We start from the raw sequence: 202589 nt of genomic DNA on the forward strand, positions 1-202589 counted from the left end.
GCCCCGCGGGGTGCCCGGCCCGGCCCGGCCCGGCCCGCCTCTCCCGCCAGCGGCCGCCCGTGCCCGCCGCTCCGCTCCGCTCCGCCGCGCCGACGGGAGGCGAGGTAAGGTCCGCGCCGTTCCGCCGGGATGGGGTCAGGGCTCCGCCGCTCCCGGTCCCGCTCGCCTGCGCATCCCGCGGGTTGCGGCGGGCTCGGGCAGGAGTTGATCCCGTGGATTTCCCAGTCACGAGTCCCGCTGTTCTGGTGCCTTTTCCCCGAGGAGCACCGCAGGACGCTCCAGCCATCCCTCTTCGGGCAGGTCTGAGCCCGCTTTCCTCTACTTTACCTTTTCTCATCCTTTCTCCCTCCTCTGACCCACCTCTGTCACGTCCCGTTCCCAGCGAATCCTCCCCAGAGCCTCTGCCGTCTCCCAGTGCCCAACCCCTTCTTTCTGCTGTTAGGAAATGTTTGTGAGAACAAAAGTTTTGGGGAAAGTGCCGTGACCTTTGGGACAGCCACTGCTGGCACTCACTGCTCCAGCCCTGCCTGGAGTCTCGTCCCCTCCCGCAGCTCCAACATCTGCACCCGGGTACCGGCACCATTCCCGGGTGCTGGCACAGTGGTGACTTCCACAAAAACCTTGGGAAACACCAGGTGCTTATTTTTTTTTAAGAGTGTTGCTGTTAATTGGCTGCTGAGCTACCAGGTTCTCCAGCTTTGAACATTCCCAATAAGCCAGGAAAGATCCCCCCTGTACGGTAGCCCCAGGCCAGGCAATAACCTACCGGAGATATTTCTCATCTATGGGCAGCTTTGCTATAAGGAACATGTTTAATAAATCATAAGGCCGGTGAATTCCTGGGATTTTTATTGCTTCTGTAAAAATGCAGTTTTGATCCGTCTGCGAGGGATATTGGGAAACAAAGCGGCTCCTTTCAGAGCCGGATCCTACGAATTTAGGACACAGACCTGGCAGCGGGGCTGGTGGCTGGGAGCCCCCTGGGCAGGGGCAGTGCCGTGGTGGGGCACAGGGTCTGTCCTGTCCCTGCTCTTTTAGGAACCAATGCAGCCCAGGTGCCTGAAGCCCCATCTTGGCTTTCCTCACTCCGCTGGGGCTCTGGACACAACCGTGTGTGTGGAGCCGAGGCAGCGATGCCAGGGGAAACATCACAGCTGGAAACGCAGCGGGGCTGCACCAGGCTTCCAGTTACATTTTTCCTCCTTGCCTCGTTGCCCAAAGGGAAAAGAAGTAGCAAAACCCGAAGTGCTAAAAAATGGGAGAGGTTCTTGCAGGAAGACTCGCCTGGTTTCCGTCAGCCCCGCTGACCCCATCTCCCAGCAGTGGGGCGGTGGATTGTCCCAGCTCCCAGACTGGGCAGAGGAATGGCAATAAAGCAATTTTCTTTGACTGTTCCAATCTGAAAACTGGGGTTTAGAAACGGGAGCAGAGCCAAAACGCAAACAGCACACAGAGATGTGAATCCAGCAGCTGTCAGGGGCTCATTGGGATTTCGGAAACCACGAGTGCTGTGGCCAGGGCCAATTGGTTGTGGGTTGGGTAGGTGGTGGAGGCTCTGCCCCACTGCACTGGGCCAAACTGAGAGGCCAGGCTGTCCTTGTCCAAGGAGGCAGCAGTTTGGTGATCGGGATTTGTCCCGTCTCCTGCCATGCCTTTGTTTTAGGCTGTGCAGAGCCCGGCCACAGAGGCGGGGAGGGAGCGTTTCTTTGTACAGGGAAGCATTTAAATTCTTTGCAGTGATTCATATATTCCATTCATATGAAACACAGTCCTGCCGAGTGTGAATGGGGACTGCGGGGGGATTTTTTAAAGGCAATAAGCCCTAGAAGTGTCAAAAGTTATTCACACCTTGGTGAAATCAAGGATATTTCTGTCCGTGGCTCTTGGCAGGGGCTCAGCACAGCTCGCCTTGCGTTGGGTTTTTGGTTTCCCACTTGGATACGGAGCAGGGGGAGCAAAGGGGCAGCGCTCCCATTCCACTGCCCAGTGCTGGAAGATTTCCTGGTGCCAGAGGGGCCTGGCATGGGCTGTGCCCGGGGGTTGTGGCTCAGACTCCCCGGGGTCACACGCCCAGAAAGCCCCTGGCTGGTGAGCAGCCACCTCTTGGTGAGCCCATGGCTGGGCAAGGTGCTGTCCCTCAAGTGATGGGCACCAAGGCTGTGGCCATAGCTACAGACCAGTTGTCCCCATCGGGGCAGAGCCTGCCCTGCCTGCCCTCAGCACAGGGCACAGGAACAGCCCAGAGAGGGGCCTTTTTGGGGGGCGCTGGCACCTTGGTGAGGGGCTCCTAGGGTCAGGCATGACCCTGGATTCACTGAACTGCTCTGAGGGGCTGCCAAGTCCTTGTTGAGGAGCGTTAGTTTGGGGGGAATCAAGTGGAGTGGCCGGGGGCCAAGATATGGGGGCATCACCACAAGGTGCCCCAGGTGTGGGGGCAGCACCCGCCGGGAGCTCTCTCCTCTGCCAGCTGCTCCAGGATGCTTTGAACCACTGTAAATCCTCTCCGAAGGAACTGGAAGACAGTTTTATGGCTGCTGGGGAGGCAGATTAGCAGGATGTTGTTTTCAGTGCTGATCCATCACGGGACGCCGGCGCTGCGTGGTTCATCCGAGTGCGCGGCTGCTGGCGGGCGGTGCAGCCTCTCCCGGGAAGGTGGAGGTGAAACTGCCTGGTTTTAATGCTCTGTCTGCTCGCTGGCTCTGTGGTGTGAGGGACAAAACCTCCTCCACGGGCCCTGGGTGCCATGGCCAGCAGCAGGCGGGCTCCTCACGGATCAAGGGGGTTTGGGCAGTGGCACCTGCAAAAGGCATTAACCCGGTGGGGAGGGTGTGGGGCAGGTCCCGTCTGTCCCCACACACCCCTCTGGCATTGTCTCCTATTTCATCTTGTCCACAGCCCAGGAAGGAGCAGAGTTTCCATTCCTCTGCACTAAAGAAAATATCTCAATAAAATATTGACAATAAAATCTCATAGTTCAGAAGAGGGAGGGATAAAAAGACACCAAGTTGAATCTGTCTTCCCTCAGTTTCTCAATCCCACCTTTTCCCTCTGGGAGAGGGTACAGGCCATCGACTCTGTTGGGCACGTGCTGGACTCTGAGCATCCCCAGTCCCCCATGCACTTTGTCACAGCTAATTAGAGAGGGTAATTAATGGACTTAACAAAGGCAGGGTGGGATTGACTCATGCCCATTCTCTCTTTTGCACTCAGGGGTTCCCTGTGCAAAAGACAATTGGGAACATTTGGGGAGCAGGGCAGGGTGCTGCTGGAACCTTGCTGTGTCCTGCAGTAATCCAGTGGGATTGGGACCCTCAGGGTGGCTGGTGAGGCAGGGGTGACACCCCACACCAGCAGCCCCCCAGCTCTCCCCTCCTGCTCAGGGCTCAGCTGCACATTGCTTCCCTGCGTTGGCGACTTGGACGCCGGCACAGACATAATAAACCGCTTTTCCTTTTCCCCCTGTCACCGGAGCCGTTCCTGAGTCACATCCCTGGCTGCCTGGCTCTTCCCCAGGGCTGTCTGCTCTGGCTGCATAACCCTGCACATCGGCTGCAGACTTCAAAGCCACGGGATCCATCCCGGCCGGGAAGGGCTGCGGGGATGGCAGCGCTCCGGGAAACATCTGCACGGGGCCGGGGGGGCAGGGCTGGCGTGGCTGCTGAGATGTGATGCTCTGCTCCCCAAAAGCCTGGCTCACCCCTGGGCATTGCTTGTCTGCCCTAAAGAGCTGCAGGAGCTGGATTCTTCACCAAAGCCACATCCTGCCCTGTTCTCCCACGTTCTTGCAGGAGCATCCCAGGAGCAGGGACCCCATGGCTCCTGATGGCTGCTGCCCTCCTGCAGTGCTCCCGAGCTTGGCTGGGGGCTGCAGGTGGGAGATGGGTCCTAAAAAGGACCAAAGGTGGCAGTGTGAGGGTGTCTGCTGTCCCCTCAGCCCAGTGCTCCCATGGCCTCTGGCCCAGTGTCAGCCGAGTTCACAGAGCAAAGCTCCAGCTCACAGGCAGCAACTGCAGCCAAAATCTGCAGAGCAGCCAGGTCTGGTCTCTGTGACCTTCCCTGGGGCCGAGCCCATCCTGCTGGCCCATCTGGAGATGTTTGTCCTCAGAGGCTCTTCCAGGCGCCTCCATCCAGGACAGGGCTTGGCAGGGAGCAGTCAGGGAGGAGGACAACGACTCCAATGTCCACCTGCTGTGGATGCAGTGGCCGATGCAATGCCTTGCCCAGCTTGGCTGTTTTGCACCAAAAACCTGAGTCCTTATCTCTTGCAGCACTTCCAGCCCAAGTTCTGCCTTCCCCAGGCAGGATGTGGCCCCAGAAATTGCCCCAAACCAGCAGATTTCTGCAAACCTGCTGCACGCTGGAGCAGCCTGGCAATGCTGGACCCCTGGGACCTTGCAGTGCTCCTGTGCCTGCCCCACAGAGCTCTGGCTGTTGCTGAGAGCCTCTTTATTGTTCTGGTGGAGGGTTTTGTTTCACTGCTGCCTTCCAAGTTCCCAGGGATCTAAATTCTAAAGCAGGGTCTTGTAAAGAGCCCTGTCCAGATGGGCGAGATGATATTGCCATATCAGATGAGAACTATCCCTGTCTTTATCCACAGACAATGCAGCAGTGGGAGCAAACAAGGATAGAGCCTTTCTTCCGAGGCACATTAGCCAAATAAGAGCCTTCACTTTGTTTTGTGCCGAAACCTAAGGCCTTGAGGCCAGACCACCTCAGGGAACTGCCCCCATCGCTGCAGCCATGTGAGGATTTGCCCTTTTCCCCATTTTCCTGGCAGGGCAGGGCAGCAGGTCCTGCCCATCTCATTGCTGGGGTGTTCCCTGTCCTGTCAGAGTGGTGTCCCCAGGGCTGGGAAGGTCTCAGCAGCGCTGCAGGGTCTGGGCAGCACTGAGGCCTCTTCTGTCCTTGGATATCACAGAAGGTGGAAGATGATTTGGTTGTGCCCCATCATTTGTGGGATAGCTGAACCCACTCAGAAGAGTCAGGACAGCCGAGGCTGCTCCGTGCACTCACTTGTGGTGATGCACAAACCCTGCAGCCAATTCACCTGCTTTCAGATTTCATTACAAGACCCAGAATTCAGCCCAGGTTTGTTTTAAGAAGTTACCAGAGTCTGAGAGAGCCTGGGACTGATTTATGGCTTCCCATCAAAATCATGTGGTTTCACCACGAAACTTGGAAGCTCTGGCTGCATTTTTCCTTTGGAGATTTTGGCTTCGCTCCAGGGCTGGGAGTGTGAATCCAGGGTGTGCATCAGGGCTGGAGCATTCTGGTGCTGTGACTGAAATGGAGGAGATATGGATCACCAAGGAGAATATTTAATGTCAGGACAACACAGCCGTGGTTCTCAGGGAAGCACTGATAAGGCAGTGGGAGGCTTGGCACGGCACACAGCTGCAGCAGGTCCTTTGCTCTCACTGTAGCTTTCATTTCAACGCTCAACACTTATCACCCTCACATCCTGCTCAGTGTCAGCAGCCAGAGCAGCATCTCCTGAGCTGCTGTGTCCAGGCAGGCTGGGAAGTTCCACTGCCCTCCCTGATGCCCTCCTCTGGACTCGCAGGGTGAGCTGCCGGTGCCCACCAGGGTTAAATATGTGGGCTTTTGCCAGAGAAGCATATTTCCAGCCTCAAACATGCATTGTCAATGACTGCAGAAAGGTATTTCTCACTGCTCCGTGTACTGCGAGCCAGCGGACAAGAACAAGACGACTTTTATTGCTATTTCTTCATATTTCCTGATATTGCCAGTCTGGCACTCACAACCCACAGGCAGATCCTGCCCTGGGCCTGGGTTTGGATTACAGCAGCGATACCTTTGTCTTTGCTTTGCCTTTAATTTCAGATGCTTTGGGCCCTGTAGGGCTGAGCTGATAACCCTGGAGGGCAGAGCCCGCAGACCCAGGGCAGCTTGGGTCAAGGGCAGACCCCAAACCAGGCCCGTGCCCCGGCACACAGAATCATTAAGACTGGAAAAGCCCTTCAGGATCATCAAGTCCAACCTTCAAGCGAATACCCCATGCCCACTAAGCCGTGCTGTGAAGTGCCATGTCTGTTTTTTGAACACTTCCAGGGATTCTGACTCCATCACATCCCTGGGGAGCCTGTTCCACAGTTGGACCCAGGCCAACCCCCTGCCCCTCACAGCAAGCAGCTCAAGGACCCCAAAACCCAGTGATTGCCATGGGCCCACAGACCCCTGAGGGTCACATTGTGGGGGTCTCATCCTCTGGCTCATGGCAGTGCATGAAGAGAGGAAAAGAGGTTTGTGTTACATAAATAACAAGGTCAAACCCCGCGAGCTGCTCCTGCTGCGCGCGTCCTGCCGAGCATCCCCCGGCGCGGGGGCCAGCGGGACAGCGGAGTCGCTTCAGGGCTTGGGTGCCTTTATGGTTTCAATTTAATGGCTTTTTAAAGTCAAGATGAAAGGGAGAGGCGGGCAGGGCCGCAGCAGTTCCCCTGTCTGCATCCGAAGGAAACTGGTGGGGCCGTGCCGAGCCCCAGTGGCTCCGTGCCCGCTTCCCGATCCTCCGCTCGCTCCTTCCCACCGCCGGCACAGACACGTCCACACCACGAACAGACGCTGTCCCTGCCAGCACTGCGCCCTGCCGGGAAGTGCCAGCTCATGTGGCAGTGTGAGATGACCCCTCAAGGCCTGGTGCAGGACACTCAGGTGTCTGGCACTGCCCCGACAGCCTGGCACAGTCGGTGTCGATGGTTTCTTCCATTACACCTCCCATAGCCACTCATTAAAGACCACACGTGATGTGGTCATTGCCAAGCATCAGCTATGGGCCAGGACAAGACCCCAGCACTCCTCAAGCAGCCGTAAATTGAGCTGTACGAGGAGTCTGTAATTATTTTATGCCAAGCCTGGTATTTTCCTCCCCCCAGGGAAGCACTAGAGCGAACAAGAGCAGGCCTGTGCCAAACCATGCCCGGGCAGTGCTTTTATGAAATCTTGGGTTCGTCAGAATTAATTTCATTTAAAACATTCTTCTCGTTTTTCATAAAGCACAGCAAATCCACGGTACTTAGGGCAGGAATGCAGCCAGAGCGCTGCCGGGCAGGCGGTGAATTACCCGTGGCAGATGGGCCGTGACGGGGTCGCCCACGGCCCGGAGCCGGTCTCGGCTTCCTGGGGCATCCAGCTGGGAAGAGATGCTGCAGTGACCCTCTGGGGAACAGCCAGCATGGAGCTCCAGCAGTCCCAGGGGATGTGGGAGTCCAGGTGTTTGTCCCCAAAGCTCTGTGAAGGCTGTGGCTGTGGCTGTTCCCATCCCAAGTGCTGTCCCTGCACCTGTGGGATGGGGCATCACTGACTGCCTGCTTGAGTCCCCTGGCTGGTAGCTGCTGGCCCAGGGATGGAACCTGGTCCAAAACCTAAGCAAAACCGCTCAGATTGTCAATAATTCAAGTGATTTTTGGGGCTGGGGTACCTGATTGGGGCTGGGGGCTGAAGCAGTGTGGGGACAAGGGTTGGGAGCTGGTGCTCCTGCCCTGCATGAGAAGGTGTGAAGACCAGAGCCGTGGGAGAAACAAACCTCTGTCCACTACTGCTGGGACATGGCAGGGGCACCTTCCCAAAGGCAGGACCTCTGCAGGGCTGCTGCTGGAGGGCTCTTGGCTTGGGAGGGAGTTTAGTCCCTGGGGTCCAACCCCAGCAGGAGAAACAGCTCAAAAATTCCATAATTCTGGAGACCTGACCCACTGGGAAGGGGTGTAACTCCTCTCCCTTCAACCTTCCCCCTCCTGCAGCCTCCCAGAACAGGACCCAGATGAGCACCTCACTACTGTGTCCTCTTAGGATGCAAACAGGAGCTCGTGACCTTGGGTGACCCTGGGGCAATGAGAGGAGACATGGGACATCCCTGTGGGAGCTGGAAACCAGAAGGAACCAGCTGTTCCTGCTGCAGGCTGGGATCATCCCTGCCATGCTGGGAACCTTGTTTGCTCCAAACTTCCACCTCCTGCCAGGTCAGTGGGCTCCAGCCTGCCAGGCAGCTGGCAGGGGTGAGTAGGGGGATTAGAGGGTCTAGCAGGTGTGGACCCTCATCTTTCATCCTGCTGCAGGGAAATCCACGGCTCCATCTCCCCTGTTCCTGCACGAGCCCTGCCCTTTCCCCCCACGTGTGCGCTGCTGACTGGGATGGACTGGGAGATGGAACAGCGCTGGGGGCTGCACCATGGCCAGAGCCCTCCGAGCTCAGTTCTGGCTGGATGGCACCCCAGAGGAGTGGCCAGCAGCTGCAGCACTCGTGGCACAGCCATGAGTCGGGGGATCCGCGTGGCTCCGCAGCTTGCCGTGGAGCGTGAGAGCACAGGGCTGGGCGTGCTGTTTATTTTGGTTAAATTGAGTTTTCTCTGGGAGATTGGGGGGCGCGGGGGGCCTCCAGACAAGGGGCTTTTGTGAGCTGAGCTGCAAGCCGATCCCCTTTTGTGGTTTTGCTTTTTTGGATGATACAATTTGTTATTCCAAGAACTACCCAGCAAATGGACCCCATTAGCCGAGTCCCCAGAGCAGCTGGAGCTGGAGCTGGCGCTTGCAGTGCCTTTGTCTGCATCCACCTTGGGCCCACGAGGAGCACTGGGGCCATGGCACTGCTTTGCCCCTGGATGGTGCTGGGGGAGATGGAGGGGCAGGAGCTGCTGCCTCTCCTTGCTGGCTGTGCTGACAGGGCACCTTATGGGATTAGCCTGGGCTGGGACCAGCAGAAAGCACTGGGTTTGTTGAATTCCCTGTCGCACTCGTGTCCCTGGCACACACTGACAATAACCCAGTTGTTGCCACGCTGCTGGGGGCTGGAGCCAGTGCTGGGGCAATCCATCCATGGGCAGCCCTTTCGGCCCCTTGCACAGGGCTGGACCTCACCCTCACGCTTGATGGGAGCTGTGGGAATTCACATCCCTCTCTGCCTTTGGGCACGTATCCAGGGGCAGCCCTTTCGGTCCCTTGCACAGGGGTGACCTCACCCTCACGCTTGATGGGAGCTGTGGGAATTCACATCCCTCTCTGCCTTTGGGCACGAGCAGCATCCCCTGCACCAGGGGCAGCATTTGGGATCCCACTGGCATCCCCTCACCTGCTCCAAAGGGCTCTTGCACAGCCAGCACACAAAGGGCAGCTGCGTGAATGCCGTGGCAGCTCCAGTGCTGCTGGAGCCCGGCCCGGGGCCGTGGTGCCGGGGCACGGCCACCTCCGGCCACCTCCGGCCACCAGGGCCGGGCGCTCCAGCCGGAGCATCCTTGGCCCTCGGCACTGCCTCCCGCAGGGATGCTGCTGCCTCTGTTTGTCTTGGCTCCGATGGGTTTTTTCCTGCATGTGAGAGGCTGGAGCTGCGCAGGAGCCAGTGGGTTTATAAACAAAAGCGTCGGACACCTCTCTGGGTGGTGCTGAAAGCTCCTGAATTATCCCCCCCCGCCCTGACACAGGCCATGTGGCTGCTGCGTTCGGGACACACCCGCGGCTCTCCCCGCTTCCCGACCCCGTCCTGGCCGCTCTTGCACAGCCCCTGTGTCCCCCTGAAGTGCTGGGACACCCTGCCCTGGCCAGCTGGGATGTATCCCTGCTCCCACCAACCTCCTAACGGGAATGTTCCCTAGCCGTGGCTGGGCTCCACAGCGAGGACGGGTGTCCCGGCGCGGGAGCAGACACCAGCCCTGCCCGGAGATGGGTTTGCCACAGGGGCTGGGTGTGGGAGCATCCCTAGGGCACGATGTGTGCTGGCACCACAGAGGGGTCATTGCCTGCTGCCAGGTAGCCCCTTGGCCATCTCTGGTTGCTGAAGAACCGGGATGAGAGTGAACCTTGCCACTTTGCCTCCGTGCTGGTGCCGTGGCGCTGGGCTGGTGCGGGCAGCAGTGGCCGGAGGCCGTGGGACTGTCACCTCACCCTCCCTGGGCATTGCCTCTTGCCTTGCACGGCATTTGTTTCCATTGGCTCATCAGGGCCATGGTTTGGCCCTGGCAGAGCCCAGCGGGGGCCGTGGGAAGGGGCAGCCCTGACTTCCCAACAAAAGGAGCCCGGCAGTGGGCAGGAGACAGTGCCGGGAGCCAAGCGCAGGGGCAGGACCCGTGCAGGGCTCGGCGAAGCAGCCGCCTCCGCTCACCCTGCCCAGGGCACGGAGCCCCCGGTGCCTCCCTTGGGGCAGAGGCCAGCACAGATGGGGGTTCCTGGCGCCCAGCCCCGACCACAGCCCCCCTCCCACCGCGCCCCCGCCATTCCACCCAGGGCCTGACATTTCAACGTGCCGAGCCTTCGGAAAACAGCATTTTAATGCTCTTGCTGTAAAAGCGCTGGAAAATGTCCGTGGGCTTGTGCAGGAAGGCTCCCGGGAGCCGTGGGCGTGCCGGGCGCTGGCTGAGCCCTGCCGGGGCAGCTGGGGTGGGTGGGATCCTGTGGAGCCCCAGGTCTCTCTGACACCCCTGCAGTCACAGCCAGCTCTGCTCACCCCGGTGGGTCCTGTAGCAGGGGTGAGGCTGGGGCTGCCTGTCCCAGGAGGGTTCTGCAGCCACTCGAGGCACAGAGGGCACTGTCACCTCACCGTCCCCTGGCATTGCCTCCTGCCATCCCTGCCTCCAGAGCTTTTCCTGTGCTCTTCCCACACCAACTCCAGGATGAAGGCTGCAGGGTTCCTTGGACGTATTTTCTCTTCTGTTTCAGGTTGTTTTTTTTACAATTTTCCTCTAGAAAAAGGGGCTGAATAGGTCAGTTTAATTCTTCCCATATTTCGTTGCTGAGAAATGCCAGGCCAGTGTGGCAGAGTGGCACCTGCAGCAGATGCCCAGTGCCTGCCCAAACTGGGGCTGCCATGTGCCTGCCACTTCCTAGAAGGCAGCAGCATGCCCCAGGTTGGGTCTGATCCCTGAATCAGCTCTGATTCCCAGGTTTGGATCTTTTCCCGGCTCTGGGTCTGTCCCCAGGATCTGGGTCTGCAATTAACATGGGGAAATGATTGGCATAACACTTGGGGTCCCTTGGGCACAGTAACCATGCCAGCCCCCTCCTGAGCTCCTTGGCAGCCTCCTGGCACCTGTGCCCAAACAAGGGGGTGCCCTTGCCAAGGCAGGGGGTCCTGGCTGGGCTCAGCAGCGTGCCATGGCAGGAGGAGACCCTCTGGGCAGCCGGTCCCGAGTGGAGACTGAGGGAGGTTCCCACATGACACAGCCTGGAGGAGAGCTCGCAGTGAGCTGAGTGCTTTTCCAGCTCCAAGCCCAAACAAAAGGTTTTGTAATAAGTGTCTCCCTGTGCCCGGGTTCAGGGTCCGGCTTTGCGCCCCGGTGCTTCCGAGTGGGAACATTTGGATGTAGCAGATGGGAGCACAGGGGTGCAAAATCAGGGACTGACCCTAAGGGACCAAACTCCATCCCATTCTCTGTCCCCTGGGACACTGCAGGGACACAGAGACAGCCCTGAGCACCACTGCCTGCGTGTCCATCCAGGGCCAGTGTCTCTAACAGAAACAAATGAGTCCTACTAAGAAAATATTCCATATATTCTGCACTGCTTTCCACTGGTGCTGGAGCTCCAAGTCCCCAGTTTTGCTTGGCAAAGGGTCAATGGTAACAGCGACGCCCAAGGCAGATGCTCTGGAGCTCTGAAGGTCACTGGCTCCTCTGGGCCTTTCGTAGCCAGCTCAGAGCACTGCCTCAGCTTCTCCTTTCTCCATCCTGGGCCCAGAAGTGGTTTTTCCTCTGGGATGATCTGGCACACAGGAAATCCACACCATTTCCCTCTGGACTGCCCTGTCCAGGTGTGGTTGCTCTGCAGATGCTGCGTGCCCTGGGCAGGGCAGAGCTGCCCGATGGTGTCACACTGGGAGGAGAAGAGCAGTGGGGGATGAACACAATTTTGGGTGCAGTGGTCCAGGTAAGGGGATGGTCTGGATCCCTTTGAAGCAAATGCAATGGGATGCTCGATTGAACTGGAAATTTGGAGCTTGGAAAGGAAAGTGTGGCTTTGGGTCGTGGCACGTTGGTGCCAAGTGATACTGAAAGAGAGTTAATGACAGAGATGGTGCATGTGGGGACACTGAGTGGCACCTCGTGGTCCCCAGGACGTGTCACCCAGCTGTCCAGCAGTGCTGCTGCCTCTGCACGGGGTCCTGGAGCATGGGGGTTTGGTGCAATCCTCAGGAAAGCAGGGCCACTGGAATTCCCTGTGAGGCTGTTGACTCCAAGACAAAGGAAATGTGGAAACTTAAAAAAAAAAAAAAAAAAAAAAAAAAAAAAAATTTAACTGTGTGGCAGGCTGGAAACTGCAGGCTGTGCCCACTGGCACACAGATGGGAAGTTTCCCTACACCCTGGCTAGCACACATTGCACATTGGTTACAGCACTGCTCTTCCCTTTGAGATCAAAGCCGCATGCAGTTCATTATGACAATAAAAATTTTATCGTTTTAGCATTCAGTTTTCAACCATCCCATGTGTTAAACCCAAAAAAAAAGAAAAAAGGGAAATTAAAAAAAAAAAAAAAAAAAAAAAAAAAAAAAAGTAGAAATTTCAAATTGAAAAATCAAAGCAGCTGATTCAGCAATGGTGAAATATCTTGTGACAGCATCAGGCAAATTTTTTCCAAACAAAATTCTGGGAAAAAATCAGCTTGATTTTGCACAACCCACAACTGTCCCAATGGAAAGGCACATGGGGGTTGTCCATTGGGATGGGGGCATGGAGTCCCACGGTGCTGTGGGGCCCCAGGAGAGCAGCCTGGCAGAGAGGATGCCCCCTAAAATGGGGATTACAGGGCACAGGAAATCTGAAACCCAGCCAGGAGCACGAGGCTGTGCCAGACAGGAGCGTGGGATACGGGAGTGTCTTGTCAGAGTTTCCACTGGACACCTCGGGCTGGCTGGGGTGGCACATCAGCTCACAGAAATTAAATCAAATTAAATAACATAAATACTGCCTGAAACGTGCACTCCATCCCCATCCCTGGGTGTGGAAATAGGGAAGCAGCTGCACATGGCTGCCGTGCCAGGAGTGCTCCTTTATGGTGCATGGCCTTGGGGATGGGATGGGATGGGATGGGATGGGATGGGATGGGATGGGATGGGGATAGGGGATGAGGATGGGTATAGAAATGGTGAAGAGAGGGGGATGGCGAGGGGGTGGCGAGGGGATGGGGATAGGGGTGAGGATGAGGATGGGATGGGATGGGGTGAGGATGAGGATGGGATGGGGATGGGATGGGGATAGGAGTGAGGATGAGGATGGGTATAGAAACGGTGAAGAGAGGGGGATGGCGAGGGGGTGGCGAGGGGATGGGGAAGCCGATGCTGGCGCGGGGCCGCGATTTGCCGAGGCGGGGGCAGGAGCGAGGCACCGCCCCGGCAGGTGACCCCATCCCCCAGCGCCGCCCGCCAGCGAGGGACGCAGCCGAGGCTCCCGCTCCTGAAATTTATTTTAATGTAAACCTAGCTGTAAGGCAGCTTTTTCTCATTTTTAAACTATTTCATATCAATCCTTGGCCTGACATTTGTTTTCTTTGAGTGCGGTGGGGAGCGCGGTCGGCATTGCTGAGGATATCTCCTCTGGAATCTTGGCAGAGGCGGCTCCCTATCTTTGAAGAAACGGCAAATGCAAAACAGAAGGCCGATATTAGAGAAGCATAAACAATATTTTTCCCCCCCGTTAACCCCAGGAGAGGCGCTGGGGCCGGCTCGGCGACACGGCGGCGGGGGGACCCCGACCCTGCCGGCCACAGGGCACCTGCCCGGGCTGTCCCCCGGCCAGGACACCCCAGAACCGGCTGGTCCCGTCACCTGCGGCCACGCCGCTGTCCCCAAGGGCTGTGACCGACCCGGCGGGACAGGCAGCGGTGGCAGCCGGGAATGGCCACCCCGGGGGGGTTTGCAGTGCTTGGGGAGGGGCTGGTGGGGCCGGGGGTGCCCCAAGCAGGGTTTTGCCCTGTTGGGGTTCAGGAGCTGAGCTCTGGAGTCTCCCCCGGGAGATGCAGCTCCGGCGGTGAAGTGGGTGTCGCCGGGGTTTGTCAGAGGGGTTTTGTGGAGGATAAACGCGGGGAGGATGTGCGGCAGCGGGGCTGCCTGGGCGGGCAGGCACAGGGAGCAGTGCTGGCACCAGCCAGGCTCACCTGGGGGGTTGCTAAAAAGCTGGAAAAGGAGAGGAAATGGAGACCAAAGAACCCAACAAAACCAAGGAGACAGAATTTCAAACTCTGATGTTAAAATAAAATCACTGTTAGGCTAAACACTGCGAGGCAGGTTCCTGTCTGAGCAGCTGGGCAGGGATGGGGGATGTTCCTGTGTTTCAGACAGGAGGAGATGTTTTCACTGCAATTCACACATTTGCTGTCGTACCTGGGCAGGTGCTGAGGGAGGAGTGGAGAGCTCAGGTGAGAAAACCACAGGGTGGGGATGCTGTGCCAGGGACTGAGCTGCTGAGCAGTGGCAGCTGTCCTGGGGCACTGGGAGCCAGCTCAGGAGCTGCTGGCTCCATGCTGTCCCACTGCTCTGCAGCTTGTATTTACCGTGGTGCAAGGCCAGCACTCTTTTCCTTGGGAGCTCAGGTGCTGCTGCTGAGGCTCCTTGTTGCACCCAGAGCCACTGAGGGCTCCCCAAATGTTGTTATGGGCTCCCACTGCATCCCCCTTAGCAGGGATCCCCTTCCCGTGGGATGGATGGGCAGGGCTGGAACAGCCACAGTGCTGCTGCCCCACATGTCCCTGCCCCCCAAAGGAGCTGCCCTGAGCACCCTGCCCCAGAAGGCTCATGAAAATGAAACCAGTGACCCCAGCACGAGGCTGGAAGTTTAAATGTCTGCGGCTGATGGCCACTTGCCTGCAAATTCCCTGGGACGGGAGTCGCTCTCTGCGGGTCCCTCCAGGCTTAGCAGATTTCTTTGCAAAACACCCGTTGCCTTAGAAAATGTTATTTCTGCACAGGAGCAAGGTTGGTCTGACCTGCAGACCTCGGGAAAACTCCAACTGCTTCCCACTGCTCCCAGCAGGACTTACCTGTCCCTGGAGCAGGGCTGGCCCAGCCAGCACAGGGTCCCTGGAGAGTGATGCCCCGTGCTCCAGCAGCTCCCTGGGGCTCTCAGCCCCTCTCCTTCCTGTGGTGTCTGGGCAAATGCTCCACATCCCACACCAGGAGCCGGGCAGAAGCATCTGTGCTCGGTCAGGCCGTGAGCCTGGGTTCACAGAGCAGTTTGGACCCTGCACAGCCCCTGTGCAGTCCCCTGGAAAGGGGTTCCAGCCGAGGGGATGGAACCCTCCAAGACCCTCAGCACCCTCATCCCTACTGCAGCCCAGCTCTGGCCCTTGGCTGCTGCTCTGCTCCTCCAGCCCTCAGGGACAGCGTCACAGCTGCCCCCGGGCAGGCCACCATCCCACTGGGAAGAGGAGGAGGAGAGGAGGAGAGGGGAAGAAGAAGGGAAGAAAAAAATGAATCCCCACAAAAATGTCTTCATAACAGGAAACGTCTCATAAAATACCTGTGGTTTGGCATGTGTGATTCCACTGGTCAAACTATGCACCTGGCAGGGAACCCTGCTATTAATGCTGCAGCTCTGGTATTTCAGTGAGTGGAGGCTGGCGGGGGGGTGGGACTGGGAATTTGGGGTGCAGAAACTCCACTGGGGCCAGAGCAAGGGGGGACATGTCCCTTGGTCCCACTCACCTCCATGTTCGACTTCCCAGCTGTGCATCCCTGAGGGAATTGCAGCACCCAGGGATGCCGTGACCGGGCTGAGCCTTGCCCCAGGCAGGACCCGCTGTCCTGCAGCTCCGAGCCAGGGCTTTCCACCCAGAGCCGGGCCCCAGCCCGGGGGTCTCCGCCTGCCGCTCGGTGCCCACCCTGCTGCAGGGATGCCCTCAGCCCCGAGGCGGGCTGTGCCGTTTTGACAGCTCGAGGTGAGGGATTAAAGCCTGAGCCGTGACCTGCGGCTGCGCTCCCGGCACACACGCCCGGGGTCACTAATCCGCTCGGGCTGAGCCCTGACCCGGCGGCCGCGGGATCAAGTGGTGGCACCGCCCCTGGTGCTGGCATCGCTGCGGGACCCGGGACCGCGGCTCCGGGCAGCGTGAGCCGTGGGCAGCTTGCACCACGGCCGTGCCATGCCGTGCCGTGCTGTGCCACGATCTGCTAGGCTGTGCCATTCCGTACCACGCTGTACCACGCTGTACCATGCTGTACCATGCCATGCCGTGCCGTGCCGTGCCGTGCCGTGCCGTGCTGTGCCATGATCTGCTAGGCTGTGCCATTTCGTACCATGCTGTACCATGCCATGCCGTGCCGTGCTGTGCCATGCCATGCCATGATTGGCTGTGCCATGCCATACCATGCCGTACCACGCCGTACCACGCTATACCATTCTGTACCATGCTGTACCATGCCATGCCATGCCATGATTGGCTGTGCCATGCCATACCACACTGTACCATGCCATAGCATGCTGTACCACGCCGTACCACGCCATACCATGCTGTACCATCCTGTACCATGCCATGCCATGATTGGCTGTGCCATTCTGTACCATGCTGTACCACGCCGTACCACGCCGTACCATGCTGTACCATCCTGTACCATGCCATGCCATGATTGGCTGTGCCATGCCATACCACGCCGTACCATGCTGTACCATGCTGTACCATGCCGTACCATGCTGTACCATCCTGTACCATGCCATGCCATGATTGGCTGTGCCATGCCATACCACGCCATACCATGCTGTACCATGCCATGCCATGCCATGCCATGCCATGCCATGCCATGCCGTGCCTATCCCGCTCCGCTCAGGGCCAGGCGCGGGCACTGTGTGCAGGAGCAGGTCCCTGCAGATGGGGTGGGGTGTTTTTTCTTCGTCAAGGAAAATGTTTTCTTGTTCCCTGGGCTGCTGGCGGGCGAGGCTCCGGCTCCGGCTCCGGGTCCGGCAGCTCGTACAGCAGCCCTGGACGGGATCAGGTGTCACGCAGTTAAGGACAGGCTGGTGCCAAGTCTCCCCCGCGCTCCGGCGCTGCTCAGCCGAGCTGCTCCCTGATGCCTTTGGCTTTCGCAGCCCGGCCTGCGGAAACAACGTGCTGTTCTCCCTCTTCATAGCTCACTTTTCGTTTTTGACTCGGTTTATTATTATTTTTAAAGCATGTGTAGCGCAAAGCAAATCATCGACCTCCCGCTGGAGCCGGGCCAGCCCCGTGTTGGGCTTGGAAATCCTCCCTGCTTTATTTTTTATTGTAAATGACCGGAGGATGGAGCGGCTCGATGGGACACGGCGGCGGCCAAGCCCGCCTGCTCCAGCCCACCCACACTCCCGGCTGCTCCCGGTGCTTCCCTTTCCCGCATCCCCCCGCCCCGGGAGAGTGCGAGGTGCTTCCCACGGCTCCCCCCAGCCCGGGGCCAGCTTCTGCCACAGCTTCTTCCAGAGGTGGTGGCTGTGCCTCGTGATCCCAGAGCACAGAATGGGGACAGGCTCGGGCAGGGGGAAGAGGATGGGGACAGCAATGGGCACGGGGATGGGATGAGGCCTCACCGGTGAGCCTGGGCATGCAGTTGAAGTGCATCAAATTCCCCATCCTGCCTCATCCCCGAGCCCCTCTCTGGGGCTGGTGTGGCCCTGGGGTGGATGTGGGGCTGGAGCTGGGGTGAATGCCAGAAAGCACACGCTGTGCCCCAAACTGACCACGCTTTGATTGCCAGGTTTAAACAAGCTCCCCGTTGTGCCGACCTTCAGTCACAATGGCAGATCCCCCGTGGATCACATATATTGACTTAAAAAATAATTAGCCTCAAAGGGAGCAGGCGTGGGGCCGGCCAGGTCCTTCATTAATATTTAAGTAACAGGGGCCATAAATCAGCTGCAGCTCAGCCAACAGCCCTGGCCGTGTCCGTGGGGAAGCGGGGCCATGGTGTTCACAGGAACATTGCCCAGTCCACAGGCATGGGAGTGCTGACATGGGCTCTGTGGGGAGAGTGGGACAGTGTGGGGGGCAGCAGCCCTCTTCCACTGGGAATGGCCAGGAGCACACCAGGAACACGCTGGGAGCTCACCAGGCTGCCCAGCACAAGCCACGAGCGGTTCCGGAGCGACGGAGGCAGCACAGGCTGGTTGTTTTCCTGCAAGAACAAGGTGACATTTCTTGTCTCTTTTCTCATGGTTTAAGTGTGAGATTTTTTCCCTGTTCCCAGTGCTTTCATGGCGTGCCAAGGGTTTTTAACACGTCTGCTCGCCGCCTGCCAGGGGAGCCGACACTCGCACCGTCAGCGTGGCGGCGGCGGCTCTGAAGCCGTGCCAGGGGTCGGGGCCCTGCTCCCCCCAGAGCTGAGCAGTGTGGGGTTGCTGGGCCCCATCCTGCTCCAGCATCCCCAGAGAACAGCGTGGACCCCTCAAGTGCTGCCCCTGTTTGAACCCTCCTGGCTCAGCAGCTCTCGCTGGGCCTGGCTTGGCGTCAAGGGATGGTTTTGGTCGTACTGGAGTGTGCTGGGGGGGCTGGAGCTGCCTCTGAAGGACAGCAGCTCGGCTGGACAGTGCCCAGCCTGGTGGCTGCAGTGCCCAGGCAGAGTGGAGTGAGCCAGGAGGGGCTACAATTGGGACCCCCAAAGCATCTCCCTTGCTCCAAGTGGGAAAAAAATTAATCTCATGGGATTTCTGTTGGCCATACAAGAACAGGTTCTTGACCCCAGACCTCAGGAGGACGGGCAGGTGACCCCAGGAGGACGGGCAGGTGACCCCAGGAGGATGGGCAGGTGAGCCCTGTCTGTCTGTAGCCACCCCATACACAGGATGGATCTGCCACCATTCACGACCTGCCAGGCGAGAGGGGAGCATCGTGTGGCTGCTCCGTGTGATTAATTATCAGCTCATAACACAGGAGATTTCAAGCATGAAAGAGCCTCTCCACAAGCACGTTGTGCACACTTTATCCATCATATGAGACTCCAGATGTTTCCATTTTATTGTTATTAAATCACTGCCTGGAGAGTGCGGGTAGCAGGAGGCCTCCTGCCCCAGTGCCGGGCACGGCTGGGGGGGACAGCACAGCACCAGAGACCCCTTGTGTTGAGGGACACGAACCTGGGGGCTCAGGCCAGGCTCTGTTGCTCTGCAGAGACTGGGCTGTTGGAATGACCCAGCTGGATCAAGGGGGTGACAGAACACAGAGCAGGGAACTCAGTTTCACATCCAATACACAATGAAACCCTGGTCAGATTCCCTTGTCCTCCCTCTCCCTTCCCTCTGGCTCCGTTTTCCCTGCATCCCACATCTCTCTGAAGGCTGAGGTCTCACAGCAGGAGGATGCAGTGCCCAGCAGCAAGGGGCTGAACCACCCCAGGGTGCTGCTCCCATGGCAGCATCCTGAGAAAACAGCCCAGTGCAGGGGAGGAGCAGGGGTGAATCCAGCCCAGGTGGGAGAGGAGAGAGCTAGGAAGGGAGGGAGGTAGAGATGGAGGCACAGGGGTCATACCAGGTAAGGAAAACAAGTAAATAGCTGATTCAGGAGTTTGTTCTCCTCTTTTATTTAACAGAAACTGTATTTTTACAGCTGCAATCCCTTAGAATAGGATTCTTTTCCCCTTAAACAAATCCTTGTAAAATAATGCTTCATAAAAAGAAGCGTTCCTCTCCTCGACCCTGAAGACAGAAAAACAATAATGCCGGCGAGGCCCCGGCCGTGCTGCCAAGGAGGCCGGGGGTGGCTGTCACCCCTGTCCCTGGCAGTGCCACCCGACCCACAGCCACGGCTGCGGGTGTCCCAGTGGGAATGGCACCGCTCTGGGCTCTGGGCTCTGGTGGGATGGGCAGAGCAGAGCTCCTCTTCCAGCATCTGCCACAGCCACCTGCATCCTCACAGGGTCCACCGTGCTGCTAATGGCAGGGCCGTCCCTGTCCCCTCCAGCCCTCAGCTGACTCCCAGACCATTCTCCAGGCACAAGAGCAGCTGTCAAGGCTGCTTCATCCCTGGAGACTCCAAAAACCTGCCAAGCCCTTGTGGCATCAGGAACAATCCCATGCCAGGGCTCCCTGCTCCCTTGACTTAATTTGCTTTAATTTTATTTTAATTTGGGTTGTTTTTTCTCTAGGCTGCAGCCTTTTTTTTTTTTTTTTTTTTTCCACTGCTGCTTCAGCAAAAGCGATTCAGGAAATTCCGATGAAATCCCAGCATGCAGCAGCCCTGCCCCTGCTCCCTGGCAGGACAGGCCAGGAGCTTAATTCTCATTAATAACCACCACAGGTCAATTATTGCGAGGAGAAGGAAAAGCAGCAAAAAGCTCTTTGGTATCACATGTTGTTTAAGCTTCCGAAAATAAATGTTCATTGCAAATCAATCTGTTTGCAGCTCCGCACGTGGAGCTGACAGGGAGGGTTGCTGGAGGAAGAGAGTATTTATAAAGGGGTTTTATTTTAAATAAACAGGCACTTAAGGCTGAGGCTGCTGCTCCCATCCCTCGTCCTCCGCGCGAGTTCCCGGCGCTGCCCGCGAAGCGCCGCAGTTGAGCCACAAACACAGAAAGTCTCTGACTCCCACGTCGTGGGTTTGGCCCAGCACCCACTCGGGAGGCTCAGCACCCACTCAGGAGGTTCAGCACCCACTCGGGAGGCTCAGCACCCACTTGGGAGGCTCAGCACCCACTCAGGAGGCTCAGCACCCACTCAGGAGGCTCAGCACCCACTCAGGAGGCTCAGCACCCACATGGGGGGCTCAGCACCCACTCAGGAGGCTCAGCACCCACTCAGGAGGCCCAGCACCCACTCGGGAGGCTCAGCACCCACATGGGGGGCTCAGCACCCACTCAGGAGGCTCAGCACCCACTCAGGAGGCTCAGCACCCACTCAGGAGGCCCAGCACCCACTCGGGAGGCTCAGCACCCACTTGGGAGGCTCGGCACCCTTCCCTACTCCCAGGGAAGGCAGGGCTTGGCAGTGGCAGCCTGTGCCTCCAACAGGGGCCATGGCTCTTGTGAGACATCACTGGAGGGATGTCACAGCAGTGATGGGCTCGGTGAGCTGCAGGTCTCATCTGCATTTTTTCCCACCTCTTATATTTGTTAAAAATGCATAAGGGATGTGAGAGTTACCACAGACACTCAGGGCAGCTTCTGTAAGACTCCACTGGGCATCTCCATGGTTGGTTACAGTGCAAGATGAGGGAAGAGCCTCGAGCTGTGCCAGGGGAGGTTCAGGTTGGATACCAGAAAGAATTTCTCTTTGGAAAAGGATGTCAGGCATTGGAAGGGGCTGCCCAGGGAAGTGATGGAATCCCAATCCCTGGAGGTGTCTGAGGAACAACTGGATGTGGCACTCAGTGCTCTGGGCTAGTGACAAGGTGGGGATCAGCCACAGGTTGGCCTCAATGGTCTTGGAGGTCCTTTCCAACCTCAGTGATTCTGGGATTCTATTCTATAAACTGTATTTACCCTGCATCTCCCAGCTGTGGTGTGTCGGGAAGGGCAGCACGTTCAGGATATCTGCTCCACAAAAAGGCAAATTCAAGGGAGTCCCGCTCCCACGGGGATCATTCCCAGGCTCCCAGCTGGGAAGTGAGGTGGGGGTGTGTACCCAATGTCGCTGTTCTTTGTCTGCAGGAGCCGTGGGAGCAGGATGCTGCCGGACGTCGCGGCGCTGCTGGTGATGCTGGGCACGATGGTGATGGTGATGGGCCCTGGCTCGGCGGCGGGAGGCGGCGTGGGGGGCTACGCTCAAGTCAAGTACATGCAGCCCATGGTGAAGGGACCCCTGGGACCCCCGTTCCGTGAAGGCAAAGGGCAGTACCTGGGTAAGGGATGCACGCTGTGGGACTGTGCGAGGACACGGGGCAGTGGGAAGGGGACACGGCACCTCACAGTCATTGGGCACTTGTCACGCTCCACCCTTCAGGCTCCTGGAAGCCACCTGGCACAGCTCAGGGTGCTGCTGTCCAAAACACTTGGCCAAGCATGACCAGGTCATTTGGGTCTTTAACTCAGTGCAAAAGGACAGGGTGGACACGGGTAGAGGCTCAGCAGGGAAGTGAAGCCCTTTGCTGGGGATGGGAGGGCACCTTGGTCTGGGAGCCAGGGGACGCAGGGGACCCTCCAGCCTCTGGCTCCTGCCCTCCTGCCCATCCCCAGCAGCAGGAGGCACAGAAGCCCCAGCACTCGCCGTCTCTGCTTCTCCCCGCTGTTAAACCTGAGCTGTCCTGGCAAGGCTTTTTTCACTCCTCCACCTATTCCGTTTCCCTGTCTGCATTTTGCACCAGCTGGGAAAGGAAAGAGTGCCAAGGCTGGAACTGAGACTCAGCCTGGCAAGGGAAGAGCAGGAGAGAGACATTTCTCTCTCGGAGAGCAGCGACAGAAACTCCAGACGTGTTAAATCACTCCCCACTGAGTGATGTGCACCCAGAGGGGCAGAGGCACCAGGGCCATTGCTCTGCACAGCTGGGACTCCAGCACCCCCAGCCTTCTGTAATCCCCTGTCCCAGCTGCCCTTCCTGCACCCACCCCAGTGCTGGCACCACTACGGGATGGGGCACTGTTGGGCTCGGGTATCCAGACCTGCCAGGTCAGTGCTTGGCCCTTGGGAAGAGCCACCGGAGCCTCCCCATGGGTTGTCACAGACCTGGACCCTCCCAGGAGCTGAAGTCTTGGCTCTGGGAGAAGAAACTGGAGAAGGCTGGGCCACCGGTGGCTGATTTACTGGAGGGCTGAATGGCTTATCAGGAGTTCAGCCCAGCACATGTGTCAGAAAACATACAGCAAAACCTGGAGCCGAAGTGTGCTACAAGCCCCCCCGTCCCTGCCCCCTTCCCAGCTGTTGTAAAGCTGCTCCCTGAATCCCAGCCAGAGCCAAAACCTTCCAGCGTAGCACAGGAACACTTCAGCTGCTGGTGGGACTGGATTCAAATCTCTTCCTGCTGTTCTCCCTTCTTTTTTCCCTTCTTCCTATGCATGGGAGTGTCTTGCATTGCCTCTGAGCAATGCTGCCTATGGTGGGGACAGCAGAGAGTGTGCCAGGCTGGGCCAAGGAGGGGTTTGGACAAGCTCTACCAGGTTAGACCAGGCTGAGGGGACACTGGGGCACGGCAGAGCACAGAAGTCCCCTGGACATTACTCCTCTAAAACCCTTGGGAAGGAGAGGACAGGTGGGGGACAGGAGAGAGGGACACAGGGACAGCTGCAGCCCGAGCCACCGGCTGTGGGGCCGCACAGAGGCAGCTGGGGAAGCCGGTGCCTCCTGGATCCCACCGAGCTCCCATCTCTGCTTAACCTCTAATTTGGCAAGGAAAATCCCTGCTGGCCTTCTGCCCTGCTCGGGGAGCTCAGCTGACTGGCCGCGACGGCGCAGGGCTGTGCCGTGCCCCTGCGGGTTACCCCGACCGGGGGGAGCTCTGCGGGGCCCCCGGGCTGCCCCAGCCTGCCCGCGGGGCTGGGACCCCCGGCTGGGGGCGGGGGGTTCCCTCCAGCCTCCAGGTGCCATCTGGTGAGTGACAGGTTTCCTCAGGGTGCCAGACACCTTTTCTTGCTCAGAATTAGCTGCCCCAGAGCACAGAGGGAGCTCAGGGGAGGAGATGCTGCTAAATGCTGAAATGCTCGGAACATTGAAGCAGAGATTTGCACATTGGGGGTTTATTTTGGCTTAATTTAAACCATGTCAGTGGCTCTGCAGACAGGTAAACCCACGAGTGAGTGCTGTGCTGGGGCACCCACTGCTGGGAGACACTATGAGAGGTGCTAAAACACTGATCCCACACAACATCCCTGTGAGCCTGTGAAACTCTCTCACGAGACAGGGCTTGGCAGCAGCTCTGGAACAAGCTCAGCCAGGCTCCGCCACAGAGCAGCCAACCTCTCCTTCCTGCAGTGTCATCTGGCCGTGCTGGCCAGACCCACTGCTGGCTGCTCATGGCTGGGAACCACTTCCCATCCTGCTGGATTATTCCTCTGCTGGCCGCTCTGCGCTGCTGGGTCCCTTCTGCAGGCAGGAGGGGTCCTTACTGGGATGGACACAGCTCCAGAGGGGCTGCAGCACCCACCTGGCCGTGCCCATGCTCCTCGGGAGGTGGGATGCTCCGTGGTGCCCGGGTGGGAGCTCCCAGGGGTCATTCCTGCCCTGTCCCCCTCCCGCTGCCCCAGCTGGCTCTGTTAACACTCACGGCAGCTCAGTTCATGCGCTGAGGGGAGCACAGAACCCCACGCTGGTGCTGCAGAGCTCCGAGACATGTGTCTGTGGTAAGACATGGGCTTTTGAAATCGGACACCAGTGGGGCTGCAGTGTCCCAGTTTCTCTCCGCTGACGGCCCCGGTTTGGTTTTCCCGTCTGCTTTTTTGGCCGCCTGCAAGCTGGCAGCTCCCGCCTGGCGTTTCTCTCCACTGCCTTGTGTGAGAGAGAGTGTGTGTGTGCTTTTTCCTTCCTTCGTGGGCTCAGCTGTAGATCCTTGTTCTGATTCCATGCAAAATGACCTAGAAAACTAATTCATTTCAAACCATAGCAAGAAAATTAAAAATTAAAAAGAAAAAGTGGGGGGAGAAAACACATTGAAATCATTTACTGGAGAATTTTTTTCCAGAATCCAAACCCCAGAAGTAGTGCAGCACTGCACAGCTCCCTTGCCCTCTTTTCCACACCATTTTCCTGGGTGAAGAGCAGAAGTTTGCATAAATCCAGTGGCAGTGTCCTGACAGACAAGTATTTCCTTCATCAAGAGAGCCAAGTGACCACAGCTACAGCTGAGGACGTGGGCCAGGCTTTGATTTATAGATAAACTCTAAAAATGTTTCCATTACCCAAGGAAAACACAGTGGCACCAGGCTGGGAAGGGCCAGAGCTAATTGCTGTGTTCAGGGCAGGCACAGCCACCTCTGATGCTCCGGGAGCTGTGCCTGCTGCTGCCACAGTTATTCTTTTCACGTGTCTCAAATCTCCCATAAGCTTTTCCCGTTGACTGAGGAAATCTCCGTGCTGGCGGATCCCAGCACCACGTGTGTCCGTGCTCCCAAAGCCCAGCTTGGCTCACTGAAGGGGCCAGACTGGCAGACCTTGTATCCTGCTCCCACCCCAGGCAGGATCCATCCCCATCCCAGGAACTTGTCTATATAGAGCTATTCCCAACTGGAATGATCTCCCTCGGGCAGATTTGATTTAAATTCACCCAAGATGTCATAGCCCTTTCCTCTGCCTTTAGCATTTCTCATCATTGTTGCGTATGGGTGACTGTCGAGTATTTCCTTAATTTCAAACTGCCCAAAAAAGTGTTTGTCAGATTTATTCTTTCTCACCCTTTCCTGGTGTCACGTGGGAGGTGACACCCTGCCTGGGCCAGCCTCGAGGAGTTATTTATGCTCACGTCTGTGCTTTCCATGCTGAGCTGTGGTGGGTATGTCATCTGCCTCTCCTTGCCTTTGGAGTCTCTCAGCCCATTAGTTTCTTTCTTATATCCGTTTGCAAAAGACCTCAATAAATTCTTGAAATGTCAAGTGGTTGCGGCCTATTCCCAGCTGGGCTGACTCATTTGGACAGAGCTGAGGCTGCATTTCCCTCCCAGCTCTTGGCTTCTCTTCCATCCCCAGAGCTTTTTTGCTTTTTGGTTTTTCTCTGCCTTGCTGGACTCGGGAGCTGTGCCAGCAAGCACTGTAGGCATGGCCTAACCCATACATCCATCGCCTCCTCAGGCTCTGGAGTACATGTCCAAGAGTTTTCTTTTTAATCCAAAAGGATTAAAGGTCTCCCAAGGCCCTGGACTCGTGGGACGGGGTGAGGGATTATCCTCAGTCTTGGCTCACACTGTCGCCATCCTCTCAGCTGAGCCCAGGCAGGAACAACTGAATCCCACGGTGCTTTCGAGGCCGCTGGGAAGCGAGGCAGCAGGAGGTTTGAATCCAGCTCCAAACCCACCCTGCAGTAACTCTTCACAAAACAGCCCTGCCAGAGCTGACAGCAAGCGCTGGTACCTTCCATGGTGTCACCTGGCATCATGGAGGGATGTGAAGCTGGAATGAGAACTCTGGGCTTTGGCCTTGCCTCAGGACACCCCTCAGATGTGCAGGAAGCTGCTGTGGCCATGTTCCAGTGGAAGGGTCTCCTTTCAAGCCCAGTCCAGGCCACTCAGAGACTCCAACATCCCAAGGACACTCCTTGCCCACGGCCAGCTCTAGTGACACTCTGTGTCTCCTCTCTCCACAGACATGCCGCCACTGCTGCCCATGGACCTCAAAGGCGAGCCAGGACCGCCAGGGAAGCCTGGCCCCCGTGGACCTCCCGGGCCCCCCGGCTACCCGGGCAAACCGGGCACAGGGAAGCCGGGAATGCACGGCCAGCCTGGGCCTGCTGGGCCCCCTGGCTTCTCGGGCATTGGGAAACCCGGCATCCCAGGACTCCCCGGGAAGGCGGGTATGAAAGGGATGCCCGGAGCCAAGGGCGAGCCTGGCATGCGTGGGGAGCAAGGGCCGAGGGGACTTCCCGGCCCGCCGGGGCTGCCCGGGCCAGCCGGCCTCTCTGTCAATGGGAAGCCGGGTCCCCAGGGCGGTCCCGGCCTGCCCGGGTTTCGGGGAGAGCCTGGCCCGAAAGGAGAGCCGGGTCCCCGCGGAGAACGAGGGATGAAGGGTGAAAACGGCGTGGGGAAGCCAGGCTTACCGGGGCCCCGGGGGAACGGGGGCCCTCCCGGCCCCGCGGGGCCCCCGGGGCCCGCCGGCGTTGGGAAGCCTGGCCTCGACGGGCTGCCGGGAGCGCCCGGGGACAAAGGCGACATGGGTCCCCCGGGCGGGCCGGGTATCACCGGGGAGCCCGGCCCTGTGGGGCCGCGGGGACCCCCCGGGATCGATGGAATCGGTGTCCCGGGCGCCGCGGGGGTGCCGGGGATACAGGGCCCCATGGGACCGAAGGGAGAGCCCGGGATCCGCGGCCTCCCTGGCCTGCCCGGCCCCACGGGCTATGGGAAGCCAGGCATGCCCGGCCTGAAAGGAGACCGCGGGCAGCCCGGGGCACAGGGAGCCATCGGCGATAAGGGGGAGCCCGGCGTTGATGGGGAGCCGGGCGAGCCAGGCCCTGCCGGCATCATCGGCCCGCCGGGCCCGCCGGGGTCCATGGGGCTGCCGGGCAAGCACGGGCTGCCCGGCCCCAAGGGGGACGTGGGGCCAAGCGGGCCCCCGGGAATGCCGGGGATACGCGGCGACCAGGGCCCGCATGGCTTCGCAGGGAAGCCGGGGGTGCCGGGAGAAAGGGGCCTGCCCGGGTCACTGGGACCTCCCGGCCCAACGGGCCCCAAAGGTGAACCGGGGTTCATCGGCCTTCCGGGGGTGCCTGGATTAACGGGCGGCCCCGGACCCAAAGGGGACGGTGGGATCCCGGGGCAGCCGGGGCTGAGGGGCCCCTCCGGCATCCCGGGACTGCAAGGACCTGCTGGTCCCATGGGGCCTCAGGGGTTACCAGGCCTGAAAGGGGAGCCTGGACTCCCTGGCATTCCCGGCGAAGGGAAGACTGGTGAGCCTGGCATGGCCGGACCCATCGGCCCACCTGGAATGCCGGGAACACCAGGGCTGAACGGGCCACCAGGCCCACCGGGGCCACCTGGGCCACCAGGAGCGCCAGGAGTGCTGGACGAGACGGGCATCGCGGGGCTGCACCTGCCCGACGGCGGCGTGGAGGGAGCTGTGCTGGGCAATGGGAAGCCGGGCAAGCCACAGTACGGCCGAGGAGAGCTCGCTGCCCGCATCGCGCCGGCCTTCACTGCCATCCTCACCTCCCCCTTCCCCGCATCCGGCATGCCCGTCAAGTTTGACCGGACCTTGTACAACGGGCACAACGGCTACAACCCGGTCACCGGGATCTTCACCTGCCCCATATCCGGAATCTACTACTTTGCCTACCACGTGCACGTCAAAGGGACCAACGTTTGGGTGGCCCTGTATAAGAACAACGTGCCAGCCACCTACACCTACGATGAGTACAAAAAGGGGTACCTGGACCAGGCCTCGGGCAGTGCCGTGCTTGAACTCAAGGAGAACGACCAGGTCTGGGTACAGATGCCCTCGGACCAGGCCAATGGGCTGTACTCCACGGAATACATTCACTCCTCCTTCTCCGGGTTCTTGCTCTGCCCCACATAACAGCCGTTGGGCTTCCTTTTCACTCACTTTAGCCATAAACTTTTTTTTTTTTTTGATAAAAAAGTGTTTAAAAATTAATACAAAAAAGAAAAATCACTGGGAAGAACGCGCAAGACATTGTCATGGGACCTTGCTTCACGCTGTTTGATCCATGAGTCAAGAGGGTAATCGGGAAGGAGACATCTATCCATCTATCTTTCTTTTTTTGGGGGAGGGAGAAGGGAGGGAGGGGAGCAACTTCCTCAGCAAAGCATATTTGGAATAAGTACCCCAGTGACTGGACATCAAACACAGGAACACGCTTGGGATGGCAAGAATCTGGCTCTGTGATCCAGAGAGGAAGACCAGACCCCCATGGTCTGTATCAAGTGCCCTCATTTCCCATTTGGAATGCTCGATAAATAATTCCAGCTGTGTCATGGTGATGTGTTGGTAACCAATGCAGGGTCCCAGGCACTTACACAAACCCGTACAGCAGCAGGGATCCATGCTGGATTGAGAAATTTCCTTCCAAACCATCAGATGCCCAAGTTCCAGGCTTGCTGACGCCTGTTTTTCCAGACTGTGCTTTGGGGCAGTCTGTCCGATTCACTCCAGATTCAGTGTGGTTGGATTTATAATCCTAAAGAGTGGAACACTTTGCATAAGCACCTTCTTCTAAGAAGTAAATATTATTTTTAACCCTCCCCCCCAGCACCTTTAGGAATAAAATCATCCAGGCACTGGTACCTGGGAGGATGCCGTGACCGGTTCCAAAGGCGGTGAGGGAAGCTGGGACCCCCGTGATGAACAACGATCTGCTCTCTTCATTCACCTGCTGGGAAGTCCAAGGGCTGGTCCTGTCCTGTCTGTCTCTGCAGCCCAAAGACTTGCTTGGCCTCAGGAGTATCTCTGCCCACACAAGGATGGCAGTGCAAGCCCAGCTCACGGTGCTGCCAGCTGGTGTGACATAAGGAAGTGCCACTGATGGACAACTTGCTTTTCCTGTCTCACTATTCTGGGATGTGTGAACTCTTGCATTGGTGTCTCCCCTCTCCCTGGGGATCTTGGAATTCAGAAAAAATAGTGCTGGTTGTAACTTTCCACGCAGTGATTTCACCACGGTGCTATGACCCATATAAGAACATCACTTACAAGTGTAGTGCAATACCTGTGAGAGGGCACCAGCCCCGGGGCCACTCTGTGACTTAGGTTAAAGAAATCAACATTTGCCTGTTGTTACCACTTTGTCTCTCTAATGCTTGGAGCATTACTGACCTGAGCATGAGCTGCAGGGCTCTGGGCCAGGCATGATGGCACTGCCCCACACAGATCCTGTGGCTTTGCAGGTTTTCTCACACAGTAGAACAGTCACTGCCATTTCCAGGACAGGGATGCTGCTCATCCCAGGCCAGGAGCATGCTGCTGAAGTCAATCCATGTGCATATCCCACTGCATGTCCTTCTGCAAAGGCACATCCCTGAGAAATAGCAACAAATTTGGTCACCAGCTCTGACCTTTGCATTTTCCCAAAGCCTGTTTGATGGCCAAAGAAACGTAGCAAGACTGGGACTGGGCTTGTTTTCAGATGGACTCTATGAGATATTTAAACAACTTTTCTTTTCCTATTTTTGTTTTGCTTGTTTGTTTTCTCCTCAAGCCTGTCCTGTGTTTCTGCCTCTTGCCATTCAGGCCTTCCTTTTAAAAACTCACTTATCCCTGAAATTAAGAAACACAAGAAGGAAATTTGCAGTTGGAAGGCCAGTGCTCTGGGCACTGCCTCTTGGGACTGTGTGTCCCCTCCCTGGGATCTTTTCCCTGTAAATTTCTCTCCTTAAAGCTGCAAGTTTCATGCAGAGAAGAAACTGCTCAAGCTGGAAGGTGTCTGATCCCACTGGACATTTTTAACTCCTGAGGATGTGGTCAGGACCATTTGGGTTGTGATCCTAACAGGTTATTTCCCAGCAGGAACAGTCCCTTAAATTAAAAGTGGAAGCTCAGATGATTTTTCCAAGCCCAGGTTTGGTAGGAGAGGATGCTGGGAGGGGACTTGTCTCCTTTCCTGTGGAGAATAGACGGATTTGAGCTGGTCCAGCCTCGTGCAGGGCCAGGAGCTGCCACACCTGGTGGGAGCTTCATCCTGCTCCTCAAAGCAACTTATTTATACTGTGCCTAATCTACAGCCCATCTCTTGTTCTGTTCTGCTTCATTCCAAACTTCTTGTTCGAGCTGGCAAAAAGCAACGACCAAACTCTTCACTGTAGCCACCCCCAGTTTAAGTTTGTGCTGTAGATACTGTTTTGTAATTCCACTTTCCTATCACGTGCAGAGCAAACCCATAATCACCCCTTGCAGCTATTTAACCTCTTACATTTACACACTAATGGAAAGCAAAGATATTACACGCACATAGTTAGGCTAAAAAAAAAACGATGCACAGGATGAGGGAGGCTGTTCACTCTCCAGAAGGATTTTTTTTTTCTGGAATACTGAGTACATATTAGCCAGCAGAAAGGATTATTTTCTGTCGTGTGTGTGAGCGCGTGGGATTTTGGTTTCAATCACAAGAATAAAAAAGGTTGGGTTGGATGAGGTATGTCTATTTTTAATGCTGAAAACTGCATTACAATGTGCATTTTTATATACAAATTCTTACTATTTTTTTTAAATTTGCCTCTAGTATCTTCATTTCTAACCTAGTATATAGAGGTTTTTAGTTTTGTAAATACTTATTACATGCACTGTCCTAGTAAAAGTTGGTTTAAAATGCACTCTTTGTGACCCAAAACTGACCTGCTCTTCACAACTAAAACTGCAGTACTTGATTGTATTGACAAACATCAATAAAACTTATTGTATAGAGGTGGGCTCAGCTGTACTTTGTCCTGGTCTTGCTCTGTCTCATACAGTTCTCTTACACTCTATTTCCACCTCAAATGATCTCACTCATTCCCAGCAGATTCCCTAACTGATATCCTTATGTAAAAAGTTATTGCATGTTTCTTGTGATTAAGGAAAAGACTCCTGTCTCCAGAAATTCAGTTTCAGAAAAGGTTGCAACCCAGATCCTTCCAGCCTGATGATTATTAATTTCAGGGACTCAAGTTGAAGTCTTAGGGATTTCCCTTTCCCTTCCGTGTGGTTTTTTTTTCCATGATTTCTTTATCCTACATCACACACCTTGTGCACAGCCAGCCTCAATCCTGAGTGAGTCAGGAACACTCAGGGCTGGTGAATCACTTGCAAAGCACCTTCACAGTCCCAAGATAAGAAAATGTGTTTTCCCACCTGATCGCAGCTGGCAGAGGTGAAACATTTCCAGGAAAGCTTGGCTGACACACAGGCACCTTCAAAAGCTCATTCCAAGGAGCAAGCCATCCTCCTGCTGCCATTCACGAGGCTCCCAGTGAATTCCCTGGTCTCTGCATCATCATCACATGCTGGATTCCAGCACCTGAACTCCTTCCACAGGCAGAGAAGGAAAAGGGGCCTTTCCAAAGGCCCTCCCTGCAGTGCCCAGTGTGAACTCACCCTTGGACCAAGAACCACTCCTGCTCCTCTTGGTACTGAGGATGCACAACTTGAGTGAAAACACAGGAGCAGTGGCTACTTAACAAAGATAACTGAGGGATTTTACTTCTTTCCAAGGAAACTAAAGGGTTTAGTACACATCTGAATTCAGGCGCAAAGAGCTCCAGTCTTTAAACAGGAGTTCTTAGCTTGCCAGGAGTTCCAAACATTTAAAATTATAAAGCTGCTTTAAAATAAAAATATCTTCTTTTAAATAATTACATGAATCTGGTTGTCCCTCTGGCAGAATAATGTGGAAAACCTGGTATTTTACAGCTCAGATCTGCAGCACAATACAAAAATACACAACAGACCAAAATTCCACATGTTCCCAGGACAAGAATCCATTTATACAAGGAAAACCCATTATAGCATCACACAAAAGACTGGCACTTGAAGGAAGCAGACAACAGGGAAAACTGGAAGGACCTGTGGCAGCCAGATTCCCACATGTGCATGGAGCCTGACACAGCCACCACGTGCTGACACCACTGGGGAGTACCACAGCCACTTGCCAGTGTCACAAGACATGCTGGAGAAATAACAAGAGTTACAGTGTCACATTTAAGTTTATAAACATTTCCATATGATGACTTTTTGTTTTCAATTATTAAAAAGCTTCCAACCCTTTCTAGATGTGCCATTCCCAAGCTGTTTCTCCCTTTTTGACCAGCTCCACTAGGAAAAGGTTTTAAATGTGAAGTTCTGGAACACAGCTGTGCTAGAATGTTCTTGGCCACCAGCACCAGCTTCTTTTCAGTATTGATGTCCCCAATTAACCCACCTTTCCCTTTAATTCTGGGGCAATTTTTACCAAGTACAGAGGCTGAGACTGTGATAAATTAACTCCTGCATCCTGCTCAAGTCACTTTTGTGGCTGACTGCAGCAGAACCAGGCATTCTATCCCTGCAGTACTTCCACTCCACAGGAGCTGAACTCTCACGATCCTTGTGGGTCCCTTTAAATTTGGGGTGTTCTGTGATTTAAACAGGAATCTCACTTGGTGCTCTGGGCATACACAGGACTTTAAAAATGCAGGATGCATGGATTAGAAACACAGGAGCAGCCAGAGTGGCTGCAGCAGTGTGGCAGCAGCTGTGTAAGGGGGCACAACGTGCAGCAGGTGCCTGCTGGATCACAGGGCCAAGGACACAGGAGGAGCAGCAATTAGTGACACCCTCTCCCAGCAGGGACAATGAGCCAGCTGGGATTGTCAGCAGGCACCAAAGGTCCTTCACAGAGCCATCAGCAATGCAAAGAAATCCCTTCTCTGGCCCTTCTCACTCTGCCTTTAAGGCAACAAACGTCCCTGGAAATCTGTGCTCCATTATCCTAACTCAGCACAGGTGACAACCTGGGCCACCAGGCCTCTCTGGTGACTCCTATGACATCCCTTATCTGGCCAGCTGAGAATGACCTGCTGCTGTACCAGGGTTGTGGAGACTGGAAAAGCCACTGACCACCAAAACACAGTCCATGGACACAGGAGCAGAGGAAAACAGGGAGAAAGTCCATGGATTCAGACACCCACCAGTAACTGCAGTGACAAATGGCACAATGGTGGACAAAGCAAGCAGCAGAAATCCATGGAAAATGAGACACTCGTGGTACACTCAGGGAGCTGCACCCACTGTCCAAGTGCAGCCACTTCCCAGCTGACCCGTGACTGAAGGAGATGTCCCCTCTTTTCCAGCTGGCTCCAGCTCCCAGCTGACAGCAGCAGGCACCCCTCCCAGGTGAGCTCGCTGGCGTTAGCCGATGGTGCAGATTCACTGCTGGGTGTGACCAGAGAAGCAGAGCTGACCATCCCTTTGCCTTCAGGAAAGCCCTGGAGCTGCCCTGGAGCTCAGAGCCGCTGGCAGTAGAGTTCATAGAGGCTCTTGGCCATCCTCTGGGTCTCCTGGAAAGCCTCACAGCTCTGCTCCCAGCTCGGGGGCACCTGCTCCTCCCCGTAGTAGGCGCCGGCGATGGCCCCCGCCATGGTGGCGATGGTGTCTGTGTCCCCCCCCAGGGAGATGCAGTAGATGATGGTTCTCTGCAGGGCGTTGTAGTGCTCAGGAATGTCAGGATCAGTGTCCATGCAGCGCAGGAAGGAGTAAATGGCAGTGGGGACGGAGCGCAGCGCAGCGATGCCATTGCCTGGAACACACCCTGTCAGCACCCTCTGGCCTTCCTTCCGTTCCCCTTCCCACTGCAACCTGCTGTTGCCAGTGACTTTCCGTAACAATATCATGGATTTTACCAGGGAAAGGTGAAAAAGTTTGTCCCTCAGAAACCCCCCAGTTCCCCAGTGCCACTCACATCTTGCAGAGCAATTCCCAGTTACCCCAGTATGGCCTGGCCATACACATCTACTCATTCCCATTCAACATGATGACCCAATAGCCCTTAAGAGATCTTGGAATGTTAAGAAACATTATGAAAGGTAAATTTCCCTTAGCAAGACATTTTTTTCCTGTCAATACACAGAGGAAATCACTGGGTTGAGACTCAGAATTCCTGACTTGTGAGCACAGGCTGCTTTTCCAGCATAGTCTGTGCCTGACAGGCAGCACAGGCTGAAGAGGAATCTAGGGGGACACACATCTACCAGGCTGGCTGAGTTAGTCCTGCTTCCAGCTTTCCTAAGAAAGGTACTCACCCAACTCAAACAATACATCTGCTTTGGGAACGCTGCTGAGCTCCAAAAATTCCTTGATTTTCTTGAGACGCCTGGAAAATGGTAAATCCTCAAATCCCAGCCTGCAAACAGAGAGTGCAGTGAAGAGGAGAGAACGTGAAGAGCCAGAACAAACCACCAGAGCAGGGCTGGGGCTTTCCCCAAGCTACTCACGCTCGGGCATCACTGAGAGACTTGTCATCCGCCTCCACATGCTCCATGTGGCTGATGAGCTGCTCCAGGAAGGTTTCCCTGCTGAGCCCTTCCTGCAGTGCCAGATGCACAGCCAGGGCCTGCAGGATGGCCCCGTTGTAGCCCAGGGAATTGGCGTGGGTCAGCTCCGCGCTCAGCTTCGCAAACTGCCAGAGAAACCCCACTGTCAGCAAAGCTTCCTGGGACACTCCCCTGGCAGCAGGGACACCCAGAGAAGCCCAGAATGTTCCGTTACCTTCTTGACATCCTGGATGTCGGAGTAGACGAGGGGGATGCCAGCCACCCTCATGGCCCCGCCGTTCCCGTAGGAGCCCTTCCCGTTGAACTGGGCTCTCGCGGGCTCAAACACGTCGTTGCACTTGGGGCTCAGGAGCTTCTTGAAGACGTTGACCACGGCCATCCCATAGCCCCGGTTGGGCTCCTTCTTGTACTCCTCAGCAAACCTGGTGTGGGCAGGGGGGAAAACACCCGGGGGCTTTGGTCTGTTACTGGGGTTTGTGATTGGATGAAGCCTCTTGCTAAAGAATTAATAACACACACATAAATCATCAGTGACATTCAGGGCTCAGTGATTCGGTTCTGCAGGAAACAATTCCCAAAGAACAGTGTGAAAGAAGGATGTATAAAATCACCTTCCATAACCCACTTGTTTTCCTCTCAATTCTGCCTCAAAATAGAAGCAAACTAGAAACATTTCCGTGGGTCACAACCACAAGGAAAGTCTTTTGTTCAAGTTCAATGGAAGAGTTTTCTAAACAAAGAAATGCTTTCCCTTAAGTGGAACCAAATGCTCTCAGGGCTGGGGATTCAACAGGGAAACAGATCATAAACAGAGTCAAGCTGAGCTCACTCCTATTCCCTCACTAAATTAAGGGCAGTGCAAACATAAATAGCAACAAATAAACATGAAACAAAATGTTTCTGGAATCTCCAAGCATTCTCCTCCCCAAAGGTGGACACACACAGGGCTGACACACAGCAGCTCCTCCCTGTTCAAGGCAGCTTCAGACTCCACACTGCAGCTGATGCTGCTGCATGGTCCAAGGCATGGCAAAGCAAAAGGATTAACAAACTAAAGGATTAACCATCTCTTTCTTAACTTTTTCCCTCCAAAAATTATTAATTAGAATTAGTCTGTCTCAGTCCCTGTCCCCTTCCACAGACAGTCACAGTGATGGTCACACCTTCAGGAAGCCTCATGCTCACCTCTTGGCCATGTCAACCTCATCGAACTCCTGCTTGGCCAGCAGTGACTGCACCACCGACCTGCTCATGGCCGTGTCGTCCGTGTACGGCAGCGACTCTGCAACGGGAGGGCAGAGAGTCACACCAGCAGCCAGGGACAAACTGCTCCTGCCCTTTGCCAGCACCTCCCTCATCTCCAAGGCCTGACTGGCACAAGTCGCCTGGGACAGCTGTGGCTGCCCCTGGATCCCTGGAAGTGTCCAAGGCCAGGTTGGACAGGGCTTGGCACAACCTGGGACAGTGGAAGATGTCCCTGCCCATGGCAGGGGGTGGCACTGGATGATTTTTAAGGTGCCTTCCAACCCAAACCTGTCAGGAAGTTCCCTGGCACTCTGAGGTTGACACTGCCATGGTTGTCTGAGTAAGGACACAGCCAGGGAGCTGCATCCACAGCTATAATGACAAAAAATATACTTCAAGATTAGTAAGAGCCAGGAGAAGATGCCTGACATCCAGAGGCATATATGGAGAAGAGAGTCAGCCTAACACAGAATCACAGATTTCCAGGATGGATTAGGTTGGAAGAGACCTTAAAGCCCATCCTGCTCCACTTCTTGACATAGCCAAGGACACCTTCCACTATCCCAGGTCGCTCCAAGCCCCATCCAACCTGGCCTTGGACACTTCCAGGGATGGAGCAGCCACAGCTGCTCTGAGCAATCTGTGCCAGAGCATTGTCACTCTCATGGGGAACAATTCCTTCCCAATATTCCATCTAACCCTGCCCTCTGGCAGTGCCGTGTCCTTCACTCCAGGCCTTTGTCAATAGCCTCCATCTTTCCTGCAGACTCCCCTCAGGCACTGTAAGGCTATAATCATTTCCTAAGCGTTAAACAACTCTGAGCTTCTCTCACTCTTCTCCTCAATTTTCTGTACCTCTGCTCCCTGCTGACACCCCAGCACTGCCACACCCACTCCCAGCACACTCCACCTCAGCTCCCTGGAGTAGGAGCAGCACGGGCCGAGCAGAAAAAACCACGGGTCCCTCTGCATCAGCGGTGTCCCTAAGGAATCCCTAGGGAATCAGGAACGGGTGTTGAACCCCCACAGCACAGGGGCACAGCACAGGGGCCAGCCAGGGCAGGCACAGCAGAGATGCCCCACAACCAGGTGAGGGTAAGCACCGGGGGCACCCACGTTTCGGGGGAGCAGAGGGGCTGGGGATTCTGCAGGTTGGGCACATCTCAAAGCACAGGTGCTGAGGGAGTGGGACACAAACACCCCCCAAAAGCCCAGTCCTGGGGAGTGCTGGGGTCTAACCCGAACCTCTGGGGTGCCGAGTGCCGTGCACAGCGGGGTGTGTGAAGGGGGGACCAGGGGATATCCCCCGCTCCCCGCCGCGCTCCCCTCACGCACCTCCACGTGCGCTCCCCGCCGCCTCCCCTCCCTCCTCAGGCGGCGCCGGTTCCAGCCCTTTGAGGAAACTCAGCAGCTCCGGCAGCTTCACGACGCTCCTGCCTTCGAAAACAGCTCCCAGGCAATCCCCCAACAACGCCCCGGCCAAGCAGCCCCGGAACCGAGCGAGGCCGGGCCGGGGACGAGCCGGGACCCGCCCGGGCCCTGAGGCCGGACCCGCCGCCGCCATCTTGCCGCGCGCGGCGCCTTCTTCCTCCGGGCCGCTAGGGGGCAGTGTGTGATGAAGCCGCCGCGCACACTGACCCCTGGCGGCCCGGAGGACCGAGGTGCCGACAGCACAGCCGCCTTTTCCTTTAAATCCCTCCTGGAATCCAGCTGGATTTAATCGCCGCGGATGACAACTGGGGACAGGCCCTTTATTGCTTATAAATCCCCTCGGAGCGCGGGAGGCTGTAAACATCATCCAAGGGCCAGACAGTTATAAAACAAACTAGAAGAATTCCATTCTCCCCAAACGCGACGCAGATGCCGCTGTTGCTCGCTACGGAACTGAATCACCGGGAGTTTTTCATCCCCCCCGCGCTTGCACAATTCCCGGCGCGCTAAGCCAGCTCCAGCTGACTGTTCCTCGGCAGGTTCCTGGTGCGGCTGACAGCGTCGACCTCTGGGTCAAACTTCTCCACGGGGACCACGAGTTTTCTCCGGGTGTCCATGCACTTGTTGTCCAGCTGCAGAGAATTGGTTTTGTAGCCAATATCTGTCTGAATGCGGTGAAGTTGTCTGTAAAGACCGTCCAAGGTATCCCTGGGAATAAGCAGAAGGCACAGGGGTTGGGATCAAATGGGAACACACTCCCCAGGGAATGGTCACAGCCCTAACCCTGCCAGAGCTCAAGGAACATTTGGAAAATGCTCTCAAGCACAGAGATTTTTAGGGTGTCCTGTGCAGGACCAGGAGTTGGTCTCAGTGATTCTTGTGTGTCTCTCCCAACTCAGGACATTCCATGATTTTAAACTGGACAGGAAGCACCCAACTTCCCACTTTCTGGCAGCTTTTGGCCCTGCACAAGGAGTGAACTCATCAGATCCTCATTGTTTGGGGCAGTGAATAGCCAGCCCACACAGTGCTCTGGGAGGGCAGCAAGAGATGGGCACCCAGGGAGCTGCCAGCCCACAGCAGCACTTCTGTTCCTTCCTTGTCACTCTTATTTTTGTCCCTTTTGGAACAGTCAGGGCCTGGATGAATTCAGTCAAGCAGGGGCTGTGTGAGCCCCATTCCCCTCCCAGCACAGCCCCCTTGTACCCCACACCCACCAAGCCCAAGCACTGCTGCCCCTCATGAGCCCAGGTACCACGAGCACCAAAAGGCAGGTGCTGGAGGTGTGCCCAGAGCAGGGACACCCAGAGCCACATCCCCTCAGGGCAGTGCTGGGCACTGCTGTTCCTGGGCAGCAGGACACTCACTGTGACTCTGTCCGCTTCTGCTGGAGCGCACGGATGATCCCCTCCAGCTGCTGGACCTCGTCTGTCAGTCCGAACTGAGCCTGCAGGGAGGAGGGGACAGCACTTAACAGGGCTTTGACAAAGGCCACAGTTCCCTCTTTCCCCTCTCCCCCAGCTCTGACATTATTCCCTTGCTTCCCTATCTCACTGTAGGATCCATTGCTCCGCTGCTGCTCCAAAACTCATCCATTGTTGTGGTGTGTCATCATGGGGTGCCTCAGTTTCCCTGGTTTCTCCCTGAAGTTTCCTTCCCCAGGTGGTGTGTCAGTCACCTCTCCTTTCCCCCACCTTGACCCCTGCTGGGCACTGTCTATCAACCCAGAAATTCCAGGGGAGCATCGAGTGATTGGCAGGTTCAGAGGATGCTCTCCACCCCCTGGGGGGCCATTGGCCCATCCAGGTGTCCCTCTCACCTGAGACCCCCTCCCCCCATACCTGGATTGGTGGTCCTTGGTTCCCCCCTCCCCCTCTGCCCTGGGTTAAAAGTGCAAGCACCCCATGTGCTCGAGGAGTTCTCTTGGAGCTGTTACTGCACTCAAGAGGCCATACGGCCCAGAGTAAAAACTCTGGATTAAACCCTCCGTCAGGACCGACTCCTTCACCATCACTTTAAAAGGTTTCTCCAGCACAGGGAGGCCTGAGGAGTGGCCCTCTTCTACCAACAAGCCCCAGCCCGTAAGCACTGGAGCTCGGGACATGCCTGGACTTGTCCCCACGTGCCCAGCTCCGACCCCTGGTAGCTAAATAGCTTCTCTGGGGAGAAAAGACCACAGGTGCCTCTATTGGTCCAGCAGCAGGGACCAGACAAGCCAAGGCACTTCCCGTTCAGTAAATTGGTAAAAACCAATAATCCATGTTTTCCAGAGCCCCCCCTTCCTGGTCAGCTCCCTGCAGGGAGCACGGCAGGTGAGGTACCTGATCCCGGCAGAGCTCAATGTGGGGCCGGTACGTGCGCGTCTCCAGGCGGGTGTGAGCCACCTTCAGATCCAGCGTTCTCTTCCGGATATCTTCCTCCAGCTGCCGGATCTCCTCCTCCATTTCAGCAATTTCCTCCAAGGTCTGAGGAGAGACATGTGTCGTGAGGGGCAGCCCGGGATGCAGACTGGGAAACTGCCCCCGTGTCTCTGGGAATTTTGCTGTGCTGGGGATAGATTTTACTCAAGGGCTTCTGAGGACTGAATCCTCTGCTTTGGCATGGACCAGGATGGTGCTGCTGAGACAAGGGGTGAAATAAAGAGGCTGAAACCTGGCAGTGCTGCCCAGCAGTGCCAGAGAAGCACTTGTGAGAGTTGGGATACTGCTGGGATCATATGTGTGCCACTGAGCAGCAAACACGTGGAAACTACACTCAGGCTAAGTCACTTCCCATATAACAAACAGCCTTTGGGACTCCCTTCCCAGCCAGGATTGTAGTCAATGACCAAAGAAACAACACTTACATTCTTCTCCTGCCATTTCAGCTCACTAAGGGCTGCTTCCATGTCTCTCATCCTCTTCCTCAGCGCAAACTCTGTGGCTATACGCTGAGCATCCAGCTCATTGTTTGTCTGAGGAGAGAACAGCTCTAGTCACCCATGGCTGCAAGGTGTCTGTGTCCCCCCCAAGCTGCGCCTGGAAGGTTGGGACAAGCTCAGGAGCAAAACCAGCTGGGTTTGGCTGCTGCCACATGTGCATGTCACACTTCCCCAGTAGCCAAAAGGTGGGAATCAATGGACAGGGACATGTCCTCCAGCTTGCTGACACTGCTGCAAGCTCTTCAGCATAACCAAGCTCCTACTTAAACCAGGAGGGCAGCTGCTCCCAGACAGATCCGCTGACATGCCTGCCACTCTCCCACACCAGATCCAGAATGGCACCACAGATTCCGTGCCAAGGGAGCAGTTTACCTGGGCAATGGTAAGTGTGATTGCTCCTCGGAGATCAACTGAGGCTTTCATTTCTGCCTCAGCACGCTCCTTGTTGCGCCGGCTGGTCAGTTCCCACTCACTAAGTGCAGTTGTTCTGTGAACAAATCAGTTATGAAAATAAATTGACTGTTTGCAAAATATTTTAAAGGAACCACCTGCTCCAGGCCAAGATGGCAGCATAAAATTATTCTGGAAAGCTGGAGGTCACATCTTCCCTGATCTCCTCAGAGACTGAACCCCACCAGGCCCAACATCTGCTCCACCAGGGACACATCCAAACCATGGAAAGGAATGCCAGGCAAGTGAAAATGTGCAGCACGTCCCCCTGAGCTGTGCCAGAGGTGACACCACACTGCTGAGTGTCACTTACAGCTAGGCAGGAGGGAGGCAGGGTGGCAAACTCCACTGTGGTTTGTGGTGACAATTTAGCTATCTCCCAAAAGTCTGTGGCTTCCCCATGCCACAGGCAATTTCTGTTCTGAGCTCTCTCCAAAACTGTACCCATCAAGCCTGGACATAGCATGGAAGGAAAAAGCAACCCAGGGCTCAAGGCAGATTTGGCCACACAAGGACAGATTCTTTCCTTACCCATCTGGGATTCGTGTTGGGTTGACCTTGAAGGAGATGTTGCCAGAGGTGGGATTGAAGGACATGCACTGCCGATCAAGCTCCAACGCTTCCACCTTGTGCCGGTGGTCACAGCTCAGCTGCTGACGAGCTTCCTTTAAGAGGCTGTGGAGAGCCAGGCTGGAGTCAGCAGGGAGCAAGCCCAGGGCAGGGGCAGCTCACAATTCCCAAAGCCTTCATCACCATGTCAGTCATCTTAGTGAAATGAATGATGAGCTCCCACCCTCCCTGGGAACTGGGCCTGACCTGCCCAGCAGTGCCGGCCTGGCTGCCCCGGGCTGTGTGCTGGTATCACCCTGGAGAACGGAGCTGTGAAGGATTCCCACAGAGTACCAGGGCCTGGGAGCTTTAACACCTCGTGGCCACAGATTCCTAAACCAAGGCAGGTGGCACAAGAGAGCTGGGACAAAATTTCCAAATGGTGCTTGTGAAATTGCCCTTGACACACCCTTCCCTGCCAAATCCCTGACCCTGAAAATCATCCAGGGCTCCTGTGTGGTTCCCTGCCTGCCTGCCCATCCCAGTGTGGCATTAAAGGCACGTTAAGTATCTGGGGCCAAGCAAGGAGAGCAGAGTCATCAGCCAAAAGCTGTAACTCCTCACCAGAGCTGTTTGAAGGCATCGTCCACTCGCTTCTGCAGCTCTTTCTTGGTTTTTTCAATCACCTTCACCTCTTTATGTAGCTCCTCTTCCACAGGATCCCTCACCACATCGATGTCACGACGGCTCTCACGGAAGGTCAGGCACTCAATGGCAACATCCAAACACAAGTTCTTTGCCTGGATGGCATTTTCTGCTGCTTCCTTCACCTGGAAGAAGCAAACAATCAGGTGTTGGGGGGATCTTTTAGGGATGGGAGAGAGAAAGGAAGGGGAACCCACCCATACCATCATTAAGAGGCACTCACACTGTCTTTGCAGTTCTGAAACCTTTTATCAAGTCTGGAATAAAAATTGCCAGAGCCAAACACCTTAGTCCTCTACACCTGCCATTTGCATTGGGAATCACACACCTTGCTGGGGGTTAACAATTCCAGAAGCAGCAGCAGCCTCTGGGTTTAAAACTCACAGCATCAGAGATCTCCCACCACTATTCCCTACTAAACCCAAACAGTTTTGAAGGATGGTGTTAACATATTTCTTGTTATCCTTCAGAGCTTTATAAGAAGTCCAAACAACAAAATCCACCCAGAAATCCAAACAGGAGCATGTAATATACAGTTGCATGACATGGCTTGGCTCAGCCAGGAACACAGTGGTACATATATATATATATATATATAGTGAGAAGCCCCCCCTTGAACTCCAGATGGGCTTGCCCATTGCACAAGACAAGTCTCAATTATTTCACATCCCATGTTGACAGTGTAAGTTCATTTCCAGCCATCTGCCTTCCCAACATACTTTGGTTAAGGCATCAATTTCCAAGTCTATCTCTGCGAGGCATTTGGCCAGGGCCTCTCTCCATTTGTCCACGTTGGTGATACGATCTTTGAGGTGGGTTCGGCTGTTGTGCTCATCCCATTTTGCCTGGAATTAGAGAGAAATGCCATTACTCTTTCTAAAATTGTAGTTGTGAATCTTGCTGAAGCCTTTCCCCGTTTTCAGGACTGACTGAGCCTCTCACAGGAATACAAAACGTTGCCATTTGTCATCTACACAAATGGAGAGCACAGAGAACATCAGTGGCAGTGAATGTGAGAAACACACACGGGGATTTAGTGACAGTACAGATGCATCATTGCAGGTGGGTTTACAGGGAGTAAACGTCCATACTTAGCATGTTCTGTACAGGTAAAGCCCATCCAGACACCCAAATCTAGACACTCTCCCCAGCTCCTCAGCCCACTATCCTGACAAAGCTGTGAGCAGCCCCCCTGGCAGAGGGCTCACCTGGTTGCCGGTTTCATTGCGGAGAGCTCGTCCTTCCTGCCGGACATGATGGGAATTAAAACGCTGCTGTTCGGCATCGGCCGAGATGAGGAGGGAGTTGTTCTGCCAGTCTGGCAAGGTGAAGCGCTGGCCTGGCTTTACACTCAGCGAGGCCATCGTGCTGAACAGGTGACTGAACAGGAGCAGAAGATTTATGTGTTAATTCATGGAAATACACCTGAAATGGAGCTGCAGCCAAAAACTACAGAGCTCTTCAGGAGAAAAGCAGCAGCAAACTGCAGCCTGGCACCTGGCCTAATGCAGATACATGTCCTTAAAATGGGGGAGCACAAGGGCAGGTGATGGGAGCCATCCTCTGCCTCAGGCCAGGGGGAAAAGCCCTGTCCCATCTGTCCCTCCCTAGGAACATAACTGTCTGCAGGGACAAGGAGCTGCTCACAGCACCAGCTTCCATATGGTATTTACTGAGCTTGGACAAAAACGGCTGAGGATGTGACTGATTCTGTTGTGCTACCGCTGAAGGCTTAGCTCAGGGCTGTGACCCCCGGGACTCCAAGGCTTTGAAGGAACAGCAGAGTTTTTAGGCTTCTCCTTTTTCACCCAGCATAGACTGTACAACGGGCAGAAACTGCAGACCCCACTCCAGAAAGTCCGAGGAACTCCCGAGGGGGCTGCAGGTGCCCAGACCCACGGTCGGGGGCAGTTCTGGGGCAGAATCCCTTGGCAGTGGGGTATATATCCCATGTCTGCCCCAGCCCCCGCGGGCACAGGGCGCTGCGCCAGAGCCCCTCGAGCACCGGCCCCAAGGCCTGACGGGGATGTGCAGCCCCTGAAGGGAAGGAAGCCCGGAGAGAGGGCACAAAGGGCCCCACCATAGATGGAGGGGAAAGAGGGGAAGGGGAGAAGGAGGGAAAGGGTGCAGCCGCCGGCTCGGAAGGGGCTCACCCGGCTGGTGTGAGGGCACTCAGCTCCTCTGGCCCGACCACGCTCCCGCCCCGCCTCAGGGCCGGGCCGGGCCGGGGCCGCTCTCTCCCCTCACCGTTACCGGCCGATTTCCCCCCTTTCCACTCACCGTTCCCGGCCGACCTCCACTCTCCCCTCACCTTTTCCGGTCGAACCCCCCGTCCCCCCTTTCCTCTCACCGTTCGCCCGCTGTCCCCGCACCGTTCCCGGCGATTCCCGCTGTCCTTTCACCGTTCCCGGCCGATTCCCCCTCTCCCCTCACCGTTCCTCGCTCTCGCCCCGGGCTCGCGCGGGGCCGTTGCGGGGCGGCCCTGGCGGCGGCTCTTGGGGCTGTCGGTGACAGGGACACCGCAAACCGCAGCAAAGCAGCGCCCAAAGCACGGGGAAATATTGTTTAAAAAAATCCCACGAAATGCCCCATAAAACAGGAGGGAACCGGGGTGTCCGCTTCCAGAGCCCTTTCCCATTTCCACAGCAGCTATCCTGCCCCAGGATGGCTGTGGGCACTTCAACAAATTCTTGCATTTTTGAAATTATTTTTTAAAAATTTAATTAAATGGCATTAAAATACAAAAAAAAGACCAAAAGTAAATGGTTTTCCATCCTAGAATCTGGCTGGTGCCTCCCTCCACATCCACCCACCCAGACCAATATCTGCTCCTTGCTTTGGGAATAAATCAAAATGATGCAAGTATAAATAAAGCCTCACACACGTGCATTTCAAAAAAAATTTATTTTTCAAATGAATACAGTTCGTTTACAATACACTCAAGTTGATGGTATCTATAGCCAGCAGAGATCGATGACTGCTGTGTCCTATACACAGTCGTACAGAGGTTACAGATGCCTACGAGAGGGAAGGAACAGTGAAAGAAGTCGACATTTTACTGTGCTGGAAGGAAAGCAACTCTTGCAACAGGTAGAAAATTTTGGCAAGAACAATTTGTCCAGAAAGGGAAAAGGGGCAGAGGACACGGCTTCTGCTTAGCGAGTACATCTCAAACACCGACACATTCCCTCCCACCCCGCACGGCTGCAGCCCACGGTACAAAGAGGCACACATGGTCAAGATGGTTAAGTAAAAATAAAGGCTTTTACCAGTTTGTTTGCCATCCATCTACAATCTATTTGTGCAACGTCTCAAGTCACAGCTCTACTTTACTCTTGAAACATTTCCCTTTTGCTTCAAAAGCCCCCAGGACCTTTACGGTGGGAACACATTCACGCTCCTGCCGAAGCAATGGGACACCAAAACAGGGGAGCAGTTACCAGCATATGAGAAAGAGCAGACACATGGGACAGGATCAATCCACCAGACTGGTTTATTAGAATTTTATGCAGAAAAGGAATCCCAAACAGCATGATTTTTTCTTTTTTTGAACAATATAAACCCGTGGTATTAAATAAGCAAGATTTCTATGTGTGACATTGCTTCCAGCAGTCTCCGAAACTAACACAGCTCACTGGCCAGTGAGCACACACAATGCCACCTGAACCACCTTCTTCCCAAAATCCTTTAATGTTAGCTCGTAACCAAATGCTATCAATTGCTGTGAAAGCTCTGAAGTAACACCTGCTGACAGAATGTCCTTGTCCATGATCACACACCTCCAGCCAGGTGAACAGCTCACTTTTTCCCCACCAAGCACCATTTATCCACCATGAGTCTTCCTGGGCAGCTGAACTGCTTATACCAAGGGAAAAGACAAGAACAACAGGAAGGAGGGTCTGTACCCCGTGAGCCCAAAGTGTCACTGCTCCCCTGGAACGCTGATCTGTACACCAGTGCCTGTAAAAACAACATTTCTGACCCAAAACTCGCTCTGCCCTCCCCACTGCTGTGCTGCAGCTCACTTTTCACACCTGCCTGCCAACAGACACCAAACACAATGAGCTAGAAGCAGGTTTTTCTACAGGAAAACAACAGGTAGTTGTCTCAGGGAGAGATTCAACACTGAAAACTGCAAAAATGGGAAGATTTCACTGAAAAACAGAAATCAAGTCCAAAAAAAAAGTAAACACTACAGCCACAGGAGAGAAGTGATGCACAAAAGCGAGTACCCAGAAGAAGCCATTCTGCACTGCAAAGCTGCCAGAAGCCAAACTCCATCTCTGGCATTCTTCCTCTCACCAAGTTTTGTTGGTGTTCAATTATCCTCACTACTTCAGGAGCAATACTCAAGTTTTCACTTTGCTGGCACACCATCAGGTTCCAAAAGTTTTTTAAATATAGCATTGCTCCAGTGGGCATCACTTTGCTATTACATCTGAGAGGACACTACCTACCAAGACATGTATTTTCTATCAAAGAAACTGGTTTTGAAGATATTTAAGAGATTTGCAAGTGTAAGCAAAATGAAAGTTTATTAGTAACTATTTTAAAAGCTAACTTTTGCACACCTGTACTGAAATGGGTTGTGAATCTATGATTTATGGGCAAGCATGGCCCTAAAATCAACATACAGCCATATTTTTGTGTTGCTAGATAGTGTTATAGCATTAATTTTCCAACTGCCAAATGCATTTGAAAGACCTGTGTAATTCTCAGCAATGAAAAAAAACCTCTTTCATTTAAATAAACTTGCCCTCTGAGCATCTGTTTTACAACAAATGGGATGGTTTAAAGAAAGCAAGATGGCAAACACAGGACTGACCCCAAGGGGCTTCAGCCTCGGGCAGAGCTGCAATGGGATGGGAGGGAAGAGCTCCAGCTCCCAGCAGGGATGGGCTGCAAACAACTGCATCCACTGGAAGATGCAAATGTGCAAGAAGTGCACGGGTTTGTATCACGAGGTCACCACTGTCACGACATGGTTCACCCTCAGGTCACCCAGTAACTCACTCTCGTAAGGCGATGTGAATCATCACAAGCATTTTCTAGATGAAAAATGAGGCAGAATCATTTCCCCCAGGTTCAGAAAGGGAACCTGCTTCTGAGCCAGCTGGTTCCAAAGCTCCTGGCTGGACAACTTGCCAATGTCTCAAAACAGCTTCACATAGGAAGCTGTTGGAAAAGCTCTTCCATTTTGGTCTGAAAATCCACTTTTTTTAGCAGCTCAAAGCCCAGACAGGCATCTAAGCACACACATGCTTACTTCTGCACAGTGCAGTGTCTGCAGTGGGGCCCTGGGGCCAGAGGATGGGGGATTGTTCCTCTTTCCACACCCAAGTGACCACACGATTCTGTCCCCAGACATCTCCACCCCTGCTGCTGGCAAACTGCTTTTTGAGCTCATCTGTGACGTTTAATCCTCACCTCCACACGGAGCCAGAGCTTTGCACTGCTCCCCAACATTCACTGGACAACATTCCCCATGTCCCTGCAATCTCCAAAGGGTGGAGAGGGGAGAGGCAATGGAGTGTATGGAAAGCTGCAGGAGCACAGTAAAGAGCGAGGACATCACTGGACAGGCAACATTCAAATAAAGGCAGAATTAATGATTCTCATTAGATAAACATATCAAGGTTAAATTTTATTTTAAAAAATTGCAAGTCTACCAGGTAGTAGGTTTATTTGATGACATTACTCTCCAGAAAACACTTATTTTAAAAGCTTCTCCTCTCTGGGTATTTCTAATTCACAAATAATTCAGGGCTTGCTTTGATTAAGTAATTCAACACAAAACCAACTCTGACCAAGGCTTTTGAGCTTTAAAAACAGCTCAAGAAAAATACTAGCCATCCTACCAATGCAAACACTAGTTTTTCCAGCTCTGTTCCTGGTCAGAAAAAGGCACATACTTGCTCTCAGTGAGTTCAAGTCCAACACAAAAAGTTCAGGATACCCAAGCTCATGTCCCTGAAAGGCGTGAGCTGATCACAGCTCACCTGACACCCACCCACCTCCTACCCAGTCCTTTGTTTCTACAGGCTTTTGTCACCATCCCACCCCCACCCTCACATCCAGAGCCGATCAGTGCTCCACGCAGCCACAGCATCCTCAGCATGGCTAATTCCATCCAGGCAGTGGAGGGAGAGAGACCCTGCTCAGGGAATGGGGAGGTAGGTAAGAGCTGAGTAAGAGCAGAGCAGCTGCAGTGCTACAGCAAATGACCTCTACACCTGCCTGCTGCTGTTCCTGGGAGCCAGGCACACCTCCAGGCAACCAGGAATCTCTCAGGGCAGCTGTGTTGTACAGAAGGGCCACATATTGCTCACAAACCCCTTGGGTCGGTGCTGTCTGAACCAGTGCATCCACTGGAAGCCGCATCTGTTTCACCCAAGTAAGGGATTCCAAGGTTTGGATAAAAGCACAGTTTGATTTCAGGGGGCAGCTGTCACAGGCACTGCCACCTGCTCACAGCACGGTCCTGGAGAAGAACAACCACCCCTAAAAATATATAGGAACATGCTTTTCCCCTCATTTGTTAATTTTTGAATTAGCAGTCACAGAATAACAGAGTAGTCTGGGTTGGAAGGGATCTTTTAAAGCTCATCCAGACAAACCCCCCTGCTGAGACCTGGGACCTCTAGAGCAGGCTGCTCCAAGCCCTATCCAATCTGACACCTTGGATGTTTTCAGGGATGGGGCAGCCACAGCTTCTCTAGGCAACCTGTGCCAGTTTCATCACACAAATTGTAAAAAAAATTTCTTAAATCTAATTTGAACCAACCACCCCCAGTTTAAAACCATCACCCCATATCCTGTGGCAACAAGCCCTCCTGAAAGTTCACCCCCTTTGTTCTTACAGGCCTTTTCAAGTACTGAAAGGTACTGAAGGAAAACACCAGCTGTCAAGTTTTGCTTTTTTATTTACTACAGGAGGCAAAGGAAGCTCTGCTGCTTCTTCATTAGTATCAATATTCTGTTTTGATGTTCCCACTTGATAATTTTTAAAGAGTTTGAATAACTCCTACAGTGCTCTGTTACTTTGAGTCTCCCTTTCTGCCTCATCTGTCTTTTTTCTTTCCCTTGTTGAGCTGTCCCAACAACCACAGGATCTTGTTGTCCCACAGGTTCTCCATCTCCTTGAGGAGGTCTTCCCTGTCTATCTGCAGCTGCTCCTTGTTGTGTTTTGGTTTACTTTTTTAAAAAATTTTTTAAAATTTAAAGTATTTTAATAATGTCTATTTTCAATAGTTAGTTAGCTCTTATTTAATTTGATACTTTAAACCATCATGCACCCTCCCAATGACTGCAACAGAAACATTTCTACTGGAATTAAACCTTGCATATGGCAGCTCATGGACACCAAGGCAAGAGATTTGTGTCCAACAGAAAACTGCTTCATCAGGTGCAAGTTCATTCCCTTTGATAGAAAGAAGAGGCAGCAACTTCCTTCTAAATCTCAACAGGTTCAGTATGAGCTAAATATAGAGAGATACAGAAAGCAGTTGGTTGATAGGCAGGGGAGGAGGTGGAGAGTATTGCTGCAAACAAGCTGATGGTGCAAGATTTTTGGCCCTTTTTAGTCTAAAAGATAGAAACAGCTACTACTAAAAGGGTCAGGAGACACAGTTTTGGCTCAGAATTTAGACTGAAAAATGCTTTCTAAACCCCAGCCTAGTAACATTGAGAAATTGGAAATATAAAATAATTGAACATCGTGGCAAGCTTAATACCAACACAGTGGCGTTGGGCACTGCAGTAAGACAAGAAAGTTGGTACAAGCTACAAGAGACACTGGATCATGTCTCCAACTTGAATCAAGAAATTACAGAGCAAAGAGAGTCAACTTGTGCCTGGGGAGCTGCAGCATCCCCTCAACAACGAGGTGTGGGCAACTCAGCAAGGGCACTGCCCAGTGCTGGGACTCTGAACCCCACATATTTCATTGATGATGTCCAGAAGCTCTGCTGACTCCTAGAAAAAGTCTGGACACGAACATATTCCTGCAAAGAGACCACTTGGAATTACTCAGTGAGTTCTGTGGTTAAGCTCCTGATATTCAAAAATATCCTGACATCAAGTTATTCCACATCTTGAATGCCCAACACTATAAACAGTAATAAAATGCACAAAATCATTTTAGTTGTAGAGAAACAAGGTACCAATGAAGCACTTGTCTATGGCGAGCGGGTTCATTGTCTCCTCTCAAACATGACTGGTTAAGCCAACTTTCTTTGGAGAAGAAAACCAAAACATTCAGAAACTTCTCCTGCCTAAAAATAAGTGTTAAAAGCAACACACAGAGCAGACACACAGACCTATGAGCTGCACACAGACCACCAATAAATATACAGAAACACCACAACAAAGGACAAGGCTCATCATAAAAGAAAAGTCCCAAAACTGCTACTCAGACCAATACCAAAGGAAAGGGAAGTGTTTTTTGCAGGCATGTGCAAGCACATTACAGTGTCAAAGCACAACTTTGCTATTATTATTACTTTATGCAGCATTACAAGGTTACTGAGGTGCAGTGTTTAATAGTCTAGTCTACAGCTTTTCCTGACTGCAGGAACGCTCACCAAACTCACCATGGACCCACCCCCTCATGGCACCACCCAGCCACCAAGCTGCTCCCATCCAGAGCATCCAGCTCCCAGCTGGCAGTCAGAAGACACACTGATCCATCCCAAACACACATGAGCCATGTGAGGACCAACCATCTCCCAGGCCATCCTCCTAAGACACCCTTCAGTTTGTCTCCATCTTTGGGAATGTGCTTCCCCTAAGAGAAGACATCCTTCAGGAGCTATGGATTCCTTTCAGCACCAATCAGGTCCCCATGGATTCTCCCACACCCCAAGCCCCAGTCCCCTCAAAATGAAGAGGTAAATCACATTGACCAAACCCAACCTAGCCCCAGCCTACCAGCTGAATTTGGTGATCGTTCCTCAATGCCTCTCCCTCCAAAGGAAAACACCTTCCTGGTTATTCTTGGTCCTGACTCAGAGAAGCTGATGCTTGAAAGTACCTAAAAGGTACCATCAAACACTTGGCATTTTCAATAATTTATCTTAAATTTGCAGCCACGTACAACTGGAAAATAAAAATCTACAGCACCATCTTCTAAAAAGGCACTTTCTGAGGACTGTCTTGCTTAAAAAAAAAATAAAAGTCACTCCAAGTTTTAAACAGTGGAACTGCTTTGTTTGAAAAGGACCCTACGGTAACAACCCGTGTCAGGTGAGGGGGTACCTCAGACAGGATGGGAAAGGCCAGGGCACGTGGGATGGAAAGTGGATGGAGTCTCCCCAACACCCTCATTCCTGCCAAACCAATGCTTTGATATTTTCCCTCACAAGCCTCTCCCTTACAACTCCTTCCCCACCATATGCACCTTTGTCTACTCAGGGGACAACAATTTGGGTTTTAGTGTCACGGAGATCAGGATTTTTGAGATTCTGTTCGGGAGGTAAGATGTAGGATCCTGAATCCATCTTGCTCATACCTCACTATAGGAAGTACAAAATTTTCTACCAGCAGAAAGCATCAACAAGCTCAAGCTCTAACCACAATATTTTACAAAAACAAGGAGTGAATTGGCTAAGTGAAGTATGATTTCAACATGTGCCAAACCAAAAATGATATTCCAAACACGCAGCATCAACCTAAAGTACCATCTTTGGATAGAAAAGACAGACAGAAATCTTTCCCTTTGCCACTCCTATGGAATTTTTCACTAGATCCAAACAACCTGCCAGTAGCAGCCATGAAACTCCACAGCACTGAAAGGGACAGAGCATCTGCCCAGCCTGACCAGAGACCACGATGGCCATTCAGAAACAACCACCTCTGAAAACTGAATTTACAGGTCCAACACACATAATCTGAACTTTTGATTCCTTGGTTATAAAAGTGCTTTGAGTAAGGTTCCATACCCTCAGTTCACAAAACAGGGAAAATACCAAAAGTGAACAAGATATGAAGAAAGTGTAAGAAAAGGGAAGAAAAAAAAAAAAAAAGGCCTTAAGCTTGAGCTTGGAATTTCACCAGAGTGAACTTTAAGACTAGTAGAAAACCAGTATTTGTAGCTGGAATTTTTACAGCAGACTACATGGTATCTCATGTTGAGCATTTTATAGGACAAGTATTTGTACATGAAGAAGTGAAAATCATTTAGGACCAAGAGCATCTTGAAATAATTTGACTGACAACTTCCAGAAACCCATTTTACTCCTGAAAACCATTTCTGTGGCCAAACTCCCAAAAGAACACCGGAATGAATACTATAAAAATAACTTTTGGACACGTGTAACCAGATGACACATGGAACAGTGACACAGCGATCCTGAGTCAAATGGCCACGGCTCAAGTCCCTAGGAAGGGAAAAAGGCGACTTACAGCGGAGCCACTCCTCCCGTTGGCAAATGTCGCGAGTTTAACGCCTCAGCCACAAACATTCTGTGATTCTCTCCAGCTCTGCATCTAGCAGTGGCCACGTGGGAGGTTTGGGCAGGGCTGGCTGGGTGAGGAGGGGCTCGGTGATACCCTGGGCCTGCCCCCACCGCGGGAGCACTTAGTGGCACTTGTTCAGTACAAGTGAGGTCTCGGTGCAGTGTCTGGGAGATGGGAACTCCTTTTCTCCACAGGCAGAAACCCGAGGCCGGTGTCTGCAAAGCAAGAAGAGCCATCAGCCTGTGCCCCTATCCCTCTTTGGACTATCCACAGCCAGCTCTCAGCTGGAGAGGGGGATCTGCTGTGCCACTCAAGATTTCCTCAAACAGCACATAAAATTTGAGATTTTTTTTTTTTTTCTTTTTCAAGGAGAACAGGTACAAAAATAAAAGAAATCCATATACTCTGAAAATATACTGGAAACTGCCACCACAGATGAGGTACCATTTATCCCGACCCCCCACCCCCAAACTGCAAACATCAAAATATATATGTTTTTAAACAAAAGAAGAATATCTGGCTATTTAATCTCAGTTAAAATGACAGCACCCTTTGTTACACTTGATATTTCACACCATTAATTCTCTTTTGAAAAAAAACCAAGATATCTAACTAACCTTGATTCCTTGCTTTTCTCCTCATTCCTTAGTGCAGTAATTGTCCATCTCCATTTAAATAAATATAGCAGCTACAGCATCATAAATGTGTGGCCCTCACAACGTCAGTAACTTGATATCGTAATACAAAGAAGTATCGGCACTTGACGTAGATATTTGCAAAACCAAGAAGAGAGATTAAAACTTCCAAATACTCTTCACATGAAAACCAGGTACAATGTTACCTTGACAACTGAAGTCACTTTGCCAATGAAGTTTCTTTAGTTTTTGGTGAAAGTAGTGAGCAAAAAAGCTTCTCAAATCCGAGTCACCGAGCGTAGGCAGGGTGAGAAGCAGCTTTGAAAGGAGAGCTAGAAGGCTTTGTAAAAAGGAATTTTCAGCTAAATGCCAGAAGTCCACAAGAACTCTTTGTAAAATAGGTTGTTTTTTTTAAAAAAAAAAAACAGTTCTCTGTTTCAAAAGAAATTTCTGTATAAAGCTTAAGCTGAACCTTTTACAAACAGCATTGCTACTAAGAGAGCTTTAGGAGAAAAGTGTCAGGTCACAGACTGGGAAAAACATCTGAGAGACTCACTGAGAAACCACCTCGCTCAAAGGACTCTGTCACACCCCTCTCCCTGCACCAGGTGTGTCCAAAGGCACCCACAGGGACAGGGCACTCCTGGGGACCCCCTGGCTCTGGGGGTCCCCAACCCCTTGGGGCCTGCTGAGCCCCCCAGCCACCCCCACCGAGCACCCCCAGCCAGTGCCCACCCCCACCACTGTTTCCAGTGCAATTTTAGCTTTGCCAAGTTAGTCTTTTCCATTATTTTCCTTGTTTTTAAGAGATAAAATAGGTATCTACACCAGCTGTTAGTAAAGCTCTTGCAGACAGTGTTGTGAACAGCGCTACGGACATTTCCATACAATATACAAACGCACAAAATACAGTACTTGGTTTTTCTGGCAGAAAAAAAGGGGGTTCATGCCTGGTGAAGCAAAATGGGCTCAGATTTTAGGCTCAAAATACAGTATATTGGCAAACAGCAGATTTGGTGAGAACGAGGAGAGAAGCTACTTAGACCAACCAGGTTTTCATGTGAGAGCAGGTGGAGGTCGGGAGGGCTGGGATCACAGCAATGCCCATACAAACAGCTGCAGTAAATATACTATGAACCAGTGCAAATAAAAACAGTCAAAAATGCAGTTCACGAGTTTACAAAGTGCAAAACTCCCCAGTCCCCTCGTTGAATAAATGCTCGTCTCTGACATCTTAAACATTGGTTTTAAAGTGGAATGAAAGAGTCCCATTGGTTTGTTTCACATTTCGGTGATTTAACATGTTAGAACTATCCCAGCCCTCTTTATTTGCAAAGTGAAATGAAGTTACCAATAACTTAATTTTAAAAGGAAAGTCACTATCAAAGAGGAAAAAAGCCTAAAAACTTTTATTAATTCCAGACATTTTACTGATGTCAAATAGGTTTAACTAAGCATGTAAAAACTGAGATCTTAATACAAAACCCTTTCCATTTAATTCAAATATGCTCCACATTTCAAAGCCAAAAATAAGGCCAATTCCTTTGTTAAATCAAAAGACTGCAGCGACAAGTAAAGCTTGCAGAAGTCTAGAAGCATTTTTTGTATTTTTTTTTGATTTAAAAAAGGAAAATTCAAGATTCCTTCTGACTATAAAACTTTCCTTTCAAAATTAAGGCTTTTACTTTGTCCTTTTAAAATCCTGGAGGTGTCCATTCTCCCACAGTCTGTGGTACAGACACTGCTTCAGTACAGCTCAATGGACACAGTTTTTCTTTAGAATGCTTATTGCACTAAAAGATAGCAAAACAAGTTGTCAGTTTCTTTTTTTAAAAATAAACATGATTACATTTCTAAAAAATAAAAGTTGATGTTGACCATATGTTCTGTAATAATTAAATTAAAGCATTATTATTACTCTAATAAATATAAAAGAAACAAAAGGAAGCTAAACTTCAAACACACATACATATGAATCACATTAAGGTGTGAGAGGCAGCAAGTAAAGTAGCAGGCTTCTTTTTTTTCCAAAAAGACCTTAGCTCTAAAGTTTCAGTTCTGGTGGTTACTGTATGTCATCCCAGAAAACCTGGGACATTGGATCTCACATGAAGCTTCAAAAGATTTGACTTGCCAGATAGGAAAAAATTGAAACTTTTGGACTAGGTAAAACAGCAGCTTTAGTAAATTCCCCCAGGGAGCAAGAAGAGTTGGGTCACTACTGCCTGCACATGAACCACGAGCTTCTTGGATTGCTTTAGAAAGGGAACTCTTGGAGCTGAGAACTCCAAAGCTGTGAGAAAAGACACAAAGGCAGCCATTGGCTAAATTAGGTTCAAATTATTGGATTAGTGTGCAAAGTATCTTCCCCCCTCACTGTTACCTAGCCAGTGCTGTACACTCCAATGCACTTGGATATGTTCACATTCGACCGCTCGATGGCAATACTGAGAGACAGATCCCTCAAAGCACGGGGGTTAAAAACTTATTTTCTTTTTTGCACACTTCCCTTCTCCAAACAATCACTGTGATTGTTTCTAAAAGGTGGTTTGTTTTTTGTTTTAAATTACACAATAGATTTTAGTTTATTATTACTATCTTTTTTTTTTTTTTGCAACAATAGTTGTGCTGCCGAGCAACTTGAGGTAAAGGCAGAAGAGGGTTAAACTACGAGAAATAATAATTAAAAAAAAAATGATGGCGGTGGCTTCCCACAGGAGCCCGCCCCAAAAAAGCAGTTGGCTGGTTTCATATTGCATAATAGTGCTGTGTTCCTGGATGAAGTAAACAATCTTCCTCGTGTCAATTTAAGGGTGAGCCTCTCGCCCCTGCACAGCGTCAGCTCCAGCACGATGGGAGGCACAGCCCCTAAACCAACCCCCTGGAAACATACATTGTATGTGGCTTAAGTTCTCAGTTCTCCTCTCCGTGAGTGTCTCCCGGGTCATTGACTTAAGCGAAGTACATCGTGCGTAAGGTGTCTTGGTGAATCTGTACAGCCTTCGCCAGGGCCTGCGGGTCTCGCCCGTTGCTCTGTCCTGACACGTGGCTCCCTTCAGCACTGCAGGGAACGAGGGAGAGACAGGCAGGGCTGTAAATTGTATTAATTCTGATCAAAAAAGCTGCTTTTGTGTCTCTTTGACAGAATCACTGAGGTTGGAAATGACCTCTAAAGGTCGAGTCCAACCTGTGATCGATCCCAACCTCATCACCCAGCCCAGAGCAGAGGGTTCTGTTGTTCTTAAGCACCTGCAAGAATGGGGACTCCACCACCACCCTGGGCAGCCCCTTCCAATGCCTGACCACCCTTTCCATGAAGAAATTCCTCCTGATGTCCAACCTGACCCTCCCCTGGCACACCCTCCCTTTGACTTGTCCCTTGTTCCCTGGAAGCCAAACCAGCCCCGGTTGGATGCTCCTGTCAGGGAGTTGTAGAGACTGAGAAGGTCCCACTTTTCTCCAGGCTGAGCCCTCCCAGCTGCTACCCAAAGGACTGACCCTCCAGACCCTTCACCAACACAGCACCAGTGCCAGAGCTGGACACTGAGAAATATCAACTCTCATATTCACTCAGCAACCTTGAGGCTTTTGACAAATCTCTTCACCATGGCTGCTCAGCTTGTTCATCTAAAAATAAGCCTTTTATAAATAAACTGATAGCTTGAAGGTTATAAAATATTTCTGACGTACAGAGTTAGATAAGTGGAAGCACTTAACATTTGGTTCATTCATGACTATCCTGATCCTAAAGCAAAAAAAAATTAAATCGGTAGCTTGATTGCCTCAGACCACGTCAAAGTCACAACAAAATACTTCAGTAACTGAATTCTTTTAATCTGAGTGTTATTCAGTAGAATCCACCAACCCACTCTGGTCTGATGTAGAGCAGCAGCTGCCAGCAGTGATCTTAACATCACTCCTAGAGGCAACAAAAACTGAACGCAAGACCAGCAGGAACCACCCGCAGTCAGGTGCCTTTAGGCCTGACAGCGGGTGACAGCAGTGGGGACTAAACCCTGAGCACAGCCTGTGATGTACCTGTCGTGTTCCTTGTCCACGAGGTGGTAGCGTGCTCTGAATGCCACCAGGTGAGCGTAGTAGGCGGGCGCGGGGATGGAGACGGAGCGGGTGCAGCGCACGTACGTGTGGCACAGCTGGTACGTCAGCAGCTGCAGCTCGTCTGCTGTGAAGCAGTTGTCATCCCACAACACCTGGTAGTGGGAGGGACGGCTGGTTCCCTGCAGAGATGGGGATGGAGGGTCATTTCTCTGGGTTTCCATAAACAAGTCAGGTTTGGATGTTCAGAAAGGGCCAGGCTATCTAGTGTGAACTCCTACGTAACAGCAGCCGAATGAGTTCGGTTTTATGTCAGGCCTAAATGTATTTAAAGATTAATAAGTCTAACATATACATCATTATATTGCTCTAAGTGTTCTTCCTTGGATAAAACCCCTTCTACATCACCCTCAGTGATCAACATCTGCTCCTAACATGACTAAACCACAATTACAGCTCCTTTTACCTACCTTCAATTAAACTGTTTCTCACGAAAACATCCCAGAGAAACACCCAGTGCTTTTAAATCCTTCCAGTTCCTGAGCACCCTAACTGCAAGTGTGAACACTAGAAACTCAAGTTAAATCTTACAGTACACCTGAATTGTGTAAATAGCTATGCTTTAGCCAAGCTACAAGTCTCTTCTTTTAAAACAAATACATCTGGAGTATCAATTTAGTTGAGGTTCTTTATGCCTTGCTATATAAAACACAATGAACTGCATTTCTTGATACAAATCTTTTTCCACGGGGCCAGAAAGCAGCTTGCTCAGACACAGTGTAAAGGTTGACAAAAAACCCACTGAAATGATTCAAAACGGAAAAGAAGTCATGCCCAGCCAACCTAAAGAAAACTGATGACAACGTGGTCAGACTCACAAGATAAAAATTTAAAGAGTAAATTTTTTTTTTTTTTACATTTTAAGAAATAGCCTGATACAAGTTGAAGTATTTTTTCGGAAATAATAAATGTTACAAAATAAAGTGACCTCTTAAAAGCAAACTTTAAAAAGCACCACTTATCATTAGTGCAAATTTAAATGTGCAGCAGAGACCACCTGTTAAGCAAATCATCCTCTACGTCTCACAATACTGTTTTATCTCAGATAAAACCAAGCTAAAAGAACATTTCCCTGCTAAGTAACTGTTTGTAAACAGGTGTCACAAAAAGAAGAAAACCAATTTGTTCTAAATTCACATTTACTTACACAAAGCACCCATACCTGTATTCCAGCATGGCTACAGAGGTAAAAATCAAACTCGTAGGGGTGTGTAATGTCTGTATCTACAGTTGTCCCAGCTGGAATATTGCCACTTCGTCCAACCTAGAGAAGAGGTTTGGTAAGTGAGGCCTCAGCTGTTTATACAGCTCAGCTGTAATGAAAAATACAAGTTTCTATTCACCACTGGCAAGGTTTCGGCACATCAAGCGCCACAGAACTGTTTGGAATGTGCCACTACATCAGCCTTGGAGGTTTGACAAGGACACTGGATGGCTCTCCAGCACCTTACACAACACTGCACCTCCAGCACATCAGAACTTTCCAGCTCAGACTGAAGAGCTGCAGACATTTGTATTTAGAATTGTCAGCTTCAGTTTGGCTTGGTTAACTCAGAAGAAATGTTCCACCATTTTGTACTTTCTTCTATTATAACTGCTGGAGATTGGTCCTGAGTAGTTACACGGATTTTAGCTCCAATGTGATGCTGTGGGGGTTTTTAACAGACTTAAGGTCCATGATTTTTCAATTTGAGGCCCCATTTTATCAAATCAACACTTCCCTGCATGCACATTCAACCAGATGGACAGAAGCCCACGCTAGTATTTTCTCCAGCAGCCAAAAGCTCCTCATGAAGCTTTCCCAAAAGGCTCCTCAGAGGGCAGTGATTACCCTTTCTGTTCTGTCAGCACAGAACAGCCGTGTATGATGTCGCTTCTGCACCACAATGTAGGTTATTCCAGGCTGGTAATCCTTCTCCAAACTGATGCAGGCTTCTCTAATGGCCAGCAGTTCATAATACAAAACCTACAAGCACAAGAACAGAGGGGTTTAGGTTTTCCTTCCACTGCATTCTACACACAACACCTACCAACTCAGTGTAGTTAACAGATACAACTTTGGCACACAGCTGGTAATCTCAGAAAGTATTTAGAGATATGTGATTTCCCAAATTTGAAGACTTCCCAGACAGGAAAACAGCTGCAACTCTTCTTACTCAACAAGATGAAAAAATTCTCTCCTCAATTATTTTGTGTAAATGTAAGAAACTCAAACAGTACAAAACAAGACCTGCAGCTACTACGGAGTAAGAGAATCTTTCAAAAAACCCACAACTGAACCAACCTGTCGGAACTGTCCCTCAGAGACCCCGTCCCTGTAGAAGATGATCCGGGTGGGCTTGAACCGTGTTGATTTGTAGAACTGGATGAGCAGCTCCCTGACCATGGAGGCCAGGTCCTGGATGATCTCCTGCCGGGGCCTCTGGACCCTCACCGTGGCACAGTACCGGCTGGGATGAGCATCCATGCTGCCTACAACCTGTGGGCAGAGTGCAGCAGGGGAGGCTTCAAGCTCAAATCTATGCCAAAACAATTAAAAACCAAAAAGCCAAGAGCGGCGAGTGCAAGATGTTTGTGCTAAACAACAACCACAGTAACACTTTCAACAGGAACTTGTACTTGGTACAGGTTTAACACCTTTTGCCCCCAAGCATCCTGCAGAATTTGGATTCTCACTCAGGTGTATTTTTATAATCCAGACAGACATTTTGCTGTGACATTTTCTCACCTTTAACACTGAGAAAAACCTCAGCTTCCCTTAGTTTCTTTAAACACAGACACAGTTTCCTGAAATCAATGACAACTAAAATACCAAGAGACAAAGTAGGAGAGGCTGACCAAGCCTCCAATCACCACCTTGAGTTCCTGGACTGTACCAACACAAAAGGTAAGAAATATCAAAAACATTTCTGCCAAACCAGGCCTTTAATGGCACTTTTCTCCTTTAAAAAACCAAAAAATGTTACTAGCTAACTGTTGCAGTAAGGAAGAAAAATCATAAAGAAAGGCCTCATAAAATCAGGCCTGCTCTGGCTGGCCTGTCATTTCTTCTAAGTCAAGCTAGCATTTTGCAGGTTCCTATGTGAAAGCAATCCTGGTGTGAGCAGTTCATTAACATAACAATCTATTCCTAGGTAAAAAACAACTAGCACCTGTATAAACTGTTTTTACACCATTAGATAGAGAAATGAAAACTATCACAACAACCTTCCCTGCAGGTACACACAGAGTTTGAGTGACCAATGAATACAGGGTGACAACTTGTTACCAAGCAATACAGTAATTGACAAGAAAGCTACTAACCAATGAGAGTCTCACATGAGGTCTGTAAAACTGTCTAAAAAGGGTTATGTGAATAAAGAATGGGCTTTTTCCACCATGAAGAAAATGGAGTCCTGTGTGATTTATTCCCATAGCCAACGTCACCAAGCTGTGTTATTTCCTTGAGAATATTTCTGCAGAAATATATTATTTAACAATGCCATTTTACCTTGATTTAAAAATTAAAGAGCTAAGGAACCACTCTGAAGTACAAGGCAGTTTTTTCTTTTAAATACATGATTTTTAATATCATTGGGAATGTGTACAAAGAACTGGCATAAGCCCTGAAAAATATTTGATACGGACATAGTCCATGAGTTGCACTTACTATTCTAACATTTATCCACAATAAAAAAAAACACCATGTAAATTTAATAAAACTTACAGCAGCAATGGAAGGCTTCTTTCCATCTCCAGCTGGAGGGTGAGTGACATCAGCTCCCAAAAAGATCACTGGCTGCTGGAACACAGAAGGTCTTCAAAAAGAAAAAAGTGCTAAGTCACACTCGTAGCTGAAGAGCCGCCACAAGGTCATCGCTCACCGCGGGGGTTGTTTCTGTCTCAGCCTTATCAGGTACCCGGGCCAAGGCTCAACAATGGGATCTTTGTGCACAAGAGGTGAACTTGGAACCCTCCCCAGCAGAGCCCAAAACACACTGCAAACACACTGCCAGAACTGGGGCATGACTCTGGTGGAGAGCAGCCCCAGGGCTTCAGTGGAGTGGCACAGTCAGGGGCTTCAGAGGCCCCGTGAGAGCCTGGGGGTTCCCTGAGCCCCACTGAGCTATAGCACCAGCATACACATTACACTGCTCTGCAGGACTTGAGCAGCAGGATGGTCTTATACTGCCTTTAAAATATTTTTCCTCACACAACTGTTCCTCATTTCAACTTTGATACTGATCAAACATTTGACAAGAACCTTGGCTGAAGACCTACTGCACAGGCCAACCACCACTCTGCCTGCGCTGAAAGGAATTTAATTCTACTTCAAATACCACATACTATTATCAGAAGACTATTTTAATTTAAAACTTAGCCACACTTAAATTTTGGGTGCTAAGTAGCAAACGTAACCACATCTGTTAAAAGAAAACCCAATGCAATCTCCAGAGTCTTACCGTTGATGAGGTACAAGGATGTTGTTGATTCCTCCTAGTTTAACATTAATCTTCAGGCACAGATTTGAGAGGGTCTGTGGAGATGTTTTAATGACGTTCTTGACCTGAACACACTGTGTGGCCATTCCCAACAGCGTGTCTCCCACACGCTTCACCTCCGCTGGGAAACAAACACAAGGAGACAACTTGAGTCCATTTGAGGTTATTGCTGCATTTTGATCTTAGATAAGTCACAGTAATTCTGGTGTACATACTGTGCAGTAACTTCTAACTTATCTGCACACACAGACCTGCTTCCAATTTATCTTCAGACACAAAACAGTGGTGTCTAATACATAAAGGATGGTTCTGAGTAATTTTTAACATATGCTGGGCATCAGATTTCTCAGAATGATACCTGAACAGGTAAAGACAGAGGTGTGCCCTTACCATACACAGGTGTCTTCCCTGGCAGGATGACAATGATGAGCTGCAGCCCTGAATAGGTGTTCTTGAGGTGTCGGAACATGGGCTCCACGCTGTCTGCACCCTGGGCGTACTTGCAGAAGCAGGGCTGGCCCTGGATCGGCATCCCGGCGTCCTTGGAGATCTTGCGCAGCTGGTCTGTGAAGCCCCTGCAAAGGAGGAGGTTTTTGGATTTTTGCAGTACACAGTAACCAAAGCACAAAGGAACAGAATTATCAAAGGAGGATGATTGCAAGCAGCTTTTAAAGCAGCATTTAAAAAATGTTTGTTATGTGAAGGGTGTACAGCTGTGAAACACCACAGGCCAGAATGGGCTAAAAAATAGTCTAGACACCTTCAGTACTTTGTTCAAGGTGTCAGAAGGGACTATATACAGTGATATTACAAGACAAACATCCCACAGTGTACCCAGTACCATGTTTTGATTGTAGCTTCCAGCATGGAAGCAAACCAGCCCAGATTCTCACCCTAACATCTCACATTAAACCCAGGTAAAATGCTCATTGTAATCCTACATTCCTGTTTCACTCCATTAAGAGAACAGTCCAAAGCCTGAACCACAACATGCCTTACTTCAGAATTTCTTCTCTGCACTGTCTCTGTGTTGCAAAGCAAGCTATGGCCCACATCTTGATCTCCACCCCAGTGTGGAACTGTTTCCCTCTCATGTCCCACACGCCATGGCTTGGTGTTGCCACGGTTCGATTCTGGGGAAACAAAAGCAACAGACACTCAAGTGACTAAAAAAGCAGCAGCCAGTGCTATTTGCAGTTTCAGGATAACAAAGAAGAGTTTATTATTCAAAGTCTGATCCCTGTAGAGTCAAGGTGCACAGGAAATCACTCCTCAAAATGGAAAGCAGAGGAAAAGCCAAAGCCTCACCCGTCCTCCGTACTGCAGCATGGGGGCTGGGAGCACACGTCCTGTCACGTGCGCCATCTCATCCCGCACTTTGAACTGGAACTCTTGGACAAACGGATCTGCATCATAATTTGCACTTCTCACCTAGGAGAGATTTTTCCATGTTACAGAAGTATCTGATTGCAATCCATACAACAAACCATAGGCTAACAGGAACATTGCAGAAGTGTGCTTACAACAATTTCATTGAAAAAGGCTCAGACTTGACTGCTCAACACAATCAACCCATCCCCAAGGAAAACAATTACTACCATGAGATCCAATGGATGAGATGGTTTCTATTCCCTTCATTACTCAAGTGCTCATTTTCAGTTTGTTCATTCAAAAGCATTTTTTGAGTGTTTCCTCACAGTAAATTAAGTGTAGAGATGATAATGCAAGAGCCTGTACTATGGACTCATGCTATCATTGCATGCCATTTTAAATAAATCCTATTAAAAATGTATTTAAAATCTGTTAAATTAAAGGATGAGGAAGAATGAAAAGACTAGGAAGTTTTGCACGGATGTAATCCAGCCCAGTGTCACTCTGAGCAGTGTCCCATGGAGCTGGGACTGGGGCACTCACCAGTCTGCTGATCTCCTCCTGCCTGTCTGGGGCAGACCTGGCTGTTGCTTTTATCATGGTTGAGGTCTGATTGTCTGTGAGCTTCTTGATGCACCTCTGGCCAGCCACGATGTTACACACCTGCAGGAGAAACCAGAAGCATTAATTCACACCAGAAGCACTCAGATCACACCACACTGTACACACGTGACACAATGCTGCCACTATAAACCAAAATGTGTTTGAACAACTGCCTGTTCTTCCTCGTATTTCTACACTTCAAAACACTGTAGGATGCAGACAGTATTTAGTGAAATTAAAGAGTGATGAACATGTAAACCTGTAAACATATTTGTATTGCAAAGATCATAAATTCTTAATGTTTTGCAAACTGATAGAACCCACCCAAACCCAGCTGATCTATCATAATAAGGCTCTTACTTCTAAAGGCAGGTAGGTGTGTTTTTGTTCCTGTCCCACTTGCAGACAAGGAAGGTGAGGGTATTTCAGCTGGAGGTTGTATTTCTCTCTGAAATACTGTGCTACTGTCCTCTCCACAGTCTGGCCATTTTCTAGCTGTAAAGGAAAGCTGAGAAGACAGACATTTGAGTAAAATATTATTTGTCAAATAACATCATCCCAAACTGAATGAAATAGCAGGTCCTGTTACTCAGTGTGAAGCTCTCACACATTTCATGCTCTGACAGAAAGCCTCTTACGTTTGATGACTTGCAGGCCGCCTCGTTACGTTACAGACACGGTACTTCCTTCTCATTGTCCCACAGTGAGTCACTTCTACCTTTAGACCTGCATAAAAGCATCAAAAAAAAAACCCTGATGCCATAATTGCACAAACATGTACACAGGAGACACAAAGTTTCAAATGATGGGACATAACAGCTTGGGGTCAGCTTCAAATAGCACAAAGAAATTATTATTCGCCAAACATTTTTACTTTCATTATCATTTCAGTTCTGACTAATCCTGATTATTATCCTCACAAATAAATCATGACGTAAAATATTTAATGTTCAATGTCTTCTGAATTTCATTTAAAAAGCACTGACTGAACTCAGACAGCAGTTTTCACCATATCCTCGTGTTCTCATTCTCAATCTTGTACATCTCTCCAAACTATCAGTTGCAATGTAATTGAAATTAAAAGGATTAAAAAAACAGTTTTCTACTTTATTGTCTTCCTCCCAGCTTTTTGTCCACATTCATCCTGTAATTTTCTTTAATTTCACTGACCAAGTTTAATTTTGCATTTTGAGAATCTCATCTCAAAGCACCCAGCCTACACACCAGAGCCTCTCCAGACTTATCTCTGCCCACGATAATCATGACAGTGGCAGCTCCAGGAGGCTCTGGGGGCTGTTGCTGTGACTGTGCACACACTGTGCTGTTCACACAGAGCAGCCTCAACATCTGCTGAGAGCACTGAGCTTATCACACCAGGGCGGCACAGCATCCACACGCTGCTGTCCTTCCCCAGCTCCCAGGACAGAAAGCAGCTAAAAACAAAGCCTGGGTGTTCAAAGGATTCACTTCCAGCAGTAAAGTCTAATTTTAGTGAAGTCTAGTACTACAGGCCTTTGAGAGATCAGTTGGATGGCTCATCCTGTTGCTGTTCAGGCAGATTGTGGATCACTGACTGACCACCACCCAAAATCAGGTCCCCACATACCAGACACCAGACTGTGTTTAGTTTACTGGGGACACAGACATCACAAAGAAGCACTGACTCTACCTCCTTGCTCCCTGACAACACTAATTGCATCAAGAACATCAGTATTACTCAGAGGATGGCACAGTAAAAATAAACCAGCACTGCCCTGACACGGCATTAAGAGAAAGCAGAGAAAAGAAACCATGGGGCACTGTGACCACAGACAAGGGCTGATGAAAACAGAGATATCTGGAACCCATTCCCTGCTCTGTCATTACTCTGCTGTGACACTACCAAGGCAGTGCCCTCCCCCAGTGCTGCTCACACACAGCCAGCTCTAATGCAGGGCTTGTTTTGCTGTAAATGGTCACGTCCTGGCTGGAGCTCTCACACCCTACAGCAGCAAAGATGAGTCTGAGAGCAAAGGGATAACTTTCAATATTTTCTGACTATGGTAACAGAGCCTCTGAGGCATCTGAGATCAAGTAGAGGCAGTTTCTCAACCCCCAGTTACCTGCCCTACAGAACAAAGGCAGACAGGCAGATGTAAAAGGGGGCATGTTAGGACTAGTACAAAATAATTCCTGTCTTTTTTCAGTCATAATTCATCTGTGAGCACATCCCTTTATTACTAGTTCAAATTTACTTTTCAGCTGCCCAGTATTTCAGTAGAGTCCAATCTTGCATCAAGTGTTTAAGAGCTGAGCTCCTCCAAGGCTTTTCTCTCTGCAAATTACACTGCAATGAAGGATATGGGAAAATACAAACCCAAGCAGCATATATGGAGTGAAACCACTCAAACCAGCAGCTTGTGCAATTTCTTTGGAATGGAATTTGGCCTTCAGCTGCAAGTGGTACTTATTTTTCCACAAGGCAATCAGTTATTAGAATTCACCATAACAACACTCTTTCAAAGAATCAATGTTAGCCTTGAAATCAATGTTCACTCTGCCATAGCACTGAAACAACAGGAGTCCACACACAATGCCAGGTGGCCTCAGGGACCCTGGGTTAGGAGAGGTTGGCACAAGCCACTTACCTCTGCCCAGGCAATGAGCAACATGCTCCCTCATTCCCTCTAAGCCACTGGGAATGTTTTTCAGCTCCCATTTCTGCAGAGCTGCGTTGTTTGTCTCAGGATTAAAGCTACACACATGGATACTACAATTCTCTTGGCAATTCCAGGCCCTTCTGATCCATGTTAACCAGGCTTCCAGTTAAAACAATTCCCTTAGAACTAACTTTACTGGGACAAAACCAACTCATTTCTACTCACCCTTTATCTCTTTGGTGAATTTTACCCGATGAGAATCAGTCAGAGGTCTTGGTTGTTCATCAATATTATGAATGTCAAGGACTTCACACATGAACTGAATTACGGGTTGTGCTTTGTAGAAGGCAGTGGCAGAAACTACAAAGAGCAAAATATGAAGTGTAAAAAAACCCAGTCAAGGTATTGTGAAGCAGTTCATACATCAGTATTTCTTAGAATTCTATGTAAACCTCAGGCACATTTAGAAACAGAACAGTGAGTTCTGCAAGAGTAAAATATCAAAAAGCCAGCAGAAAGTCTACAGTGACACATCTGTCTCCAGTACAGTTATCCTGCTACTACCTGGAATTTCAGGGTTTTAAAAGGGTTTTTCCCCCAGAGAACATTTATTTCTAGAAAGCTGCAACACCCCAGAGAGACATTCTCTTTTACCTCTGTATGAAGCTGCAGAGACAGGATTAATATCTCTCTACCACAGACTTTTGACTATTAAAAGCTAACAATTCAACATACAGTATAATTTTGTCAGTTACACAATCTGTTCAATTACTGAAACAATATCTGGTGTAGACATGAGCACTATTTTGACAGCACAAATTGTCTTGGTGTAGGGGGAGTGGAACCCTTGATCTACTCAAATCTCTTACTCTCCCCACATGCTAATGACACTATCACTTTAAGGGACAATATACTGGTTTTAAGTAGGACAGATGACTTATTCTATACAAGGAAGATCATAAATTACCTTCTTGACAAAGTTATAAGCAACTGAAACAACACCTTTGGCAGGAAAGGCGAGGTGGGACTAGACAGAGCTCAGACACAAACTGTTCCACACGTTTAAAACTTTAAATGTCAACAACAGAAAAAAAAACCCCAAGCATTTATCAGTTTTCCAGATCTCACGTACCAAACCTGCCACACATCTGTGCTCATACAACCCAACATTCTTCAGACATGTGTCACTTGAGCAGCCTACCAGCCTCACATGAGGCATCAACCAACACCTCCGGATGCCTGAGACTGCTCCAGATTTGAGTGACCCCAAATCCTCACTCTCCCCACCCTGGCAGTGTGTGGGTTGTCTCCCACAGCAACATTTCCATGGAGAACCTCATCCAACTGAACAACTGAAAAACCTCCAGTGATGGGAATTGAAGACAATTTCACAGCCTCAAATCAGGAAACAGAACAACAGCTCTGTGAATCACCACTTACAAAGGGCTTCAAATTTCTCATTCACAGGAAGGACTGAAGAACACCTACTCCAAGAGTTACTACTACACTTGCTAATGCTGGTAAGAAAAACTTGCCTCACAAAGTAACAGCACAGTACATTATCAACTGGTGTAAAATCATCCTCTTCTACCTGAACTGCAGTTCTCTCAGTACCTTGCACATAGATACCAGCACTGGCTCTTTTTGGTACAGGTTGAGATTTTTACATTAATTTTTTTAAACCACAGCTGCTGTTAGAAAGGCAATTTTACAAGAACAAACTGTGTGACTTCAGTCGCATGAGAATCACCCACAATTTACGTAAACTACAACACATGGCCTTGCAAATTTTCAGCAAGAGACAGCTCAACATCTGCAATATTTTATTATGCTCCAAGCACAACCTGACTTGGAGTGCTCAGTGTAGAGCAAGACAATTTACCTTCAGTTCATAAAGCATTTCAAAGACAGTGAGAACTGAATGCAAATCAGAGAAAACCTCAGGCAGCACCTGCACCTCCACCACTGACACTTTTCAATGAGGGTTTAACAACTAAATAGAGTCGAGTGCTCACAGGACGAGGGAGTCTGACACAGGCACCAGTTGATCTCAGATCCATTCATCTGGGACTCAATGCAGTGCTGCAGAGCTTAAGCTTTTGCATAAGAAAGCCTATCCCAATCAGCCCTATTCAGAGAAGTGTCTGGGGTATGTTTTACAGAGTTTTCTTGGAAGTACTGAGCACCACAGACTGTGTACAGCTGTACAGAGACACAGCGTGCAGGCAACCTGCCTCTGTCACTGGAGATGCACCACTACTGAAATTAAGCAGGAGAACAAGCCCTGTGCAATTCCTTCACATGCAGGAATATTGGTTTTTATATGGCAGCTAAATTTCTGCTCAAACACTGACTTGATGACAAATACAAGGAAAACAGACTAGAATTTCTAGGTAGCTTTTGCCATACATGCCTGGTCTGAATCTTAGCCCTGAATCTCCACTTACCATCGATGTTGAGCATCATTTTCCACATGGCAGGTCGGACAGACTGATGGAACCCAAACCAGACCTCCCTGCCCCCTCCCAGGGGGTGGTCATAGCCTTCTGGAGCTGAGAAGAAGGAACGGCCCACAGGGGTGTACCTGGTGAAACAGGTGGCCACACATTTATGTTCTTGTTTTCCAAACATAAAATTCATGTAACAAAGATTATAACACACAGCATTATTATTTTTTGGCATTTTGTGCACCAGCAATCTGTGCCAAGAAGCAAGTATAAACAAAATACTCTGAATGCTTCTCTTCCTATTGCAGTGCTTTTAAATTTAGACAAAAACATTTACTACTTTTAGCAATGCACAAACCACTTTCAGTTTTCACAACAAATCAAGAACTAAGTTAACTTACCCTTCCTGATCTTCTGCTTCAAGGAAGTGGAATCTCCACCACAGCAGATTCTGTACAACAGCCTTGTCTATACTGGCCTGACCCTTAAATATAATTTTTCCTAATTCATAGGGAACTTTTGAATACAAGATACATTGAGAGAAACAAAAACAATAACAAAGAACTAGATGAAATGATGTTTCTCTCACAGGTTGAAAACAGCTGCTCCTGAGCCTCCACACCTCCTGTTTTGCAATGCACAGGCACTAGTACAGAGGCTAACATCTTCAGATCTGGGGAAGCTGAGGAACACTGGATTCCACAAAACCACAGGGCACTTTTTTTGGGAGTCAGCTACACGCAGTGAAACCTATCAGAGCTATCAGTGAAACCTATCAGAAATCTGCTCAGAGCAAAGCCATTGTGCTGCCTAAAGCCAACAAACTGCAAAAGTAACTTTCATTGACCAAATCAAGCAAAATTAGCCTTTCTAAATTTCAGGGTTCTGAGATAAAATAACAAATGAGACTTTGTTAGGACAGATCCTGGTGCCAGCCATGTATTTCAGACACGAGAAGCATGCACCAATGGATTAAAGAGACTGCTTCTCACAGGCACTGCCATCACTTGGCTCAAGCTGAGCAGAACCAGGACAGCAGTGCTGCAGCTCACTGGAACCTCTCAGCATTTCTATGAAGGCCTATTATAAATGCCTGATGTTTCTTGATCTTTTCCAACACACACATCACCTGCTCTGCCTACAGAGACACTTGTACAGGACTGACTAAAAGCTCCCCGTTCAGCTCACCAGCTGTGCTGCAGAGGGGAATGAACAGTTTCTCTTTTCACCTGTGAAGAAATGGGGGATGAAGGTCTCCCAGTGGGGATACTTCAGGTAAAGACAGACTGCAGGAAGACAGTGAACCTACTTCATGGAGGGGAGGTGTCGTAGCACCACATCGACAGCATGAACAGGGTTAGTGCTGATAGGTTTGTCTAGTTCCAGAGGCTCAGGCAAGGTTCTTCCTGTCAAAACTTCATGCAGCAAGTGCCAGCTCACCCGAGAAACAAACTTTATTGACACTTTGAAGGGACGATCTTTTCCACCTTCTCCGGGTAGTGTCACATCCAAATCCACCTGGGCAGGGGAGAAAAGAAACAAATAAAAAGCAGCTCTTTAATATGGGTCTGGTACCCTGAGATTCCGCTCCTTCACATAACTGGGCCAGAGACTCAGAAACTCAGATATTAAAGACACAACATGTTTGATGAAAGTACATTATCAAATGCACAAGGTGAAGATAACTGGGCCCTGACCAAGCAGAAGAGGATAGAATAACTTTTTGTCACCTCAAAAAAGCAATACATTCTAGAAAAACTCTGGCTTGTTTTTTCAATTCATCATAAGATCATGTGTTACAGTCTGTAAAATGAAATGCTTTAATAGATTTTGCTGTAGAAAGCAGCTACTAAATTAAACAAGAAGTTCTGAATGCAACTATTACATGAACACTTACACACACTGGAATTTGCAGGAAATATATCAGAAGGACTCAGTTTCAGTACAGATACTGTACTGAAATCAGCAAAATTTAAAGTTGGGTTTTTTCCTTTGCCATGAAGCTGCTACCAATACAACGTCTTCCCAGTTATCTTACCCCAGTAGTGGCCACAGGAAGTGGATTGGCTGTATAGAGGCTTCTTTTCCCATCATAAACTGGTCTACGGTCCCCAAATATTGTCACTTTAAAATGCTGCACCATAGAGTCCACCACGTCCCTGGAAAAGGGGATATTTACGTTGAAGATGTTTCTGAAGAAGGATCAGACCCCAGCTGGCTCCCACTCCCAGGTGTTTTGCTGAAGTAGTTGCAATAAACAATACTTGAGTGAATTATAAACACCCACTGCTATTCCAAAAGGTGCTTCACTTACTTTAACTAAATAAATAAACACTACAGCATAAAATCAGAATCAATGCAAATGCTCAGATACTGGGGAATATTGGTACTGAAATAATTTCAGAAACTCCTAGAAATGACCAAGGCCTTTGCATGATCTTTATGATGGAAAACAAGGACACTGTTACCTTGGAAAAAACCCACAAAGTGGTAGTGTGAAAAAACAGCACAAACCCCCATCTGGAAGCTCTGCCAGTTCATTGTACTGTCTGCAGCAATGTTTAGCTGCTCCTCGATGAGTTTTGAATTCTGCCTATACTGGTTATAAACATGAGATGCCCTAACAAAAAAGGCTTGGCTTTAAGTCCTTAATAACCTGAGTTTCTACAAAATCATGTAAAAGCCTGATTGAATTTGCACACAATTATAGATTTGCCTTCCTTGCTTTATTATAAATTGATGGCAATAAAGATTAACCTGACACAAGCACTGAAATTACACTTGAAAAACCATGATGAAGTTTTCAGCTTATACAGAAATGCTTCTTGATGTGAGTAGTAGATAAAACTTTTGGAACACAGTAGACTTTTGGAACACCTCCAACTCTAACAGGCCTTTGGGATCTGAATTCTTTGGGAGGCCTTGGTGTTTCAGTGGCACAGAATGGAAACACTTTACTTTCAGCACAGGCAAACCAGCCTTCCTGCACAGCAGCAGCTTCCAAGCAGCACGTCCTGGCCAGGCAATATTAACCCAAAGCACTTCAGTAAGATGATAAATATTGACTTCCTCTTCAAGCTGAATGAGCAGCAGCACTTTTACCTCCCAGCTGGGATGTGGGGGAAAGGAAAGAAAGTCTCCCTTTCATGGGTCTTGATGTTATTCAACATTCCCACTGATATCATTTACAAGACAAATGCATCCTCTCACCTGTTCACCCTCCGAGGACACTTATCTGGTTTGATATCCACCTCATAGAGGTAGACATCAATCTTTGGGATTTCAACTTGGAAGCAGTTGGCCAGCAGTTTAATGGGCTTGCCCATGGTGCCATAGCCGGGACGTCGGGGCACCATGAGCAGGGGCTGTGCCCCCACGGGTCCTGCGAAGGAAAAATCCCACAGATTAGGAGGAAAGCACAACAGACAATCCCCTGAACCAACTCCCAGGGCAACCAGGTGGGCACCAGAGCCAGCACACTCGAGGAAAGGAAATCAGCTGTCTCCAACAGCATGAAATTCCAAACAAATGCTTGCCCATTATTAATCCTTAATCCTCCACCTACATCTAGACTGTTCTCTTACTCATGAGCTTCAGCAATCAGCATGAATAAATCAGGAGGTTTTGTTTAGGAGATTTCCTAAAAAAAAAAACCAACAAAAAATCCAAAACAAAAAGTTAAACAAAAACCACCCCAAAAAAAAGGCAGTAAGTTTTACAAGTCTTTTCTGAACACCATGGTAATAACCAAATGGCTGCAGAGTACGACAAAAATACAGAAGTAGCTCTGGACTGATGCACAGGATTTGAGATAAACTCTTCATTTCGGTGCCAATATCAGCTTAGTCTTGGAAGACAGATTATTCTTGAACTTTGCTGGCTGAAAATGGATGAAGAGTAAGACCATTACCTCCCATCTAACTGCCTCCATAAAGCCAATTTGCCAGAAGAGAAAAGGCTCAGATTAAGACAGGATTGTAAAACTCTTGATTACTTGTAGGCTAGAGGAGAATACCCAGAACTGCTCAGAGAAACATTCCAATCTGCACTGAGATGGGTAATTTGAAAAGTAGCTAAGACTTGTTCCATTCTCATCTATTTAATTTGCTTTGCATCATTTAGGTGAGAACCCTCCACTCAAGATTTGCATTACTCATGCCTTACAAACCAAACACGGTAGTAAACATAGCCCATTTCCCAGAATTTCTACTGGTATTTCCACTTAAAAATACCTCTTTCCAGTTAAGAAACAACAACAAGCCCAAAATGCTTGGTCGCCTGAGTTTTAAGAAGTTACTCGTGGCACAAATGTCCTGATTTTCAGAGCATTTGAGCGAGGTAGTGCAAAGTTCTCCCCTCTCCTCCTACTCGGTGACGCAGGCAGCGATTCCAGCCCACTCATTTTCATAGCAGAGTTAAAATGTCAAGTGCTGGGAAAAAAATGGTTTTTATTTGCCTTTTGATTAATCTCCATAATTTCTGTAAAAAAACCTGGTTTATCTTGAAGGAAATAAGGTCCTGAGAACAGGTGAATATCAAAAGTTCCTCTGTAACATTTGTCTGGCTCTACCCAGAAAACTACTAAAAAATTCTGAGTGGGGCTGGCTTGAAGCCACAAGATAAAACAAAACAGAAAGCAAGAAGCATCATTTAAAACCCGCTCACAGACTCTGCTTATGCAAAACTTGTTCCAAGCATCTGCTCTCTTTAACTTTTCCTTCATTTTAATACTCTCACGTGAGTAAAAGCAGCCCTAGAATTTACTCCAGCTATATTTGCAGAATATAAGCATAAGCAAAAAAGTTACTACTAAACATTTGAGTAGCATAAACAAGTCAACAGTTTGTTTTAATATTCTGAAGACATACACACCACAGTTTATATTTAGTTCCTATCTGGAGGAGAGAGTAACAAAACTGCTGAAATAAAGATAATATTAAAAAGATTCTTTTAGTCTGCTCAGCCTTGTGTGTCCCACCCACCCTGCAAGAAGTTAGAACCCAGATTTTGGCAAACAGGATTTAAGTGACCAATAAATGAATCAGAAGTGCAGGTCTATACATTGTTCAGGTGTAATTTAAAAAAATTCAGCTATTTTGCTATTACAGTGTGAATCATATGCTCCCTTGGACAAATGAACTTAAAAATATGAGTATGCCAGTACTGCCCAAATACAGGGGCACCCACTCAGAAGACCCTGCTTTGAAGAGACACTGACTTGCCAGATTCTGTTGTGAAAATCTTGTGTCAGTGGCCTCAAAGCTGTGACTCAAAGCCCAATAAAACACAAATAACCAGCGACGCTCTGGGGATGGTTCTGCCGCCGATCTATCGGTGACTCACCCAACCTCATGCCTAAGTCCTGTGTCAAGCCCATGGAAATAAACACACAAACCAAAAATATTCAAAGTACTATTATTCTACAGAGTACAGGATGCCCGAGTGGCAGATCCTTTCCTTCAAGTCCTTTAACATTGCAAAAACAAAGTGGGTCAAGGCTCAAAAACCTTTTTCAAAGCAGCAGCACTGTGAGGCCTCCTCCACAGGGGATGGAGCAGCTCCTCAGCGCTTCCAGAGTTCTGCACTGCTCAGCTGCCCACAAATTTGAGAGGAGAAACCTCCTTGTGTTAAAGAAACCAATACTCTGCCATTACAACACCAAGTACATACATACTATAGAAACATGGAATGGTTTGGGCTGGAGGCACCTTAAAGATCATCTCATTCCTACCCATGCCATGGCAGGGACACCTTCCACTGTCCCAGACTGCTCCACAGCCTGTCCAACCTGGTCTTGGACACTTCCAGGGATGGGGCAGTCACAGTTTCTCTGGGCACCTGTGCCAGGGCCTCTTGACCCTCACAGGGAACAATTTTTTCCCAATATCCCATCTAAGCCTGCCCTCGGGCAGTGGGAAGCCATTCCCCCGTCACTCCAGGCCTTGCAAATAGTCCCTCTCCATCTTTCTTGCAGGGTCCCTTCAGATATATGCCTAGGATGTTCTTAAAAATCCAAGTAAAACCCCCACACCAAGTCTGTTCAGTGTGCTGGAGCAGAGCTCAATTCATAAAACCAGCTCAGCAAAACTCCCAGCACTAAAACTCCACTGATTTATAACAGAAAACAATGAACACACAAACAGGAACTAAAACTGGTGTCTCAGACAGATTCTTGGAAGGCTTTTGTGCAGCAAGGGAGCACGTCTGAAGACCATGGAATGGTTTGACTTGGAAGGGATTGTAAAGCTCCCCCAGCTGCACTGTGGAAGTCCCTCTAACGGTTCCAAGGAGCTCTGAGTGAGAATCTTTTCTTCCATGGCAGTATCGATGTTCCAATCAAGCTTAAACACAGCCAAAAGGGACGGCGATTCCTCGGCAGCCCAGCCAGCACACGGACAAGCCTGGCCTGCATCCAAACACTGGCTGCACCTACCTAGCAACCAGAGAAGCCCTGTCAGAATAAAGCCTGAGCACAACGAGCAGGAGCTCAGAAACCTGCAAATGCTTCCAACATGGCATTGTACGAAAAGCTGCAGCTTCTGGCACGCGCGACGCTTTTACAGAATGAAGAAAAACCCTGATCTCCAGCAGGATGCTAATAGGAAATGCAGATTTCCTTACAGAAAGGGCCATCCCCACCAAGCTTCCAGAAAAAAATTATCCTCTTTCACACTATGGCTTCAGTATTATTAAGCCAAACTCTAAGAACAGAGATAACTTAGTAGTTTTATTTTTGTTCATACAACAGTTCTAAATCCAACTGGATGGGTGCTGGAACTGTCTAAAACACAACATCAAGGTCTGAGCAGGTAAATACAACTTCCTCTGGCTCAGGCACATGAGGCAGATTTGTGGAACCGATCCCAGCCTCAGGCTGGAGCTCCACCGGAGAGAGCTAGAGCTCTCCACGGAGGGGAAAAATAAAAGACTCCCTTTCACAGGGCCCCTGGCCTCTACTCAGAGGCCCAGCCTGTGGAGCTCTAAGAAAAATCTTATCACTAGCAAAAAATAACCTAATTCTGGATTAAAAAAGTGCATAGAGAATATTTGATTCAAACGTTGGTTCCAATGATCGAGCTCCCTGTGCCAGAAGTCATGAATTGCCTCATTTCTGTCACTCGGCCTTGCTGGGTGGCATTACATTATTTATGAGTAATGCAATCCATGTTTTCTAAACATTCCTCCTTGCAATTTAGGGTTTGGTTTTTTCCAAGGTTTCGGATACTAAGTCATGTTCAAACTCATCAAAAGCCAAGATTTTGATGCTGTGCTCTGTGACTGCCAACTGCACAAGCAAATACTGGTGTGGTAACTCATTCTGCCCTAATGGACTTACAGAAAATGCACTGGAGTGTTTTGGGAGAATTTAAAAGACAATCAATGCTTCTGAACCATTAAAAAAAATCTAAATACAAAAAGCTTTAAGCCCAAAAATGCAGCTTATATGCACATAGTGAAGTTAATACCCAATTGCTCTGGGAAAAGAGAATGTGCCAGCCCACACAAACCCTGCAAGAGTTTTCCCTGGAAGGTATTTCCACAGACCAAAATCTAGAAAGTAAAATTAGCTCAAGAAATACTCTTTGACACCATCACCCCTGAGGAAGCAAAGCTCCGAGGATGAAACAATTTGTAAGGTTCATACAGTGAGTCAAACAACTTCCACAGCAACTCCAGAGGAAATCTGCCACTGTATCTCACAGCAGAATAACTTTTGAAGGCAACTATGAATCACCCCCTTTCCTGCTCTACCACACCCACAAAAATGGGACTTTTAATGGGCCTCCCAAATCACTACTCTGAATCAGAGAGAGAAAAGTCACTTCTTAGGATTTTCTCTGCCCAAAGTTTGTATGGAAAATAAACAGAACATTAAGGATGCCTGCAGTGCCTCATTAAAAACTGAAATTAAAAAACCTAAGCCAACGCAAGTTAACACTTTTAACACAAAAAGCTGTGAGCTTTGAAAGAACAATGAAGGACATGGAAATGAAGACAATGGCACTGAAACAACTTGGCTACACCACGGAACATCCCCTGTTGAACCTCCCTGCCTTTTGGAATTTTACTGAACATTCTCCTGGTGAAAATGCAATGCCTGACCTGTGCTGAGAGCAGCTTTTCCTCCACTTCACTTTCCCCATCAAACATTTTATTGCTGTTCCTCAGTTTGGTTCCACCATAACCCACGCCCCAAGCAGCCACCTTCCCATCCTGCTCCTACTTTCAGTGATGTTCAAATTCCATGGAGCAGGAGAGCCACAGTATTTCCCAGATTCCTCAGCCTAAGCCTCTCACACAAACAGGACATCACCCACAGCACTGCTTCACCCAAGATGTCCTGGCACACACTTCCACACTTTACTCCAGGGATACTCGCTCTCCAGTCTTTGTTCCTCTCTCTGCTTATTTTATCCCATGTTTTCCTTTCATGCACAGAAAACAAAGCACGTCTCAGTGTCTTTCTCTCCTTCATGACAGAGCTTTAATCCTCATTTGCTCCACCAAGGATGGTTTGTGTCCTCCTGCTCCAACACCCCAAGACTTGGAATGTGAACACTGCACTTAACACTTCCCTAGGCATAAGAAGAACCATCCATCCTGCTGAACACTGCAGCAGCTTTGCTAAAATCCAACACATTGCAGCCTAACAACATGTAAATTCACTCCAAAGGAAAACTAAACGGGTTTACGGGTTCCTCTTGCACATCTGATTATCAGGAGACAACTACAACTGCACCACGTTATAATTAGAGTTTATTTAACACCATGTAAGAGAGCATCATATGAATTCCACCAGATTGTTAAAATCCTGCACCTTAAAATGTTTTCAACCCATCACAATCTCAAGCCAGGCAACAGCTGAGGTAGAGAGTTTTTCCAGCCAAATGCATCGTTGTCCTTAAACCTCCAAGTATGTTAGAAAAGGATCTCCATATGGAGATGGGAAGATACGTTTTGTGTTGATACCTTCAGTCTCAGTCTTGTATTTTCAGCACCTGTGGTACCTATTCAAGTGACAGACATGGAACTCCAGGTGGCTTTCGACATTCCCTTTGCCATCGAGGTACAGCCAGGGAATTGCTGATTAAACACTGCCCAACCCTGAACCCTCCTCCGCTGTTCTGCCAGATTTGGAATAAGATACCTTGAAAAACTGAATCAGAACTTCCTTCTCCAACCCCCAAAATCCATTTAAACCACAAAGTTGATAAATACTGAGCACGTGCCTTCCCGGCAAAAGGATCAAATGGTCAAAACGTGAAGATTTTCACAGAATCACAGAACGATTTGGATTGGAAAACACCTTAAAGCCCATCCCATGGGCAGGGACACCTTCCCCTAGCCCAGGTTGCTCAAGCTCCATCCAACCTTGCTCTGGACACTGCCCAGGAATGGGGCAGCCACAGCTTCTCCGGGCAACAAGAACAATCACCTCGGAATGATTATTGTGAAGCAGCACACCCAAAGGCACAGGAATTAGCCCCAAAACTCAGCGTGCTGACACACAGGGGCCAAACACCCGGCGTGTGCCCGGCAGGGGCGGCCCGAGGGAGCGCTGCCCGGTCCCGCCGGGCTCTGCGGGTCCGTCCCTCGGGCACCGGCACGGCGCGGGTTACGCAAGCCGGGCACACCGGTTATGAAATACCGACAATTCCTCCTCCACCCCCGGCACGGCAAGCAGGGCACGGAGCGGCTCGGCCCCGGCTCTGCCCGGTACCGGGGCCCTGCCCGCGGGGCTCGGCTCCTCCCGCCCGATCCCCCTCGGGATGGGCTCGGCCCGGCCGCTGCCCCGCGGCACCGGGGCGGGCACCGGGACTGGTAGGGGATGGCGCGGGGCGGGGGGCCCGTTCCCCGAGCCCGCCAGGCCCCGCCGGGCCCGCGCTCACCTGCGCTGCCGATTTCCATTCATGGAGCTGGGGCGCAGCCGCTCGGGGCTGCGGCGGCCGGCGCGGGGCTGCGCTAGGCGGCGGTTCCTCCGCCGCGCTCCCGGCTGGGCCGCTCCCGGCGCTGCTCCCGGTGCCGCTCCCGGAGTTCCCGGCGCCGCTCCCGGCGCTCCCGGCCCCTCACGCGGCGGCGGAGGCGGAAGTGGCGTGGCCGCCCCGCAGCCCCGCACGCCGGAAATCCCGCCCGCGCTTCCCCTGCCCCCGCGCGCGCCCCGGCCTTTCCGGGGGAAGGGGAAGCGGCGCCGGAAGCGGGCGGGGCGCGAGCCGGCGCGGTTGCCACGGCAACGGTGGGGTTGGGGTGGGGGGAGAGGCGGGAAAGGCGGCGGGAGGCGGCGGGGCCCTCAGGGCCGGGGCGGCGCGGGGGGAGCCCCGCAGGCAGCGGCGGCTGCCCGGAGCGGGAATGGCGGGGCCGGGACCTGAGCACACACGAGCGGGAGTCAGAGCAGAAGCACCGGGGGTTATTCCCGACCCCGCGGTGCTGTGGTGTTTCAGTACAGTGCGCTATGTCCGCGGCTGCCTGTGCGGCCGCTTCGAGGGCTTCCAGCCCGGTCCCCAAGGAGCTGAGCTGATGCCTTCTCAATCCTCACTGACACAGAAGAAGCCCCACGTGGAGCCCTGCCCCCGGGGACCCGCGAGTGTTGCCGTGCGCGGGGCGCGGACACGGCGGCTGGGAGCGCCGGCACGGCCCGCACGCTGCCCCCGCTCCGGGCGGCGGGACCCGGGACACGGAGCGAGCCCGGCTGCGACAGCTGCGGGAGCCAGAGCGTGGTCGGGCCCTGAACGGGCTCCCCGGGGCATGGCCACGGCCCCGGCCCTGCCAGAGCTCCAGGAGCGCTCGGACAACGCTCTCAGCACACGGTGGGATTGTTGGGGTGTCTGCGCAGGGCCAGGCACTGGGCTGCATGATCCTTGTGGATCCCTTCCAATTTAAGGATATTCCGTGATTCATGATTCGATGATTCACTGTATCAACATAAATTCAGAGCTTATGCTTGCCCTGTCCTCATTTTTTGAGACTTTAGCAATGTTCAGTACCACTGTGTTAGGGATATTTTACACAAACTGGCACCAAACAAGCAGAGGGGTGAAAGGGGCAAATGGCATGTGGAAAAGAGATTAGAATGTGACAGATGCAGCAGGCTCAGTGCTGGGTCAGGCAGTGACACCTTTGTCTATTTCCTCTGCCCTCAAAAGATTTTTTTTTTTTTTTTTTGCCAGACATACAGTAAGAACGGTATATTGAGATTTACCCAAATGGGTTTGAACCTGCTACCCCTTGTGAAGAAACAATGTCACTTTTTCTGGTAGTGAGAGGGGCCTTCTCCTGGGAAACAACTAGGAAGGTACCAAAGAACTGGAATTTTGGGCCAAGAGAAGTTAAAGATCCATAATCCAAATGTCAGGGTCATTATTAAGAATTACCATCCTGAAGATTCCCAGCTGAATTAAAAGCATAAATTTAGCTTTAATGTACATGACACAGTAAGGATTTTAAACCCATGCAAATGAAAGGTAACCTGTTAGAATATTTCCTTAACTGAAATGGGGAGTGGGAAATGTGATCTCCAGGATGAAGCAGATACGTGGGAGAGGCATCTCTGCACACTCACATCCCTCAGGGGCAGCACATCTGGTCCCACAGCTCGGGCACTGTAATCAGCACCAGGGCCGGGGCTCAAATGCTAATCTAACACTTGAAACCAGCTTTCTGACCTGTTTTCCAGGACTCCAGACCCAGCTGCAGAAAGCACGATTTGGTCTGTACCTCACACAGAAAAAGCCCCTTTAAAACTGCTAAAGATTCTGTTATGTAGGAGGAATCGTTTAAAATACGTGATAGAACCCACAAAGCAGCTGGATGTGTGCAGGACCTGCACAGGTGCCCAGCTCGGGACAGAACTTTCTGGTGCTGCCGTTAGGTAAATTAACTGACAAGTGCCTGCATGCCATTAGCAAGCACTTCCTTAAAATTCCTTGGCATTATTCAAAAACCCAGTTACAGCTCAACTGCTAAATCATTCATTGGCTTAAGGTCTGCCCCTGCATCTTTGTAAGGTAAAACAAAGAAGTCCTCCAACAAAGAACTCAGAGGATGGCAAAAATCCTCCAGTTCTGCACCCTAAAACTCAACCACAAGCTGCTGGCATTGGAGCAGACTAGGATGTTTGCAAGATTTGCAAAGCTGGGAGATGTAAAACATGATGAGAAATGCAAAAGATGAGGCAGCGCAGAAACCCAGAGGATCAAGTTTAACCTCAATCCAAAAGGAGTCTGAAATCTGTCCTTAAAGCACCTCAGAGCCAAGAGCCCCTGAAGCACTCAGTGAGGCTGGAGGAACAGCAGATTTTGATGTACATTTCTGTTATCTAATAACCCAGGAGCCCAAAATCAGTCGGTTCTCAGGTGACATTTTAATAAAAAGAATTGTACTGTATTCCCAGAAGTTTTAAGCATGTATTTGTTTGCTTCAGTGTTTCTCTCATTGAACTGAGATCTGGACAGTGAGGGGTGTTGGCTCCTCTGCAGTGTCTGATGCAATTCAGCTCCAGTCAGCGTTTCCCTGTTTGTCCCCCAGCCTTTCCCGAGGGAATGGCTGGGATGCACATGTCCCTTCCCCATGAGATGTGACTCAGGAGTGTCACCCCGACATATTCACATTGCTTTTATTTAGGTCTTCTGCCAACAGTTACAGGGTAACAGACACTTGGGACTGCAAAGTCGAAGATGCAAGCAAAAATCAGGACCAAGGCAAAAAAAAAAAAAAATCCACAAAGGCAATTAAATCAAATCCAATATAAATACAATGTTCTGGAGCTCTTTAATCATACTGCTTTCTTTAATAAAGAGGTGGTTAGGATCTTACAGTATTTTCTTTTGGCCTAATCCAAGGATTTTGTTACTCTTCACCAGTCTTAATTCCACACATACAAAAAAAAAATTGATATTCAACCTTTAAAATATAAGCCATATTTTCTTAATAAAATAAGTTTTGTGCTGCTGCTTGTTTAGTAAGTACTGTACATCAACTGTTCACGGCTATTTAACAAATGGACCATACAGAGTTCAAGCTAGAGCAAAAAAAAACCCACAAGAAAAATAACAACCCAAACGGAGCGTCCTGTAAACACCCTATGTACAGTCCCACACTTGCTCATAGAAAGGAGGTACGAAAGGGGCTGGAAATCGAACACAAAAGCACTGGAGTCCTGGAAATTTCCTTTCACAACTATTGAAGTGCAAATCACTCAGGCAAGATATGAATTTCACTTGTTTATTGCTCTCCTGCTGTCTGGCTTCCCTTCCTGAAACAATCACATTCTTTTATTTCACACTGATTTTCCAAGAAGAAAACCTTCCGCGAGGCAACGCTGGATGCTTGGGCTGTTTGAGACATCGTGTGTGATCCCAGAACACCCCGACTGCCCTGGAAGCTGTGGGGAGAGAGCAGAGCAGCCCTCCCACCCCGTTCTGCTCAGATATGAGATAAGGAAACAACAGCATTCTAGAGGTAAAGGAAAGCTACTCCTCTTCCCACAGAACTGCATGCGCTCGGCAATGCTTCCAGGCGCAGGTGGAACTCGAGAAGGCAGAGACTCGGAGCTGATCGGGATGCCTGTGTGGGGTTTGTGGCTAACTACAGATCCTGATATGTACCTGGGGTAACACCTATCCGCTACAGGCAGCAAAACGCACCTCAACATGCAGCTACTCGTTTGCATCTCAGACAAGAGAGGGGGAGAAATGCCGATGCCGGAGCGCGGAGAGGGTACGGTGCATAGTCCGGTATAGAAAACATGCGGGTCACTCCAACCTCTCTAAACTTCTTCAAAGTGGAAACAGGGTTTAAAGGGCACAGCAGCTACTGAGTTTGGCTGTTTTGTTTATCCAAAACCATGAAAACCCAACGCAGAGGGTGAAATAAGGGCAGAACACGATCTGCAAGTCAACAGCTGAGAGTTTCAGAAGCTGTGAAGCTTTTGTGTAGTTAAAATTGCTGTTAAAAGTAGGTGCTACATCAGCAAGTCTTCATTCATAGTTTTCTATGAACAGCCACCTTACAAATGAGTGCAAATCTTAAAGGTCCATTTTACATTTCAAGTCTCAAGGTTAAAAAAAATTGTTACAGAGCAACAAGCTGTTTCTGTAAATGCCCACACTATCTCTTTTCAAATGGTTAAAAATGGCACGTGCTATGCCACAGCTACTAAAAGACATTTCAGAAATCTAGACCCAACTAAAACACTAAAATTAAAACGAGGAACCAAAATACCTTTGCCCCTCACTGCAGAGCAGCAGCCAGGCGCGTTCCGGTGTAATGCTGGTGAACAAACTGATTTGCAGAGAGAACCTTGACCTTGACCCCGATTTTATTCTTAATGAGGAGCTTTCTAACACCAGGTGAGCGGGAACAGCCCCTCTGAGATTGTTTTGCTTTCAATGAACGTAAGTCAGAGTTCGGAGGATGAGATGGAGGTGCTGATTGGTGTCACTATGCAGGCACTTGTGTAGAGGAATGTAGGCTTCTCATGTTGACACTTAGTGTTGATGTGTTCCCTACGCTCTAAAAGCCTTCCTAAGAGTTCCCTACCTACTGACCACAGATAGGTCCTGGTCTCCTCCCCGTCACCTTGAGGATATACAGCAGTGGAGGTTGACACAAGGTGCAAAGGAGGATATGAACCAAACAGTGTGGTCTTGAGGAAAACAGGACTGTGCTAAACGTAGGATCTTCACCAAACGTGACATCAGTGGGCTCAGCACTTAGTTTGCATAGCATAGTGATGTTGTCACTGTTCACAAACACGTTGCCCCAAAAGAAAACGGGAAGAGTGAATTCCCGGGGTTAGGACAGCTCAATGGGCCAACATGACCGGTGTGGTTTTCATGAAGGCAAGGCAAGTTTCAACGTCAGAAAGTACAAACCAAAGAGGTGTAGATGTGCTTCTGTCCACGCGCGGGCCAGGGGCAGCGCTCGCGTGGGGCCGCCTGGGAAACGCGTTCGGCAGGAAAATGATACCAGAGCTCTTCCCCTCAGAACGTGGCAGGAGCGTGCGCCTCGTTTGTCTCTTGAAGGAAGCGCTGTGAACACTTTCATAGAAAAAAACCCAGATAATGTGCCCGGATGATATTGGTACTGAGCTGCCACCACGGCCCCGCCACCATGCGTACGGTCACTGTGCAGCAAAACAGGTCTGAAAAGCAGTGACCAGGTTCCTGTGGGGAAAAAGGCTGTTTTCCTGGTACAAGCACAAATCAGGAGTTTCCCCCCCTGACAACAACAGGGATTTCATCATTCTAAGGAACAATCTGGTGTGCTTTCAGAATAAAAACCCTGGGCATGAGAGCAGTGATACCATGACACAAAGAGCAGCAAAACCTAGCAGCAGAAAGGGTGAGAGCCTGGAGGTGCTGGAGGTGGGGATGTGGTAGGTGGGAAAGCAGCCGGCCTGGGCAGGCACGTGCCAAATGCACACAGGCAATGGGCACTGTGGAGCACCTGGCACAGCGCAGGCTGCAGTCGGCAGCACTCATTGGACAGAAACGTTGGAGAGCTGTGGCGTGAGCACACAGCCTCAGGAAGTGTGGGGATGTAAACTCTGAGAATGTTAATGACTTGTGGATTTTGGCAACAGACTCAATATTGTATAAAAATAATGTTTAGTAAAAAAATCCCGGTGTCCATCATAAAAATTCAGGGGAGGGGGGAAAAAAAAGAAAGAAAGAAAAACATGGATAGCGCTTTCTGTCCTAATGGGATGGAGATGCCCCCATTTGTCAGAAACAGTTTTAAATAACAAGTAGTACATTGGAAACAAAAATGGGTCAGCAGCCATTAAACGTGTCCTGTATGAAAGTGCACATCTTTCAATGGGGTTTAACCACTGTGAGGTCGTGATCTGACACAAACTGCAACTGAGGACCATAGAAATTAACTCCTTCTGATGGAAATATGGACCACCATCAAGACAAGATTACTAGTTTCCTTACAAGATTAAAAACATTGAAATTTTGCAGCATCATAGTAAGGCACTCACCCATGGAAAAGTCTGTGACTGTTGCTTTGAGCGGCAGCAGCTGACTAGCTTGTAACACGAGGAAGACAGTTTTCAGTTCTGAGCTAAGTGCTAGGGTGCCTTACATTATCTGGGGGGAATTACTCAGGGGCGGGGAACTATTAGTGTTACAATTCTCCTATAAACTAGTTGTTTTGTTTTTGTTTTTTTTTTCCCTTAACCCATTAAAGCATCTCATAATCTAAAATATTAGTTTTATAAATCTAGTCTTCTGTTTTAAGGCTCTAAAAATCCCCTCCCCCAACCCCCACAAAAAATACCTACCAGCGCCTGGTGGGCAACGGAGGACCAAAGCCGCCAGTTCACAGTCAGGAGTCTCTAGTATTGCATCTTAAAAATGAAAACCTGCTTCCGCCTCCCGGGAGTTTTATCCCTTCCCTTGAATGCCTTCATGTGTTTGGTCAGGTCAAAATTTTGCAAAGCCAGAAAAAATTAAAAAAATAATCATCATCATCATCAGTCTCTTCCAATCCTACAAAGGTGTTGGATCGTTCTGTCCCATGGTGCTGGTCTCCTGCCTCAAGTCGACACTGCCTGCCCTGCAGTGATTTCTCATTGGAAAAAAAAAACAAGGTGTCCCAATGCTTCCTTTTTTGTATGGCTCCTACAAATCTGAAAGCTTTCTTGAGTGAGGTAACAAAAGTTAGGCTTTCAAGCAAAGTACATGGTACGTAAAGTGTCCTGATGAACCTGCACAGCCTTCGCCAAGGCCTGGGGGTCTCTGCCGTTGCTCTGTCCAGATATATGGCTGCCCTCGCCACTGAAAATCAAGGAAATCACTGCATAATTATTTCATATTTTTCCCCCAGGAACACTTCGAAAATCCCCTGGAGATGGGGATCAGCTGAGTGCTGGCAGCACAGGAAGTCACCTCACTGCAGTGCACAGGGATGATGCACATGCTGGTGACCGTGTCTGTACTGCAGATTCCAGCACCTTGAGGCAGCTGGAAATGTTCAGACACCCCAGGAATGCTCCCACAAGCCTGGGATGAGCTCAGGATAGGATTTAACTCTCCTTTATCCCCACTCCCCCTGTGCTGGGCCTTAATAGGATGCAGCTACATGCAGGTCTTCCCCTAGAAAGGCTCTGCTGCAGCACTCTCAGGCACTTTCAAACATCAAGGTCCCCTGCCCATGCCTGGCTCTGCCCTCCCAGAGCCACGGGCTGTGCCCCTCACCTGTCGTGCTCCTTATCCACGAGGTGGTACCGCGCCCGGAACGCCACCAGCCGGGCGTAATAGGCTGGGGCCGGGATGGAGACGGAGCGGGTGCAGCGCACGTAGGTATGGCACAGCTGGTACGTGAGGATCTGCAGCTCGTCCGCCGTGAACCGGTTGTCATCCCAGAGCACGTAGTAGTGGGACGGCCGGCTCGTGCCCTGGGAAGGAGGGGGCCGGTGTGAGAGATGCTGCTTGCGCCCAGATGCAGCTGCCTTGCATCCCCATCAGCCCTCCCTGATCTAAATGATCTGTCAGCCAGCCTAGGAAGGAGAGATGCCTGTGCTTCCCTGCTGTGAGAACCCTACACGGCATTGAGGCAGGAAAGCCCTTAGCACCAGGGTGCAAAGCAGTACTAATGCTGCTGCCTGGTGTCTGTTCCCTCTGTGCCACACAGCCCACTGCATCCCCCAATGCATCCCCCACTGCATCCCCAGCCGGACCAGCTCCTGTCATCTGCGCAGGGGAGGGGAAGCTGAGCAGCCTCCCTTCTGGAAGCAGCTGCAGATTACACGAGTGCAGTTTTTCCAGTCCAGTTTCTGACTAATCTTGGCTGCCTGCAGCCAGGCAGCTGCAGAGCAGGCAGGGACGGCTGGCCTGGCTCTCCCACCCACGGCCAGACAGCAGGTCCCTGCTGATGACCGGGCGCCCTAGCGAGCCCGGCACGCTCAGACACCAGCTGACAAGCTGCTGAATTGGCTGCTCTGAAGGAGGAAAATCTCTTAGGAGGGACCCTTGGCTCCAGAAGAGAAACCGAGTATGTGCCACACAATGCAGCAGCAGCACAGACCCTGCACTTGCTTGCCAAACCACCGCAGTGGCAGCTCAGATCCAACTATCCTCAAATCCAACTGCCCACGTCTCCAAGCTAAAAGGAGGCTGTGACAGGGCCAGGACAAATGCATGAGGACAATCTGCAACAGCAACCAAAAAACCCAGCAGCATCTCAAGAGGCAGTGTTGGGAGCACGATACCTGAATGCCTGCATGACTGCACAGGTAGAAGTCAAACTCAAAGGGGTGGGTGATGTTGGTATCCACTGTTGTTCCTGCTGGGATGTTCCCACTCTTTCCAATCTGCAGGGAATAGAAAGAGAACCAAGCACTGCAGAGTCTGGCTATTTTCAGTTGCCAAGAGCACTGTCCTTAACACAGCTGCCCTGTCCCAGGACCACGGTAGAGGGTTCCCATCTCCCTTTGAGGTGTAGAGATGGTCTCCAAGTGCCCATTCGTGGGGACAGAAGCAGCTGATCCTACTCTGCTCCCTGCCCAAACAGGCCTGCTGGCATTTTCTGCAGGCATCAACACCAGGCATGACATGGAGACACAGCCAACAGCATGGGAAAGAGAGCAGCAGGGTAAGGGCTGGGCAGGGGCCCATCCTACTACAGAGATGAGGAAAATGCCAGGGATCTCTGTAGAGCATGTGCTGGAGTCTGTGCCACAAGATACTGGGGCTTTTATATCCTGATCAAAACCTGTCCTTAGTTCCCAAGATAAAATCTTCCTGCTCGTGTGGAGCAGTCTGGTTAGACTCAATCTGACCATTAAATTCAGATGAAATCTAGGAACAGTGACAGCAATCAATGTTACTGCAGAGCACACATGAACAAGCTGTGAGCAAGCAAGGGGTTATTTAGACTGTCACGTCAGCAACTCCAGCTATCACCAAAACAACAGATGTTTTCAAGCTGACAGAGGCTATTTCAAGAGTCACCAGGATCATCAGCACCCAGTAACTCATAATAACAGCAAACAGCTGGCTGGGCTTCTAGAAGCAGACTAATCCATGCAGCTGTAGGAGTCCACTGAGCAGCACGTTTCATTCAGAACAAGCTCTCCCTGCCAGTAGTGAGATTTCCCCTCGGAAAGCCAGGGCTGGCTCTTCCATCAGACAGGGATGAATCAGCCGCCTCCAGCCCTGGCACTCTGCAGCACTCACCCTCTCGTTCTTGTCTGCACAGAAGAGACGGGTGTGATGCCTCTTCTGGACGACGATGTAGGTGATGCCAGGCTGGTAATCCTTTTCCAGTTTGATGCAGGCGTCTCGGATTGCCAGGAGCTCATAGTGAAGGATCTGGAGAGACAAGGGCACACAGAATGAGGGGACACACCAGCAGCCAGCTGTCCCTGAGCACCCTTAAGGAACCTCATGGGAGCTGGTGCAGCCCCACTGGCCAACGGGTATCTGAGGGTTCCTCACCTGTGGGAGCTGCCCCTCAGGAACACCATCGCGGTAGAAGATGATCCTGGTGGGTTTGAAGCGTGTGGATTTGTAGAACTGGATGAGGAGCTCCCTCACCATGTAGGACAAGTCCTCAATGATCTCCTGGCGAGGACGCTGCACGCGCACTGTGGCACAGTACCGGCTCGGGTGGGCGTCCATGCTGCCCACAACCTGCACGACAGACAGGCCAGGCCATGTCTTACACCAGGAAGGGCAGAGGGGATGTGGGACATTCCCAGCTTCCACCTGCTTCCCACACGAACAGCTGGCCATGGGCAGAGCACCAGAACTCACAGATCAATGGGACAGCAAATACTGTACAGGCTGTCAGTGCCCAAAAGAGACATCCCTGGTCATGGCCACATCCTGATGTCACACTCTGCCATTCCCTTTTAAACATTTGTGGGAATTTCCAGTGAGACAACTTTAGTTGGTGCCACTGAATGCTGTGGCTGTGGGGGCTGCTGCTGCTCTGCCTTTGCTTCACTTCTCCTGCCTGGCAGTGAGAGGGAGTGGGGCTGCCCCAGACAACCAAGGGCTGTCTCAGACAGCCACAGGCTGCCCAAGGACGTGGTAGGTCGAGTCATTGTATGGCAGCCATTGAGCAGGGAGTTCCCACTGCAGTGCAGGCAGACCTCAGAAACGTCAGAGCATCATCTCAGGGGCAGCTGGGCTTGGCTGTGACACAGGGCACAATGTGAATCAAGTGCTGGCCCATGTTGGGGAACAGACACCCAGCTGCCTCACTCCTCACACTCAGCAGTGACTCTGCTGTGTGCCTCACGTCCCCTGAGCAGAGGGGAAGCACTACAGACTCCAAATCCTCAGCAGTGTGAATCTGCTGCCCCTGCTCTCCCCAGCACTTTCACTTTCACTTTGCAAACAGAGCTCTGGTGTTGGGGCTCCCCCATTAAAGCCAATGTGTACAATAGAAACTGTTTCTTTAGTTGCAGCCACAGACCCACTATTATCCCACCAGCAATACACCAAGGACATGGTCATGTTACTTCAAAGGCTCTACCCTTCTCCTCCCCTGCAGCTTCAAAAAAGGTTTCACAAAAATTAAGAAAAAAGCCCCAGTGGTCCTGCACAAACCACAAAAGATATTTTCAGAGGGGAAGCTCTGCCGCCAGGAAACAGACTGTTCTGTCCCACCCACACCTACAGCAAACAGCCCAAAGCCTTTCCCAACCTCTTCTAATTAAGAAAAAACACTCCTCCAAAGACGCATTTGCATGCCAAGGAAAACCTGAGCTGTGAGTCCTGGAAAGTTAAGAACTTAATAGGAAAATGCTGACGTGCTTATCCTGCATGGCAACGAGCACAGGGCAGTGTCTCCCAGCCCAGTGGAGGGCACAAGCTGTCCCTGGCCCTGCTGGCACCAAGCAGCACTTCACTCCATGGATGCTCATTTTTAATTTGAGAAAAAGGCAAATCCTCCTGCACAAAGGGCTCAGAAGCCCAGTCACTCCAGCTCTCCAGAACCCCAGCTCTCCAGCAGGGAGAAGGTCCCTGAAGGGCTGCACCTGGACAGGGATGTCCCAGAATGACTTCATGCAGCACCAAGCTCCTGGCACCCTCAGGGCCACGCTCGGGGCCAGCACATCACGAGCCCCATCTGCTGGCAGCTGCCAATCTCCCTGCGGCTCCCAGAAACTGCAGCTCCTCTGCATGGAGCGGCAGGAAGGGACTGGGAGGAACCTTCCCAGGAATCAGATGAAATCACCTGACAGGGTACGGGCCCACCCTGAGAACTGTCATCATGGGGACTGCAGTAACACATGGACATGTGAATCCCATTCCAGCTCCTACATCCTGCAGGGTTTTTGGGCACCAAGCTGTGAACTTACAGCCGTTATGGAGGGTTTCTTCCCATCTCCTGCTGGCGGGTGAGTGACATCAGCTCCAAGGAAAATCACTGGCTGCTGAAAGACGGCAGAGCTGGTGGGAGAAGAGAGAAAACAAGTAGTCAGTTTTTGAGGCCATCTCCGGGTGATGTACAACCCAATGGAGATGAGCAGATGATATCAAGGATAACTCCTGACCTCCAATTCTGGCCTGGACACATCATCACCTCATTATCAACAAGGTGAAACAAGTTACAAACCCCCATTTCAAAGAGCTGCTTTATGAAGGCCCCCTCTTCACCATGAAAACCAGGCAGGCAGCACCACGAGGGACTTGGGGTACAACCCCAAAACTATGGCAGTGGCCATACGAACCGCTGGTGAGGCACAAGGATGTTGTTGATCCCGCCAAGCTTGACGTTGATCTTGAGGCAGAGGTTGGAAAGGGTCTGTGGGGAGGTTTTCACCACATTCTTGACCTGGACACACTGTGTTGCCATTCCCAGGAGAGTGTCCCCAACACGCTTCACTTCAGCTGTGGGTAGAGGAAGCAGGTGAGCACAAGGCAATCAGCCCTGCACCACTTCCAGCAGCACCCTCGGGATGGGGAAAGACAGCCCTGCAGGAGCCAGCCCTGCTGAGCCAGCCCAAAGCCCTTCTCTCTGTGCTCGCCCAGACGCACCGTACACAGGTGTCTTCCCTGGCAGGATGACAATGATGAGCTGCAGCCCTGAATAGGTGTTCTTGAGGTGTCGGAACATGGGCTCCACGCTGTCTGCACCCTGGGCGTACTTGCAGAAGCAGGGCTGGCCCTGGATCGGCATCCCGGCGTCCTTGGAGATCTTGCGCAGCTGGTCCGTGAAGTTCCTGTGCCGGGAGGAGAAGCCGTGAGCCCTGAGCCCTCCTGCATGCCAGCTGCGCCACCGAGCACAGAGCCCCATGGCTGAGTGCTGCAGCACAGCACAGGGACAGGGCCATCACCTATTGGTGGCTCTATGGCACCTAGCACATGCAGGGCACAGAAAACACAAGATCAGCACATGTCAGGGCTGAACTGTCCCCTCTCAGTGCCCTCTTACCTATGTACTAACTCTTCCTAATGCAATGGAGCTGAGCCCTTCTCCCTTAGGAAGCTGGAGCAGTGGGGAACAAACCTGCTGCCCGCAACAGCTGATTTCCAGGTGACTGCAAAGCTGATGCCAGCCTGCACTTACCACAACCCAGCCACACTTTGGATTTTTGGAATGCCAAGGATTGATGTGGTATGGTGAGAGCCAGAGGGAACACAGGGCTCACAGCTCTGCTGCAAAAGGACCACGGGAGGAGTGCGGTGTCACTCCCACCTGCACCCACATAGTGCAGATGTGGACACTCTGAACTCTTCCAAACCCCAAACACTGACCATGTCAAACACCCAGAAGAGACACACAAAGCGCTCACCTCAATGCATCCACTCTCAGTCAGGAGAAACCTAAGGTCCCAGAAGAATCCAAAAACAAAGTGACCATTTCCCTAAATCAAATAAACTGTTCCTGCTCTCTGTCACTTTGCTAGAGAAACATATTCTCTAAACTACTGAGGCTTTTCAGAAAGCCCAAAACTTCTCTGTAATAACTCACGGGAAGTTAGGATGCTTCCTACATGAATTACATAATTTCAGATTATTGGGGGAACTTTTAATCCTCAGAACCCTTTCTCTCTGCAGAGATTCAGACTAGAAAAGTCCAATACAGCTTTAAAGCTGGCAGTTTCATCTGTCAATACTGCAGCTCCCTGATGCAAGGAGTAGATCGAGGAGAGCCTGACTGACAACTCACAAGTACTCACTCCAACCTGGCAGCTTTGTGATGGCTTAGGGACCATTTGCAGCTGGGACAAACAGGCTCTCTGGATAAACCAAAAGCAACAGGAACTGGACACCCCACATCAGACTGGTACCCCAAGCAGTGGAGCTCCCTGCAGATTCAGCAGTGGCAATGCCAGACACCCAGACCCCAGCTGTGAGCAGCAGTGTGGCCCTGGAGCCACGGCCCCTCTGGCTTCCCCCACCCGCATGGGCTGCCCCTTTCCTTACTTCAGCACCTCCTCTCGACACTGCTTCTGCGGGGCAAAGCAGGCAATGGCCCAGACTTTGATCTCAATGCCGTTGTAGAACTGCTTCCCTCGCATGTCCCACACGCCCTGGTTGGGAGTTGCAATGGCCCGGTTCTGCAAGGCAAACAGAGGGTCAGAGCACGGCCGCAGCCTGCCCAGCCCCGCAGCCCCAGAGCCCTGCATGGGCTGGGGCTGTGCTCCCTGTCCCAGGGCTGGAGCTGACTCCCTGGCAATGGACAACCCACAGCCTCAGCTCCTCAGCAGTGACGGAAAATTCACCCGAGCTGCCCTATGCTGAGCACCCCTCTCCTCTTCATCTCATCACCAATGACTCTTGGCTACAACTTTCAGAACCAGTTATATTGCAAAAAACTCAAAGCCAAGGCACTTTGATAAAACATTCCAGCTCTAACAACTTTTTCTCAGAAACAGTGTTTCCAGGTGTTGACAGCATCTCCTTACACAGAGCAGCCCACCCCAGGCAGCCCCACTTACCCGGCCTCCATACTGTAGGATGGGAGCTGGCAGGACCCGACCTGTCACCTCTGTCATATCATCCTTCACCTTGATCCCAAACTCCTGAATGTATGGATCCAGGTTGTAGCTGGCATTCTTCATCTGCAGAGGGAAGGAAGTGCCATGGGAGGGAGTAAGACCAACTGCTGCATCCCAGGCAGCTGCAGCTGGCCAGGACATATGGACACCTGAAGCCTTGATCTCCAAAGAGCTGCAGGTAGAGCACCTCTGACAGGGGAGGTTGAGCAGATCAACACTGAGGCCCAAACCCTCTCCTGGAAACTAACCCACTGAGACCTGATTTTTAAACACATTAACCAATGCAACTAGCAGCATAGCCTGCTCCTGAGATTTAAGATTTCAACAGGATGGTTCAGACTGGCAAGAAACTTACCAAGAGCCCCAGAAGGAATACCAAATGTCCCTGGCTTCAAAAGCCCAGATGTATGTGTATGGGCAACAACAGCTCCATTAACCAGTGGCCAAGCACAGAGTTCCTGTACTGCAGCCCCACCACACACAGCCCCACATACACCGCAGGCAGGGGCGTGTCTCTAATCTGTTTCCCATTTTTAGTTCCAGCTCCCTTTGGATGAGGTTCCATCAGTGCAAGGGCCTGAATTTGCTGCACATGCATTTGCGTGGTCTCTTTGAGCTGGGCTCACCTGTGCCACTGTCCATTACATACACACAGGCACCTCTGCACAGGGATTCAGTGGGGAGAGGGGAATAAAACCCCACCACTAACCTCACCAACACCTCCTCAGCAGGTCACAGTTCTCCAGAACAGCGTAGCTGAGGAGCAGGACCATGGCAAAGGCCACCATGGACACGATGCCATAACCTCCCCCTGGTGCCAAGCCCAGCCCTGCCTCCCCAGGGACTTGAGTCACGTACCAGGCGACTGATCTCCTCCTGCCTGTCTGGGGCAGACCTGGCTGTTGCTTTTATCATGGTTGAGGTTTGATTGTCCGTGAGCTTCTTGATGCACCGCTGGCCTGCCACGATGTTACACACCTGCACAGGGAGGGGACAGATAGCAGCCATGTGTTGGGAACAGGTAAGACACGAGGGGACCACAGCTGAGCACAGCCCCAAACCACAGGTGCCAACACTCACCTCCAAGGGAAGGTATGTGTGTTTCTGTTCCTGGCCAACCTGGAGACAGGGCAGGTGAGGGTATTTCAGCTGCAGGTTGTATTTCTGCTTGAAGTACTGAGCCACTGTGCACTCCACTGTTTGACCACTCTCCAGCTGCAGCGGGAACCTGGAAGAGGCAGGACAAAAGGGATGCACCTACTCAGAACAGACACTTCCAGACCTCAGGCACTATGTACTGTGGCTGGGAAAAGGGAGCTGCCAGGCTCCCACCCTGAGCTGCCATACAACAAAATAAAAAGCAGTGGTATTTTCAGAAATGGAGTCACAAATACTGTTACCCCAGTGTGGTACTGAGGTCCCTAAATAAAGCTCTCCCTCACTAATCCAGTTAATCAGGGCAGATGTTTATTGCAGGACCTGCCACACACACCATGGTTGGGCACAAAAGTAAACACTGGCACTCAGGAGGGCTTCTGTGCCTGGTGTCCTCTCTAGGAGCTGAACTGAACTGCAGGGAAAGGCTAACTGGCCTCTCCAGGTACAGGACAGCAGCTACAGGGGAACATTTCCCTTCAGAAACAGGGGGGAAAAAAATCAAACTTCCTGGCTGCAGGGCTGAGAGGTGCCATGACACTCACAGCTGGAGCGCAATACCCATCCTCAGCCAGCACCAGCTACTCCCAGCCCCATAAAGAGCTCCATGAAAATGCAGAATTGACCTGATATTCTGTAGAGAATCAAAATTACAGGAGAGCCAGGCTAACTACATCAGTGAGGTGCCACGTTCCTCCTGCACTCGCCAAGCCCCAAGGCTGCAACCCATGGATGCTGGTGCACAGGAGACACTGAGGGGTGCCCAGGCCTAGCCTGCTTCCAGACACACAAAAAATTCCAAGGCAGACACTCGTGCTAGCCCCTGACAAAGTCTCTGCTCTGGCAGTGAGTATTTTAAGAATGAAGAAAACCAAACCCGGAGGTAAAAAGTAGGACAATTCTTGGCATGTCAGCTCCCGCCCACCGCCGCACTCTGCCTGCCAGACACAGCATCTCCCTGCATCCCACTCCACACATGGCACAGGGCTGCAGAACCCCAGACATGTCTCCTTTTGCCATCAAAGACTGGAGCTTCCTGTTCAGCTCTCCCTAACGACACCAGCAGCTGTTAACAAGGAGAAGAGCGAGAATTTTTCCAAGGGCATCTGCCCACCCGCCTTACGTCTGGTGGCTGGCTGGCCGTCGGGTAACGTTACACACACGGTATTTCCTCTTCATCTGCCCACAGTGGGTCACCTCCACCTTCAGACCTGATGTGAGACAGGGAGACACAGCACAGTCACGGTGAAAATGGGAGCAACTTCCCTTTGCCCAACTTCTCCAGGACACTGTCAACAGCTTCCTGAACTAATTTCCTGCTTGCAGATACCCCAACAATAGCATGAGGGAGACAGTGGTGTCCCAGAAGACATGTAAAATGTGCAGCCCCTGTACCGCCACCTCACAAGCCACAGCCAGTGTCAGGGCACAGGTTCCAGAGCTCCCTGGGGGCTCTACCTTTGATCTCCTTGGTGAAACGCACTCTCTGTGAGTCCGTCAGGGGCTTGGGCTGCTCGTCGATGTTCCGGATGTCCAGCACCTCACACATGAACTCGATGACAGGCTGGGCTTTGTAGAAGGCAGTGGCCGACACTGTGGGACAGACATCACAATGTGTCTCTGCTCTCAACCAGCCTTCCCAAATACACCCAGACCTCCCACTGCAGCTCCCCAACATGAGAAATAACGTCACCATCGATGTTGAGCATCATCTTCCACATGGCAGGCCGGACTGACTGGTGGAAGCCGAACCAGACCTCCCTGCCCCCTCCCAGGGGGTGGTAGTAGCCTTCAGGGGGGGAGAAGAAGGAGCGGCCGACAGGAGTGTACCTGTGAACCAGGGCACACCATGTCAATGGCACACACTGCACTCCCAGAGCCCTGAGCTGGCACTCGCCCTGTCAGCTGCATCACTCCCTCTATTTCTTTTGCAGGAGCACCCAAGGACACGGCTGGCACAGCTGCCTTCTCCAATGACTGTCAAGGCCAGTCCCAGCCACAGCAGCCTGCCAAGGGCAGCAGTCCCCTCTCCTCCCTGGCACAGCCCCATTGTCCCTCACTGCAGGTACCTCATGGAAGCCAGGTGCCTCATGGCAACATCCAGTGCCTGGACAGACTCCAGTGGGACGGGGATCTGCCCGCTGACCAGGGCCTCGTGCAGCATGCGCCAGCTCACAATGGCCATCCATTTGATAGAGACTTTAAATATCCTGTCCTTGCCTTCCCCTGGGATCGTCACCTCAAAGTCAACCTGGGTGCAGGAGGGAAGGGACAGTGACCATAGCATCCCAGCAGGGATGAGGTAGGGTCGTCTTCTGCTGGTCTTTCCCAGGCAGGAGGGAGGTCACAGTGCCTGTATGGGGTTCACTGCCCCCTCTTACCCGCTCGTTCCCAATGGGTAAGGCTGTGACAGTGTAGATGTTCTTCTTCCCATCATAGACTGGTTTTCGGTCACCAAAGATTTGCGGTTTGAAGTGCTGCACCATGTACTCCACGACTTCCCTACGCAGGCAAGACAGAGGAGCAGGAGGAGAGAAGGGAGAGGTTTGTTGTGTCACTTTCTTTAGAGCCTGATACCTTCTGCAGCCTGTCCAGTCCACCCCAGCCTCTTTCCCTAGGGCAACTGAGAGCAGAGCTGAGACCCGCGGGGCAGGAAAGCCCCTGGACAAGCAGCCATGTGCCTTGTCCCACAGCTCAGTACATTGGCTTTGGCAGGAGTGTATATGGCACAGGGGAACACACAGTGGCTGGAGCTGCCACAGTGTGACTCGATGCTGAAAGCACATGCAGGATCTGCTCACCGGCCCTCGGGGCACAGAGCTCCCCAGGCTGCCAGGGCAGGAGGGGACAGGCAGGGAAGAGCACATCAAAAAGAAAAACAAAGCAAAGTACACGATGGCCCGAGGTCTGGGCTTGCTATTTTTAAATCAGGGATTGTTGCCAAAACAGCACAGCTGCCTCGGAGCAGCAGGGACTGCGCTGAGGCTCTGGACCCCTGATGCTCCCAGGCCAGGAAGCAGCACTGCTGCACAATCGTGGCTGGGGGGTCCAGCCACCTGTGGGCATCATGCAATGCCATGACCCCTGCCACTGCTGTGACCCCTGCCATACTGGTCACCCGAATGGCTTTTACTGCAAAGTCAGAGACAGGCACTTATAGAGTCTCCACTAGGAAACTGGAAGCAGGGAACAAGTGCCAAACCTCTAATACTTGCCTTACCTGTTGACTCTGCGTGGACATTTATCGGGTTTGATATCCACTTCATAATGATACACATCGATCTTGGGAATGTCCACTTCAAAGTAGTTGGCCAGGAGCTTGATGGGCTTCCCGACAGTTCCTATCCCAGGCCGACGTGGTGCTTGAAACACCTGCTGCAAGGGGGGCAGGTATGCGCCTGCAGCTGTGGAAGAGAGCACAGAGATCAGGAGGGCTGCCAGGGACCCCATACTCAGACAGACAGACAGATCTCACAGAGTCACAGCGCTCTCCATCACCACATCCTGAACCTCAAGGTGTCCCACTACCCCTCCTCCTGGCAGGAGGTGGCAGTGGTACAATTCAGAGCAGCACACCAGGAAGCAGCTTCCCCGGGCACCATCTGGGGAGCACTGGTGCCAGCCAAGCTGTTGAAGGGCAGTGCCAGGGCACAGGGGCCCCATCAACTCCCTTGGCACAGGCTCCAGCACTGCCACCTGCTACAGGAGAGCAGCACCAGTTCCATCATCATGGTGCCCCTTTCCAAGGGGATGCAATTCCCTGGATACTCTGTCAGCAGGGACATACAGACACGTGTTTCCCCTCCATCCCCAGCAAATTCTAACTCACTGCTGGAGGGAGGATGCCACAATAAACAGGAAACGCATTATTCCATCTGCACTACACAATTGTTGAACTGCTGGGTTTTGCACAAGAAAACCCCTAAAACAAATCCAAACCAATTCCAAATCCCCACTTTAAGCAGTGTGGGGACCTGTAAAGAGGGAAATACCAGTTTTTCCACAATTCCCATTACACAGACTCACTTATGAAGTTCAGGAGATGCAGGATGGCACCAGCACATGCCTACAGGACTCAGCTGCATTTCTAAATCAACAGTACCCTCGGACTCAAATGTATCTGAAAATATTGACAAGGAATTATTCCACTCCGTTGCTCTGTGAGGTGAGCTCTGCCCTTCCTGCCCCATTCCCACTTTGCCCATCTGCACCCCTCCCAGTCTGCACCTCCTATTTGTTCCTCAAACACCGCGAGGTCCGAGCCAGCTGGGCCGGTGCGGGGATCGAGTGTGGGGGTATTTGGAGCGCTCCATCTGCGTGGCCAACTGTCCACGACGGCCCACAGGCAGCAACCCAGCTCCAATTCAAGCTCCTGAACACATGGTGCTTTTAGCACCCCTTTCTCCCATCCACTTTCTTTTTAAATCCAAATTTCTGTTCCAGGCTAAAAATACCAGAAGCAGAAAAACAGTAGAGCAGCAAACTAAGCTTCAAATTTGCCTTTTACTTTTGCACCCAAACTTTGCAAGACTTTTCCTGCCCATGGAAGGCCACCAGTGCTGCAGGACACTGAGGGGACGGGAAAACTCTTGTGAGCATTCAGGGGCGGAACTGCGGAAGTTAATTCTCCAAAGCCAACCTCTGCTCCTGCTTCTGCCCTGCAACAGTATCTCAAAAGACCCAAATTCTGCTGGGAGCCCCAAGCCGGGGCTCACCTGGCCCCAGCACTTCCTCAGACAAGGCAGCATAGGACTTGGAGCAAGGTGGGGATCCCTGAGTCCAGTGTGGGGCTCAGACCCTGCAGGCACCCATAGCTGCCCCAGGACAGGATGACTGCCAGCCACCCCCAAAAAACATCTGCGCTGCACTTCGGAAGAAGCTCGTTTGAAGGAACTGATTCTCAGATGAGCTGCTCCCGGTGCAAGTCATGTCTCCACATTATTAACATTTCTTGGCAGTGGCTCCCTGGCTGCGAGCTGATGCATTTTTAAATCATGGCTCACAAGCAAAGAGGTATTTGCCAGTGCTGCTGGAGCCTCCCAGTCCCTGAGTTTGAGTGAGGAACCATACCGCCCACCTGCAAGATCTGTCAGAGGACAGCAGCTCTCTGCTGCCTTTTCTGCAGCCACATCAAGGCCAGCACCCACAGCTTCTCCTCCTCTGGATCATCTCACCCCTCAGACAATCCTGGCAGCCATGTGTGAGCAGGACCACATGCAACTCCATGTGCCCATGCTAACCCCACAAATGAAGGGAACACAGGGCAATGGCCACAGCTTGACAGCTGCTCAGTGGCACTTGGGTGCCCAAGAAGAGCTGAAGCCAGTTAGAGGCTGGCAGAGGTGTGACCAATTCACCCCACAGCCATCCCACATTTGGCACTACTTTGGTCACTCCAAAACTAAGGCTTTACCATGCAAACCCTTTTGCCAGAGGATCCCCAGATGCTTCATGAACACAACACCCCGCAATTAGGCTCATGAATCATAGCTGAAGGAAGGAGCCAGCCTCCAGCAACACAAAAGTTGGCTCAGAATTTTCATTGGACAGAGAAGATACAGCAAATGCAGGGTAAGATAAATGGGCAGAGTGGCCAGAGGGAGCAGCACCTGATGGCACAGGAGATGCTCTGCAAAGACCAGGGCAGGACCATGACCAGCATCTACGATGGGCAAGTTCACCCCCGGGCTGACTCACAGAGTTTTATTTTGGTGACCACAACACACAGTCCATGAATGCGACAAGCCAAAGCAGCTGCCCAAGCAGCACATGAGCCAGGCTTTCACCCAGCCTTGGCTGCTTCAGCCCAGGTGGGATCGACCCCAAATCCCTTTGTTGAACATCCAGGCTTGGCTCATCCTTTCACATGCTACATTTCTGCCCTGGAGCACTCAGGGTCCCTCCATGATTTGCCTCAATGAAAGCCACCCTTCTCCTGGCTCGGAGGTTGCTGCCAGGGAATCCCGGATGGACATCTCGGACTGACATCTCGACTGTCATCCCCAGGCACCTCATGCCTGAAGCCAGCTCAGGCAGCAGAAAAGGAGCCAACAAGAAGAATCCTCGTTAAAAAGCTACCCAGAGTGCATGGAAACAGGGGAGCTCCACACATAGTGGGGCTCCTGCGTGAGGGGGTTGTCTCCTGCATACCTCGACTCTCCATGGCGAAGCTGCACAGGCTCCCACTTTGTCATGTAAATGCGGGCGCCGGGGCCGGGGGCTGCAAGGCGAGTGTTGTTCCTGCAGCACAATGCGGCCAGTGAGCGGGATGAAATCCGCTGCCATTAGAAATTCCGCGGCCCGAGAGGAATCAGAGACTTTCGCACACAAAGCCGTGCCCTGGGGACGCGCCGGCGGCGGAGCATCGACGCCCTTGTGCCGGGTACCACGGGCAGAGACGGCGGCGATGGCAGAGCCACCGAAGTGAGAGCAAGTTTGAGGTAATTAGCGCTGGAATACGCTTTGTTTCTGTTATTTATTGTAACAGCTGGGGAACACGACCCGCTGCCCAACAGCTGCCTGCGCCGGGCGAAGCCGCCGGTGGGACGGCATGAAATTACCATGTCATTGAAATCCTCTCCAGCGCCGCATTCAGCCGAGGGGCCGCGGGAACGGGGCCCAGACAAAAGGGAGTTTTATTGCGGCGGCGGCGGCGGGTCCGTGCCGGCCCCTCTCCGCACACCCACCCGCCAAAATAAAGCCGGGAATCAGAGAGGTGCAGACGGGGCCGGCGGCACAACAAATGCCACCGGACACGCGTGGTCCATCCTCACCCTGAGACATCTCCATCCTAAATCACCCCAGAATCCCCCCGCGAAATTAAATCCCTGTCAGGAAGCAAAGCAAGGGGCAGCACCCATGGAAAAGGCAGCTGCTGGGGAGGACGAGCGATTGGCATTCCCGATCTCCAGGCTCGACACCTTCAAAACTACTGGCTCTAAGCAGTGAGCAACACCATTCCGCACAGCCCAGACTTCCAGAAGTCCCATCTCAGCTCTGCCAATGCAGACATCGCCGCCTGTTCCCTCCCGAGTGACCTGAGCACTGCCAGGGCCACGCAGCTGTGAGTGCTTTTTGGTTTGACACCAAACTGAGTTTCAGCAGGTGATGCACACACGGGACAGAGGCTCCACCTGCAGCCATCAGAGTCGAGCATTAAACCTGTCTGTGCACCAGAGTCTGGCTGCTGAGGGCACAGCTCAGCTGCCCAAGCTCTGGTCCTGCCCTGCACTGGGATGGCTTCACCCAAAGAATGAGCCAAAACAGGCTTTAAACTGTTTTACGACAGGACTGACATCTGAAAGCTGCTGAATTCTTTGTATCCTCACACTAAACATTGCAAAGGACACTGCTGTGCTTCCCACCTGGAAATCTCAGGTGACACCCTAAAGTGCAACCTATAAACCTGCCTGGCCAAATGGGTGTCCCTGCACCCTGGGATGTGCAGTCCCACAGGCTGAGCCGAGCAAGACTGTGAAGCTGCAGGTGCTGCAACAGAGCCCAAAGAACAGCAGCAAGAGGGGTGCCAACTCTATCACACCTGCACACCGGGGCTGTACTCCAGCTGCTCAGGACGTGGTGAGCAGCATGGTGATGCCAGCGGTGTGGCGATGCTGGCGGTGTGGACACGGCTCAATGAGCTGACCCGTAAGGGTTCTGCCAAGCTGGCCTCAGCTGTCCAGCAGCTCTTTTCCATCCCTCTGACAGGGTTTGAGAAACACTGGCACAGCAAGTGCCAGCACCCCTGCTGAGCACACCGAGTGGCACATCCAGGCTGCGTGAGGCTGCTCAGTGACCCTGGGGTCCCCGCTAATGGTGCCTGGGCTGGGCGGAGGCTGAGACCCCCTGCCCAGCCCTGCGAGGTCTCCCGCTGCTCCTGCACTGCCCAGGCAGCAGCCAGGGACACGCAGAGCCGACAGTCGCAGACAAAGGCGGCCCCCAGTGCCGGAGGGACAGGACAAAAGCGACGCCGGCTCCTCTCCATGTCCCACCGCGGCCCGCAGTGCCACCGGCTCCCGGAGCGGAGGCTGAACCCGCCCGTGGCTCTGTGCAGATCACCCTGCCCAAGGAGAAGCTTCTCTGCCTGATTTGGCTTCCTCCTCGCGTCTGCCATCTTAATAACTTGTCTGTGTTTTGTTCTTCCCGGGGTTTAGGGAGAGGCTGCAAAGAGTGTTTAGAGATAAAGCATCCGTGCTGTGTCTCCAGGCAAGGTGCTTCTCCTGGCTTTGTTTCTTGGCCTAATCCCGTCCCAGAACCAGGCATACGCAATTTCGTGTTTCCTGAAGATAAAGAGCCCCAACAGACGGAGCAGCTTTGGGGTTTTTGCAAGGTTCAGCACAGGAAGACAACGGTTGAGATTAACAGCCTTTAGGAAGTTCACAAGGGATAAACTAAAAGTTGTGGGAAAATAAGTTTAGTTTTTAAAACCACTGTATGTGTGTGCCTCCCCGAGTGCTGCCTGTGGGTTAGATGTCCTGGGTTTTCCCGCTGCCTTTCCAAGCATCTCCATGTTGGGCACATCCAGGCACACGCCAGTTTCTATTTTATTGCCTTGATAAGCCACAGCATCATTAGAGCTCACATGCAAGGCTCAGCCCGTAGTGAGGGTCTGGCACAAGCAAAGGGGTGCCACAGCAGGGCAGGATTCACAGCAGCTCTGAGGACATGGGGTTCAGGAGTCCCCTCCCAAGGGGTGAACCTGGGTGGGAGCAGATATCCCACAGCCAAATTTGGGAAAACTCCCATGGGTGCAGCAGCAGAGCCCTGCTTCCAGTGCAGCCCTCACAGGCCCAGGGACTGAAACCCAAACCTGTCCACAGAGTGCATCCCCATCCCAACACAGGCGATTATTTTAAAGCACCTTAACAGCATCATTTCAGGCCGGGGTAGGAGGGCGCCCGGCAGCGTTATCTGCGTGACCCTGAGGCAGCAGCGCTGCTATCGCCCCAAGGCGCTGGCAAAGCCCGCGGTGCCGCCAAATCACGGCTTCCAGAGGCCATAAATCAGCCCAAACACAAAGCAAGCACCCAGCAGCCAGAAGGTAATGCAGACACAGGGAGATTTCTGTGCCACATTTTAAGTAAATGACGTAAGAAAAGACTGAAGTTTACAAACACTCAGCAGATTTATGTAAAAATCTCACCAGGGCTGATGTGTTATGGAAGGTGACAAATGCACCAGCACAAGAGAGGTGGCAAGGCAGCGACTGCCGATCCCCGTGCCTTGTCCCTCGGAAGGGCAGCAGCTCCCAATCTCCATTGCCCCGTGCATCAGCAGGGCAGTGACCCGCATCTCCATCACCCCATCCCTCCCTCTGCCTTATTTTAGGCACCAAAATCCATCTCCGACTCAGCAGCGCAAGTTGGCGATGCTCAGGCCAGGCGCAGGGAGCGAGCGGCAGCCGATGGCACGGCCTAGGGAGCAGCTCTCCAAACCCCCGCGGAGCTGCCCGGCACGAAGGGCACTGCCAGCTGCTCCCGTCCCCGGCCGGGGGGCGGAGGTTGGGGCAGGGGACACGGGGTACAGGGTGGCTCTGGAGCTCGGCCCCGCGGGGCCACGCTCAGCCCCGGCTCCGCGCATGTCCTGGCACGGGCAGAGGAGACGCTTCGTGCTGTCACGGCACACGGCGTCGCCGGCCTCGCGCCAGCTGCAGCCTGCGCCCCGCTCCCTGAGCTCGGGGAACGGGGAGCTGGGGGATGCACGGGGAGCTGGGGGACGAAATGGGAGCTGGTGGGGGGGGGAATGGCAGGGAGCTGGAGGTGGAATGGCAGCTGGGGGGATGGATGGGGTGGGAGATAGCGGGAATGGAATGGCAGCTGGGGGAAAGATTGGAAAGCTGGGGGGATGCTGCTGCTGCTTTGTGCAGAACAGGCCCCTTTGAGCAGGGCTCGCTCCGCGCTGTGGGGACCTGCGGCTGGACGTGACCCCGGCCCTGTGCACCCGCCTGCGAGGTTTCTGCGGGTCCCTCCATGGCCCCTTCCCCAGCGCCCACACCGCTGCTGCTCTCGGGCCACCCGGGGGACGCGCCTGCCCGGCGGCCCCGCAGCCCCCCCGCAGCCCCGCTGCTCAGACCCCCGCGCGCCTCCGACACCCTCCGATCCCCGGCATCGCCCCCGCACATCCCGCGCCGCCGCCACATCCATCGCCACCCGCCGCGGTCCTCTCCGCACACCCCTCCACCGCGCTCCCCCGCCCCGGTCCCCACCCGGTACCAGCCCCCTGGCCCCCCGCCGCACACCCGCCCGGCCCCGCGCGCAACAAAGGCGGCGCCCGCCGGCCCCGCCGCCATCTTGGGGCCCGCGGGGACCGGGGGGAGCCGAGGGAACCGGGGGGCTCCGCTCGGGACAGCGGCGGATGCCCAGCCAGGAGCCGGGGCCTCGCTGCAGCCGGGAAGCGGCGGAGCGCTCTCCGCCCGCCAGCGCCCGGGCCTCCCGCTGCGCCTTTGCCACAAATATTTATTTTTCGTGGTTTTCCTTTTTTTTTTTTTTTTTTTTTGACGTTTTTTGTTCGGCCGGGCCGAGGAGGAAGAGCCAGTTCTTGTATCGGCCGCTGTACGGTCATTCCTGAAGTGCCCCGAGTCTCGTCAGGCAGGAGCAGGGCAGGAATTCCCCGTGGCCCATCTAAACCCACAGAACCGGGCAGAGCATCCCTTTTCCATCCTGTTTCCCAGCACATCCCAGACCTGTCCTCCCCAGGAAGCGCAAATCCCGACCCTGTGCCTTGACTTTGTCAATAACATCATAAACCCCAGGAGCATCATTCCCACAATGAGCCCAGGTGTGTGTTCCTGGCTGGGCCGTTCCAGGAAAAGCCACAGGAATTCAGGCTGTCAAAGCATTCCCATCTCGTGCTGTTCTCCCAAAGCATGAGCAGCAGCTCCTGATATCCCCAGGGAGTGGCTGGAGCAGGATCCAGCTGGGATTTTGGAATCGGAGCTGCACAGACAGCAAAGCTGCGGCACAGAATCCCACACATCACTCACTCCCGGATTCCTGAGGTTTGGTCCAAGAGGTCTTTACATCATGTCTGGAAGACACCAGGATGAGCAAACCCTGGGGCTTGAGCTCCTCAGGTTTCCGTGATGCTGAGCAACCTCAGTGGCAAAGCCCCGGGACTGCCCTGCAAACAGAGCTGACACCTAACGCGGGCTGCAGAGGGTGCCGGGCATTTCAGACGATCCTGTCCCGGTTTCACTCACAGCTCCCACGCTCTGGCCTCCTCCAAAAGCTTTTCCTGTCCTTCCTGCAGTATTTATAGTGCAGTGCAGCTGTCTGAGGAGACAAACCCTCACCTCACATAGAGAAGATGAAGCAGCCAACAGCTCTTGTATTTATTCACTGCATCTCTCTGATATCAAATCCCCTCTCCAGGCAGGTACAGTCCATCAACACCAAATTTTCTCTGTAATTTCCCAAGCATTATAAAAACAGGCCCATTCTGAACCCTGCCCCTGGGGTTTGCAATTTCAGCTTCCTTTAGGATCCTGGGAGATGTCACCCATATGTATTTCTTTAACTTGCTAACTCTTAATGCATCAGAAATATAGTGGTAATGAGTTCCACAGGTGACACGTTGTGTACAAGTTTTAATTAAAAGTTAAATAGTTTAAGACATTTGTTTACAGGCAACAATATTGGTTGCTCACTCTGTACATTGCATTTATTGGACAGCAATAAGGAAAAACAGAACATTTGGCACGAGAATGCCAATTTTTATTATTATTATTATTATTTTTGGACACATGAACACAAAATATCCCTGCAGGCTAAAAAAAAAAAAATACAATGCAATTGTACACGACCAGCATCTTATCTCGACACGGGGCTGTGAGCCCCAGGACAGTTTAGAAAGTACCTCGTATTGCTAGAGACATACATCCAGTCCAAAGTTAATAAAATACCATTTGAAACATTACAAGTCTAACAATATATAAACCAAAAAATTACATCAGAAGTCAAACTGAACAAATGCAAACATTTTACATTGAAGTTGCAGCCTCTAGACATAGAAATATGAAAATGTCAATAGCAAGGTCTAAGAAAATCTGTAAGTGATATTTAGTGCAAGATCTTTCCTCCAGTGCACAGGGAAAGAGCCTCGCAGTGGATCGGGATGGGGATGGATCCAATGCCCTCTGGCCCTGCCTTCTGAAAATGAAAGCAGAGTCACTCCCTCGCTATTGAGCAAGAAAACTCCTACAGCACATCCACAAAGGGGTCGGGGCTGTCAGATGCCAGCTCTGATCCATGGTCCTGCCCCATCCCAAGGGCAGAGGGTGGACACAGGACAGCCCCTGCACCGACCTCTGCTCCCTCTGGATGGAGCACCTGGGGAACTCCCAGCAATACAAGAGCCAGACTGGTGGAGACAGGCTAACTTGGGATTGCCAGAGCTTGTTCAGAGCTCAGCAGGGACAAAGCAAGCAGAACCGGGTGGAAAACAGGATTTCTGCCCCCTCCCCCCTTTTTTTTAATATTTTTTAAATATATATATATATCAACCACCCCCTTCCCCAACCCTTTGAACTTTGCTACATTTAAAATCTTTCACACCACAGAGCTAAACAGTGGCCAACAGGCTTTATTTATAAAAAAAAAAAAACAAAAAAACCAAAAATCAAAACACCCTAAAACTACAGCTACAGAATGCACATCTTCCCATTGATTGACACATGCAGAACGAGTCACTCAGGCCCACAGGGCTCACTCAGGTCCTCAAGTCCTCCAGACTTGGGCTCAGACCTGCCTAGGGCAGCACTGCTGCAACTTGGATCCTGAACTTCAGTGCTTTCCCCCCAAAACTCCAGCCCTGTGCCCGGGGTGGGCTCACACCAGCCCCGCTCGGGTGCTGGCCCAGGGCTCACCAGGGGCTGATGCTCCACCTGGTCTGAGGTCAAATATCCAGTCACAGGCAAACCAAGGAGAGGCTCTCCCTTCCCTCAGTCTCAACTAGGAGTGCTTGGCACTGGACAACTAATTGGTGATAAAGTTCATTTTTTATGCACCCTTGTTAAACCAGCCCCATTCCTAGTGCACAAACTCAAATCAGGGATCTTGGATCCTACCACCTCCAACAGGTGCTCAGGTGCTTTTCAAGGTGCCAAAGTTCTCCGTGTGTGTTGGGTCAGTCAGAGTTCACTCTAAAAAGGGTTTTTGTGTCTTCTCCCTGAACGAGTACTGAGAAAAGCAGCGGTCAGTCTCCCACCCACATGTCCTGATTTTGTTACACAAGTGAGGTATTCTTTAAAAAAAAAGTTAAAAAACGTAAAAGAATCTTTTTTGTTTTTTCAATCTAAACCTGTCCTGGCACATGCCAGGAGCAGGGTTCACTTCAGTCCCATTTTCAACAGAAATGAAAAGAGGTTAAACTTAATTTATGAGACGTACTACTGGCAAGGAGGTTATAAAACTGGTTGAAGATGTTCAGTGTACTCTGGTACAACTGAAAACAACAGCATTTAGAAATGTAAACTTTCATTTATTTACAAGCTTAAAGACTGAAGGAAACAGCATTTCCTATTGCTGAAATTTGGAGGGGGCTGGTTCCTAAGCTTTGGGACAGCAGACAACTTAGCAGCAAACCCCACACAAGTATCAGAGACCACAGTGCAATCCTTGGGCTTCTCAAACTCCTCCTCAGTTTAGGAATAAGCTTTAATCTGCACTAACTCAGGTATACAATAAGGAATCTAGTCTTAAATTACTACGTTCATGGGTTACAGGAACACCAGGGAAACAAGGTCCCTGTTCTGGATTACAGGTTGCAGCTGAAAAAAAAGCCAAGCAGATTAAAAACCCTAATTTCTAGGCTGGGACAGAATCAGCATTTGAGACTCACACGGGTTCAACATGCTGTAAATGCAATTGTGTGGGCAACCCAGATTCCCAGGAAAAAAAAACAGTTCAAAATGCTGGTACAAGTCCTCAGGTTGCCTGTCACACAATACATTTCAACTGCACACGTTGGCCTTTCCTACACGGAACACCCAGTTTCCAAGCTTATAAAAAATGTTGTAGACAGGACACCAACAGTGAATATAAAACAGTTAAAAATAATTCTTAAAAAAAGCATGGAAATGTGTCTTTTCTAATTTGTTTCAGAAACTGCCAAATTGTGTGTTCAGAAAACGACACGAGAATGTTGGTTAAACTCATGCACAATCCTCAGCTAGAAAATTACACTGTTTGGGGGGGCTTAAAAAACAAAGATTTATTGCCAAAGTTAAACCTTCTATGAGAAAAAAGTTTTAAAATCACTTAGATTTATCAAACCACACAGCAGCATAAAGTGGGCACTTTTGTAAAAGTTTGCAAAATACCTAAAAGCTAAATTTTTTTTTTGTTTTATCATTTTTAGAGGGGGGAAATGATGGTTCAGTACTTGTTACGATACCATGGCAGTATTATTTATAACCATTATCATTAAAATCTACTGACAGGCATCACTATTGGTTATATTACACATTCACAGAACAAGAACCACCTATTAACTCGCAGTATAGTGCAATTGCTTTGCAGCCCAAGTCTGCAGAGATTAAAAAGATAATTAGTAAAACTGACAAAAAACTGCAATACCTGTGAAAGTTATGTTTGTTAAAAGGCATTTACAGTAGTGAAGTCTAAAATCTCCATAAAAAAATCTATGGCCCCACACGACAGAAGGATTACAGCGAGCTGGGTAAAACATTTTGCCATCACATCATACTCACGAAGCAGGGCACGGAGACAGAGCAGCAGTCACCGTCAGCTCATGGGATGAGGAGAACTGAAAAAACCACAGCTAGCAAAAGATTTGATAGAAACCTTTCGTGCCAAGTCCTTGAAAAATTTCAGGATGATCAGCCTTTGCGCTTTGAGGTAAAAATTCAGTCCAATGCATCAGAAAAGACAAGTCTATGGATTTCTAGTACAGAAAACAATGAAACAAATGGCTCAATTGTGTTGGTGCATCAGACGTTGCAGTGAAGAACAGATTCAGTGCGACTGTCCGGAGCTGCTGGTAGTGGGCAGTCCGAAATCCCCCGGCCCTGGATAGAGCAGGAGGCTTCCAAACACTTCAGGACTGCATGGGTAGTTGTTTTGCCTCATCTTCCCAGGGGCTCTCAAGCGAAATACATGGTGTGCTGGGTGTCGTGGTGGATCTGCACGGCCTTGGCCAGCGCCTGCGGATCGCGGCCGTTGCTCTGCCCCGACACGTGGCTGCCCTCAGCGCTGTGAGCAGACACACACCCATGAACAACTGGGACAAGCAGCACAGCTCAGCTTCACTCCCTGCTTACCAGGATGATGAGGCCATTCCTTACCTGTCGTGATCCTTGTCCACAAGATGGTACCTGGCCCGAAAGGCCACCAGCCTGGCGTAGTAGGCGGGCGCGGGGATGGAGACGGAGCGGGTGCAGCGCACGTACGTGTGGCACAGCTGGTACGTCAGCAGCTGCAGCTCGTCTGCTGTGAAGCAGTTGTCATCCCACAACACCTGGTAGTGGGAGGGACGGCTGGTTCCCTGCAGAGAACAGGTCAGCAGTCAGCTGGAGAGCAACAGCAAGGACAGAGGTGGTACCTGCAGGCTGCACCTTCCAGCAGGCACTGAGGAGTCAGTGCCAAGCAGGCACCGACACACTCTGAGTCTGCCAAGCAACAAACAGAAGTGACTTTTCCCATGGGGACAACTACAAGGATTTAGTCGCACAGCCTGAGCACAGCAGAGCTGACATTACCTGAATTCCTGCATGGCTACAGAGGTAAAAGTCAAATTCAGAGGGATGTGTGATGGTGCTGTCCACAGTAGTGCCTGCTGGTACGTTGCCACTTTTACCCACCTAGTGAGAAAGGTTTATTATTAGTCCATGGGCTTTTTTGGAAGTGACCCCAAAATGCTTTCAAAGGTAGGTTCTATTGAAAGCTGCTGGAGAATTTACTGCTCAGAAAGGTGAAAATATATTAAGGTCGTTTACACAGGAGAAATGAAAATGTTCTCTGTGAATTCATTTTTAGAAACTTCACCAAATCTAGCTGGTGTGTCATCAGAGGAAAATAACACCCTTGCCAGCACCATTAAAACTGCAGAGTGGGATAAAGCCTACACAAGTAATTCAGGATCTGAAAACGCGGGTTCCTGAGATAAATTTATTTCGTACCCTTGTTTGCTCTTACACCCCGGAGATCTGGGTTTTTAAGCAAACCTCAGATCAAGTGCTTCCCTAAAGAAGGTTCCTCAGCTGGCCTGTGGATTTGTGCCACAGGCACATCTTAGATGCAGCTGGAGACAGAACAGGGAACAGAGTGAACAGCCCGGTTAGCTCATCATCAGGAATCCTGGACTACAAAAACCCAGGATACATCTCCAGGTACACAAATACTGAGATACTGAGCACACCTATTCCAAAACAGGGAACAAGCTGTTCCATCCGATGCAGAGCAATAAAAAAAGGAGGAACTGGTTATTTTGGTAGAAAAAGCATGTTACCACTCAGTACTGCTGCTGCTTTAGTGGGCAAGATGGATCCCACCCCACTGAATCAAACAATCCCACTTTCCTGTGCCATCACCTCCCCCTCATGAAGTCAGTACTTGCCCTTTCAGTTTTGTCGGCACAGAACAGCCTGGTGTGATGCCTTTTCTGCACAACAATGTAGGTTATTCCAGGTCTATAATCTTCTTCCAAACTAATGCAGGCCTTCCGGATGGCAATCAGCTCTGGCCAAGCTACCTACAAGCAGAAGATTTAACTATTATGTGATGAATTCAGTAGGTATTTGTTTATTTTTTTAACCTGTGTACAACCCCTCCCACATGGTAAGGGACACGATCAGACTGGTAAATTGTGCTTGCCCAGGGCAATTCAAGGAAACTTAATTTTTCCAATAACAAATATAATCCACACATAAATAATTTTTTTTTTCAATGGCCACTCCCTTATAATCCACATAACTATCTATCAATCCCTTTTCATGAGCAACAAAAAATTATCAGACAATACCTGTTTCATCTGTCCTTCCGACACTCCCCCTCTGTAGTAAATGATCCTCGTGGGCTTGAAACGAGTGGATTTGTAGAACTGGATCAACAGCTCCCTCACCATGTTGGTCAGGTCCTGGATCACCTCCTGGCTGTAGAGCAGCTCCTGGGAGGTCTCCTGGCGCGAGGTCTGCACGCGCACCGTGGCGCAGTAGCGGCTGGGGTGCCCGTCCATGCTGCCCACCACGGCCGCGATGGACGGCTTCTTCCCGTCCCCGGCGGGAGGGTGAGTGACATCTGCTCCCAGAAAGATCACTGGCTGCTGGAACACCGAGGGCCTGTTTGATAAGATTAAGTTTATTAGTTAGAATCACTGAATTCCAGAAGGGTTTGGATTGGAAAAGGCCTTAAAGCCCACCCAGTTTCACCCACCCCACCCTAACCTTGGTTGCTCCAAGCCCTGTCCAACCTGGCTTTGAACTCCTCCAGGGATGGGGCAGCCACAGCTTCTCTGGGCAACCTGTGCCAGAGCCTCACCACCCTCACAGGGAACAATTCCTTCCTAATCTCTAATCTAGATGTACTTTCTTTCAGTTTGAAGCCATTACTACAGACCCTCTCTGGCCTCCTGTGTTGGCCCTTTCAGATGCTGGAAGGTGCTGTGATATTTTCACACAACTTTATCTTCTCCAGGTTAAACAACCCAAACTTCCTCACCCTGACTTGAGAGGAGAGGTGGCCTCTTATCAACTCATAATAATAAATAAGAACAGTAAAAAGAAAGAGTGCCAGGAACAAAAAAACATTACAGCTGAGGAAGGTGCATCCAAAGCACTGAACAGAACTAAAACCTGTGAGAGTCTTTAAGGGCAAAATTCTCTGCCTCCAGCACTTACAGTCCAGAAAGAACAGAAAGTGACAAGGACAGGATCAAAGGCAGACCAAGTTACAAGCATTGATTCCAAGTCACTCCTCCTCACTCCTTCTCTTTCAATTTGGACGTAAACACAGGATGCTTTTGGTGGCAAGAGGAAAAGGAACACTGAGTGAATCCAAAGGCAGGAAAGAGACAGGAAAAAAAACTTGGTGAGTTTGGTGGCCCTGACTGCTGGATGGGTCTGACTCCCCTTGGCTCAGGGCTTACTGGGAACACTCCACATGCAGACATATCCACCACTGTCCCCTCCAGACTGTGGGAATTTCTAAAGTATGTTTTATTTTGAAAAGTATCATTTTAGTCTAGATGTACTTTCTTTCAGTTTGAAGCCATTACTACAGACCCTCTCTGGCCTCCTGTGTTGGCCCTTTCAGATGCTGGAAGGTGCTGTGATATTTTCACACAACTTTATCTTCTCCAGGTTAAACAACCCAAACTTCCTCACCCTGACTTGAGAGGAGAGGTGGCCTCTTATCAACTCATAATAATAAATAAGAACAGTAAAAAGAAAGAGTGCCAGGAACAAAAAAACATTACAGCTGAGGAAGGTGCATCCAAAGCACTGAACAGAACTAAAACCTGTGAGAGTCTTTAAGGGCAAAATTCTCTGCCTCCAGCACTTACAGTCCAGAAAGAACAGAAAGTGACAAGGACAGGATCAAAGGCAGACCAAGTTACAAGCATTGATTCCAAGTCACTCCTCCTCACTCCTTCTCTTTCAATTTGGACGTAAACACAGGATGCTTTTGGTGGCAAGAGGAAAAGGAACACTGAGTGAATCCAAAGGCAGGAAAGAGACAGGAAAAAAAACTTGGTGAGTTTGGTGGCCCTGACTGCTGGATGGGTCTGACTCCCCTTGGCTCAGGGCTTACTGGGAACACTCCACATGCAGACATATCCACCACTGTCCCCTCCAGACTGTGGGAATTTCTAAAGTATGTTTTATTTTGAAAAGTATCATTTTATGTTAACAAAACAACACCATTTTCCTTGACAATGCAGACATTACAAAGAGCTTTTGATTGAGTCTCACCTTTGATGAGGTACCAGCACATTGTTGATTCCTCCAAGCTTGGCATTGATCTTCAGACACAGGTTGGACAGCGTTTGTGGAGAGGTTTTGACCACGTTCTTTACCTGAACACACTGTGTGGCCATGCCTAGCAGAGTATCTCCAACCCGCTTGACTTCAGCTGTGACAGAAAACAAGGCAGTGGTTCCTGCTTGCTCTTATTTTTTTCAAATATTACTGTAATTCAGATCCTTGAAACTTCACTGACAAAGGTTCAGTTTGCTCTTTGGCAATACACAACTTCTCCAACCAGGCCTGACAAACCAGCTCCAATCTTTTTAAAGAGAACGCATCACCTCATCTGCCTCCTTCCTGCCACCCACTTGCAGTACAACTCCTGATCACTTTACAGCCCCTTCTCCATACCGTACACAGGCGTCTTCCCTGGCAGAATCACCACGATGAGCTGCAGGCCAACATAAGTCAGCTTTAAGTGTTTGAACATGGGCTCCACGCTGTCTGCACCCTGGGCGTACTTGCAGAAGCAGGGCTGGCCCTGGATCGGCATCCCGGCGTCCTTGGAGATCTTGCGCAGCTGGTCTGTGAAACTCCTGAAATAGAAGTGGATTTGTTCTGGCCTTCTCACTGTGGTTCACTCATTAGTTTTATCAACCAGATCTACGCTGGTTCTGCTATTTCACAGCACTACAGTAAGTATTTTTTAGCAATTCTATTCCCATCAGGAATTCACTAATATGACTCTAATCCTCTCTGAGGAAGGTCATCAGCTACTGTAGTTTTACAAGCCTTACAGAAAAAGACATTTGAGATAAACATCCTGAGGTAGACTCCCAAACTAATACTGATGCTCTGGTAAATTTTCACTTATCCACCTAATTTATCTGAGCATTATTGCAACCATGACTTTTACCAATCAGTGGTTCACAGAATCTCTTTCTTTAGGCTTCTGTAGAATAATTTGAAGGGCAGGAGAAAATCAATTTATACTACACATCAACTTTCAGAAACATGAGAAAAATACACCTTGAAATAAAATCATAAATAAATACGAAAATACTTACTTCAGCAAGTCTTCCCTGCATTGTTTTTGAGGAGCAAAACAGGCAACAGCCCAAACTTTAATCTCAATGCCAGCATAGAACTGTTTCCCTCTCATGTCCCACACGCCTTGGTTTGGTGTGGCCACAGTCTTGTTCTAGGTAAAAACCAAAGGCAAATAACAAATCAAGTGCTGCTCCGTTTTGATGGTAGCCCACCAGAGGAAAATACACAAAACATCTCATGAATTTCAATAACCTCAGGATAAGGAGTTTTACAAGACATGGAAACTCACCCTGCCTCCATACTGCAGCATTGGGGCTGGCAGAACTCTGCCTGTCAGCTCTGTCATTTCGTTATGGACAACAATTCCAAACTCCTTCAGATACGGATCAGGCCCACCAACCATACTGTTACTCTTCACCTGGGGACAAGACAAGTACTGATGTCACTGTACTGAAGCTTCAGGTGACTCTGCCCTCTTTGTTACCAACAGCCTTTCTATTTAGAAGGATTTGTTTTAACCAAAACAGATTTTTTAACTAGTCTCTTGGTCATGCTGCTCAACATCACCTGCTCCAATGCTCTGGAAAAGCCACGAGAAGTGACAAACACAGACTGTGCAGCTGGAAAAACACTCACCAGTCTGCTGATCTCCTCCTGCCTGTCTGGGGCAGACCTGGCTGTTGCTTTTATCATGGTTGAGGTCTGATTGTCTGTGAGCTTCTTGATGCACCTCTGGCCAGCCACGATGTTACACACCTGCAGGGGAGCAGGGAGAGGTGCTGTGACACCGTTTAACACAGGACATCCCGCAGTGCAGGACTCAGATCCTCACCTCCAGTGGCAGGTATGTGTGTTTCTGCTCCTGTCCCACTTGGAGACAGGGCAGGTGAGGGTATTTCAGCTGCAGACTGTACTTCTGCTTAAAATACTGAGCTACTGTGCACTCCATGGCCTGCCCATTCTCCAGCTGCAGAGGGAACCTAGAAATTACATTTGTTCTGGTTAGACTTTGTCAGATTTTTTTAAGGAAAAAATGGTATGAAAAACCTATTCCAGACTACCTTTAGCAAATCTCTATTTTCCTTAGTTACTGGATCTCTTCTTTATGAAAAGATTTTAGACTATATACTGAATTTCTTGTATTTTAACTATTTTAAAAACAGGAGCTTTTGATAATTTCATTTAAAAGCCAGGATACAGCTCAGTTTTCCTGGGCTGAAAGAAATAAAAAAGTAGTCAAAACCCACACTATTCCTCTACTCCACTAAGACTAAACATTCCTGTAAAGCCACGCAGCTGCTTCACCTCCAGAGTCAACTATTGCTGCATAAAAAATACACCAAATGTACTCTAGATATATTTAATAGGTTGAAGATTTTAAGAACTGTCAGGCAGTGCTTGATACATACGTCTGGTGGCTGGCTGGTCGCCGGGTAACATTGCAAACTCTGTATTTTCTCTTCATCTGGCCACAATGGGTCACCTCTACTTTTAGACCTGAAAACCCAACAGAAAATAAATTCAGGGACAGGAATCATCTTTGAAGAGGATGAAGGCAAAAAGGAACAGCCAGTTCTCCATGTGCCTTGCAAATATGTTATGAGCAGGTTTCAGTATTTTCTTGCAGCAAGCAGCTTTAGGACAAGCTTTACCTCTGATTTCTTTGGTAAACTTGACACGCTGGGAGTCTGTCAGAGGTTTGCTTTGTTCACTGATGTTCTGGATATCCAAGACCTCACACATGAACTCAATGATTGGCTGGGCACGATAGAAAGCAGTTGCTGACACTAAGATAAAAAGACAGGACAATTAACCGGGAAGCACAAAGAACTCTGTTACCTGAGTGAGACAGAATCTCCTACACACCATCGATGTTGAGCATCATGTTCCACATGGCAGGACGGACTGACTGGTGGAAGCCAAACCAGACCTCCCTGCCCCCTCCCAGGGGGTGGTAATAACCTTCAGGAGGGGAGAAAAAGGAGCGGCCCACAGGGGTGTACCTGGAAAAAATAAGAAAATTAATACTCTTGATCATTTCTTTCTGATATACTTTTTACATTCACACCTATAGTGTTTAAAACATGTTATTATTACAGCATGTTATAACTGTCAGAGCTGACTTATGGCAAGCACACAAAGCCTTTTCTGACAGGGCAGCTGGAAAGGGTACAGCAAATTCCTGTTAGAAACATGACCAGCAGACACAAGTCTAGTTCAGATCACATTTCCCTATTCTAGTGCAAATTTGTAAGGCAGGTGTTGAATTACACGGCTGTATCCCTCATCCCTTCCACCACAGGAGTGTAATGGGCAGCAGAACAGCAACAAGGAATAACAAACACAAATGTTAAGATGGATAGAAGACATATCCAGTCAGGAAGGCCCCACAGGTACCCACCTCATGGAGGGAAGGTGCCGTGTGATTACATCCAGTGCCTGTACAGAATCTTCAGGAACTTCATTCAAGTGCCCTGCCAGAGCTTCCAGCAGCATCTGAAGGCTGACGACTGACACCCACTGAATGGAAACCTTGAATGTCTGGTCCTTCCCCTCTCCTGGAAGTGTAACCTCCATATCCACCTGCCACAGGCACAAGAAAATTAAGCACAAGTTTTTGTTATAGATTGCAGACAGACACAACACTCAGCAATGGTACAGTTTTCTCCTAGGCATCCTTTGAATCCGTATTTTTGATTATTAGTTTGTGTAATGACCTTAAAATATTACAATTGGTTCCCTCAGGACTTTGAAAGTTTGTCATTTATTCATCTGAGACACTGCACTGAAGTATCTTTAAATGTAAATTTTAAGCAGTGATTAGTAGGGTGACATCAAAGCTCTGGAGAACAGTGAGTCATTTTTTTAAAGTCAGCCAATTAATAGCAAGATGTTTTGTGAACCAAATGGGAAGGCAAGAAAACCTTTTGGTCATAAAGAAGACTCTCTCTGAGAGACAAAAATCTCAGAGTTCTGGCACAGGACTTGGAATAATTCTCACACCCCACAGCCTAGAGAGTAACTGTGAACTCATCCTGGACATCCTCCAAGGCACAACAATGACCAGATCCCTTGAGAGATCAGTAGATGGGGGAAAGTTTTGTTTAGAGCTGGGGTGCACATGCAAGGCAGGAACAGCTGATCTGGTTGTTCCAGGAACACAAGGATGTATCTCCACAGCACAACCAAACCCAACCAGAGTCATCATCAGCTACAATGACTTTATCATTCAGCAACAGAACAAGGATCAGAACAGGGCAAAGGGAAGTTCCCACCAGGGTGAAAGAAAAATAGTCTCCTTGCAGCTCTAAGAGCAAAATGTAGTTCTCATATCTCATGATATTCTGTAGCTGAAGAAGTGGGAATTAGAAACCCAAAGACACAAACTTCAGTAAAACACCAGTGAGCTCCCAGAGTCCTTGACTGGTCCTGTCTGTCATTTCCAAGACTACACCAATAGGTGTGACAGTATTTTGGGTTTATATCAATAAAAGAACACTTTTCAAATGACATTGTAACAGTGTTCCTGCGGAGAAGTTAAAGCAACACTTACTCTGTCCCTGCCAATGGGTAAGGGGTGTGCCGTGTACATGTTCCGCTTCCCATCGTACCCAGGCTGCCGATCCCCAAATATCTGCATCTTGAAGTGCCTCACCATCGTGTCCACCACCTCCCTAGGCAGTGATTCATTAAGTGGAAGAACAGAAGAACAGAAAATTCATTAATGGGCGTACACAATTTAAAATTATTTTTTCACTTTTTCTTAAAGGAGCAAGATATGAAAAACAGTAATGCACGAAAGCACCCCCAGGTCACACCAGAAGCTGTGAATGTCACCCCCAGGTTAAGACACCCAAGTGGCACACACAGGTGTCTGTACAGGTATCTGTGCTGCCAGCAGAGCTACAGCCAAAACAAGCAAAGGAACTCGGAGAGATGTTCACACACAGGAGCAGACACAAGCCTTGGGGTGGGTGGGAGCTCTCTGTGGATTCATCCATGTGTGGATTCCAAAATCTACAAGCTGAAATGCCTCCCCTCAGCTGCTACACGTTTGTGTAACAGACTGTGGAACAATTACCAGGGACATTGACTTGTAGACTGTAAAATAAAACCAGCTGGAGGTCAATGCTCAGTACATTTCCTAGAGCCTTCCAGATTACAGGCCAATTGGAAGAATATTATAGTTCACTGAAGAGCAACTGCTGACCACAGTACAAACACAAGCAGGCCTTTAGCAGACGGAGAATTCCTAGGATGCACAGCTTCCTTACATTCAGATATACACTCAAATTAAATCAATAAACCTTTATGAAGTAACTCCTACCTGTTGACTCTTCGGGGGCGTTTCTCTGGTTTGATATCTACATCATAGTGATAGACATCAATCTTGGGGATCTGAACCTGGAAGTGGTTGGCCAGGAGCCGGATGGGTTTCCCAACAGTGCCCAGGCCTGGGCGACGGGGCGGCTGGAAAAGGCTGGTCGGGGGCCCTAGGAAAGTCAAATAAATGTGTGTGAGATGTGATGGATCACTCCATGCACCACTGAACTGGGCAGCAAGAAATCTTAAGCTTTTTGAGGCTGCAAAGAGGCGTTCAAAGAGGCTCAGCCTTCCAGCTGCTCAGAACTCCAAGGTAAGAAACGTGTTCCCTAAAGCATGTATAGGTAGGTGCCATAAATAATTCTTAAAATTTTAGAGGCATTTATTCATGACCGTGGTTAAGAACTTCAGAGAGTCCTGAGAGGGAATGCAACCATACAGATATTATGTATTTTCATGTAATGCAAAGATAAATACATCCCTAGCTCCATTTCTAAAAATTTCTAAAACAAACCAACAGCCCCAAAAGCCACATTTTGCCATTGTTTTCACTACAGGTTTAAAGTTCAGATGTCAATGATCCAATTTAAAATTCCAACAGAAGAACAGGAGTGAGGAAAGGTTTAGGCTTTCCTCTAAGTAGAAGGATAAGGGAGAAAGCATTAGACAGGTATGGACTCCTGCAGACGTGGAAGAGATATTTTACTGGGACAAAAGAAGAGCTTCAGGAAGAGATCTAAGGAGGAAATTATTAGAGGCCTGGAAGCATTACTCACATGCAAGCTGGTCACTAGGGAAGCCTTTAGTTACCCTCCTCAAAGTGTTAAGATCTGAGATACCATGTTAACGAGATTAAACTGACTATTTTTTAAATCGATCAGAGCCTCGGCTGACACTGCACATAAAGCAAATGACATTGGTATATTTTCATGGGTTTGTCTATATCTGAGCAAGGCTCAGCGTGATCAAAGTGTCTTCCCTGGGTCGTAGAGTAGAAAAGGAGAGGGCAAGCACTCTCACTAGAATGCAATAATAAACCTATCATAAAACTTAGGGCAAATTTAGCATTATAACCTGACAGCATCCATGTAAGACAAAATCTCAGAGTTGGTACCAGGAGAAAGGAGAGGTAGGTGACTCCTATTTGGGTACACAATAAACTTTAACACAACCATAAACTAAAGCCAGGACCAAATCCCAGGAGATTCCACACCGGATTTAAAAGCCATCCACTGGTTACTGCATTACCAAATGAAATTACCAACCTAAGGACGCCAGCCCTGGAATGTTTTTAAGCAGAAGGAACACAGAGCATGTAAGCAGCTGAAGCCCGCTGCCGTGTCAGCTCTGCAGAGCTGCAGTGGCAGGGGGCTGTTGGGGACAGACACCCCACAGGACACGTTCCTGGCTCCACGCCCGCCTGACAGATCATGCTCTGTCTCGGACAGACCAGTTGTGGGGTACAGCTAGTGTTTAAAAAAAGTTACAGTTTGTTGTTTAAAAAAACTACAGCTGTCTTGACAAGCATGAATCATTGAGGGCAATCAAAGTTTGCTGTGCTTATTTGGATACGAGAGATGATCCATTAATCCCATGCTAATTAGTCTGAAGGAAGTGCAGGCACTGACCTCCTGCAAGAGATTAAATGACAACTATATTTACCCATTTTCCTCCCTTGGTATTGACAAGTTCTGCAATCGCACAGCAATGCTGCCCTCTGTTCTGACCAAAGGAAATAAAAATTACATCTCCTCCTTCCTAAAGTTATTTCTCAAAGGATTCTAGAGAGTCAGCTACAAACTGTTTTCCCATTTGAAGCCAGGCTGCCCTGGCATCACAGGATTTTCATCTGATCAGCCTGACTAAGGTTGTATGTGCTGTTATATTTTAATTTCTCTTACCCCACAACCATTATGTACTAAGCACCTCAACCGAATTGCTTCAGACAGGAAGCAGTTTTTAAAACTGAAAGAGAATCTGCTTCCCCAGCTGGAACTCAGGGAGGCCAGGATACATCACACACATACAGAAGGCTCTGAGTCAGCCCTCAGTACCTCAAACTCTGGATTCTTCTGGAATTGCACCTTTGTGTCAATAAAGGTTTCCTATCACACCAAAATTAACATCTCTTCGCTTGCACCAATCGTTTGAATGGGAACTTGATGGGTCAGGTGTACAGGGCCACCGAGGGCTAGAAATACATCCTGCAGGCATTTGATGGGAGAATAATCATGGAATAGGAACAAGCAGGAAAGCACCACATGCAAAAAGCCACCAATATTTAAGCGAAGTTTGTTAAAGAAATAAACAGCCGTATTTTCAGACAGCATCACCTTAAACTCTCAGAAATAGCTCAATGTCAAATATAAAAATTATCCCTGCACAGGTTGCAGGGCGCGCATCGCTGTGACAGTAGAGCCCTGCCTGTCGCCGTCCCCTCTCTGCCGCTGTCCCGCTCCAGCCCCGTCCCGTTCGCCCCGGGGAGGGCGAGGCGCGTCCCCCGGTAGCCCCGGCAGCAGCGGGGCCGTGAGGGCACCCGCAACCCCCACGCAAAGTTTCGCGACCCGCTGCGGCTCCTCCGCACCGGGCAGCGCCGGCGGCTCCGAGCGGGCCCCGCCGCTGCCGGGGAGCCCCGCCGGGCCCGCGGCCTCCTTCCCCGCTGTCACGGCCCGACAGGCCGCGGCCCCCGCGCCCCCCCGCGCCTCTCACCGGGTCCCAGCGCCTCCATGGCGGCGGTGGCGGCCTCGCTGCTCTCGCCGCCGGCCCCGCCGCCCGCCCCGGGCCCCGCCGCCGGCCCCGCCGCCGCCGCGTAGCGCTTGATCTCGGGAATATTGGCGGCGGGGTGGGGGTCCGGCGCGGACACGGGGGCGGCGGGGCGGGAGGCGGCGGCGGCCGAGGAGGAGGATGAGGAGGAGGCAGCGGGGGCGCGGCGGGGAGCGCTCCCCGCGTTCCGCTTCCCCGAGCGGCGGCGCGAACAATCCCCGCGCTGCGCCCCCGCCGAGCCCGCGCGCGCCCCCGCCGCCGCCAGCACGCGCCCGAGCGCGCTCCCGGGACGGGGGTGAGGAGGAGGAGGAGGAGGAAGAGGAGGAAAAGGAGGAGGAGAAGGGAGGGAGGAAGAGGCCGCTCCGCGCTGCCCGGCGCCGCCGGCTCGCGCACGCGCGCCGCCCGCGGGAGCGCGCACGCCGCCCGCGCGACCCCGCAGCCGCAACAGGTGACGGCTCTGAATCACGGAATCCCGGAATATTCGGGGTGTGAAGGGACCTCGGGAGATCGTCCAGTCCGAACCCCCTGCCAAGGCAGGGTCACCGGAGCAGGTGACAGGGACGCGTCCAGGTGGGTTTGGAATGACTCCGGATAGGGGGACACCACGCCCTCCCTGGACACCTGTTCCAGTGCTCTGCCACCCTCAGCATAAAGTTCTTCATCATGTTAAGGTGAAACACTGTGGTTTTCTTTATGGCCATTGCTCCTCATCCTGTTGCTGGGCACCAGCGAAAAGATCTTTTTCAGTGGTGCCCAGCAACAGGGTGAGGAGTAATGGCCATAAACTAAAACATTTCCTCAGCATAAGGATGAACTTTCCATGAGGGTGGCCGAGCACTGAAACAGGATTATGGAGTCTCCCTGTCCGGAGAGATTCCAAATTCACCTGGATGCATTCCTGTGTCACCGGCTCTGGGTGACCCTGCCTTGGCAGGGACATTGTACTGGATGATCTGCAGAGGCCCCCTCCAACCCCAACAATTTTGTGACTTGATGAATAGAGTCTGGCACCATTCTCTTGGCACCTGCCTTGCAGATATTGGTGTGGATTGATGGGATCCCCTCTCAGCCACCCTTTCTCCAGAATAACCAGGCCCAGCTCCCACAGTCTCTCCTCAACTCAAGAGAGATGCTCCAGACCCCCATCATCTTTGTGGCCGCTGCTGGACCCCCTCCAGTATGTCCTTGTCTTTCTTGTCCTGAGGAGCCCAGAACTGGACACAGCACTCCAGATGCCCCTCACTAGGGCTGGCTGTCAGGATTCCCTCCCTGACCTGCTGGCTCCTCCCACGCTGCATCTCATGCATGTGGCCCTCCCAGAGCTGCCTCAGAAGAGGTGAGAGCTGCTGCCCCTCGGGCACCAGGAAGGAGGGAATTGTCTGTCCGTACCTCCCCTGTTCTGTCCCAAAACCCAACAGCTGTTTGCAGGTTTAACAATTAACCCAGAACTCCAGCACGCTCCGTGACAGCTACCCTGATGGTGCCCGCTGCCCACAGTGGTGCTGCTCCAGCTTCACCACCTCCACTGTTCCCCAAAACCAGGGAATTCTCCTTGCTCAATGGATGACACCCTGAATAACCCCCAGTACCAGCTAAACAGCCTCAGTGGGATTTAAAACCTGCCAAAACAGGACTTGCACAATGAGCCACAGCAGTGAACCTCTCAGGGTTGTGACCACCAGCCCTTGAGGTGCTCCGTGGGCACAGAATGGCTGAGGATCCGTGAGGGCTGCAGATCCACCAGCGGCTGGCACAATCTTGGGCATCACCCAGGAGCTGCCTGGGAAGCACCAGGGCTGGGAACCCGCACTGTTCCACTGACCAGGGCGTTCAGCTCCTGGGGAGAACCTTGCCATGGCCACGTCCCCTTATCCTCACAGACAATAAATTTGTCCTCTGTTAAAGAGACAACACTTCCAGCCATGTGCCATTAAATAAAGAGCCTAGGGACTTTTTACCTTTTTAAGCAGTTTATGCTGTTTTAGCGAGCTGCTCCCTTGTGCACCTCCTGGGTTCTGTTTAACCAACAGCTCCCTGCTGACTCGCCAGAAAATCAGAAGTCAAAACATTTTATAAATAATAAATGCTGAGTCCATTTTATTTGCCTTTTTTTAACCTGTGGGGCTGATATTTTCCAAGTTGAAACATCAAAATCTATTTTAAAATGAAATCAAATCTGAGATTCTCATATAGATCTGAGATTCTCTCATGATTCCCTGACAGCAGCTGATGAACACCTGAGGAAAAAACCAGTTTTACCAGACCAGTAACAAACTCCACAGCATCTGGCAACATTTCCATGCTATTATTCATCATATCTACGTATAAAAAACACGTATGTAGGGCTACACAAATAGTACTTTAAAAAAAAAAAATCAAAGATACAATCTCTGTCTCAAGAAATCTGCAACACAAAGGCTCAGTCCTGTAAGATGTTGAGTGTGATAACTAAAGCCTTTACTCACTGCATTATAAATTCAATTAACTTGATAAATATTACAGACATGGTGAGACAACCCCACTGCCACAGCACTCAGAACCCTATTTCTCTATGTTAACCCAGCCTTATCTTGAAAACAGCCACATTTCCAGGGTCAAGACTGGATTTGGGAATGACAGATCAGTTATGACAGGATTATCTCCGAGGATTTCCTTTTAAACACCTCATCTGCTACAAGCTGGGGGAAGGAGTATGTTGTTTAGTAAAAAACAGATTCCTAAACTAGCTTTCATAATATAAATGCCTTAATATGGGGCTTGATCCAGTGCTAAAAGTCTGGTGACATTTAGAACCTCCTGAATGGCAAACATTTTACCTGTTCCATGGCTGCCTCTGTGTGCCAGGTATGAGTAACAGCCCAGGATCAGAAATTACCTAATAAGGCCAATCTTTTTGTCACCTTTTTCTTGTCAGCTGACTCTGACTCTCATCCTGGCGCAGCCATGAGAGCGCAGCCCTGAGGAGGTGTGTGTGTGCAGAGCCAGCATCTGTCCCTCTGTTACTAAACACTAATTATTAAATTAATTACTGTAGCTCCTGCAGCAGCTAGAAGAAAGCAGAACTGTGTTGTTTGTGGTGGGTTTCGTGGACGTTTGCTTTTCTCACTTCCTTTGTTCTCAGGCTTGTTGGCTCCATGTGAACTGTCATGGCAGATCAGTCTAGTGCTCCCTGTCCCTGACAAAACCATAACAATAAAATACCCCAAATGAAAAAATACTGACCAAACACCCCAAAATACTTTTTATTTTTTCTTTGCCTTCAGTGACAGCAGATTCCCACTGGGTGACTTGGAAGGAAATGTATTACTGTAGCAGTATGTTCTACAAAGTAATTGTAATTATGAAAAAAATGCCAAATACCCCCAACTGTAGACCTGAACAGGGTCCCTCACACTCTCCCCAGCTCAGGGCTCTCCCTCCAACTACTTGCAAAAGAACTACAGAACTAAACGTAACAAAAATAGATAAAGTAGAATATTTTCATACTTGGATTGATTCAGTACTAGAATATCCCTGTATGGGCCATTCACCTTGCACTTGGACTCAATGATACTTGTGGATCCCTTCCAACTTCGAATATTCTGTGAAATCTGTGAAGTATGAAGTGATTTGCATCTGTTGAGTAGTTCTTCATTGACTTATGTATTTTCAGTAAATGTTTCTGTCTTTAGAAGCCTTTCTTTTCTTCCATTAAGGAGCATTAAGCAGCAAGGTTAAGTAAAGAAGTTGTTAAATAACTACATAATGAGACTTGATGACTTATGAGAGGTAAAACTTAAATCTTTTGTATGTAGAGGGAATATTCAGAAATTCACGGGAGAAATTGAAATAAATTGAAAGAATTTACCCAAAAGATTTGAGCACCCATTCACCTAACATGATGGTTGGCTCAGAGTATGTCTGTACAGCAGCCAACGGAAAATGCATGTATTTTATTCTGTAAATAGGACGCTGCTGACAGTAATAGCTGTGTGTATCTAATATCCCTGAGCTCGACTCGTGTGTTCTCACCCACACGGTCACCCAGAGACATGACATGTAGCATAGCCTGAAGATGAAAACGAAACATAGGCTCTGTTTAACCCATGAAGCAATGTGAAATGTTTTGGCAGCAGAGCCCTGTCCCCACAATGGCGATTATTGACAGAGCTGTAAATCCCCGGACCCTTCACGCCCCCTCACTTCTCCTCTCGGTCCCTCACGGCTCCTCTCAGTCCCTCACGTCCCCTCTCGTGTCCTCATGACTCCTCTCAGTCCCCCATGTCCCGCTCGGCCCCCCACGTCCCCTCGCATCCCTTCTCATGTGGTCTCGGCCCCTCACGGTCCGTTTCGGCCCTTCACAGTCCCTCACCGTCCCTCTCGCTCCCCCTCGGTCCCTCACATCCCCTCACATCCCCTCGTGTCCCATCATGTCTCCTCACATCCCCTCGTGTCCCCTCACATACCCTCATGTCCCCTCACGTCTCCTCGTGTCCCCTCACATCCCCTCGTGTCCCCTCACGCCCCTCGTGTTCCCTCATGTCCCCTCGTGTCCCCTCACCTCACGTCCCCTCACGCCCCCTCGTGTTCCCTAACATCCTCTCGTGTCCCCTCACGTCCCCTCGTGTCCCCTCACGCCCCTCGTGTTCCCTCACATCCCCTCATGTCCCCTCGTGTCCCCTCGTGTTCCCTAACATCCTCTCGTGTCCCCTCACGTCCCCTCGTGTCCCCTCACGTCCCCTCGTGTCCCCTCATGTCCCCTAACATCCTCTCGTTTCCCCTCATGCCCTCTCGTGTTCCCTAACATCCCCTCGTGTCCCCTCACGGTCCCGCCTCAGCCCGCGCGCGGGAAGCGCCCCCGCCACTAGGCGGCGCAATAGTGCGCGCGGGCGGCCTGAGAGCGGGAGCCGCGATTGGTCCATGCAGGGGGGCGTGGTTTCAGGGAACCCCGCCCAGCAAGGCGGTGAGGGGCGGGGCTCACGGCGCTCATCTGGACAGCTATTGGGTGATTCCGGACCGGGGCGGGGCCGGAGCAGCGCGCGAAGGCTCGAAGCGGTCCCCGGGCGGCGGGAGCGCGGGCGGGCCATGGCGGCGGTACCGGTAACAACGGAGGGTTCTGTTGAGGTGAGTCCTGCCGCTCCCCTGCGTTCGGCATGGCCAGCCGGATCCTGACGGCGGAGGCGGCTCGCGGCTGCCCGAGGCCTTGCGACTCCTCGGGCTGTGGCGAGGTGGAAGGCCCGGGAGGGACAGCGAGGGAGGTGGCGGTTCCAGTAACCGTTCCGGTACGGTGCCCTTTCGGGTAGCAGTGCCGGTGACGGAGCCAGTAGCCACCAACCCCCGCTGCCGGCCGCCCTTGATCGCGAGCGGTCCCGCGCCGTCACTGGGCTCGCCCCTCCTGGCAGACTACAGCTCCCAGCATGCCCCGTGCCCGCCCTGCCGGCCGCGGGGCACGCTGGGAAGGCCGCGCTCAGCCGGTGTCCTCGGGCGCGGTGCATGCCGGGAGGGCCGCTGGGCCCGCGGTGCCGGCTCTGAATAAAATTAATAACTAATAAAATAACGAGTAAAAGTCGTCCGGTCTGAGTAGGATCACATCAGTCAATGTCGATTCTGTGCTTTTGTTATGTAAAGTCCCACATATACTACCGTATATGTGAATAGCATTTGTGTTGATAAATATGGTAAATATCAATAATAATAATAAATATTACTAAATATGTAAATATCATAATTAAAATATAAGGAGAGTGCATGTGGATTTCATTGTGTGTGAGGGCTTAGCCAAGGTTTTGGGATAAATTTGGATGCCAGCAGTCAGGACTACATAAACAATATGTTACCCCATTAGGAAATATTTCCCCCAGTAAGAAAATTCATATTTTGCTTTGTAGCTTCCACTGGCGGATCTGAACCCAGACCTGCAGAAACCCCTGGACAGCGACTCTGACAGCGGCCAGGGCAGCTGTGAGACAGCATCCCCAGGTCCCCTTGGCAAGAGCACAGCATCCTTCGAGGACAGAGGTCTGTGACATCCCCATGAATTGGGTTTCTCCAACACTGCATTTTTTGTTTCATAAATATCTTTTAGGAGATTATCACTGCTTGACCTGTAGGAAGCCAAATTCTTCGTGTTGCTCAGAATGTGGGCAGGCATCTTTAAACCTCTGAAGAGTGTTTTGTGAGCTACAGAAAGAAAAAGAATGGGATGAATGAGATGTGATTTAATTACTTACTCACTTTTTCCCCTGTTTTGTTTAATCTATGTAGTGTGATTTTTGTTACTATTTCAAGGCAAGACACTCTCAGTGAAGGGTTTTCAGCTTTGCCTTTTTTTTTTTTTTTAAGGTTAAAAACCTCTAACATCAATTTGGGTTAATTAAATGCTGTTCTCTGGGGAAAAGTGGATTTTGGAAAGTCGAGATTGAAATAAGCTTCCATGAGAAGCTTATTTGCTGTGGATGGTGATATATGTCAAATTTAACAGATGTAAATTTGATTGTTTGTTAAGTTACTTGTGGCACTTAAAAATTTTTTTAATTTTTTTTCCAGATTCAGAAGAAGAAATTTTTGTGCGTAAAAAAGCAAAAAACCAGAAGGTGCTCGAGGACAGTGAGAGCGAAGAGGAGGAGGATGGAGGCTCACCTGTGCAGGAAAATGCTTTGGGTGGAGACAAGGAAAACGGGGAGGAGAAGGAGAACATTGCTGCTGGAAAGAAGAAATCCCATCGGGTGTGCCCAGCTCTGCTGGACAGCGATGACAGCGACTCTGGTGACCCCCTGCAGCCTGAAAACCTTGACACAGGCAGGACAGCTGGCTTGCCTGAGGGGGAGCTGGAAGAGGAGAGACCCCTAAAATCTGGGAGGAAGTACAGGAAACATAAACAGAAGCATGATGTTGAAGGGGAGCCAGCAAAAGAAGCTGTAGCAAAATCCAGAAGGAGAAAGGAGAAGGAGAAAATCATGGAGTCCATTAAACAGCTGAGGAAAGAAAAGAAGCCTGTGGCAGAGGTGGGTGTGTTGGCACAAATCCTCAGATAATTTCTCAACTAAACTAAATTTATTATTGCTTGTATGCATTTTAATTTATATATTATATATATTATTAAATATATATACTATATATTATATATTATTAAATATATGTATAATAATTTCTCAACTAAACTAAATTTATTATTGCTTGTATGCATTTTAATTTATATAGTATATACATTATTAAGTATATATAATATATTATATATAATATTATATAATATGTATATATAATATATTACTAAATATATATATTATAATTTCTCAACTAAGCTAAATTTATTCTTGCTTGTATATATTTATATTGCATATTACAATATATATAATACTATATAGTATAAAATTATATATTATCTTTTGTGTTGCAAAGCTTCAGTGTCGTGTCCACATTCCTGCAGCAGGTTTGGGATCCACAACATACAAGTCTTACCTGCACAGTCTGCAGGTTAATTTCAATTAAATTGCATTAAATTTGCAGTTTGAAGACCTGCAAAACCTAACACTTGATGATTAATGCCATTTTAAATTAATGTCAAAGAACCAAAGGGACCTACTCAAAGGAATCACACCAATAATTTATTCTTCTGGAAGCAGGTGAATGGTGCTGAGAGGTTTCCCTTCAATGACAGTGGATGTCTCCTGGATGACAAGGACCTCTTTGATAATGGCTTGGAAGAGGAGAATGATCAACCCCTTGAGGATGAAGAGTCCCTAGAATCCATAAGAGCAGCTGTGAAAAACAAAATAAAAAAATACAAGGTAACAGTTGGCTGTGATACAAAAATTATTGTAAATGTACTGTCTTTCAAACTGATAGAAAATAGGTTTAGATTAGATAGTGGGAAAGAATTATTTCCTGTGAGGGTGGGGAGACCCTGGCACAGGTGCTCAGAGCAGCTGTGGCTGCCCCTGGATCCCTGGAAGTGCCCAAGGCCAGGTTGGATGGGGCTTGGAGCAACCTGGCACAGTGGAAGAGGCTGGAATGGGATGAACTTGAAGGTCTTTTGCAACCCAAATCATTGCATGGTTACTGGATTTAGCACCTGAGCAGATCCTAAAACTCTCTTTGACCATGGTGGAGCTGTGCTGCTGTGGCAGGAGAGAGGACAGCCTTCTGGATTTGTTTTTTAAGATGGGGGGGATGTTGTCCTAGCAAGTTAAAAATCTGGAGTAGGAGCTTTGCAATCTGCCCTTTGTGGGGTTTGTGCTGGTTTGTGAGCAGGAGCTGTGCATTCTGCCCTTTGTGGGGCTTGTGCTGGTTTATGAGCAGGAGCTTTGCATTCTGCCTTTTGTGGGGTTTGTGCTGGTTTGTGAGCAGGAGTTTTGCATTCTGCCCTTTGTGGGGCTTGTGCTGGTTTATGAGTACACTTGCTGGCTTTGCTGACCAGTGGTAGTTCTGCAGAGTCATTTGTGATGTGTTTGCCCTTGATAGTGCCAGATTTTTGACAGAAATCATTGAATTTCTTCTTATGCCCCATAGAACAAAGAACGTTTTCCTGACAGTGAGGGCTACAAACATGTATTTGATGAGGAGAATGAGGAGCCCATACTGAAGGAGCCAAAAAGGAAGGTGAAGTCTCCATCTTTTTAAAGCTCTGTATTGTTGTTTGTCGTGACTAAAATGCTTTTGTGTGCACAGTGTGGTTTTGTTTTTTTTGAACTGGATGCTTTATTCTGATGCCTTGCTAATTGAAAGGGAAAAATAAGCTATTTAAGAAGTAGAGAAGGAGCCCCATGTTTGTTTCCTGACTTCAAAACCTTTCTTTTCTCCCCCTAAGGAGCGGAAAGCAGCTCGGTTAAGTAAAGAAGCCATTAAACAGCTACACAGTGAGACCCAACGACTTCTTAGAGGTAAAACTTAAATTCTTTATATGTAAAGGGGTAAGAACTGTTCAAAAATTCAGAGGAGAAATTGAAAGCATTTACCCAGAAGGTTAGAGCCTTCTTTGACCTAATGTGACTTATTGAGGGTTGAAGGGTGCGAGACCATTTTTACTGAAGGACCTGCTAAAGGTATTTTTGTAACTAATGCAAATAAAGATACCTGTTATCAAATAAAGGGCTCAGAACATGTTTTAAATCTTCTCTCACTGTCTTTCTCTGGCAGAATCATCTCTGTCTCTCCCATATCATGTGCCTGAGGCCAAAAGTGTTCATGACTTCTTCAAGAGCAGACCTCGACCAGCATGTCAAGGAAATGCCATGGCCCTGCTGAAGTAAGGACTTAAACCTTCCTCATCCAATTTTTTCATAAACTTTAAGCATCTCTAGCTTTTCTTGGAGGATAACCAGACTTTCTTAGGCTCCTTTAAATCCATAAAAGTAGGAAATTAGGAGAATGTCATTGCTAACATCAGGCAATGCTGCTCGCCTGACAGAGTCACACTGTTGAAGTGATCAGGGCCAGGAGTAACTCATATGAAGGAACTTGCTGGTGCAGAGTTACTTTAATGGGATTTAGGCTGAACCCCAATATTTTACTTGGACTGTTTCTTCTCTGAGTAATGTGTAGTAAAATACTGAAGCTAAGTAGTCACAAAATTCCTCAGGAATTTCACGCTCTGATTCTGTAACCAGTACAAAGCTTTTACACTTCCTTAAGTTCTTACAAAGTTTCCCAGATTTCTGTCCTTCATCTCTTCCTACAGGTTAATGACAGTAATTAGGAAATGGTTTCTTCCTCTCAGTTTGTCCTCAGCCTTCTCTCCCTTTCACACTAACCATGGGTGGTATGTTTCTTTCTGCCTTTTTTAGGTCCTCTAAATACCAACTGCCCTTAAATGAAGAATCTGCAGCTGTTGGGAGCTTGAGCAAGGATTGCAAAGATGGGCCAGTGGAAGGTGATCAATCAGCAGCTGCTGAACCAGAAATGAACCTGGGCAGAGATGTGGATGATTCTGTGACTGAGCCTCTTGCTGCTGAAGGGAGGAACTTGGCAGAGGACTGTGCTGAGCAGCCCAGGCAGGACAGGGAGGATTCTCATGCAGTTGTAGGGACTGTAACTGATGATAACACAGAGGCACAGCAGCTCCCCAGCTGCCTGAGCACTGAGTGTGATCAGCAAAAGGAGAGTGAAATTCCTGCAGCATCTGGAGATGCCCTCATGGAAAGAGGAGAAACAGCACCAGATGTACAAGGGGAAACAAACACTCAACAAGTGGGGCCTGGGTTGGTGGCACAGCCTGAAAAAGTGAGGAAATCCAAGCTGGATAAACTTCGTGAACTGGGAATAGACCTGTCCATCCAGCCAAGAATCTGCTCTGACAATGAATCCTTCATAACCCTCGAGGAAGCCGATTCAAATAAAGGTATCACTTGTGTTGTAGTCCTAAGCAGTGTTGATCTGAGCTTGGCTGGAAAATTCAGAAATATTAGGTGATAGAACAGTCAGGCACATTCACTTACCAGTGTGGATTCTTTGAGATATGTTAACAGAAATTTAGAATTGCCTGGTGGATGGGAGGCTGGGCTGGAAGTGAATTGAGGTCTTGTGGACAAATGGTAGTCAATGGTAAGATAATTTAATATTAGCTAGTATAAATGAAATACAAACTACAGCATAAATATTCTGTGGTGGTTTATTATTAGTTGAATAGAATGGGTTTGCAAATATTTTAGTATTCAAGGTTTAGCTTTTAAACTATTCTTTTTTAAATTTAGCTTTAAAATAAACCTTGGGGGCAAAAAATGCTCAAGACCTACTCTTACTACAACTCTTAAGAGTCAGTGCTTTTACATGCTATCACATTGATTTAATTAATTTGTATTTCAAGAACTAGAAGCCCTGAAAGCACGTTTCTTGAAGCACACTCTCCAGCCAGCAAAATCTAAAGGGGAACGGGCCATAAATATGAACATTATCCGTAAGGAAACAACATCTGATGGGAAAGAGGAGCTGAGAGCAGACGTGGTGCCAGCAGTTTTGGCTGCAGAGAGCCTGGAGGAAGCAGTCCACACAAAGCCAGGTTAGTGGAGGAGGAGAAGAGACAAGGATTGAATTGGGAAACACTCTATTTTCCTCTCATGCTGTGTTTCTTAATGCTGCCCTACAAAATACAGGTGAAGGGATCTTCTGTAAGATTACTGTTTATGTTCCCCCTAGTGGACAGCCTTGTTTTATTAAAAAATTCTTGGTAGACCACTGAAATAGCAGTGGCCTGTGTAGGACAGCTTCAGTCAGATATTTGTGATTAATTCCTTAGATTTTTCATGCTTCCATGAGAAGCTGTGGCTGCCCCTGGATCCCTGGAAGTGTCCGAGCACAGCTAGGACGGGGCTTGGAGCAACCTGGTCTAGTGGAGAGTGTCCCTGCCCATGGCAGTGGTGGAAAGGGGTGAACTTTAAGGTCTCTTCCAGCCCAAACCCTTCTCTGAATCTTTTCCTGTGCAGGTGAAAAGCTGCAGGCCCTGAAGGCCAAGCTGCAGGAGGCCATGAAGCTCCGCAGGAGCGAGGAGCGCCAGAAGCGCCAAGCACTGTTTAGGCTGGACAATGAGGAGATGCTGGAGGAAGAGGAGGAGGAGGAGGAGGAAGAGATGACAGATGAGTCTGAGGAGGAAGAAGAAGAAGAAGAAGGTGATCATGAGGTCTGTATGCAGCATTTCTCCATAACCTCATAGCATCTCTGTTCTGCTTCCTCTCCCCAGTGGAATGGCACTTTTGTACACTGCTGCTTGGGGGAATTGCTAAGAATTCTTCCTAGAAGCTAAAAAATTGCTATAGTTGGCACAATCAGCATTTGGCTTGTCTAACTTTGAATTAATAAGTATTTTCTTTATTTGTCAAAACACTCTAAAACCAAATTGAAATGTTTAAAAGGTTTTGATGCCCCTTTCCCTTTTTATAAATCCTTGGCTCGTTGCTGGCAGGGCCAAACAGGTCACGTACCTCACCTGGGGTAGGGTTTGCCATGACAACAGTCATTATATCTGTGCTGTGTTTGGGGATGTTTTTTAGAATTCAGAATTTCTGCTTGATGAAGCAGAGGAAGATAATGAAGATAGAGAAGAGAAACACGCCGAAGATGGTGATAAAGAAACTGACAAAGAATCCATTGATGGAGAAAAGCTGGAGAAATCTGAGCGTGGTGATTCTGTTCTAAAACATCCTTCAACAGAGTCCACATTGATGCTTTTTAAGGACAGCTCCTCAAAAATGGGGTAAATTATCCAAGCCTTAAAAATGGTGACTGAGAAATTTTAAATTTGATCAGCATGAGTTTGATCAGCACTTTTTTATTTAAAGTGCCTTTTATAAGTATTTTTGTGGTCCCTTGGTTTTTTTACAATTTGCAATTAAATAAATTTAAATCCTAAATTTATTAGCAAATACCTTTTATGAATTGCAGATATTCCCTTCCTGATGAAAAACTAGAAATGGAAGAAACTGTAGACAAAGGACCCAACAAGTTAGGTAAAATAGAATTATTGCCCTAGATAATTGTTTGGTTTTTGTTTTTCTTTTTTATTTAGCATATGTAAAAGTTTCTGTTTAAGACTGATATTCAGTATTTCTGTTATTTCATCTCCTGTATATACATACAGTATGATTTTAAAAGTTTAGATTGATGAAATAATGTGTGGGCTTGAAAAAACTGGAGGGAAAAATACTGTTCAAAATAATACTGGAAGAAATACGAAATGTCAGAAGTCAATAAGATAAGTTAAAACAAGTAATATGCTTCCTCTGAGAAGAAGGAAATCCAACACAACCACAAAATGAATTTTTAGCAAGGTGTCAGTGTTGCAAAATATTTTGAGGTTTTGCTGGATTACACACACAAAGAAAGTTAAGCACTATATATATTTTTTTTTTTTATTTCCAGAGGATGATGATTCATTTTCTCTACCAGCCCTGCCAAAGGAGAACAGCCACAACAGCAGCTTTGAGTTCATTGGCTCCATGATCCCATCCTACCAGCCCTGTAACAAGCAGGCCTCGAGGGGAGGGAGCTTCTTCCCTGCAGCAGGGGGGTTCAGGTCACCCTCCCCAGGTTTCTTCAAAACAAGTTTTATCAGCTCTGCTTCCAAGGTGAGATTCTCAGGCCTGGTTGTGTCTTATACTAACACGGTGGGAAGTCAATAAATGTGTTTTATGCTGATGGTCAGAGCTATCAAAAGAATCAACTCAGATAAATGCTTTGGTATCAGTCAGATTTCAGAAGAGCAAACTGCCCCTTGGGTTTGTGTCCACATTGGAATGGATAAAAATGATATTATAAAATTTATATTCTAAAGCATCAAAGAAAAGATGCTATAATCTGGCTTTTATATGTGTGCATCATAAATATGATTTTTAAGAATGCTTACAAGGGCTGCACACCATCTGATGTCAGTGAACTCCTGTGGTGTAGTGGAGCAGCATGAACATAATTTGATTCCTGCCTGGTTTGGGTTGGAAGGAACCTCAGAGCTCATCTCATCCCAGCCCCTGCCATGGGCAGGGACACCTTCCACTGTCCCAGAGTGTTCCAAGCCCCATCCAGCCTGGCCAGGAACACTTTCAGGGATGGGGCAGCCACAGCTTCCCTGGGAAGTCTGTTCCAGTGCCCCTTGCATTTAAATTTAAGCTTGCTAAACTTCTGTATTTTTGTATTCCCTTGATTAGAGCTCAGGAAAGACCTCTGAGCCTTCTCTTCCCATAGAAGATTCCCAGGACCTGTATAATGCTTCTCCTGAGCCCAAGAGTTTATTTCCAGGGGCTGGGGAGTCAAGGTTTCAGTTTTCCCTGGAAGATGACACTCAAAGCCAGCTGCTTGATGCAGATGGGTGAGTGATGGGTGTAAAGGATGGTGTTTAACAGAAACAGGATGTGCAGACCAGCAAGATTTTTCTAACTACAGCCTTTCTTTCAGGTTCTTGAACGTTGGACAACACAGGAATAAATACCAGTCCTCAAAGCATCAGCTGCCACTGGCTAGCATGGATGAGAATGCCATGGATGCCAACATGGATGAGTTACTGGACCTGTGCTCTGGACAGTTCAGCAGCCAAGCTGAGCACGTGGCAAACACCAGCAGCACCAAAAAGCAGAACATGGAGGAGCTGCTCAATCTTTGTTCAGGGAAATTCGTGTCTCAGAGTATGTCCTGAATTCTCTTTTCAGTTTTGATTTAGAAATTTTTAGCTGGGGTGACTTCAAGTCTGGGTACTGATGCCACATGTGGAGTTTTGTCTTTGTTGGGAGCATATGCAGTTGTATTTTTGGGGTGTTCTCTGACACTTTAAGAGCAGAAATAAGTTGCATCTCACTGCTTTCTGTAGCAGGTTCTCCAACATGGGCTTCTTCAGTGTCTTCCAAGGCAGAAAAATACAGTGACATAGAAGATCCAATGGCAGAGGCTCTGGAGCTCTGTTCAGGCTCCTTTCCCACAGACAGGTTAGCATTGCTCTCCTAAAATTTACAGAAGATAATTCTGGTAACTGTCTTGTTTCACTCTTAGAAGTGTTTTCTTTTTTAACATCAATTTGCTGTCAGTGAAAGTGAGCTTTGTTTTGGAGGTGAAGGGGAGGAATACTGCAAATTGCTCAGCAATTACTCTCTAATTGGCAGCATAAACTGTTTCCCACAGCTACTGTGAAGGGAAATTTTTTTGTCTTAGTGTTACACTGAAAGAAACAGTGAAGAAGTTCAATTAAACTGAGAAAAGATGATTAAAAGTGGGACTTTTTGGAGTCTCTTCTGGGCTGTTGCCAAACTGCCATAATGAAATGTAAAAGTTGGATACTTGGAGTTTTTTATTGACTAATTGGACAAAAGGATAGTGAGGCTTAATAAGTGGGAATGTTAAGGGGATCTAAGAGGAATTTGAGAGGAGGAAAAAGAATTGGAAAAATTAGTGCTTGTCCCATGGTTTCTGCAAGTGAAGACCTGAAGTCTTAAAACATCAACTCAAATGGGGATTTGAGGCATTTATTGCTAAATGCTGCTGGCAGATTGTAGCTCTGAGCACTCACAGGGAATTGCTTGATAGCAGCTGAGGTGGGCGTTGAAATTTTGCCTTGATTTACTGGAGGTAAGATGAAAATGCCTTTCTCCCATTTATGTTTTCCCTAGGGAAGAGGAAGAAGAGGAGGAACAAGAAGAACTTGGTGGCTTTCAGCTTTTAACAGATGATGAGGCCTTTGCAAGTGAAGAGGTGTGAACTGATGGAGCCAGGCAGCTGCTGGATAAAATGAATAATTCCATTTATCTTCCTAGGTTTTTAATATATCCATCAATGCAAAGTACCACAACTTCCATAACAAGCTACTGAAACATTTTTCAGAGCATACTTTGAATCACTTAAAAGGGCTCTTTAATAGAATGATACAGTGAAAAATGCAAATCCTCTGAAATATGCCTGGTTTTAGTGTCTTGTTAATGGAAGAACAGACAAATCTGTTGTTACAAAGCAATCCACTCTCAGAAATTCCTTCTTTCTGAAAACTTTCTCTTTGACAGGATGAAAAAGAGGATGAAGATAGTGCTGCTGAAGAAGGAGAAAGGAGTGATGATGAAGAAGAAGAACTGCTGAGACATAGACCAGGCTCTAAGAAAAAACTGTAATTATTTTTTAAAGTCTTAATTACCAGAGAGAATAGAATATTAATAGCACTAGAAGTTTAGTTTGGAATTATTCTCTCTCTAGCAGATGTTTGTATGGTCTGGTTTTTTACTTTGGAGCTATCATGTTACATGAATTTAAGTGTGTCTCTTGTGGGTTATAGATGATTTCCATTATATATGGAAATCAAAAAGCCACAATAAAAGCAGTGCAACATTTTTTTGACCAACAAAAGGGATGCAAGAATATTGTTGTCATTCCTCATGTCTTGAGATCTTATTTGTTCTAGCAAGAAAAACACAGAGTTGACAGTTACTGCCATCATCTTTGGAATCTGGTGGATGACAATGATTTGGGCTGGTAAATCATGCCAGGCTATGTGTGTAAATGTGCAAGAATTCAAGGCTTGGTCTTTTCAAAAAATACATGAGAAATTAGGATACATCCTTAGCAAATGTGTTCATTTTCTGTCAAAAGATAAATCTTGCTTTCAGAAGGTTTGTGTGATGGCTGTTTTGCTCCCAAACTGAACTCTTTTCACTTTTTTTTTTCCCTAGAAAACTGCAAGATTTCATGGAAGAGGAGGCAGAGCTATCAGGGAGTGACGTGGGAAGTGAGGATGAGTACGATGGTGAAGACCTGAACGAATATGAAGAAGATATTATCGACGAGGAGCTCCCAGACGAGGCGGAATTAGGAAACCAGATACAGAAATTCCACATGTCAGTGCCATTCTCATTAGATTTTTGGGTGTGTGAGGCCCTGGCTAGCCTGGGCTAACCTGTCCCTGTCTCCTGTGCTGGCAGGAAGGCCATGCTGGACGATGACAAGCGCCGGCTCCGCCTCTACCAGGAGAGGTACCTGCTGGATGGGGACCTGCACAGCGACGGCCCAGGCAGGACCAGGAGGTTCAGATGGAAAAACATAGGTGAGCCATGATCCAGAGTTCACAGATGGAGAGAAAGATTGAAAACAGAGCTTGTGTGTGTGTGTGTGAAGTAGCACTTACAGTCCTCAATAAAGTATTTCAGGAATAAATTGGTGGGGAGATGATTCTGGGTTTTTTTGCCTTGTTTGTTTGGTTTTGGGGGTTTTTTTGTTGTTTTTTACTAGCCTCTAATTTCAAAATTGATGGCTGACTGTCTTGTTTTGTTGCCCAGATTTTGCTTCACAGATGGACTTGTTTCAGAGAGATTCAGATAATGAGGAGGAGAATGAAGAGTTTGAAGAGACAGAAGTGAAGTGGAGGAAGGAGCGATTTGAGCGAGAGCAGTGGCTCCGTGAGCAGGTGTGGTGAGCTGCTAGAAAGCCTTGCTCAGTCTCTCTGTCATTGCTGAATGTGAAATTGTTTAATTCTCAAGTTAAACTTCAGTATTAGGTCAGATTTCTCAGCTGAATGTGATGCTGTTCATTAATAGAACAAGGATGATGAAGTATCTAAGAAATTGCAATAACCTCTTACAGTAGAAAGTAAATAAAAATTAATTTACATAAAGAAAATTACTTAAAATACTGAATGAAATGTCCATTTGTACTATCAAGTTTTTCAATTGTCTTCTCTCTGCTACAGAAGGAAAAAAATAAAGAGCAGGAGGAGGAGGAAGAAGAAATTGGTGGAGACAGTGAATTCATGAAGCTGGCAAAAAAAGTGACTGCCAAGTCCCTGCAGAAGAAAGGTGAGTTTGCTTTTTATTGAAGTGATAAGAAGAGAGGGAAAGAGTTCAAAAACTGATCTTTCCCCCATGTCTCTGCCAGCCAGCCCAGCAGTGGTGGCACAGGGCACAGCTGTGTTACCCAGGAACCCGTTTGAAGCCTTCAGACCTGCCAGTGACATCCAGGTGGGTACCAATCCTCAAAAATGGCATTTCCCAGCACAGCCAAGTCAGCTGCCCCTGAATTCTGGGCTCTCCTGATTTGTGTTGTTGTGATGTGTGAGCAGAGAGTAGATTTTCTCTGCAGAGTAACTTATTAAGTAACCTGCCTTGCTTCCTGAGAATGGTTTAATGCAGCTTTTCTTTGCCTTTCAGATAAAAAATGGGTCACTCTTGAACAGACCTAAAGCTGTCCTTCAGAAGCTGGCAGCAATGTCAGATCTTAATCCAAATGCCCCTCGAAATTCAAGGAATTTTGTCTTTCATACACTTTCACCAGAGAAGAGTGAAGAGGCAAAGGAGAAATCAAAACCTCAGGTAAAGATTTGGGTAGCAGGTGCTGCCTGTTGTGGAGATTATTTGAATACACAGGCACTGAAATCTGCCAAGCAGTTAAGAGCACTGCTGTCTTAAATATTTGGCATGAGCACACAGGGAATATTTCTCTAGTAACTCAGAATTTAAACTTTTTTTTTGTACATATTGCATATTCTAATGTATTTGACTGCCTTTAGGTGAAGAAGAGAGGCCCTTCTGCAGTGATAACACCAGCAGCAAAGCGGCCCAGGGTAGAAAGCTCAGAGGAAACCAGTCAAAGCCGAAGCATTTTCCAGTACTTGGAGAGCTGAATATTCCTGTTTGGAGCCAGAGATTATCTCCTCTTTGCCAGCTGCAGTTTATTTTGCCAATCTGCCAGAAATCACCAGACAGGGAAACAAATGGGTGCCACCTCATTCACAAGTTCCAGTCATTTCCAGGCAGTGGTTTTGTGCTTTGTTTTTTCTCAGTCCTCTGTGGCAAATGGGAGCACAAAATCCATTCCTGGTTTGGAATGAAATGCTGACTTGATCTTTCCCAAGCATTAAGGAAACTTGCACTGCTGTGGGCTGTCCTCACAGGTGCTGCAGGGGTATCAGTTCCACCTGGAAGTGCCGTTGGTGTGACAAGGAAATACCTCAAGTAGCTGAAAGCACAATAAAGGAGGAATTTCTACAGCTCTGGGAGAGAATGAAGCAGTGTTGGCCATGGCAGGACACTTGTTTACACTTGCAGCACAAAGTTTGAGCTGTGGCTCCCTCCAGTGTCTTATTTTCTTTAATGTTGAGCATTTATTAAGCTTCTCTTTAGAAGCTCTAATTTATCCTTGAAATGTTTACTTTGTGGAAAAGGTCCCAGTCTCTTCTGAGGCAATATGAGAAGGGTTTCTTTCCAAGTTTTTATTACTGTTGATGTCCTTAAACTTGCAGATAGATGTGTGTGTGGAGAGGGAAGAATGTGAGTAATGTGTGGGAGAGGAAAAGGTTTGGGGGGGTTTATTTGCATTGGTGGGGGAACTTGCTGGGGTTGCTTTGGTTTGTCCAACTTCAGGCTGTTTTTAACCATCCATTCTGTTGTTTTCTTGGAAGCTGCACTCATCCAAGAGAAACCATCCATTGCTGAGCAGCCAGTAAGGAAAGGGCTGCTCTAGAATGAGGGAATTTATAAGGAGCTGTCATTCACAACGATTCTAAACAGTGTGAGAGAAACATGAGCCAGAGTGTCCAGCATTTCTGATGTTTCTGGTCACATCCTGAAGGTGTTGGAGAGCAGATAATGGTGCCACAGGGTTCTGCTCTAAAACTAAACCTCTCTGGGACTGGATGTCACACACCTGAGGTGCTGACACCATCAGAGAAATGTCTGAGCTGTAAATTTTGTAACATCTTGAGCACATGCCTGATGTGCTGTGTGTAAAATATTTTATTGTACAGTATGTTATAAAGAATTATGGTACTAATCAAAGTGCAACTTTACAATAAAACATGGTTTTAATTTTGGAGGCAGTTAGAGTTAATTTATAGGATTTCACTCATGTCTGGGTTTTTTTTTCTCCAATGTTTTTTATTTCTGTCTATGTCTGTTTTTTCATTGCTGCCTTTTTTTTTTTTTGTAGCCACAACTCAGCTCTTCACTAGGAACAGCTGCAATAATATTAGAATACAACAAAAACAACCCCTTGTGTTTATTGGAGTGTGCATTTTCAACTCCTCAAGTCTTCCACTTGGGTTTGCATAAAATTCTTGGCCTGAATAATATGTTTTTTTCCTGCTTCAGTAGTTTTGGATTTTTTAGTTCCTAGACAAAACTTCCTTTATCCTAGTCTTAAGAAATGTCTATTTCAGTTCAGTGCAGCAATTCTAATGATTGGTGTACCTGGATTTGGGATTGGAGATTTAGGGAAGAGGAATGATGTTTCCTTCTTCATTATCACACTTTTCTTGAAGGACCAAGTAACTAAAAGATTTCTGAGCACCCACTTCATTCTTCATCAGTGTTTCACTGATATGAAAGTTGGACTAATTCAGCACAGCTTTGTTGGGTTAAAACATTCAAGCTCCAAATTTGGGCATTTTCCCAGAATTTTGCTCCTGCTCTGCCACTAGAGTGCAGCAAGAGAATGTGCTTGCTCTGGCACAGGGGCAAAGCAAAGTCTTTAAAGCTTAAACTGTGTCTTGACTCCAGGGGAAATTCTTGCAGTTTTCCATGCTGTGGCATTGCAAGGGATTAAATTTATAGAGACCTATAATTGCCACGTTTTTGCATTAGAAAGTGATAGTTTGAAGAGCACCTTTAGAGGATTGGCTGGGTCCTGGTGGTTTCCTGGCTTCTCCTCAGCACATGCTACTAGCCATAATGATGGCTTTTATTTTGCTTTCCCTGTAGAATTTTCCCTTTAAAATACATTTTCCTTGTTTCAGAGCCAAGGGTAGAAAAATACCATTGAGCCTGAAAAGTTTGTAAATTTAAATACATGGAGTGGGAAGGTTTCTGGCTGCATTTCCCCCACAACTTTGCAGTAGTTCAGGGTTTGTGAGTTGCTGCTGGAAGCTCTGCATTGCACCCTAAAAATTCCTTGCCTGGGAGCATATTTCATGCCAGGGAATGGGAGGAGACCAGGGACAAGGTTCTGTGGGAATTAGAATATCAAGGGAAGAGTTGAGCCATGTGCTGAGATGCTGCTGCTCTCATTGTCCCAGAGCTGGGGGCTTGGCCTGACCCTCACCTGTGCTCCCACCCCTGCCCTGCCCTGCTCCCCTCCATCTCCTGGCTCCAGCTTTTCCAGGGCTGCCCCTCTGCTCCTGTCTGCCACATTAACTCAGCTTTGCCTTCTCATTTTCAGGTATTGATTCAGCTCCCCCCCTCCTGGCATGGATGTGAGGCTGCTCTGCTAACAGGGGGAAAAAATCCTCCCCGTTGCTGCTGGAAGTGCCAGGAGTGGGCTGGGAGGGAGGGAATGGCTCAGGGTGGGGATGAGGGTCCTGCATCCAGGCACTGCTGCAGCTCAGCCTCAGCAGAGGCTGCTCAAAGGTTGTTCTCCATCCTGGAGTTCTTTTCCAACCTCAGTGATCCTGTGAATGGTGTCTGCAGGGCTATCCTGGGCTGAGCTGATTCCACTTCTCCCACTTCCCTCCCTTTTTTCTGCCCTAACTGTGCCTTGGGCTAACTCAGAGGAGTTACAGCTGGGTGTTGTGGTTGGTGGTGTTTGGGTGTGACTTTGGTGCAGAAGTGGCTGCAGCCTGAGATTTTCATCTGAGTTGGGTAGCTATAATAATAATAACACCTCTCTGTGCCTCAGTTTCCCTTTCCCACACAGGGCACAGGAGGAATAAAACCCATGGGCTCTGAGTTCCTGATCCTTGCCTGCACCACGGGAGCCTTGATAAGAGCGGTGCTGTTAACACACAACATTACCTGCTGAGTTTGCAGAGAGAATGAGCTTTTGGGAACCCAAATGATAATGGAGAATTTTTTAGAAAGGACTTAAAAGCAGAGGGAGGAGCAGCCCTAGGTGTGTGGTGAAGGTTGGCATTGCAGACACGTTTATAATCCCAGCTCCCGCCGCTGCATGGCTCCTCGGGGCTCAAGGCACTCACTGAATTATGTTTTCTTTCTCTTTTTTGCCAAGAGACTGAAAAGGGGAGAGAAAAAAAACTATTTGTTTGTCTTGTCTAATTTAATTTATGTTATTTATCAAATAGACAGGTTATTTGGGAAACCAGATGGACCCAGGCTAAAATCATCTGTATTTCCAACGTGTGAAAAATTATGTTGGAGTGGACACATAAAAGGCAGCACGGAGCAGGTTTGGTGAGCACTCACCACGTGAGCTCTGCACCTCATCTGTCCTGGGCCTCTAATCAGTTGTCCCAGACCCATTATGAGGGTTAAAGGACAAAAAGACCCCCAGGCACTCACGGGGGTGTCTTCCAGAGCAGCCATGTCACAATTATTTACCCTCCCTGGCTTTCACTCTGCTCGTTGACTGGTGCATCCCTTCCCCAGGGATGGCTGGGGTGGGTTTTTGGGCCTAAATAAATGTTTTAGTTGGGTTTGGGAGCAGAGCAGGTGATGGTTTTTGGTATCTGGGGTTTTTTTCTCCTTTTGAGTTTTGTCAGAAAAACAGGAGATGGAGAGCAGCATGGATGGCTGAAAGGGAATAGATAGTGCAAGGAATACAGAAATAAAAAAGAAATATAATAAAAGCAAGAGCCCTGTCACTGGTGGCTTGGACACCCTGATTGCTGCTGCATTCCCAAAATCTGAGCCTGTCACTGCCCCTGTCACTGACCCTGGCAGGCAGGGCTGCTCCTGGCTGAGCAGAGTCCAGACAAGCTCATGGCACAGAAAACAGCTCTGTGAGACCTGCAGGGTTTAGTGGGTGACCTGTAAAGCAAAAGTTCCATTCTCTATTAGCTATTAGTCATTAATATTAATTCCAGCGCCGCGCGTGCTCCGTGCAGACAGATGTTCAGTCCTTGGGGGTTGTTATTTTCTCTTGTATCATCCAGAAGCCCAATTTAGGGCTGACTCCAGCTCTGCTTCTCCAGGCAGCAGAGATCTAAACCAGCTGTAATTAAAGAAAACGACATAAAAGATTGCAGGGTGTGTGTGGGGGGGAAGGGAGATCAGCAAATCTTACAGCTTTGCAAGAGATTAATTTTATTTTTAGCTAATATTTCTCTCTGCTCCTCAGGGCTGTTTTCATGCAACACGCTCTGTGCTGCTTCCCTTGCAGTGTCCCATTGATTTTCAATATTTGATGGTGTTTGTGCATGTGCCCATGGGGGATCAGTGTCTGAGGGGCACGTTCACGTGTGTCCTCACACCCCAAAAAGCCACCTGTGGTATCCCACCCTCACCTTTGCCATGGGGGATGCTGCACAGAGCCCAGAGGTCCCATCCTGGCATGGATTTCTGTGGCTGCTGTGTCAGCCCAGGCTCAGCCCAGCTGCAGGGGGACACAGGCCAGCCCTGCAGCACCTTCCTGCACTGCCCAATTTGCAGCTGCCACTTGACAGACACTCATTTCTGTGCAGGAAGAATAATTAACCAGCAAGGCTCTAATGCCACCTTTCTGACAGCTCAGGATCCAGAGGTGCCATTTCCACATTCCTAGGAATTCCACATGAAGATTCCACATGAAGCCTGAAGGAAACCCTCAACTCTTCCTAAATAACACCAGATTAGAGAAAAAATGGCTTGTCCTTCCTTCCTCCTGCTCCTCATTGAGCCTGGATGGGGCAGAGGGGCCTAATTGTGCCTGGGAATGTGAAGTCCAGGGGCTGCCACTTGGGTTGGCTTTTTCCCAGCCCTAGCTCCAGGCTGGCACTGTGCTGGAAAGGGACATTGCTGTGGCTCAGTGAGACACCCTGAGCCTCCTGGCTGGCAGGGTTGGGGTGCCTCAAGGTGCCTCAATGAGCTTCTCTCAGCAACCTCCCAGTCAAGGATGCACAGAGAGGTTTTGGCATCCAAGACATCTCCCATCCCATCCCAACCACAGCTGGCATTCCCTGCAGGATGCCCATCCCAGCTCCACCAGCGCCAGCACAGACTCCAGCCAAAGGCAATGCCAACCCATTCAGCCACTGCTGTGAGAAGATAATTAAATCAACAGGCAATTAAACCTCCATGTGGTCCCCATTTTGCGTGAGGCGAGGGCGATGCTGGCGGTGCAAATCTCCAAGTGAGGCATCTGGGATGAGCTCACAGGCAGCACTGGGCTGGTTTTGTGTCCTCTGCTCCACCTACAGCTTTGTGAGGATGTGTGACCTTCAGAGCTGGGATGACGTGAGCCCCCAGGTATGATAACATCTCCCCAGGTGTGACTGCAAGCAGCGCCCAGCCCGAGCCACAGCGGTGCTCCCTCCATCCCTACACTGCAGAGGGAAAAGGAGGGAAGGGAGGGAAGATTAGATGGCATCAGTGTGGCTGGGAAAGACCCCTGGGCACCTGCAGGGGCAAAGGCAGGGCTGGAGGAGCTGGGTTTGGTACCCCTCAGCCAGCACCCAGCTCAAGTCTTGAGGGCTGGGATTTGTCCTGGTGGCTGGGCCTTGCCCATGGCTCCTGTGAGGGACACTGCTGGGGTCTCCAGCTTGAACAGAAACTGGAGATGCCAAACCAAATCCCATCGTGGTGCTGGTGATGCCCCCAGTCTGGTGAGGCTGGTGTTGGTGGGCTGGCAGGTGAGCCAGGCATTGCCTCCACTTCCTAAAGCCACAGCTCCCTCCCAAGAGCTGTGCCACAGCGACCACGGGGTGTTGTTAATTCAAAGTGCAGGACCTTACAGCAAAATCCTCACACAGATTTTGCCAGGACCCTTAAATCCACTGCTCAAGAGCTGTGTGCCCAAGAGCTGTGCCACAGCGACCACGGGGTGTTGTTAATTCAAAGTGCAGGACCTTACAGCAAAATCCTCACACAGATTTTGCCAGGACCACCACTGAGGGCATGGGGGTGATGGTGTCCCACTGCCCTGGGGTGCCAGCATCATCCCCAGCGGTGGGGGACAGCCAGAAGGGGACACTGCCCTCTGCTCTGCCCTGGTCCCCCGCAGTCCCCCAGCTCGGGGTCGGGGCTGGCTGGGCCGGTGTTGCCGGGAGCCACGTGCACATCCTGCAAGGGGAAGAGCCCTGCTCCCAACATCTGCTTGGCGTTTGTTTGTCTTTCATTCCCATTCCTGCCCTGCCCCCCCTCTGCTTTCATCCCTCCATCTGCACAGGCCTAAAAATAGGGCCAGACTCGGTCTGTGCCTCATCAGCCTGTCGGGGCTTTTGGTATGATCCCATTTGTGGCCTGACAAGGTGGGGACAGGACCCACCAGCGTCCCTCAGATGCCAAGTGGCTGTTCAGGGGTCCCTGCACCCCTGACTTTTCCCCTGGGCACTGCTCCCAGCCCAAAATGCTCAATCCTGGGCATGGGGATCTCAGGCTGAGCCTCACGTCAGCCCCTGCACGGTCCCACTGCTGCACTGAGCTGGGCACGACCCAGCTGCAAAGGTGTCATTGTTTTGTGGCACAGGAAGGGCAGAGAGGTGTCCCCAGCCCCCCAGCTCGTACTCCCCAAAAGTGCCTGGGGTGAAGAAGTGGAGCCACAGGGACGCCTTTATCACCGGGCTGGGGCTGCAGCGGGACCTGGTGCTGCACCTGGGCTGCTCTGGGGTCCCCAAGGGCTGCCCCGGGGTCCCCAAGGGCTGCCCCGGGGTCCCCAAGGGCTGCTCGGGAGTTTCCATGCCTCCTGCTCCCCAGGCAGGCTCATCCCCTCATCCTCTCGGGAGTGTGGAGCAGGATGAGCATCAATTTGGCACGTCCTTGTGTCCCCCTGCCCGTTCCCCAAGTTGCTATGAATAAATCATTGTTTTATTAAAGAGAAGCAGCTGCTTTTTTTCTTCTCCTTTTTTTTTTCTTTTTTTTTTTTTTTTTTTTTTTTTTTTTTTTTTTTTTTTTTTTTTTTTTTATTTTTTGACACCCCATCCGTACCCACGGAGCCCTTTGGCACATGCTCGAACGCCGAAGCCCCATTGAGGGCCCCCAGAGCATAGCAATTGATACACAGAGATCCCCAAATCCTATTCAGACCCCGCTTTTCTGCACGAGCAGCCTCTAAACAGCTCATTCACTGCTCTTTTTGTCGCCGGGGTTAAGTGGTTAAGTGTGTGTGGATCCCATAAAAGGCCTTTACTCCATGAAAAGCTATATTTACATTGTAATCACCAAAGAACTGTTTAGGCAGTCAATAGCGGGGCGGCGGCGGCGGGGGCTCGGCGGCGTGTCCCCCACCTCTCCCGCTGAGCCCCCCGGAGCAGGACTTTTGTGGGATTACGTCCCCCCTCGCCAGCTGCCGGGGGCCGCCGCTCTTTGTCTCGGCTCGGAGCAGGGACAGCCCCGGCTCCTGCCGCAGCATCCCGCATCCCGGTGGCCGCGGTGGCTCCGGCAGGGACAGAGCCCCGAGCCCCGCTGGGCACCGCAGGCATGGCATGAGCCCGGGGGACGGTGGCTCCTGGGGGAGCTGTGTGCTGGCTGCGCTGCTGGCAGAGGGTTTGTGGCCTTGGTGAGCTCATCCCGTCATCGCTGGAAGAATTAGGTTGGGTATCAGCACCCCAGAGGGTGCTGGCACTGCCCGGGCTCCCCAGGGAATGGGCACGGCCCCGAGGGTGCCAGAGCTGCAGGAGGGTTGGGACAGCGCTCTCAGGCACAGGGGGGGATTGTTGGGGTGTCTGTGCAGGGCCAGGAGCTGGACTCAATGATCCTTGAGGATCCTTTCCAACTCAGCATATTCCATGACTCGGTTCTGTGATTAACCAAGCTCCTGGCTCCAGGAGCCTCCCTGGTACCCCATGAGTGAAGTGTGAGCTAAAATTTTATCACTTTAACAAGATTAATTGAGCACAGCCAAGAATGGGCAAAAGCAAAATTAATTCACGGAGAGCAAGGCAAGGGCTTCCCTTTCCACCAGCAGCAATTTCCATGTAATCAATTAGATGATGTTCCAACTGATATCCCCGTCAGGGAGTGTGCCTGCTCTCCCCACACGGCAGCAAATATTCATAACAGCAGCACCTGAAGAGTAAATATGGGAGAATCCCCCCATATTCCCCTGGAAACCCCTGTGATTTGTGCCCAGGAGGGATTAGCACTGGGACAGCCAGTGGGAATGGGAGGGTGCATCCCAGCAGGAACTCAGACAGGGATGGAGGTGGGGATGAGGTCAGGAAGGAGGCTGGAGATAGAGATGGAGATGGAGACGGAAGTGCAGATGGAGATGGAGATGGAGATGGGGATGAGAATAGAATGGAAGTGGGTATGAGGATGAGAATGAGGGTGGGGATGCTTCTGCCAGACACATGCCAGCAGAGTTCCCTGTTGAGGAGCAATTCCAACCACGCTGGTCCCATCACAAACCACGGGGAGTAAGGTGGGCACAGCCCATGGGACATGGCCACCAGCCCCTGGGTTCTGGAGTGGTGGTGGAACAGCTCCACTTGGTGAGGGCTCCCTTCCCCTGCTGCGTTTGTCCTGTTTGCTCCTGAAAACCAGAAATGAGGATGTTTTCACAGTTCTCAGTTACACACTTCAGCTTTTCCTGGTGCCTCGTGTAAGGCTTTGTGATACAAGAAGTTTAGAATTCTTTTACTGCACCCTCCTGCCCAATGGGAATTGGAATTGTGAGGCTGAATACACTGGTTAAGTAAAGAAAGTGGCTTTGCCAGTGGGCAAAACCCCCATGGATGGGGTTCATGGCTCCAGCACAGCCTGAAGGATGACATTCCCTGGACAAGAGCTGGCAGAAAGGTGCCCTGTGTGTCCCTGTGCCATGCCCTGCACTGGCAGCACTGTATTTCCAGCACTGCTCTGGTCCCTGCCCTGCCTTGCCGAGCCATTCACATCATCCCAGGGTTTTGTTTTCCCTCTGGTTTGGCTCCTGCCTGGATTTTTCAAAGGCTCTGGCCCTTCCTCCCCCGGCCGGCGCACATTGTTCGAATTAGTGCCTAAATGAAAGGATATTGTTGGTTCCTGTTGGGAGATAATAACCTCGGTAGCGGAGGGAATTTCACCCATGCAGAGAGAATTTGCTGGGCTGTTCCCCTCGCCGGGGTCCGTCTCGCTGGGACGATGGCTGATGGGAATGGATCCGCCAGGAAGCGGGGGTTTATCTTGGCATGCCGCTCTAATTGCTGAAAACTCTGCTTTCTGACCTCAAAAATGTGCCACCGCTCCCCGTCTGGCACAGGGGCACCTGTGGCACAGCACAGCCGGGATCAGGGCTGGTAGCAGCGGCTGATCCCCATGTAAAAGTGCTCCTGTTCCCAAATTCTTATGGGATTTTGGTTTTCCCTCTTCCTTCCCATCCGTCTGCCTTCTCCCACGGCTTAAGGAGACATGAACCCCTTGCCGTGCCATGGAAGTGGAAGAAAAGGAAAGGAAAATGTACCCAGACAATGGAAATCCCAGTATTTCCATTTTTACTAAAGCACAGAGGATTTCAAGTATTTGGGAAACATCCTCGTCAGCCCCAAAGGCACCTTCTGCTCCAGTTTTCTGTTGTGGGGATGCCAAGTGGCTCCTGCTGCCTCAGCCACCACCACCCCCAGGATGCTGTGGCAGGTGCTGGTGGTGTGCAGGCCACAGGGACACAGGGACAAGCACAGTGGCACCTGGATGATGCCAGGGCAGGAGGGGATGGGCTGTGGGACCCCCCCATGGTCCCCGCAGCCTGTGCTGAGCCATGTCCAGCCATCCCACCTGGCTTCAACCTGGACAGTCATTTCATTTTACACCCCAATTTTATTTTTTTTTTAATAGCCAGTTGTGATCTGATTGAATTTTTAACAGATGTTTTGACTTGTTATAGGTGAAGGAAAAATAACTCAAAGTGTTTCTTGAGTAGAGCTTGTTCAAAGTTCTCTAGTGGAGCTGTTTCCACACCAGAAAATCCTGACTATGTGCAATCAAACATTTAATTTCCATGGACACAATATCAGAGGATTCCTTCAGGTTAGAATCTGTTACAGTTATTAATCAAAGCGGCGCAGCTGAAATGAAACCTTTTATTGAATGTTGTGACAAAGGGATAAATTAAAGCATTTCTGGAATGTATCAGATTTGGGTCCAAGGCTGAAATTTCAAAATCCTGACGTTTTTTCTGCGTTATGAAGTCCAAATGTGGAGCCTTTCTGTGTCAGAGCAAGTGTGCAGCACTCGGGGGGAGCTGGGAGCGGCTCCACGGGCAGGGAGGGAGGGGACGGTCCCGTGGCTGCCGAGGGACAGGGGCTGCAGCACATGTCACACATCCCTTCCCAATTAGTGACACCCAATTCCCAATTAGTGACACCAGTGCCCTTCCAGGGACACTGGTGAGGAGCCCGAGGGAATGCTTGGCACAGCCGAGGGACGGTGGTCAAATAAAAAATATATATATATTTCAATGTACACTGAGGTTTTCACCCCCTTGCTTGCAGAGAAATAAATCCATCCCCTGGAGAGCTCTGCCTGCAGCCTCACGCATATATTTCAATGTACACTGAGATTTCCACCCCCGAATGCTTGCAGAGAAATAAATCCATCCCCTGGAGAGCTCTGCCTGCAGCCTCACGGGCTGGGACCGTGGCTGCGAGGTGACGCCGAGGGGCAAAGCCACCCAGAGGCACCGTCTGGGGCGTCCCTCCCCCTTCCTTTCCATTTCCCAAACAATTTCCTAATCAGACCTTTCTGTCTGGAGTTTATTAGTGATTCACAGGCCAAGAGGAAATGGTGATTTTTGCGTCCTGGTCTGATGGAAGGGTGGAGTCGGCAGCAATATTCCTCTTTTGTGGCTAAAAGCAGCGGAGGAAGCGCCAGCGGGAGCCAGCCCTGCTTCCCTGCAGAGCCCGGCTCCCTCGCCAAGAGAAACCCATTTTTGGGGGGTTTTAGGAAAGTCAAGAGTAAGGAGGCTTCCTCCTCAGAATGAGTGCTTTGGCCAGGGGGTCTCTGCCCCTGCTGGGTGACAGAGCTGCCTGTCCCAACATCCCCATCACTGGTGGCAGGGTCACACCTCCGCTAGGTTCCCAAACCCCGCAGCCCTTTCCTCTTCCTCCTCCTCCTCCTCCTCCCGGTGCTACCCAAAGGCTGATCCTTGGGGCTGGGAGCTGCTGCAGTGAGCAGGCTCTGACCTCCGGGGGGTTCTCAGCTCCTCTGGAACCCAATCTGGCTGCAGATCCCTGGCATTTTTCACCAAATACAGTGCGATTGCCACTGCTTTGGACTCTGATTGAAGAGGAATTCGAGTTACAGGCAGACATCAGGCAGCAGGACTGGGCAGGGGCTGGGGCTGTGGACAAGGGAATGGGGTCACCTGCATCCAGCCCCCTCTGCCCCTTCCCCAAGGGGGGTTTTCCCCAGAAAATCCTGTGGGAAGTGCAGACCATGGGATTCTGTGTATAAAGCAGCAGAGGGCTGGGGCTGGAGATGAGGATGAGGATGGAGCAAGGCCAGGGCTGGGGCTGGGCTGGCAGTGGTGCTTCCTCCCTTCAGACCAGCGGCTTTTCCGACCCCCTCCAGAGAGGAACACCAGCACTTGTCCAGCCTGGGGTTGCTTTTCTTTTCCTCAGCCTAAAAAAATGACCAGGGTCTATGAAAATAAGAGTGTTGTTTTTAAATTTTGTGAGGCCAAGAGGACAGACCTGTTAATAGGAGGGGCATTCCTCCTCCTCTTCCTCTCTCCATCTGCAGGCCCTGCCACTGCTCCCAACACGAGGTTTTCCAGCCCCAGCTCTGCAGTCACAGGGCAGTGTGGTGCTCCCAGTGGCTCCTGTTCCCACTGGCACTGTTGGACCTCAGTCCTCACGGTCCTCAGTCCTTGAGAAGCCCCTCACAGCCAGGGACATCCATGGCCACATTGCCCAGAGACGTCACCCATGGCTTTGGCCCCATGCTCAGCCCCAATTTCAGCAGGCTGTGGGGAGAGCTGCTCCCCCAGGACCCCCTCACTCCCCTCCCCTTGTATTTACCCGAATGTGTTTACAATTACAGGGGATGCCAGGGAAGGCAGAGCGCCGTGGCCAGCGAGTCAGCGTCGGGGCAGTGCGGGCTGGAGGTCAGCACTCTGTTTACTTTAATTTCTCTGAGAGCTTTTTGGGAGATTTCCCTCCTCCATTATTAAACTCAGATGAGCCGCTGGGGAGGTTAGGTCGCATGTGGTTCAGGGTACTTTTTTCTTTTGTAATTTTTTTTTTTTTTCATATTTGCAATGTTTCACCCTTAACTCTTTCAGGACAAGCTGCCCATCTCAGCACTGGGATACCAAGATGGGCCCATGAGTGGGATGGTGGCTCCTGGGTGAGCTGTGACCTGGGGTGATCAAGGCTTGAAGATACCATCATGAGTCTACCTGAGCATCACTGAGAGGTTTAGGTTGGATATCAGGAAAAAGTTCTATCCCCAGAAGGTGTTGGAGCACTGAAGAGGCTTCCCAGGGAATGGTCACAGCCCCAAGGCTGCCAGAGCTCCAGGAGCATTTGGAGAACGCTCTCAGGGATGTGGTGGGATGCTCAGGGTGTTTCTGTGCAGAGGGCACGGGGGCTGTAGGCAGAACCTGAGCAGCAGCAGCACCAGCACTCACCTTGAGCAGGAGCAAGGCCGAGCATCCCCAGCTCATTTTGCACCAGGTGGCTCCAAACTCTGCTGCCTCCTCCCCAGCAGAGGGGCTGGGACTGGCCAGGGCTGTGACACGGGGCTGATGTCCTGCGGGCACGGGGCCAGGTGCCAGGGCTCCTTCTGGGAACAACTTGGTTCAAAGCCCGTGGCACTGCAGCAGCGAGCAGGACACACAGCAGAGGAGAAGCAGACGGCAGGATGAGAGCAGGGAGTGGGAGCTGGGCCCTGGCACTGGAGGATGAATTCCAGCATGGCCAGTGCCAGGCTGCCATCTCTGGCACCTCCCTCTGATGGCAGCAGGTCCCTGCTGGTGCAAGGTCACAGAGCTCCCCCCAGCCAGGACAGGGAAGGGCACAGCATCTGGGAGCCCTGGGAATGGGGCACTGGGAATGGGACACTGGGAATGGCACTGGGAGCACTGGGAATCCTGGGAATGGCACTGGGAATGGCACTGGGAGCACTGGGAATGCTGGGAATGGCACTGGGAGTGGCACTGGGAATGGCACTGGGAGCACTGGGAATGGCACTGGGAGTGGCCCTGGTGGGGTAACTGGTGCCAGTGCATCCTGGAGGAGCTCCAGTGGGTCACCCCAGCATCCTTGTCCCTTCCAAGCCCAGGATCTCCAGCTCCAAACCCCAGCGCATCAAGTCCTGTGCTCAGCCTTCCTAAATTATTTTTAATTTCCTGGAGGGAGAGCTTTTAATTTATTTCTGGAACAAAGTGGTGGAAGGGGAGGGGAAAATGACTCTGAAGTCCATCACTAAGCCCCCTCCACTTCCAAACATTCCCTTTCCCACTGTCCTGAAAGGACCAGCCCAGCCCTCCCTGAGTCACCAGGTCCCCTCTGTCCTGTGCCCCAAGCTGGGATTTCTGCTCTGGGGTTCCCACAGTGTCCCCACAGGCAGGTCCTTGCAGAGAGGGACAGCTGGGCCTGGGGGAACACCGGCTTGCAGAAGAATGGAACTGTTTTCACAGGAAGGAGCAAATCCTGCTGGTCTCCATCAGACACAGACAATCCCAGGAGCCGGGCTGAACCTGAGCTGCACCAGTACAAAATCCCAGTGAGACAGACCCCTAAAAACACTGCTTCTGGATCCCTCTGTCAACCCAGAACTTCCCTGGCTCCCACCACGGTTGGCACTTGGGGGAGGAACCCCAAACCCCCAAAGCAGTGGAGGCAGAGCCAGGGCAGCAGGTTTGCAGCAGGCTCCAGCACGCTGGCACCCCGGGGGATGTGTGCATCCCGTGGGCATTCCTGGGGTGGGGACAAGCAGAGCTGAGAGAGGAGCAAACCCTGTTCTGCCCTGGAGCCAAACTCCAGTGCCACCCATGGTTTTCTGTGCTGTTGGAACCTAAACCAGAGATGGAAAAGGCCTGTTTGGGATGTGCCTCTTGGTACACTGGGGGAGAAAGTCCCCGAATGGATGAAAATTCCCTCTGTGCTCTCAGTGATGAAAATTTCACTCAGTTTGAGTTCAGGCCGCGATGGGAGTGAAGCCCAGAGCAGCAGGTTTGATGGCAAAGGCTGAGCTGAGCCCATTGTGTGCCCAAACTCCTCTTTCTGTCCTGCCCATTCCAGAAGCCTGAGTCAGCTCCTGCCTTTCCTGTGTGACAGGAAGGGTTTGTTCCTTTAATCCCAGGCTTTCCCTGGCACTGCAGCCCAAGTGTCCCAGTTACAGCTCTTGGTTCTGCCCCTCTGACTGCTCCTCCATGGAGCTGCTGAAGCCTTTGGAGCAGCCAGGAGCAGGAGAGGCTGTCAAGGGGCCTGTCAGGCAGATGAGAAATTAAACCAAATTATTTATCACTCACATATTCCATTGCTCCAAACCCTCGCCACGTCATGGGGGAACATCTGCTCCCAACATCCCACCTCCAGCAGTTGAGAGCTTTCAAAAGGATCTTTGTCCATCCTGAAAGCACCTCCATCGCTCCTTCCTGCCCCTCGGGGCAGGTGAGAGGGTTTGGGCTGGGTTTGGGCTGGGTTTAGGCTGGGTTTTGGCTGTGCAAGGTGCTCTGCTCGTGCCGTGTCTATCCCAGAGCTCGCACAGGATGCCAGGGAAGGTCACATCGGGTGATGCGGCAGGAGATGGGACCATCCCCGCCCGGAGCAGCTCTGTGGGTGATTGAGGAGTAAGTGGCTGCCCCCACCGCGGCTGCCAGCCCCACAAAGCTCCTTTATCTCCCGAGACGTTCCCGGTGCTTCATGTGACCCCCGCGCCGGGCGGGGGCTCGTGGGAACCGTTTGATGTTCCCGAGCCTTTTCCTTTCCCAGCGCGGACACGCCGGCTCCGGGCGAGGGGAATAAAGAACCCACTGAGCACTCAGCTCCGTCCCCATCCCCACGGGGACCTGCTGAGGCTCACGGGACCCACGGGCCGGTGGGAAGGAGCCGGAGTGTCCCAATGCAGCCCGTGTCAGGGAGCTCCCACCAGCACCCACCCAGCGCCGGGTGGGTGAGAAAGCTCCTTCCCAGCTCCTTCTGCCTGACACGGGTGGGAGTTTTCCTCTTTCCCGTGGAGGAAACGGTGGAAGTTTCTGGAGGGATGCTGCGTGTGAACAGGGATCTCCCATAGGGATACACGCAGTCAGGGCAGTCGGGGGCGGGCGGCAGCGGGGGGCACCGGGCAGGACCGGGCTGCCCCGAGAGCCCGGTCACCCCCCAGAGCATCCTCGTTCTCCCCAAGCATCCCTGTCCCCCCCCGTCCCCCCCCCAATTCGGGCCGGGCGGGCGGCGGGAGCGGAGCGGCGGCTCCGGGGGTCGCGGCTCGCCCCTGGCCGGGTGCGGGTTCAGGGGGGCTCTGCGGGGGCTCTGCGAAGGCAGCGGGACCCTCCAGCGGGCTGGGGTCCCGGAGGCTCCTGGGGGCTCCTGGGGGGCTCCTGGGGGGCTCTGCGGGCAGGGATGCTCCCCGGCTGGGCTCGGCATCCCCCGGCGGAGCAGCCCGGGGGTGCAGCTCCTGGGGGTGCAGCTGCTCTCTGGGGTGCAGCGGCGTTCTGGGGGTGTCACCAGCCTGACCGAGCAGATGTCACTGCGGGGGGCTGCGGGGCGGGGGTCCCGGGGTTCCAGGCCTCTGGCAGCACCTTGGGCTCCTGCACCCCTGCTGGTGCCCCGCTGCTGGCCGGGGTCAGACCGGGACACGCGATGGGTTCCTTCCTGCGAGTCCTGTGAGGATTCCTTGTAGGAGAGGGCTTGGAGAGCGCCTCTCTGTGCCGGTGACCCGGCAAGGAAGGCTGGGATAACCTTGCCTTTTCTGGGCCAGTCTGTTCCCAGTGCTGCAGAGGAGGAAGGCCAGTGGGGTCACCAGTGTGGGCACAGGCAGAGGGCAGCCCCCCACCCTGAGGCAGGGCTGGTGACAGAGGTTGTGCAGAGGAGCCCGGGCAGTCTCAGCCGCTGAAAGACATTTATTGCTGTTGGGAAAGCAGCTCCTTCCAAGCGCACCTTTACCAGCATGGAATTAATTGCATCAGCCACAGCCCAAATGCTGCCAGCAGCATGTGCAGCTGCGTGCCTGAGCCCTGTGAAGCCCTTTGGCATCACCTGAGGGATGCTGCAGGAACATGGGCTTGGACTGGAGCTCTCAGGGAAGACAGCTGGGATAGGAAGTGGCTCCTTGAGCTTCTGCATCAGGTGGGAAGATGCCCTTGGATGGGTGGTACACTTGCCTATGGCAGGGGGTGGGAACTAAATGAGCTTTAACTTTTCTTCCAACCCAATCCATTCCCTGATTCCATGATGTTGCATGGCACCATGCTGAGAGCAGCACTCAGACACCCAGGAGCACTGACCCCATGGTAGGTCCAGTGCCTTTAAAGAGGTAAATAAAGTAATGAGTGTGTTTTTCCCCACTCTGGTTGTGCCAGCCCCGGTGCCCACAGGCGTGTCACGGCTCCGTGTCTCTCTTGCAGGCAGGACACCGGCGAGATGTTTGCTCTCTGCCCAGCAAATGCCCCATTCCGGCAGGGCCGGGGGGGCCCAGCGCTGGGCACGGCCCTCCCAGGGGCGGGACATGGGCCGGACTCCAACTCCAACTTCGTGGGAGAGGTGTGTGACAGCAACGAGAACTGGAGCCAGCCAGCGCCGGGGTCCCCGCCGGAGGAGGGCTCCAGCCGGAGCGAAAACACCACAAATCCGTCTGATAATCTGCTGTTATTAATGCAGAGACAGATGGTCCAGGGCCGGCTTAGGGACACCCCCCCGGGCCTGGGTGACACCCACCCCGAGCAGGGGGTGCGCAGCCCCCCCGAGGGAGCCGAGGTCAGCGGGGCAGGGGGACAAAACGCTGCCCAGGAGGCGGCCGGGGGGTGCGTGAAGCCCCCCGGCTCCCCTGCGGAGGACAACGGCTACGCCAGCAGCTCCCTCAGCATCGACAGCCCCGACAGCACCTGCAGCACCACCTGGGACCCTCCTGCCTCTGCCCCCCGAGCCGAGAGCCCCCCTGAGGCAGGGCTGGCTGAGCCTGAGCTGGGCACTCTCTTCCCGGCGCTGGCGGAGGCCGTGCAGCACCTGCAGGACAAGGAGCGCTTCAAGGAGCAGGAGAAGGAGAAGCACCACATCCAGCTGGTGATGTACCGGCGCCTGGCCCTGCTGCGCTGGATCCACGGCCTGCAGCAGAAGGTTGTGGACCAGCAGAACCGGCTGCAGGAGAGTTTCGACACCATCCTGGATAACCGCAAGGAGCTCATCCGCTGCATGCAGCAGGGCCCAGCCTGCGTCGCTGCTGCTGCTGCTGCCCCTGGCCCCTGAGGTGCCACCAGCGCAGCCCAGCCCAGCCCTCACCCTCTGGATGGTGTGGTGTTGGCTGGTGGCATCTCCATCCTGTGCCAAGCGCTCACCGGGGCCCTGGGTGCCCACCCTGCCCTTCCCATCTGTCTCCAACGCAGCCAAGAGTCCCCGAAGAGTTCATCTCCATCATCCTCTGCACTGGAATTTGCTTTGTCCTGCACAGGTCTGGGGTGGCACTGGGCTGGGTCCTCCTCAGGACTGTGGGGTTTGCTGAGCCCGAGGTGACCAGGCTCATCTTTAAACCTGATCTAGTCCGTTGTTGAGCCTGGCTTAGCCATGCCAGTGCCGGGATGGCCGTGCTGGAGCTGCAGGGCAGTGAGGGCCCCAGGGCACTGAAGCTTCTAAACTTCCCTGGGCAAAGCACTTCCAGCATGTGCTGCATCCCCACATCCCACCTGCACCAGTGAGTCCCTGCAGCCACAGCCCAGCCCCTGGTAACCATTGCTTGTTGGTGAGAGTGAGGTGTCCTGGGCTGTAAAAGAGAAAAAAATAATTCTGAAAAGTGACCTCAGAATGCTGGGAAGTAAATTTAAGTCAAATGATCCAACACAATGTATGTTTTTAATGTCAGTATTAGAGGAAAGTTAATTTAGGTTTATGTGTGTGTGCATGTCTGTCTGCTGTGGGCAATGCTCTCACTCAGTGCATGATCCCAAAGCTGCTCGTGAACTTGTGGTGTTGGTGTTTGTATTAATTTATCACTTGGGAGCAAAAAGATTTTTTTTTTTTTGAATCTGTATTTTATCCAGTGAGAGCTGTACACAGAACCCAAAGAGCAATTGTCTTACCTGGAGATGGAAAAGGAGCTGCTGTGTGTGTTTGCTGTGCTTTGCTGTGCATCCCTAGGACACACATTCCATTTGAGTGCTGACGTGCAGGAGCAGCAGTGGGCAGTGGGGGCTCAGCCAGAGGGGTCTGCACTCCCAGTCCTGCCCTGGTTGCCAAGCAAAGGTGGGCACTGACTCCATTTCTCATCTGCAAAGGAGGGTGATGAGGGACTCCAGAGATTCCTCCCAGCCAAACTGCTGCCTGCCAGCAGAGGAGCCACTTCACCAGGAGCCCAGGAAGCAGCAGAACCTGGCAGCCTGGTCAGATCCTGGCACCCGCCAGATGCTCCTGGACTGTGGATGAACAACTGTGGCCAAGCCCACCAGTGTCCCAGGGGCCAGGGGCAGCACCAGCCTCCTCCTGCCCCCCCTGGGGCACAGCCAGGCTCTGCTGCCCCTGGGGCTGCTGCCCCGGGTGAAGTGAGGAGATCCACAAAAATCCTCTTCCAGAAAGGACATTTTGGTGGCAAGGGGTGCACTCAGCTCACAGCAACGTGTGCCAGTGCTGGAGGATTCTGGCAGCTTCCAGCAAGGCTCATGCTGCCCTCACCTCCCTCCTGCTCGCTCGTGTCCAGCGCCTGCTGCCTCTGTCGTGTCCCAGACCTGTGATCGTGGGCATGTTGCACATCTTAATAAAAGCCTTGGAGCTGAAGGAGCTGAGCCCCAGCTGGATTTGTTCCTTTCTTTCCCTTCCCAAGGCTGCGGGGCTGGGAGCAGCCACCCCGTGCTCGGAGCGTGTGCAGGTGGAGCGTGGGCAGGTGGAGGGCACAGGTGTTGGCACCTTCCTCCCATCCCTGCATCCCTGGGCATGCTGCCCTGCTGGGCCAGCGCTGGCAGCTCATCCAGGCTCAATTTTTACAGGTTTTTTTTAAGCCCTGGTGTGTGTTGCTCCTCCCCTCTCTCCCGTGGGGCAGCCGGGCTGTGCTCGGAGTGCAGGATTCACCTTCTGCCCCGGGAGAACGCGGCTGGAACCGGGGGGACCGGATTCCCGGATTGCTGGCACCCTGCCCTGCGGCCCTGCTCGTGGGGAGGGCTGGGGGCAGCGCCGGGTGATGGGGGTGGCAGATAACAACACCTGAGTGTTGACCCAAAGGTGACTTTGCCTCAGGCTTCACAGAGATTAACTAGAGATGAAAAACCGAGGCTGTAGCAGCCCTTTGAACCCTCTCTCACCTTTCCCCCCACCCCTTCCTGCTTCTCCTTTCCAGCCTCTGAGTCTGTGGGAATCCAGGGATGCAATTCAGGGATCCATGTACAGACACAGCAAGGCATGAAGGGCAGAGTGGCCACATTTTTCCATCTTTATCCATGCTGGGAAGTTTGTCCAAGCCCTCAGGGGTTCCACAGGATGTGGGGTGCTCCTCGCTGAGCCCATTTCTCACCTCATCCACTTCCCATGGAGCCCATGCTCCCTCAGGTTTGGGGGAACATGAGCCCTCCCAGCCCCGCAGTGAGACTGAGAGATTCTCTGTTTATCTTGGTCAAATGCATTACACAAATAATTATTTCCAAGGTAAATATTGTGAAAATCCAGATTATTTGCTCAAGAAATGAAAGAATAACTGAGGGAGCACATCAAAGAGGTGGATCTGCTCTGGCAACAAGAGGCTTCCTCCCTGGTTATTGGGAGCCTGATGCTCCTGCCCCAGGACCTGGCTGGAGATGGCCAGAACTGATTTGCAAAATCAACTTCAGACAGAGCTTTTCCACCCCCAGCTCCCGTGCCCCAAATGAGATTTGGGAGTTCATTAAAAACCCGACCAATTGTGGGGGGGAAAAACAATAAAGACATAAAAACGCTGCAGGCTTGAGCCCAGGCCAGCTTGGAGGGGGCAGGGTCCCACCCCCCAAGGAAAATCTGACATCCCCAGGACAATCTGACCCTGCAGGGGCAGGGTCTCACCCCCCAGGACACTGTGACCCTGCATGCCCTGCTCAGCCCCTGTGGGTGCAGTTCAGGTGGGATGGGTGCCCCAGGCAGGCTCCAGCACGGGGCTGGGACAGGGATGTGACCCAGGACTCCCTGCCAGGGCTTTCCCCATCCTCAGGGATTGCCAAACCTCCGTAAAGGGGCTGAATTCTCACCTCACAGAGGGATTAACTTGGCTCTCCAGCCCCCAACACCCCCAGGTCGGTGGGAATGGCAGCAGCAGGGTCTGGATCCAGCCACTGCTTTGAGCAGAAACCTGGAGCCACGCTGGGGCTCCCCCAGCACGGGGGGATCTGAGCTGTGGACCCCACAGCATCCAAGTCTGAATTCCCATGCCTGACCCACGGCCCCTCTGGTTTTAAGGCCTCCTCTGAAAGTTTATTATTACTATTATATCAAATCCCTGTGACGCTGGGCCAGTTTTACTGCACAAAGCAGGGTTTGGCAAACGTTGCCTTGCTTTGAAAGTTAAAATAATGGCACTCAACCAAAATCAAGTATTTATGAAGCTTTGGAGGGAAATATTTTACCTTGTAATTGGAATCCACTCTAACCCTTTCCAGTATTTTATGGGCTTAAAAAAAGACTTTAAAAATAAAATCGAATGATGTGATAACTGATGCAATGAAAGTACAAAAGAAAATTAATCATCTCAGGCCATTATCCAGAGATCCAGGCTGGGACACACTTAAAGCATTCCAGGATCCCTTGTTTATTGTGTCTCAGACTTCCAGATCCCACATGTTTGGTTTGCAGAGGGAAAAGGGCTTTCCCTGCTCTCAGCTGGGAAGGTGAGCACAGCCAGAGCTGCTCCCCTCACCCCAGATGTCACATCCAGGCAGCACCCAGTGTGCTGAGGGGTCCCACACCCCGTGTGCCACTGTCACCATCCTTCCCAGGCATGGAGGAGTGAGGCTGCCCAGAGAGATGAGTTCAGCCCTTATAGGATCCATATGTGCCACCGTGCTGGGAGCACCTGCCACTGCCTGGGGGGTCCAGGAGGGTGGTGGGGAGCAGGGGGGGCTCTGTCCTGCTGCTCCAGTCTCTCCACAGAGAGATCCTCCTTTTCCCTGCAGCCCTGGGCAAGTGACACTGACCAGTGGGAACTGGAGGCAAATCCTGGGAGTTCACCTGTGGGCCTGAGCCTTGGTGCATCCCTCCTGTTCCAGCAGCATCCACTGGGACAGAAGCACCATTCACAGGATTTTTCAGGCTATTCTCACTCCCTGATGCTTTATTTTTCATTTTAACTGCCTCGCACTGGCAGAATAAATACAGAAGAAATACAGTCACCTCCTGCTTGAAACAGAGCAGAGCAGCACCAGTGCCAAGAGCTCGGGGTGGACAAGGTGGGAGGCAGGATTTGGAATACCAGGATCTTCCCCCCACCTTGCACTGCTGAGGTGTCAGGACACATTGCAAACCCTGATGCCCTTCCAGGGTATTTCTAAAACCTTGGAACGTGTTAAAATCTGGCCATCATCCCAGCCTGATCACTAAACATGAACCTGGAGCACCACAGGCAGAACTGGACCACGCTGGGATGTGAGCAGCAGAGCTCGGCTCAGTGTGAGCATCCTCACCTTGGATGGTTCGTTTTCCAGGACCCCTTTCCTGCTCGTCCTTTCCAGGGGCGTTGGGATGGGCGGGATCCCGAGCGCCGGGCTCTGCCGCGGTATCTGATGGAAACGCAGTTTGAGCCTCCCTTCTTTAATGATTCCCTTTGAAATGTTGTTGCTTCCGCACATCCCCCTTCGGGGTAGAATATTAAGCAAGAGCAACTCGGCTGGAAATTCAGATTGTTTTTGTGTCTGTTTTCATTTACATTTTAATGACAGAGGAATTGTAGCAATCGAAGCAATCAGGCTGTTTGCAGCAGGGCCAGGGAAAGGGGCAAAAAATCACCTGCCACCGCCTCACCTTTGCCCTCTGTAAACAGCACCAGGAGCTAGGAATCACCACCAGGAGCTAGGAATCACATACTTTTGGCATGAAGGGGATCTTTTCCCCTTTCTCCTGCCCAGGCAGGTGGGATTTAAGCCAGAAATGGGCTCTTGGACCCCTGCAGGGGCTTTGCCCAGGTGCAGCATTGAGACACAGGAGCACTGGGAGTTTGGGACTGGGGAAGGGGATGTGGTGTGAAGGAGTGAGCACAGGGGTGCTGTCCATTTGGGATGGCTGGGTGCTGTGGCCAAGGCTGCTGGTGCTGCTCCAGGAGCTCACTGCACCTGCGGGAGGAGAGGAAAAGGGCTCCCAGACATCCCCCTCTGCTTCGGACAGCGGTGGGGCAGGATTTCCCCTGTGAGAGCAGAGCCCTGTCCCAGGAACCAGCACCTCAGTGCCCAGGAACCAACTCAGTGCCTCAGCAGCAGCTCGTGGCTCTTCAGATGAGGTATGGGGATCCAGGCCTCCCTGAGAAAACAGCTGGGAGTAAAGATCACTGGAAGAGAGGCAATAAACTCTCGGTTATTCTTCTGCCAGGGAGGCCAATTGAGCTGCAAAGAGTGCCCCAAGGCCAGCCGTACATCATTCTTTCCTCGCTCGGGTCCTGTGTGATGTAGTGGCTGTCTCGCTGGAGGGAATGCCTTCCTGGTTTTCAGCATCAGCACTGGAATATCTGGAGCCCTGGAAGCATCGGGTTGAATCCCAAAAGCCCCTGTGCTGCATTTGATTCCTTCAAGATGATAATAATCCGAGTGCCACACACACAGGGCCTGTCCATGAGTGTTTGATTGAGGGCTAAAAACAAAGGTTCTTCCTGCACAGCCAACAAACCCCTGTGCAGCCCCAGGGGCTCTGGGGGGGCTGCTGGCTCCTCCTGGCCACGATGGGGGGGACACCATTCCCCACAGGCTGCTGCACTTTGGGGTGGGCTGGGGGCTGCCAAAGACAGGCCCCAGCTCTGTGACACAGGTGGGACTGCAGTGTCACCACTGCCACCTCTGCAGACAGGAACCCCTGGGGTGCAGGCTGGGCCCAGGTTTCAGCCTCTGGGATGGCCAGACTGGTCTCCAAGCTCTCTGTGGACCACTGGAAGTGGACAAAAGCTCAGGTTGGTGTGGCAGAGCGAGGCTTCCAGCTTGTCTGTGCTTAGACTTAAACTGAAGTTCCTGGCTTGGCTGCATTCATAGACTCTATCTATGTTTTCCATCTTGGAATCTCCATTTTCTTCTGTCCTGGCTTAATTTCTCTGCTCTGGACAGGGCCAGAGGGGGAAGGCAGCTTCCAGCTCCCAGTCACGGATGGAGGCTGCATTTCACACTAACGACAAAGTGAAACAACAAAGAAATGCATCTGGGTTTTTAAAGTCCATTTAGGGCTTGGCTCACTGTGTTTTCCATTCCCAAAGCCTCCTTCCCCAAGTCTCCAGCCCTGCCCTGCCAGTGGCACCATCTGTATTTTCACGTTTGGGTGCTGCCAGAGGGAGGAGTGGCACCGTGGCACCGGCAGTGCCAGGACTGGAGTGCTGGATCCAGCCACCACCCGACTCTTTCATCTCCTGAGCTGTGGCACCCTCGGTTTCTCAAGCCATCCAAAAACTTCCCAGGGTGAGGAGCCCCAAGCTGACTTTCTGTCTCCTTTGTTTGCTCCAGGAGGGTGAGGAGGAGGATGCAGTGGGGCACACACACCCCAGCAAACCCGCCGAAACCCGGGAGAAATGCAAACTTTTTAAAAATTCATGAAAACCAAGGAACACAAAGCCGAATTAGGAGAGCCAGTAGTGCTGGGCTGAGTCTGTTTGGTGTTGATACTGTGCAGAATTAAGTCAGACTGGTCTTTCTTGTGGCCAGAGGGTAGGAAAAGGGCTCCCAGTGGAGAGGACCCAGGCCGGCGCGGGCGATGCTGAGCGGGGATTGATAACCCGGCGCGGGGGGCCGCGGCTCCCACGGATGCTGCTCCGGGCCCAAAAGCTGCATTTATCCCAGCGATAGCAGCCGAGCCAGAGCTGCAGGCCTTGGGGGCAAAAAAGGCTTAAAAACCCATCCTTCATTCATCAGGCAGCTGAGACAGAGAGGGGGAGGAGGGGGAGACAAAAATGATGGAGAACGAATTAAGAATTGGTGGAAACACGGAGAGGGAGCTGCTGTGCCCCGGACAAGGGGCTCAGCCCTGCCCAGACCCTTGCCCACAAAGCCAGGAATGGGCAGGAACCTGGGTAGAGGGGTGCCAAGGAGGGCATCAGGGCATGAATCCCTGATGCTGCCCTGAGGTGTCACTTCCTGATCCCCAGATAACACCCCTCTCCAATCCTGGAGCCACCCACTGCAGATGCTGGTGGGTGGGAGGCAGCAATGGGTGCTGAAGTCCCTTTCCAGCATCTTCCCCTGCTGCCCTGACAATTCTGGGGGACCACTGGGAATTTTGCAGACAGGAGAAGGTTCATCAGTCACTTCTCACGAGCAAATAACACAATGTGACAGCGAGGGGCTGCGAGGGTCTGCAGAGACCCCTGCATTGAGGGAAACCCACCATGCACAGAGAATGTGCCCAGCAGGGGGGCAGGGACCTGCCAGAGCAGGGATCAGTGTGGGCAGGCAGCAGAGAGGGAAGGGGGGGCTGGAGATGCCCATGGCTGCAATATGCACCCCAAAAGCTCCCACCTGCTGAGGGAGATTTCTGCTCTGTCCCAGCTCCTTGGGACATGCAGGCAGCTCGACACGGTAAAACTTTCCAAAGGACTTGGTTTGGTTGCACACTGGAAGAAAACCAAGTTTTAAAACCTTGAACAGTTGATGATGTTCCCTAGCCAGCCCCAGTTCTGCACTCATCGACTGCAGGGCCAGAAGGAACCATGACACGAATCAAATTTGACATTTCACCCAGCCTGGGCCAAGGAAACTCACCCAGAACCTTCTCCACCAGCCCCACAGCTCCTGACAGCAGCGTGGCGGCTGGGAAAGCATCTGTCAGCTCTGTGGCAGCAAACGAGGCCATGGGCACAGCAATTAACTCCCCACACCTGCAATGTGGGGACACCCATGGCAGATCTGAGAGCAGATGCCAAATCACCCCCTCCACTCACCTTTATGGACACCTAAAGTACATTTGGGAATGTGCCCTCGCTGGGTGCTGGGAATGAGCTGTTTGCACCCCATGGGGGTCACCTGATGGCCACACTGGTCATCCAGGCCAGAAGCAGAAGTGCCACCACCCAGCATCTCCTTGTTGAGGAAGGAGTCTCCTGCCACATTACTCAGTGGGGTCCAAAGCGCCAGGATTGCACTGTGGAAATAATTCAAATTAGGCATGCGTGTAATTACCGATATTTTATCCAAACAGGAGGAGCTGGAACATCCCTGGGTATCTGGGGAATCATCTCACTAGATGCAAAGCAGGAAACGATGTGGTGGATGGGGGACAGGCTTATGCAGACCCTGCCCAGGGCTGCCTGGTGGGACAAGGGGACAATAAATGTCCTGAGGGCATGCCACCAGTGTGGACATCCCACCTGTGTGGACATCCCACCAGTGTGGACATCCCAGCCAAGCTCCTCCTCTGCTGTCCCTTCCATGATATATCATGGTGGGACAACCATCCAGACAGCAGATATCCATATCCAAGCATCCTAAGTGCTGGGAATGGCAAGATCTTGTCCCATCCTGCTCATCTCCCAGCTCTTCCCAAGCCCTGTCAGAGGAGGCTCCAGCCCTGCTGGTGCTGCCACGCCAGAGCCTGCACCTTCCTCGTGGTGGAGGACAAGGCTGTGGCAGCTCCCAGCTGTGGGACCTGGCAGAGGGAGAAGTTGTGTCCAGTGATCTCTAGGGACAGGGAGCCAGCAGGAGAGGTGTGGATTGAAACCAGCCAAGCTCCTCCAGGCCAGCCCTGCTCTGGTTCAGCTCTGAGCAAGTTTTCCATGCCCTGGGTTTAGGTTTTTTTTTTTTTTTTTTTTGCTTGGAACAAGACCAATGTGCCAAGTTTTGCATGATTTTCTGCCTCCAGCTCCAGACTTTCCAGAAACTCAACCTCTAGGCTTGTGCCAGGCGCCTGCTGCTGGCTCCTGGTGCTGCCAAAACTGCCCTGGAGGCTGCTCAGGAGTCGCCAGCTCAAAGGACAGGCACGAGCCCTACCCGGGGCTCAGCAGCAGCCCCGTGGCTCAGGGGACAAGATGGGGATGGAGCCCGGGGCAGGGGCTCATCCCACTGCTGCTGGGAGCGTGTCAGAGCAGGTTCCTGCAGTAAAGGTGAAATTTGCAGGGAACTCCTCTGAAATGAAAGCAGCCTCTGGAGCAACCTTTCCTCAGGAATTACCCTGCTGATTAATCTCTCCTGAAGTCACTGGTGATAAATGAAGCGATTAAGGGACTGACCTGCCTGTGGGGCTGGGGTTTTGTGGGGCTGGCAGGGAGGGATGCTCTCCCCCATCACCATTTGGGCTCTTTACAGACCTGACACTTCTAAATCCGTATCACCAGAGCAGCCCCCAGTGGCTCTTGCAGCGGGGACTGTGCTGGGAGAAGGCCACCAGTGACCACCCAGGTGTGTCCCTGCTCAGAGGGGACTATGGAAATTGGGGAGAGGGTGTGGAGGCCAGAGTGACCCGGGGGCCGGGGCAGAGGGCCGGGGGTGCTGCTGCTCTCAGCTGCTTTTGGTGGTCCCCGCGTGTACCAGGGGCTAATACGTGTGAAAAGCAGATTTATTTTTGCCTACGTTTCATATTCTTCACGCTCCACGGCGGGAGACAAAGGATCAGCTCTTCAATGGAGTCCTAAGAATAAACCTTAAACCTCATCAAATCCAATCCGGCAATAAAAATTGCCCGAACAAAAGGCCAGGGACGGAGGGTGGTGGCGGGGCCGCTTCCCCACGATAACAAGTTTTCACAAGACTGTTTATCCGCACAATTTGGAACGACACTTAAAATCTCTAATCCCAATAGGCATGAAAGTGCTTGTCCCAAGCAAGCAGGTGGATTGTCCCGGAGCGGCCGCGTTGCCAGCGCTGCTCGGTGGCCGCGGCGGTGCCCGTGGGGGTCACGGGGAATGTGCTGAGACGGGGCAGCTGCAGCCTGAATGCCTCTCTTCAACCTCAAAGCCTCGGCCCCTCTCCCCCGCACCCCTCTGCATCCCACCCCCTATTCAAGGCGGTTTAAAAAGGCAGCAAAATGGTTACAAGGTTTAAGGCAGAGGCGAGCAAAATGCCGCACAAAGGGAGGACAAAGGCGTGCGGCGGCCGGTCCCTAATCCAGCATCGCCCATGGCAATGCAGCCCGGAGCGGGGCTGCGCGGATTAAACCCACTGCCAGCCTGGGGTTTAGCGGCAGGGCTGGGGGTGCCGAGGGCTGTTCCCCCTTCCCGGCCCACCAGAGCCCTCCGGGGCATCCGTCCCTCCAGGGGCTGGCGCAGGAGGTTCACCCTGTGCCTCATCCCAGGAGCAGCGCCAGGGCTGGTGTGGATCCTGTGGAGGAGGTGGGATGTTGGGAGCGGATTGATGGTGGGCTCAGAAGAGATGCTGAGGGTGGAGCAAGAGTCTCCGTGTTCCCAGTGGCATCTCCAGTCCAAAGAAAGCCTTTATTCCTCCTGTCCTTAGACAAAATTCCAGAAAGTGTTCATAGCAAATGACAGCTCCTAAGTTGCCCAGCCTGAGGCCTTCCAAGGCTGTGCCATGAGTCACTGGACCAGCTGCTTTTCCCAAATCGCCGCTGCCTCCAAGCTCCCAGCTCAGCTCTGTGCCAGGAGCAGGTGCCCACATTCCCAATATAAGGATCTCCACAGGGGGAATGTCCCTTCTGGGACAGGGATGGGGTGAGCCACAAGCCCCCATATAAAACCAGCAGTCTTACAACCACCAGGACTGGTGACTGAGGATGCCCACACCTCTTTGTCCCACGCACCCCAAATGCCTGGTGGCATCCAGGACAGTCTTGGCTCCTGGCACATGCTGCCCATCCTCAATTTATGGAAAACTCCTTCCTCTGGGCCTGACATTCCCCCAGCACCCAGAAAAAGAGCTGTCTCCCCATAGCATAAATTTTCTCCTCTGTCTAAAGCTGGTCTTGAAATTAAGACAATTATTTTCACAGTCTCTGCGTTATGAGCCCGAGCCTGGCTCAGCAGACGGCTGCTAATCCCTTTAGCACTCCAGAGCTATCACCCAGACAGCAACGGGGCTCGGCATGGACCCAAAGTGACACCCCTTTCACACGTGGGAGCGAGGAGAGGCGCAGGGCAGGGTCCTCTCTGGGGAGCAGGGGGGTGGGACCCCGCAGGTGTCGGGGACGTGTCACGGTGGCAGCGACAAGTCCCGGCAGCTCAGAGTGAGTGAGTGTCAGCGCAATGCCACCGAGCTGTGCCTGCGGGTGACAGTGGTGGCACCCCTGACTGGCACTCCTGACAGTGGTGGCACCCCTGAATGGCACCCCTGCCCTGCTTCCCACCCCCACCATGCCCAGGCTGCTGTTGGGCACGGCCTGGCTGAGGGGAGAATTGCTGGGATCGGGGTTGGGAGATGCCCTGGGTGCTCCCGAGGTGGGTGGGATGTCCCACGGGTGGCTGGGACACCTCAGGGGAAGGACATTAGAGGACAGGTGAGGGGTGTGCTGCATCTCCTGCCCCAGGGCTCAGGAGTGCTGCAGTCCTTGCTGGATGCTCTGAGGCTCCTGCTCACTGCAAAGAGGCTTTTAATTACTGTCAGTGCCCGAGTCCTGAAGGAAACTGCTCTTTCCTCTCCCCAAAGATGGGCCAGGGGCAGGGCAGGGCTTTGGGCCATTTTCAGTCACAGATTTGTGATCCAAAGTGAAGAAATCCCAGGAGTACAACATGCACAGTGCAGCTGGTTTTTAACCAACAGGGCACAGGGGCAGCGACTCAATCCCTGCCCAGAGCTGCCCAAGGCATTTCTGGTAAGGAAATCCTCAGAGAGAAAATCTCTTCTCTCCACAATTATGGCCACTGGAGCTGTGTTTGGACACACTCAGTCGGCACAAGGCCACCCTTTCCTTCCTTAAGCAATCTGCCTTTAGAACATCTATGAAACCACAGCAAAAGCAACTCCCTATTTGGCCAGGTCGAGTATTTTTTCCTCCCCAAGATCCTGGCAAAAAGGAGGCACTTGAATAAAGTTGAAAAAAATAAACACAAGACAGTGAGGTTGTGCTTTAAATTAGCATTAATTTACAAAGCCCAGACAGACCCGCTAAGCAAATTGTGCCCATTAATGTATTAACAACAGATTTTCCCTACTGCTCCTTTGGGTCCAGAGCCTGAACAGGGGCTGGTGATTAAGGCTTTTTTAATTCTAAGAGCCTCAATGACCGAGCTGGACCCGCGTGTGCCCACGGCTGGGAGGGTGTCAGGGTGACCTCAATAAAGTAGGTGACCACGGCACCTCTAATCCCCTCTTTTAATTGATTACTCTCACCCAGCCCCCGAGGCCATGAGAATGGGGGACCCACCCTCTATAGATTAGCACCCTTTAGTTTACAGATCAGCCACTTTTTCAGTCCTTTGCCCTGCAGCAATGCATGAAAATAACACTAATCTCATTAAGGACAGAAGGGAGCCCTTCAAAGTTTATTAATAATGGGAGCAGACAGGGAGAGAGTCAGGCTCTGGGTCAGATTTCAAAGCCGGGGAAGTGGCAGGAGCTTTCCAAGGGCCTGGTTTTGCCAGGGAGGAGGGTTTTGCCATATTTCCAGCCGGGTGTGGAGGTGCTGGTGGTGGCTCTGAGGAGCACTGGGACCCCCCAGGTATGGCTGGGAAGGGATGGGCAGTGCCCACCACTGGTTTGGCTGATGGGAGCTGCTCCAAGCTCTGCTCCACTGCACAGGACTGTCTTCCCTACAGCCCCCAGCTGAAGAACTTCTTAAATGATGGCAAGGTCTCATCACCTTGAAAGAGGCTGACATTAAAAAGGAAAATCATATTTTCAAGGCCAAAGCAGCATCCTAGCCCTGGTGCTGGTGAGAGCTGATGGCTGTGGGGTTGTGACCCTGCAGTAGGGCACAGGCTGGCCATTTCTGCTGTCTGGGGGAAGCGTGTCTTGAAGGGCCACTGGCACATGGAGCTGGGCTTGTTTCACCTTCCTCTTCCTCACTATGGGATGAGAGATAAAGCACATTTCAGCTCAGAGGTCCGGGGCTCTATAAATGCCATGAGCAGGCTGTCAGAGGTTATGAGAGATCGCCCAATTTCTCCCAAGCTGCCTGAATTCCTCAGGAAAGTGCATGAATTTTTAAAGCACACTCCATGTGCGGTGTCCCCAGCACTTTTGGGGATGAACCTTGATACCTTGATTTACTCCCTGGCTTCAAGCAGGAGGTGATGGCACAAAAGCTTTGGCAGAAGTGGCACCTCGGTGCTGCCACACCTGAACTCCACCTCTGTGATTTCCCAAGCCTCCTGAAGGATTGGGGTGTTGGGACCATTGACCCCTCCTGTGGAATGCTGAAAATCCCAGAGGATCTGCAGAGCCCCAGGGAGACAGCTCACCTGTGAGAGGGCTGAACCCTGAGCAGCACATCCCTCCCAACACACGGGGGGATCCCATGGCTCAGGAGTTTGGAATGAAACCAAACTGGCATCCTTTCTTCACCTGGAAGTGAGGAGAGAAGCAGCTCATGGACCACATGTCAGGAGCTGCCCCAAACCCATGGGGTTAAACCACCAACACCCCAACAGGGCTGGATTTTGGGATGGATGTCTGGGCTGTAACACCAAGGATTTAAGGGGGGCTCGGCAAAAGGATGAGCCAGATCAAGAGGAGGGAGGGTCCCAGGCTGCAATCCCTCCAGGCCTAACCTAATCACCATCGCTCTGCATTATTACCCTGCCTAACGTGGCATGCTTTTAAATAAAATATGCAAAGATTTCTCAAATTATTTCCCCGGGGCAAGTGCGTTTTCTATCTTTGCTCGTGCATGTTAATCTGAAAAATGCAAATTCCACACACACCCCCATCTGTTGGGGCTCGGCCATTTATTAACTTCTTTTTTTTTTTTTCTTAATGCAAACTGTTTCTTTTCTTTTCATATATATATATATATATATGAAAAAGCAATGAGTTTTGTTATCTCTGCCCCTATTTTATTTCATTTAGAGAAAACAGGTTTTAATGGGTAAAAAAAATTAATGATAATAAAAAAATGGCCCTGAGGTGCTGAGAATTACAACTCAATCAGCACTGGAGTTTTAATTGGAGATTGGTGTTGGGTAGGATTAGGGCAGCTAGAAGGCTGGGCCTGTTTTAAGAAGAAGTGCTGATGTTCAGGGGACAAGATTTGCTTATTTATTTATCCAGGATGACTTTGATATTCAGGCCTGAGCCAACAGCACATCTTGAGAGAGTGACAGCTTCCCTGTGGCAGCCTGGACTTCGGTGGCACTTCCCCAGGCTGCAGGGCTGTCCCTGTGCCCATCCTCTCCTGCCAGGGGTGACAGTCCCAGACTCCCCAGGGCAGCACGTGGGCAATGCCTCATCTCTGTTGTTAGGGCTCCTTTGCAAAATCATTAAAAATATCAAGAAAAAAAAGAAACAACAGAAAAAAACAACAGGGGAAAGGAGGACCCCAGTGCCGTGTTTTCCCTGACAAGAACCCGATGTGACAGAGCTCGGCGTGCTGAGCATAATTGGCAGCCTCTGCCCAGGAGAGGCCCATGGACAAACTTGCTCCAGGACGTGAGGATGCCCCGTCCCTGAGTCCCCAAGGGTCCCCACGGCGGGGGGTGAATGGGGACCGCGCTCCGGCACGGCCGCCGTGGGGAACATCAGCCTTCACCTGAGTAATGAGACAAAACCCAGGGAAAATACACATGAAAAGGAAGGGAAAGAGAAACTCTTAGGAAATAAGATCAAAGTCCTGCCTTCAAAAACGTTGTCCTGCAGCTACGAAGAAACCCAGATCGCCCTAATTGCGGCAGCCGCGCGCAGTGCTTGGCACAGTGCTGGAGTGGGGGACGGGCTGGGGGGGACCCAGAGGTCCCAGCACCCCGCTGCGAGGGGCAGGAACACAGTGGGGATATGCTGCCCTTGCTGGTTTTATTTTTGGAGTACTCCTGTCCCTGATCCTGCAGGTCCATGTAGCTCAGCAGTGATGTCTGAATGAGAACCGTGGTGTGGCTCCTCATGTGAAGGAGCAGAGGGAAGCTGCAGGCTTGGGACAAACCACACATTGCACTTAAAACAATTGTAATAAATAAAATTGTATTAATATTTATTATACAAACACAGTATTTTATTACTATTGTTCCCACTAGACATTTGAAAGAGAAACATTGGATAAACTGATGGCAAACTGCTTGGACACAGACTGCTGGTTTATGCAGGGCAAATGGTTACAGAAAAGGAGCTGCACTGGAGAAGAAATGTCTCTCTTTTGGAAAACTGCAAAGAAACTCTGGAACTGAGGCTCTCCCAGAGCAACTTCTGGAAGATGCAGTGGAGCAGAGTCATGGACTGTTGGGGGCCAAGGGATGCCCAGGTGTGCTGGGTGCTCTGGGCACGGGAGAGCTGCTGTCCTGGGCTGGCCCCTGCCAACCCCCATTTATTGCCATGTTCAGGGCACAGAGTGGCTCTGCAGGCAGACACTGCTGCCTTTCTGCGGGGCTGGTGCAGGGATGGATGAGCCAGCAGCTGTGCCTCCTCTCACCCGTTTTCAGCAGTTGCTCCCCATCCTTCTCTCCACCATGGTCCCACAGCACCCAGGTCCTGCAGCACCCGGGCAGCTGAGGGGACATGGAGGGCTGGGAACCACAGCCCCAACCCAGCCTGACCCCTGTAATGGGTGCAGAGCACCCGGGCCCCCACCACTATGCAGGGAAGCAGCTGGCTGGCCCTTTAAAGCCTTTTTTCCCCCTCTCTTGTTAAAAGATGTCTGGGAGGGGAGCTGCCAATCTGAAAAATGATCCTTCCTTTTTTCCATTTTCTTCCTTCTCTCCTTCTAGCTCATGCTCATCTGTTCAGGTGAACCGCAGGCACATTCATTAAATCTCTGTCTTTGACACCTCAGCTGCTTTGGAGCCCTGGGCTGCTCTTTCTCTTTTCTTTCCATGTTTTTTTCCTGTTCCCCATCTCCGAGCCCGCCTGATCAGCACACTAAGGCAGCGAGAGCGAGCTGCAGAATCGTTAACGAAGCACAACTCCGCTGCTGAGGTGCTGAGTGGCCGGTTTTGGGAAGGGTGCTGGGAGCACCCACTGTCCCTGCTGGTGGACAGGGAGCACCAGGGCGCTGTGAGGTGCCACTGCTGGCACTGGGGTGGCACAGAGGGACATGAGCATGGTGACAGCACAGCCTGCACCCAGCCAGCGCCCCAGGGCTGCGGCCGGCAGCCAAGGGCTTGGCTCGCTTCACTGTCCTCAGTCTCACTAAATCTCCTGTTAGTCCATGCAGGAATGCCTTCCCTGCTCCCCAGCCCCCTGGATTCCCCAAATCTTCCCAGGGCTCACCCTCATGCACCCGTTCCTTGCCTGTCCCGTAAGTCCCATCCTGACAGGGAGGCACTGGTGGCTCATCTTGCCACAGATTTGCTGCTTGGCCAAGAAGGACAGAGCCCTTCTCCAGCAGCTGCCTCTGGATCAGCTTCTGATGCTGAGTGGGGCTGGAGGAAAGAGATAACCCACGCAGCTGCCGCCAGGAAGGATTTGGCCTCGGCTGTGCTGGCCCCTGGCCGGGTAGCTGCTGACTGCTCCCAGCCCTGGAAGCCCCAGCACGGAGCAGTGAAGGGAGTGGGGGATGAGATGCTCTCCATGGCCTCTGCCCGTGGCATCAGGACAAAGGGGCAGGAGCAGAAAGGATCCCTTTGGTAGAGGCAGAGCCCTGGCAATGAAGAGGGCAGAAGGAAGAGGGCTGGACCCAGCACCTCAGGAAGGCACGTGTCCCAGTCCCAGCTCTGTCTGGGATGCAGAGTGTGCACCCAGGGTAGGGCAGTGTGTCCTGCAGGAAGGGACAGCCTGGTGTGGAGAACGGGGCCGAGCAGTGAGTGGCTCCAGGAGGCTCAGCAGGACTGGGACTGTAAAGCTGCGAATTCCTGCAGAGTTTTGTTAGCGGGATCGGCGCACAGCCTGGTGCCCTGCTCCGAATTAATTATCCGCTGACACGATTTCGCTTCTTTCCCTTTGTGTTATTTTAATTAACAGAGATCTCCTCCAAGCAAGCCAGCTGTCATGTAAATTGTAAAACTGTCAGCATGTACAGGAACTTAACAGGGACTGGAAGAAAGCCTTGCACAAAGGGATGTGCTACTTTCCCTTTTTGGTTTTCCTTCTCTTTTTTTTTAATCTGGCACATTTGTAAAGTTAAAAAAAAAAGTGTGAAGACTAGGGTGGGGCAACAGATGGAGAAAGCCCAGCTTTTACTTGAGATCCATTTCTTGAGGCAGAGGTGCAAGACAGAGGTGTTCTTAAGTACTTTGAATCAGGATTGTTTCCTTGTACATCGCTGTAGCCTGGGCATTCCTCCCAGTTCCCCTCCCCTCCATCCACAGAGGCTGCAGGTGGAATGAAATCTACCATAGGAAGGAGCCAGCACTAAGCTGGGCAAAAGGAGACATCCGTGGCTTTGATATAATTAATCTGATCTCTGTCCACTGCAGATTTCACCGCGTTCATCCTGAGCTTGATGAATCCCTGTGTGCTGACAGGCAGCTGCAAGGCTGGCTCCAGCTCTACCCCTGCATCACCTAGGCTTGAGACTTTTAACTATGAGCTGAAATCAGCCAGTTCTTCCCAAGATCAGACTCTGCAAACAAGCAAAACCGTGTTAATGGGCCCCATATGTCTTTGGTTAAAAGCTGCTCCAGCAGCAAGAGCAGCAGATGCAGAACGGAGCCCGCGGAGCCGGAGGAACGGCGGGAGTTCATGCGAGGATACTCCGTGGACATCCCATCTCCCCTGAACGCCAGCAGAAGCCTGTGGTAACCCTGCAGCAATCAATTAATAAATGTTTAGGCAAGTCAATGAAGGTTAGAAAGGCCCCAGCTCCACGGGAAGCTCAGGGAGGACAGTGGGAAGTGGAGATGCTCTGGAGCAGTGGATGGCAGCAGGACACCGAGGGTGAGATGTGCCGGGGCAGCCAGGGGTCCTGCTGGGACCTCACAAGGCTGTGGGACAGGAGGGATGCTCACTGAACCTGCAGAGGCACCCCCGTTTTTGTAAGAAATTATATGCTTTTCTCCCTACCTGATTTTTGAGAGAAGATCAACAGCCTGGGAAGGGCCTGGATTTTCTACAGTGTGATTTTCAGTGCATGTCTCATCCTTACAATCTACAGACCTGGGCTATGTCTGGATGAGGACTGAGCTACTTAATTCCATTTCTTCCCTTCCTCACCACAAATGGCTTTTGTTGCCCTTTAAGAACAAAGCAAAAAGATTCCAAACCACATTCCGGTAAAGAAGGATGGATTTTCTTCCCCAGCAGCAGCCAGGGATGACAGCCTGGAGACAGCTGAGCAAGCTACAGCATCGCAGCCCAAATGCTGATCTTATCCAACAAGCACAGCCGGGCTGTAGGGCTCCAGCCTGAGCTGAGGGTTCCACGGTGAGGCCAGGGGCTGGGATATGCCAGTCGCATATGGAGGTTCCCTCTCAGCCCCGTTTGCACGCCAGGCATGCTGCTTGTCCACTGAAACAAATGACCTTGAGCAGCGCTGCGGGTCAATAAAATAATTTGCTAACTGATCCATCTTCTGTGGCAAACAGATGAATCAACTGCAGCTCCCTGGGCTGTTTTATGTACGGATGGGAGAGCCGTGAAGTTAAAATAACGTGTGTGGCCACATCCATCTCCGTGCAATGAAAGGATGGCTCCAAGTGAATAAAGTTGTGTATTTGTAGATGGGGAAAAACCATCTCTGCATGTCCTGACACTTGACTTGGTGAGGGGGGTGCTGTTCCCCAGAGCAATGTGGCCCAGGCCATATTCTCCCTTAGTGGGGCATTGTGTCCCCTTGCTCCTACTTTCCACACATCTCCTCCAGTGGCTCTGTGCCCTGGTGTGTTCATGATGGCCCCTCCTGGGCTTCAGCTCCCACACCACCCTCAGCCATCCTGTCCTTGCTGCCACCTCATTTCTCCACAAGGAATGGCGAAGACTCCAGTTCCAACCACAAAAGGAGCTCACAGCCGGGAGCTGGAGTACAGTGGGAGGCACACTTGGTTTTTACCAATCTCCAATGCAGAAAAGCATTAAAAGCAATTAAGAAATGACCATTTCCACCCTGGCAACACAACCTGCAGCAGCATTGGCAGAGGGTGGGCAGGAGCTGGAGCCACCGGGGCTGGTGCACACGGCTGGGTTGCATCTGTCGGAGAGAGCAGCAAAGCAGGGCATTCAGAGGGAGCAGAAAGGCCCCGAGGCAGCCTGTGCTCACTGAGCCCCTAATCACAGCGAGGTGATTAATGCCCTTCTGCTGCCGTGCGCCGCTGCTCCGTTCCGTGCTCCCCTCGCCCGGCCCGGCTGCCTCGGCAGGTCCCACACCGGCGGGCAGCAGGCACTTGGCTCTGCAGGGATGGTGCTCAGTTCTCCCGCTGCTGAAAGCAGGGATGGAGCTGGCAGTGGTGGAAAAGGCAGGGCAGAGCAAAACCAAGGGTTCATCTTTGGCCATGACAGTCTGTGAATTAATGTCTGTTCTCAGGAGAGGGTTTTTATCACCCTTTCTCCCAGAGCTTCACAGCACTGTGTCTGTCAAGGGCCAGCATATTTCAGGAATCCCAGGGCTGAGACTCAGACCTGGTTCCTGCCTCATGAAGCCTTGGACAGGCTGGAACTGGCCCATATCCACCTCTTTGTAGATCAATCTGCTGAGTGCTTTGCTGTTGGTTTTAGGCCGGTGCAATGAAAGCAGAGTCTCGCAGCAGGAGACAGCCCAGATTTCAGCTCAGGGCCTCCCCAGGGAGTGGCATCCCAGGTTTCAGTGCTGAGGCAGAGGGTGCTGGGATTCAAAATTCCCTGTGCCCTGCTGCTCCAAATGCTTATTTTCCAAATTCTTTCTTAAAATTTATGGTAAAAACACAATTTTGTAGGAGGTTCCTGCAGTCCTTGCAAGCAGGAGGAGGCTACTGATGAGTTCCTCATGCCAGACACAAGCCTGGTGCCCAAACTCCTCCTCTGACAGCTGGAGCACAGAGCTGGAAGCAGAAAGGGGGAGTCCTGGAGCCCAGCACTTGCTGATCTCAACACTGCATTCTGCTGCAGGATGGGGGGTGCAGGTGGAATGTTTCCCCATCTACTGTCCCATAGTGGGGTGGGTTACCTGCCCATGCTCCTCTGGCTTCTCCCCACAGATTAACAGGGTTAGGCACAGCTCAGCCAGGTTAGGCACAGTTCAGTCAGGTTAGGCACAGTTCAGCCAGGTTAGGAACAGCTCAGCAGCAGCAAATGTCAGTGAGCAGGAACAAGCGGCTGTGCTCATTCCCAGGAGGAGAGAGGTCACGGTTTGCCTGTCCCAGAGGTTAACAAACCCTGCACAGCCACCCTAAGGGCACAGGAGCTGCTATAGCTGAACAGCAGAGATAAAAGAGCTGCTCAGAGGAGTCAGAAAAATGGGGTCCCTTCCACGGAGCTACAGGAAACACCTCGTGCCCCAGCAGCGTCACACCGTGCTCCTCTTCCTTGGCCACGTACCAGGCAAAGCTCTCTGTGCACCGGGATCGCTGCAGGGCACTTCCTGCGAGCCATTAAAGCACGTTGGGTAATTAATACCTTCCATGCATGAGGAAAAATGAAAGGCAGGTGGGAGGAGGAGGGGAGCAGGGAGGAGGCAACTCCATTTTGAAGGCTGTCGGGGTGGTTTTCCCTTGGTGAGCTGTTATAATTTGGAGGCTCCTGCACGCTGCAGTGTTCACACGTCTCAGACATTATTCACAGCCTGGTTCCAGCCAGCATCACGATGCTGTCAGACTATGCAGGATCCATGCTGCCTGCTGGAGCAGCTCTCTTCCTCCTCATCCCTTAGGACCACCGCAGGATGAGCTGAGGCTGCCCCACACTCCAGGCTCATCACCTAGCCAGCTTCTCCAAACCCCCTCCATAGCTGAGAGTTACAGGAAAGGCCCCTTGGTGCTAAAGAAAGCTCCATTTCAGCACCTTAAATACAGTTTCTTAACAAACAAAATGTTTATTTTCTGAATAATAATAATAATAATAAAAAGAATTCCAGCCTTGGGGCATGTGGTGGGATGGCTGCAAGCTCATTGGAGCGTGTGTCCATTACCGTCCGCGCTCCAGACCCCGGCGCTTCATTCCGGGAGAGTGACTGACAGACCCTGATCGATGCTGATTTGGGTCTTAAATAAACACACTGGCCCTGCTTTGCTGAGAAGAGCGAGGTGTCGGCATCTGGCTGACAGAGAGAGAGAGGCAAACTTTGCCAAATGGGCATTTCTTAGCAATATTTCTCTTTTTTGAAATTTATTTCCCTTCTTTAAGCACTATGCCATGGGAGCCGTGCAGAAGCTGGGATAGGGCAGTCAGGACGGTTTCAGAACAGAGTTATTTTGCATTTTACTCTTTCAACTTAACACAGAAAGAAAGAAAACAGAGCTCAAACATTCAAACAGAATTGTACTGCTAAGAGCCACTGGATCTTGCTGGTGCCTGATCAGACCATCAAGCAGGGAAAGGTGCTTCACTGCCCACAGCTGCTGTCAAGAGAAAAGCCCTTTGATAATTTGCTGAGCTGTGGCAATTCACATCTGCAAGAGCTGTAGAGCTCCAAGGAACCCCGAGCTTCTTGGAAATGTTTTTCACCAGCATCATGTAGGTCTTAAAATTACTGGAAATGGCACTTGAGAGTTGAGTGACTCAGGCTGCTACAGTTTGGAAAATATCACTCAGGTCATTTTTTTCGCCCTTTGAGCATGATTTTGTCAAATCCAACACTTCCCCAATGCCCATTTCTCCTTTACAATGCTATGTCGGGCATCAATATTGAAACAGCAGCAGATAAAGTTTGCTGCTGCAACACCCCAAACACTTGTGTGCACCCATGTTCTGGTGGTGACCCTGTGGGGTGACTCTGTTATCTCCTCATCTCTGACCCTGTGTGCCAGCAGATTCCAGCCTGGGCAGAAATGAAGGTCACAAGTTACTGAGCCAATCTGGGAAAGAAATTCCAGGAGAGCAGATCGGGATTGTTTTAATTAAAGGAAAGAGGCAGGGGAAGGGGGGCAGAGCAACAATCGAGCAATCAAACAACATTTTTCCCTCCTGAAGATGAACTGTTTGAGGTAGGATTAAGGCGGCTGAAATTGTCTTTTTAAAGGAATGTAAAAATGTGGATCTTGGATGATTGACAAATAAAGGGCACTTTCCTTTAATTTAAATATGTTCCTAGTTTGTGCAGAATATGTTAATTTATACATTGCCTAAATAGCCAGTAGCTATTGTCTGTAAAACCACATCAGATCAGGGCAGCAGGGCAGTTAATGTACTGGCTGGATGTTATGGCTGGTCAGTGAAGCGATCCGAGCTTCCTTCCACTGGCTCCCAACCCCTAAATGGAATAGCTGAGCTGTAAAAAACTGCCAGGGGCATAAACTGAAGTTCATTCTGTCAGCCTTCAATAGGACAAGGCTCTCCTTCCCACAAGGACCCGTCCATACCCTCAGCCCCAGCCCCGCTCCTGCTCCTCTGTGACCCCAGAGCTGTTCCCCTTCCACTGGAGAGCCCTCCAAGCCCCTGTGCTCTCCACAGGGATGATTTCTTGGGGAGCATACAGCCCACCCCAGGAGCTGCTCACAGCTTTACAGCACCTTCCCCTGACCCTGTGCTTCCCCCATGCCTTAGTTTCCCTGGCTGCAGACTCTCCCAGACCCTCCAGCCCAGCTCTCCTGGGGCTTTGGTCACATCTCCTGTCTCCCAAGGTCCCAGAGCAGCTCTTAGCCTCTCCAAAAAGTCCTGCTCTGCTCCTGCCATGCCATGACCTGCCCTGGGATTCTCAGCTGGGCCTTCTGAGCAGCCATGGGACCCCAGGTGGATTTTTAACCCTGATGTTTGTCAGCCTCTGCTGCAAATAAGTCCAGACTGTGATCCATCCATACCTGACCTGCCTCTTCCTCTGCCTTCATGTGTAGCCATGACTTGGTCTGGTCTCTGGAGCAATTTTTAATGCAGAGAGGATTCTAATTAACAGGATTCTGAAGTTAATTAAAACAATCTCATTTAGATCTCTCCATGAGTGCTCACAAGGGCAATGCTGCTTCCCTGGGCTCCTTGGGAGCCTCTGCTCACCTCATAAATCACACCCCAGGGGCTGTTGTGTCTTCAGGAGAGGGTCTGGGGTGTCACTTAAAGGCTGCCAGGTTCTGGAACACGTTTGTCCAAAGGACCAAAGGACTAGTATGGAAGTCCAGACTCCACAGACTCCAGGGCCATGCTCCAGCCTTCCTGGATCCTCCATTCCCCTCTGGGACAAAACTGCTGTCTCCATAGGTGATTCCTAAGGAGAAACCCTTGTCTCCCATGTCAACCCAAAACCAGCAACATTATGGACCCATCTTGTTCAAGGAAGGTCCATCCTCTGCATTCCCAATCCATTCCCAAAGATCAGTCTGGATTAAGTTTAGACTGATATGATAAGTAGTAATAGTACTGCTGCCTTGCCCCTAATTATTTTCAATATAATTACGTACCCTCAAGAAACCTTTTAAATAGCACACTCTCCTCAGTGCTCCGGTCCAAGGGACTCATTTGTCTCAGGAAAGAAATATTCTTGGGGCTGAATCCTTCATTAGTCTTTCCTGGAGAGACTCCTGCTGAAGTCAGTGGGGTATGTGTGTCCCACTGGAGGATCTGGGGCTGTGCCTTCCTGGGCAGTGCCCACCACAGGAAGATTTTACAAGCCCCTTGGAATTTGGTTTCTTGGCAGCATAAAGCATTTGGCAGGGAAAGAAGCCTGGAAGTCTTCTGGAAAGTATTAGTGAAAGACTCAGAGTTTCACTGTCTTTTATCAGCTTCTTACACTTCCTTCTCTTGTGTTTTAATCCCACACAAGTGCTGCAGCTTTGGTGTGTGAAGGAAAAAGAGGGAAAACACTCAAAGTCTGGGATCATACTGTGTAAGCAGGTGCAAATCAAAAGTGCATAACCTTCAAATCACTGTGGTGCCCTGCCCCACCTGGAGATCAAAACAGGGAAGGAACAGCAAGGCCAGTGTGTTTGGAAGGAAGGAATGAAATGCATACATTGAATTATTTATACAGTATATTTTCAGGTGGCCCATTGTTTTTCTGAGCAAATTGACTTTTCATTCAGAGTGTGCTCAGGTGGGATCTTGTCTGTGGCACCCACATGGAATTTCCTGTAGAAGAAGATGCCCTTGACTGTCCCAGTTACCTGGTGCCCTCCTGTCCCATGCTGGCAGCACATTCAGGGTCTGGGATTCCTGTGCATGCCCACAGATGTGGGATGGGATTTCCATACATGCCCCCAGTCCCAGGACAGGATCCCAGCCCAAATCTATTCTGATGCGTTCCCACTTTCCATGTTAAACCCAAGAGATGATCAAAGCAGGGTTCAGTTTGTGGGTTTTCAGCCATTCACAATCTTTTAATGATGAAAAACTTATATAAATGGATGCTTTCCTATGATCCTGCTTTATTTACATGGTGGGACAGTGGCTGTGAGTCCACTTCAATTTTCATCCTGCAGAGACTCTTTTGTGCCTTATAGGGTGCCCTAAGCACTCCCCTGGATTTAGGGGTTATTCCTGGTGGATGAAGCAGCTGTGTAAATCAACACCTGCTTGACCCTTAGACCAAGGAACAGGACCCGTGACATCCCCAGTCTGCATCCCTGAAATCCTTCGGGGAAAGGGAGGACTTTTACTGGGAAGTGAGAGCCCAGCCCACCCCTCTCTGTGCATTCCCACACACCTGCATTCCAGACTGTCCCTTCCATGCACCAGTGTCTGAAAAGCAGGGAGGGATTTCCAAGGAAATTTCCTCACTGAAATAGTTAATGAGGACTGATCCCATCCCCCAGCTCTCTCCCCCCAGCTCACCACCCCTCTGAAAAAAAATCAGAATAATAATTAAAAGATGCCTAGAAACGCTCTTGGAAGAGCATAAATTCTGAAGATGAAAGTAAATGATTAAAATAATTAAATACTTCAAGTTGACAAGCAGAAGCAGAATCTTGCCAACGGACATTTGTCGGTAATTAGTTAATTAATCCTAACACAAATTATAAGCCATAACAAACCAGTCAGGCTGAACACAGCCGGCTGTTCAGAATTAAACTTAGAAAAAGAGGGAGTGGGAGAAAGAAGAAAGAAAAGTTTGGAGATTCTTGCAGATCTGAAGGAAGATGCTGTGCAGGAGCTGGTGTCCCTCTGGGAAGGGCAGCCAGGACAGGGCCAGGAGTTGGGGCAGAACAGGGCTGTGTTCCCACCTGGCAGGAGCACAGTGGGGTGGGATGCATGGAACAGGCAGTACAGAGCTGGATTTGGGATTTCCACCCTTTTTCTGTGAGTAAATTCAGGACAAAAGCTTCCCAGCTCTGTTTCCCACTCTGCCACTGGTACCAGTGTTCACTTGAGAACATCCTTGCCATGGGAATGAGCTGGTCTGGGCAGTTCCTTCAGGTCCAAGTGGTGGCATTAATCCAGGCATTACTGGAAGATGAGCAGGCCAGCTCTGTGAAGGGCTCAGTCCTGGAGTGCTGCGAGGGCAGCTGTTTTGCAGCTGCCCATTAACACCCTGAAAGTATTTCTAGGATGGGCTGGAAAAGCAGGGTCAGTGCTTGGGAGCTGGGTCCTGCCAGGGAAACTCGGTGCAAATGACACCAGGACACGTGTGTGGTCAGCAGGGACCCAGCATGAGCCTGATGCCATCCAAGTCGCTGGGAAGTTGGGAAGACAGAGCCTTTGTGCAATGGGAAGAGCTTAATGAGCTGTGGGCTGGTTTCTCACCTCCGGTCACCTTGGCTCAGGTCCAATTTTCAGCCCTAGATTAAGTGAGCTTGGTGATCTACAGGCACAACACGGTGACTGACAGCTCATCTGCGGCTGCACTGCTGTGTTCACACGTCCAGCCGGGGCTGGGGAGGCACTGAAGGGCCAGGCTTTGCCCTTCCTCCAGCAAAAAAAGCTCTGGAGCAGCCAGAGTTGGTGTTCTGACAGGAGAGGACCTGCACATCCCTAGCACGGGGACACTGCTGGGTGACAGACTGGGCCAAATGACAGCTGGCAATGCAGCTTAAGTGAGAAATGGGACATACAGGTTGCAAATGGGCTTTTAACAGCACGGAAAAGAAGGCACGAAATGTTTTGAAAGAATAAACAGATACCAGGGAAGTGTGACTATCCCACAGATCCCACACTGTCGGAGGAGTTGCCAGTGACTGATGTGCCATGTCTGGGCACGTATCATGTGAGGGGAAGTACGAACATGTGAGCACACATGACCATCTCCTGATGTGATTTACAAGCGGAGGAGAAAGCGATTCCTTACAAGACAATGAGAACTAACACTTAAGAAATGCAAGGCCCGTGTCTTTTGGCCCACACTCCCTGAGCTGCCTGCACAGTGGGTTCTATTTTCCATCAAACCCATCCAGAGCTCTGCTGAAGAGAAAGTTTCATCCGCATGTGCGTGAGCATGTGTACGCGCGTGTTCTAAGTGTTTTGCATTATGTGAGCTCTGACCTTCAGAGGGGAACAGAAGGAATATTTTCCCCCCTGAGGCTAGAGTTGTCAGTGAAATGTCTGTCTTCCTTAATAATTTCAATCCGGGTGACAGGGGACAGGGCATTTTGCTCTGAACGAACGTACTGTAAAAACTGTCAGATAGAATTTGTCTCAAGAAGCAACATTTCTATCCATTCGGGGTCATAATTACAGGCATCTTATGACCTGTGGAGCAGCACATTTTTCTCAACTGAAAAAAAAGGAGTCCTAAAATAGGTGGTTTAGTCTTCTGCAGAGCTTTGGATTGAACCTAAATGGAATCTAACAAACAACGGTGATCTGCAGCAGAGTGCTTTCTTCATGTTTGCTGGCTGCTTTTTTAAATCCAGAACAAACTGCACTGAAGTGACGTAGCAGAAAAGAGGGACAGAAATTGCCATTCACTGGGCTGGAGTAATGGCCTATTTCTCCTATATCCTGTCTGCTAACTGCCTGCCTCTCAGAATTTCCTCCACACTGACACTAGCCAGCGTCTTGTTAATGAACTGAATAAGTAACTAAATGGGTGATTAACCAAATGAGCATGACGATAATTTGATTGCGCTTTCCCCACTTTTCAAGCACAGGAAATAGTAAGAAAAGAAATAATTCAGTGACCAGCAGGAATTCAAACAGTACAGAGCTAGAGGAACTGGGGGAAGCTTTGACTAGATGTGGCTGTCAATAAATCCCCCACAGCACTGCAGAAATCTCTGGCTAAATGTTTAGATTTCTTGATTTGTGTTTCCACACAGGAGAAAAAACTATTCATTGGTTTGAAACAGCTTTTACTTTTATGGTTTGATTTTATAATTAGCAACAATCATGAAATTGATCGTCCTGCTGTTATGTGCAGTTATGAGTCACACACAACTCAATGCTGGACATCATTTTGGGGTCACCAGCCTGGGTTTGTGTAGCAGAGCCTGCAGTGCCTGCTGCTTTCCCACCTCACTGAGGTCTGAGTGACAAATCAGACTGGGAGAGGGAACCCAAAGGTACCACAGTGGGGAGATGGTCTTCACTGCTGGAGAGGGAGAAAAGCGAAAACTGAGAGATAACACCCTGTCCTCAGCCATCCCATTGGGGTGGATAATCCTCTTCCCCACCCCAAGCAGACAATGGTGACCATGACAGAAGCACAGGGAAGGAGCATCCAGCCGAGGAGCAGGGCCCCAGCTGGACTCTGGAATGCTCTCACCCACAAGATCAATCCTGCCAGAGATACAAACGTTAATCAGCTGTTGGCAGGGCAGGTTACAATCCATTTTCACCTGCACACTCCGATGGATGCCCTGTTCTTGCCATCACAGGTGGAGGGAAAACACTGCGCGGTGAGCCTGGGAGTGAGGAGCAGAGCAGCTCTGGGAGGCAGAGGGATGCCTGTGGGATTCACAGATCCAGGCACGGACATTCCCCATCACGTTTGACAAGAATGGTGACCCTTGGAATGAGTTTTGCTGGTGGTGGGCAAGGAGGAAGGTGTCTGCACACTGATGTTAGCCTGGGAAATGTCTGAAGGGAAATGGGGCACTCCAAGATCAGAACAATCATTTTGGAATGCTGCTGTACCCCTGAAAGCAGGCACTGAAGGGAGATGCCGACAGCCTGCTCTGCATGCCAGGAGAGCCAGGCTCAGGATTGAAATCCCACTGACAAACACCTCCATCCAGGTAGTGTCTAACGCTGTCAAAATAAACATGTGAAAGAGATTCTCTAGCTTTGCTCACTAAAAATTCAGCAAGAGCTGCTCTCTAGGCATTGTGGGGGGAAGGTTAAAGCCACACTTGGCACCAGGATTGCCACAGGCTGGGCATGGGATGAACAAGGCAAGGCTTGTCCCTGCCCATCCTGAGGGGAATCTGTTAAAAGACACCGTGTTTGGGCCTATAGAAAGTCAGTTCCGGGAGCTCTGTGGAGCCCAGACAGGGAGATTAGGAGCAAAGCCCCATGTAAGCCTTGCAGGGTTCATGTTGGGGTTGGTGATCCGAACCGCCCGCTCTGGCAGCTGGAGAGAAGCTCAGTGAATCAAGACATTTCTATTCCCATCCACTCCATCACCCTGCCCTGTGATCTCCTCAATCATTTCTCCTCTCTGCACCTTCATTTCCTGCACCTGAAACAGCAGGAACATGCGGGTTCTTTACTTCTCTGGCAAGCAGGGGTTCCTGCAGGAAACGTCATCCAGGCATTTCAGTAACTGTAACATCATCTTTACTAACATCACATTGAGAGACTGCTCAAACAACCCCTGGAAGGACAAATCCCTCCCATCTCACCATCCTGGTCACACCACAGCCCCACACTGGTCATATGAGATGGAGACTGAGCAGAAAGCAGAGCCCAGATCCCTCAGGACAGCGTTTCCCAGCCCAAGGCAGCAGCAATGCACCCAGGAGGGCTCAGCATCTGGAAGGAGAACAGGATATTGGGATCACCAACTGGGAGAGAGAGGGATTGTCCCTTTGGCTGTGGGGAAGCAACTTCAATGGTTTTGGGGCACATGGACACTGTCCATCCCCCTGTGCTGGCACTGCTGGGCTGCACGTTGGATCCTGGGGCAGTTCTGGGCCCTTCATGGCAAGAGAGACATCGAGGGGCTGGAGCGTGTCCAGAGAAGGGAACAGAGCTGGGGAATGGCTGAGAGAGCTGGAGAGGCTCAGCCTGGATAAAAGAAGGCTCAGGTGGGACTTTTTGGCTTTGCACAAACTCCCTGACAGGCAGGCGGGTGAGGTGGGGCCATCTCTCCTACTATGAGAAGAGTGAGCTCAGCGAAGGACAAGAGGAATTGGCTTCAAGCTGAGACAGAGGAGATCCACATCAGATATTGGAAAAAATGTTCGTTGTTTGCACGGTCAGACATTGGAACAGGCAGCCTGGGGTGGTGGTGGAGTCACTGTCCCTGGAGGTGTCCAAGAGGAGCTGGGTGATGTGGCTCCAGAGGCAGCGCTGGTTGAGGGACTGAATGATCTTAAATCCAACCTTGATGATTCCATGAAAATCTTATGTGGATGCAGAACTTGGGGACATGGTTTAGTAAAGGGCATGGTGGCAGTGCTGGGCTGAGGGTGACCTTGGAGGTCTTTTCCAACCTCAGTGCCTCATTCAGCCACACTGCGTCTCTGGGATCTTTTCCATATTTAACCATCCCGTTATTCCAAAGGGATGGAACCCACAGCCCTCAGATTTGAGGTCACCCCATCCTTTTATTCCAAAGGGATGGAGCTCGACCCCCTCAGATTTGAGGCCACCATCCTTTTCCACCTTTAACCACCCAGCAATTCCAAAGGCATGGAACTCGACCCCCTCAGATTCGAGGACACCTCATCCTTTTCCACCTTTAACCATCCCCTTATTCCAAAGGGATGCAACTCAACCCCCTCAGATTTGAGGCCAGCATCCTTTTCCACCTTTAACCACCCAGCAATTCCAAAGGCATGGAACTCGACCCCCTCAGATTTGAGGCCAACCCGTCCTTTTCCACCTTGAACCATCCCGATATTGCAAAGCGATGGAACCCACAGCCCTCAGATTCGAGGCCAGCCCATCCTTTTCCACATTTAACCGCCCCAATATTCCAAAGCAATGGAACTCGACCCCTTCAGATTCGAGGCCACCCCGTCCTTTTCCACCTTTAACCATCCCATGATTCCAAAGGGACGGAACTCGACCCCCTCAGATTCAGGGCCACCCCATCCTTTTCCACATTTAACCGTCCCGATATTCCAAAGGGACGGAACTCGACCCCCTCAGACTCAGGGCCACCCCATCCTTTTCCACATTTAACCGTCCCGATATTCCAAAGCGATGGAACTCGACCCCCTCACATTCCCTCCCCTCAGGGCTCCACGGCCCCGCGCGGGCGGGCGGCTCTCGCGAGCGCTGACGCCATCGGCGCGCGCGGGCGCGCAGGCGCGGCGGGGCGGGCCGGGCCGCGCTGTGTCACGGCCATGGAGTACCTCATCGGCATTCAGGGCCCTGACTACGTCCTGGTGGCCGCGGACACCGTGGCGGCCACCAGCATCATCCAGATGAAGCACGGTGAGACCCTGGGAGGCGCCGGGGCCCCGTGCTGAGCCGTGGCTCGGGAGGGTGTCGCAGGGCCCCGGGCGTGCCCGCGGTGGGCCCGCCGCTCGGGCTGAGGGGAGGCTGTTCACGGGGAGGAGATTTCTCGGTGTGAGCGCTGCAGGGCCCTTCAGGGAGCTGTAGTGGCTGTAGGAAGTGCCAGGCGGCCTCTGGAGCACGGAGCCAAAGCGGGGCTGAAATCGCCTCTTGCTCCGGGTAAAGTCCCCAGTCGTGACCGCGTGTGACCGCTCTGTGTTGGGTTGTCAGCTTAATTTACCTGTTCAGGTGAGCGCTGATTTGTGATCCCAAACCTCGCTCTGAGCAGCAGTGTTCAAGTGTTTTAAAACCGTAAAGGGATAACGATGTGTGACAGGAGGTGCTCACTTGTGCCCAGTTCAGTGGTAAAACGTAATTAATGGGAGAAAAGGCATTGTGGGGACTAAAAGTATCAGTGAAATTCACAGCACAGGGAGCAGGAGCCAGACTGAAACATGGCTTTGGTTTCTTTGTATGGTAAGACATCTAGGGTGTCACCAAGTCTCTTTAAAAAAATTATTTAAATTCTCTAAAATCAATTTTTTTTCCTGCTAGACTGAAGCTTGTTCTATCCTAAAGACTGTGCTTTAGTAGCTCTTTTAAAAAAAAGTTGTAGAACAGAAGATTGCTAGATCCATACAAATGAATATAAATAAGTCTATATAAAAATGTTATAGCACTGCTTTTACATCAAATGTTTCACTTCAAGTCTGTGATAGCCAATTGGAGCAGTGTTACAGGCTGTGGTACATACAAAATAAAAATTTAATCACTTTAAATAATGTTTTCTAAGTTAATATTGGTTCCAGATAGGTTTGTTCACAACCTTTAAGAAATATGTACTTTGAACATAGGATTTAGTTGTTTTTGCTGGGGGGGGGGAACCCATAATTTTCAGATCTATATTTAGGCTATTTATTTGTAAATTAATTTCAGCCTGAAGAAGTTTTGAGGTGACCTAATTGCCCTTCCAGTACCTGAAGGGAACCTGCAGGAAGGATGGAGAGGGACAATTTACAAGGGCCTGGAGTGACAGGACACAGGGAATGGCTTCCCACTGCCAGAGGGCAGGGCTGGATGGGATATTGGGAAGGAATTGTTCCCTGGCAGGGTGGGCAGGCCCTGGCACAGGTGCCCAGAGCAGCTGTGGCTGCCCCTGGATCCCTGGCAGTGCCCAAGGCCAGGCTGGATGTGGGGTATGGAAGGTGTCCCTGCCCATGGAAGGGGATGGGCTTTAAGCTCCTTTCCAACCCAAAGCAGTCTGGGATTGCAGGGCTGGGCAGTGTCGGTGGCTTTCCCTGAGCTCCAGACAGCAGCTCCAGTGCTGTGATGACTTTTGACATCGTTTTAGAGGATTGTGACACTTGGTGCCTGCCTTGCAGCAGAGATTGTTCAGCACCATTTAGTGAGCTGGAGGGGAAGCTCAGAGCTGGAGGCTTGGTGTTTGTGCAAGGATTTTCCCTTCACTCCAGCAGCTGCTCAGTGTCTGCCTGGGGTATCCAAGTGCCAGGTACCTGCTCTGGTGAGAGGAGACTCTGTGAGCACAGGATTGTCTTCAGCACTGTCATTGCAACAACTTGGATCCCCTCAACACAAACTTAAAACTGTTTTAAACTGCACTTTGATCTAAAAATATGGATTACTGTTCCTTCATTTCCTGCTTATAGGTCAGCTTCATTATGATTTATAATAATTATTTTAATTTTCATTCTCTTTGATAGTTTGGTTTGGTTTTTTCCACAAAAAATGACAAGCAAAAGAAATGTTTCTGGAAAAGCTTCATTCACATATGCTTCTGGTTTTTGGGACTGCTGGATATAAGTAAAAGGGCATCATTTGACACGGAGTTTGTTTCTGGATTTCCTAAAATTGCTTTTGCTCAGTGTGTTGATATTTCAACTTTTTATAAATTAGTTGCTTCTGTTGCAGAATATTTGAATAAAGTTGAGTAGTCACTGAGCAAAATTCTTACTTCTGATCCCAGGAAGCAAACCCTTATGCTTTGAACACAATATTCTGTGTGAAGCTTTATTCTTTCCTACCTTGCTTCTAAGGTAAGAAATACTATCTATTTCTGGAATGCCTCCCTCCTGAAGGGCTTTGTTTCACTTTAACAACTCTTGTGTTCTGTGCCACCAGCTGTGAGACACCAAATGTCAGTGTGTGCTCAAAAAGGCTTTTTATCATGGTGCTCCAGGTCATGATGCAGTTATCCACATGTCTTTCTTGCTTCTGTAAAGTCCTGATGTGTCATGATATTGGCAAAATAATTTATTCTTCCTCGTGATCCATGGCACTCAATGTTATTTTTCTTTGCCTAGACCATGACAAAATGTTTAAGATGAGTGAAAAGATCTTACTGCTGTGTGTGGGGGAGCCTGGAGACACGGTGCAGTTTGCAGAATACATCCAGAAAAATGTTCAGCTCTACAAAATGAGAAATGGTGAGTGAAGCAGGACAGGCCCTGTGGGTTGGGAGCAGAGCTAAGAGTGGTTTCCAGGTGAATGTTCGTGGAAAGGGCTGTTCTCAAACCTTCTGTAAAGATTTCTGCATTTTTAGTTCCCAGCAAAGGTGATAATTCAGGCAGGATGCAGAATTAGAATCTGGATTGTACCGTATAAATTAAATGGTTTATCCAAATCCTATCAAACTTCTTTGCAATATAAATGACACAAATATTTTACTGACAGACTTACTATTCTCCTAATATGTCCATTGCATGCTAACTGTTACCAGGACTGCTGATATATTGGACAAAAAAGTCAAGCTACATGTCCTTAACACTTGAATTTTTTGAAGCCATGTATTTCTATGGTCCATACAGATATGAAATACCCAGAGTCTGAGGGCCCTGTTCATGCCTGTAGCTTTCAGAATAAACCAGAATTAGACAAAAGGCACTACATTTTATCACTAAAGAACATTTTGTTATTTCAAAAAAGGCATGGGAAGGTGGGAGATGAAACATGAATGATTTGTTACCAAATAAATAGTCCCATTTCTTCTCCAGGTTATGAATTGTCTCCCACTGCAGCTGCAAACTTCACCCGGCGAAACCTCGCGGACTATCTGCGGAGTCGGGTGAGTAAAGCTGAGAGATTCTGGCACAGGCTTCCAGGGAACATTTCCATCCTCAAATAATGGAGTCTGAAAAAGGTGGGAGCTGCTGTTTTTAGTGATGAATTTGGAACTGGCTGCTCAGGGATGTAGTGGGGTCAAGGAACAACTGGATGTTGCATTCAGTGCTCTGGTCTGGGTAACAAGGGGTTGATGGGTCATGGATTAGAATCTATGATCTTGGAGGTCTTCTCCAACATCACTGATTCTGATATTCTGTGAGTTCACATTGCTGAAATAATGTCTTAGTAAAATAGAGCTTGATTTGCTTATTTTAAAAACTTATCACATCACTTATCAATAACTGATACAGCCATAGACTTAAAATTCCAGCCTTGGGCCCGGTAAACATTTTGTCACACACTGCAGACGTGAAGTGAATTAAACTTCTTGAACATCGAGATAAGGTTGTGGGTTTTCATGCAAATGCTCCAAATCCGTTTAATCTTCTTGGAAAGTGATTTCATAGAGCAAAGCTGTTTGATGTACTTAGGAAAACAAGTGCCTTTTGTAAACAGCAACATGAGACTTTTGGTAAATACCACATCCAAGCTGGGGTTGTGTTTTCAAGTTACTGTACTGCAATTAGCAATGTTTCCCAGGGTGATTTTTTTCAAAGTATGAAAAGCTGCTGTGAGGGGGCAAACAAACCTTTAATGATCTAAGGTTAGGAAGCATTTCATTGAGAAGAATGTTAATGTGCTACATGAAAGAAAACAGGAAGAAAGAGGATGTTGAGAATGAAGTTGATCAGCTCTGTCAGGAATAGAGTGTGGGTTAAACTGTGTTGCTGTTCTAACAGTGCACTGCTCGGGCCTGAAATCAGGTTTTACAGTAGCAAATAAAGGCCAGTATTAACCTCAGAGCTGTATTGTTGAGAACTACACACGTGGGGTGAGAGTTCTTCCAGAACTCATGCACAGGAACAGCCAGAGATTATTGTTCTCCTTTCTGATGCATAATGCAGCTGCAGGTAGAAATTTTTTCTTGTGGGTCCCTTCCAACTCAGGATATTCTGTAATCTCACACTGCTCTTCTGGTTTAAATGGCTTCATCCAACTGCATGGTTGGCAGGTGATGGTTGGCAGTGATGCTGTTTGCTTTAGCTTGTGTTGAGCTGTGATTTGGAAGGTCTGTGTGTGTTCTGTGCATTCCTGTGCAGTTTCAAGGCTGATGTGAAGCAGTGATGCTATTGGGGCCTGGCCCTGGTGCTGATGGCTCATCTCAGGGACATCTGACCTACACAGATGAGTCTGAGTGTCCTGTCCTTTTCAGCAGAGGCAGCTATTTCTTACATATGATTTAAAGTACCTTTAACAGGCTTTTTGGTAAACCTGCCCATCAGGAGGCATCACTGACGTGGCACCTTTGTCTTCCTCTCTGCCACGTCCCTTGGGGCCTGATCCTCCCTGTGGCTCCACTCCTTGCTGAGCCCACGCCTGTCTTCCAGCTCACCTTCTCCAGATGGGCAGCAGAGTGGGGAGGACACTGACAGAGGCAGATGTGTTTATTTACCAGAGACAAAACGCTGCTCTGGTGCAGATGGCAACGCCCCAGGGCGCGCGGCGCTCTCTGACACTGCTGTCACACTACACTGATCTCCACATTGCAGGAAGAAGCTTTTTTCTCTAACTTAGCACTTCGTGGTTTGTTTGTAGCATTTAGAATTTTACAATACAAGCCTTGCCATGAGGGTTGGGGTTTTTTTACTATGAATTTTTTTACATTTTCATCATAATATGTGGGATACCAGAAGGATTAATGCTGGTGCTTGAAACTGCATAAGGGATTTCTGGAGGCTACTAATGTAATCATGTGAATCATGAAAATAAAAATTAAAAGGTAAAACATGCCAGTGCCTCCTGTTAGGAGTGGGAAAATAGTTGAGAAGTTAAAGGTTTGGTAGGGAAAAGGTAGTTTGTTGCTTTATTGGCACTCACTGTGTGAAGCTGTTACAGGAGGTCAGAAGGTGTATGAAAGGGAAGGTTAAACTGCAGCAGGACTTTCTCAGGCATTTAGACTCTTGTTGTGGCCAAGATCAAAACAGAGTTTGTTCTGCATTGTTCATCACCATCTGGGTTCCTCCCTGTTATCCAGTTTGATTTCATTTAGGATTCCCATTAGTCCTGTAGTCCATATTCTTGATATCTTGGGGACAGCTCACAAGGCAGTGCCTTGAAATTGTTCTTCTGGTGGAAAGTACCAAGTGTAATGACACTGGGCTTGTATCTTAAGGCCATTACATCACTGTTGTTTTTGCTTCTACTTGATAGTCACCATGTGGTTTTTCATGACATTTCTCTTTTTAAAACACAAGATTTCTGCTCCAAAGCAGGATCTGAAAAGAATCTTTGTGGTTTGTGATCAAGGCAAACCTGGAAGGTGCTTTGGCTTTCACGGAGGTGAGTGATGCTGTAGTGTGTAGTGGCAGGACAAGGGTGAATGGCCTTAAGCTGAAGGAGAGCAGGGTTAGATTGGATATTGGGAAGGAATTGTTCCCTGTGGGGGTGGGCAGGCCCTGGCACAGGGATCCCAGAGAAGCTGTGGCGGCCCCTGGATCCCTGGAAGTGTCCAAGGCCAGGATATTGGAAGAGGAAGAACCTGGGATAGTGGAAGGTGTCCCTGCCCATAGCAGGGGGTGGAATGAGATGAGCTTTAAGGTCCCTTTCAACCCACACCATTTCAGGATTCTGTTGTTACCTGTTCCAGCACCTCACCTGGTTCACCTGCTGAATCCAGTGCAGGGTTTGGTACATTGAACTCACTGCTGAGGCTATGTGTGTTGGGGAAGTAGGAAAAAAAGCCCCCTGCCCTCCAAACGTGATGAAGTTCAGTCTCTGATTGTGATGCTGTTTAATTATAGGTGGCAGGGTCTGGCTGGATTCCAAAGGCAGCTTTCAGCTCCTCTCCCCATGTCCACACTTGGCAGGAGGCTTCCTTGCTCCCACCTTTCCCCCCTCGCTGTGACTTTGGCTTCCGCCAGATGTCACAGGGCTGTGTCACCACCGAGCTGGGGTTGGGCTCTTTGGCACAACTGTGCTCTTCAGCTGTAAATTCTGAACAATTTCACACATCTCCTAATTGCTGTCGTTATTTTAAATCAAACAGCACCAAGTGCAAAACTACTTGGGATGAAAAATGGTGCTTCTGTAGGAAGGGAAGATTGAGTTAAAAAAAATTCCTAGAGTGTTAGCCATCACTCATTTGATGGCCGTTTAACCACACCAACCTTGTAAAGAGTTGAGAATTGTTGGCATGGACCAAGTTACAGAAGTCAAGAAAGGCTGCCTTTGGAAAGGACAAAAGGTTTGGGATGTACAAGAAATTCAGTCCCAGCATCGAGGTGTTATGCTGCAAATTTCATTTATAATCATGGAAGTAGTAAATAGATTATGTATATTTGCTAATGTTTAAATCCTGCCTTTCTAGAATAATAAGGCATGGGGGATAATTATTCACATTTGAGTTTTAAGAAGTCTCAGAGACCATTAGCAGGAGAACTTAAAACTGAAAATCAGTTTACAGATGGGTTTAAGTCTGTATAACACCATTTATTTATGGTTGAGTATCTCGCATATGCCAATGTTGGTAATTCCAAGTCACACAATAATTTGAGTGATCTTGTGTCATGGCTCTTAAATATCAACTTGTGTGATGTTTCAGAATAAATAAATGATGAAATACAGCCTAATTAAACCAATACAGCTGCATAGTAACTTCTTTCCAAATATTCTTGGATGCTTTGAAGATTAAATCACACAATTTAAAGTGATGTTTTATATATAACTCTAGCCTGCTTTATTCTTTCATACTGTCTGAAAGTAAAAATATAGTGGCATGTGATTTTTTTTGTGTGTGTGTGTAAATTTCCTGTATTGAGTATCAAAATGAACTTTTTCTATGATGCAGTTAATGTTTTGGCTTTAGGGTGAAATTTTGTTTGCTTTTTTAATCTGGTAGTTGCATCATAATTTTTTTTTCTTATTTTGTTGCTTTGTTGATCCAGGTTTTCCAGCAGTTTGGAGATATCCTGTTAGTACAATTAATTTAATAAGAAACATTGTGTAGATATGGAAATACTGGAAGTATATAAAAGCTGCTTTTAAAAATACATACAATGCCCAAATTTTTTCTGATCCTACGTTTAAAAATAATACAGTGCACGTGTGTTTCATGGTTTTACAAAGTACAGATCTTGGAAGGAGATGTAGGAGAAGAAGAGATGTCTGATTTATTCATGATGGTGGAACACTAAACCCAGAACATGGGGTAAACTGCCAAATATTAAAGATTAAACTTGGTACATGCAATAAAAAGCAAATTGCCAGTGAACAGGACACTGTGTGTGACTGCAGTGTGTGAGAGCTTTCATACATGCTGGGAGGGGGAGTGGGAAGAGAGCAAAGAGCAGGTTACATGAACAAAGAGTTCTTAGAAACTGCAAAATGTTCACGTTGTGCTCACGTGTCAGCAGTAAAAATCCATAATTTTTATGTTGAGGGGAAAGAATCTGGCGTGAAAACTGCATTCAAGTTCTTTAAAGTTTGAGTGTGTTGTGAAAGCTGTAAAAAAAACCCCAAACACACTGGAAGAGTTCTATGTTTTTATTTGCTTGTGCAGTCCATGTCACCAGAAGACCTGATCACTTTTACCTTGAGACCCACAATGTGCTGCAGACAAGATTGATGTAGCATTTTATGATAAGGAATTGGATAATCAGCTCTGCTGCTGTTCCCTGGTGCACGGGAAATCAGGATTCAAAGATCTGGTGTGAGTGCTCTAACAAAAACATCATTTCTCTTGGCAGACCCCTTACCATGTGAACCTTCTCCTGGCTGGCTATGATGACCACGAGGGCCCTGCCCTGTACTACATGGACTACCTGGCAGCTCTGGCAAAGGCTCCCTTTGCAGCACATGGATATGGAGCATTCCTTACCCTTAGCATCCTTGACCGCTATTACAAGCCAGGTGAGTGGAGCCACTGGACAGGAAAATTCTCCTGCTTCAATTTAGGCCTTGAGTTTATTAACCAGTGAGACTGACATTTGGTGAATCAGGTGGCATTGCTGTGGTGCAACAGATTGGAACTTGACTTTTTGTTAGATAAATGGAGCTCGAAAGGTTGCCTTTGGTTTTGCTAGCATGGTAACAGAAAACTAGTCAACTCCTTAATTTTTTTTCCCTGTTTCCAGCATACAGACTGGAAATAAAGGACATTTCAGTTATTCTAAAATATGATTAGACTTTCCTGGACCATTGGCAGCTGGTAGTCTGCTTTTAATAAGTAACAGTTTGACAGCTCTATCTTCTTTCTTGTCTGTTGGCTCTGACATGTACATTTTCCCAGAGTATCAATATGCAGAGGTCAGTCCCAGATCCTGTTGCACCATATCTTGGATTGGCTTTGTCTATGATAAATTTAAAACATTCAAATGAAAAGATATTCCTAGCAAGATCATCTCCAGCACTCTGAAGTGGTGATGATGAATCACAGAGTGTGGAATGGTTTGGGTTGGAAGGAACCTTAAAGCTCATCTCATTTCACCTCCTGCCATGGGCAGGGACACCTTCCACTGTCCCAGGTGCTCCAAGCCCTGGCCAGCCTGGCCATGGACACTTCCAGGGATGGGGCAGCCACAGCTTCTGTGGGCAATGGAGAGGTTTTAGACTGATTCACAGTTCTGTGCACTTGGCAGCTGCTCATCATAACTCTTGTACATGTTTGTACCTGTCTAAACTTTTAGTTTAGACACATAATCCAGTGCCAAGGAATATACATGGCCCCATCCCCACTGTGCAGATAAGGAAATGTGCAAAGCACAGAATATTGTTAATCTGACATCTTTGGCTTTAGGTACAAACTATTTGACTCCTGTGTGCAAAGCTGAGTTTAAGTTATTATCTCTGCTCTGAGATTAGAAATCCTTTCATCTACCTCCTTCAAGAAATGTAGCTATAAACTGATCATTTTCATTTAACTTGCCTGAGCAGTGGATGCAGGTCTGGAACAAAGCCTAGAAAGAAGTTTTAGACCCATCGACCCTGTTTGTTTTCTAGTCATGTCCCTCAACAATCTATTGTTCCATTTTCACCATTCCTTGTGGAACAGAGGAAAATAATGAACTTCACCGTCATGGCTTGTCACCCCTACGGAGTGCTGGATTTTATCCTGAAGTGTGAGAATAGCAGGAGCATCCCACACGTGCCTTGTCCCTTATTGAGCTCATACCCAGCAGGAACATCACGCTAAACCCATCTCCACCTCCTGCCCTGGACTCGCAGCCGGCCGGGGCAGCTGGAGCTGATTTAGAGCTGCAATAAACTGCAGGAGAGGGAGGTGGCTGGGCTTCTCTGAGCCAGGCCCTGGCCATGGGAGGCAGAATTCCGTCATGCTTCCCATTCCCTGTAACAAATCGATTCTCAATGGCTTGTTGGGGCGTGAGCACTGCGGTGCAGGGCGTCCTCGGGACATCTGGAAAGTGTTTTCTGTGAGCTGGGAAGGAGAGGTTTTGGTGCTCAGCTGAAAAGTTGTTTAAATTTAATAAAAGTTTCTGTGGAGAGAGATGGCCTCTAATGAAATCAATCTGTGGATGTTTTCCCTTTCAGGTATCACACGTGAGGAAGCTGTGGATCTCTTAAAAAAATGTCTGGAGGAGGTGAGTTGCTGAGCTCAGGCCCTGATGCTCCTGAGAAAGGAATGTTTGTTTGCATTCATTCGCTGATACTTTCCTGTTCCTCTTGTCGCATTTCTTGCTGCCTTTGCCAGAAGGGTAATAAAGGCACTGGCCAGATGTGGAATAGCTACTGAGGAAAAGGATTTAGAGGCAGTTGCATTGCCTTTGCACGGTTCACGTCCTCCAGAACGTAAACTTGAGCTTTTTGCGTGCTTAGCGTAATACTGATCCTGACTTTTTCCTCTTACGTTTCTTCTGAAAGTACTGCAGCATGCTTGTCACTTGTGTTACACTTAAGAACTCTTAGAAGCATAAACTAATTCTTTTCCAGCGTGTGAAGTGATATCTGAGGTAAAGCCTTGACCTTAAAGTTCATGACCAATTTTAATGTCAACATTAGACTCCAGACATTTCAGACACCAAGGCTTTTATTGTAGGAAAATAGTCTTTATTCTTGTCTTTAAGAGATTGATTTGGATGTAACATCAAGAAGAAGTGTTCTGAGGAGGTCCTGTCTGAAGTATCTTTGTCATATGTACACTTTGTGTCCAAAATTTTAGCCCACTTAAATGTCTTCCTTGTTAACAGGCCTGGCTATTTTGCATCTCTGCCCGAGGTTTGTCTAATGTGAACCATCTTACAACAAACTCCCACTAATTCACTCCTGAGCAGTGAAAAAACCCGCTCTAGTTCCTAATATTTTGTGTCACTAGAACCAGGATGGAAATTGAAAGTATACTCTCTTTGATACAAAAGTTTCCAAGTATAATGGATTTTGAAATGCACTTTTAACTCACCTGGCAATGGTTCTGTTACTGGGAAAGAGCATTCTGCTGGCACAGTGGGTTCATCACTACACTAAATAGAATTTAAGTAGTAGTTTAAATAGAAACTAATATATCAATTGTGTGATATTTCTTAATTGATGTGTCTGTACATTTAGAAGTACATGAAAGCAGTTCAGTGAGAAATTAAACTGCAACACTCCTCATAAATCTTTGAATTACTCTCAACTAGCTAGAGCTTTGTTTCCTTGAGAATAATCCCTGATTATCCATCTAGGCTTAGGATGCTGCTTCCCTATGAAACCCCCATTCATGCAACAGCCTCATAATTATCATGTGGCTGATACGTGTGGTCTGCTCAGAAGTGATTTTTCTGAGATCAGTTTTTGGTGTGACTCCTTTGCTACTTGAATTGGCATTAAAATTGCTCTGGGTGCTTATTTTTCTGTTTGAATAAGCTCAGAAAAAGAATCTTGGAAATAGGGTAGACGTGTACAGGATAGTGTGCAGACTGATAGTTGTGTGTTGTGGCACAACACCCAAGTTCTCAGCTGGAGAAGGTGAGTGACAGACTTAATTTGTCTAAGCTTTTTGGTCTTAGCTCAGTGGTCTGTTTGAGAAGGTTCATTTCTTCCCAAAGAAAAGTTGTCAGTCTTAAAGTATTCCTGTCTTCTGGAATGGGTGAGAACTGGGTAAGACTGAGACTTGCTTAATGACACAGAAGAAATTTGCAGCTCCAGTGCCTTAACTCACCCTGCCTCTTACTTAAATCTGATTCTTCCCTGGAGTCCCATCAGGCTTTGTAGTTAAATTCTTCCCAGAATGAGTTTAATTACAGCTGGTTTTGCTGTAATGACTGCAATGGCTTTTATTTAAGGCCAATGGCACAGAACTCTAAAACGTTTTGCTAAAACTCACTCTATCTCTTGAAAACCTTTTAAACTTTCACACTCAGCAATCTCCAGCCTTATGATTTCCTCTTGGCAGGTCACATTTAACACGAGCAGAGTCGGAGCGTTGTCGTTCTGCCACTGAAATCTCACCCCTTCGTGTTGCATTAATCTACTTGTTTAGCTTAATGCAGCATCTCTAATTTATTTTACCACTGATGTTGAGTGTTTTTGCAGGTTTCTTGTCTCATTTCAAACTCATCACTGCAGAGGGGCTGAGCTGATGTGATATTTTTGTCACTGCATATCAAAGCAGCGATGCCTCTTCATTGGAGGGATTCATTGTTCAGACACCAAACTGTGCTGTGGAGCTCTTGGAGGATGTGAGCCTGGCAGAGAATCTGCCTGGAGTTTTTATTGGCACCTATTTGCATGCAGGTGATTAATAAACATAAAACAATTATTCTCTGGTTGGATCCAGGTTGGAGGGGAACATATGTTTTGCCCAAGGGCAGGGCCTAGGATCTGAATCCCCCACGGAAAGGAAGATCCAAGGGGTTGCATCTGAAGCCAGTGGAGCAGCAACCTTGAGGAATGAATAAATACAGCCCTTGACTCCAAACCAGGAACAAAAGAACTGGCCCACGATGAGATTGGACTGTAGCCTCTAACAAAGGAGATTTTTTTTGAGGACTTTCCAAGAATTCAAGCTTTTTAAGGAAAAGTGTGATACTTTTGCTGCATAACTTACTTTTTAAAATGTGCTGATACTCAAATTCAGAAACCAGTTTTGATTTTTGACAGTATTACATGGAATCTGTTTGAAAAACCAATATTTAAGTTAATAAAAGAGTAGAAAACTTCTTACCTGAAGAAGTTCAAGTTTAGCCCTGAAGCTTCTGAAAACCATATTTTGCCTGGAATCCAGGAATCCCTTTTTGAAAGAATTCAGTTCTCCATTTGTATTTGTCATGACAGGCCTCTTTCATGAGAAATCCCTGAAATAATTGAGCACTGCAAGAAAATACTGCTTTATACTAATTTTTGTGGTTCATATTATGAGCAATGAATGTAGTAGTCAAGGTACCTTGTTCCTGGGGCACTGTGGCCATGGTGAGCTGCTGTGCCTTGCCTTGCCTGGTAATTCTGACCATATGTTTTACTCTCAAAGCCTCAGGGCCCAAAGAGTTAACAAGGCCCTTTTTCTCATGTTAGGTTTCCTGTTTAAGGATGGTCTTTTCCTGGGGAGCAGATCATCACCAGCTCATCTCTCCAGAGCTTGGAGTTAGCTCCAAGATCAGTTTACAGATTCTCTGTGCCTTAGGCCACTTTGGGTTGGGAGTGCTTTGCTGAAAGAGGAATGTGAGCGTAGGTGCAGCTTTTTCTTGGTGTTAATTACACCTTTCCATGGAAGAAAATCTGTGTTTTGGGATAGACCTCCCTGTGACCAGAAGCATTGGCCCAGAGGATCTGTCAGAGCTCAGCTGCCTGGTGGAATTGGTCTCACAGAAATTTGTAACAATGCCAAGACAGTTCTGCTGCCTAAAAGTGACTCCACAACTCAAAAGTTGTCTTGAGTGAAGTGACAGCCAAACAGGGACATCAATCAAAAACTGTAATGCCTGGAAGGTGAAACTGTCTCCCATCCTGCTGTATTCACTTTTGTGGGGAGCTGCTGGTGAGGGGGAGCCCCCCAGGCTGATCCACCTTCCTTTCCCCAGGATTTCTTCAAGAAATGCATGGCCCTGTTCTGTTAAACCAAGAGATGCTCCAGCCCTGGGCAGGTGAAACACCTCAGACAGGGACAGGATTTCAGAGCAAATCTGAGTGTCCTCAGCAGAAATTAATGAGACTGCCTAATAATAATAATAATAATAATAATTTTTAATAAATACAACTAGAAATAAAGTGTGTGTGATCAATCCTACAGCATATTCTCAGCAGCCCCTGAGTTTGACTTCTGTTCATGGTGATCAGTCACTGGCAGAAGCTTTGTCACCAAATGGAGCTGTCACTTCCCAGAATCAAGATCTGAGAGCAGAGGGGAGAGATGAGGCTGAGCTCTCCCAAGGATGTGTTTTTCTTTGCTCTTGTCTCTGGTTTTGACAGTAGGCTCCTCCAAGAGGCATTAGTCCATGCCAGGGCTGACATTAGGAATTATGCTCATAGGATTTGGTTGAGTCCATTTTCCCATCTGAAGCAGGGACAGAATATTCCTTTTGTATTCAATAACTTGGCATTTAAGGAATAAAATACCTCTGTTGACTACCTGTGAAGCACTGTATTTATATATTTAAGGAAAAATTAATTTATCCTACTTGTAAAAAGTTTATCCTTCAAGCCATTTTTAATTCTTTCAGGGTTTAACCTTACATAGAGTTTCCATGTGTTGTTATCAGCCATCAACAGTAATTTAGTGCAGGAGATTTTCACTGATCAAGCTAAACAGACATCAATTGTTTTAAGAGATTAAAAAAAAAAAAAGGAAAATGTAAATGGTGGGATTAAAATATACAACTTGTCTATTTTCCATGCCCTTGACTATGTTGGTTTAGATCTGACTGGTTGAGGACTATATTAAAAAATAAGTTAGTTGTCCTGAAAATGTAAAGTGACAGTTTAAGTGTTTTGTTTCTGTGCTAATGTGCAATTAGGTCGTTATCCAATAAGCTGATTCATGTAGTTTAACTCGAGACAGCTGTGGAAGGCAGAGAAAACCCTTTGCTGTTGGGGCATGGGGAGAGGGTGTCTAAAAAGATCTGTTTCAGAATGCCAGGATGGTACTTTCCCCTGTGTCATACAGTAAAGTTAGCAAGATTTGTGAAAAACTAAATTCTGCTGATCAGGTCTATAGAGAGAAAATCAAAATGAATGCCAGCAAGTGTGGAATAGTTTTTGATCTATAAATCAACTCTAAGACAGCCCTACAAGGTGGGGCCAACCTAATCACGGGATCCTCTGAAGTGATTTCTTGGTTGGGTGTGTTTTGATTTGGTTAAATTACCTTTTGCTTAGTAGAGGTTTCCTTGATGTTGTTAAATATTTCTCGTGTTTATGCACAAACATGAAAATTGTGGATCTCCTCGATTTAATTCACATCAGACAAAGGAAACTCTGTCTTTTTTTGTGTCAGTATTTTGGGAATTATTGACAATATCCTGCTAGTGTACCACCAAAACATCCGTGGGCCTCAGTGGTGCTTGATCTCCCTTTGCCAAATGTTGCACTGGGAATGTGGCTGATGCCCTTCCCTGCTCCCAGAGTTTTTGGTTTGTAGGGAACTCCCGTGTGTCTCCCCAGCTCTGGATTCAGCAGAGGGCAGTGATCTTGCACGCTGCTGCCTTCTCCCAAACTGGTTTGTCCTCTTCCTGCCTTGCAGATCCGCTGGTGGTCACAGAACTCATGGAGAGAGGACCAGAGCCCTGTCCAGCAGAGGCAGGTGGGATGTACAGGGTTGTTTCTTCCCTTGAAAGATGCTTATTTTATTTTTCAACAATTTTATTTTTCACAACTGTTGGGCAGTTGTGCCATGAAACAGGTAATTATCCATATTTTCACAAAGGAAGATAGCCAGTGACTCACCAAAAACCCAAAAAAGAGCAGCTGGAATCCATCCTGTCCTAGTTCATCCAAGCACTGACAAGCAGGGATGTGAAGTTAAGGTGAATGTTCAGGATTTTTAGGATATTGCAGTTCTCCCTTGCAGAGCTGCTCTGGACATTCACTGCTGTGTGCTCGCAGTGAGGATGCTCACAGGATTTTATCAGCAGCTGTGCCGGGAAGGAAAAGCTCTTCCACCACATGGTACTGTTTTCAAAGGAATTTCTGTGGTCCCACAGCAAAATTTGCTGAAGAAAAAAATCAGGAAAAGTCTGCAATGGCTGGTTTGGAATGTGGGGTATCACAAGCTATTCATTTGCTCCCTCCCAACAAGCCTGCAGTGTGCCGAGGCTGTGGCTCAAGGGTGGCATTATGGGCCCGGCTGGAGCAGAAAATGCACTTGTCTGTGTAATTAAAATGTCCCCAGTTGGATTATATGGGAATCAGAAACTTTCAAGTACATAGCCAGACTCTGACATGGGAATTAGGAAAACATTTCCAAAGCTGTCAGCTCATTTGGTGGTTTTCCTTTTTTTTGGACAGCAGTTCCTTGTATCTTCAAAACTTTTGTTATTGGGCAAGGCTGAGTTTGGGATATGAAAGGATTTCCAGGGTTTGCTTATTCCTTATTTTCTCTGATTTAAAATGATACAGCTCAAACCTGGATTTCTTTTTTTTTTTTTTTTTTTTTGTGATTATCCTTAAACTCAAATCGTTC

The 202589-nt window shown here is 50.2% G+C and overlaps 9 protein-coding genes across 17 annotated transcripts; 4 read left to right on the top strand and 5 right to left on the bottom strand.

The window, feature by feature from the left end:
- The first annotated feature begins 21556 nt into the window (after positions 1-21556).
- On the top strand, positions 21557-31486 carry COL8A2 (collagen type VIII alpha 2 chain). The gene is made up of 2 exons (XM_041479386.1): positions 21557-21731; positions 26114-31486. The coding sequence occupies exons 1-2, from the start codon at positions 21557-21559 to the stop codon at positions 28033-28035; spliced, it is 2097 nt and encodes a 698-aa protein (XP_041335320.1). The 3' UTR covers positions 28036-31486.
- Positions 31487-31624: 138 nt separating this feature from the next.
- On the bottom strand, positions 31625-37302 carry ADPRS (ADP-ribosylserine hydrolase). The gene is made up of 6 exons (XM_041479387.1): positions 37059-37302; positions 35664-35760; positions 34693-34900; positions 34419-34603; positions 34227-34327; positions 31625-33724 (listed from the first exon to the last, which is right to left on the bottom strand). The coding sequence occupies exons 1-6, from the start codon at positions 37285-37287 to the stop codon at positions 33432-33434; spliced, it is 1113 nt and encodes a 370-aa protein (XP_041335321.1). The 5' UTR covers positions 37288-37302; the 3' UTR covers positions 31625-33431.
- A 232-nt stretch (positions 37303-37534) lies between these two features.
- TEKT2 (tektin 2) lies at positions 37535-44172 on the bottom strand. The gene is made up of 10 exons (XM_041479157.1): positions 44129-44172; positions 42987-43158; positions 42498-42623; positions 41698-41903; positions 41056-41199; positions 40447-40561; positions 40000-40107; positions 39476-39619; positions 38522-38601; positions 37535-37862 (listed from the first exon to the last, which is right to left on the bottom strand). The coding sequence occupies exons 2-10, from the start codon at positions 43140-43142 to the stop codon at positions 37661-37663; spliced, it is 1281 nt and encodes a 426-aa protein (XP_041335091.1). The 5' UTR covers positions 43143-43158; positions 44129-44172; the 3' UTR covers positions 37535-37660.
- Positions 44173-44663: 491 nt separating this feature from the next.
- AGO3 (argonaute RISC catalytic component 3) lies at positions 44664-78633 on the bottom strand. 3 transcript variants are annotated; one of them, XM_041479156.1, is made up of 20 exons: positions 78416-78633; positions 71736-71907; positions 70564-70684; positions 69966-70043; positions 68927-69003; positions 68526-68662; positions 66304-66438; positions 64078-64165; positions 63800-63947; positions 63380-63499; positions 62774-62896; positions 62465-62598; positions 61856-62040; positions 61427-61586; positions 60691-60781; positions 59269-59463; positions 58816-58950; positions 58147-58248; positions 56907-57106; positions 44664-55959 (listed from the first exon to the last, which is right to left on the bottom strand). In XM_041479156.1, the coding sequence occupies exons 1-20, from the start codon at positions 78432-78434 to the stop codon at positions 55821-55823; spliced, it is 2559 nt and encodes an 852-aa protein (XP_041335090.1). In that variant the 5' UTR covers positions 78435-78633; the 3' UTR covers positions 44664-55820. The 3 variants fall into 3 exon arrangements, with proteins under 3 accessions (XP_041335090.1, XP_041335089.1, XP_041335088.1); XM_041479155.1 differs by lacking the exon at positions 68927-69003 and having other exon boundaries at positions 44664-55929; positions 69835-70043; XM_041479154.1 differs by lacking the exon at positions 68927-69003 and having other exon boundaries at positions 69835-70043.
- A 2485-nt stretch (positions 78634-81118) lies between these two features.
- On the bottom strand, positions 81119-97044 carry LOC121359933 (protein argonaute-1). Of its 3 annotated transcripts, none has more exons than XR_005956110.1 (19): positions 96863-96990; positions 96024-96144; positions 95712-95893; positions 95336-95472; positions 95101-95235; positions 94766-94853; positions 93568-93715; positions 93346-93465; positions 92428-92550; positions 91913-92046; positions 90521-90705; positions 90214-90373; positions 89842-89932; positions 87968-88162; positions 87707-87841; positions 86740-86841; positions 85727-85926; positions 84811-85306; positions 81119-83560 (listed from the first exon to the last, which is right to left on the bottom strand). XR_005956110.1 is itself a non-coding variant. In XM_041479328.1 (18 exons), exons 2-18 carry the CDS (start codon positions 96126-96128, stop codon positions 85198-85200), a joined length of 2349 nt encoding a protein of 782 aa, XP_041335262.1. In that variant the 5' UTR covers positions 96129-96144; positions 96863-97044; the 3' UTR covers positions 81119-85197. The 3 variants fall into 3 exon arrangements, 1 of the variants encoding a protein (XP_041335262.1); XR_005956109.1 differs by having other exon boundaries at positions 81119-83686; XM_041479328.1 differs by having other exon boundaries at positions 81119-85306; positions 96863-97044.
- Positions 97045-105208: 8164 nt separating this feature from the next.
- Positions 105209-120938, bottom strand: LOC121359931 (protein argonaute-4). 2 transcript variants are annotated; one of them, XM_041479319.1, is made up of 18 exons: positions 120644-120938; positions 117939-118104; positions 117165-117285; positions 116013-116194; positions 115478-115614; positions 115264-115398; positions 115021-115108; positions 114444-114591; positions 114248-114367; positions 113901-114029; positions 113629-113762; positions 112973-113157; positions 112568-112727; positions 110620-110935; positions 110215-110349; positions 109358-109459; positions 108944-109143; positions 105209-108851 (listed from the first exon to the last, which is right to left on the bottom strand). In XM_041479319.1, the coding sequence occupies exons 1-18, from the start codon at positions 120660-120662 to the stop codon at positions 108743-108745; spliced, it is 2586 nt and encodes an 861-aa protein (XP_041335253.1). In that variant the 5' UTR covers positions 120663-120938; the 3' UTR covers positions 105209-108742. The 2 variants fall into 2 exon arrangements, with proteins under 2 accessions (XP_041335253.1, XP_041335254.1); XM_041479320.1 differs by lacking the exons at positions 115478-115614; positions 117165-117285; positions 117939-118104; positions 120644-120938 and having other exon boundaries at positions 116013-116146.
- A 4639-nt stretch (positions 120939-125577) lies between these two features.
- On the top strand, positions 125578-139936 carry CLSPN (claspin). Of its 4 annotated transcripts, none has more exons than XM_041479456.1 (25): positions 125578-125800; positions 126565-126694; positions 127223-127680; positions 128296-128463; positions 129185-129274; positions 129483-129555; positions 129812-129920; positions 130459-131012; positions 131478-131669; positions 132094-132287; positions 132658-132860; positions 133049-133113; positions 133526-133731; positions 134308-134468; positions 134555-134781; positions 134967-135078; positions 135757-135838; positions 136144-136244; positions 136804-136968; positions 137053-137174; positions 137407-137534; positions 137817-137922; positions 138002-138084; positions 138274-138435; positions 138633-139936. In XM_041479456.1, the coding sequence occupies exons 1-25, from the start codon at positions 125597-125599 to the stop codon at positions 138744-138746; spliced, it is 4209 nt and encodes a 1402-aa protein (XP_041335390.1). In that variant the 5' UTR covers positions 125578-125596; the 3' UTR covers positions 138747-139936. The 4 variants fall into 4 exon arrangements, with proteins under 4 accessions (XP_041335390.1, XP_041335388.1, XP_041335387.1 ...); XM_041479454.1 differs by having other exon boundaries at positions 125579-125800; positions 134964-135078; XM_041479453.1 differs by having other exon boundaries at positions 125579-125800; positions 128299-128463; positions 134543-134781; positions 134964-135078.
- Positions 139937-155298: 15362 nt separating this feature from the next.
- On the top strand, positions 155299-157826 carry CUNH1orf216 (chromosome unknown C1orf216 homolog). The gene is made up of 2 exons (XM_041479482.1): positions 155299-155356; positions 155471-157826. The coding sequence occupies exons 1-2, from the start codon at positions 155313-155315 to the stop codon at positions 156306-156308; spliced, it is 882 nt and encodes a 293-aa protein (XP_041335416.1). The 5' UTR covers positions 155299-155312; the 3' UTR covers positions 156309-157826.
- Positions 157827-186599: 28773 nt separating this feature from the next.
- On the top strand, positions 186600-196676 carry PSMB2 (proteasome 20S subunit beta 2). The gene is made up of 5 exons (XM_041479437.1): positions 186600-186742; positions 189124-189246; positions 189814-189884; positions 194728-194890; positions 196529-196676. Exons 1-5 carry the CDS (start codon positions 186652-186654, stop codon positions 196588-196590), a joined length of 510 nt encoding a protein of 169 aa, XP_041335371.1. The 5' UTR covers positions 186600-186651; the 3' UTR covers positions 196591-196676.
- Positions 196677-202589: the final 5913 nt, after the last annotated feature.

Source organism: Pyrgilauda ruficollis, unplaced genomic scaffold, assembly GCF_017590135.1.
Source record: "Pyrgilauda ruficollis isolate IOZ18807 unplaced genomic scaffold, ASM1759013v1 scaffold48, whole genome shotgun sequence".
NCBI lineage: Eukaryota > Metazoa > Chordata > Aves > Passeriformes > Passeridae > Pyrgilauda > Pyrgilauda ruficollis.

Excerpts from the sequence above, each read along its gene's own strand:
- CLSPN (XM_041479453.1), top strand. The coding sequence starts at position 125,597 with ATGCAGGGGGGCGTGGTTTCAGGGAACCCCGCCCAGCAAGGCGGTGAG. Across the intron at positions 136,245-136,803 it reads CCAGGCTCTAAGAAAAAACT|AAAACTGCAAGATTTCATGG; the intron begins GTAATTATTTTT and ends TTTTTTCCCTAG. Across the intron at positions 137,923-138,001 it reads CAAGTCCCTGCAGAAGAAAG|CCAGCCCAGCAGTGGTGGCA; the intron begins GTGAGTTTGCTT and ends TGTCTCTGCCAG.
- AGO3 (XM_041479154.1), bottom strand. Across the intron at positions 70,685-71,735 it reads TGTCCTCGGAGGGTGAACAG|GGACGTGGTGGACTCTATGG; the intron begins GTGAGAGGATGC and ends CCCCTTTTCCAG. Across the intron at positions 57,107-58,146 it reads GTAGCCATGCTGGAATACAG|GGAACCAGCCGTCCCTCCCA; the intron begins GTATGGGTGCTT and ends CCATCTCTGCAG.
- LOC121359933 (XM_041479328.1), bottom strand. The coding sequence starts at position 96,128 with ATGGTGCAGCACTTCAAACCGCAAATCTTTGGTGACCGAAAACCAGTC. Across the intron at positions 95,894-96,023 it reads TACCCATTGGGAACGAGCGG|GTTGACTTTGAGGTGACGAT; the intron begins GTAAGAGGGGGC and ends TCCTGCACCCAG. Across the intron at positions 87,842-87,967 it reads CTGAGGGGCAGCTCCCACAG|ATCCTTCACTATGAGCTCCT; the intron begins GTGAGGAACCCT and ends TTGTCTCTCCAG.
- TEKT2 (XM_041479157.1), bottom strand. The coding sequence starts at position 43,142 with ATGGCCTCGCTGAGTGTAAAGCCAGGCCAGCGCTTCACCTTGCCAGAC. Across the intron at positions 40,108-40,446 it reads TCACACTTACCATTGCCCAG|ACAAACAATGAGCTGGATGC; the intron begins GTAAACTGCTCC and ends TTCTCTCCTCAG. Across the intron at positions 38,602-39,475 it reads TTGAGCTCTGCCGGGATCAG|GCTCAGTTCGGACTGACAGA; the intron begins GTACCTCACCTG and ends TCCTCCCTGCAG.
- ADPRS (XM_041479387.1), bottom strand. The coding sequence starts at position 37,287 with ATGGCGGCGGCGGGTCCGGCCTCAGGGCCCGGGCGGGTCCCGGCTCGT. Across the intron at positions 35,761-37,058 it reads GGCGGGGAGCGCACGTGGAG|AGTCGCTGCCGTACACGGAC; the intron begins GTGCGTGAGGGG and ends CTCCCGTTGCAG. Across the intron at positions 34,901-35,663 it reads GAGGTTGACATGGCCAAGAG|GTTTGCTGAGGAGTACAAGA; the intron begins GTGAGCATGAGG and ends TGCCCACACCAG.
- PSMB2 (XM_041479437.1), top strand. The coding sequence starts at position 186,652 with ATGGAGTACCTCATCGGCATTCAGGGCCCTGACTACGTCCTGGTGGCC. Across the intron at positions 189,247-189,813 it reads GCTCTACAAAATGAGAAATG|GTTATGAATTGTCTCCCACT; the intron begins GTGAGTGAAGCA and ends TTTCTTCTCCAG. Across the intron at positions 189,885-194,727 it reads CGGACTATCTGCGGAGTCGG|ACCCCTTACCATGTGAACCT; the intron begins GTGAGTAAAGCT and ends TTCTCTTGGCAG.
- LOC121359931 (XM_041479319.1), bottom strand. Across the intron at positions 113,158-113,628 it reads TGCAGGGAAGACTTGCTGAA|GAGTTTCACAGACCAGCTGC; the intron begins GTAAGTATTTTC and ends CTTCTATTTCAG. Across the intron at positions 109,460-110,214 it reads GTGCCGACAAAACTGAAAGG|GTGGGTAAAAGTGGCAACGT; the intron begins GCAAGTACTGAC and ends CTTTCTCACTAG.
- CUNH1orf216 (XM_041479482.1), top strand. The coding sequence starts at position 155,313 with ATGCTGAGAGCAGCACTCAGACACCCAGGAGCACTGACCCCATG. Across the intron at positions 155,357-155,470 it reads CCAGGAGCACTGACCCCATG|GCAGGACACCGGCGAGATGT; the intron begins GTAGGTCCAGTG and ends TCTCTCTTGCAG.
- COL8A2 (XM_041479386.1), top strand. The coding sequence starts at position 21,557 with ATGCTGCCGGACGTCGCGGCGCTGCTGGTGATGCTGGGCACGATGGTG. Across the intron at positions 21,732-26,113 it reads AGGCAAAGGGCAGTACCTGG|ACATGCCGCCACTGCTGCCC; the intron begins GTAAGGGATGCA and ends CTCTCTCCACAG.